The sequence below is a fragment of the Lissotriton helveticus genome, chromosome 8 (assembly GCF_964261635.1).
Source record: "Lissotriton helveticus chromosome 8, aLisHel1.1, whole genome shotgun sequence".
In the NCBI taxonomy this organism is placed as follows: Eukaryota; Metazoa; Chordata; class Amphibia; order Caudata; family Salamandridae; genus Lissotriton; species Lissotriton helveticus.
Genome location: NC_136069.1, coordinates 1,710,121,130 through 1,710,409,487, shown reverse-complemented (window position 1 = coordinate 1,710,409,487; position 288,358 = coordinate 1,710,121,130). Strand labels below are relative to the sequence as shown.

Below are 288,358 nucleotides of genomic sequence, written 5' to 3'. Positions count from 1 at the left end.
AATCCGCCGCGAGCGGATTCACGGATTTTCGACAAATTCGCGAGAGTTCGCGGATTGCGAATTTTCCGAAAATCCGAAAAATCCGCGAGCGGAGCGGATTTTACGCCCATGATTACAAATCACTTAATCTCCCCGTGCCTAGGAAAAATGAATGTGTCCTTGTGTAACTAAACTGATGCTATGTAAAGCGCTCTGATATCCAATTCCTCAGGTCTAGTTAGCGCTATATAAAACTCCCCCCCCCAAACAAAATTTGCTGAGCGTCTAAATACTGTTTGATTTGCCTTTTTTCCTCGTGATCCCTTGTGACGATGCTGCTGTGATCGGGTAGCCCTTCTGCCACCAGCTGGGGCAATCTTGTCCTGCTTGTTCTTCCCAACACTAGTTCTTCTGGGTATCGTCCCTTGGAGCTGTGTGAGGTTGTCCGGTAGTCACTTAATATTTGGCACAGTTCCTGGCCCAATGAAATCTGTGCCAGATTGGCACATTGAACTGCTTTCTTGATGTTTCCCATGAACCTTTCCACCATGCCATTTGCTTGTGGCCACAGAGGCATTACCTTCCTGTGATGTATGCCCAGGTACGCCATGAATCTGCAAAACTCCTCCCCTGAGAATGGTGGCCCATTGTTTGTCTTCATTGTTTGTGGGGAGCCCCATGCTGCAAATATGTCTCCCAATATCTGCAACATCCCTGTCGCTGACGTTGATGACACTTGTCATACAATGGGGAATCTGGAGTATTCATCAATTATTACTAGTCACAGGCAAGACCTTCTGCCCTCTATGGAGCAGAACTTTGGGGAAAATCCCTCTTCAGCGCCCTACATCTACCATCTAACTATGAACAAGCACAACTCATTCACGACTCATGCACAGCAGGAACACAACCACATCTGGATGCAAACCTTCACTCAAATGTAAAGAAATCTTATCTCTCATCTCCTTGACACTGTATACCAGTTCTCCCACCTGAGGGGAGCTGGTTAACTCAGGGAAACAAGAACATGAAATGTTGATTGTGCAATAATGCGAACAAGGCTCTGGGGCACGAAATATATCAAATTTTTCCAAATTCGGAAAAAATATTTACAGCCGTTTTCAAGAGCAGCATATATAACAATGGACAGAAATGCGACTGCTTTCAAAGGTCACTCAAATGGTTTAATTGCATACTTAATAGAATTTTTAATAATTACTTTTATTTATCTGGGAAAGCCGAGAGAATACCTTTTAGAATTGTTTTTAATTTATTATCTTATATTGACATGTATTGTGATGAATCTTATGTAAATGTATACAATAAATATGTATACATGCATATATATTTTCAGACCTTTCCCCAACATCAGCAGCAACACATAGCAGCCACAGTCTCCACACATCCAACACTTCCGCCAACATCAGCAGCAATACATGACAGTGACTGTATCCACACCTACACCACTTCTGCCAACCTCAGCAGCAACTCATGGCAGCCTCTGACTCCACACCTTCAGCCAACATCAGAAGCAACTCATGGCAGCCTCTGACTCCACACCTTCAGCCAACATCAGAAGCAACTCATGGCAGCCACTGTCTCCACACCTTCAGCTAACATCGGAAGAAACTCATGGTAGCCACTGTCTCCACACCTTCAGCCAACATCGGAAGCAACTCATGGCAGCCACTGTCTCCACACCTTCAGCCAACATCGGAAGCAACTCATGGCTGCCACTGTCTCCACACCTTCAGCCATCATCGGAAGCAACTCATGGCAGCCACTGTCTCCACAACTTCAGCCAACATCAGAAGCAACTCATGGCAGCCTCTGACTCCACACCTTCAGCCAACAACAGAAGCAACTCATGGCAGCCTCTGACTCCACACCTTCAGCCAACATCAGAAGCAACTCACGGCAGCCACTGTCTCCACACCTTCAGCCAACATCAGAAGCAACTCATGGCAGCCTCTGACTCCACACCTTCAGCCAACATCAGAAGCAACTCATGGCAGCCTCTGACTCCACACCTTCAGCCAACATCAGAAGCAACTCATGGCAGCCTCTGACTCCACACCTTCTGCCAACATCAGAAGCAACTCATGGCAGCCACTGTCTCCACACCTTCAGCCAAAATCAGAAGCAACTCATGGCAGCCTCTGTCTCCACACCTTCAGCCAACATCAGAAGCAACTCATGGCAGACTCTGACTCCACACCTTCAGCCAACATCAGAAGCAACTCATGGCAGCCTCTGACTCCACACCTTCAGCCAACATCAGAAGCAACTCATGGCAGCCTCTGACTCCACACCTTTAGCCAACATCAGAAGCAACTCATGGCAGCCTCTGACTCCACACCTCCTGCTAACATCAGAAGCAACTCATGGCAGCCACTGTCTCCTCACCTTCAGCCAAAATCAGAAGCAACTCATAGCAGACACTGTCTCCACACCTTCAGCCAACATCAGAAGCAACTCATGGCAGCCTCTGACTCCACACCTTCAGCCAACATCAGAAGCAACTCATGGCAGCCTCTGACTCCACACCTTCAGCCAACATGAGAAGCAACTCATGGCAGCCTCTGACTCCACACCTTCAGCCAACATCAGAAGCAGCTCATGGCAGCCTCTGACTCCACACCTTCAGCCAACATCAGAAGCAACTCATGGCAGCCACTGTCTCCACACCTTCAGCCAACATCAGAAGCAACTCATGGCAGCCACTGTCTCCACACCTTCAGCCAACATCAGAAGCAACTCATGGTAGCCTCTGACTCCACACCTGCAGCCAACATCAGAAGCAACTCATGGCAGCCTCTGACTCCACACCTTCAGCCAACATCAGAAGCAACTCATGGCAGCCTCTGACTCCACACCTTCATCCAACATCAGAAGCAACTCATGGCAGCCTCTGACTCCACACCTTCAGCCAACATCAGAAGCAACTCATGGCAGCCTCTGACTCCACACCTTCAGCCAACATCAGAAGCAACTTATGGCAGCCACTGTCTACACACCTTCAGCCAACATCAGAAGCAACTCATGGCAGCCTCTGACTCCACACCTTCAGCCAACATCAGAAGCAACTCATGGCAGCCTTTGACTCCACACCTTCAGCCTACATCAGAAGCAACCCATGGCAGCCTCTGACTCCACACCTTCAGCCAACATCGGAAGCAACTCATGGCAGCCACTGTCTCCACACCTTCAGCCAACATCAGAAGCAACTAATGGCAGCCACTGTCTCCACAACTTCAGCCAACATCAGAAGCAACTCGTGGCAGCCTCTGACTCCACACCTTCAGTCAACATCAGAAGCAACTCATGGCAGCCACTGTCTCCACACCTTTAGCCAACATCAGAAGCAACTCATGACAGCCTCTGACTCCACACCTTCAGCCAACATCAGAAGCAACTCATGGCAGCCTCTGACTCCACACCTTCTGCCAACATCAGAAGCAACTCATGGCAGCCTCTGACTCCACACCTTCAGCCAACATCAGAAGCAACTCATGGCAGCCTCTAACTCCACACCTTCAGCCAACATCAGAAGCCACTCATGGCAGCCACTGTCTCCACACCTTCAGCCAATATCAGAAGCAACTCATGGCAGCCTCTGACTCCACACCTTCAGCCAACATCAGAAGCAACTCATGGCAGCCTCTGACTCCACACCTTCAGCCAACATCAGAAGCAACTCATGGCAGCCTCTGACTCCACACCTTCAGCCAACATCAGAAGCAACTCATGGCAGGCTCTGACTCCACACCTTCAGCCAACATCAGTAGCAACTCATGGCAGCCTCTGACTCCACACCTTCAGCCAACATCAGAAGCAACTCATGGCAGCCACTGTCTCCACACCTTCAGCCAACATCGGAAGAAACTCATGGCAGCCACTGTGTCCACACCTTCAGCCAACATCAGAAGCAACTCATGGCAGCCTCTGACTCCACACCTTCAGCCAACTTCAGAAGCAACTCATGGCAGCCTCTGACTCCACACCTTCTGCCAACATCAGAAGCAACTCATGGCAGCCACTGTCTCCACACCTTCAGCCAAAATCAGAAGCAACTCATGGCAGCCTCTGACTCCACACCTTCTGCCAACATCAGAAGCAACTCATGGCAGCCACTGTCTCCACACCTTCAGCCAAAATCAGAAGCAACTCATGGCAGCCTCTGTCTCCACACCTTCAGCCAACATCAGAAGCAACTCATGGCTGCCTCTGACTCCACACCTTCAGCCAACATCAGAAGCAACTCATGGCAACCACTGTCTCCACACCTTCAGCCAACATCAGAAGCAACTCATGGCAGCATCTGACTCCACACCTTCAGCCAACATCAGTAGCAAATCATGGCAGCCTCTGACTCCACACCTTCAGCCAACATCAGAAGCAACTCATGGCAGCCTCTGACTCCACACCTTCAGCCAACAGCAGAAGCAACTCATGGCAGTCACTGTCTCCACACCTTCAGCCAACATCAGAAGCAACTCATGGCAGCCTCTGACTCCACACCTTCAGCCAACATCAGAAGCAACTCATGGCAGCCTCTGACTCCACACCTTCAGCCAACATCAGAAGCAACTCATGGCAGCCACTGTCTCCACACCTTCAGCCAACATCAGAAGCAACTCATGGCAGCCACTGACTCCACACATTCAGCCAACATCAGACGCAACTCATGGCAGCCTCTGACTCCACACCTTTAGCCAACATCAGAAGCAACTCATGGCAGCCACTGTCTCCACACCTTCAGCCAACATCAGAAGCAACTCATGGCAGCCTCTGACTTCACACCTTCAGGCAACATCGGAAGCAACTCATGGCAGCCTCTGACTCCACACCTTCAGCCAACATCAGAAGCAACTCATGGCAGCCTCTGACTCCACACCTTCAGCCAACATCAGAAGCAACTCATGGCAGCCACTGTCTCCACACCTTCAGCCAACATCGGAAGCAACTCATGGCAGCCTCTGACTCCACATATTCAGCCAACATCAGACGCAACTCATGGCAGCCTCTGACTCCACACCTTCAGCCAACATCAGAAGCAACTCATGGCAGCCACTGTCTCCACACCTTCAGCCAACATCAGAAGCAACTCATGGCAGCCTCTGACTCCACACCTTCAGCCAACATCGGAAGCAACTCATGGCAGCCACTGTCTCCACACCTTCAGCCAACATCAGAAGCAACTCATGGCAGCCACTGTCTCCACACCTTCAGCCAACATCAGAAGCAACTCATGGCAGCCTCTGACTCCACATCTTCAGCCAACATCGGAAGTAACTCATGGCAGCCACTGTCTCCACACCTTCAGCCAACATCAGAAGCAACTCATGGCAGCCTCTGTCTCCACACCTTCAGCCAACATCAGAAGCAGCTCATGGCAGCCTCTGACTCCACACCTTCAGCCAACATCAGAAGCAGCTCATGGCAGCCGCTGACTCCACACCTTCAGCCAACATCAGAAGCAACTCATGGCAGACACTGTCTCCACACCTTCAGCCAACATCAGAAGCAACTCATGGCAGCCTCTGACTCCACACCTTCAGCCAACATCAGAAGAAACTCATGGCAGCCTCTGACTCCACACCTTCTGCCAACATCAGAAGCAACTCATGGCAGCCACTGTCTCCACACCTTCAGCCAAAATCAGAAGCAACTAGTGGCAGCCTCTGTCTCCACACCTTCAGCCAACATCAGAAGCAACTCATGGCAGCCACTGTCTCCACACCTTCAGCCAACATCAGAATCAACTCATGCCAGCCTCTGACTCCACACCTTCAGCCAACATCAGAAGCAACTCATGGCAGCCTCTGACTCCACACCTTCAGGCAACATCGGAAGCAACTCATGGCAGCCACTCTCTCCACACCTTCAGCCAACATCAGAAGCAACGCATGGCAGCCTCTGACTCCACACCTTCAGCCAACATCGGAAGCAACTCATGGCAGCCTCTGACTCCACACCTTCAGCCAACATCAGAAGCAACTCATGGCAGCCACTGTCTCCACACCTTCAGCCAACATCAGAAGCAACTCATGGCAGCCTCTGACTCCACACCTTCAGCCAACATCAGAAGCAACTCATGGCAGCCTCTGACTCCACACCTTCAGTCAACATCAGAAGCAACTCATGGCAGCCACTGTCTCCACACCTTCAGCCAACATCAGAAGCAACTCATGGCAGCCTCTGACTCCACACCTTCAGCCAACATCAGAAGCAACTCATGGCAGCCTCTGACTCCACACCTTCAGCCAACATCAGAAGCAACTCATGGCAGCCTCTGACTCCACACCTTCAGCCAACATCAGAAGCAACTCATGGCAGCCACTGTCTCCACACCTTCAGCCAACATCAGAAGCAGCTCATGGTAGCCTCTGACTCCACACCTTCAGCCAACATCAGAAGCAACTCATGGCAGCCACTGTCTCCACACCTTCAGCCAACATCAGAAGTTGCGCATGACAGCCTCTGACTCCACACCTTCAGCCAACATCAGAAGCAACTCATGGCAGCCTTTGACTCCACACCTTCAGCCAACATCAGAAGCAACTCATGGCAGCCTCTGACTCCACACCTTCAGGCAACATCGGAAGCAACTCATGGCAGCCACTGTCTCCACACCTTCAGCCAACATCGGAAGACACTCATGGCAGCCAATGTCTCCACACCTTCAGCCAACATCAGAAGCAACTCATGGCAGCCTCTGACACCACACCTTTAGCCAACATCAGAAGCAACTCATGGCAGCCTCTGACTCCACACCTTCAGCCAACATCAGAAGCAGGTCATGGCAGCCTCTGACTCCACTCCTTCAGCCAACATCCGAAGCAGCTCATGGCAGCCACTGTCTCCACACCTTCAGCCAACATCGGAAGAAACTCATGGCAGCCACTGTCTCCACACCTTCAGCCCACATCGGAAGCAACTCATGGCAGGCACTGTCTCCACACCTTCAGCCAACATCAGAAGCAACTCATGGCAGCCTCTGACTCCACACCTTTGTGGAAAAGTAAATTTTGCCATGTTATATGTGCCTACGTGTTCCCCATCTTATGTTATATGTGCATGATCGATATGCCTGTATCCCCTCTGATCGATTAAATATGCAATTACAGTTGTGTCCATCTCTAGTATGCCAGTTTCCAGTCTTCGTGAAAGCAACGAATATTAGGCCTATGTAAACCTACGTTGCCACATTTTACAGTGTGCACGTTAATTCATTGAATTGTCCCCGTTTCTAGGCCTCAAAAGGGCCCGGACTCAGATTCAGCGCCTGTCTCCTGAACCCTCTCCAAGGAGCGATACAGCCCCCACCTGCATCCCTGACCCTTTGCTTACTTCCTGCCTCGCAGTGCCCAGCCCGGCCTGGCTCTGCCTCCCAGTCTGCCAAGAGTATGTTATGTTTCTAGTTATCAGTCCAGCCCTCCTTCTCTGCATTCCTAAGCTACTGAATCGCATCAATAGTTTCCGTCATGGTCTAGCCTTTATGTCTCCATGTAAGAGAAATACTGTATTAATATTCATAGAATATTCCTTACACACGCAATACATGTAGAATTATGCATGCACCAGTCTTATAGTCTGTTAGCCTTTACCCTGATAACTTTTGGATTCTATCAACATGTACTCTAAACACCAGATACTAGATATGCCTGGGTACATGTCGCTCTGACACTCCAGACTTTAGTCTCCTCTTCTAGCGCAGAAGTCATAGCCCCAGTTCTCCCTGGTAACACGTCATTGCCCGTTTGCGCGCACCACTAGGTTAGAGGTCCCAGCTGCTCAGGTAGCCCCCTCCATGTTTCCGCCCCATTTATGACATATTCTGTTACGTTTACATCACATGTCTATGTATACGCCCTGTACACGCCTTCTTGTTACATCATTTTGCCCTTATCTTTCGCGACTGCTACGAGTCACGCCTACTGCTACGCCTACTGTATTGAATGTAATGTATTTGTTTAAGTATATATACTGTACTCGCATATTAAAAGTTAGCCTATTCCTGTCCCCGGCAGCTGCCATCCTATTCCCGTACAGGCTGTCCTGTTCCTGTCCTTTATGCCTGATTAAAGCCTGTAAACTCCAGCTACCTCGAATCCTGACTCTTATTTATTGAGCTACCTGTTTATTGATTATTCTGAAAAATAGATCCGGTAATAAATTATTTATTTACCACACCTTCAGCCAACATCAGAAGCAACTCATGGCAGCCACTGTCTCCACACCTTCAGCCAACATCAGAAGCAACTCATGGCAGCCTCTGACTCCACACCTTCAGCCAACTTCAGAAGCAACTCATGGCAGCCTCTGACTCCACACCTTCTGCCAACATCAGAAGCAACTCATGGCAGCCACTGTCTCCACACCTTCAACCAATATCAGAAGCAACTCATGGCAGCCTCTGTCTCCACACCTTCAGCCAACATCAGAAGCAACTCATGGCAGCCTCTGACTCCACACCTTCAGCCAACATCAGAAGCAACTCATGGCAGCCACTGTCTCCACACCTTCAGCCAACATCAGAATCAACTCATGCCAGCCTCTGACTCCACACCTTCAGCCAACATCAGAAGCAACTCATGGCAGCCTCTGACTCCACACCTTCAGGCAACATCGGAAGCAACTCATGGCAGCCACTCTCTCCACACCTTCAGCCAACATCAGAAGCAACGCATGGCAGCCTCTGACTCCACACCTTCAGCCAACATCGGAAGCAACTCATGGCAGCCTCTGACTCCACACCTTCAGCCAACATCAGAAGCAACTCATGGCAGCCACTGTCTCCACACCTTCAGCCAACATCAGAAGCAACTCATGGCAGCCTCTGACTCCACACCTTCAGCCAACATCAGAAGCAACTCATGGCAGCCTCTGACTCCACACCTTCAGCCAACATCAGAAGCAACTCATGGCAGCCTCTGACTCCACACCTTCAGCCAACATCAGAAGCAACTCATGGCAGCCACTGTCTCCACACCTTCAGCCAACATCAGAAGCAACTCATGGCAGCCACTGTCTCCACACCTTCAGCCAACATCAGAAGCAGCGCATGACAGCCTCTGACTCCACACCTTCAGCAAACATCAGAAGCAACTCATGGCAGCCTTTGACTCCACACCTTCAGCCAACATCAGAAGCAACTCATGGCAGCCACTGTCTCCACACCTTCAGCCAACATCAGAAGCAACTCATGGTGCCTCTGACTCCATACCTTCAGCCAACATCAGAAGCAACTCATGGCAGCCACGGACTCCACACCTTCAGCCAACATCAGACGCAACTCATGGCAGCCTCTGACTCCACACCTTCAGCCAACTTCAGAAGCAACTCATGGCAGCCATTGTCTCCACACCTTCAGCCAACATCAGAAGCAACTCATGGCAGCCTCTGACTCCACTCTTTCAGGCAACATCGGAAGCAACTCGTTGCAGCCTCTGACTCCACACCTTCAGCCAACATCAGAAGCAACTCATGGCAGCCTCTGACTCCACACCTTCAGCCAACATCAGTAGCAACTCATGGCAGCCACTGTCTCCACACCTTCAGCCAACATCGGAAGCAACTCATGGCAGCCTCTGACTCCACATATTCAGCCAACATCAGACGCAACTCATGGCAGCCTCTGACTCCACACCTTCAGCCAACATCAGAAGCAACTCATGGCAGCCACTGTCTCCACACCTTCAGCCAACATCAGAAGCAACTCATGGCAGCCTCTGACTCCACACCTTCAGCCAACATCGGAAGCAACTCATGGCAGCCACTGTCTCCACACCTTCAGCCAACATCAGAAGCAACTCATGGCAGCCACTGTCTCCACACCTTCAGCCAACATCAGAAGCAACTCATGGCAGCCTCTGACTCCACATCTTCAGCCAACATCGGAAGTAACTCATGGCAGCCACTGTCTCCACACCTTCAGCCAACATCAGAAGCAACTCATGGCAGCCTCTGTCTCCACACCTTCAGCCAACATCAGAAGCAGCTCATGGCAGCCTCTGACTCCACACCTTCAGCCAACATCAGAAGCAGCTCATGGCAGCCGCTGACTCCACACCTTCAGCCAACATCAGAAGCAACTCATGGCAGACACTGTCTCCACACCTTCAGCCAACATCAGAAGCAACTCATGGCAGCCTCTGACTCCACACCTTCAGCCAACATCAGAAGAAACTCATGGCAGCCTCTGACTCCACACCTTCTGCCAACATCAGAAGCAACTCATGGCAGCCACTGTCTCCACACCTTCAGCCAAAATCAGAAGCAACTAGTGGCAGCCTCTGTCTCCACACCTTCAGCCAACATCAGAAGCAACTCATGGCAGCCACTGTCTCCACACCTTCAGCCAACATCAGAATCAACTCATGCCAGCCTCTGACTCCACACCTTCAGCCAACATCAGAAGCAACTCATGGCAGCCTCTGACTCCACACCTTCAGGCAACATCGGAAGCAACTCATGGCAGCCACTCTCTCCACACCTTCAGCCAACATCAGAAGCAACGCATGGCAGCCTCTGACTCCACACCTTCAGCCAACATCGGAAGCAACTCATGGCAGCCTCTGACTCCACACCTTCAGCCAACATCAGAAGCAACTCATGGCAGCCACTGTCTCCACACCTTCAGCCAACATCAGAAGCAACTCATGGCAGCCTCTGACTCCACACCTTCAGCCAACATCAGAAGCAACTCATGGCAGCCTCTGACTCCACACCTTCAGTCAACATCAGAAGCAACTCATGGCAGCCACTGTCTCCACACCTTCAGCCAACATCAGAAGCAACTCATGGCAGCCTCTGACTCCACACCTTCAGCCAACATCAGAAGCAACTCATGGCAGCCTCTGACTCCACACCTTCAGCCAACATCAGAAGCAACTCATGGCAGCCTCTGACTCCACACCTTCAGCCAACATCAGAAGCAACTCATGGCAGCCACTGTCTCCACACCTTCAGCCAACATCAGAAGCAGCTCATGGTAGCCTCTGACTCCACACCTTCAGCCAACATCAGAAGCAACTCATGGCAGCCACTGTCTCCACACCTTCAGCCAACATCAGAAGTTGCGCATGACAGCCTCTGACTCCACACCTTCAGCCAACATCAGAAGCAACTCATGGCAGCCTTTGACTCCACACCTTCAGCCAACATCAGAAGCAACTCATGGCAGCCTCTGACTCCACACCTTCAGGCAACATCGGAAGCAACTCATGGCAGCCACTGTCTCCACACCTTCAGCCAACATCGGAAGACACTCATGGCAGCCAATGTCTCCACACCTTCAGCCAACATCAGAAGCAACTCATGGCAGCCTCTGACACCACACCTTCAGCCAACATCAGAAGCAACTCATGGCAGCCTCTGACTCCACACCTTCAGCCAACATCAGAAGCAGGTCATGGCAGCCTCTGACTCCACTCCTTCAGCCAACATCCGAAGCAGCTCATGGCAGCCACTGTCTCCACACCTTCAGCCAACATCGGAAGAAACTCATGGCAGCCACTGTCTCCACACCTTCAGCCCACATCGGAAGCAACTCATGGCAGGCACTGTCTCCACACCTTCAGCCAACATCAGAAGCAACTCATGGCAGCCTCTGACTCCACACCTTTGTGGAAAAGTAAATTTTGCCATGTTATATGTGCCTACGTGTTCCCCATCTTATGTTATATGTGCATGATCGATATGCCTGTATCCCCTCTGATCGATTAAATATGCAATTACAGTTGTGTCCATCTCTAGTATGCCAGTTTCCAGTCTTCGTGAAAGCAACGAATATTAGGCCTATGTAAACCTACGTTGCCACATTTTACAGTGTGCACGTTAATTCATTGAATTGTCCCCGTTTCTAGGCCTCAAAAGGGCCCGGACTCAGATTCAGCTCCTGTCTCCTGAACCCTCTCCAAGGAGCGATACAGCCCCCACCTGCATCCCTGACCCTTTGCTTACTTCCTGCCTCGCAGTGCCCAGCCCGGCCTGGCTCTGCCTCCCAGTCTGCCAAGAGTATGTTATGTTTCTAGTTATCAGTCCAGCCCTCCTTCTCTGCATTCCTAAGCTACTGAATCGCATCAATAGTTTCCGTCATGGTCTAGCCTTTATGTCTCCATGTAAGAGAAATACTGTATTAATATTCATAGAATATTCCTTACACACGCAATACATGTAGAATTATGCATGCACCAGTCTTATAGTCTGTTAGCCTTTACCCTGATAACTTTTGGATTCTATCAACATGTACTCTAAACACCAGATACTAGATATGCCTGGGTACATGTCGCTCTGACACTCCAGACTTTAGTCTCCTCTTCTAGCGCAGAAGTCATAGCCCCAGTTCTCCCTGGTAACACGTAATTGCCCGTTTGCGCGCACCACTAGGTTAGAGGTCCCAGCTGCTCAGGTAGCCCCCTCCATGTTTCCGCCCCATTTATGACATATTCTGTTACGTTTACATCACATGTCTATGTATACGCCCTGTACACGCCTTCTTGTTACATCATTTTGCCCTTATCTTTCGCGACTGCTACGAGTCACGCCTACTGCTACGCCTACTGTATTGAATGTAATGTATTTGTTTAAGTATATATACTGTACTCGCATATTAAAAGTTAGCCTATTCCTGTCCCCGGCAGCTGCCATCCTATTCCCGTACAGGCTGTCCTGTTCCTGTCCTTTATGCCTGATTAAAGCCTGTAAACTCCAGCTACCTCGAATCCTGACTCTTATTTATTGAGCTACCTGTTTATTGATTATTCTGAAAAATAGATCCGGTAATAAATTATTTATTTACCACACCTTCAGCCAACATCAGAAGCAACTCATGGCAGCCACTGTCTCCACACCTTCAGCCAACATCAGAAGCAACTCATGGCAGCCTCTGACTCCACACCTTCAGCCAACTTCAGAAGCAACTCATGGCAGCCTCTGACTCCACACCTTCTGCCAACATCAGAAGCAACTCATGGCAGCCACTGTCTCCACACCTTCAACCAATATCAGAAGCAACTCATGGCAGCCTCTGTCTCCACACCTTCAGCCAACATCAGAAGCAACTCATGGCAGCCTCTGACTCCACACCTTCAGCCAACATCAGAAGCAACTCATGGCAGCCACTGTCTCCACACCTTCAGCCAACATCAGAATCAACTCATGCCAGCCTCTGACTCCACACCTTCAGCCAACATCAGAAGCAACTCATGGCAGCCTCTGACTCCACACCTTCAGGCAACATCGGAAGCAACTCATGGCAGCCACTCTCTCCACACCTTCAGCCAACATCAGAAGCAACGCATGGCAGCCTCTGACTCCACACCTTCAGCCAACATCGGAAGCAACTCATGCCAGCCTCTGACTCCACACCTTCAGCCAACATCAGAAGCAACTCATGGCAGCCTCTGACTCCACACCTTCAGTCAACATCAGAAGCAACTCATGGCAGCCACTGTCTCCACACCTTCAGCCAACATCAGAAGCAACTCATGGCAGCCTCTGACTCCACACCTTCAGCCAACATCAGAAGCAACTCATGGCAGCCTCTGACTCCACACCTTCAGCCAACATCAGAAGCAACTCATGGCAGCCTCTGACTCCACACCTTCAGCCAACATCAGAAGCAACTCATGGCAGCCACTGTCTCCACACCTTCAGCCAACATCAGAAGCAGCTCATGGCAGCCTCTGACTCCACACCTTCAGCCAACATCAGAAGCAACTCATGGCAGCCACTGTCTCCACACCTTCAGCCAACATCAGAAGCAGCGCATGACAGCCTCTGACTCCACACCTTCAGCAAACATCAGAAGCAACTCATGGCAGCCTTTGACTCCACACCTTCAGCCAACATCAGAAGCAACTCATGGCAGCCACTGTCTCCACACCTTCAGCCAACATCAGAAGCAACTCATGGTGCCTCTGACTCCATACCTTCAGCCAACATCAGAAGCAACTCATGGCAGCCACGGACTCCACACCTTCAGCCAACATCAGACGCAACTCATGGCAGCCTCTGACTCCACACCTTCAGCCAACTTCAGAAGCAACTCATGGCAGCCATTGTCTCCACACCTTCAGCCAACATCAGAAGCAACTCATGGCAGCCTCTGACTCCACACTTTCAGGCAACATCGGAAGCAACTCGTTGCAGCCTCTGACTCCACACCTTCAGCCAACATCAGAAGCAACTCATGGCAGCCTCTGACTCCACACCTTCAGCCAACATCAGTAGCAACTCATGGCAGCCACTGTCTCCACACCTTCAGCCAACATCGGAAGCAACTCATGGCAGCCTCTGACTCCACACCTTCAGGCAACATCGGAAGCAACTCATGGCAGCCACTGTCTCCACACCTTCAGCCAACATCGGAAGACACTCATGGCAGCCACTGTCTCCACACCTTCAGCCAACATCAGAAGCAACTCATGGCAGCCTCTGACTCCACACCTTCAGCCAACATCAGAAGCAACTCATGGCAGCCTCTGACTCCACACCTTCAGCCGACATCAGAAGCAGGTCATGGCAGCCTCTGACTCCACTCCTTCAGCCAACATCAGAAGCAGCTCATGGCAGCCACTGTCTCCACACCTTCAGCCAACATCGGAAGAACCTCATGGCAGCCACTGTCTCCACACATTCAGCCAACATCGGAAGCAACTCATGGCAGCCTCTGACTCCACACCTTCAGCCAACTTCAGAAGCAACTCATGGCAGCCTCCGACTCCACACCTTCTGCCAACATCAGAAGCAACTCATGGCAGCCACTGTCTCCACACCTTCAGCCAAAATCAGAAGCAACTCATGGCAGCCTCTGTCTCCACACCTTCAGCCAACATCAGAAGCAACTCATGGCAGCCTCTGACTCCACACCTTCAGCCAACATCAGAAGCAACTCATGGAAGCCACTGTCTCCACACCTTCAGCCAACATCAGAAGCAACTCATTCCAGCCTCTGACTCCACACCTTCAGCCAACATCAGAAGCAACTCATGGCAGCCTCTGACTCCACACCTTCAGGCAACATCGGAAGCAACTCATGGCAGCCACTCTCTCCACACCTTCAGCCAACATCAGAAGCAACGCATGGCAGCCTCTGACTCCACACCTTCAGCCAACATCGGAAGCAACTCATGGCAGCCTCTGACTCCACACCTTCAGCCAACATCAGAAGCAACTCATGGCAGCCACTGTCTCCACACCTTCAGCCAACATCAGAAGCAACTCATGGCAGCCTCTGACTCCACACCTTCAGCCAACATCAGAAGCAACTCATGGCAGCCTCTGACTCCACACCTTCAGCCAACATCAGAAGCAACTCATGGCAGCCACTGTCTATACACCTTCAGCCAACATCAGAAGCAACTCATGGCAGCCTCTGACTCCACACCTTCAGCCAACATCAGAAGCAACTCATGGCAGCCTCTGACTCCACACCTTCAGCCAACATCAGAAGCAACTCATGGCTGCCACTCTCTCCACACCTTCATCCAACATCATAAGCAACTCATGGCAGCCTCTGACTCCACACCTTCAGCCAACATCGGAAGCAACTCATGGCAGCCACTGTCTCCACACCTTCAGCCAACATCAGAAGCAACTCATGGCATCCACTGTCTCCACACCTTCAGCCAACATCAGAAGCAACTCATGGCAGCCACTCTCTCCACACCTTCAGCCAACATCAGAAGCAACTCATGGCAGCCTCTGACTCCACACCTTCAGCCAACATCGGAAGCAACTCATGGCAGCCACTGTCTCCACACCTTCAGCCAACAACAGAAGCAACTCATGGCAGCCTCTGTCTCCACACCTTCAGCCAACATCAGAAGCAGCTCATGGCAGCCTCTGACTCCACACCTTCAGCCAACATCAGAAGCAACTCATGGCAGCCACTGTCTCCACACCTTCAGCCAACATCAGAAGCAACTCATGGCAGCCTCTGACTCCACACCTTCAGCCAACATCAGAAGCAACTCATGGCAGCCTCTGACTCCACACCTTCTGCCAACATCAAAAGCAACTCATGGCAGCCACTGTCTCCACACCTTCAGCCAAAATCAGAAGCAACTCATGGCAGCCTCTGTCTCCACACCTTCAGCCAACATCAGAAGCAACTCATGGCAGCCTCTGACTCCACACCTTCAGCCAACATCAGAAGCAACTCATGGCAGCCACTGTCTCCACACCTTCAGCCAACATCAGAAGCAACTCATGGCAGCCTCTGACTCCACACCTTCAGCCAACATCAGAAGCAACTCAGGGCAGCCTCTGACTCCACACCTTCAGCCAACATCAGAAGCAACTCATGGCAGCCTCTGACTCCACACTTTCAGCCATCATCAGAAGCAACTCATGGCAGCCACTGTCTCCACACCTTCAGCCAACATCAGAAGCAGCTCATGGCAGCCTCTGACTCCACACCTTCAGCCAACATCAGAAGCAACTCATGGCAGCCACTGTCTCCACACCTTCAGCCAACATCAGAAGCAGCTCATGGCAGCCTCTGACTCCACACCTTCAGCCAAAATCAGAAGCAACTCATGGCAGCCTCTGTCTCCACACCTTCAGCCAACATCAGAAGCAACTCATGGCAGCCTCTGACTCCACACCTTCAGCCAACATCAGAAGCAACTCATGGCAGCCACTGTCTCCACACCTTCAGCCAACATCAGAAGCAACTCATGGCAGCCTCTGACTCCACACCTTCAGCCAACATCAGAAGCAACTCAGGGCAGCCTCTGACTCCACACCTTCAGCCAACATCAGAAGCAACTCATGGCAGCCTCTGACTCCCCACTTTCAGCCATCATCAGAAGCAACTCATGGCAGCCACTGTCTCCACACCTTCAGCCAACATCAGAAGCAGCTCATGGCAGCCTCTGACTCCACACCTTCAGCCAACATCAGAAGCAACTCATGGCAGCCACTGTCTCCACACCTTCAGCCAACATCAGAAGCAGCTCATGGCAGCCTCTGACTCCACACCTTCAGCCAACATCAGAAGCAACTCATGGCAGCCACTGTCTCCACACCTTCAGCCAACATCAGAAGCAACTCATGGCAGCCTCTGACTCCACACCTTCAGCAAACATCAGACGCAACTCATGGCAGCCTCTGACTCCACACCTTCAGCCAACATCAGAAGCAACTCATGGCTGCCACTGTCTCCACACCTTCAGCCAACATCAGAAGCAACTCATGGCAGCCTCTGACTCCACACCTTCAGGCAACATCGGAAGCAACTCATGGCAGCCTCTGACTCCACACCTTCAGCCAACATCAGAAGCAACTCATGGCAGCCTCTGACTCCACACCTTCAGCCAACATCAGAAGCAACTCATGGCAGCCACTGTCTCCACACCTTCAGCCAACATCGGAAGCAACTCATGGCAGCCTCTGACTCCACACCTTCAGCCAACATCAGAAGCAACTCTTGGCAGCCTCTGTCTCCACACCTTCAGCCAAAATCAGAAGCAACTCATGGCAGCCTCTGTCTCCACACCTTCAGCCAACATCAGAAGCAACTCATGGCAGCCTCTGACTCCACACCTTCAGCCAACATCAGAAGCAACTCATGGCAGCCACTGTCTCCACACCTTCAGCCAACATCAGAAGCAACTCATGGCAGCCTCTGACTCCACACCTTCAGCCAACATCAGAAGCAACTCAGGGCAGTCTCTGACTCCACACCTTCAGCCAACATCAGAAGCAACTCATGGCAGCCTCTGTCTCCACACCTTCAGCCAAAATCAGAAGCGACTCATGGCAGCCTCTGTCTCCACACCTTCAGCCAACATTAGAAGCAACTCATGGCAGCCCCTGACTCCACACCTTCAGCCAACATCAGAAGCAACTCATGGCAGCCACTGTCTCCACACCTTCAGCCAACATCAGAAGCAACTCATGGCAGCCTCTGACTCCACACCTTCAGCCAACATCAGAAGCAACTCAGGGCAGCCTCTGACTCCACACCTTCAGCCAACATCAGAAGCAACTCATGGCAGCCTCTAACTCCACACCTTAGGCCATCATCAGAAGCAACTCATGGCAGCCACTGTCTCCACACCTTCAGCCAACATCAGAAGCAGCTCATGGCAGCCTCTGACTCCACACCTTCAGCCAACATCAGAAGCAACTCATGGCAGCCCCTGACTCCACACCTTCAGCCAACATCAGAAGCAACTCATGGCAGCCACTGTCTCCACACCTTCAGCCAACATCAGAAGCAACTCATGGCAGCCTCTGTCTCCACACCTTCAGCCAACATCAGAAGCAACTCATGGCAGCCTCTGACTCCACACCTTCAGCCAACATCAGAAGCAACTCATGGCAGCCACTGTCTCCACACCTTCAGCCAACATCAGAAGCAACTCATGGCAGCCTCTGACTCCACACCTTCAGCCAACATCAGAAGCAACTCAGGGCAGTCTCTGACTCCACACCTTCAGCCAACATCAGAAGCAACTCATGGCAGCCTCTGTCTCCACACCTTCAGCCAAAATCAGAAGCAACTCATGGCAGCCTCTGTCTCCACACCTTCAGCCAACATTAGAAGCAACTCATGGCAGCCCCTGACTCCACACCTTCAGCCAACATCAGAAGCAACTCATGGCAGCCACTGTCTCCACACCTTCAGCCAACATCAGAAGCAACTCATGGCAGCCTCTGACTCCACACCTTCAGCCAACATCAGAAGCAACTCAGGGCAGCCTCTGACTCCACACCTTCAGCCAACATCAGAAGCAACTCATGGCAGCCTCTAACTCCACACCTTAGGCCATCATCAGAAGCAACTCATGGCAGCCACTGTCTCCACACCTTCAGCCAACATCAGAAGCAGCTCATGGCAGCCTCTGACTCCACACCTTCAGCCAACATCAGAAGCAACTCATGGCAGCCTCTGACTCCACACCTTCAGCCAACATCAGAAGCAACTCAGGGCAGCCCTGACTCCACACCTTCAGCCAACATCAGAAGCAACTCATGGCAGCCTCTAACTCCACACCTTAGGCCATCATCAGAAGCAACTCATGGCAGCCACTGTCTCCACACCTTCAGCCAACATCAGAAGCAACTCAGGGCAGCCTCTGTCTCCACACCTTCAGCCAACATCAGAAGCAACTCATGGCAGCCTCTGACTCCACACCTTCAGCCAACATCGGAAGCAACTCATGGCAGCCACTGTCTCCACACCTTCAGCCAACATCAGAAGCAGCTCATGGCAGCCTCTGACTCCACACCTTCAGCCAACATCAGAAGCAACTCATGGCAGTCACTGTCTCCACACCTTCAGCCAACATCAGAAGCAACTCATGGCAGCCTCTGACTCCACACCTTCAGCCAACATCAGAAGCAACTCATGGCAGCCTCTGACTCCACACCTTCAGCCAACATCAGAAGCAACTCATGGCAGCCACTGACTCCACACCTTCAGCCAACATCAGACGCAACTCATGGCAGCCTCTGACTCCACACCTTCAGCCAACATCAGAAGCAACTCATGGCTGCCACTGTCTCCACACCTTCAGCCAACATCAGAAGCAACTCATGGCAGCCTCTGACTCCACACCTTCAGGCAACATCGGAAGCAACTCATGGCAGCCTCTGACTCCACACCTTCAGCCAACATCAGAAGCAACTCATGGCAGCCTCTGACTCCACACCTTCAGCCAACATCAGAAGCAACTCATGCCAGCCACTGTCTCCACACCTTCAGCCAACATCGGAAGCAACTCATGGCAGCCTCTGACACCACACCTTCAGCCAACATCAGAAGCAACTCATGGCAGCCACTGTCTCCACACCTTCAGCCAACATCAGAAGCAACTCATGGCAGCCTCTGACTGGAACACCTTCAGCCAACATCAGAAGCAACTCATGGCAGCCTCTGACTCAACACCTTCAGCCAACTTCAGAAGCAACTCATGGCAGACTCTGACTCCACACCTTCTGCCAACATCAGAAGCAACTCATGGCAGCCACTGTCTCCACACCTTCGGCCAACATCAGAAGCAACTCATGGCAGCCTCTGTCTCCACACCTTCTGCCAACATCAGAAGCAACTCATGGCAGCCTCTGACACCACACCTTCAGCCAACATCAGAAGCAACTCATGGCAGCCACTGTCTCCACACCTTCAGCCAACATCAGAAGCAACTCATGGCAGCCTCTGACTCGAACACCTTCAGCCAACATCAGAAGCAACTCATGGCAGCCTCTGACTCAACACCTTCAGCCAACTTCAGAAGCAACTCATGGCAGACTCTGACTCCACACCTTCTGCCAACATCAGAAGCAACTCATGGCAGCCACTGTCTCCACACCTTCGGCCAACATCAGAAGCAACTCATGGCAGCCTCTGACTCCACACCTTCAGCCAACATCAGAAGCAACTCATGGCAGCCTCTGACTCCACACCTTCAGCCTACATCAGAAGCAACTCATGGCAGCCTCTGACTCCACACCTTCAGCCAACATCAAAAGCAACTCATGGCAGCCACTATCTCCACACCTTCAGCCAACATCAGAAGCAACTCATGGCAGCCTCTGACTCCACACCTTCAGCCAACATCAGAAGCAACTCATGGCAGCCTCTGACTCCACACCTTCAGCCAACATCAGAAGCAACACATGCCAGCCACTGTCTCCACACCTTCAGCCAACATCAGAAGCAACTCATGGCAGCCTCTGACTCCAGACCTTCAGCCAACATCAGAAGCAACTCATGGCAGCCTCTGACTCCACACCTTCAGGCAACATCGGAAGCAACTCATGGCAGCCACTCTCTCCACACCTTCAGCCAACATCAGAAGCAGCTCATGGCAGCCTCTGACTCCACACCTTCAGCCAACATCAGAAGCAACTCATGGCAGCCTCTGACTCCACACCTTCTGCCAACATCAAAAGCAACTCATGGCAGCCACTGTCTCCACACCTTCGGCCAAAATCAGAAGCAACTCATGGCAGCCTCTGTCTCCACACCTTCAGCCAACATCAGAAGCAACTCATGGCAGCCACTGTCTCCACACCTTCAGCCAACATCAGAAGCAACTCATGGCAGCCTCTGACTCCACACCTTCAGCCAACATCAGAAGCAACTCAGGGCAGCCTCTGACTCCACACCTTCAGCCAACATCAGAAGCAACTCATGGCAGCCTCTGACTCCACACTTTCAGCCATCATCAGAAGCAACTCATGGCAGCCACTGTCTCCACACCTTCAGCCAACATCAGAAGCAGCTCATGGCAGCCTCTGACTCCACACCTTCAGCCAACATCAGAAGCAACTCATGGCAGCCACTGTCTCCACACCTTCAGCCAACATCAGAAGCAACTCATGGCAGCCTCTGACTCCACACCTTCAGCCAACATCAGAAGCAACTCATGGCAGCCACTGACTCCACACCTTCAGCCAACAACAGACGCAACTCATGGCAGCCTCTGACTCCACACCTTCAGCCAACATCAGAAGCAACTCATGGCTGCCACTGTCTCCACACCTTCAGCCAACATCAGAAGCAACTCATGGCAGCCTCTGACTCCACACCTTCAGGCAACATCGGAAGCAACTCATGGCAGCCTCTGACTCCACACCTTCAGCCAACATCAGAAGCAACTCATGGCAGCCTCTGACTCCACACCTTCAGCCAACATCAGAAGCAACTCATGGCAGCCACTGTCTCCACACCTTCAGCCAACATCGGAAGCAACTCATGGCAGCCTCTGACTCCACACCTTCAGCCAACATCAGAAGCAACTCTTGGCAGCCTCTGTCTCCACACCTTCAGCCAAAATCAGAAGCAACTCATGGCAGCCTCTGTCTCCACACCTTCAGCCAACATCAGAAGCAACTCATGGCAGCCTCTGACTCCACACCTTCAGCCAACATCAGAAGCAACTCATGGCAGCCACTGTCTCCACACCTTCAGCCAACATCAGAAGCAACTCATGGCAGCCTCTGACTCCACACCTTCAGCCAACATCAGAAGCAACTCAGGGCAGCCTCTGACTCCACACCTTCAGCCAACATCAGAAGCAACTCATGGCAGCCTCTGTCTCCACACCTTCAGCCAAAATCAGAAGCAACTCATGGCAGCCTCTGTCTCCACACCTTCAGCCAACATCAGAAGCAACTCATGGCAGCCTCTGACTCCACACCTTAGGCCATCATCAGAAGCAACTCATGGCAGCCACTGTCTCCACACCTTCAGCCAACATCAGAAGCAGCTCATGGCAGCCTCTGACTCCACACCTTCAGCCAACATCAGAAGCAACTCATGACAGCCACTGTCTCCACACCTTCAGCCAACATCAGAAGCAACTCATGGCAGCCTCTGACTCCACACCTTCTGCCAACATCAGAAGCAACTCATGGCAGCCACTGACTCCACACCTTCAGCCAACATCAGACGCAACTCATGGCAGCCTCTGACGCCACACCTTCAGCCAACATCAGAAGCAACTCATGGCTGCCACTGTCTCCACACCTTCAGCCAACATCAGAAGCAACTCATGGCAGCCTCTGACTCCACACCTTCAGCCAACATCGGAAGCAACTCATGGCAGCCACTGTCTCCACACCTTCAGCCAACATCAGAAGCAACTCATGGCAGCATCTGACTCCACACCTTCAGCCAACATCAGAAGCAACTCATGGCAGCCTCTGACTCCACACCTTCAGCCAACATCAGAAGCAACTCAGGGCAGCCTCTGACTCCACACCTTCAGCCAACATCAGAAGCAACTCAAGGCAGCCTCTAACTCCACACCTTAGGCCATCATCAGAAGCAACTCATGGCAGCCACTGTCTCCACACCTTCAGCCAACATCAGAAGCAGCTCATGGCAGCCTCTGACTCCACACCTTCAGCCAACATCAGAAGCAACTCATGACAGCCACTGTCTCCACACCTTCAGCCAACATCAGAAGCAACTCATGGCAGCCTCTGACTCCACACCTTCTGCCAACATCAGAAGCAACTCATGGCAGCCACTGACTCCACACCTTCAGCCAACATCAGACGCAACTCATGGCAGCCTCTGACTCCACACCTTCAGCCAACATCAGAAGCAACTCATGGCTGCCACTGTCTCCACACCTTCAGCCAACATCGGAAGCAACTCATGGCAGCCACTGTCTCCACACCTTCAGCCAACATCAGAAGCAACTCATGGCAGCCTCTGACTCCACACCTTCAGCCAACATCAGAAGCAACTCATGGCAGCCTCTGACTCCACACCTTTAGCCATCATCAGAAGCAACTCATGGCAGCCACTGTCTCCACACCTTCAGCCAACATCAGAAGCAGCTCATGGCAGCCTCTGACTCCACACCTTCAGCCAACATCAGAAGCAACTCATGGCAGTCACTGTCTCCACACCTTCAGCCAACATCAGAAGCAACTCATGGCAGCCACTGACTCCACACCTTCAGCCAACATCAGATGCAACTCATGGCAGCCTCTGACTCCACACCTTCAGCCAACATCAGAAGCAAGTCATGGCTGCCACTGTCTCCACACCTTCAGCCAACATCAGAAGCAACTCATGGCAGCCTCTGACTCCACACCTTCAGGCAACATCGGAAGCAACTCATGGCAGCCTCTGACTCCACACCTTCAGCCAACATCAGAAGCAACTCATGGCAGCCTCTGACTCCACACCTTCAGCCAACATCAGAAGCAACTCATGCCAGCCACTGTCTCCACACCTTCAGCCAACATCGGAAGCAACTCATTGCAGCCTCTGACACCACACCTTCAGCCAACATCAGAAGCAACTCATGGCAGCCACTGTCTCCACACCTTCAGCCAACATCAGAAGCAACTCATGGCAGCCTCTGACTCAACACCTTCAGCCAACTTCAGAAGCAACTCATGGCAGACTCTGACTCCACACCTTCTGCCAACATCAGAAGCAACTCATGGCAGCCACTGTCTCCACACCTTCGGCCAACATCAGAAGCAACTCATGGCAGCCTCTGACTCCACACCTTCAGCCAACATCAGAAGCAACTCATGGCAGCCACTGTCTCCACACCTTCAGCCAACATCAGAAGCAACTCATGGCAGCCACTGTCTAAACACCTTCAGCCAACATCAGAAGTAACTCATGGCAGCCACTCTCTCCACACCTTCTGCCAACATCAGAAGCAACTCATGGCAGCCACTGTCTCCACACCTTCGGCCAACATCAGAAGCAACTCATGGCAGCCTCTGACTCCACACCTTCAGCCAACATCAGAAGCAACTCATGGCAGCCACTGTCTCCACACCTTCAGCCAACATCTGAAGCAACTCATTGCAGCCTCTGACACCACACCTTCAGCCAACATCAGAAGCAACTCATGGCAGCCACTGTCTCCACACCTTCAGCCAACATCAGAAGCAACTCATGGCAGCCTCTGACTCAAACACCTTCAGCCAACATCAGAAGCAACTCATGGCAGCCTCTGACTCAACACCTTCAGCCAACTTCAGAAGCAACTCATGGCAGACTCTGACTCCACACCTTCTGCCAACATCAGAAGCAACTCATGGCAGCCACTGTCTCCACACCTTCGGCCAACATCAGAAGCAACTCATGGCAGCCTCTGACTCCACACCTTCAGCCAACATCAGAAGCAACTCATGGCAGCCACTGTCTCCACACCTTCAGCCAACATCAGAAGCAACTCATGGCAGCCTCTGACTCCACACCTTCAGCCAACATCAGAAGAAACTCATGGCAGCCTCTGACTCCACACCTTCTGCCAACATCAGAAGCAACTCATGGCAGCCACTGTCTCCACACCTTCAGCCAAAATCAGAAGCAACTCGTGGCAGCCTCTGTCTCCACACCTTCTGTCAACATCAGAAGCAACTCATGGCAGCCTCTGACACCACACCTTCAGCCAACATCAGAAGCAACTCATGGCAGCCACTGTCTCCACACCTTCAGCCAACATCAGAAGCAACTCATGGCAGCCTCTGACTCGAACACCTTCAGCCAACATCAGAAGCAACTCATGGCAGCCTCTGACTCAACACCTTCAGCCAACTTCAGAAGCAACTCATGGCAGACTCTGACTCCACACCTTCTGCCAACATCAGAAGCAACTCATGGCAGCCACTGTCTCCACACCTTCGGCCAACATCAGAAGCAACTCATGGCAGCCTCTGACTCCACACCTTCAGCCAACATCAGAAGCAACTCATGGCAGCCTCTGACTCCACACCTTCAGCCAACATCAGAAGCAACTCATGGCAGCCTCTGACTCCACACCTTCAGCCAACATCAGAAGCAACTCATGGCAGCCACTGTCTCCACACCTTCAGCCAACATCAGAAGCAACACATGCCAGCCACTGTCTCCACACCTTCAGCCAACATCAGAAGCAACTCATGGCAGCCTCTGACTCCACACCTTCAGCCAACATCAGAAGCAACTCATGGCAGCCTCTGACTCCACACCTTCAGGCAACATCGGAAGCAACTCATGGCAGCCACTCTCTCCACACCTTCAGCCAACATCAGAAGCAACTTATGGCAGCCTCTGACTCCACACCTTCAGCCAACATCGGAAGCAACTCATGGCAGCCACTGTTTCCACACCTTCAGCCAACATCAGAAGCAACCCATGGCAGCCACTGTCTCCACAACTTCAGCCAACATCAGAAGCAACTCATGGCTGCCTCTGACTCCACACCTTCTGCCATCATCAGAAGCAACTCATGGCAGCCACTGTCTCCACACCTTCAGCCAACATCAGAAGCAACTCATGGCAGCCTCTGACTCAACACCTTCAGCCAACATCAGAAGCAACTCATGGCAGCCACTGACCCCACACCTTCAGCCAACATCAGAAGCAACTCATGGCAGCCTCTGACTCCACACCTTCAGCCAACATCAGAAGCAACTCATGGCAGCCTCTGACTCCACACCTTCAACCAACATCAGTAGCAACTCATGGCAGCCTCTGACTCCACACCTTCAGCCAACATCAGTAGCAACTCATGGCAGCCTCTGACTCCACACCTTCAGCCAACATCGGAAGCAACTCATGGCAGCCACTGTCTCCACACCTTCAGCCAACATCGGAAGAAACTCATGGCAGCTAAGCATGGGCGGATCTAGCGGATCTCGCGTACGCGAAATTGCGGATTTACGGATTCGCAATCCGCGAAGATACGCGAACTCTAGCGGATTTGCGGATTTTCCCGTTTTTTGTGTTGGCGCGCGTTCGCGCCGATTTTGGGACAAGTTCGCAATTGCGAACTTACTTTTCGGCTCGCAACGGCCGTGACTATGTTGTTTCTACGTCTGGTTTATCATCACAGGTTCACAGCACCCTCTGTTTCACCACTGCCACCCTCTGGGACACCCATGCCACCCTCTGGTACATCCTCACTGCCACCCATTAGGTTTATTTATCACTGTAGATTATGGTGGTTGAAAAAAGCAAGCACACCTGCCCTTCTTCAACTGCCATCAATGAATGTGTGGGTCATTAATGTGTCAGTAATTTTGAAACTTCCAGTCTGGCTGGCACCTGCTTCCTTCCTTATCTGTAATTTGCTTTTTGTTGCAGTGAATTTTTTTTTCACAGGACCTTTATGGTCTACTTGTAGCTATTCTATGAGCCTGCTGTTTGGGTCATAGCAGGGTCATAGAATAGTTGCAAACTCTGGAGGGGCCCCTCAGGAAGCACTACCTTGAATGTTACTAATGTTAAGTTTGAACTTTTGCACCTGCTCATTGCTTTCAGTTTAGCTAAAATCGTTTTTTCTGCAATTTCGCGCGTTTTTTGGGGCTCGAATCCGTGCGAGATCGATTTCGGAAGCCGCGAATACGTGCGAATACAAAATTGTTTTTTGTGCGACGTGTATGTTCGCGTGATCTTGCGCGTGTTCGCGAGGCGCTTCTAGCTATACGTTTGCCAAGTTACCCTATCGGTCGTACACGGGCGCGGCCATCTTGTTTGCGTGACGTAATTCCGTTTCCGGCCGCTATGTGTAATCTCGCAAAGTGTGCTGCTCGCTAGAACAATTTCGCGCGTGCTCGCAAGGAAAATCTCGCGCGAACTTACCCACGCGGTCGTGAACGGGCGCGGCCATCTTGTTTCTCATTCATTGCTATGGTTCTGGGCATGCTTTCTCTATCCTCTCTCAATCTCTGCCATCCTTTGCTTGTTTGAAGTTTATTTGATCTAATTTTACTTATTATCTATCCCTCTATTTTTCTAGCTCTATATTTTTGTGTTTTCTGCTGCTTTTAGTTACTTTTAAACTACTTTTTTAAACTCTTTTCTTCTTCACTATTCTATTTCTTGTTTATCATTTAACTGTATTTCTGCCCAGACCATGGTAAAGGGAGCCGGGAAGCACCCTGAGAAGGTGAAGGGTCCCGCACCCCGTGCCCGGCTCCCGTGCGGGCGTTTGAGGGGGGAGCAAGTGGTCCCGCGGGAGATCTTCAGCGCGGAGGAAGTGGCGGCACTCATCTTCCACGTCCAGCGCCGCCTCCCCAAGACGATCCTGGGAGGCGGCAAGATCGCGACTGGCTATGGCATCCGGGAGCGCCGCAAGCGGTGGGAGAAGGTGTGCCGGGCCATGTATAAGCTCTCTGGGGTCCGGCGCACATATAACCAGGCTACCCACCGCTGGACCGATGTCATGGACCGGGAACGGGACTTGCTGGACGCGCTCGGCGTAGAGGTCCCCGGGCTTGGTGAGTAGTAGTAGCTATTCATTTACTACTCTGTTTTATCCGGCTCTGTTATTTGCAAATCTTTGTTCTTTACCAAGAGCAATAATGCTGCCGATTACATTGAGGTAAATTATATTTCAAAATCTTCTATGCATTTCAGGTGCACTGCTCTCCTTCTCAGTAGCCTTGCTTGCTACTATGCTTCTTTGTTTTGTATGTTGTGTTCAGAAGCATTTCATTGGCCTGAGAAATTATGTATGAGTGTAGTGTAAAGATAAGAACTGCGTAATGCTAGACACTAAGGGTCATATTTTCAATTACCGGCGCATCCCTGCAAAGTAGCAGGGATGCGGCAGTAATTGTGTGCCATGCCACCACCACCCATTGGCCCAAAACGTCACAGAAGCCTTACGCATCTGTGCCGTAAAGGCAGCGCATTGCTGGAGTTGCGTGCCAACGATGGCGCAGCTCCAGCAATGCTCTGGGGTACCCTATCTCCCCAATGCTGCATCAAGCCGTACGTCGGCTTCAAGCGCGCAGGGTTTGAGTCATGCATCATTGTCCTAAAAGTGACTGATTGACATCTTGTAGATTTCCCTCAGCCACTTTTAGGATTCGTTCCTGCGCAGGTACGCCCTCCCTTGCGCCGGAACGCCCCCTGATGGCGCAGGGCTTTACAACGTGATGCATCGCCCATATGCCCATATGTGGTTTTTTTTAATATATACGCCGCACCAACACCATGGCGAGTCTTTTGTTCTGCCGCTGCGTCACAAAAGGCACGCAACAATGGAGGAAAATGAGCCGCAAGGGACTTCTAAATCAGCCCCAACAGACTGAAGTCCAGTCCTTCCTTTAGACACATGGCTATAAGAAGAAATAGTGGCGGTGGTGGGTGGATTGATAGTTTGAGTATTCACTGATCTGCAAGCAGGATGGACTTTGTCTGTCACTTCGCGTGCTGCGGACTGCTGCCTGCAGTGCCAGGCCTAGGCAAACCTCTTTAGTAGTCTGTTTATTGAGTTACATAGGAACTTTCTAAGTCAACGTTCCGCAAATCAGGCAATACGAATAACGTAGTATACCACATGAGATAGATCCCGTGGAATAGTTGTCTATCTATTTGCTATTTCTCCAAAATATTTTGTTATTGTTCTTTTGAAATGTTTGATTTGGTTGAAAAATCTCATCCATGTTTTCTGGTTTTTCTTTCTTTCATGTTGTACATCAGCTCCCCCCAAGGGCAAGAGGACACAGGAGGAGGGTGCTGAGGATGCAGGCCAGGATCGGGCAGGCGAGGGCTCCTTTGCTGGCCCCAGTAAGTTTACATTTTAATAAAGAGTACCTATTTTTTCCTAGCGTTCCTCATTCGATTTTTTCTAAATCGTCTTTGATCTTGTTGTAGACTGGATATAAATTCTTATCCTGCCTCGAATATGACTCCCTGTGGTATTACTAGACTATTCTTATTAGTCTGTCTGTGTAGCTAACTAAGATTGGACATTTGGCAATTCCATTGGACTCCCATTCTATTCAGCAATAGCTCTATGCACTGTCTCCTTACTGACTAGATAGTGTGGCAGAGTCATTCAGCTCCCGAAGTCACCGATTATTGATCCCCAATGATCTCTAGATTATCGTACGCAGGACAAGAGAGTACGGAGTCACAGCACAGTCAAGAAGTGTCAGAGGCACTCATGCTTGCAAAAATTCCAAAACCTTTAGCTCATCCACTCTAGTCTGGAGGAACAAAAACCACAGAGTCTATTTAAGTTTAAAAGCTTTATTAAAAGTAAACACATGTATTAAAATCTACTTTGTCATAAAACTATTTAACTGAAAACGGAAAAGTGGTTAGTGCTGACGATTAATTGGACACATTTCTTGTGGTCGAGCCGAGCTCTCACCTGGTTTGAACTTGATCCTGGTCGTGTTCTTAGGAGTCAAGCTTCTGTCTGTTAGGAGAAAAAGTGGTGCGTGTTAAAAATCAAAAGCAAGCATTCATCAGTTGTGCATAAAAGTGCAGCAATACAACAGCCTTCCCTGGAAAATGGGACATTTTTACTTTGGAGTAGACAGTCACAAATTATTACATTGTATTCAGTTTTTTTAACATTTCTCCTAGACCAAATATTATATAGTAGTGAGTGGTGTATTCTAACATTCTTAAATGTACTTTGTAGGTGTAACATCTGGTGACGGGGCCAGCGCGGAGGTGGCTGTGTTGGGCGAGGACTCGGCGGACTCTGGGGCGGAGGCGGTGCAAGAGCCGGCGGACGGTCCTGTGGGGGTTCAAACGGTGGTGGCGGAAACAGGTAAGCTATATATTCCTTACTTACTGAGATTGAAGACTGCATAGTGTGCTTTCTGCACGGGTGTATTACAAATCAACCAGGTAGTAGCCTCCTCGAAATGTACTTCGACTTAGCTGTGAAGTTTTTGGTGAGAAGAATCCCAATAAGTTCTTAGACGAACGTGATGGATGGGATGAACGAAAAGCGAAAGAAGGGTGTAAGTAAGTGGGACGCGAACTTGTATGATGGCTGGCAAAGAAGAACGATATGTGTTTGCTTGGCCCCGGAGGTGGCTGGGAAGGAAAGAATATGGTATGGTGCATGGCTGGGTCAATGATGAAGCAAGGATGGGTGGAAGGACAGCAGCCTGGGTGGGTGAAACAGAAACTGTATGTGTGCGTATACTTTGACTGAATGGATGCCTGGAGCATGGTATTCTCTGACTCTTAGATAGCACATGTGTATCTAGAGAGAGTAGATGGTCGCCAGATGAAGTAAGTGTTACCTTGAAGAGCATGTACCACCGCACCCGCACGTCCGTTCCAGTGCAGGGAAGGCAAGGAAAAGAAATTGTAAATGTGTCCAATACTACCATGAATAGTAGCAGTACTTTGTATTGCATCTGCAATCACAGCATATATCTGGTTATTACGGTGGACACTCCGTACCTCTCTTAATAACTTTAGTTTACTTGTAGTAAGTCATTCATGTGTGGGTGTATCACTGTTCACTCAATATTAAGCAAAGCACCTAAAGTCATCCCATATGTCATCAAATACGTCCCATGTGAAGTGATAGATAATCAAATTAGTTAGCTTCTTCATTTTCCTTTTCTAGTACTCATTTGCACTGTAGGGTGAAAGGTAAATTAATTAAGCAGTAGCCCTTGTAACAGAGTATTCTCAGTGCCACCCGTAATAGAAAAGTAATAGCTTCACCACCTGCATGTACTGTACCGGTACAGTAACGCAAGTCTGTCTGACTCATCATGGTGTGCAACTTTTTTTCTCGGGTGCAAGTTCACTGTGCTGTCCATGTCATTCTGCCGGCTTGCATAAGATAACGTACCAATTTCCCTAAACAAGAGAGAAGAAGAAGAATAAGACTGGTGTACTGTCATAGTCGACTGTAATGGAAGTCCATAGTGGTCGTAGAATTTGTTCATTAAACTACCACTAATGTTAGAGCAAGGATGCAGAAGTGGGAGGTTACATAGATACTGTCCTCAATAGTTATGTACTGTGCTTTCAATTTGCTACTTGTACTGTGACCCAACTTTCGGCTCAATCACTTTGTGTTATTAATGCTAAGGAGCATTGGTTACAGACTATGTCTTTCTTTCTTCATATAGTTGCTCCTTCCAAATCAACAACACGGAGGGAGCAGGCTAGAATGGCCCGGCAACGGAGGCTGGAGGCCACTGTCGCCGAATATCGGCGGCTGGTGGCCCTGGAGGAGGAGGAGGACACGCAGTCGAGCGGGGCAACAACAACATCCTCGACTGTGACCACTGCATCCTCCTCCGTGACTAAGCCAGCGGGACCGAGCCGGGCTAACAAAGACAACCGCCACCGCCAAGCAACAGAAATACCAGCTGCCCCCCACAGGAGCTGCAAGGAACGCCAACGCCGCCTACGAGTCCGAATGTCCAACCTGGAGCAGGAGGTCCTGAAGTATAAGAACTTGGTTAAGGGCCTCCGCTCCGAGCTTGCCACCCTCCGCAAGGAGTATGATGCCCATGCCGCAAAATGCACCAGCACCAGCACCCTCCAGTAGTGGAGTGTCCCTTGCCCTTTTTTTATAGACTTTTGGGGGGTGGGATTTGGGAGTTGGGATCGTTTTGGGACGTTTCAAAGACAATCGTTGGGGTTAGGGTGGGTGAGGGAGATTATTTTGTTAGGGCTACATAAATATATTTTTAAACTTTATCTGACCATACCTGTTTTTTACTGCTTTTCAGTCTGGTGGGTGGGGGGCGGGGGTGTAACAGTAACTTTGTTTTCCTGAACAGTCGTAGGACTTTAGTAGTACAACCGTCAATCTCTTGTCTACTCCGAAATAATACTCCATTATACTACCTCCCACCAAACGCTTATCTTACCTGTAATTTGTGTTAGAAATTAGGGCTAGGCCCAGGGCTGGCTCCACGTGAAATGGGGATTAACGTTGTCAATCCTGGGCGGGTGACATTTCCTCATTGCGGTGGTACTAGTGGTGTGACACAGTGGCAGTTGCATGCCTATGGAAAAAAAGAAAACAAAACCTTGTTTGTCCTTACTGTAGCATTACAACGGTTACGGTACGATCGAGAATATAGCAGGTGACAGACAGAACAGTGCCATAATGTAGCCTAACAAATGGTAAAGTATTTGCTTGCAAGTATAACTAGTACTTGCGTTGAATTTATTTGACATTGGCTACTACTACTAGAAGATATAGTACTGAAGCTGAGTAAGTCTAGAAGATATCCTCGTATTCCTTCACCAGCCTGTTGCTATGACCTTATCCTCCCCAGCAAGTGTGTGGAATTATTGATGTCATTTTAGTCAGACATCAAGCAAAACAACACAGCCCGGGGGAAGAGGGTTAGGGTTTGTAAAATGGATGGGAATGGGGGTTTCTTTTTGGGTAGGTTTTGTTGAGAGAAGAAAAAAAAAGCAGAGCATGGACAAACAATAATTGAAGATAAAGACAATCTTTGGTTACAAACTAAAGCTAAGCACATGCTGTCACACTCATAGAATAATACAATGGATACTGTATCTGTATTGCGTATGTTGTTGGAGTTGTCCTTGAATTTGGTAAGTAAGTTGCATGCAGCAAACAATTCCTCTTATTGGCGGCACTCCTCCATTCCAGCTGACGCTTCGTCCACTGCCTGCCTGGCGGATGTTGTCTGAAACCCGGCCTGTAATTATTCAACGGAAAACAGGAAGTGCTATTACAATACCACTGATAAATAAATAAAAGGTATGTACGCTGTGTGGTTCAAAATGTGACACTTTGATTTCCCTAATAGACAGTACAATATTTTTTAAATTGCGTGCTCTGTCTGAGTCACCTTTTTAAGGATAACTAAGTATGGCCAAAATATTATAGCGGATCTTTCCCCTCAAGGTAGGTGTACTGTAAACTGTGTTTTAGAACACAATTTGACCTTCCCAGCAATGCTCCCACCAAGACCCTTACTAAAACCAGTCGCAAAAATGTAGAAGAACCCCAATCAGATCTCCAAAAACGATGCCTAGCAGAAAAATGGTTACAAAACGTACTTTGAAAGTAACAGTAGGCCCAAATACAGACCGTGGATTGTATTCAAACCAATTGCAAGCAAGCAAAAGTATCCATAGCCAGCATCGCTTCAACAGTGCTCTACAACACCAGAACTGCGTTGCAATAGAACCCCCCGAAACACATGCAATCCTGCTGGTAGGGCTAACCCTAACGAACCCTAACTTACAAAAAGTGCCAAAACTGGTGTTTCCTTCAGGATTTTGTCCAAAACACTTCTATCCGGTATTAGACCTTCCCAGGAATGCCCCAGGCAAGACCCGCCAACCCACCCGGAAAAAACCACCCGACAAACCCCCCAAACAGCGAAAAAGCTAAATCTCATACTTACAATATCTCTCGGCCTTCGGTCCAAACGCGGCGCTGTGCAGCTAGGTCATCATCATCATCAATCATCATAACTCCTGTTTTCCACCACGGATTTCCTGAAAAGCAAATGCAATCAAGATTAGATTGTCGCAGCAGTGCTTCGACAGAGACCCCGGCCGCAACCCACCCACGAACAGCAGGAAGCCCCCCCAAAACGCTACATTGAGCAAGATGACAGAAGAAATAGCAAAAAAAAGGCTGTTCCTTCAGGATTTTGTCCAAAACACTTCTATCCGGTATTAGACCTTCCCAGGAATGCCCCAGGCAAGACCCGCCAACCCACCCGGAAAAAAACACCCGACAACACCCCCAAACAGCGAAAAAGCTAAATCTCATACTTACAATATCTCTCGGCCTTCGGTCCAAACGCGGCGCTGTGCAGCTAGGTCATCATCATCATCAATCATCATAACTCCTGTTTTCCACCACGGATTTCCTGAAAAGCAAATGCAATCAAGATTATATTGTCGCAGCAGTGCTTCGACAGAGACCCCGGCCGCAACCCACCCACGAACAGCAGGAAGCCCCCCAAAACGCTACATTGAGCAAGATGACAGAAGAAATAGCAAAAAAAAGGCTGTTCCTTCAGGATTTTGTCCAAAACACTTCTATCCGGTATTAGAACTTCCCAGGAATGCCCCAGGCAAGACCCGCCAACCCACCCGGAAAAAACCACCCGACAACACCCCCAAACAGCGAAAAAGCGAAATCTCATACTTACAATATCTCTCGGCCTTCGGTCCAAACGCGGCGCTGTGCAGCTAGGTCATCATCATCATCAATCATCATAACTCCTGTTTTCCACCACGGATTTCCTGAAAAGCAAATGCAATCAAGATTAGACTGTCGCAGCAGTGCTCCCAGACACCAAAAATTACCCACAAACACCCGGAACCCCGCCAAAGAGCACCTCAAAGGCAAGCAAGTCAGCAAAAACGGCAAGAAATTTCCACCTCATATTTGGTCCAAAACACTTTTGTCCATTATTAGAGCTTCACAGCAATGGGCCCAAATCCGTCAACTCACCCGCAAAGAAGTACAACACCCCCACAAGTGTTGAGTCTTTCTTCATTGGGCGTAATCCAGCACTCTGCTTTGAGGGAAATCGCAGTCTGGAGGAGGAGGATAGAGGAGCATGTTCTTCAGAACTTGTGAACCTGAGGAATGTAGACTGCGGCACCTTCAAATCAATAAGCAAACAAGTGAAGACAGTTCTGATGATGGTCTTGTTTTTGGGATTAGGTGATTAAAGTTTGAATTAAATTAACTTTGCAAAACAAAGAAAGAGAGACACAAAGCACACAGGAATAAAAGTGAATAAGGACGAAAAAGAAAGTTCTTGATTGATTGTCTCATTTTCAGGGCTCGGTGTCAGGGAATAAGAACAAGATTTCGTCATCATACTCTGCAAATTCAGGCTGGATGAGGTCAGTGCCACCGAACAGAGAACAAATCCCCTCATCTACGTTGCCGTCCTCCTCGTCTTCATGCGGCGTGCTTTCTCGTACTTTGTAATCTGGTGGTATGAGGTGCTGATTCATCTTGATCATTGTCAGCCGCTCCACATTTTTGGGCGAGAGGCGGCTCCGTTTGGGAGTTACAATGCCACCAGCAGCACTGAAAACACGTTCAGAAGACACACTTGCGAGTGGGCAAGACAAATAGTTTATAGCCAGGTTGAAGAGCTGTGGCCACAATTGTTTTTTGCCATGCCAATACTGCAATGGCTCATCATTAAGAAAGACCTCTGTTGAGTCATTCAGATAGTCCTGCACCATCGACTCAAGGGCATCAACGGTTCCTCCACTTTGCTTACTTTTTGCTGTGCCTGTGACATTTTTTCGAGAACCATACCCAAGCAAAGTTAGCCAATCCTCCTCAGCAGCCACTGTTAGTGTTGTGAGTGGTGCAGATGATCCAGTTGCCGGTGTCTTTAACGGCTGAGAGGTCACTTGTGCCCCAGCCACAGGTGCAGAAGTGGATTCTTGTAACTGGGGATGGCCTGCTGATGCTGATGTACTGTCTTCTCCTTCAATAACCTGCCGTTCTTTTTCAAACCTCTTGGCTGACCAGGCTAACCAATGTTTGTACTTTTGAACATCTGCATCAGCAAAAGGAAAGAATGCTTCGCCTGCCAGCGCCTTTTTGTAGCGTGGATCCAGAATAGTAGCACAAATGTAATGCTGATCTGACTTGATCTTTTGAAGACGTTCATCACCACGTAGGCGCTCTAATAATTTCTCAGACAAAATAAAATGGTCTTTTTTTTGTACATCTTTTTCAAACTCAGAAGACACCGCCATCAGTTGGTGCTCCAGCATGCACAACAATGGGATAGCTTTTCCCAAATTACAGTCCTCCTGGCTGACTGCACGCGTGAAGAACTCAAAAGGACGAAGCATGTCTGTCAGGCTTTTAACTATGTCCCATTGCGCCGCACTCATCCGCAGGTCCTCCTTCTGAGATGTACCCTCTGTGAAGAAATAGTGATCGAGTACCGTATACTGCTCATACAGACGCTCAAGCATGTAGAAGGTTGAGTTCCAACGTGTTGCCACCTCCTGGATGAGTGCTTTCACTGGCATTCCACGTTGAAGTAGCAGTCTCCGCAGATGCTTCCGTGCCTTAAAAGAATGGCTGAAATGGTTGCACATTTTGCGGCAGGTGGCCATTACCTCGAACGCTGGACTCTGTTTATCACTCAAGAATTTTTGAACTACCAGGTTGATACAGTGCGCCAAACACGGCACTCTAACATGGTCACCCTTCAACATGGCCTTAACTACATTGGCGCCATTATCCGTGGAAACATAACCAATCTTGCGTTTTAGGGGGGATAGCATTTTCAAGACCTTTTTGTTAAACTCTTCCAAAAGGTTTTCTGCTGTGTGACTTTTCTCCAAGCCAAACATGGCTAGTGTTGCATGTTTCCGAGCAGCTTTGAAAACTTTGTCCGGGTCAACACCTGCGTTTAGCTTTGCTTTAACACCTGAAAAAGAGACCCAGTGTGCAGTGATGCACATGTAATCAGCGCCTGCGCCACTGGTCCACATGTCTGTTGTCCGATGTATTGTGTGAACAGCACTCTTCTGCAAAGCTGCCCCAATCGCCTCCAGCACATCTTCATGTAGTGCTGGAACCGCAACTCTGGCAAAATAGAACCGGCTCGGAACCTTCCATTTAGGGCAGAGCGTTGCCACTAATTCAAGAAAACCTACCGCTTCTACAAAAGAAAAAGGGCAAGGTCCACAGCTAGCATTTTAGCCAGCTTAGTGTTATACAGACGCGTCAGTGGGTGGTTGCGTTCATATGGCACGTCTGAAGTAAGCATTGTTCTAATGTTGCCCTGGACCAAGCATTTACGGGCTGATAATGACTTCGTTGACCCAATTTTGCTCGCTGGTGAACTTTTGTGCGTTGGTGTCTCACTCGCTCCAACACTCTTAGTGTGCCTCACATTGGGTGTGCTGCTGACAGGGGTACTGGGTGTAAGGGAAGTGTTTGACACGTCTTCTTCCTGCTCGTCATCATCAGATGAAACATCAACGTTTCCTTGAATTTGGCCTTTCTTGATCGCATCTAGGTGCGCAAACCATTTGACAGTGTGCTTTCTCTCAAGATGACCTCTCTGGCCGCCGGTACCATAGTTGGTACCTGACTTACCACGACTAACTGCAAGCTTACAAAGGGTACAAATGGCAAACTTTGGATTTTTGGGACAAACAGTAAAGAAGTCCCAAACTGGGGACTTGAAGTGTCTGTGGGACCTGGAGGAGGCGGCGATACTGGTGGTGGTGGTCATGAAGCTAATGCCAGATGAAGTGGAGGATCTGGATTGCCCAACTTTTGTACGTTTTGCACTTTCACCGCCACTAATTAAGGTCGAGGTTGACGGAGGTCTCTTCTTGCCAGAAAGAAATATGGAAGCGGGACGAGTTGGTGTACTACTTAACTCCAATGATTGTGGTGTTTCCACTGCCTCCTCATCGACAACATCATCATCATCATCATCACGCTCAGCAGCTCTTCGGGCTAGGGTCAAAATGTCTGTTTGCTGCATGCCCGCTGGGGCTGCAGTGACCTTTATGATGACTGGGTCGTCGTTGGCAGAGTCTTCATCAGCAGCAGTATCCGCCACTTCTTGTTGAGCCTCATCACACTCCATAACTCTGAGACTTTGGACGAGCTTCCTTTTACGCTTAACTACCTTTGTTGGATCATGGTGTGCCTCACTCTCAGACGGCTGTGGTGCTGGTTCCCAAGTTTGATCCGTATCATCAGAAGGAGGTGTGCTTGAAGAGGATGTAGACACCACCCTTGATCTCTTCCTTGCTAGGGGTGTGGAAGACAATGAAGGATCATCAGGAGGAGTGGCTTCCTCAAATGATACCTCGCCTTGATTGTCGATTTCCTGATGTGCCCCTACTTCGGGAGGAACAACTATTGTGGGCACTTGTGACCCTCCATGCACCTCTGCTTGCGCATCTCCTTGCGCTGCCTCTCCTTCCACATGTACTTGGGCTTGTACTTGCACATGTGATTGTTGTTGCGGCTGTGGTTGTTCAACACTCGTCAGATGAGCTACAACAACCTGTGTTGATTGAGGGACATTGCTGCTGCTTTCTTGCGATGAGCCAACATCACTGGTCGATGGTGATTGAAGAACTATACTGGCTGCCTCTGCAGCACTCAAGGGCTTGGACTTAAGTTGGCGTGGTGGTGGTGGTGGCACTGAGCCCAATGGAGCGGGGGTGCTGCTGCCAGCTTGGTCCCCAGCAGATCCCGCTGCTGCTGCTGCAGGCATACTTTTTTTTTTACTCCCAAAAAAAGGGGCGGGCGGCACATCAGTGTCCTTGGTAACTTGCTTCTTCTGCTCCTTACTGGCACCTTTCTTGCTAGAGGAGCTACGGGTTACTTTTTTTGGGGCCATCTTCTTCAGAGCAGGTCAGCAGGCAGCAGTTGCACGAGTTGCAGAGGGTTCTGTGTCCAGACGTGACGTCGCGTGACGTTATGCTGCACACACACACCGCTGCAGGACTTCTTCCTGGCACTGGTGGTTCTCTTGAGTCTTCTTGTGCACCTAAAAGCAATGGAAGACAAAGGAACATCAGTTCAGTTATACACCCCAAAAAATCGACAAAACACAGAAAAATAAGCACAATCCCATGCCATCCATGATGTTTACATTGAAGACACCCCACAGAAAGACTAGGGACATGCAAGTATGCAACACTCACTACCCCTGGGCATAATGGATGAAAAGTAGGCAAAATAAGTGCATGCCTCAGACACTGCCTCTCTTCAAAATGGCCCCTTACACCCCAAGCACATGTTGCCTGTACCAGCCAGCACTCAAGATGGCCACCACCACCACCACCCACATGGCCAGTCCACATCAACAGTACACCCCCAAAAAACAGAAAAACAGCCAGATATCACCACAATCCAATGCCATCCATGATGTTTACATTAAAGAGAGTGAGACCACACCACAGGCACACTCAGTCCATGCACCACCACCCCTGGGCAAAAGGCCACACCAGCAGCCCCCCAAAAACGACAAAAAACAATAAAATAAGCACAATCCCAGCCCATCCATGGCCTCAATTATGTTTAAATTCAAGAAGACACCCCACAGAAAGACTAGGCCCATGCAACACTCACCACCCCTGGGAAAAGGGCCCCACCAGCAGGCCCAAAAAAACGACAAAAAACAATAAAATCAGCACAATCCCAGCCCATCCATGGCCTCAATGGTGTTTAAATTCAAGAAGACACCCCTCAGAAACACTAGGCCCATGCAACACTCACTACCCCTGGGCATAATGGATGAAAAGTAGGCAAAATAAGTGCATGCCTCAGACACTGCCTCTCTTCAAAATGGCCCCTTACACCCCAAGCACATGTTGCCTGTACCAGCCAGCACTCAAGATGGCCACCACCACCACCACCCACATGGCCAGTCCACATCAACAGTACACCCCCAAAAAACCGAAAAACAGCCAGAAATCACCACAATCCAATGCCATCCATGATGTTTACATTAAAGAGAGTGAGACCACACCACAGGCACACTCAGTCCATGCACCACCACCCCTGGGCAAAAGGCCACACCAGCAGCCCCCCAAAAACGACAAAAAACAATAAAATAAGTACAATCCCAGCCCATCCATGGCCTCAATTATGTTTAAATTCAAGAAGACACCCCACAGAAAGACTAGGCCCATGCAACACTCACCACCCCTGGGCAAAGGGCCCCACCAGCAGGCCCAAAAAAATGACAAAAAACAATAAAATCAGCACAATCCCAGCCCATCCATGGCCTCAATGGTGTTTAAATTCAAGAAGACACCCCTCAGAAACACTAGGCCCATGCAACACTCACTACCCCTGGGCATAGTGGATGAAAAGTAGGCAAAATAAGTGCAGGCCTCAGACACTGCCTCTCCTCAAAATGGCCCCTTACACCCCAAGCACATGTTGCCTGTACCAGCCAGCACTCAAGATGGCCACCACCACCACCCACATGGCCAGTCCACATCAACAGTACACCCCCAAAACACAGAAAAACAGCCAGAAATCACCACAATCCAATGCCATCCATGATGTTTACATTAAAGAGAGTGAGACCACACCACAGGCACACTCAGTCCATGCACCACCACCCCTGGGCAAAAGGCCACACCAGCAGCCCCCCAAAAACGACAAAAAACAATAAAATAAGCACAATCCCAGCCCATCCATGGCCTCAATTATGTTTAAATTCAAGAAGACACCACACAGAAAGACTAGGCCCATGCAACACTCACCACCCCTGGGCAAAGGGCCCCACCAGCAGGCCCAAAAAAACGACAAAAATCAGCACAATCCCAGCCCATCCATGGCCTCAATGGTGTTTAAATTCAACAAAACAGTTGTATCATGCACCCCTAACCAACCCTGGTCCTACTGGATACTGTGGCTACCCACAATATAATTTATTTAATGTTCTGAAAAAGTTCCAAAATTTTACTTGCAGCAACTGTAATGCCCCAAACAAACTTACTTGTGAAAGTTGATTTCTAATCCAAAAGTGATCCAAAGACAGTCAAAAAGGCCTCAAATCCAAATATCCAGCAGCACCCACAAAAAGTAATCCTTCCAGCTCCAGATCCAAATGAAAGTGACCAGGAGATGGACAAAGCACTGGGAGGAGCCTGCTGGACAGGAACAGGAAGTTGGAGACTGTGGGGCACTTCCTTCCTCCCCCCCCCCAAAATGGACTCCTTGCAAAAAAAAAAGGCCATGCAAATGTCAACCTGAGGAGTGATTCTGATAAAAATCATAATTTTCTGAAGGTTTATCCTGTTTGCTGGTGATTTTCTTGTGCGAAATTGCAAAATCTCTATTTCGCAAGTGCGAGATTGTTCCTTTCCGCCGCAACTACGTGTTCGCAATTGCGAACTCTCGCGAGGTGTGCTGTGCAAGGTGGCAAGCCGCGATTACGTATTCGCGGGCGCCAAACTCCCGCGGGAACACGCAGCAAGATCTAAAATGGCGCGTCACTCGCAAAGAAAAACAACTCGGCAAACGCTAAATGACGGAAAGTGAACGCCGTGCACCACGCCGCGCGCCGCAACCAAGCAAAAAATCCGCCGCGAGCGGATTCACGGATTTTCGACAAATTCGCGAGCGTTCGCGGATTGCGAATTTGCCGAAAATCCGAAAAATCCGCGAGCAGAGCGGATTTTACGCCCATGCTTAATGGCAGCCACTGTCTCCACATCTTCAGCCAACATCGGAAGCAACTCATGGCAGCCACTGTCTCCACACCTTCAGCCAACATCGGAAGCAACTCATGGCAGCAACTGTCTCCACACCTTCAGCCAACATCAGAAGCAACTCATGGCAGCCACTGTCTCCACAACTTCAGCCAACATCAGAAGCAACTCATGGCAGCCTCTGACTCCACACCTTCAGCCAACATCAGAAGCAACTCATGGCAGCCTCTGACTCCACACCTTCAGCCAACATCAGAAGCAACTCACGGCAGCCACTGTCTCCACACCTTCAGCCAACATCAGAAGCAACTCACGGCATCCTCTGACTCCACACCTTCAGCCAAAATCAGAAGCAACTCACGGCAGCCTCTGACTCCACACCTTCAGCCAACATCAGAAGCAACTCATGGCAGCCTCTGACTCCACACCTTCAGCCAACATCAGAAGGCAGCCTCTGACTCCACACCTTCAGCCAACATCAGAAGCAGCTCATGGCAGCCTCTGACTCCACACCTTCAGCCAACATCAGAAGCAGCTCATGGCAGCCTCTGACTCAACACCTTCAGCCAACATCAGAAGCAACTCATGGCAGCCACTGTCTCCAGACCTTCAGCCAACATCAGAAGCAACTCATGGCAGCCTCTGACTCCACACCATCAGCCAACATCAGAAGCAACTCATGGCAGCCTCTGACTCCACACCTTCTGCCAACATCAGAAGCAACTCATGGCAGCCACTGTCTCCACACCTTCAGCCGAAATCAGAAGCAACTCATGGCAGCCTCTGTCTCCGCACCTTCAGCCAACATCAGAAGCAAATTATGGCAGCCTCTGACTCCACACCTTCAGTCAACATCGGAAGACACTCATGGCAGCCACTGTCTCCACACCTTCAGCCAACATCAGAAGCAACTCATGGCAGCCTCTGACTCCACACCTTCAGCCAACATCAGAAGCAACTCATGGCAGCCTCTGACTCCACTCCTTCAGCCAACATCAGAAGCAGCTCATGGCAGCCACTGTCTCCACACTTTCAGCAAACATCGGAAGAAACTCATGGCAGCCACTGTCTCCACACCTTCAGCCAACATCGGAAGCAACTCATGGCAGGCACTGTCTCCACACCTTCAGCCAACATCAGAAGCAACTCATGGCAGCCTCTGACTCCACACCTTCAGCCAACATCAGAAGCAACTCATGGCAGCCACTGTCTCCACACCTTCAGCCAACATCAGAAGCAACTCATGGCAGCCTCTGACTCCACACCTTCAGCCAACTTCAGAAGCAACTCATGGCAGCCTCTGACTCCACACCTTCTGCCAACATCAGAAGCAACTCATGGCAGCCACTGTCTCCACACCTTTAGCCAAAATCAGAAGCAACTCATGGCAGCCTCAGTCTCCACACCTTCAGCCAACATCAGAAGCAACTCATGGCAGCCTCTGACTCCACACCTTCAGCCAACATCAGAAGCAACTCGTGGCAGCCACTGTCTCCACACCTTCAGCCAACATCAGAATCAACTCATGCCAGCCTCTGACTCCACACCTTCAGCCAACATCAGAAGCAACTCATGGCAGCCTCTGACTCCACACCTTCAGGCAACATCGGAAGCAACTCATGGCAGCCACTCTCTCCACACCTTCAGCCAACATCAGAAGCAATGCATGGCAGCCTCTGACTCCACACCTTCAGCCAACATCGGAAGCAACTCATGGCAGCCTCTGACTCCACACCTTCTGCCAACATCAGAAGCAACTCATGGCAGCCACTGTCTCCACACCTTCAGCCAACATCAGAAGCAACTCATGGCAGCCTCTGACTCCACACCTTCAGCCAACATCAGAAGCAACTCATGGCAGCCTCTGACTCCACACCTTCAGTCAACATCAGAAGCAACTCATGGCAGCCACTGTCTCCACACCTTCAGCCAACATCAGAAGCAACTCATGGCAGCCTCTGACTCCACACCTTCAGCCAACATCAGAAGCAACTCATGGCAGCCTCTGACTCCACACCTTCAGGCAACATCGGAAGCAACTCATGGCAGCCACTGTCTCCACACCTTCAGCCAACATCGGAAGACACTCATGGCAGCCACTGTCTCCACACCTTCAGCCAACATCAGAAGCAACTCATGGCAGCCTCTGACTCCACACCTTCAGCCAACATCAGAAGCAACTCATGGCAGCCTCTGACTCCACTCCTTCAGCCAACATCAGAAGCAGCTCATGGCAGCCACTGTCTCCACACCTTCAGCAAACATCGGAAGAAACTCATGGCAGCCACTGTCTCCACACCTTCAGCCAACATCGGAAGCAACTCATGGCAGGCACTGTCTCCACACCTTCAGCCAACATCAGAAGCAACTCATGGCAGCCTCTGACTCCACACCTTCAGCCAACATCAGAAGCAACTCATGGCAGCCTCTGACTCCACACCTTCAGCCAACTTCAGAAGCAACTCATGGCAGCCTCTGACTCCACACCTTCTGCCAACATCAGAAGCAACTCATGGCAGCCACTGTCTCCACACCTTTAGCCAACATCAGAAGCAACTCATGGCAGCCTCAGTCTCCACACCTTCAGCCAACATCAGAAGCAACTCATGGCAGCCTCTGACTCCACACCTTCAGCCAACATCAGAAGCAACTCATGGCAGCCACTGTCTCCACACCTTCAGCCAACATCAGAATCAACTCATGCCAGCCTCTGACTCCACACCTTCAGCCAACATCAGAAGCAACTCATGGCAGCCTCTGACTCCACACCTTCAGGCAACATCGGAAGCAACTCATGGCAGCCACTCTCTCCACACCTTCAGCCAACATCAGAAGCAATGCATGGCAGCCTCTGACTCCACACCTTCAGCCAACATCGGAAGCAACTCATGGCAGCCTCTGACTCCACACCTTCTGCCAACATCAGAAGCAACTCATGGCAGCCACTGTCTCCACACCTTCAGCCAACATCAGAAGCAACTCATGGCAGCCTCTGACTCCACACCTTCAGCCAACATCAGAAGCAACTCATGGCAGCCTCTGACTCCACACCTTCAGTCAACATCAGAAGCAACTCATGGCAGCCACTGTCTCCACACCTTCAGCCAACATCAGAAGCAACTCATGGCAGCCTCTGACTCCACACCTTCAGCCAACATCAGAAGCAACTCATGGCAGCCTCTGACTCCACACCTTCAGCCAACATCAGAAGCAACTCATGGCAGCCTCTGACTCCACACCTTCAGCCAACATCAGAAGCAACTCATGGCAGCCACTGTCTCCACACCTTCAGCCAACATCAGAAGCAGCTCATGGCAGCCTCTGACTCCACACCTTCAGCCAACATCAGAAGCAACTCATGGCAGCCACTGACTCCACACCTTCAGCCAACATCAGACGCAACTCATGGCAGCCTCTGACTCCACACCTTCAGGCAACATCAGAAGCAACTCATGGCAGCCTCTGACTCCACACCTTCAGCCAACATCAGAAGCAACTCATGGCAGCCACTTTCTCCACACCTTCAGCCAACATCAGAAGCAACTCATGGCAGCCTCTGACTCCACACCTTCAGCCAACATCAGAAGCAACTCATGGCAGCCTCTGACTCCACACCTTCAGTCAACATCAGAAGCAACTCATGGCAGCCACTGTCTCCACACCTTCAGCCAACATCAGAAGCAACTCATGGCAGCCTCTGACTCCACACCTTCAGCCAACATCAGAAGCAACTCATGGCAGCCTCTGACTCCACACCTTCAGCCAACATCAGAAGCAACTCATGGCAGCCTCTGACTCCACACCTTCAGCCAACATCAGAAGCAACTCATGGCAGCCGCTGTCTCCACACCTTCAGCCAACATCAGAAGCAGCTCATGGCAGCCTCTGACTCCACACCTTCAGCCAACATCAGAAGCAACTCATGGCAGCCACTGACTCCACACCTTAACATGGGCTTAACACAAGAACCTGCCCTTCTATGGGAATTAACAAGGGTGTATTATCAAGCCCATTATCGCCATTTTATCGGCAGTTTCCTGCTGATAAAACAGCGATAATTTTAACACCGGTCCTTGATAATATGCCCCATAATTTGAGCTAATGGGATTAATTGGTACATTCATCAGCTGATACTTACATCAAATAATTATTATGCGAGACGATTGATCCCTAGCATTAAAATCTACATGGTTGTTCCTCAACAGTAAGTCAACCATGTTGGTAAGGTGAGGCAATAAATAATTCGTTTGTGAGACCTTTGCTGGGTTTGGTAGGTGGGGGCTCGGTCTGTAGTTAGCAAGCTGTGTGCTCAAGCTACATCCACCATCTCCAATTCAGCCCTAGTCACAAAATGTTTATTGTGTAGGCAGAGATACTCATTTTCACCTGAACATAATTTTACATATTTTTTTCAGTTACCAAACATTCCCAGAAGTAAACCTGGAATGCGGCGTCTGGTCGGCAGTAAATATTATGCAACATTTGTTTTTTTTTAAACTATAGTTTACCAAAATATCACCCTATTTAATTTATTAAAAGAAACTCTACACCACATGAGATGATGTTTACATGATGTTTGTGTCAGTTGACATATTTGTAAACAATATTTTGATATACAAACAGGCTACACATACTAAAATATCATTTTGTCTGACTGTTTGAGTTTTAACACCTTCGACGCTCATGACGAGCTGAGCTCATCATGAGCCATGGTGCTCGTGTGCTCATGACGAGCTGAGCTCGTCATGACGGTTAGAACGCTTGCACGCTGGGCTAATTCCCCTGCTGTGCGAGCGTTTTACAGGAACGGGTGTCGTCATGAGCACACGAGCACCGTGGCTCATGACGAGCTCATCATGAGCACCGCGCCGCTGTGCGCGCCCCCCTCCCCCCAGCACAGCGAGGGAATCAGCTCCACTTGCAAGGGGTTAAGAGCAGCCCTGCCAAGTGCCACGCATCACTAGTAATAATTAAAAATAATAATAATATCCCTTATAAAGCGACTGGACCGGAAACAAGCTTCCCAGGACCGGTTTCTGGCATTTCAGCCTTCTTCAGCCCGGCTTGCTTGAATCCAGTGGCAAAGTGAGCAAGGGACTCACGTCTGAGCATACCCTGCCAACTTATGGCGAACAAAGCAAAACCAAAGGAAATGATGGACGGAGCGTTGACAATACAAGCACTCACCCCCAGTCAACTGATCTGGGTTTAATCCATCACCATTCTTTAGCCCACTCTGCCACCCCAGTTCAGACATGGACACTATCAGAGCCTCCCAGGTCGGGACAAGTAGAGGTTGTCATGGATTAACTGACACCTTGACATGACACATTTGCTTGTCCCTCCTCACTTTCCTGCTCCCCGACGCAGGCTGTAGGAGGCAATAAACATGTCTGACTCCTCAGTGTTGTACACATGAAGAGCCTGCCCTCTACCCCTTGACTGGCAGATGCCATCCACGGATCCTTTGTCCTCCAGCAGTCACAAAAGGCTAATGCTTGGAAAGGGGAATGTTCAACTACACTGTGTAAGTGGCCTAGATTCTTATTATAGATGAAGCAAAATTATATTTCATAAAATAAAACACAGGAATATTTTTGAACAGCGCATATCATGAACTCACATATTTGAAGGCGCTCAAATAAGGGATGATGAAGGAAAAGGAGGAAGAGTAAAATCAAATATCTGCTTAGGATCACAAAGTTTGGTGAGGTTGGGAAGCCGTGATTTCACATTGTGCAATCTAGCTCAAAAAAGGGTAATTCATGAATCATATCCATTTAGATAAACTTCATAGTTTGGTTCACTTGTGTTAACGTGTCACATGAAATGTCACATATTTAGCATTGGAATATCTCTCATACGCACGTTGAAGCCATGGAAATGTCATGCATGGCAGACTGAAAACTTGGCAACTATGTCACTACCTCCCATTTCCTGTTCTCTCAAGATTATGTAACTGCTCCCTTAACTTTTAAAGGCCTAACACCCTCATCCAGGCTTAGTTGCCCTAATTTCAGTGGCGGCTCCTCCATTAGGGCGCAGGAGCATCTCCTCACTACTTTCTTGCAGTGTGAGAAGCAGAAACATAAAATAATATTTTAAATTCCATTTTATGTTTCTGCTTCTCGCACTGCAAGAAAGTAGAAAGCAGGGTATGCTTGGTTGGGGGAGAGCGGGCAAGAGGGTATGCCTGGTTGGGGGCAGGCGAATGGGCGGTTCGGGGAGGAAAGTGGCTTGTCCACTGTTGTGGGCCCTCACTGTTTGGTCGGCCCTCTGGAGCTGACCAAACCAGTCATGCGCACTCAATATTTTCTCCATGTAGACTCCATACAGCCTACAAAGAGAAAGTGGCCTCCTACAGGAGCCCAGCTGGGTGCTGTCCGCACAAATCACAAAGCTGCCATTGCAGCATTGTGATTGGCTTACAGGGGGTGAGGTTGGATGCATGCTTCCTGTTCCAGCAGAGCCACCCAGCCAGGAGAGGGGATGGCGCAGGACACGGTAAGGATAGTATTCAATAAAATAATATACCCCCTGCGAATGCCCACGTGACCCCCCTTCCACAAGTCATGTGAGCTGCGACTGCCTACATTACCCCTTCCACCCGGTGATCTAGTTTTTGAATGCCCCTAGCTTGGTTTCCCTGCCCATTAGCAGCTGACCGCTATCTTTGTTCTCCCTTTTTCAGGCATAATAATGGGAATGTTGCGTGATTTTTCCAATTCCCTCTTATTGAAAATCTACATAGTAGACATTTCCACACAGGGGAAACATAGCCTACTGTGAAAATGCACATTTATTCTGTTTTCCTCCTCATTAATCATATTTTTCCAAGTTGAAAAAGCTCTTTACCTACGCAGCTGGTAATCCTGGTGGGATCTGGTCCCTTCTCAACATGGAGGGGGTCTTTCTTCAGCCCTTGCCTATGTTAACTTTCCTACTATTTCCAGGGTGGCAAAGGGTCAGATCTCAGTTTGGGAATGGCCACAAACCTACCTGGTCACCGGCATTCAGAAAATTATGAGTCAGATCTCCCCTTTTAACACCCACCACTCTACCCTTGCTTCTGCTGTAAATTTCTCTGCAGTTGTATCCCCCAGTTGTAAATCAGTTTACTTCTGCCAATAATCATTTTGTGATTTCCTGCATGACGTACTGACAGCTGTCAAATTATGATTGTGGCTGAATATCTCTGTGTCAATAGGACGCTGTGGGTTCAGGTGAACTCACCTTGCGGAACCTCAGCTGACTCAACTCAGAAGAAGATCATTTATTTTTATTTATTTATTTAGTGTGTTTTATGTAGCGCACAGCTACCCCAACGGGGTGTCCCGGCGCTTCTGTGTGTGTACGGGATCTCACTCATGGGGAGTTTAGCAAAAGAGGAATGTTTTCAGTGCCTTGCGAAAGGGTAGCTCCTCCTGAATACCAGGCCTTGGCCTCAGGGCTGCTGCACTTCCAGGCTCATCACAATCTCCTACTCGGGTGTTCCAAGCCAGAAGCTGCCTCAATGCCCCATCTGTGCTCAGGTGACATTTAGACTCAACCGGCCTTGTGCTTTCACACCCTGTGCTTACAACACCTGGCCCACACCCAGAGCTTCCGTTCTGAGCTGCAGAATGTTTGGCTCCAGAGACACAACAATAATTTTTAATGAGGAAATTGGCGGAAACTCTAGAACACCCCATGATCTGGATCTGATGAAGGGTGAAGGGACACGTCTCCTCTCTTCAAAAACAAGAACATCCCTCAGGGCCCTTGATCAGGTGATAAGCTTTCATGTGTGTGTCCTGCAGTTTGAAAGTGCTGAGACTGCACTCTCACTCACTCACTGACGCACTCACTCGCACTCACTTACTCGCCCAAAACTCACTCACTCACTTACTTTCACGTCTGAACTGATTAGTTGAACATTTTTGAAAATGACAAAGAATTGACGTTTGGTGCTCAACGCAGGGAACTAAGCTTCCAGAGGTGCAGTAGGTGCAGTGGCACCGGGGCCTACTGATCCTTGATTATTGCTGTATTTTATCATTTAAGCAGCCCGAGACCCATTTCCTTCCTTGCACTAAGGCTCATAGCACAGTGGCTAAACTACTGCCCAAGCTCTGTTCTGGTAAAAATATAACAATTTATAAAAAAAGAAAACAGAATATTGTCAAAGCCATTTACCTTAGGCTGTGGAAAGAAGGGCCCCTCCTTCGAGGAACATAAAGGGTGGGACAAAGAAATAGAACATGGAGAGTACAGGAGACAGACTCAGTCCGAATGTGCAAAAAAATTATTTTATTTGGGAATCTGCATGATCTCTAAATGTCCCCAGCCAGGGCTTTACATTATCTACCTGAACATTGCATATAAAAATATTATGTACAAATATTGTTTACAAAAATACTGCTCCACTGGGATTAATAATTGAAAATGTTTACCTGTTGAAGAATATTTTTGTGAGAGATATTTAGGGCAGGATATTTTTGTTGGATAATATTTTTGTAAAAGATTTTTAGGGCAAGATATTTATGTGTCACAATATTTTTCGCAGCGATATTCTGATATACAACCTTACAGCACTTACCAAAGACTGTTGTTGTCATGCTTCATTAGTCCACTCAAACTTGCTTCATTAGTCCACTCAAACTTCCCTCCCAATCCAAAGCAAAACACACTTCTTGGAGTTTGCACACTCTCTCCTTTCGTGTTTTCTCCATCATCATCTTCCTTAGTTCTGACTTTCAGAGCCCCACTAGTCCAACACACCCCTATTAGCCTGCAGAGGGGATGTATGACGGTACAACACGTACCGTTTCAACGCGTGTTTTTACGACGCGTCTTTAACAACGCAAGTCGTAACCACGACTTTCGTTGTGGGGGCACGGATAGTGAATAGTATAATTTACTATTCTAACACCAGTCCCCGTGGATAGTAGGGAAGGTGTTGGAATAGTAAATATACTATTCTTTATCCTTTAGCGCCCTCTTGCGTTGTAAAGGACGCGTCGTAAAAGCACTGCGGGGTAACATCCGCGTTGAAAAGGATCTTCCCCCTGCAGATGTCCCTTTCCCTGCTGATGCCCTGTTCCCTGCTGTGTGACACTGATTTTGAATCCCCTTTTCCTTGCCACCTCCCCCATTGCGCACTGAGCCCATGGCTGCCCACATTTCTGTTCTTTTGTCCCCCTTTTCTGGCCTTACGCAATCCATGCGGTCCGGTTCTAGGAATTATGGGGCAGTGGGGAAGAAAGGGAATATGTGAGACTCCTCTAACTTGCATACAATGTGAAATCATAGGAAATTATATCACAAGAAGTGCTAATAATTGGCTATTGTTGAGCAACTTTGCAATAAGCAACTTTTTTGATGCAGATATTAGTAAAATAATTAAAAAAACATAATTGTAATTAAACACTAATAAAATACCTACATATATTAAAACTTTTGATTAACTGGACATACAGTATATTAGTGACACTGGATGGAAAGGTTTGGCCTACGCCACTCCAAAATGTTATGTCCACCTACTTAACTCTCTACTGCCCCCAAGCTGCTGACACAAATCTAAACTGGCCGCTTTTCACCAGGACGGCCCCTGCTGTGTCCTCTTGAGACTCTACAGCACCGCGGTGTTGAATCGGTGCCTGGCTCAGGTGTGCCGGTAGTGAGGGGATTGTAATGCTTCTAATAGTTTTATGGAGTTTAGAAAAGTTGGGAACATTTTACTCCACTCCACGGGGGGCTCCCCACCCCTTCAGGGGATTTCAGCGTTTCCTTCTGCTTCCGTAATACGCACTTTGAGTTCAGGAGTGGGATCCTGTATCAAGGGGGTGTAGTTAGTTCTATCGTTCAGAAGTGTCAGACAAACTTTGTCATAATCAGTCGTGTTCTGGACGACAATGCCACCCCCCTTGTCCGCCGGTTTGATGGTAATGTCCATATTGTTCTGTAAATCTTGAAGAGCTCGATATTCTAGAGCACTAAAATTCTTAGAGGGGTTAGGTGCTTGTAAGGCCTCGATGTCGTTGAACAATGCCTGCTCAAAGGATGATGATGAAGCATGTCACCAACTAACCCTGGGCGTAGTTCCCGTAGTAGCGCTACGCGAAGCTACGCGAAGTGCACTTCGCACTACGCGAACTTCACGTAGCACTACACGAGCTGCGTAGTGGCATGTTCGCACTGTGCAAGATGCGTTTTCAATGATTGCACAGTGCGGACAAGCATCCGGCACTGTGCAAGCATTGAAAACAGCATCTTGCACAGTGCGAGCTGTAGTTTTCTGCGGCTCGAGTAGATTATTTCTCGAGCAGCAGCTTTCTCAACGCGAACAGGTAGTTTCTCATTGAGGGCGGTCGCGAGCATGCGCAACCACTCACAATGAGAAACCTGACCTCCTAGCGTTGAGAATCTCGCCGGGATGTCATTTTGCTTGCTCGCGGTCGCGAACATTCCGTTCAGGACCGCGAACAAACAAAAAATTACCGCTGCACTACGCTACGCTGCACTACGCATGTTCGCACTGTGCTACGTGCAGCTCGTGTAGCGCGAAGTTTCGAAAACTTCGCAAACTCTGCGAGCGTAGCGTAGTGCTTCGCCCAGGGTTATCACCAACCAGGGTGGTGAATGAGGGCTTTCTATACAAATCTAATAGATCTGTTTCATTCATCCTCTCCCCCTTTTGTGCTTCTACACAAGCATTGATTTACACTCTTTTGTTGTTTAAAATATAATTTTCTTTTCTGCAACCCATTTGTCCGGCCACCTCTCTGCGCAACAGGCCAAAACTGTGGGCATCAGAAGCGTTAGAAAAAAGTTGCATTTGCCAAATGAAACCTTCGTCCAATGACCAAAGTGTTATGCCATTAAAGTCTGATAAAAAAGTAGACCATACTTCAAAATCTGCTCGCATGTGCACTGTGACCCTGATTCTATGGTGTGGAAGTTTCAGCCCTGACATGGAAAAACCCAAATGCCTGCAAAAAGACCTGCCTGCTCGTATGAATTTACAGCAAACATTGTGCTTCAAATAATGTTAATTTCTCCACAGTACATGTGTGTGCCAATAGCCTGATTATTTCTGCTTTCTTCTTCTGGGGACCCTAGCCTGCATCCTGATATTATCTATCTCAATCCCAAGGTATGTAAGAAAACAAAAGGGGCATTCTGCTTTGTCCTCTGCTAACAGTACTCCCATATCCTGTGCAAAACTTTTGAAATCCCGTAGAGCCACTTCATATTGATGGGAACTGGCTTTGCCCATGAATAAAAAAATCCTCAAGATAGTGTGTAATCCCCATATGCCCAGTACGGAAAGAAAAGCACCACTGAAGAAAGGAGCTGAACGCTTCAAATAGTCTCCATGAAATGGCACAACCCATAGGAAGGGTCTTGTCCAAAAAATATTGTCCTTCAAATAAGATTCCTAGCAGTGAGAAATCAGAAGGGTGCACCGGTAATAGCCTGAAGACTGACTTAATATCACATTTTGCTAACTCCGACCTTTCCCCGGTATTTCTAATCATAGCTAAGGCCAAATCCACCAATTCATTTCAAACTGTACCATGGAGTCCTCTCTTGCAATGAAATCATTGACCGAATAACCTTGGGGCCATGATAGATGTTGAATCATCCTGAATTCACTTCAGCTTTCTTTGGAACTGCACCCAGCGGTGACACAATTAGATTTTCTAGAGGACAATAATCGAAAGGACCTGCCATCCTTCCTTCTTGTACTTCTGTCATCAGTTTTTTCCCTCACTATGTGCGGAAATGCATTAGCGGATTTTAAATTTTGCACAAATAAGGGACATCGGGGTCCTTGGTAGCCCAATTTAAAACCTTCTTTGAAACCCCACTCTATCAAAGCTGCTTCTTTTGTGTCTGGATAGAACTTTAATCAGTTACATAAAGAGTCTACCCTGATTGGAGTAGAAGCCCTTGTTACCAGACTGTAGCGTAAAACCTCTTCCTCTACCTGGAAAACCACATCCCCAATTTGCCTGTTCCCCGAAACATTGTGTGATTGCATGATTGCCCCCGCACCTTGAGCATTCTTTTTTGTATTTGCAGGGGTTTTAATACAATACCCGTTGTTGAAATTCCAACATGCTCCAGAGACAATTCTTTGAGTTCTGTTCCATATACCCCCCCCCCGGGTGAGACTACTCTGAAAGGGCCGGAAAGGAACTGCTAAAGCACTGGCCTTATGCATGGAAGGAGGGGGCCTTTGCGGGTACATCCATTGTATCCAAAGCTTGTTATCGACCTCCCCCCATGGTTTTTCAGGTGTCAAGACTAATTTGGCCCTAAACTCCTCATCATAGTGAATCCAGGCTTAGCCCCCAAATTCTGTTGCTGCCTTCCTGATTATATCTAATACTTAAAAAGTGATACTGATCTCTCTGGGAATTTTTCGCAGTATACACTAGCGAAAAGGAGAAAAGCAGAAGTCCAGGAGTCTATATTAGTTGGCATTCTTGGTCTCTTTGATAGTTCCCAAGCCTCATCTTTTTATCCTTCTTTCGCTTGTATTTCCCTGTGAAGGAACTTGAAAACATCAATGAAATCCCCTTTCCATATCCTGTCTTTTGTGGCCTTGCTTAAGTGTGCACCCAAAGGCATCGAAAAACCCACATATGGTAAGCGCTTAAACGTTCCAGATGAATTTCCTTAAGACTCTGCTTTTTAGTGGAACTGGCGAGCGCTGCAGGGGCCCTGGGGCTCCCCCATATAGTGGTTTGTGGGTTCCGCAGGTGGGCACTGTGGCACCCACCTCTGGCCCTCTGGCCCCTGGGACCCCAAAAGGCTTGAGGATGGTGGCTTCATGCCCCTGCTGTGAATAATGTATTTCCGCCCCAGAGAATAGGGTCCCCAGGGCCTAACAATACTCCGGGAAGGTTGCCCCATAGCTCACTCTCCTTATTTAAAATAATTGGCCCAAAGGGATGAGGTCTCAGGTTCTAATAAGGGTCAGGGAGGAGGCCCCCATGGCCCTTACCCTTTTCTTTTGCATTTGCGCCCAGGGGGATGAGGTCTCTCAGGCCTAGTGGGCTCAGGGGGGCACATGTCCCCTCATCTTAATAAAATAATTCAGCCTGAGGGATGGGGTTCTAAGTTCCTATAATGATCAGGGAAGAGGGTTTTGCACGCCCATCCCCCATTATTAGTAGTTGAGCCCAGGGATGATGTCCCAATGTCTAAGGCTCGGGATGGAGGCCATATGCCCCCTTACCCTATTATTATTCTTTGGCCCTTTCGAACAGGGTCCTTGGGCATATTTGGGCTCAGGGAGGGAGGCCAAAGTCCTTGTTTTTGGCCAGTGGTATGGGTTCCCCAAAGCGTTATAGGGCTTGGGGTGGGTAATTCCCCCCATTCCCTAACGTTTATCTACTGCACATATGAGCTCAGGTGGAGCTCAGGTGGAGGTTCCACATTCACCCCAATATAAATATGTTTGGCCCCGGTGGATGGTGTCTCTAGGACCTCTTAAAGCTTGGGGAGTGGAGGAGTGTGGCTCACTGATTAGAGCGGCAGACCCTGATGCAGAGTTCAGACCCGGGACCAGGGTTCAATTCCCGATGCGGCAGGGTCCTGAGCCCAAAATGTCCACGGACTCGATAATTCTCGCCTCGGTGCCTATTCTAATTATGGGGTCCCACGCTGCAACTCTGGGCAATAGTTGCTTAATCTCCACTACGGCGGCCCACCCGCTGCGGGATGCCTGGCTTTCACCCTGGGGATACCCAGTAGGGGTTATCTCACAGGGAAAAGCCAGGACGGGTTCCCAAGGCAAGCGCCTAGATGCCTTCGGGTGATACGTGCGCTATATAAGTCGCAATACATTTACATACATACATTTACATTTACTTGGGGTATGGTAGTTGGTCACACCGCCCCAACCGTTTAGGTAACTCATAAAACTGGGAAACAGGGTCCCTGAGGCTCATTTGGCCTGGGGAGGTAGGCCCCATGCCCCTACCCTAATATAAATATGTTTGACCCAAGGGGATGGAGTCCAGGGGGCCTTTTAAGACTCTCTAGGGAAGAAATGCTCCTTCCTCCTCTATAATTAATGTATGGTCCCAGGGTGCAGGCTCCCCGCAGCCCAGTCTGGCTCAGGATTGGGGCCGTACACCCCTTTTCCCTAATATAAATATGTTTGGCCCCAGGGCATGGTGTCCTTGGGGCCTCTTAAAGTTCGGGAGTGGGGACATGTGCTCCCTCCTCTATAACTAGTGTATGCCCCAAGGCCCATTTTGGCTCAGGATTGGTGCCACATCCTCCCATTATGGCACCGGGGCATGGGGTCCCCGGGGCCTCCTAAAGATTGGGGAGGTAACAACACTCCCCCTCTCCTGTAATTAGTGTATGGCTACAAGGGATAGGGTCGCCCGTTCCCATTTGGTGAGAGGCAGCGTGCCTGCTCCCTAAATCAAAATGTTTTTGTTCCCAGGCTAATAGTGACTTGTAAATGGGAGCAATCCCCTCCCCTGGCAGGCAGCTGGCTTCCTGTGGGGGATTGGAAACTGATCCTAGCCACAAGCCAGACCATTTGCATGCAGCACACGGACGTCGGCAATGCACGGCTTGACTTATCCGCCCACAGAGGGCTGTGTGCAGGGCCAGACCGTACGACATGCCGCGTATGGCCTTGGGTTAGCTTCACGCATGGTAATATAATATTAGTTTATGTTAAAAAGTACTTTGAAATTCACTGGAAAACACAATGGTTAAAGTGATGTTTTAGTTAGGAATTGTAATTATATCTCAATTTAAATTTTTTTTAAACTCATAAATTCACTGAAAAACACAAAGGTGAAAGTGACGTTGCAGTTAGGTGACGATTTCAGTGCCAATGTAAAATGTTGATTTAAAAAACAACAGAAATTCATGAGTTAAAGCTAGCATAGACTAATATAGCTAGCTATAACTTGAGCACTACTTATGACCTCACACATTACACCACTCTCGATATTCTATGACATAATTTATCTCAAAATACATAATTGATGCCCTCACTGGTGACACTATCCGAGGTACTTTGGTAGACACTGCTCTTTAAAGGAATATAGCATTAGAGGTATGAAAGTAAGTACAAAATAGCTCAGAACAATATAAAGCTTCCTTGTTGTCATTGCATATACAGCCCCCTTAGGTGAAGCAAGCTTCTGTTATGTGCAACATTGAGCCTGTACCACACAAAGCCTTTTTTTATGTACAAATGCCCAGTTTGTGATTCAATAACCTATTACTGAATTGAAAATTTGGCTTGCGATTCAGTAGGAAGGAGCATGTTTAAGGCGTCCCTACTAATGGCGACTTGCAGTGGTATGTGTTAATGTTTTTGACTGAAATGCAGTCACAAACTATTTGCATTTCACAGCGACCTTTGTGTATGTTGGGGGAAACAATTTTTAAGAGCAGGCAGTGGTGCTTGGGACAACTGCCCTCTCTTAAAAAATTTAAAGAAATCTTTTCGTTTTGCAATTTGAAACGCATTCCATTTTTCTGTAAGGAAAATTGGTGCCATTTAAAAAAATTGCTGTATTTAAAAGCAATCATAGACATGGTGGCGTGCTGACCCCAGCAGACCACTAATCCCTGTGATTTTATGCGATTCCCAGTGGGTCGCAAACCGAGACCTACCAGATGAATATTAATGAGGTAGGACTATTTGCAAACTATTGGGAGCCGCCAAATGTATTAAACACACATTTCTACATTTCTGCTTGCGATTACCAAACAGTGAATCGCTAACATTTGCTATTTGGTAATCTCAAACCCTAGAATACGTACATCTGGCCTTAACTCAATGAGATATTTGGTTGAATAAATTACCTTATGGCGTGCTGATTAACCCTGGGCGAAGCACTACGCTATGCACGCGAGCTGCACGTAGCACAGTGCGAACATGCGTAGTGCAGCGTAGCGTAGTGCAGCGGTCATTTTTTGCTTGTTCGTGGTCCTCAACGTCATGTTCGCGAGCAACCAAAATGACATCCCGGCAAGACTCTCAACGCGGGGAGGTCAGATTTCTCATTGCGAGTGGTCATGCATGCTCGCGACCGCTCGCGGTGAGAAACTACCAGTTCGCGTTGAGAAAGCTTCCGCTCAAGTAAAAATCTACTCGAGCGGCAGAAAACTACAGCTCGCACTGTGCAAGATGCCGTTTTCAATGATGGCACAGTGCCGGATGCTTGTTCGCACTGTGCAATCATTGAAAATGCATCTTGCACAGTGCGAACATGCTACTATGCAGCTCGCGTAGTGCTATGTGAAGTTCGCGTAGTGCGAAGTGCACTACGTGTAGCTTCGCGTAGCGCTACTTTGCGAACTACGCCCAGGGTTACTGCTGATGCATAAAACAGGCGCTTGGCTCTGTGCTGCACCAGAACACTCCATACCCCAATGCAGCTCCAGGTGCATCGAATCTGAGGTGCACAGTAGAGCTGGCATGCTTTGTACACCAAGTACTTCTTAACAGCTGTCTCCTAGCCCAAATCAGACTTAAAGTTCCCTATGCCTTATGCAGACACACAGTCCTGTTTTTTGGAACAAAGCTCTTGCATTCTTACGAGTTGAACACAGAAAAAGTCCCAGGCCAATGGGTTTTCACCATTAAATATGTGAAAAGAGTGGAACTTCAGTATGAGGATAATGAATTGTGTTAGGAAGTGCGAGAATTTATCATCATATCAAACTTGTTTTGGTCAAACTACAGCCACCCAAAAAATAAGCATTGCAAGGCAATAGGTTTCACATTTATTGGGCAAGTGCCAACGTATTGGTTTTACACATGCATTTACCAAATCATTATTTACCGATTCGGTATTTACCGAATCGGTAAATGACATGTAGGAAGGACTTTAAAGAGTACTCATGTGCTTTCAGGATTCGTTATTTACCATCAACTATTAGTTGGTGGTAAATAACGAATACCTTTGAAAATTCAAATGTGTGCATTTTCACCTGTGCCATGTGACAGACATACATGCCCTTTGGGCATGTATGTGTGCCACATGTGCACACAAGCACTATTCAGGGGTGCAATAGGGTGTCAATGTGACACCCTGACACCCTTGAATGTTTGCATATTTTACGGAATCGGTATTTACCGATTCGGTAATTGACATTCATTCCTATGGGCCTCCAGGCTTATAGGAATGAATGGCAATTACAGAATCGGTAAATACCGATTTGGTAAATACCGAATCTTAACAATTCGGTAATTTTGACCAAATATTTACCTACATAGCATTTACCGATTCTAAAATACCGAATTAGTAAAATTCTATATTTTAGAATTGGTAAATACTATTTACCTACATCTGGCCCTTAATGAGTGCGGGAGCACAAACAGGAACAGAAGCGATATGATGTTCATGATTCCATGTCAACACCCTTGCAATAATGTGGATGTGATATAAGTCACGTTTGTGATGGAGGACCCATCCAACAAGCTATACCTCGCACCTTTACACTTTACATCTTGTTTAGTGCAAACAGCATGAATCTCAGATGCAGGGTCACCTCTTCTGTACCCCACATGCTGGAGACCCACAGGACCAGAATTACCAAACTGTCACCCAATGCAGTGCAGCCCTCAAAGCTTCTGCCCTGGGATGCATGAGAGGGATAGAGTAGGAAAGCACCCTATCTACTAAGATGTGGCCCTGTCCTGCTCTCTCCCTAGCCCTGGTGCACTGGCTGCTGAGTGCCACGCATACACCGTTACACCATGGTGCAAGGGTGTCTGCATGCGTGTTGGAAGGATAGCCTTTCAGTTCAAAATACTACACTCAGACTAACTTTAAACTGTTTCCCACATTCTACGTGTGCTGTACTGCGCAGCACACATGCAAAGTGGGAAAAGTTAGTAAAAGTAAAAACATTTGTCCTTGCTTCAAAGTTGCCATAATTTTTAGTGCAAAACCCTGTCTGTCACTATTAGTAGCTAGTGTTTTGCACCAAGATCCATGGGTGGTTCCATGGGAACGCATATGTACCCACCATTGAATCACTCCATTGACACAGAGCAATGCCAAGCAGCCTCATCGACGTCTGGCACTAGAATTTAAATCCAGTAAAAATCGTGTGGTGTAGATTTGCATCAATTTTCTGCTGCATACCCACACAAAAGGATTGTAAATCTGGTCCATACACGGTACCTCTTATTCCGTGGAGAAGGCGCATACTTTGTATGCTGGAGCTCAGTTCTCTGCTTCTGATGCTTAGGACGCATAGATGATACACCTATTTAGTGCACATCACTTACCTCTTGTGCAGATCCAGGGGCAGATTTACAAGAGACCACGCCACTTTTGCGCCACTTTTCCCATGTTAAAAGTGACGCAAATGTGGCAGAAGGAGCTTGTAAATCTGCCCCCTAGAGTTTGGTGGACAGTACTCCATCAGGGTGGTTGAGGACATTACATCTGCCACTCAGACAGCTTACCATCTGCTAAATTTAGACATCACTGCTGGCCCAAATGTGGCTGATGTACTTTGACAGGAAATGCTGTCTTGGTGGTTCCTGTCAAGGTGCAAATATTTTTGTGGACAGCTGCCAACAGTTTTGAGGGCTGTCCACTAAATTTTCAAAAACCTTTTGTTTTGCACCATGCCAGCATGGGTTTGTTATTGAAAATCAAAACACTAATGACCAGCACATTCAGGGGCTAACATTTGTTTTTTTCTGTCCCTTTTAAACAGGTTTTACCCATTGATATTGGACAGATGAAAAGGACATTACACTGTCCACCCTCAGTAGGCAGGTGGAGTGATGATCTTCCTCCATCTGCTTCTACTCTGTTGTGCTGTCCGAGGAAGCTTTCCATCGACTGAGCTAATGGGAGCCCCATCATTGGAGAACTGGAAGTCCCTTGACCCTAAATAGGGCGGTCCGGCGGATCATGATTTCTGATAGGTTACTCCATTGCATTTGCAGCAGAGTACCTGGCCGTCCACCAAACTATAAATTACCCGGTGGTCTGTTTGCTGTTGTTAAGGGTGTATGTTGTGTTTAAGGTATCGGTTTGCACCTCACAAGGTGTCCAATTAGAATGTCGGGCGGAAGGGATCGACCGACTAGCCGTCCGCGGTTCTGCTATAGGGATTATGATGCTACCGCCTGCAAGGCGGTCGCACCATGTATTCCTTACATTACATCGGGTGTTGATGGCTGCAGCACCTGCCGCATTGCAAAAAATGCACCCTGTACATATCTCTGTACTATATGGCAGGCACCATGCGGTGCCTGCCACACGGTGCAGGGATATGTAGGGTGGCACCATAGGTGCCCCCCAGTGCCCACTTTGGTGGGCCAGAGCATAAGGGGTGCCGGCTACGGGTACCCAAAGTCCTTTTCCACCTGGCAGTTCATGGCAGGTTAACCACCATGAACAGGCAGGTGGAAAGGGATATTGTAACCCCTATGGTGGTGCCTGGCAGGCACAGCAACCATTGTAGGGTATACTGCCCTCTCCGCCGCACCAGCAGTATTAAGGAGCCCATCAAGTGTTGGCAGTTGGTCTTTCCGACCGCCACCCATCTGCCCACCGATGAAATATGGCGGACGGATACGATGGGTCTGACTGCGGTGGGACTGCCACCCATGGGCTGTCAGTGGCTGTCCCACCGTCATTCTAATCAGGCCCAAGGTTATGATACCACTTCTTTTCCAGTGGGTGTACCATCTCAAATTGGTTGAGCCACTACTGTTTGACCTCAGGCGCCTACGAGATACGTCATACTCACCACATAGCTAGGAAATTGATTACTTCCTCACATGTTTGAGAACAAGTCATGTGTCATTTATGGATAGGCTCCAATTCTACATGTCAAAAAATGAAGCCACTTCTTTTATATGTCCAACATTGTGGTCTGCTTCTGGCCAGGAGATGAACCCCTTAACTTAAAAGGCTCCTAATGCAACCAGAGCTCATGCAGAGAGGGCACCACGGGTGCCTGGAGTTAAACCAGAAAACAATGGTTCTGGTGGCTAATAGACACACAATTATGACAATAGGTATGCACAATGGCAGTAAGTTTTGTAAAGACCCTATTAACATCAGAGGGCCGAAGGGACACTCTACACAGTTTGATCTTTGATCGCACCACGAGCCAGATTTCGAAGCACAGAGGCCGCAGATTTACTCGCAAGCCCCAAAAAAGACGGAGATCGTTCCACTTTGAAGGACTATCAGCACTCGGAATCTTCTGAAGTGAACATCCTATAAACACAATGCTACGGATGTAGCAGGGCATCTCAAGAGCCCGTTTTTCATATTGGAAAAAGCCAGAATTCTTCCCTCACAGTGAGAACCCGGCCGGGTCCTCACGTGAGTCCCTTTTATCTTTCCCTTTCACCACTTTGGGCCACGCCACTCACATTAAGCTGTGCCATATGACATCAGATGTCCCCATACACACGGTCCTGAGAAGACCCCTCATACATAGTGGGTCGAAACGTCGTCGACAACCTTACAGATCAGACCGACCTACAGCCAGTGTCACCACACACCCAGGCTGTTGATAAATGTACAAATTGAATAGTCGATTCTTGTTTTCATGGAAACCCCGTGTAAATTGCACATTGTATATAATCACAATTGTTTTGGTTTCATGCTTCACTTGGGGACACAACGCACATAGTGTATCGCTTTTTGAATCTAAGAAAGTGTCTGATACTATTGAACTGTGTATTTATTAAAACATCAAAGATCAAACTGTGTAGAGTGTGCCTTCGGCCCTCTGATGTTAATAGGGTCTTTACAAAACTTACTGCCATTGTGCTTACCTATTATCATAATTGTGTGTCTGATAGCCACCAGAACCATTGTTTTCTTGTATAAACACCAAACCCTTGTTCCTAGTGAGTAGGGTTCCCCAGTCCTGAGCTGTGACTGGAGTTATACCAGGACACCGGCTTCCTATGCTACATGCTTGAACCTCACACAGCCAGGTTAAAGAGCAGCTTCTGCCTGTCACAAGGTCACGACTAGAGCTCTCAATATGGCAGCCAATGACAGTCCTGAAGGAATGCAGCAAAAAGAGCATTAATAAACAAAAAACATCTCTTACTTTCCAGTGGGTATATTAAATTTCCTTCCTGGGTGCCTCTGGGAGCGGAACTCTTGTGAAATCTCCATTGTTGTTTGTCCTCCCTCATGTGAGGGCTGTTGTCCTGCTTTTGACTTCTAGAGTCCTCTTTGTACACAGGAAGCCCTGCCCCCCCTGGATGCCTGCCCCAGGTACCCAGGCATTCTGTATAAATATGTGTCTCTGGGTCTTTCCAGGGAGGCCTGAGGTGGTGAAGAAGGACAGCTCTTGTGCAGAGTGTGCAGCTCAGCACCACAGAGGTATGACACTCTATGACTGCTCTCTGACTGCTGCTGTGTGCAATCACAACAGCCTTCTAGTGTGTGTGTTGACTGTTGAGTTAAGTATTATAATAAAGGGGTTTGCCCACATGATCCCACAACAACTGGGCAGGGAACAATTTTAAAGAAAAAAGTAGTATAAAGTGTGAATATTTTAATGAATCTCTGGTAATTTATTCACTTTTACAAACCATGATTTATTTTAACTTTTTGACAAGCACAGTAATCTTCACTCTGTGTGTACCTGGGGTGTGCATAATGGTTTAATCATAACAATACACATAGTAGGAAACATAAAGGGAGGAGGAAAATAATCACCAGATCTGTGTTTACAAATCTAGTGTAGAACACAAACAACAGTACATTGACAACTAGAAAGTTTCTAAACTAAATTGTTTCTATTTACTGTGGTGGAAAATTAATGAGCACTTTTCAGTTTTGGGGGTTTACTGTTGATCTCTAAAAGTCTTTATTTGCTGGACACCATCTTCCAGCATCAGCCAGGTGGGTTGAGGGTGCATAGACAAATGACTGATGCTGTGCCCTGTTCTAGGTAATACTGCACCACTGATAAAAGGCTGCTGTTCCTCCTCTGTCTGTGAGTAGCTTCAGTAGTAGGATGGTCCTCAGTAGCACTTGTCCTCTCCTCTGGTCTCTGTCCTGAACAAAATGGCAGCTTCAAGAAGACTGCCATTTCACTCAATTCTCTGCAGCCTATACATTTGCAGGATGGCCAGTCTATTGAAGGTTAGAGGACAGCAATTCCCTTAAAGGTTGGTTTGGAGAACTGCGTCCCGTGAAGGTTGGATTGGAGGCAGACAACTTTCTTGAAGGCTGCATTGGAGATATTATGTCTCCTGAAGCTTGGATTTAAGGCAGGCCATTTTTTGAAGGCTGGATTGGGGACAACCCATCTCTTGAACTTCGAATTAGAGACAGCACATATAGAGCAGGCTGGATTGGAGGCACTGCTTGCCTTGATAGCTGGATTTGAGACAGCGCATTTTGTGAACATTAAAATGAGGCGGCACATCTCTGGCAGATGAGGTTGGAGGCAGCGCCTCTCTTGAAGGTTGAATTAGTGGCAGCGTCTCTGTTTAATATTATATTGGAGGCAGCACCTCTCTTGAAGGTTGAATTAGTGGCTGCGTCTCTGTTTAATATTATATTGGAGGCAGCACCTCTCTTGAAGGTTGAATTAGTGGCAGCATCTCTGTTTAATATTATATTGGAGGCAGCACCTCTCTTGAAGGTTGAATTAGTGGCAGCATCTCTGTTTAATATTATATTGGAGGCAGCACCTCTCTTGAAGGTTGAATTAGTGGCAGCGTCTCTGTTTAATATTATATTGGAGGCAGCACCTCTCTTGAAGGTTGAATTAGTGGCAGCATCTCTGTTTAATATTATATTGGAGGCAGCACCTCTCTTGAAGGTTGAATTAGTGGCTGCGTCTCTGTTTAATATTATATTGGAGGCAGCACCTCTCTTGAAGGTTGAATTAGTGGCAGCGTCTCTGTTTAATATTATATTGGAGGCAGCACCTCTCTTGAAGGTTGAATTAGTGGCAGCGTCTCTGTTTAATATTATATTGGAGGCAGCACCTCTCTTGAAGGTTGAATTAGTGGCTGCGTCTCTGTTTAATATTATATTGGAGGCAGCACCTCTCTTGAAGGTTGAATTAGTGGCAGCGTCTCTGTTTAATATTATATTGGAGGCAGCACCTCTCTTGAAGGTTGAATTAGTGGCTGCGTCTCTGTTTAATAATATATTGGAGGCAGCACCTCTCTTGAAGGTTGAATTAGTGGCAGCGTCTCTGTTTAATATTATATTGGAGGCAGCTCCTCTCTTGAAGGTTGAATTAGTGGCTGCGTCTCTGTTTAATATTATATTGGAGGCAGCACCTCTCTTGAAGGTTGAATTAGTGGCAGCGTCTCTGTTTAATATTATATTGGAGGCAGCACCTCTCTTGAAGGTTGAATTAGTGGCAGCGTCTCTGTTTAATATTATATTGGAGGCAGCACCTCTCTTGAAGGTTGAATTAGTGGCAGCGTCTCAGTTTATTATTATATTGGAGGCAGCACCTCTCTTGAAGGTTGAATTAGTGGCAGCGTCTCAGTTTATTATTATATTGGAGGCTGCACCTCTCTTGAAGGTTAAATTAGTGGCAGCGTTTCTGTTTAATATTATATTGGAGGCAGCACCTCTCTTGAAGGTTGAATTAGTGGCAGCGTCTCTGTTTAATATTATATTGGAGGCAGCACCTCTCTTGAAGGTTGAGTTAGTGGCAGCGTCTCTGTTTAATATTATATTGGAGGCTGCACCTCTCTTGAAGGTTGAATTAGTGGCAGCGTCTCTGTTTAATATTATATTGGAGGCAGCACCTCTCTTGAAGGTTGAATTAGTGGCAGCATCTCTGTTTAATATTATATTGGAGGCAGCGCCTCTCTTGAAGGTTGAATTAGTGGCAGCGTCTCTGTTTAATATGATATTGGAGGCAGCACCTCTCTTGAAGGTTGAATTAGTGGCAGCGTCTCTGTTTAATATTATATTGGAGGCAGCACCTCTCTTGAAGGTTGAGTTAGTGGCAGCGTCTCTGTTTAATATTATATTGGAGGCTGCACCTCTCTTGAAGGTTGAATTAGTGGCAGCGTCTCTGTTTAATATTATATTGGAGGCAGCACCTCTCTTGAAGGTTGAATTAGTGGCAGCGTCTCTGTTTAATATTATATTGGAGGCAGCACCTCTCTTGAAGGTTGAGTTAGTGGCAGCGTCTCTGTTTAATATTATATTGGAGGCTGCACCTCTCTTGAAGGTTGAATTAGTGGCAGCGTCTCTGTTTAATATTATATTGGAGGCTGCACCTCTCTTGAAGGTTGAATTAGTGGCAGCGTCTCTGTTTAATATTATATTGGAGGCAGCACCTCTCTTGAAGGTTGAATTAGTGGCAGCGTCTCTGTTTAATATTATATTGGAGGCAGCACCTCTCTTGAAGGTTGAATTAGTGGCAGCGTCTCTGTTTAATATTATATTGGAGGCAGCACCTCTCTTGAAGGTTGAATTAGTGGCAGCGTCTCTGTTTAATATTATATTGGAGGCAGCGCCTCTCTTGAAGGTTGAATTAGTGGCAGCGTCTCTGTTTAATATTATATTGGAGGCAGCACCTCTCTTGAAGGTTGAATTAGTGGCAGCGTCTCAGTTTAATATTATATTGGAGGCAGCACCTCTCTTGAAGGTTGAATTAGTGGCAGCGTCTCTGTTTAATAATATATTGGAGGCAGCACCTCTCTTGAAGGTTGAATTAGTGGCAGCGTTTCTGTTTAATATTATATTGGAGGCAGCACCTCTCTTGAAGGTTGAATTAGTGGCAGCGTCTCTGTTTAATATTATATTGGAGGCAGCACCTCTCTTGAAGGTTGAATTAGTGGCAGCGTCTCTGTTTAATATTATATTGGAGGCAGCACCTCTCTTGAAGGTTGAATTAGTGGCAGCGTCTCTGTTTAAAATTATATTGGAGGCAGCACCTCTATTGAAGGTTGAATTAGAGGCAGCGTCTCTGTTTAATATTATATTGGAGGCAGCACCTCTCTTGAAGGTTGAATTAGTGGCAGCCTCTCAGTTTAATATTATATTGGAGGCAGCACCTCTCTTGAAGGTTGAATTAGTGGCAGCGTCTCTGTTTAATATTATATTGGAGGCAGCACCTCTCTTGAAGGTTGAATTAGTGGCAGCGTCTCTGTTTAATATTATATTGGAGGCAGCACCTCTCTTGAAGGTTGAATTAGTGGCAGCGTCTCTGTTTAATATTATATTGGAGGCAGCACCTCTCTTGAAGGTTGAATTAGTGGCAGCGTCTCTGTTTAATATTATATTGGAGGCAGCACCTCTCTTGAAGGTTGAATTAGTGGCAGCGTCTCTGTTTAATATTATATTGGAGGCAGCGCCTCTCTTGAAGGTTGAATTAGTGGCAGCATCTCAGTTTATTATTATATTGGAGGCAGCACCTCTCTTGAAGGTTGAATTAGTGGCTGCGTCTCTTTAATATTATATTGGAGGCAGCACCTCTCTTGAAGGTTGGATTAGTGGCAGCGTCTCTGTTTAATATTATATTGGAGGCAGCACCTCTCTTGAAGGTTGAATTAGTGGCAGCGTCTCTTTAGTATTATATTGGAGGCAGCACCTCTCTTGAAGGTTGAATTAGCGGCAGCGTCTCTGTTTAATATTATATTGGAGGCAGCACCTCTCTTGAAGGTTGAATTAGTGGCAGCGTCTCTGTTTAATATTATATTGGAGGCAGCACCTCTCTTGAAGGTTGAATTAGTGGCAGCGTCTCTGTTTAATATTATATTGGAGGTAGCACCTCTCTTGAAGGTTGAATTAGTGGCAGCGTCTCTTTAGTATTATATTGGAGGCAGCACCTCTCTTGAAGGTTGGAATAGTGGCAGCGTCTCTGTCTAATAATATATTGGAGGCAGCACCTCTCTTGAAGGTTGAATTAGTGGCAGCGTCTCTCTTTAATATCAGATTGGAGGCAGCACCTCTCTTGAAGGTTGGAATAGTGGCAGCGTCTCTGTTTAATATTATATTGGAGGCAGCACCTCTCTTGAAGGTTGAATTAGTGGCAGCGTCTCTGTTTAATATTATATTGGAGGCAGCACCTCTCTTGAAGGTTGAATTAGTGGCAGCGTCTCTGTTTAATATTATATTGGAGGCAGCACCTCTATTGAAGGTTGAATTAGTGGCAGCGTCTCTGTTTAATATTATATTGGAGGCAGCACCTCTCTTGAAGGTTGAATTAGTGGCAGCGTCTCTGTTTAATATTATATTGGAGGCAGCACCTCTATTGAAGGTTGAATTAGTGGCAGCGTCTCTGTTTAATATTATATTGGAGGCAGCACCTCTCTTGAAGGTTGAATTAGTGGCAGCGTCTCTGTTTAATATTATATTGGAGGCAGCACCTCTATTGAAGGTTGGATTAGTGGCAGCGTCTCTTTAATATCAGATTGGAGGCAGCACCTCTCTTGAAGGTTGAATTAGTGGCAGCGTCTCTGTTTAATATTATATTGGAGGCAGCACCTCTCTTGAAGGTTGAATTAGTGGCAGCGTCTCTGTTTAATATTATATTGGAGGCAGCACCTCTCTTGAAGGTTGAATTAGGGGCAGCGTCTCTGTTTAATATTATATTGGAGGCAGCACCTCTATTGAAGGTTGGATTAGTGGCAGCGTCTCTTTAATATTATATTGGAGGCAGCACCTCTCTTGAAGGTTGGATTAGTGGCAGCGTCTCAGTTTATTATTATATTGGAGGCAGCACCTCTCTTGAAGGTTGGATTAGTGGCAGCGACTCTGTTTAATATTATATTGGAGGCATCACCTCTCTTGAAGGTTGAATTAGTGGCAGCGTCTCTGTTTAATATTATATTGGAGGCAGCACCTCTATTGAAGGTTGGATTAGTGGCAGCGTCTCTTTAATATTATATTGGAGGCAGCACCTCTCTTGAAGGTTGAATTAGTGGCAGCGTCTCTGTTTAATATTATATTGGAGGCAGCACCTCTCTTGAAGGTTGAATTAGTGGCAGCGTCTCTGTTTAATATTATATTGGAGGTAGCACCTCTCTTGAAGGTTGAATTAGTGGCAGCGTCTCTTTAGTATTATATTGGAGGCAGCACCTCTCTTGAAGGTTGGAATAGTGGCAGCATCTCTGTTTAATATTATATTGGAGGCAGCACCTCTCTTGAAGGTTGAATTAGTGGCAGCGTCTCTTTAGTATTATATTGGAGGCAGCACCTCTCTTGAAGGTTGAATTAGTGGCAGCATCTCTGTTTAATATTATATTGGAGGCAGCACCTCTCTTGAAGGTTGAATTAGTGGCTGCGTCTCTTTAATATTATATTGGAGGCTGCACCTCTCTTGAAGGTTGAATTAGTGGCTGCGTCTCTTTAATATTATATTGGAGGCTGCACCTCTCTTGAAGGTTGAGTTAGTGGCAGCGTCTCTGTTTAATATTATATTGGAGGCTGCACCTCTCTTGAAGGTTGAATTAGTGGCAGCGTCTCTGTTTAATATTATATTGGAGGCAGCACCTCTCTTGAAGGTTGAATTAGTGGCTGCGTCTCTGTTTAATATTATATTGGAGGCAGCACCTCTCTTGAAGGTTGAATTAGTGGCAGCGTCTCTGTTTAATATTATATTGGAGGCAGCACCTCTCTTGAAGGTTGAATTAGTGGCAGCGTCTCTGTTTAATATTATATTGGAGGCAGCACCTCTCTTGAAGGTTGAATTAGTGGCAGCGTCTCTGTTTAATATTATATTGGAGGTAGCACCTCTCTTGAAGGTTGAATTAGTGGCAGCGTCTCTTTAATATTATATTGGAGGCAGCACCTCTCTTGAAGGTTGAATTAGTGGCTGCGTCTCTTTAATATTATATTGGAGGCAGCACCTCTCTTGAAGGTTGAATTAGTGGCAGCGTTTCTGTTTAATATTATATTGGAGGTAGCACCTCTCTTGAAGGTTGAATTAGTGGCAGCGTCTCTGTTTAATATTATATTGGAGGCAGCACCTCTCTTGAAGGTTGAATTAGTGGCAGCGTCTCTGTTTAATATTATATTGGAGGCAGCACCTCTCTTGAAGGTTGAATTAGTGGCAGCGTCTCTGTTTAATATTATATTGGAGGTAGCACCTCTCTTGAAGGTTGAATTAGTGGCTGCGTCTCTTTAATATTATATTGGAGGCAGCACCTCTCTTGAAGGTTGAATTAGTGGCAGCGTCTCTGTTTAATATTATATTGGAGGCAGCACCTCTCTTGAAGGTTGAATTAGTGGCTGCGTCTCTGTTTAATATTATATTGGAGGCAGCACCTCTCTTGAAGGTTGGAATAGTGGCAGCTTCTCTCTTTAATATTATATTGGAGGCAGCACCTCTCTTGAAGGTTGAATTAGTGGCAGCGTCTCTGTTTAATATTATATTGGAGGCAGCTCCTCTCTTGAAGGTTGAATTAGTGGCAGCGTCTCTGTTTAATATTATATTGGAGGCAGCACCTCTCTTGAAGGTTGAATTAGTGGCAGCGTCTCTGTTTAATATTATATTGGAGGCAGCACCTCTCTTGAAGGTTGGATTAGTGGCAGCGTCTCTTTAGTATTATATTGGAGGCAGCACCTCTCTTGAAGGTTGGATTAGTGGCAGCGTCTCAGTTTATTATTATATTGGAGGCAGCACCTCTCTTGAAGGTTGGATTAGTGGCAGCGTCTCTTTAACATTATATTGGAGGCAGCACCTCTCTTGAAGGTTGGATTAGTGGCAGCGTCTCAGTTTATTATTATATTGGAGGCAGCACCTCTCTTGAAGGTTGAGTTAGTGGCAGCGTCTCTGTTTAATATTATATTGGAGGCAGCACCTCTCTTGAAGGTTGAATTAGTGGCAGCGTCTCTGTTTAATATTATATTGGAGGCAGCTCCTCTCTTGAAGGTTGAATTAGTGGCAGCGTCTCTCTTTAATATTATATTGGAGGCAGCACCTCTCTTGAAGGTTGAATTAGTGGCAGCGTCTCTGTTTAATATTATATTGGAGGCAGCACCTCTCTTGAAGGTTGGATTAGTGGCAGCGTCTCTTTAATATTATATTGGAGGCAGCACCTCTCTTGAAGGTTGAATTAGTGGCAGCGTCTCTTTAACATTATATTGGAGGCAGCACCTCTCTTGAAGGTTGGATTAGTGGCAGTACTTCTCCTGAAGATTAGATTGGAGGCAGCATGTCTCCTGAAGGTTCAATTGAAGGTGGCTTGAACTTTAGAGGGTAGAAAACACTGTCAGATGAGTGATTAACACACAGTTGATTATATAATGAGGGAGCTGAAACCTTGAACCATGCATGCAATTTGAGCTGATTCAAGAACTATGTCATAACACAGGGTTGCAGGGTATCTCCCGAAGTCATTATATTAGTGATTCTTGTATTAAAGGCTGGTTGGGCTCATGCATTGTAGACCTCAAGTGAGAGGGCTCTAAATGCACTCATGGTTATGGGTTCTTTAAAAACAATATAGTTGTTTCCAGAGCTTGATAGAACACTGACTGCGAGTTCATGAAAGCAAGTGAACATGCAGGTGTGTCTATGTGTGTTTTTGTGCATACATGTCTGCACCCTTTTTTTTTGTACATGTGCATGCATGCATGTGCGAGTGTTTGTGTGTACATGCTTGCATACGGAAGGGCATGCAGGAATTTAAACCTCGGCAATGCAAACTTTCTGCCACAAGTGTTTGATTTATCTTAAACTTTAGATGGAACCCAAGCCCTTTCTTCAGTGTAGGTGACACCAGAATGAAAGGTTTGTTGTGACGGATTTAAGGGTGCCCTATTTGGAGTCCAGGGGCCACACCAGGTGTATGGCAGTATGGTGGTGGCTAATCCGCCATATGCTAACTTCACTGAGAGTGACGTCATTCTGCGCTTTCGCAAGAAGGAAATCCACGCACAAAGTAGTGACCTGTTTGCCAAAGGCTATTAACCCAATATTTGCTTTTGAGACTGAAACTATTTTGTAACTTGAGTAATGTTTTTTATGTATGTTAGCGAGGTTCCAGCAGCTCCTGCATCAATGACATTGTCTGTAACAATGATAAATTTAAACCAGAATTAGCAAAGGACAAACAATCTTGATTGACTGACTTTTCTGCTTCTTGTTTATACTTGAATCTGAGGGCTTACTCCAAGACATGGTAAGAGGGGTAGAACTTAGGGCCTCCTTTACGGCATTTTGGCGCAAGTTGCACTGCCCTATGCCAATGTGAAAGGGCGGGAATGCACCGTATTTGAGCAATACAGTGCATTCCTGTCCTTTCCCTTTAACGTAGGCTTGCAAAGGAAGGTGACTTGCTGTGCTGCCCTGCACCAAAAACCCACAAATCTGTCCCTAAAAGTGGCTATGCACCAAAAACCCACAAATCTGTCCCTAAAAGTGGCTATGCACCAAAAACCCATAAATCTGTCCTTAAAAGTGGATATGCACCAAAAACCCACAAATCTGTCCCTAAAAGTGGCTATGCACCAAAAACCCACAAATCTGTCCCTAAAAGTGGCTATGCACCAAAAACCCACAAATCTGTCCCTAAAAGTGGCTATGCACCAAAAACCCATAAATCTGTCCTTAAAAGTGGATATGCACCAAAAACCCATAAATCTGTCCTTAAAAGTGGATATGATGGAAATGGTTATTGCAGCCCCCTTCCCCACACCTGAACCCATTTGAGCTCGGCAGTAGCATGAGACGTTCTCAAATGAAGCTCCACGGTGATACGTATGTAAGCCCCACTGCCATCTTGTCTTGATCTCTGAGGGCCTCATTTATGGGGTTTTGGCTTAGGGCAGTGCAACAAGTCACCTTGCTGTGCTGCCCTACATCAAAGCAAAAGTGCAGGAATGAACTTGTCCAATATGGTGCATTCATGTCCTTTCCGAATGCGCTGGCACCATTTTGACAGCCTGGCACCAATGCAGGCACCCTAGCAACATGGTGGGGGTAAGGGTGTCAGTGTTGTTTGCAGAATTGTTTTTGTGAAGGAAGTTACACTTTTCATAAGTATGCCCCAAAGGCCCTGTGCAGTGTGCGGTGGTTCCCCTTTATCTCCCTCCATAATCTGTGACAGTGAACGGCCTGACACTGAGTAGTGTGCGGTAGGGGCCACACACTACACTTTCAGTGGGTAACCTTCATCTAATAATAAACTATGGCACTCAGAGAAGACAGGCGTTTTACTGTACTGTAAGGTCCAAGAGAGATTCTCTGGTGGGAGTAGGTCCTCCTGAACTGGACACTATTCCATAAAAAGTGCCCCATAATTTTGTAAAGCACATTAGAAAAGCAAAGTTGTGCTACGTTTTTTTCGCTTCGCTTTGCATTTACAGATGGAGTAAAGAAACATATAAAGAGCAAGATAACAAATCTGGTGCTTTTTATAAGGAGCAGCTATCTGCTCTTATAACACAGAAGTGGATAAGTACCGTCCTGTCTGCAAAAACCAGGGAGGATATCCCCCCCCCCACCCTGTTTTTTTGCCCTGATGAAAGTCTAGCACCTGTTTGGCCATTTTTGGACTGAAACATGGCGGCACTAGGGTCGTCGAACCAGAAAACTCCAAATGACCCCCCCTTAGTCCTATATTTCAATATCCCCAACAGTTCCATGAATAATGAGATACTGGGAACTGTCTGAGGATTTTTAGTCTTTAACACCCCCTTGTCACATCTTGTCAAGAGCTCCCTGGAATACGGTTGAGCCCACCATGGCCTTTAGAAGCCAGGGTGACCTGATGATGAAGCATGACACTACTAGAGTGTGTGAGGGTAATATAAACAAAAGGAATTGTTCAGTTCCCTAAAATCTAGTGGGTAACAACTAGGGGTCGATTCACAGAACTAATCTGAGACAAAATCTTAAACTTGCTACTTTTGGTATTCAAAGAAGACATTTAGTTGTAGTAAAGTTAGGATTTTGTCTGAAGTTAGGATTTTGTCTTAAGTTAAATTTAAGTTAAACTTAAGTTAAACTTACATTTGTCTTAAGTTTTGGTCTTAAGACAAAATCCTAACTTAAGACAAAAACCTAACTTAAGACAAAATCCTAACTTTACTGTTACTAAATGCCTTCTGTGAATACCAAAAGTAGTAAGTTTAGGATTTTGACTCAGATTAGGTATTTGAATCGGGCCCTAGGATGCTTCAGAAGAATCTTCCCATGTCTAACTAACCAGGGTTATTTTCAGAGAGTTTGTAAACATGGTTTACAAAATTGTGGGGTACTTTTTATGGGATAGCCTTCATCTCTCTCCATGCATGTGACTGGCTTGGCCCTGTGTAGTGTGCAGTGGGAGCACTGCACAACACTCCATGATCTGTGACAGTGACTGGCTGGCCCTGTGTAGTGTGTGATGGAAGGCACGTACTACACTTCCAGCGGGTAGCCTCCATCTCTCTCCATGACCTGTGACAGTGACTGGCCTGGCCCTGTGTAGCTTGTGGTGGGAGCCTTGCACTACACTCCATGATCTCTGACTGGCCTGGTGTTATATTCTTTATTTTGTATTTTACAGTTTATTTAAGTAATTGAACAGCTTGTTTATTTAATTGATTTTATTTATTAATTATCTGTGATAGTACCATTCTGTCGTGTTGCCTGGCAGGGTAGAATGTTATCGTTCAAAACAACACAATGGTTCAGCACCCCACACAGTGTGCACATTTGATGTCCTGAAAATTAAAAATTGGAAAAAAAGGGGATTTGACTACAGCTACACATAATAAGGCCGTTAATGCCATTTACAGCTGAAATTTTGAAAACGCATAATATAAAAAGTTCTGAGAGAAAAACCTTGAAAAATACGTAGGAATACCTTTCGCCCTGAAGAAGTCCTACGGACGAAACGCGTTGGCTACGTTTTTTTACTTGAAGATTGTCAATAAAAGCAAGAAAATAACTTTAAGTCCTACTGAAGTATTTTCTTTCGTACTATTGTATTGAATGTTATTGTCAAATGCACACTGTGTGGGGTGCTGAACCATTGTGTTGTTTTGAATTATGTTGGAAGTCTAGGGGTATATGACTTCAGGTTAATAGCACCCACAACAAATCTACTGGACCACAATAGATTGGATAAAGTGCAGCTTTTTTGGCCCGATACCCCTGTTCTAGTGTTTTGCATAGAATGTTATCGTTCTAAAGCTCCAGAGTGGACGGTTATTCTCTGGAGACTGAAGGCGGGAGACGCTCTGCTAGGTTGATGGTGCTGCACATATTTTCATCAATAAATCAACTTAATCTCCAGCTAACCCTGTGTAGTGTGTGGTGGGAGCCTGGCACTACACTCCATGATATGTGACAGTGACTGGCCATAGAGACAGGAATTACATATATGTGTCATATGACTGGGCATATGGCACATTCCTGTCCATTCCCCTGCCCTGGCACTATTTTGGCAGCTTAGCGCCAACAAAGGCACCCTTGAGCCATAGTGGAAGGGTGTCTCCGTTGTATGCAAGATTGTTTTTATGTAGAATGAGACACATTCCCGCACACTAACAATCCTGGGAGGCTTTTTCCTTTTTCCATGTGCGCTGCAGAATGCTATACACACAGAAAGAGGAAACAACGAGGAGAACATTGATATTTCACCACATTGCGCCTCTCCTGGGGAGGTGCAAGGTTTTTGTGTATCATTGTAGATTTCTTTGAATAACTTTTAAAACAATCTTTATGCTTACGAATCTGGAGTGATCCTTCCAAAAATATTTGCCCTGAGATTAAATGAAGACTGCAGTCTTTGTATTGACCCCCTCTGGCTGGATGTAGTATACATGTGCACCAGCCTCAGTCAGTAGGGCCGTACGCCCAGGATTACAAGGTCTTGCACATTGAGGGATGCATCAAAATCTATGCGTGTTGCATGAAAACACCCATTGCAATGTCCATGGAATGCCTCCCGTGCGCAGACTAAGGTAACGCAGCAGTTGATTTAGTGGCTTGCGCCACAAACATTGATGCAACGGCTGCGCAAGGACCTTGTACATGTGGCCCTTGGTTTTCTTAATGGAGCTTTTTGTGTATCATTGTAGATTTATTTGTATACCTTTTAAAACAATCTTCATGCTTATGGATGTGGAGGGATACTTCCAAAAATATTTACCCTAAGATTAAAGGACGACTGCAGTCTTTGAATTGACCCCCTCGGGGCAATTGAAGTATACATGTACACCAGCCTCACAGTCGGTAGCGTTGAGCTGCTGGCTGCTGTAGCACCCTTTCTCAGTCTGCCCACTGGCAGTGCAGTGCTTGGCTCCCATCACACACTACAGAGGGCCTGGCCAATCACTGTCAAAGATCATGGGGCCTCATTTATGAGGCCTTGCGTGAGTATTGCGCTTCCGATGCGTCACTTTTTGTGACGCATCGGCGGCGTAAAACATGCCTCCTGATGCGCACTATTTACAAAGTGACGCATCTAAGCAGATGCGTCACTTTGTAAACCCCTGCGCTACATTATACCTGCGTCAGGTATAATGTATGCAGAGGGGGCGTTCACACGCAAAAAGCCTCGTAATAGGGACGCAGTGAAATCTATGAGATTTCACTGCGTCACTTTTAGGATGCTGTTGCGTCAAAATCTTGCCTGACGCAAGCCCTTTCACATGGGGCTTGCCCCATGTGAAAGGAAGCATTGCTGGAGTTGCGTCACTTTTGTGACACACCCCAGCAATGCGTCACTTTTGCGCCTACAGATACGTCAGAAATACTGACGTATCTGTAACTCCTGGCGCCATGATGCGTCATACTGTAAATATGACGCATCATTGGTGGTGCAAGGAGGGCACAGTGAAAAGTGACGCATCACTGTTTTCACGCAGCGATGCGTCACTTTTCATAAATGAGGCTCATGGAGTGTAGTGCGTGGCTTAACTTAAATGTATAGTTTCACGTTACATATTTTAACTATTTAAATATTTAGTTTATATAGCTTTGGCAATCTTCAGACTACATGTGCTCTCTTTTAAGTACGTAGCACCCATCCTATTAATTACTGACAGCCTACCTTGCTGCTCAGTTATCTATATGATTGGGAGAATGGATGCTCATACTGCTACACACACTCACTTACTCATTCACAGAGTTACCTAAACACCCTCTCACTCACCCATACACCTACTTACACAGACATTAAGTAAGGTAGCATACTCTATTGACTAACTACAGTCTGCTTCAGGGGACAGTCATATGGTGTAGAAGATTAGCATAAAACATGACAAGGGCTTTGCATGTTAGACTTGAATTTGTTAGATGTTTCACTTATGTATGTATAACTGTGTGAGTTCCTATCAGGAGATGATATTCCATGAACATGTGCGTTTGTTTGTAAAAGGTTGTCTATCTTTGTGATATCTAGGGTCCTCTAAATGTGTCTGAAAAAATATTGGGTTATTTAAGTGTTTAGGAAACTGCATTCATTACCACAAAAAACATATCAGTTGTGCCTGCATGTGTGAGTGTATCGTTGCGTGCTTCTCTAACTACCTCACTAGGTGTTTCAGTGTTTGTCTGCTTTTCTACTGAGCTGTCCCAGATTTAAGTCTGGGTGAAGGCTGGACGTCTGATTGGGCACAGGTTTCTATAAATCCATATAGCTCACTGAAACATAAAAGTGAATATTTTCATTTTTAAGTGACAATGTGATTGGCCAAATGTCTCTGTAAGGGCCTGCATAGATTGCGTCCTGGGTGTATTATTTCAAAAAGACAGCCAGCATTTTCTTTTGGATGGCACCCGTCAAATATCCCAATCTCATAGTTCTGTTATACACACTTCTGGTGTTCTGACTGCCCACAAGACTTAATCTTTGACTTATGTTATCACAATATTAGGAGGGCAATCCAATTCCCTTGTTCAAATTGAACTTTCCAATTTGAATTCCATGTATCTGTAATAACTCTTTTTTGTTTTCAATTACTTACCATATCTTGTTTTTCAGTTAATTTCTAGACATTGGTGTCCTTTTCCATAACATTCTTTTTATTGAATATCAAATTCCATCTCACTTAAAACAGACCTAGCCAGCGCATTTCATCCCTTAGTGGGACTTCATCAGGGCAATTTAATTTTTCCTCCTTCTCAAAATTCTTGTCCATTCATGTCTGGCCTCCTTTCAAGCAGCCTTTCGGCGTGTGTTACCTAGTCCTATCCGATCAATAAGGGATGAAAACCTGTTGTGTCTGTTTTAAGTGTGATGGAATTGTATACTTAATAAAAAGAACTTACTAGGTGTACTAGTGAATATTGGGTTATTTAAGTGTGTGAGAAACTACTTTCATCACCACAAAATACATATCAGTTGTACCTCTCTGTGTGACTGAATCTTTGCATGCTCGTCTAACTACCTCACTAGGTATTTCAGTGTCTCTCTGCTTTTCCACTTAGATATCTCCGATTTAAGTCTGGGAGTTGGTTGGATGTATAAATGGGCAGATAGGTGAGTTCATATAGCTCACTGAAAGATCAAGGTGCATCTTTTACTTTTTAAGCAAATAGATCCCTGCACTATGGCCTAGCTACAACCTACCTCACTGTTCAATTATATAGGTCTTAAGAAAAATGGATCCCTGGTGTAGCAGTTCAAAGTGATATGGCATCCCTATCAATAAACCTCCATGCACAGATCAATGACCTAGGCACATTGCCTGGGGTGGGGCTTAAAATCCTAATGAAGAATTCCTTTGCAGAACTGATCTCGCTTTCCCTCACACTGTCTTTGTGTACTCTAATATATGCCAAAGACAGAAATGGAAGTGATCAAATAAATTCTGTGCACAGATTAATACAGTCAGGAGACATGTTAATAAAACTATTTCTGCTTTCTTCATGGACTTTAATGTGGGCTCTATCTATAAAAACAATCTGTGTTTTGACATGCATGACATATATAGAAGTGATGGAGTTCAGTTCACAGACAAAGGTGGAATGGTGTTTCTAAGCAACCTGAAACTCCGAATACAGTCTTATCTGTCTTATACACACTCTCAACACAAAGGTTCTTGTCAGAGCCCTCCAAGAGGCCCAATTTTTGTTCAATTTCTTGTCAAAAAGTTTATTATTAAACCTTTGAAATCTGCGACGACGTTGTGATGATCACAATCCCATCACAGAATCGCAGAACAAAAGCAGACATTCAACGACCACCACCACATTAAAAAATGTTATCTTATTAAATGAATTCTAACTATTACAATAAACACATTGCTTACCACATCACTGCTTTTAAAACATATTTGCAGACATATTTTTCTAGTACCTTTTTTAAGAAACTGTTTAAACCCTACTTCCCGTTTTTGCAATTACACCGAGAGTCAGGATGACTCCGGTATCCACGCCTTTTTTAGGGGGTGCAAAACAACATATATGCACACATTTCACAAGTATTATACACGAGGGATTAATTCCTGCACTGTTTAAAGTAATATTTTTTGGGGTAATTTATATAAGAATAACCATTTAAACTGAGTTTGAGTAAGTATATGGCTCTCTGACTGTATCTGTGAGTGGGATGTACGACATTACAACGCATGCTTTTACATCGCATGCTTTTACAACGCGAGTTTTACAACGCATACCATTACAACGCATAGTGCTTTGGGGCACTGGTGTCAGAAGGCATGTCGTGGCTGCAGTTGGTAGTTCTAGAAGGGTTAGGCACTCTCGATTCCTGATCAAACCTAGAACTGTCAACGTATGGCAGTATCTGTAATATTAACGGTCCTTCCTAAGATGGCCGCCAAAGTCGCCAGGTAGCTGTCAGTAGTTGCTTGGCTAGGCGGTTTAGTTTATGTGGGGCGCGCGAGCCGGGCGAGCTGCGCACTTCAATTTTGAAAGTTTCCTGAGGAGAAGTCTGTGACCGTTCCTCCGCGTTTGTGTTCATAGCGGGAGGAAACGGAATTAGTATTTCAGAGTAGTTTTCAGTCGGAAGATAAAATAAGCCTCTTTTATCTCGTAGTTCCAGTGTGAAACGTCAGAGTGAGTTTCTGGTCCGTTTGGTGAAGAACGGAATTTCCTAGACAAACATTTCCTACATTGTCAGGGTTAGCAGTCAGGAAGCAGATCCTGAAATTCAGTCTGTTTGGGATTGCGCTTGCTTCCTTGAAGACTCTTTCATCCAGGCATTATAATCTTCGACTAGAAGGCTGTTTGTGGATTTTCAAGGCAGCAAGCAGTTTACTTAAGCCAGTTCGAAGACCTTCGTCAGCGCAAGCTGTTTGGAGACATTGGAGACAACTCAGTAACCTCGGAGATCTGAAGACTTCAGACTTTATGAAGTAAAGGTACTGTGTGCTGTGCTGAACCTCCCTTCATTGCGCTTACCCTTATTTTTTCCTTCCCTTCTCTCCTTCCTTGATTCCTTTTTGCGCGCTACGGATGTTCAAAGACTTGCGCAGCTTGTACATATGTCCAGCGGAATAGAAAGACAATAAAGGTACAGACAAAAGAAAGTCGATACTGGAGATTCAACAGGTAGGATAGTTCTGAGTGGAGCATTCCAAGAATCCTTCTGCTGAATAGGAAAATGTCATTAATGTAGTTTATTTCTCTTTTAGATAGAATCTTCAAAACTCCATACTTACCTAATATAGAAGAGAGACGAAAACTCTGCAGTGAGCTGGTAGGATGAAAGCTATATAGAGTATAGAATGTTAAATGATTCTGAGTGTAGTGTTCTCAAAACCCCCATCCCTCTTTTGTGTGCATTAGACACCCCACTTAAGATGTCTGGAGAAGCAGTAGAAGATTCCAGAGTCTGACCGGGGTGCCAGCAACAGAGTGTCTCTTCTTTCTCACTCCACTTCCCCTTTCCCCCCCTTGCTGGTCAAGTAGATAAATTCGCTGCGACACCCGTGAGTGGGAGTTTGGGATTAGCAGCTGTTCAGCCTCTGGAGCCTTTGACAGATTGAAGTGCCCAAGAAGTTTGCTTCGCCTGGGCAGAATGGCTGAGGGATTTGATTTGAAGGCCTTGGGAGAGATGTTGGGGGGAATCCAGCAAGAGATAAGAGCAGTCCGCGAGGAAAATAAGATTTTGAAACAAGAAATATGGGCGTCCCGACAGGAGACTCAAGTATTAGCTCAGAAGGTGGATGCGTTGGCCATGGGGAATCCTGCGGGTGGGTCTTCTTCCACACAGGTTTCCGCTCATAGTACGGACCCAAAAACAGTGGCTCAGGTTATCCATTCAGTCTCTCCTCTTATTCCTTTAGCGGCCCCAGAAAGGTTTCAGGGGGATCCCCAAAAGGCTCAGTTATTTTTTGACCCAATGTTCTTTACATTTCATGTGCCGCCCAAATTTATTTCCTGATGCAAAATCAAAGGTAGCTTTTGTTCTTTCATATCTGGGCGGAGATGCGGCAAATTGGGCTATGCCTTTAGTATCCCGTGACGACCCCTTTCTTTATGATTTTGTTCAGTTTGAGAGGGAGTTTTTGAGGATTTTTGACAGGAGACGGGTTTCTCAGGCCACCGACAATGAACTGTTGGGGTTGCGTCAAGGAACTAAGGATTTGCTGACATACCTAACGCAGTTTAATAAGCTGATTATAGAAACCAATTGGCCGGAAGTGAAACAAGCTGCTTTGTTCTACAGAGGATTGCGTGATGAGCTCAAACACATTCTGTCGCAGATCCCCAATCGACCTAACAAATTATCTGCTCTAGTGGATCTTGTTTTAGAATTAGATTTTAGAAATTCCGAGAGGAAAGGAGAAAAGAGGAAGGATTGGAGAATGAATTTTCCTCGTCTGGATAGAATGAAGATTGACAGTGGAAAAGGTAGTAATGAAGCAGAGCCAATGCAGATTGGAGCTGTCCGTGGCCCTCTGAGTAAAGAAGAAAAAGAGCAAAGACGGCAGAAGAAATTATGCCTTTATTGTGGAAGTCCAGGTCATTTTGTAAGAGAATGTACCAAGCGTCCCAAGACTCCCATGAAGGGAAAACAACTCCAGCCACCAGTAGATGGAGTTGCTCTGGTGGTCGAGGAAGCTAAGACGGCTCCTGAAGTTCATTTGATCATAAATACTTTGCAGACGATGTCACCACACGTTATTCTTCACATGACTTCCGAGAATATGAGTTTCCTAGTGTGGCAATTATGATGGACTCTGGTGCAACAGGCAATTTTTGTGACCTAAAGTATGCTAAAAGGATGGGTATTCGGGCAATTCAAAAAGAGAAAAGTGAACCAGTACGAGCGGTGGATGGTACCAACGTGTCGTCTGGTCCTATTACAAGTCACACTGAATGTCTGGAGTTAATTCAAGCTGATGGGCATCGAGAAATCCTCCAGTTCAACCGCATAGATGCCCCGCAGTTTCGATTCATTTTAGGTCTGCCATGGTTGTCCCAGCATAATCCGACTATCGATTGGGAAAATCGGACGGTGAGGATGCAGTCTTCCTTTTGTCAGGAACATTGCTATCAGGATTCAAAAAGGATAGAGGTTACCTCGCTAGCCAATCTGTTATCGTTTGGAGGGCAGTCCATTGGAGTTATTAATTCTGTCGATATCCCAGAGGAGTATCAAGAGTTTCAAGACGTCTTCAATGAGGTGGAAGCTGAACACTTGCCACCACATCGTCCATATGACTGTACCACAGAACTAGAACCAGGAGCAGTTCTTCCTTGCAGTAGAATCTATACGTTAACAGAAGCGGAAAATCAACACTTGAAGGAGTATTTAGATCGCTACCTTGCAAACGGATTTATTAGACCTTCACAGTCTCCTGTGTCCTCTCCTTTGTTTTTCATTCCAAAGAAGGAAGAAGGAAAATTAAGGACGTATATTGATTACCGCGCCTTAAATCAGGTAACCATTAAGAATCGTTACCCTTTACCTTTGATTTCGGTTCTCCTAGACCAGGTAAAGGAGGCACAGATCTTTACGAAACTGGATTTACGAGGAGCTTATCATCTGGTTCGTATGAAGGAGGGACACGAGTGGAAGACAGCGTTTCGTACAAAATTTGGTTTATTCGAATATAGGGTAATGCCCTTTGGCCTTTGCAACGCTCCAGCAGTGTTCCAACATTTTATCAACGATGTGATGGGAGATCTCCTTGATGAAATTGCCATCATTTATCTGGATGACATATTGGTATTTTCTAAAGATCCCAAAGATCATCCCGAACATGTCCGAAGAGTTTTGGAACGTTTACAACAATATCGCCTGTATGTTAAGTTGGAAAAGTGTGTCTTCAATACTACACGAGTGGAGTTCTTGGGATTCATCTTGTCTCCCTCAGGTGTGGTCATGGATCCTAAGAAAGTGCGTGCTGTGGAAGATTGGCCATCACCTCAGGATGTGAAAGAAATTCAGAGATTTCTGGGTTTTGCTAACTTTTATCGACGTTTCATTCAAGGATTCTCTCAGCTCATCGTGCCCATTACTCGTCTACTTAAGAAAGGAGTGAGATTTGAATGGACTTTTGATGCTGAGCAAGCTTTTCGTCTGTTAAAGAAAAGGTTCACGTCGGCTCCTATCCTCCTTCATGCTGACCCTTCTGAACCTTTTTATGTGGAAGGGGACGCTTTGGATCAGGCGATTGGAGGAGTACTTTCTCAAAGGCATCGGAGCACTGGGCAACTTCATCCGGTGGCCTACCGCTCACGGAAGTTAAGTTCTGCAGAGTTGAATTATACGATTGCCGAGAAAGAATTATTGGCGGTGAAGGATTCCTTTGAGGACTGGAGACACTATTTGCTAGGGGCTAAACACACTGTTACTGTGTATTCGGATCATAAGAATTTGCAATTCCTCAAATCCGCCAAGACTTTGACGCCTCGACAGTTGCGGTGGTCACTTTATTTTGCTGACTTCAATTTTGTGATCACCTACCGTCTAGGCCCCAAGAACGGAAAAGCGGATGCTTTGTCACGCATTGACACGCAAGAAAGTGAACATCTTGTGGAAGCTCAGCCTATTATTCCCGCCTCCAAAATAATTTGTACCATTGCCATAGAAAATTTTCAAGAGGAAGTTGGGAAGAGCTTGTCCGTCGAAGAAATTCAGGATTGGGCAGCTCAGGATAGTGATCAGAGAGTTCATCAGCAGTTGCCGTATCACAAAGAAGCCTTGTATCTACCGACTACAGCTTTACAAGTGAAGGCTCTTCAGAAATGTCACAACCATCCGTTGGCTGGTCACCAAGGAATCGCTAAGACTTTGGATTTGGTGCAGCGGTACTTCTGGTGGCCTGGGTTATCCTCTCATGTCAAAAGTTATGTCTTATCCTGTGAGTTATGTGCTCGAAGTAAACCTAGCAGACAGGCACCTTCCGGGCTGTTGCAGCCTTTGCCCACTCCCACTCATCCCTGGCACACTATTTCAATGGACTTTATTGTGGAACTTCCTAAGAGTAAGGGTTATGATACTATTTTGGTTGTGGTGGATACCTTTTCTAAGAGGAGTCACTTCATTCCTTTGAAAGATTCTCCTTCTGCCCCAGAGTTAGCCAGAGTGTTTGGTAAACATATTGTCAAGATTCATGGAATTCCACAAGTGGTAGTCTCCGATAGGGGTCCTCAATTTGTGTCTCATTTTTGGAAGGCCTTTTTACAGGGGTTGGGAGTGGAGAGAAGATTGACCACTAGCTATCATCCTGAAGCAGATGGGCAGACAGAGCGCATAAATCAGGAACTGGAGCAATATTTGCGCTTGTTTCTGGTTGAAGCGGGAGGTGATTGGGCGGACATGCTGTGGATGGCTGAATTCGCTAACAATAATGCAAGGAGTGCTTCTACTGGGTACTCTCCATTTTATTTGAATTGTGGTCGTCATCCTAATCCATTTTTGATAAATGCTGATTCTGAGGTTCCTGCAGTGGGGACATTAATGAGAGACATGGATTCTTTACACAAATCTGCTGAGACCAATCTGATCAGAGCTAAACAGTCTCACAAGAAAGGTGCAGATAAACATAGAAAATTAGCTCCCCCATACAGAGCAGGAGATCAGGTTTAGTTATCTTCAAAAAATCTACATTTGAAAGGTAACAGGAAGTTTCAACCAAGATTTGTAGGTCCTTATGTAATTGAAGAGGTATTGGGCCCAGTCACTGTCAGATTAAAATTACCGGCCAAGTTAGGAATTCACCCGGTGTTTCATGTCTCTCTTCTAAAACCAGTTGCTCCTAAGTTACGATTGTCTAAGCCACCTGATCCTATACTTGTTGCTGGTCATCGGGAGCATGTGGTGAAGGATATTTTGGACTCCAAGTTCCGAAGAGGGAAATTACACTATCTGGTGGACTGGAAGGGGTATGGTCCTGCAGACAGATCCTGGGAGCCAGCAGATAATATTCATGCCCCATCCCTGATTAAAAGATTTCATGCACAGAAACCATCCAAGCCAGGACCGATGAATCGGTCGTTGAGAGGGGGTACTGTCAGGAGGCATGTCGTGGCTGCAGTTGGTAGTTCTAGAAGGGTTAGGCACTCTCGATTCCTGATCAAACCTAGAACTGTCAACTTATGGCAGTATCTGTAATATTAAGGGTCCTTCCTAAGATGGCCGCCAAAGTCACCAGGTAGCTGTCAGTAGTTGCTTGGCTAGGCGGTTTAGTCTATGTGGGGCGCGCGAGCCGGGCGAGCTGCGCACTTCAATTTTGAAAGTTTCCTGAGGAGAAGTCTGTGACCGTTCCTCCGCGTTTGTGTTCATAGCGGGAGGAAACGGAATTAGTATTTCAGAGTAGTTTTCAGTCGGAAGATAAAAGAAGCCTCTTTTATCTCGTAGTTCCAGTGTGAAACGTCAGAGTGAGTTCCTGGTCCGTTTGGTGAAGAACGGAATTTCCTAGACAAACATTTCCTACATTGTCAGAGTTAGCAGTCAGGAAGCAGATCCTGAAATTCAGTCTGTTTGGGATTGCGCTTGCTTCCTTGAAGGCTCTTTCATCCAGGCATTATAATCTTCGACTAGAAGGCTGTTTGTGGATTTTCGAGGCAGCAAGCAGTTTACTTAAGCCAGTTCGAAGACCTTCGTCAGCGCAAGCTGTTTGGAGACATTGGAGACAACTCAGTAACCTCGGAGATCTGAAGACTTCAGACTTTACAAAGTAAAGGTACTGTGTGCTCTGCTGAACCTCCCTTCATTGCACTTACCCTTATTTTTTCCTTCCCTTCTCTCCTTCCTTGATTCCTTTTTGCGCGCTATGGATGTTCAAAGACTTGCGCAGATTGTACATATGTCCAGCGGAATAGAAAGACAATAAAGGTACAGACAAAAGAAAGTCGATACTGGAGATTCAACAGGTAGGATAGTTCTGAGTGGAGCATTCCAAGAATCCTTCTGCTGAATAGGAAAATTTCATTAATGTAGTTTGTTTCTCTTTTAGATAGAATCTTCAAATCTCCATACTTACTTAATATAGAAGAGAGACGAAAACTCTGCAGTGAGCTGGTAGGATGAAAGCTATATAGAGTATAGAATGTTAAATGATTCTGAGTGTAGTGTTCTCAAAACCCCCATCCCTCTTTTGTGTGCATTAGACACCCCACTTAAGATGTCTGGAGAAGCAGTAGAAGATTCCAGAGTCTAACCGGGATGCCAGCAACAGAGTGTCTCTTCTTTCTCACTCCACTTCCCCTTTCCCCCCCTTGCTGGCCAGTAGATAAATTCGCTGCGACACCAGTGAGTGGGAATTTGGGATTAGCAGCTGTTCAGCCTCTGCGAAGCATCTGGAGCCTTTGACAGCTGGATAGTGAATTATTTAATATACTATTCCAACTCCAGTCCCCGTGGATAGTAGGGAAGGTGTTGGATAGTAAATTAAATATATTCCCTATCCTAGAGCGCCCCCAGCGCAATGCGTTGTAATGGTTTGCGTTGTAAAAGCTGCGATGTAAAAGCATTGCGTGGTAAAAATTGCGTTGTAAGTGATGTTTCCCCTGTGAGTGGATATATGAGTGTCTAAGTGGGTTTCTCAATGGGTGAGTGAGTGGGTGCACGAGTGTCTGAGTAGATCTGTGAGTTAGTGCATGACTGTCTGAGTGGGTCTATGACTGGCAGCTTGAGTGTCTTAGTGGGTCTGTCAGTGAGTTTATGAATGTCTGAATGAGTCTGTGATTGGGTGTACCAGTGTCTCAATGGGTCTGTGAGCAAGAGCATAAGTCTCGGAGTGGATGAGTGAATGGTTGCAGCATGCATGACTATCAAAGTGGGTCTATGCCTGGGAGGGTGAGTGTTTAGGTGGGTCAGTGAGTGGATGCATGAACCTTGAATGGGTGAGTGAGTGGGTGCAGTATGTCTGAGTAGGTTTGTGAGTAGGTGTGTGAGCTTCCTAATATATGAGTGAGTGACTGAGTCCGTAAGTCTCGGAGAGGGCCTGTAACTGACTGAGTGTGAAAGTGGCTATATGGGTGTGTGAGTGGGTATATGAGTCTCGGAGGGGATCTGTAAGTGGGTGTATGAGTGTCTCAGTGGGTCTGTGAGTACATACGTAAGTGGGCCTGTACGTGTGTGTGTGATTCTCTGAGTGGATCTGTATACAGATGAGTGACTCTCCGAGTGAGTCTGTGAGTGGGTGATTAAGTATCTGAGTGGATCTGTGAGCGAGTGCATGACTGCCCAGGTGGGTCTGAGATTGGATGTAAAAGTCTCTAAGTGGGTATGGCAGTGTGGGCATGATTCTATGAGTGGGTCTCTAAGTAGGTGCATAAGTCTCGGAGTGTCTCTGTACATGGGTGTGTGACTCTCTGAGTGAGTCTGTAAAGGGGGTGCATGAATCTGTAAGCAGGTGTATGAGTGTTTGAGTGGGCCTGTGAGTGGGTGCATGAGTGCCCAAGTAGCTCTGTGAGTGGGTGTAATAGTCTTTCAGTAGGTATTAGACTGTACAAATGAGTCCATGACTGAGTCTCTAAGTAGGTGCATGTGTCTCTGAGTGGGTCTGTACATGGGTGAATTACTCTATGAGTGAGTCTGTAAGTAGGTGCATAAGTATCTGAATGGGTATGTGAGTGAGTGCATGAGTATCTGAGTTGGTATGTGACTAGATGCATAGGTGTGTGAGTGGGTATATGAATGGGTGCATAAGTGTCTGATTTAATGTGTGAGTGCATACATGAGTCTGCAACAGTGAAAGGCAAGTGTGAACAAATATGTAAATACATTTATTTTATATATTTTCAATAATGTTCTCAATGACTTTGCAATATTCGTGATGTCCCCGTGATGGTACATAGAGGGGTGTGCTGGCGGTCACGGCATTGCAAATATTGCACCAGATTAAAAAATTCTATTATCATAACTAGTGTCAATAACACACTCATTAATCAAATGTGGGGTCGGAGTATCTCCACTTTTACCCCTAATATTAGTTTTCACACACGTTTTCAGCCCTGGGAACCGTTTCCAAATGATAAAATAGCAGCCGCAATTTTCTGTTCAGGTTGCATTCAGCCAATCACAGCATTCCTGATGGCCTGCCTATCGGCGATTAATCGCGAAACCACCACAAAATATCTATGGCCAGATACATATCTACAATTTTTGGCTTACATTTCTCAAAAACTACTGGAGTGATTTGCACCAAATCACAAAAAGCACATATACCTTTCTGCCAAATTTGGTGTAATTCAGTCCAGTGTTTCTGGCTGTATGGTTAACAATGCATTCCTAGGGGAATTAACATTATACATGGACCTTTTTATTGTGCCCCTATTACTTGGTCCCCACATCATGGATCGTCCCCAAACTTTCCATGACACACAGAACCTGCTGTGACATCTTCTTAGAAAAAATGTAAGAAGATTGGTCAAATGACACCAAAGTGATAGACACGTCAAAAAATGCTTTTCCTATGGAAACTAGGTCCTAACTATAAATACCTACTGGCGTCCGCCAGTAGGTAATGCTTTACCTACTGGCAGCCGCCAGTTGGTAGTTATAGTTAGGAATTAGTTTCCATAGAAAGAATGTTTTTTTATTTACCAGTAACTTTGGCGTCATTTGGTGAATCCTCTCAAAATTTTCAAAACTAATACGCCAGTCACTTCAGCTGCTGTCTGGAACGTCTGGAAAGTTTCAGGGTGGACCGAGTCACAAGCAAAAACATAAAAATAAAGAAAAGGGGCAGGTTAGGAATACCTTGTCCCCTGAGGCCTGTACACGGGTTCCCACAGGGACTACCAGGGCCAAAAAAAGCATTTTATTTTTAAGTATCAGTGAGAATCGCAAAAGTATCTTCAAATCTGGCCAAACATCAATAAAAAAAATAAAAAATCATGTGCTCCCATGCTTTGTTTAACTAAACCCCCAGGTAGGCTAGGTCCTGGTGGAAATTACAAATAATAATGCATGGGCCTGCGTGGGCCCCCGCAGCCCTGGGGACTGCCAACTCCCTAGGGTTAAACACCCAAAAAATGCAGGGGGCATGTGCCCCTCCACAGCCCCAGAGATTGCCACCTACCCAGGGCAATATTAAATTAAAATGCATGGGGGTCTCCAGCCCCGCATGCAGCCCCGGGGACCACCACCTCCCTGGGGCTAATATACTGGAATGAAAGAGGCCATATGGCCACCCTGCAGCCCTGGGGACTGTCACCTCCTCGGAGCTATAATTAAGATAAAGCATCGGGGGCTCAAGCACCCCCGCAACCCCGAGGGCCACCACCTCCCCAGGGCACAAATAAAGTTATGACGGTGGTCCGTTGTGGACCCCTGGCCCTGGGGACCAACACCCCCCCCCCGAGCCATACAGACGATGGGCCCCCTCCAGAAGCCATCCATGGACCTGGGGACCGCCACCCCAGTGCTGGCCCAGCAAAGTCCCAGGATGCCATGAAGTGGAGCCGAATTGCTTTTGGACAGAGGTAGCTGCATGTTTGCAGCTCCCTCTCTCCAAAAGCAGTGCCGGCAGAGCTTTGAGGCAGGGCTTTGAGGCAACCCAATGGTCCCAAGAAGAGACCATGCCCCAGAGGATGAGGTCCCCAGGGCAATATTGCCCCAGGGATGGGGGCCACGCTGGCACCCTCCATTTAAAAGAAAATAATAATTAAAGGCCTGGCCCGGGGACCCGAGGACCGCAATCAGCCTCAGGATGGGTGCTGTTTTGCCCCCTCCCAATTATTTTTTTTTTTAAATGGGCATGCCCCAGGTAATAGGGTCTACCACTCTGCAAACTTGCCTCTCAGCATGATACTAGTTGGGGGATAGAGAACCCTTGGCTTCAGAGGGACCTTGGTGGCCTAGATGCCCTCCCCGTATCTCCTGTAAGTGCTGCACAGCAGAATTTCTGAGACTTGGTCGGAAGTCCAGCCCCCTTTCTCCACCACTCTGCAAACATGACTGATAGTTAAAAAACCTTAAAAATTCACAAAAAAAACAAAGGTTACACAGATGTTATAGTTAGCAATAATAAGTCACTATGTCTGTGGGAGGCTAAAGCCCCACGGCATTAGTTTTACATTTAGCCCCGGGGAGGTGGCATTCCCTGGGGCTGTGAGGGACTTTGTGGGACCCCCGCATTAATACATTTACCCTGAGGGGCTGCGGGGGAGGCCTTACGGGCCTCCCCTGCACTCATTTTTCACAAAGCCCCAGGGAGGTGGCAGGCCCTAGGGTGTGGAGGTGTCACATAGGCACCCCTCACAATATTAGAAAAAACTGCAACTGGGTTTTGGCAAACCCATTGACTTCATTAAAGAGACATGCCGGAGACCGTTGATCTTTTTCTTTCAATTCTGCTGTGGATCCATGGGTCCACCTGTGAATTTGCTGCAAAAATGTTTTTACTCCCGCCGTATTCTCTGTGGGACCCCTACCATATCTTAGGTGTCAGCGTACTCCTACTCTGCCCCATTTTCATTATATTTCAGGGGCCTCATTTCTGAGAAATAACGCACCGCTGTGTGAAAGCAGCGATGTGTGACATCTCAGTGCGCACTCCTTGCGGCATACCTGATGCCTCATATTTGATGTTGTTATATCCCTGGGGCATCTTGGAATTAAATGATGGGGTAACTGTTACTCAACTCAGTACTACTCATTTTATCATAATTTTATCAAACTCATAATGGTGAAAGGCTGAGTGGACTCGCTGGGATTTGAACCAGTGCCCGTGACATACAACGGTACGTGGAATGGATGCTTTGTTCCACTGAGCTGCCACACAAAGCAGACATCATCTAACCTTCCTCCTAGCAAATTTTAACATTATACTAGGCCTCACGAGTCTTGCGCAAGTAGAGGCTTCCCTGGGCCTCATTTATGAGAAATGACACATCACTGCGTGAAAGCAGCAATGCGTCACTTCTCAGTGCGCACTCCTTGCGACATTCCTGATGCGTCATATTTAATGTATGACGCATCATGTCGCAAGGAGTTACAGATACGTCAGTATTTCTGACGTATCTGTAAACGCAAAAGTGACGCTTGCTGGAGTGTGTCACAAAAGTGACGCAACTCCAGCAATGCGTCCTTTCACAAGGGGAAAGCCCTATGTGAAAGGGCTTGCGTCAGTCTTACGCCTGCTGTGAGGAAGGCGCAAGATTTTGACGCAACAGATTCCTAAAAGTGACGCAGTGAAATCTCATAGATTTCACTGCGTCACTATTACGAGGCTTTTTGCGGTGGAACGCCCCCTCTGCATACATTATACCTGACGCAGGTATAATGTAGCGCAGGGGTTTACAAAGTGACGCATCTGCTTAGATGCGTTACTTTGTAAAAAGTGCGCAACAGGAGGCATGTTTTACTCCGCCAATGCGTCACAAAAAGTGACGCTTCGGAAGCGCAAAACTGACGCAAGGCCTCATAAATGAGGCCCAGGTTTTTTTGTGGGATTTGGTTTCAAGCCAAGTCCTAAAATGGCTGCCAGTACTTCTTGGTTGAAGTGTTGGCAGCCAATCAACTCTTAGTGGAATCCACAAGCCTACTGCCAGGATTCGCATCCTCGGATATCTATATTTTTTAAACTTTGATATCTTTAAAACTACTGAACAGACTTACACCAAATTAGAAAAAGCACACTTTCTGGACTAACATCAAGCTTTTTGCCAAATTTGGTGTAATTCCGTTCGGTTCGGGCTGAAGTCATGCTCAATAAATGACATAACATGGGGAAAAGCCATTTGGGACCCTGTTTAGTGTCAGTTGCCACTTGAAGGATCACCCCGAAACTATCAACACAGCAGCTGAACCAAAAAGGGGACGTTCTTTGAATATTTTGTGAAGATTCATTAAGCGATGCCAAAAAAACTTTTAGAAACTTTAGTTATATACATATATATATTGTCTGCCATTGCCAGTAGATAGGTAGGACCTAGGGCCAGATGGATGACCCATCAATTTGTGAGTTGCAAATTGCGTCCCATTTGTGACTCACAATTTGCTACTAGTGATTTGTGTCGTATAACAGTGTCTCAAAAAATGTTAGCGATTCCTAATGAGGTCGCAAATTGCATGCCTCATGAATATTAATGAGTCTGTCACAATTTGCGACCCCATTAGGAATTTCTAGCACTCCCAGGGATGGTGGCCTGCTGGGGTCAGCAGATCACAATGTCTGTGACTGATTTTAAATGAAGCAGTTTTTTTTTTAAAGCAGCCTGTTTTCCTTAAAAGAAAATGGGATGCATTTAAAAAAGAAAAGTGAAACTTCTCAGTTTAATTTTTTTTAGGGCTGGCCTGCTCTTGAAAGTATTTTCTCACATACTCACAAAGGCGAAGGTGGTACCCAGGGGACACTTTCTCGTTTGCGAGTGGTTTACCACCTACTCGAAGTAGGTGGTAAACTGCGAGTGTTTTAGGGGAAGATTTACAAGCCCCTTGCGCCTCTTTTGTGCCGCCGTTGCATCAATTTTGTGACACAGCGGCGGCGCAAAAGATGCACCATGGTGCGGGGTATTTACAACGTAACGCATCTGGGAGGTGCGTCACGTTGTAAAGGCCTGTGCCAGAAGGAGGCGTTTCTGCGCTGGGGGGGCGTTCCAGCGCAGGAACGCTTCCTAAAAGTGGATGAGTGAAATCTACAAGATTTCACTCAGTCACTTTGGGGCCCATGCTGCGTCAAAACCCTGCACCTTGAAGCAGGCTTAAGGATTGATGCAGCATTGGGGAGATAGGGCACCCCAGAGCATTGCTGGAGCTGCGACACGCTTGCGATGCAGCTCCAGCAATGCGCCACTTTTACGGCACAGATGTTTGACACATCTGTGCCGTTTTTGCTCCATGGTGTAAATGCGGCGCATCGAGGGTGGCGAAGCTGCGGCGCACAATAACTGGCGCATCCATGCTGATATGCAGGGAGGCGCCACTTATAGTAAATCTGCCCCTCGGTCTCTCAAGTTGCTAAGGGAACCTCATTGACACTTTGAGCTTGCTGTGAGCTTACTTTGATTCTCCTGCTGAGCTGCCTCCAGGGACGTTGCTGCGCCTCGGTGGCTGGCTTGTTCTGAAAATAAAATCAGTAGTGGTACAAGTCCTTAGTCTTGTCCCCTTGTCTATTTCTCTGGTGCACCTGTGGTAGTCCTGTTCTTCAGTGTGACAGGATTGACTCACTCCTTTCTGTCCTCTCATTTTCATTCCCTCTTCGTGATGTGGCATCATGCCACTCTCTCGTCTTCTTGCTTGCTTTGTGGTGTGGCATCATGCCACTCTCTCGTCTTCTTGCTTGCTTCGTGATGTGGCATCATGCCACTCTCTCGTCTTCTTGCTTGCTTTGTGGTGTGGCATCATGCCACTCTCTCGTCTTCTTGCTTGCTTCGTGATGTGGCATCATGCCACACTCTCGTCTTCCTGCTTGCTTTGTGGTGTGGCATCATGCCACACTCTCGTCTTCCTGCTTGCTTTGTGGTGTGGCATCATGCCACTCTCTCGTCTTCTTGCTTGCTTCGTGATGTGGCATCATGCCACTCTCTCGTCTTCTTGCTTGCTTCGTGATGTGGCATCATGCCACTCTCTCGTCTTCTTGCTTGCTTCGTGATGTGGCATCATGCCACACTCTCTTCTTCTTGCTTGCTTCGTGATGTGGCATCATGCCACTCTCTCGTCTTCTTGCTTGCTTCGTGATGTGGCATCATGCCACTCTCTCGTCTTCTTGCTTGCTTCGTGATGTGGCATCATGCCACTCTCTCGTCTTCTTGCTTGCTTCGTGATGTGGCATCATGCCACTCTCTCGTCTTCTTGCTTGCTTCGTGATGTGGCATCATGCCACTCTCTCGTCTTCTTGCTTGCTTTGTGGTGTGGCATCATGCCACACTCTCTTCTTCTTGCTTGCTTCGTGATGTGGCATCATGCCACTCTCTCGTCTTCTTGCTTGCTTCGTGATGTGGCATCATGCCACTCTCTCGTCTTCTTGCTTGCTTTGTGGTGTGGCATCATGCCACACTCTCTTCTTCTTGCTTGCTTCGTGATGTGGCATCATGCCACTCTCTCGTCTTCTTGCTTGCTTTGTGGTGTGGCATCATGCCACTCTCTCGTCTTCTTGCTTGCTTCGTGATGTGGCATCATGCCACACTCTCGTCTTCTTGCTTGCTTTGTGGTGTGGCATCATGCCACACTCTCGTCTTCTTGCTTGCTTCGTGATGTGGCATCATGCCACACTCTCGTCTTCTTGCTTGCTTCGTGATGTGGCATCATGCCACACTCTCGTCTTCTTGCTTGCTTTGTGATGTGGCTTCTGGCCACATTTTGCGCTGGTGGCAGCTTGCCACTGGGGAACGGGCAACTCTTCTCACGCCTGTATTGAGTGGGTGAGTGTCTCAGTCCTATGGCAGTGGGGGGAGGACACTCCCTGAGCAGTCTCTGGCCTACTGTGGGGTAGTGGAAGTGTAGCTCGGTGCTGATGCTGTCTTTCCTTCATGCAGGCCATGCTAGGCCTTTCCTCCTTTCTTGTCTGGTGATGCTGGACATGTATGTGATGGAGCAGATGGCAGGCAGCTCCTTACATATCATGTGGTGAAAAACAGTGCCAGACTTCCTTCTCATTGCAAACACAACAGTGATGGACAGAATGTGGATCAATGTCACACATTCACCCCAGTCCAAAGATCTGGGCCCAAATCCATCGTTTTTCCACTCCACACCACCCTGGGTTAGACAATGGCGATATGCAAATCAGCGCTGACCCTGTGCCCCATGGGAACAGTCCAGTCCGAACTACAAAAGTCATGTCCTTCCCAGAACGGAAACAAGCATCCGAGGACCGGCCCGGTTTCGAGGTAACACCTCTCATCAGCCCGGCTAGCTTGCCTCCAGTGGTGTGGAGTGCCTGGGACTCACGTCTGAGCATCCCCAGTACACTTAGAGCGGTAATTGCAAACACAACAGTGATGGACAGAATGTGGATCAATGTCACACATTCACCCCAGTCCAAAGATCTGGGCCCAAATCCATCGTTTTTCCACTCCACACCACCCTGGGTTAGACAATGGCGATATGCAAATCAGCGCTGACCCTGTGCCCCATGGGAACAGTCCAGTCCGAACTACAAAAGCCATGTCCTTCCCAGAACGGAAACAAGCATCCGAGGACCGGCCCGGTTTCGAGGTAACACCTCTCATCAGCCCGGCTAGCTTGCCTCCAGTGGTGTGGAGTGCCTGGGACTCACGTCTGAGCATCCCCAGTACACTTAGAGCGGTAATTGCAAACACAACAGTGATGGACAGAATGTGGATCAATGTCACACATTCACCCCAGTCCAAAGATCTGGGCCCAAATCCATCGTTTTTCCACTCCACACCACCCTGGGTTAGACAATGGCGATATGCAAATCAGCGCTGACCCTGTGCCCCATGGGAACAGTCCAGTCCGAACTACAAAAGCCATGTCCTTCCCAGAACGGAAACAAGCATCCGAGGACCGGCCCGGTTTCGAGGTAACACCTCTCATCAGCCCGGCTAGCTTGCCTCCAGTGGTGTGGAGTGCCTGGGACTCACGTCTGAGCATCCCCAGTACACTTAGAGCGGTAATTGCAAACACAACAGTGATGGACAGAATGTGGATCAATGTCACACATTCACCCCAGTCTAAAGATCTGGGCCCAAATCCATCGTTTTTCCACTCCACACCACCCTGGGTTAGACAATGGCGATATGCAAATCAGCGCTGACCCTGTGCCCCATGGGAACAGTCCAGTCCAAACTACAAAAGCCATGTCCTTCCCAGAACGGAAACAAGCATCCGAGGACCGGCCCGGTTTCGAGGTAACACCTCTCATCAGCCCGGCTAGCTTGCCTCCAGTGGTGTGGAGTGCCTGGGACTCACGTCTGAGCATCCCCAGTACACTTAGAGCGGTAATTGCAAACACAACAGTGATGGACAGAATGTGGATCAATGTCACACATTCACCCCAGTCCAAAGATCTGGGCCCAAATTCATCGTTTTTCCACTCCACACCACCCTGGGTTAGACAATGGCGATATGCAAATCAGCGCTGACCCTGTGCCCCATGGGAACAGTCCAGTCCGAACTACAAAAGCCATGTCCTTCCCAGAACGGAAACAAGCATCCGAGGACCGGCCCGGTTTCGAGGTAACACCTCTCATCTTCCTTCCTTCTCATGGCATTCTTGCAGGCATCTAGTAAGCAATCAGGCAATCAGGCAATATTTCTGTAGCTGGCATTGTCTCTTTACGCAAGACGTCAACTTGCTCCCTGTACACCTGCATCTTCTTTTCTCGTGGACCTCTTGCAGATCTTGTCCCTTCCTCAGGGATCTTCGTGGCACTCCGCTAACTGAATGAGGGTCACCTTTCTTCTGTATTCTCTTCCGCACTTGAGGGCATAGTGCTTGTGCCTGTAGGGTACACCATCGCTGCACTTGGCCCTGCCTAAGTGCAGGCATGCATGGCAGGTCAGTCCTTTCATGTGACATAGTCAATGATAGACCAATGGTGGCCATTCCGTGCGGGGGGTGGCTGGCTGACGCGTCCTCTTTCATGCAGCATTGCTTCTTCCTCTCAGAGGGCTCTCTTTTCAGGGGTCCTACCTGTGCTGTCCAATTTCCAGGTGCTGCTCTGTGCGTAACTCAGATCTCATGCTCTCGGTCTCTTACCTTTTGCAGGGTGCATTCTTATTGGCTGTGGCCCCATCAGACACTGGTGAAGCTGGTAGAGAGTTTCTCTCTGTGGCAACCTCCGCTGGCCCCTTGCATGCCCATTCTTCTCTCTTGGGTGGTGGCCGGTCAAAACTAGGGGTGTGTGGTGCTGTCTCCTGGATTGCAGTGGTGTCAGACTGCCCCTGGGAGACATGCGTGCCATGCACATCCTCTTCACGCCTTTCCTAGGCTTGCTGCCTTCCTAACAGGCTGCTTGGCTGGACTTTCATGGCTGAGTGTGGTAAAGGAAGATGCACAGTCCAACTGTGTAGGTTAGATAATCCTTTATTGTAGATCCCTTCTAGGTTAGATGAGTAGGACAAGATAAGAAGTACAGATATAACAACCCCACCAGGAGCCAGCTGTTAGAAGCTCAGCCTGAGTTGACCAACTGCCACAGTCAGGTAGAGAGAGGCACTGTGAGCCAGAGAGACACCCAGGCATTCTATGATGTCACAGATATCATAGTACAGTCTATCTAGTGGAGGACAGTGGAGAAGTCATTTACTACACATCCTCTCTCCTTAGGGAATGACACAGAATAAAGGAAAAGATAGGCAAGATACCTCAAATATAACATTTGCAGGAAAGTACAAAAATTAGATAAACAAAATCTAATAATGTACGATGTGAGGTATCATTCGTATGAACATAACTACGATACGGTGCTAAACATTAAATGAGCAAAAATACAATAACATGCCACATCCCCCTCCCTTAGTGAAACAGCATGGTTTGGATGAAACAAGCTCAACCTGAGTTGACCAACTGCCACAGTCAGGTAGAGAGAGGCACTGTGAGCCAGAGAGACACCCAGGCATTCTATGATGTCACAGATATCATAGTACAGTCTATCTAGTGGAGGACAGTGGAGAAGTCATTTACTACACTGAGCTGCTTTTGGCTTCATATGGCTCTCTCTTTGCAGGGTTTCACAGTCTCTCCCCTCCAAACAAAGGCAGCCATTAGGGGCGTGTGGCACTCTCCTGGCCAGTCTCTTGCTGTGGTGTAGGAGACAAGTAGCAGCTCACGACATTCAGGGACAGGTGCCTGCTCAACAGGTTCAATTCATTCCTGCAGGCTCTTCGTGGGATGGCACAGCGGGGCCTCTCTAATTTTCTCACAGAGCTGCTCTGCTAGATAAGGTCACAGGGCACATTTGCACAGATCCTCTCCCATCGAGATCTGCATACGAGTTTCTTGCTCATTTTAGTTCAGTTCAAGGGTCTACTGCTAGGTGGCGCTCCAGCCAATTTCCTTATTTTGCAGGCAGGCCACGGCTATCACTTGCTGTCCCAATGATGGTCATCTCGGCGAGATTCGAGTCGCGCCTGTGATTCAATTCAGGCTGTGGCAGCTTCCCTGATGCTGCCGGCCTTTCAGCTTACGTTGGTGCTGATTTTGCTCACGTACAGGTGAGGATTTACCTTCAGAGGCACTTAAACGCCACCAGGGCTACCTTACTTTGAAGTTACTGGCAACAAATAAGAGAGTGGCTGTATGGGTGAGTGAGTGGGTGAAGAAGTGTTGGAATGGGTGAGTGTGAGGGTACATGAGTAGCTATATGGGTGCTTGAATGAATGTCTAAGTGGGTGTATGGGTGAGTGGCTGTGTAAGTGGCTGTATGGGTAAGTGAAGGTATGTGTGAATACCTACATGGTTGAGTAAGTGAGTGTGAGAGGCTCTATGGAAGACTATGTGGTTGTCTCAGTGACTGCTTAGGTGACTGAGGACCTGTGTTAGTATGAGTAAGTGTGTGGTTATGTGAGTATCTTTATGGGTTAGTGACTTGTTTTGTGAGTGCCTGTATGAGTGAGTGAGTGGGTATGTGTGTGGCTCTATGGTTCAGTGAATGGGTGTATGAGTATTTGTATGGGTTTGTGAATATGTATGTGAGTGATTGTATGGGTGTGTGTATGAGATGTTGCATGGGATGTGAGTGAGTGTGTGAAGGGTTCTGTGGATGATATAATCAGTGTTGTGATTTGAGATGTCATGAGTGATGTCATCAGTGATATTATCAGTGATGTCACTGACCAGGTCATGAGTCAGGTAATATGTAAGGTCATACTCAGTGTATTGTTGGGGAATAAGTTATAGTTGGTTTTAATAACTGGGGTGTTTGCAACTGATAAAATGCATTTTTCTATGTACTAGCTCTGTTTTGCGAGTCCGTAACCTATTACAGACTCGCAAAATAGGGTGTGGAAATTGCTAGTTGGAAGGGCATGTAAAGGACGTCCCTTCCGAATAGCAAGTCACACTGGTATGTATGAATACTTTTCGATCAGGAATGCAGTCGCAAAGCATTAACAGATTACCACCAAATTCAAATTAGATGTCGGCCTGTTGCAAATGAGAAGGGGTCCCCAAGAGATCCCTTCTCCTTTGTGAATTGGTGCTTCAACTTTTCAGAGCAGGCAGTAGTCCCACGAACCACTGCCCACTCTAAAAAAATAAAAATTGATGAGGCAGATCCCTTGCAATCCATTTGGAAATCGCAAACAGTGTGTAAGACACTGTTGTACATTAGATTTTGTGACTCGCATATTGCCAGTTAATAAAAATCAAAATTTGTGAGACGCAAAACCTGATAGTGGTACATGTAGCCCTGAGTGAATATAGCAAAGTTGCATGTTATTGTGAAATCACATACCTAGATGGTTTTTAAGAGCTATCTCCATCTATGGCTAGATGTTATATATGCAACATTCTTACTAACATTTATTAGTGAAATGGGGGTGCTACCATTTGTATAGAATCATACATGTCCATACAAATGGGGTGGGTGAGAACACTTTGTTTATAATGCAGCTCTGGCTTGTGGAACTGAGTGGCTGGCCCATTAAACAGCAGAGGGCTGCTTCCTGTGAAGGAAAATAGCAGTTCATATTGCTGCAGTGAACTAGGTATTTGTGACTTGAATGTGTTGACAACCCTCTTTGGCTATTTATATATTATCCTCCAATGGGAGCTCATTGTCATGCATTTAAACTGCATTGGTACAACAGACTTTATCTATCACTATCACTGAGCAAGGCGTTTGCTGAAAAGCCTGCAATGTGCTGCTTATGACCTCACATATTACATCACTCATGGCATGGTCAGCAACATCACTCATGGCATCATTGATGACATCTCAAATGACATCACTGATGACATCATGCATTGATCCTTAGTGTTAAGAGTTACTGAGTGTTAAGCATATAAACTAAGGTAAGTGGCTGTGGGAGTGCCTCTATGGGTGAGTGAATGGGTGTGTAGATGGTTTATAGAAGAGTGAGTGGGGATGTGAGAGACTGTATACATGAGGGAGTAGCTGTGTGAGTTTTTGTATGGGTGAGCAAGTGGGAATGTCAGTGGCTGTATATGGTGAATGAGATGGTGCATGAGTAGATGAATGGGTGACTAAACAGGTACATACATATCTCTATGGATCAATAACAGGGTACATGAGTGACTGTATTGGGGCATGAATGGGTAAAATAGCTATATGGGTGAGTGTGTGGGTATGCGAGTGGCTGTATGGGAGAGTAAGTGAGTATTTGGGAGACTGTATGGGTGACTAAATGAGTGTGAGAAATATTGTATGAAAGATTGCTAGAAATGGGATCTCCGGTTGAATGAGGCTTGCGCCAAAGCCAGGCAGAGACCACCACTCTAGTTAGGGCAAGGGAGTTACACTCCAAAGATAACCCCTGCTCACCCTCTAGGTATCTTGGCACGTGCAATCAGGCTTATCCCGGAGGCCATGTGTAAAGCATTTGCACACGCACACAAAAGCAACAACATCCCAGGCACACCACAAAAGGAACTCCAAACAATGTTATATCAAAAATTGCCTTTGTATTCTCAAAACACATCAGATGGTAATCACACAATATACATTGTGCCAACTGGCACGGGCAATATTTACAAGGGATTATTTACACATGACAGGGCCATGTGGGCCACTGTCAGAATCAGCACTTGGTAAATAAATAGTAAAAGAATATGAATGAACTTAGAACACAGTCAGTAATCACTGGCAGACACTATACTCAGCGTCAACCTGTAATATAAATCATAACAGGCACAGTATCCCCCAAGTCTAAATACATTAGACCCTAACCTCCTAAGTATAAATTACACTAGGGGCGTAAATCACACAGGGAAGTATAATCTACCTAACACAAATCAAAATAGGTAAAACATCCTTATAGTCATAAACCATTTTTTAGAGGTATCAAAAACATACTATACACAATAAATTTCCTAGCACCCAAAATCATATTAGCACATAAATCACATTAGGGCTTGGTGCACTATCAATGTAACCATCCCTCTTGTCCAACTGGTCATCTCAGAAAGGGGGCTCAAACGCCCATTGTCCATAAAGTCAGGGAGCGCTGCCTAGGCAGCGAGAGTAAGGTTTGCACCATCTGCGCAAACCTTAAAGTTGCAGCTGCCCACTAATTGCTGGGCTGCTGAGAACCATAACCTGGGGCCTAAACGATGCAGCTGGCACTAAGTGCTGTGCAGCTGGTGAAGGCCTGGCACCTCTGTGCCACCTCTGGGATTCTCTCACGAATTGCGCCTAGACAGTGCAGCTGGGATCAAATTAAATGAGGCATGGCACCTCTGTGCCGCTAGTGTCCCTCTCAGGGACTCTCTTCATAACCGCCAAAACATAGGCACCACTGTGCCCCACCACGGGGGAAACCGTGGCCCCTCTGGACCATCCAGGAAATCATTGTGCCCATCATTGGAAAAAACAAAACATGCCCCCTGTCGTTGGGGCAGCCCTCTCGCCAGCGGGGCCGCCCAGGCGCCGACAATGTGACTCGGGGTGGCCTCAGGCACGGGGACCAGCTCGGGCCCTTCCGGGGCTCTAGAAATAAGTAGGCTTACGTTGGAGCGGCCCACTGCACAAACGGGCCGCTCTGACTCTGGGCCCCATAGGCACTACAATACACAAAAGCTGTGGCCCCCCACAGAGCTTTACTCACCGGCTCTATGGCGGGACTCCTCCAGGCTCTGGAGCAGGACCGGCACTCTGCTTATCCCCACTCCATTGGGGAGGCTTCGTCAGGCATCCTGCTGCACTCTGCAGCTTCCCCATAGGCGGGGAGGGCTCCTGCCCGTCTTCCTCCACTTGTTCCGGGCATTGCCCAGGAGTCCCACCGCTGCACTCTGCTGTGCACAAGAAGGCGGGGTAGGCTCCCCATGGATTTGGGCCCATCGTTTTGTGCACCGGGGCTCCCACCAGCTCACGGGAGCCCTGCACCAGCACCTCTTCATTCTGGGCAGCTTCCCAGGCGGTGGCGGTGGCGGTGTGCGCGGGACTTCCCTCACAAAACCCGAAGCCCCGCCCGCCGCCAGGCACAGTGTTGCCTGACTTCCGCCCTGTCCCTGACGCGGGCCGCCGTGGTGATTTAAATAGCGGCAAACTGCGTGGTGGGCACCCATATTTTAAATAAAATAAAAACAGCGGCCATGCGGGGTGGGCACCCGTAATTTACATATAAATAAGCGGGGTGGGCACCCGCATTTATGACCACCGAAAAAAACATCAATGAGGGGTAGGCTCCCTCCTAATTGTCATGCAGCCCTGGGGCAGTGAAGCTCCAGCGCCCCAGAGAATTTGCGCAGAGCGCTCCAAGGCGCAGAGAGAGACCCAGGAGCATTTCAAAAACAAAGGCAGCACTCACAAGGTGCTGGGGCAGCCCCAAAGTCCCAGGGCTACAAGCAGTCCAGAAAAAAGGTTCCAGGGCATAGCTGGGCCCAAGGAGGCGGCCTCCTGGCAAGTCCTCCTGGGCCCCCAGCAGCAGCACGCCCTGCAGGAGCAGCAACCACAAGCAGAACAAATTCATGGGGACACAGCCCCTGTATTTATATGACATATTCCTTTGTTAACAAGGGACAGGCAATGGGAGAACCAGCTACAACTGGTTCAGGGGAGCTCCTGAGCACTTTGTTTTGCTCAGCCCCTCTCTCCCTTTCACTGGACAGGCTAGGGACATCAGACGCACCACAGGGAGTGGAGCAGCATTGTGGAGGGAAGGCACAGCCCTATTCAGGTCCCAGGTGCAACTCCTCCCTCTCATCTACAAGCAGATCTCCCTATTCACCACCGGGCAGACCCATCCTGGCTCCTGGAGCCAGCCACACCATCCAGCACCTGTTGCTCACAAGCCAGATGTAAATGTAAATTGATACTTGTATAGTGCAATACTGACCCGCAAGGGTCTCAAGGCGTTTGTACGAATACCGCTGTTGAACCCATCCTGGCTTTCCCTGTGAGGTGTCCACTCCTGGGCACCCCCAAGGTGGAGGCCAGGCATCCTTAGCATTGTGGGGGCCGTTGTGGAGATTAAGCAAGCTATTGCCCAGAGTTGCAGAGTGGGACTCCATGATTGGAATAGGCACCGAGCCGAGAATTATCAGTTCCGTGGAATTTTGAGCCCAAGACCCGCGGAGGCGGGGAATTGAGCCCTGGTCCCGGGCTAGACCTCTGCATCAGGGTCTGCCGCTCTAACCATTGAGCCACACTTCTCCACTTTCTCCAGACAGGCAAGTCACATCACAATGCACACAGAAATGCCAACTTCTAAAAGTGGAACTTCTCCACTAGCCACACTCAATCTGCGCACACCATTGCGCAGCATTTATTCTCACGAGTTCGCACATACCAAACTCGCCCCTGCACTCCCCACATATCAGGAACTTCTATGGACACACATATCCCCATGCACTCCTATGGGAGAGAAGGCCACTCTCACCACACATACACAGAGAGCGCATGCACTTTACACTGGGCCACAGTGAAAAAGTGTGCAGAGGCCTAAAATCACCAACACCAGTTTACAGAAACAGGCTAGGAGAACGCAAAAAGTTTCGGGGTGAACCTGGCTAAAGGGCCAAGTCCAAAAGAGAGTATATACTTGTCTCAGTGACTGTATAGGCGAGTGAGTACATATGTTAGTATATCTATGAGTGAGTGAGTGGATTTGTGAGTAATTGTATGTATGAGTGAGTGGATGTCTGAGTGTTTGCGTGGGTGAGTGAGTAGGCATATGAGTATTTGTATGGGTGACTGATTCGCTATCAGAATGGCTGTAAGAGTATATGAGTGAGTGTCTGTATGAGTGGATTTGAAATTGGCTGTATTTGTCAGTGAGTAGGTGCATGAGTGGCTGTATATAAGAGTTAGTGGCTGGATGGGTGAATTGATATGTCAGTTGCTCTCTGGATTAGTGAGTGTCACTGTTTCCATGGGTCTGTGAATGGAAATGTCAGTAGTTGTGTGTTAGAGAGTATATGCAATATTGAATGGGAGTGCAACTGGGTGTGTGACTGCTTCTGTGGATGATGTTATCAGTGATGTTCTCAGTGTAGTCATTTGAGATGTCATCAGCGATACCATTTCAGATGTCTTCAGTGAGGTCATGAGTTATGTCACTGACCATGCCATGAGTGATATAATGCGTGAGGTCACAGCAGTGCATTGTGCTGATGTAAGTTATAGTTAGCCTAGCTAACTATAACTTCTGAATTTCTCTGGTTTTGTACAAGAGAAATGTGAGCCTAACTTAACAACCATGTAACATGGGTTTTTCAGTGAATTTGTTCTTTTAAAAAAAAATCAATTTCCGCACTATATCATCCCTGTAACCTTAGTTTTTTCCAGTGAATTTCTAAGGGTTTTCTAATTCTATGTCCTAACTATAATGTTCCTGTAACCTTCAGTTTTCTTCAGTGAATTTCTAAGGTTTTTTAATATTATTTACTCACTATACCATCTCTGGGGCCTTTGTTTTTTTCAGTGAATTTCTTAGTTTTTTTTCATTTAGTTCTATTTCCTAACTAGTGGAGAAAGGGGACGGGCCTCCCACAAACTTTGCAACAATGATGGGTGGGATTTACTGGAGGTAACAGGAGGGGTTCTTGGCCCCCAAGGATCCTCAACATCCACTGTGACTTCATCTCCCGACAATTTGTGCACCAGGAAGTGTGTTTGCCAAGTGGTAGAGAAAGGGGTTGGGGACTGCCACAATCTCTCAGCAATTCCACTGTGTAGGACTTACTGGAGGTACCAGGAGGGGTTCTTGGTCACAAAGGACACTCAGCATCAGGCCCCAACCAGCAGTGCTCCAGAAGGTGCACTTGAAGAGTAGCAGAGAAAAGGGATGAAGCCTCGAATGAGCTTGCATTAATCTCACTATGTGGGACTTACTGGAGGTAACAAGATGTGTTGCTGGCCCCCCAGGAACTGCAGCAGCCAAGGGGACTTCATCCCCCAACCAGTTGTATGCTTGGAGACTCCTTTGCAGAGTGGTTGAGAAATGGAGCTGGACCTACGCCAACGCTATTAGGTGAGAGGTCCACATGGCCCCCTCAACATGCTGATTTGAGCCCTGGCCCTTTTTTAAAATATAGTTTTATTACTGGGGGGACTGCACAGCCCCCTTTCCCAGGCTGATTTTAGCCCTCGGATCCCATCCTACGTGGCTTGGGTATTACATTATGGGGAGGGGGCTGCATTCTCCCCTCCCTGGGCAGACTTCGGCCCCAGGGACCCCATCCCCCAGGGCCTGGCTTTCTTATTGTGACCTCTGTTAGGTACCGCAAGGGGAGCCTCAAGACCCTCACGGTCCATACTGTGGGAGCTAGCATTGTTCTGACAGACAGGGGTCTGCTGAAATGAAGCTCCCTGTATGTCAGAGCAAATGTGTTCATCTGTTTCCCAAAACACATATTTGCGTGCAAGTAAACAGATGGAAACCATTCATTCTGCAAGCCGGACCTTTTTTCACAGCTCTGGCTTGCAGAAAGCAAACTTATGTTTGCTTTTGCTTGGAAGGAGCTGTCAACTCTCACCAAGCAAAATAAAAAAGCTACCTCCTAAGGCTGGACATCATAAAAAATAGGCCAAAGGAGGTGGTGGCCCCTGGGGCCAGGGAACCCATGACGGACCCCCTAAATTAAAGGATTTCAGCCCAGTGTAGTCGATGGTCTCAGGGACGTGAGTGGGCTGAGATGGGCCCACCTGCATACTTTATAGGCAGCGTCCCAGAAAAGTGGCTGTCCCAAGGGCTGAGGGGGAGCATGCACTCCACTACAACAATTGCATTTAATTAAGGCCCCAGAAAGGTGGGGTTCCACGGGATGCAGGTGGGTCAAATGCGCACATCCGCATATGTTATATGCAGTGCACTGGAGAGTTGTTGGTCCTCAGGCATGGGCAGGCAGAGTGGACCCACCCCATACATTACAAGCAGTGCCCCGGGGAGGTGGAGATCTCCGGGGTGTGGGGTCATGCATTGCCCCCACATTCATTTTTTCCGTGGTTCCTCTGGAACCCCAGGACTAACTTTAAGGGGATTAGAGTATTGCTACCCTGCCTCCTTTTCTATTTTTTATGTTTTTTGTAGGCCTAGGCTGAAGCGAGTCTGAAGATGGCTGCCAACACTGGACGAAGGGGTGGCGGCGACCCCCTTCATTATTTTGTTATATTTGTCCTGGGAAAGTGACGATCCCCAGGGCTGTGGAGGCCCCCCGCGGATGTAGTAGGGGTCCACGTGGCCCCCTGCACTCTGTAAACAAAATCCAGATGGAGGTGGCAGTCCCAGAGGCTGCAAGTGGTCAGTACAACCCCCCACATTTATTTGTATTAATGCCCTGGGGAGGTGGCAGTCCCTGGGGCTACTATAAGTTATAGGAGTAGTCCCTTTGTGCCCCCTTCTTTTCCGGCCCCGGCGCTCCCAGGTCCTGGCCGACTCAGGGGGCCAATAAACTAAAAGCACAGGAAACTGTGTTTAAAAAATATACCTACAGGCAGTTTCCAGTAGGTATTTATAGTTAGGACCTACTTTCCATAGGAAAAGCTTTTTTAACTTGCCTTTAAATTTGGCATAGTTCAAACAACCTTCATGAAATGTTCCCAAAAAGAGTTAAAGTAGGTTCTGTGTGTCATGGAAAGTTTGGGGTGATCTATGCAGTGTTGGCCAGGATATAGGGGCATGAAAAAGAGTGCGTTTGTAATCTTAATTTCCTAGGAAGGCATTGTTGAACCTACAGCTTGAAGTGTCTACAGAAGTTGCTAGAAAGGTAGATGTTGTTACGCAGATTGTGCATTTTGTTATTTAGTGTAAAGCCGTTTAGCAGCTTTTCAAACATGTTAGAAGAAAAAGAAAGAGATATCTCTGTTTGCGAAGCCTTCGCTTAAAAGAGACGAGCTTGTGCAGGGAAATGCACCACTCTGATTGGCTGCCAACACCACAACCAGGAAGTATCGGCAGCCTTCTTTGGACTTGGCTTTACTGAACCGCCCCCAAAAATAGTGAAAATTAACCCCTTCCATGCTGGTGATGGAACCACTCCGTCACCAGTCACAGGTTGGCTGTGCTAATGACGGAGTGGTTCCGTCACGGCCCCGCCATCGCACCTGCGCTGTATCAATTTTGCGCCTGCGTGGCACGTTCTATTGAGCGGGCGGGCCATTACGGAACCACTCTGTCATTTGCACAGCTCACCCATGGCTGGTGACGGAGTTGTTCTGTCACCAGCAGGGAGGCGCTGCACGGCCCACCCTCCCCTCCAGCGCCGCTGCAGAATTACCGCCACAGCCAAGGGGTTAAGATTAGGGGCAAAGTAGGAATACCCTGACCCCAACGCCATGGTCTTGAGGTTCCCCTGGGAACCTGCAATGGCATAAAAGCATTAAAAAAAAATATATTGTTGCAAAATTGTGATATTCGCAAATTTGCCGCAACATATTTTTTTAAAAGGCAAGTGCTGGGTCCTGCGCTTTCTTTGAAATAACTCCTGGGTGGCCCAGGTCCCGGGGGTATATAATAAATATAGGAGGGGAACAAGGAGCCCTTTCCTTGGATTATTCAAAGCCCCAGGGACTGCCAACTCGGGGCTAAAATAAATATCAAAGTGTGGGGAGGCTTTGGTCCCCTCACACATCCCCGGAGTCCCCCACCTTCTCGGAGTATACATACAATAATTAAGGGGGTCAGTTGTAGACCACCAGCTGCAGTGACCACCGCCCCAGGGGTAAATTTGAATAAAGAAGTGGGGCCATGTGGCCCCCCTCCAGGAGCCCTACATGACCCTGGAGACTGCCACCCCACAGGGCTGGCTCCAGCAAAGTCCCAGGGTGCCCACCCCCAGGACATTGCAGTTTGCTGTGGAATTGTGGGTACACTACTCCTGCCATGCCATAGCAAACTCTGATCTGCTTTGTGATGCAGGAGCATTAAAAACACTCTCGCTCCACAAATCTATCCTTTATCAACCAACCTGCAAATGTGACTCTCGGCACACTGCTGGTAGGGGGATGAGATCCCCTTTCCCCCTGAGGCCTCAGGACTAAAGTGAACTTCTTCACTGAAGCCGTACTACACCAGGAGACAGTTTTCAGAGTGGTGGAGATAGGGGACATCACCTCTGACCATCTCTCAGCATTGCAGCTGTATAGGTTCTACTGGAAGTACCAGGAGGGGTAGTTGGAAGCCAAGGACACTCAAGAACCAATGGGAATTCATCCCCCAACTAGTAGTGTGCCAGGCGGTGCACTTGCTGAGTGTTGGAGAAAGGGGATGCTAGAATTGGGGGTCTCTGGTTGGTGCAAGCTTTCACTTGTGACAAGCAGAGACCCTCTCCTCTAAGTCAGGGCGGAGGATGACCCCTTAGAATTACCCTTACTCACCCTCTAGGTGCGTGGCGTGAGCAGCCAAGGCTATTCTCCAGGTGTTTCTGAGTTAAGCATTTGTAATAACACACACAGTAAATATACCAATCCCCCCACAAATGGACACCAGGCTGTAGATATATAAAAATACGTTCTCTTTATGTAAAAATATATATATGCAGGTAAGACTTATCACAAGACCAATAATAACGTTTTAGTTGGGCAACAAGATTGTAAATAGGCAAGCGTTTCTTCTTAGTTACAGTTCAAAAATGTTCTTCTTAGTCTCTTTGACTCCTAAAACTGTTCTTAGCTCCTTGATACTGATAGAGCGCGCAGGTTACCCGACTAACAAACACACACTTAGGCCCATAAAAATTCAATTTATTTATATTCATTCAATCGGGTAACCTACACTCTTCTACCAGCAACCCTGTTCCTTTCAAGTTATTTCCAGTGTACCTGACTTACCAATCCTCGTCACAGGTACCTAAGATCACAATGGATCAGGGAGCTAGCTGTGAAAAAACAAGTAGGCAACACATACAAAATAACTTTAATAAACGTTTCACTTTTATAATAATCACCGACTCAGGATTCTTTTAAAAGCTTTATCTAATCATCATCATCATCTGTCATGAGCATACAATTCACACAAATTAAACTATCAATAACTAGAATTAGGAATAGAGTATAACTATGAATAAAACAGAGAATACCAATCATTTAGAAATTAGAATATAAAGGGAAGGAAAAAATAAGGAACATGCTAAATCAGAGCAGACTTTCGCAATTCACTAGCAGTTGAAAGGTAATAAATGCATGCAATTTGTTTATCCAGAGTTAGCTTAAATCACTATAGGGAAGGTAAGATTTGGCACATACTATCAAATTCAGCCTATTCCCTAAGGGGAGGTAAGAAAAGGAACATATACTATATGGAAACAATTCATCAATTTACTAAAGGTGGGGAAAAATGGAACACGCTAGTATCAATAGAAACACATGAATGCTGCATTTACCAAAGGACGGGGAAAAGAAGGAACATATGCAATTTAAGCAGCTTTACACAATTAAGAAAGAGAAAGGAAATACACGATAATATATCAACACCCACACAGACTTATATTTACCTAGGATAGAGTGAATACCAACCCTGGCCACGGGTCAGTTGGAAAAGACGGGAAGGAACCCCAAGGACATAGGTGCCAGTAGGCGAGCAGGTACAGTTCATGGACAGTCAGGACAGGATAACCCCAAGATTTTGGATCAGGACCGGGTTCACCAAAGGGTACGACCAACACCTGCAGCTTCGGTTGCAACGCCTGCGCTACTCCCTCTCTGCAAGGCATCTGCCAGTAACCCCGATTGGGTTCTCGAACCTCCCAGCAAAGTGCTTCGCCAGCACTTAAGGTTTCCAAAACCCCGATTGGGTCTGTGGAAAATTCGGACAGAGTACTCCGCAGCTCTCTGTATCAGTCACCTATAGAGTGCGTTGGGTCAGTGACAGGTCAGCTATTCGGACAAGTCGGACAAATTCTATAGCTAAACCTAGGCTAGATATACTGTTTTTCGGGTCAGTGTACCGCCCACCAATGTTGCAAGTGTAAGAATCCCCAAATTTGATTGGACAAGGGGAAAGGTTAAGTCATCACACCACCAAACATTTAGACTCTCTGAGGCTTAATATTCAATTTTCGTACCCACCCCTTAAATTCTAGTTTCCCATGACACAAGATGTACAGTGAACAATAGAGTATACAGCAGTTATTACAAATGTATCGAAATTAGGTAGAGTTCAGCTTCACCGGCTGGGTCTTAGGCCGATTCCCAGGAGCATCTTGGCTGTGGCTGCCAGCTGGCTGAGTTCCACTGCTGCATGGGTTTCTTTCCCCCATCACGTGACAAGTACCATACGGGCTCTTCAAGATGGAGTAGCAAGCGCCTCCCAGGCCCAAAGAATGTGATACATGAAAAGCAAGCGAAAAAAATTTAGAAATACAGAAAAATATTATACTGTATACCATGAATGGCTACACTACATCCCTTACTAATAACTATAGCATTAGGATAAGTGCAGAACAGACAGCTTTGCGAAAGCGGCAATGCAAGCTCGGAGCATATGAGAAACAAAGAGGCCATTTTAGCTGTATTGCGCATGAGCAAACACTTTCCCACCAGAACTGCGAGTACGTCACATCACATGGGTATGACCGACGCATGCGCAGTCTAAATTCCCGCAAAGCAGCGGCCATTTTAGAGGCAAGCATATTAGGATTAATAAACACATAGGCAAGCTTCACTGGGACACCCCGTGTAGTGTAAAATATGCAATATTAATAACACAAACATATTGATTTAGTTCAATTAACATTATTTGAGGTTCATGAATACAAGCAAGTCGCGTAACGTGCGATTCGTTGCTCCATCAATACCTTATTGGGGGTTACTAGCTGCTTCGTAGCGCTACTGTGCGCTTCTCCTGGTGAGAACGGGCGACACCCTACCGCATCTCACGCATCTAGCGTGAGCACGGGTACGACGCGTACCGCTCCTAGCTGATGAAATCAATGGTGCAAGCCGTACCCAGCTGGTGCGGCTCGTACTGCGGGGAGAGAAGGATTTCACAGCACACTGGCGAACTCTACAGCGCGCACAACTCCCAGTTCTCGGTGCACTCCGGCAATACGGGGCGTACTTGTCAAAGCGCAGTGAAGGCGAAAGGTACAGTTCACTGGCAGGCTGCGAGGCGCACAGGTGAGTCTAACTTGATCACTGGGAAATAAGAACGTTGCGGGTCCCGAGCCCGTTGGTGCTTCGACGTACCTTAGGATGTCAGTTCTCTTCTCAGGCCGAGTCGTGCCTGGGTAGTGCGACTCGGTTCTCGGCGATATTTCCCACGAAGGCAGATGCGAGGCACACAGTGGCTCCCGGTCAGAGCGAGGCTGGCGCCCGAGGTGTCCGGGCTTCGGTGGGTCTGTCCTCTGGGTCTTTGGGGGTCCGGCGGAGATTTCAGGCGGGAGCGTGGGGGGCACACCAGCAAGTCTCCGATGGCGAGGTGATTCGGCGATTTCCCTCAGCGAGGGGAGAGCGGCTCGGCGGAGCGGGGCTCTCCCTCGGTGGGGACGGGGAAACTCAGTTGATCACGGCCTCGAGGAGGGGCTGGGGGGCACCAAGGTCACGGCAGCGAGCCTCCAAATTGCAAGGTGACACGGCGATTTTCCCTCAGCGGGGGGAGCGGCTCGGCAGAGCGGGGCTCTCCCTCGGCGGGGACGGGGAAACACAGTTGGTCACGGCCAATTACCGGCAGACGAGCAGAGGGCAGGTTGAGCCAGACGATCCTGTGGCTAAGGTCAGGGGGCAAGCTCAGTCAAGCCCTTGGAGAAAGTTTCTAGGACAAATCAGCAAAGTCTTTTCAGCAAGTCTTTTCCTCTCCTTCCTCAGCAAGACAAGCAGCAGGCGAGTCCTTCCAGCGTCTTCTTCTCCTTCTAGTTGGGCAGAGGTTCTTTGTGGGAAATAGGATTCTGATTTACAAGGAGCAGGGCTACTACTTTTATACAGCATTTTCTTTGTTCTCACAGGCCAGGGGGGCCTCTGCATAACTTCATTCAGTCTCTGAGCACTTTGTTGGGTGTACTCTGGTTTCTTCTTTCAGTGTGAGGGGCAGGCACATCAGACGCTCCACAGAAGGTGTAGCCAGCATTGTGTGGACAGGGGCAGCCAGGAGTACCTTGTTGACAGTACTTCGCCTCTCCTGGGCCAGGTGTCGGGCTGAGTCATCAGTTGCTCCCCAGGGGGCGGAGCCAGCATTGTGGTGGCAGAGCACAGCCCAGAGTCCAGGGGCACTCCCACCTCCCACCAAGGGTGTAATCCTGGTATTCACCACCTGTCATCCCCCAGCCCTGTCACTCACACAACCCAGACAGTCAGATACACATCCACACTCAGGAGTGAGAACCTGTTAACAGGACAGGCCCAGCTATGCTGCAACCAAGAATCTCTGGCAGTCTCTCCAGAAAGCTGCTGCGTGCACGACATGCCTCCAATAGGCTGCCTCTCAGTCAGAAGGGAAAAAACTACCACGCCACACTCAAGAGCCCTCAAGGTGCCCTAAGCTGCACCAGTACAGACCAGCATTGTATACGCAAGAGCACTGCCTGCCACCTCTGCAAAGGACAGGGAGAGCCTGACAAACCCCGCAAGGAGCTGCAAGAAACTTGGAATTATGCACGGACAGCTACCACCAACAAGGGGGAAAGACCAATCAGACTAGAACGTTTTGAGGTTGTTGTCCCCACATCAACAGCACAAGAAAAGACTGGTGCAGAGCACGCACCACACGTTGCTGCCCAACGCCACCGCTGGAGCCGAGATCGCATTATTTGCTCCTCCCGGTGCACAGACACCACTGAAAACTACACCCCAGGCACACCACGTGCCAGAAGAAAGTGTCCCATAAGAAGACGGAGCACACTACGCCAGGTGTGCACACAAGACAGAGCCATTGAACCTGACGCACGAGCAAGCACCCAGGAGATAGAGACATCTCCACAAAGAAGCTTTGCTGAACGCTGGTAGGAGAGCACCCATGTCTCCAATGCCCCGCAGTGGGTCGAAGACCACAGAGTGTCCTCCCTAACACTACTACCAGATGGAGCCGGCAGTGGCCCACGACAGGCAAGAGAGGAGTTGCACAATCCACGTGGCAGACCCCCACAGCAACATGCTCTCCAACGACCAGCGTCACACGACCGGACGTCACGTCGCCCAGCAATCAATGAGCATGCCTGAGCCAAGGCAGAAGCCAGTGCAACGTCCTTGAAGAAAGAAGAGAGTGACAGCCTTGTCACCCTGAAATCTGGATGAACACAGATGAGCTGACAGACCAACAAAGGGAGAAGATATAGGACTCACAGCAAGCCAAGAGCACACCCTGACACACCAGACAGCCACCAAGGCAGAGCGATGTCCCAAGTTACTGCTTCACGGTTGAACCGAACATAAGCCGCAGTAAAAGCAGACCGCGTCTCATCCATATGCTTCCCCAGGTGAATGTCCATCTCCGAGCGTCTGCAGTCTAAAGTCAAGTAGCATCCCTGCTCCTGTCCGCATATTCCATGGGTGAAGATCAGCACTGAGTGCCTGCCCTCACACCGCCTCAAGTTGGAGTCGTCATTTGGCCCTAAAACAGGCAAGAGAGGATCCGTACACTCTACGGGTCAAGCCGCCACAAAGATCAACCTCAACAAGGCAGAGACACCTGTCTGCTAAGTCTCTCTTCACATCCAAACTCTCCCAGCAAGTCACCACCACCTGTCATCCCGAGCCACCACATGGCCGACATCTGCCATCATGCTTGCCCTCAGCACATGCGTCAAACACCACTACCAGAGAGCCAATGGACTGGATCCCTACACCGTTGCCACACCAGCCGACTAAACAAATCAGAAGCTACTTGTGACCCTGGCCTACACCAGAACCGCAGCAGCAAGAGCGAGTCTTTGCCAAGACTCATCCACCCACGAGGACTGTGCGTGCGATTAAGTAACGGCTCCTCTGCAATCCTGCAGCTGCCCCCAGTTGGCACACAAGCAGCTCCAGCGCAGCCCTCCTACAGTCTCGCACCTACCCCGACAATGGGCTTCCCCAGACAGGAGAGGGAGAAGAGACATTGCCCCTCTGATATGTTATTGGTTACAGCCAAGCAGTTCAACAGAGGCATTTGGTCAGGCAACACTTCAGTGATCTCACTTGGGACACCGTCCACATCCATGACGCAACCCACCATACAGAACTGTTAGAACTCACCACAGACCGCCACCGATGTCAGAAAGGTGGGAGCCATGCAAGACCGCAAGACATGTCATCATCAGTGAACTGGCAGTATGCAGCAGACGTCTCCGAGCCAGCGGTCGTGTCCTGAACCCTTCAAGTTAAACTTCGGTTGCCCACCGAGGAGGTCCTGCTGCCAGCAGAGTTACCAGCTCATGTCTGACGGGGTCCCGCCACTTGACTCAGAAGGCTGATGGACCCTGTGGTATTTAGTTAACTGTGTGTTTTTTCCCCACAGGTTGGACTAATGTTTTGTCCTGCAGGACATGTTCTATTGCTCTGCAGGAAGTGGTATTCCCAGCCACTCCCTCGAGGGCTGGACACAGCGCACCCCCACAGCCATCCATCATGGGTGTCACAAGTGACGTGGCCCGGCAATAATAGGGCCCAGGCGCATATGCTCGTGGCCAGTTACTACTGTAAATTCACCTGGTGTCTGTGTCCATTATTTCGGGGATGTGGGCCTGAGGCCCAACGCCACACTGAGGAACCACCATCACTGGGGTTCCTTTTAATGTACAAAACGTTTGGTAGATGGCCGCCGCTGATTCTGGCGGCTGTCCAATAAACCCCCAAAGCTGGAGTTTGTTTCTGAAATACAAAAAAACAACTCACCCTAACATCCTGAGACACTTCTCTGAGGGTCAGCGGGCCAATATTGTTTTTTCCTGTCCCTCACTGCCTAACTTTTCATGACATGATGGACAGGTAAAAAAACAGTCTAACAGAACACATCACTACAGCATCGAAATATCATCTGAAATGCCGTGCAATCTGGTTCTGAGAGCTCCATACGCGCTGAAGGTTATAAAGGAGAGGGGGCATGTGTCCACTCTTAGGGTGCTGCAGAAGCCCTGAAGGCATCATTCAGAAGCGCAGTGTCAACCAAAAGTGCATTACAGTTATTCATTATAATTAGGGCTCCCGATTTTTTGTTTATTTATGTTTTTTGACATTTCCGTCTGTATTTACTCATATTTACTTTTTGCTAATTTTATTTTGGGTTTTCAGGAAAAATGAAGCTAAAAATTAGTATATTTCCATATTTACTTAACCTGGAAATATGCACTTATGCTTAAATGCCAACCAGGTTTCAATGCTGTAAACACCAACAGAAGATAAATAAATAGCTTATGAGAAAATTTGCAAATGTCAGTATCAACCTTGTGCATATCTACTGCCGTTAAAGCCTCTTTACTAAATGCCTTATCTTTTTTTAGCCCCCTTACCTATCAATTCACACAGCTATTGGCCTGGCAGTCATGACAGACAGTATTTAGATCTACTTAAAAAGCAACATAATTTCCGTTTTTATGCACATTAAAAAAAATACAGGGAAGAAAATAAATGGTATCTGTCTATATGTATCTGTAAAATTCAGTAAAAACGGAATACAGTGAGCCTTAATTATAAATAGGGGTGGTGTAGCGTGTGCACGCAAGTGTAGCATATCCACGCTGAATTGCTTACTGATTCCACAAGATTCTCTTGACTTATGCGAGAAGAGCAGTTCTGCATTTAGCACTATTTCTTTGCTTATAAATGAACCCTCATGAACAAAAGAAAGGTAAGGATGCATTCTGCACAAAGGAGTAGTGATATATGAAACAGCACATGATAAGTTAGTCGCTGATCATGCTCACTAATAAGTATGGCGAATTTTGCGAATTTGCAGTACGCAAATTCGTGCGAAAGCGTACTCGTGGTCCGCAAAATCCGCAAACTTTTGCGAAATTGCGTATATTTTTATTTTTGCGTGTTCGCTGGATTTTTTTCAGCACGGATACTGCGAAGTTACCCATGCGGTCGTACATGGGCGCGGCCCTCACTAATTATGCTCTTCTAGTAGGATCTTTTTCTCCTTATCACGTCATTATCGGTAAGTCAGAGCTACAGTGTAATACGGAATCAGCAAAATGAATTCAATTACTCTGGCGTAATTGTAATTCATCTCAGGCCTTGCTATAATGACAAATGTAATAGAGCTGTCCTCCCTAGAATTCAGACACTTCCAATACAACATAATGGAGTAAAGTTGTGCAGATTCCAGAAACTGAGCTAAGTGCAGACATTTGCTTCTAGAGCACAGTACGGACACCACTTCAGCATTGTGCAGACACCTGCCTCTACAGCAGTTTACACACCTCCCCTACAGCACAGTGCAGACACCTGTCTTAACAGCATTTTGGCAGACATGTGCCTCTACAGCACAGTGCAGACACCTGCCTCTACAGCACTGAGCAGACACCTGTCTCTACAGCACAGTGCAGACACCAGCCTCTACAGCACTGAGGAGACACCACTTCAGCATGGTGCAGAGACCTGCCTCTACAGCACTGATACACACCTCCCCTACAGCGCAGTACAGACACCTGTCATCACATCATTGTGCGGAAACTTGCCTCTACAGCGCGTACAGTACTGTTACTATACCCACCTTCAAGGGAATCTCTCTTAGGGATAGGCGGTAAACTCCGCTCCTCCGACGGAGTATGCAGATATTTTCCTACTCCGTGCTCTGCTTGGAGTGTGGGGTTTTAAAAACACTCCACCAACTGCAGCGCGGTAGAGATTTTTCACACACAAGTCTCGCCAATGGTAAGTTGTTGAGTGACAAAATCAAGCGCTAGACTGCCTCTTGGCGAGATTTCTCAATGCGGCTGTTGTGGCTGGTCGCTACCACTCACGTTGAGAAAGCTGCCGCTCACAGTGAGAAAGCTGATGCACAAATACAAAATCTACTCATGCGGCAGAAAGAAGCAGTGCCCTCTGGGGAGCTGCAAGGTGCTATTCGTGTTTTTAGGTCTCGCGTCAGCGAAAGACCTTATGTCGCCCGTTTTCGGGAATGTGGACAGGAGAGGGTGCACGAGCGCAGAGCTGCTCAGTTTTCACCTCGTGAGCGCGCACGGCGCCGTGCCCCTCTCCTGTCCACATTCCCTTGCGCAAACACTCACTCACGCATGCGCACATACACACACACTGCATACACTCACGCATGCGCACATACACACACTGCATACACTCACTCACGCATGCGCACATACACACACTACATACACACACAAACGGCAGCCCCAGGCTTCCTTGTTTAGCCTTTAGTGGCGTTCCCACCATTAATTCTAATGAAACACTTATGAAACAAAAGTTCCCAGAAGTCCGACCGAAATCCAGCTGTACTCCATCTCCCGGCGTGCCTTGCGCTTGCCTCTGACGCGCATGCGCAGTGCGGGGAGTTTCAAAGTCCTCGGAAGCATTTGAGCAGGTACCGAGAATGGAGGTGAGAGGGAGCTTCGAGGGATGGCAGACTTATGGGGCGCGGGACTGAGGTTTGGGGATTCTAGTATTTAAAGCTGATGATGATTGTAGCCATGTCCAAATGTAGCTCCACCTTCAGTGCGTTACCGTTCGTGCTGCGCACCTACTGTTTACCCGCATTCCGAATATCACTTCTCCCGGAGCCCCCTTCACCCTCGCTGTTCAGTCTTTTCTTTCACTGTATCATCTGTGCTTCCTAACCTCTCTCTTGCACCTCTCTCCCACCTGTCGGTGTGTGCTTTCTTCCTTGCTACTCCACTTCTGCAGTTCTTTTTACCTGCTCTTCTCTTTTTCAGACTCTCTTGCCATTGTTTCTCCTAGACCCACCCCAGTTTTCCATTCTCCCTCTCGCCTCTATTTATATGGGGTATTATACATGTGTTGCCACGCTGGTAGGGTGCTGAAGAGCCCAGGGACAGGCAGTGCTTTTTGTCCCTACTCCATACTAGTACACGGAGGGCAGGCTGGTTGGTGACGTTAAGAGATTCACAGAGCTCCAGAACAGGCTTTGCTTGTATTGTAACTGCAGGAAAGTTACCGCAGAGCCTCAGTAATGTCAGCCCCATGCCTGGCATTGACCGTGATGTAGAGTGTTACAGGGTCAGGGCAGGCTTGAATTGGGTTTCCAATTTGGCCCGGGCACCCCCCATAAAAGGGCCACATAATCAAGGATCACTTATCTCACTGGGCTCATTTTTTAGAGAATGTTTGATAAATTATGTATTTAAAGGCTCGTTGAGGCAGGAACATTAGTGAAAACTAGAAGCATTCTATGTTGGCTGGGCGAGCGAGGTGAAATAAAAGAGCCCAAAGACCACAACTCCTGATGTGGCTATGTTTGCCACCTGGCTGTGTTTTTAACCAGCATTACCAGCATTTTAATTTCCTGGCCGGTAGGAAAATTAGGAAAATCACCTAAAGCTGGTATTTTCTCCTCTGATCAATATGTACTTTAAACAGTAAACAAAAGGTGAACACAGTTTGAAATGTGGCCTAAAGCTGCTTTAATGATCCCAGACGGATAATACAACTAAACAGTGGCAGAAAAGCATTGTTACGAAGAAATACAGATGTTTTCATTATTGTTGAAGGAATCCTCTTTCATTATAATTGAGATTCCCAGTTTTTAATGATATTTTACAAATAAAGACCAAAACAGTTTTTTTCTATCTGCATCTATTTTTTAAGATCGAAAAGTGTAGAAAATGTGTGATTCTTTAAAGTGACTCTTCGTGTTGTCTTACATGAAATTCCAGGCCAACAGCTGAATAGATAGATGACACGGTATTAAAAAAAAACAGGCTGAAGTTTCCTTATCAAGTGGCATATGTCAGCATAATGCCAAAATGTACCTGTGGAAGCAGCGTTCTGTTCTATTTGGCTGCTTAATTTGCTACAACACAACAAGCTTCACTTTAAGAGTGCATCTTTGAGTTAAATGTCGATATCTACAATTATTCACAAAGTAAATATGGATAAATACATTCGGAAATATTAAAAAAATGTATATCAAAACTGGAGCACTGATTATTTTCCAGCCTTGGCATACTCTTAAAACTTGAGCAAACAGAAGGTTATTTTATATTGTAGTTTGATATAGCGAGAACTCAGCCGAAGGGCAGCGATTATATGAGCACTAATCATATTACAGAAGATCAAATTCATTTTTATTTTAGGCCTTTGATAATTAAGTCATTTTGCCAGAATCGCAGAATGTTGAGCTGAGGCTGGAACTTGAACCAATTGCCATAGGTTCAGAATCATCAGCTCTAACATTAGAATCTCTCAATTTTCCTCTCTGGGAAAGGTGCCTCATTGTGAGGCCCATACAAACATAGACCCCTTTCTACCAAGGCCTGAAAGACTCTGGTACTGAGGTGCCAGCAACAGGCTGTCAGCGAAGCCGCTTCACTTACTCTTCCCAGCCTATAGCCTCAGGGCGATGGCCTGGCAGGGGAGGGGTGAAGAAAAGCACAGAGCTGCTGCTCCAGCGCTGCTGAGGTGATCATGGCCCTATGGTCACATAACCTGCCCCCAGTCTGGCGCCTCAATTTAACAGCATAGCAGGGGAGTGGGACACTGCTTCTCAGTGTCTGCTCTGGCCCCAAAGGGGCCAGGCTAAGACTGCAGCAGCCAGACCAATACTGGCGTAGCAAAGTTGCTTCAAACCACCCACTCCGAGCCTTCCTGCTCATGATGCTGGCCCCACATTACATTTTCCTGGCAGGGAAGAGACAGTAAGGCTCTGTATGCGGGTGGACAGAGCTGCTGACAAAAACCGGTCCACAGGTGACCCTTAGGCACCGGCCCAATGCCTGACTGCCCGCCTTCCCAATACGATGCTGGTCAGGGACTGGTCTGGACTTGTCACCTCTGAAAGATATTGCAGAGCCATAGGGCAGGTTAAGTAGTGCCAATGCTTGTGGTATTGAAGAGCCACAGACCGGGTCACAAGTATTTCCACTGAATGTGGGTACCGTACTGCGGAACCTACGTTCTGCAGTACTTCAGAGACAGACCAGGTATGGTCAGGAGTGCAATATGCTGGGGAGCAAAGGGACAGGCTGTGTATTGTTCTTGCTAAATAATACTTTACACCCCAAGAACTGCCTGTCTATTGTTGTTCAAAAGATATAGCTGAGCCCAGAACATGCCAGGTATTGTCACTGAAGAATGTAAGTACTGCTGGACATCTGTAAATCACAGCATAGAAGCAAGCCTTGTTTTGTAGGTGTTGGCCAGGTCACAAGTCAGGGATGGATGCAGATTTACGGAGTCTACCCACTATTTTTAGAGGATTGACTCTGTTCCCCTTTAGCCAGAGGCCAAGGGATACTAAAACATGTTTGTTTTATTACCTTGTTTCTCACCACGTGTCTGCTCACATTTTTAGGTCGAGCCTGGCGTACGCAGCGCGAAGCGCTGTCGCCAGCGTGGCTTATTGTTGTGTAAATGTAAATGTATTGCGACTTATATAGCGCACGTATCACCCGAAGGCATCAAGGCGCTTGCCTTGGGAACCCGTCCTGGCTTTTTTCCCTGTGAGATAACCCCTACTGGGTATCCCCAGGGTGAAAGCCAGGCATCCCGCAGCGGGTGGGCCGCCGTAGTGGAGATTAAGCAACTATTGCCCAGAGTTGCAGCGTGGGACCCCATGATTAGAATAGGCACCGAGGTGAGAATTATCGAGTCCGTGGACATTTTGGGCTCAGGACCCTGCCGCGTCGGGAATTGAACCCTGGTCCCGGGCCAGACCTCTGCATCAGGGTCTGCCGCTCTAATCAGTGAGCCACACTCCTCCACTTGTGGACTCCAGTTGTGGACTTGCCTCGGAAGTGGAACAGGAGATGGGCACGCGCAGAGCTTTTGGCGATTTGAGCAGGTGCACACGCACATACAGCCATGTGCTGTGCACATCTCCTGTCCCGCTTCCGAGACAAGTCTGCCTCCTGCAATTGCATTTTTTTAATGCCCACGCACACTCCACACGTACAGCATGCCCCACTTACCGGGCGGGTTGTGCTTCCATGGGACTTCTCTCTGCGGGGTGTGCTCCTTCGCGCAGGCTGCAACACGCGGGGTCCCTCAGCTCACAGGAGCCCGGGACACTGCCGCGCGCTCCATCGCTGCCCATGTCCCAGGCAAGGTTGGCAGCACGCATGCTCAGTACGTGAGCGTGTGTGCACGAGGAGCTATTGTGCCGCGTGCTTTCAGTTTCCCTCCCCGCCCGCTTGTTTACAATTCCGATCGCAAGGCTAGTTAGGAAAGGCTGATTCTTTCCTCAATAATTGCCAGTTTGTCTCCGGATTGTGCTTTGCTTTATAATTGGGGTCAATAAACTACCGATATATAATGCACTCAGTAAGTTCAGCACAGAAAAAAATGTATATCTGAAAAGATGGTGGGCGTACCTCTATCACTCACTGATAGTAACAAAGATTGAAATGAAACTGAAATGCGCAGCTCACAATGGGGCACGTGGGCAGCTCGCTGGGCGCTGCAGCGGGTCCCCGCGGAGCTTGGTGGGTGGCTTGAAGTGCTCTTTTGGAAGTACAAGTGACCCGGCCACGCCTACCAACTTGTGAGGGTACGTTTAGCTATACATCTATTGCCACCCTGTTGGGCTTCGATATTGCAGCTTCCCGGGCATACACAGAGCTCCAAGGTCGGCGCATTAACCCACCCTACAATTTTACTGGAATTGGAACCTTTAACCTCGTCGGCTCGCACAGAGCTCTGCAGTCGGCGCATAAACCTACCGAGATTGGAACAGGTGATCCGCTGAGTACACATAGAGCTCCTTTGCCTCACCGGGCTCTCTTAGAGGGACCTAGAACTAACTCACACACACATTCCTGCAGATCGTGAAGTAACTGTTAAGGGGAGGGGCAGGCTCCCCAAACGTAGTCTCCAGAAATCAAAGTCTTTTGCACCCGGGCTCCCCGGTTGAACCGCTGCGGCCTCTTTTGGGTGGCCGTAGTCAGCTTCTCCACCCTCCTCCTGGGGCACTATTACACTGCAGAGGACCGCCGACCTCAAAGTTGGGGAACCAGTTTCAAGTCCGGTGGGGGACGCTAAACATCCTGTAATTGTATATAAAACTGCAAAAGGCACACATTTCAAATGTTATTGACCTTTGGAGGATGAACATCTATTCGACCATACCACCTAATTCCCCTTCACCCACCCAGCTCTAGAGTCAACGAAAATTGGTTCCTACGCCTTGAAATTTATTGCAGCAGGATAGGTTTTTCAGGGAGAGGAGAGGCAAAATTATGTAACCAATACAATGGGCTCACGTTTCGCTCAATTTGTTAAAAAGATATGGGGACTGGGGCCTTGGTGGTGGTGTTTAGGAATAGAGACAGTGCATTATCTAATACAGATGTTACAGTAAGCTCTACCTCGCGGGAATCTTCTGACTCAGGTTTAGTGAGAACTTCCCGTGACAAAGGGCGCTTGACGCCGCCTCTCTATGGGCAAAAAGGAGGTTTTCTAACAGTGTACCACAGACCCGGGAAACTTCTGCAGACAGGCCTATATGCCTATATGTATTTAATTCTAAAACATACACAACCAATCTATCAACAACGGGGGGGTCACGCACTGGAATGCGGTCATATGGCCAAGATCACACAACCTGTCAACTGTAGGCAGACAATGACCAGGCAGGGGAGGTGGATTCCCATCAATGAGAGATCTGCTACCTTCACTCCCAGATCCAAGGACAGTAGCTTCCAGGAGTCTGATATTTACACAGAAGCTGATATGGAAAGGCCGTGAGCAGAAGGGTGGTGGGAGGTGGGCTTGTGCATTGGCAAGGCTGACAGAGAGAAAGAACCAGAAGGGGGGTGGGAGAGGGAAAACAGAGGAGAAACTGACAAGTGAGGAGTGAGGCAAGCAAAGTGTGTGTGTGTATGGAAGACAGGTGGAGGAGTGATCGAGTCTGTGTGTGGTTAAAAAAGATAGGGGGAGGAATACGCGTTTGTAGGTGTGCGTGTAAAAGAGAGGAAATGACAAAAATCTGAGAGAGAGGAGCAATCTTATCAAAGGTACAGAGGAAGGGGCTGTCTCTCCAATTCAGACATCACCCATGTACTTCTGTACGCAAATGTTCATCTTGGTGTGGAAAAGTAAATTTTGCCATGTTCTGTGTCCCTACGTGTTCCCCATCTTATGTTATGTGTGCATGATTAATATGCATATGTATCCCCCATGATCGATTAAAGACGCAATTACAGTTGTGTCCATCTCTAGTATGCCAATTTCCAGTTCTCGTGAAAGATACGAGTATTAGGCCTATGTAAAGTTACGTTGCCACGTTTCTCAGTGTGCACGTTATTTCATTGACAAGTCCCCGTTTCTAGGCCTCAAAAGGGCCCGGACACCAGATTCAGCTCCTGTCTCCTGAACCCTCGCAGAGGAGCGATACAGCCCCCACCTGTGTTCCTGACCCTTCACTTACTTCCTGCCTCACAGTGCCCGGCTCGGCCTGGCTCTGCCTGCTAGTCTGCCAAGAGTATGTTATGATTCTAGTTATCAGTCCAGCCCTCCTTCTCTGCATTCCTAAGCTACTGAATCGCATCAATAGTTTCCGTCATCGTCTAGCCTTTACGTCTCCATGTAAGAGAAATACTGCATTTAATGGTCATTTAATATTCCTCAACACGCACTACATGTAGAATAATGCATGCTCCAGTCTTAGAGTCCGTTAGCCTTTACCCCGATAACTTTTGGATTCTATCAACATGTTCTCCAAACATCAGATACTAGATAGTGTTTAGGTACATGTCGCCCTGACTCTCCAGACTTCAGTCTCTGCTCCTAGCGCAAAAGTCATAGCCCCCAGTTTCTCCTAGTAACACGTCATTGTTAGTTTGCGCGCACCATTAGGTTAGAGGTCCCGGCTCCTTAGGTAGCCCCCTCCATGCTTCCGCCCCATTCATGACATATTCTGTTACGTTTACATCACATGTCTATGTATACGCCTCCTGTTACACCTACTTTCACCCTTATCTTTCGCGACTGCTATTGACCACACCCACTGCTCCGCCTATCGTATGTATTGTAATGCAATTGTTTTAGTATATATGCTTGTGCACTGTTATTAAAAGTTATCCCTTGATCCTGCCCTCGGCAGCGCTGCCATCCTATTCCTGTGCAGGTTGTCCTGTTCCTGTCCTTTATGCTGTATTAAACCTGCAAACTCCTACTACCTCGAATCTTGACTCTTATTTATTGAGCTATCTGTTATTACTATGTCCAGTCAAAAATAGATCCGGTATTATTTATTTATATACCACATAATGGCGCCCGAATAGGGACTTGCCCTTTCCCCACGCGCCGGTGAAGCCACGTATGCCCCCTGACCCTCTGCAGCCGTGACGGAACTCTTCTGCGCACCGGCAGATATTTCTGCTTCAAGTATCCCTCAGGCCCACGGAGGAGACGGAGGTTGCGGTCCAGCATCCAGACGAGGCGGTGGAGGAACGCGGCGAGTCCCGACCAGAGCCCAAGCCGAGAGTCCAAGGTCCGAGGTATCCGGAGGCCCACCCGTAACAGAAGTCCGAAGTTCGTCCGTCCGGCGTCGAAGCAGTCCAGTCCAGTCCGAGGCCTTCCGTTCTTGCTGCCCGGTGAGTACCGTTGCTGGGGTAGTATCTAGACAGGGTCAATCTAATTGACTCTGGTCCGTGGGTTTGGTGGTACACAGACCCAACACGAAGTGTCCACTCCGGTGGATGCGGGTCCTGACGTGTCTCTTTATGAGACCGGTAAGTTTCGTACTGTTTTAGCAGTGCATCTAGTTTCTGTTCTAGTCCGTTCTGTTCTCGAGAGATTCATGTATTCTGTTTTCAATATTCCAGGTAGTATTTTGTCAGAACTGTTATTTTAAAATGTCATTCATGTATTTTAATGTCGTGGTATGAAAGTGGTGTAATTATCGTGTTCATTGTGTATTGTATTGTGTCTAGATTACAGTTCAGTCATGCCTTTGTTTTCCAAATTACGTCAGTTAAGAACTAGAAAAGGTCTGTTAGAAGAAGCAGTTCCTGTCCCGCCTAGGGACAGTCCAGGCCATTTTATGTATCAGAAGCATGGCATAAGTGCCATATTATATCTAGATTTATGGGTAGAGTACACCAAAGAGTTAGAAGAAAAGTATAGATGGCCCGTATCAGGTACGTGGGATGCCGAGTGCATCATGCGAGTAGAAGAAGCATTATGGAAAAAGAAAGCCAGACAGTCACAGAAAGATGCCATCGAGTTATGGTGCAAAGAATCTCATAAAAAAAACGAAAAAGAAATCAGAAAGTCAGAATTAAGTAGAGAATCCTTAGAACGAGCCCAAGAAAGGGAATTAATCGAGATAGGTGAACGAGTTAAAACCGAACAGTCAGACAGACAGAGGAATGCCCTCATTAAGGGTATGTATCCTCTTCTTGCCGAGGGCTTGCCAAAAGCAACCCCGGAGGCATCCAGTAATTTTCCGCCACCCTTAGTTCCGATCAAGCTACGTCACAAACCGACCGCAGCTGATATTTTTATTTCGTCCTATTTGGACGACACAGTCCCGGAATATGCAAATCCTGTTCCGCCAGTTCCTGTAAATAATGCAATTCCTGCTCCTCCAGACACCGGGGCACCTTTTGCAGTACCTGTTACGGTACCCCCGGTCCAGCCAACATTACAATTTCACGCCGCGCCAGCACGAAGAGTATCAGTCGATGATTCTAGTTTAGGGGCCGCAGGAGGAGGTCCTCCTGGTACCCCGCCGCCACACCAACGTGTAACGTTAGTCGAGTTACATGAACGTGCGTTACAGCGTACGCCCAAATATAAGTCCGTTGCAGAAATCCGACGAGCTCTTACTGAATGCCGCTATGATCCAGTCACAGGCGATGATAGTACGGTTATATACTCCATACGTGTAAGACGGGTGACCGGGTATTTGGACACCCTACCGGATATGAAAGAAGATCTAGACAGAATATATCGTTTCATCCGTACAGGGGATGATCCAGAAAGTATTGGCGAAGCCATGTCTCAAAGGAAAGCTGAGATCCAGCTCATGATATTAAAGTTTCTGATTAATTGTTTAATAAGGGAACAAGATTATCCGTCCAAAGATCCGGCCGAAATGAGAACCCTGACAAGGTGGAGTGATAATATAGCCGAGGGTAAGCACAGAACCATCAGTAGTATAGAGAGTATGTACAAGAAAATTCGTAAGGAAATAATAAGGTTACATGAACAACGTAAAGCAGCACAAGTAAGCGAGAAAGAGAATGACTCTCTTACTGAGGAGGTAGAGGACGAGAATACCGCCAGAATAGCGTATGTAGGAAAATCTAGATTTCCAGACCGCCATTTACGCCTAGAACACAAGAAAATCTTTCATCATCCAGCACCGGAACAAGGTTCTCTAGAACAAGTATTTCAAGCTACCGATCACATTTTGAAATCACGAATCGGTTATAGTGAGTTAAGTACTATGCATGAACAAGAACTAGCCCGATCAGCAGTCCGATGGACTACTGATTCTACCACTTTTCCAGACGAAATAGTGGCACAAATGTTTCTGAAACTGCCCCCAGCCGAGCAGCGACTGGTGGGTATGTATATCATCCAGCACCTCATTACATTGTATGAGGGTCAACATTCTGATCCAGGTCCGTTACATGATGTATTGAACGAGTTACTCCAGTATAGAAGGAAAGGTTTAGGTACCGATTTAATTAGTGTCATTCTAGAACAGCGTTACAAATATAGTACGTTTTTGAACCCGCATTTCGTTCATGTCTCACCTCCAGAAAGTAAACCGTTTTACATAGATAGACAGAATCCGTTACGAGAAGTACACCCAGTCAGGACAGCAGATGGTGAAATGCAACGAGTATTTGTTTACACCCCGATTACAAAGATGGAACTCTTAGAAATGAAGAAATTAATTCCCTGCCATGACAAAGATCCAGCAGGGTTCCACCGAGAATTAAAAGACATGCTCCGTATGGGAGAATATACGTATCCAGATATAATTGAAATGCTAAAGGTCCTGTTGCCCGCAGGGGTATACGATAAACTCAAGGAAAAAGATTGGGAGGTGGGAGAGAAAAAGATCGATTGGGCAGTTCTAGAAGCTGAAGATAAGATACGAGTACCAGGTACCGGTCTTGGAGAGAAATGTAAAGAATTACCTGAACTGTTAATACAAGTTTTGCCTAGATTACTAGCAACTAAAAAGGAAGACTGGGATGCAATCTCAGCCTGTAAACAGAAAACGTATGAAAGACACGAAAATGAAAGTACTAGTTGCACAATCTGTTCCACAAGACAGTCAGAAGAGGGGTCCGAATCAAGCCAGTCATCCTGCAGCTCCCGTTAAAGGGACATGCAATTATTGTAAACAGCCAGGTCATTATATAAACGAGTGTGCAGTTCTGAAACACAATATAGCCACTGGTAAAACTAAAGAAAGACCACGTCCGCCTAGACAAGAACAAATTTCACAGACTTCTCAGTCACAGAATGCACAACAGACAGTTCCAGCACCGCAGCCTATTGCTGCAACACAGCATGTTACACAGCAGATGTATCAGTATGCTCAGACAGAGTATCCCGAGTACCAAGCGTACTCATGAAACAGCCTAGAGAGGGAGGTAGGCTTGCCTCTCATCGAGATTCCTGTAGATCAAGAAGGTCCCTATGTTCATAGTCAAGTACTAGGGAAAGACAGAAAGTTTCTGATTGATACAGGGGCAAGTAGGACTACCATTAGTCACGCCGAAGTTCCAGGGGCTCCGCTCTCAGGCTCTAGAAATGTTTCCCTTGGATTTTCAGGAAAGCCTATTGTAAACGAGATTTCTAAGCCAGTTACTCTAGACGTAGGTCCATTGTCCCGCACTACTGATCTGTTACTTACGAAATCATGTCCAGAAAATCTGTTAGGCATTAAGACACTGAAAGAGTTAGGTGCAGTTATTTGCTGCTCCCCAGAGGGAATACGTTTGTTTTTACGTGACTTCAAGGGTCACTATGTTTTACGTGATTTTGATCCGAGATTGTCTAATGTTCCGCAGCATCTATGGGCGCAAGGTCCAACTGATGTAGGTTTCATGCAAATCACACCCCATCGTGTGACTCTCAAACCAGGTGTAGTGTTACCACGAATCAGACAGTACAGATTACCACCTGAGGCTGTAGCAGCCTTATCCAAAATTATTGACGAGCTCATTGCTCAAGGAGTAGTTGTAGAAACTTACTCCAATGTATGTAATTCTCCGATCATTCCAGTCATGAAACGTACTGATCCAAATGCACCCCCAGTATATCGATTAGTGATTGACCTACGAGAACTCAATAAATGTATTATTCCCCAGTATCCAGTAGTCCCAGATATTTCTTCCCTATTGACAGCCATTGATTCCGAAGCGTCATTTTTCACAGTCATAGACCTCAAGAACGCGTTTTTCAGTGTCCCCATTCATCCAGACAGCCAGTTTCTTTTCGGATTTTGTTTAAATGGAAGGAGCTATAAATTCACACGAGCTCCTCAAGGTTTCACAGAAAGTCCTAGCATTTACAGTCAAGCACTTAAGAGACAACTAGACAACATTCACATGCCAACAGACACTGCCCTGCTCCAGTATGTCGATGATCTACTGATCACAGCCCGTTCTGAACGTGCTTGCGAGCGAGCATCACTTACAGTCTTGTATTTCCTAGCCGAGATGGGGCACAAGGTGTCCCCTTCGAAGCTTCAATTCTGTGTCCAGCAAGTGATCTACTTAGGCCACTTACTGTCCAAGTGGGGTAGGCAGTTGACACCCGACCGTATCCAGTTAATAGCGAGTCTTCCTCAGCCCAAGACCCAGAAGGAGGTACGTGCTTTTATTGGCCTTACTTCTTATTGCAGACAATGGATTCCTCAGTATGCATTTCTAGCTAAGCCACTGATACAGTTAACGACACAGGAGGCAGCCGTATCGACTGTCCTCCCTTGGACATCTGAACATACACTTAGTTTCAATGAGTTAAAGAAAGCTTTATGCCAAGCTCCTGTTCTAGCTACACCGAACTACAGTAAGCCTTTTACACTTTTTGTCACAGAACGTGATGGTACAGCATTATCTGTTCTCACACAAGATCAAGCAGGACAATACAAGCCCTGTGCTTATTTTTCGAGCACATTAGATCCTGTAGCCCAGGCTCTGCCTGCGTGCCTCAAGTCAGTTGCAGCCACAGCACTAGCTATCAGACAAAGTGATTCCATAGTTTTAGGACATTCCTTGACAGTACAAGTTCCACACTCCGTGGAAGTTCTTTTAAACCGAACACAGACTCAGCACTTGACAATTGCACGTTTAACAGGTTATGAACTGACACTGTTCCAGCCACACATAGAAATCAGACGCTGCAACGTTCTAAATCCTGCTACACTGTTACCGTCAGTTATTTCGAATCCTGCCACACACAACTGTGTGGAAGTAGTTAATACTATGACTAAGCCAAGACAAGATCTGACAGATATTCCATTACCAGATCCTGACCTGACACTTTATGTGGATGGTTCATGTATGAGAACAAGTACAGGAGAACTAGTAGCCGCGTATGCAGTGACTACTGACACTGAAGTTATAGAAACACACCGTATTGACACCCTGTCTGCTCAAGCAGCAGAGCTAGTTGCTCTGACTCAAGCCTGCATACACGCTAAGAACCTGAAAGTTAATATTTACACAGATTCACGTTATGCATTCGGAGTCGTACACGACTTTGGAGTGCTCTGGCAGGAGAGAGGTTTCATGACTTCTCATGGAACCAAGATTCAGCATGGTCTCCTTATTCAAGCTCTGTTAGATGCAATACACTTACCGACATCTATCGCTATCATGAAGTGCAAAGCACATACGAAAGTTACTGACACTATTTCCCAGGGTAATGATCTAGCAGATCGCACAGCCAAGCTTACAGCACAGACTCCAGACATTCCAGTTAATCTGACACAGACACATACTCCAGATCCGACTACCTGTATGACAGTTAAGGACCCTACTCAAGATGTCATAGATATCCAGTTACATGCTACTCCCGATGAAATCAAGAAATGGTCCGAACAAGGAGGGGTCCAGACAGATCAGGGATGGGTGACGAAGGGAAAAGCCACATGGTTTCTCCCCGACTCTATGGTTCAAGTCATTATCAATACCGCACATAGTCCAGCACATTTAGGAGAAAAAGCTATGTTAGACAGTATCCAGAACATTTGGTTCAACAAGCATTTACGAGCTGCAGCCAAGCAGAAAGTCCGTACCTGTATGATATGTTGCCAGTTCAATCCAGGTAAAAGTGTCCCGGTGGAACAAGGTGGATTCCAGCCCCCTGACCACCCTTTTGAAGTCCTCCAGATGGATTATATTCAGATGGAGCGATGTCGAGGTTTCAAGTATGTCCTCGTAGTTGTATGCGCTTTGTCCAGGTGGACAGAAGCATATCCAGTCCCAGATTACACAGCCGCGACCACTGCCAAGCAGTTGGTTCGTGAATTTTTCCCCCGTTATGGACTCCCTAGGGTCGTATATTCTGATAACGGCCAGCCATTCTCATCTGAGCTCATGAAACACATCTCCCTTTTGTTAGGGTACCAGTGGAAGTTCCATTGTGTACGCCATCCTGAAGCAGCCGGTCTAGTAGAGAGACATAACCAGACCCTGAAAATCCGCATTGCCAAAGTCTGTAAAGAGAAAGGTGTAGACTGGCTAGTAGCTCTGCCAGTCGCTCTGTTTTATATGCGCATGGTCGCACATTCCAGATCAGGTCTGTCCCCCGTATGAGGTCGTATTTGGCCGCCCCCCTAATATGTGGGGTACACCTAGACCCCGAAGTATTACAGATGTTTCAAGTAATATGCTGACAGATTACCTAGCTTCCTTGATGTCTGCCCTACACTCTTGTCGTTCACAGGTTGCCGCCGCATTTCCAGACAATACCGAGGTGGCACCGCATGAAATCGTTCCCGGAAGTTTGGTTCTTGTAAGGAACTTTGATCGTTCAAGTCCGCTGGAGCCTCGCTGGAAGGAGCCAAAGCAAGTTCTCCTGGCCACCCGTACTGCCGTCAAGCTGGAAGGCAGGAAGGGCTGGGTCCATCTGTCTCACGTAAAGACATTTTTTAGACTAAAGACTGTTTCCAAGAACAATTCCGAGGATTTTAAAGACTGCCAAAGTACTATTCTTAAGGACTGTCCCGCAAAAGACATTGATACAAATTCCTCCCTGTTAGAGAAAACTCCGCAACAGGAGTATAAGTTAAAATTAAGGTCTAGTAAAATAAGTCAGCCAGTTTGATTGTCTAAGTCCTCCCCTAGGTGAAACGGTTAGACCGGTTTCTGACATGTATAAAATAGACCCCCATAGTGAGAGAGTTAGTCAAAACTCAATCCGATGTATCGTTTTTCTAAGTTTCATATTGTTTTTCAGCCTTATGATTACCTGCACAAGTTATGCATTTTATTTGTGTTTTCCAGTTTCTCATGTAAATAAGTCTTCTAATGCTACAGTAGAGCACACGTTTAGTGATCTGCCTCCTCATGAACTCTCTTATCGTCTTGCTATGCGCAATAATTCGTTTATTAGAATGTTACATTATTCACACCAGACCAGCAATGCCACTAATTGTTGGGTGTGTGGTCGACTCCCCCCTTTCCAGACACCGAAGGGAGTTCTGCCACTCTTTCCTTATCCATTCTCACATAATGGTTCGTGTGGAGCATGGTCCACGTTAACGTCATCCTCAACAGATATGTCTTTTCTTAACAGTACATGTTTTCCAGACAAGCAAGGTCTTCCCCACAGAACAGGGTTAGATCTAGAAAATGAAGTTTATAATTTAGGTAATTATTCTTCGAATTTCATGGTCCTGAATGTTCAGTCTGATTCTACTCCAGACTTACCTGCTATGTCAGTACTACCAGTCAAAGGCGAATTGTGTGTCCGAAATAATGGTTCCGTACATGTAGGACATAGTGATTGTACTATTATTGTCAAGTATAGTGACAGTGGGAAATCTATTTTCAAAGCTTCACGTCATTCTTATTTTGTTTGTGGTCAGACCGCATATGTTCGTCTGCCCCTCGATTGGGAGGGAACCTGTTACATTGCATTCCTTCTACCACCAGTTTTCCTAGCCCCACCTGACTATTATAGGAATTCCCACCTAGTACATACTAGACACAAGAGAGACCTCCCGATTGTCGATTATACTGAAACTGCTCTAGAACAATACATAGATATCAATAAAGGTGTCTTTCCCTATTTAGGTACTGTCGTGAATAGTAAACTGATACGTAGATTAACCAGAACCCTTGAAGCAGTAGTGATTGAGACTACCTCTGCTCTAGGTAACTTAACCGAAGAGCAATCTTTTATGAGAATTGTCGTGCTCCAGAATCGTCTCGTCCTTGACGTCATACTGGCCGATAGGGGCGGGGCATGTAGAGTCATCGGATCTAGTTGCTGCATTTTCATTCCTAATAACGCGCCGTCTGTTTATTCAGCTATAACCAGACTGCATAAAATTGCCCATCTGTTACACCAAAATCCAGGCACCTGGACATGGTCCGGTTGGTTCTGGAACATAATTTCCGCCTGGGGATGGAAAGTGTTGTCCTTTCTAGGTATTGCAGTAGCGATCATATTCAGTTGCTGCCTCTGTATACAATGTGGCCCTGCGATTTGCGGCATTTGTGCTACCTCTTGTATTCCTAGTCCCAAGTCCCGTTCTAAATCCCGTTCCAAGACAATTCGAGACGAGCAAATGATACTGTATGAAATGATAGATGGTATCATGAATATTGATGTTTCCTGATGGAAACGTAGTGACAAGGAGGGAATGTGGAAAATTAAATTTTGCCATGTTCTGTGTCCCTACGTGTTCCCCATCTCATGTGTGCATGATTAATATGCATATGTATCCCCCATGATCGATTAAAGACGCAATTACAGTTGTGTCCATCTCTAGTATGCCAATTTCCAGTTCTCGTGAAAGCTACGAGTATTAGGCCTATGTAAAGTTACGTTGCCACGTTTCTCAGTGTGCACATTATTTCATTGACAAGTCCCCGTTTCTAGGCCTCAAAAGGGCCCGGACACCAGATTCAGCTCCTGTCTCCTGAACCCTCGCAGAGGAGCGATACAGCCCCCACCTGTGTTCCTGACCCTTCACTTACTTCCTGCCTCACAGTGCCCGGCTCGGCCTGGCTCTGCCTGCTAGTCTGCCAAGAGTATGTTATGATTCTAGTTATCAGTCCAGCCCTCCTTCTCTGCATTCCTAAGCTACTGAATCGCATCAATAGTTTCCGTCATCGTCTAGCCTTTACGTCTCCATGTAAGAGAAATACTGCATTTAATGGTCATTTAATATTCCTCAACACGCACTACATGTAGAATAATGCATGCTCCAGTCTTAGAGTCCGTTAGCCTTTACCCCGATAACTTTTGGATTCTATCAACATGTTCTCCAAACATCAGATACTAGATAGTGTTTAGGTACATGTCGCCCTGACTCTCCAGACTCAGTCTCTGCTCCTAGCGCAAAAGTCATAGCCCCCAGTTTCTCCTAGTAACACGTCATTGTTAGTTTGCGCGCACCATTAGGTTAGAGGTCCCGGCTCCTTAGGTAGCCCCCTCCATGCTTCCGCCCCATTCATGACATATTCTGTTACGTTTACATCACATGTCTATGTATACGCCTCCTGTTACACCTACTTTCACCCTTATCTTTCGCGACTGCTATTGACCACACCCACTGCTCCGCATATCGTATGTATTGTAATGCAATTGTTTTAGTATATATGCTTGTGCACTGTTATTAAAAGTTATCCCTTGATCCTGCCCCCGGCAGCGCTGCCATCCTATTCCTGTGCAGGTTGTCCTGTTCCTGTCCTTTATGCTGTATGAAACCTGCAAACTCCTACTACCTCGAATCTTGACTCTTATTTATTGAGCTATCTGTTATTACTATGTCCAGTCAAAAATAGATCCGGTATTATTTATTTATATACCACATTGGTCTGTGTGTTTCCGTCGACCTGCTTGTGTACGCATGGCATGCATGTGTCTACTGGGTGATGATGGGTGAATGCAAATGTGGTGGTGGGGGGGGGGGTGCGTGGGCCTTTGTCTGTATACCTTGTCTGGGTATGTGTGTTTATCGGCATGCGCGCCTTTGTGAGCACTAGTATGCTTGCCTCTGTGTGCCTTTTGTGTAGATTCATGTGTGTATGTCTTTTGTAGTTTGGTGTCTATACATATGTGCATGGTTTGGAGTTTATGGACCCCGTGAGTTTGTCTTGATGCATGTGGTTCGGCGTGTGTGGCTGGTGTGTGGGTTTTAGCGGTCCAGTGGGTGTATGTAAGGACTAGTGTATAGTTGTGCTTTGGAGAGTTTGATATGTGTTGTGGTTCAGCATGTGAGAGGTTGTGTGCGATTTTGCGTGTGACTGTGCGGCTGGTGCACTGGTGCTGTTTGGTGTGTGTGTATTGTTCAGAGTTTGGGAGAGTTGAGTTTTAGAGTGTGTGGCTGGGGACGCTCATGTGCAGTTTGGTGTGTGCGTTATGTTCAGCGTGTGGGAGGTTGTGTGTGGTTTAGGGTGTATGCGAGATGAGAGAACTATTGAGCGACAGAGAGGTGCCCCCTCCAGACTTGAAATTTAGATCATGAGAAGGAGGCCCTTCTCTTCACCAGATATCCTTCGATCAACCACTGCAAAGCCCGATCAAGGATACCAAGCACTATGGAAATTCCCCTACAATGTAACACACTACCTGCTTCTTCCCAGCCCCACTGGCAGCATTTACTAGTCTGTTCCTGGGGTAAAAGGAATGAGCAGCTGTGATTTAATGCGACTACTGTTGCTCAGAGACTGTAGCAGGAGGCGCTTTCGACTAGATCCATCCATCTTGGCTCTCATGGGATCGGATGATGTCACATGGTTGACGACCGAGCACAACCCAAAGGGAATGCTTATGAATTTGTACACAAGTAGTTCTGGGGCAGATAAAGCTCACACTTTGCATCCCTGGTCCACTTTGACCTTACTCACTATGTCCCTCACCCTAAACTAAATGTTAACAGTAACTCCCCACACATTCTAAACAGATCAACCCAATCACTTTGGTTCTAAGTCCTCGCTCCCCTGTCCCCTCTACTTTTTAGGTCTCACCCTCTCCCCTTTCAAGAGAAATCACATGAGGCTTTTTGTTCACCTAGCGAAGCGCCCCCTTCCCCAGAACGGACTCTACCATCACTGGATTTACAAATTGTAACACTATTTGCATTTGACATTACAATCATTTAAAAACATTTTTACAAAACATGTACAATATAAAAAACAATGTCATTTACAAGGCCATTTACTCAAAACAATGTCACTGCGAGACCTATTGCATTGTAAATGCTTGTTGCATTTGTCACCCTGAGTGGGATGGGTATGCTCAGACGTGAGTCCCGTGCTCTCCATGCCACAGGAGTCAAGCTATCCTGGCTGATGAGGGCTGAAAGCCCGAAAGCGGTCCTAGGATGCTTGTTTCCAGTCCAGGGAGGACCTGGCTTGGCAGTTCGGGCTGGACTGTTCCCATGGGGCACAGGGTCAAGACTGATTTGCATATGGCTGGGTTCAAACTGGAATGGCATGGTGAGCAAAAAAACGATGGATGTAGGCCCAGATCTCTGTACTGGGGTGAATGTATGACATTGTTCTGCATTCTGTCCATCAACTGTTGTTTTTGCATTCGTGTTGATTTGGCAGCACGGAACAGGCTCTTGGCACTAAGAACCAGTACACGCATCATGACATAACACAGCTCTGCCACTCACAGAAATCTGTTGAATCTTGTAGAGTTTTGGGGTAACTCAGTGAAACTCTGTGGAGTTCTACTCACTCCTTATCTCTCTCCACTCTTAAAAGTGCAGGCTGGTGATGCCTGCACAGTGAAACACGTAGTGGCTGCTACAAATCGGCTCCATATATCCTCTTATATGTGGTGCCCCAAGACCAGCACAAGCTTGCGGCAGCCCAGAAGACAACATATTCAACTTAGCACATTCCCTGTTTGCACAAAGCGCACCTGTTTGAAGATGCTTTGTGGCACACAGAGGGAAAGTGTGCCCTATGTGTAGGAGGGCCCTTGTGTGTTTGAGTATTGCGCAGTTATAGAGTTGGATTTATAAAACACTCATACATGAGGTGTATGGCAATGATTGGGTATGTGGCAGGTTCTTATCAGAGTCAGACCAAGAGCCGCCTGCGCCAGTGCTCCAGACTCACATGCATATATGTAAACTGCGCTTTGAGGAGCACCAGGCCATGAATAGTGCTTTAAAAGCCATTGGACTAACATAGGATAACGGCATATGTATTCCGCTCTGACTGGCATTCCTGTTGGTTTCTCTGGATGTGTGCAAGCATTTGAGTGCAGCACAATTTCATGTGTTCTTGAATTCTCTCCATTCTTAGCTGAAAGCTGAGTTAGATTTATGGTAACGTTCACCTTTTTCAATATAACATTGTTCATAATGTTCCTCAGTGGATTGCACAGTGCACACCTTTAGGCTTGCAGGAGCTGGAGTTTCTGCCAGGCCACCTATGTGTATAGCAGTCTCATTTTGAACCCTCTAGATCCTCTGATGTAAGTTGGGGAGCTACATAAGTTCAGTCTCAGATATAACAGAGTGCAGGGACACCTCCAGGCTGGGCCAGAAAGAAGGTCCTGCATTCTCCTGCCTAAATGTGTGTATTTGAGCTTGTAAAGCGCACTGCTACCCGTCCTTAGGTTTCCTGGCGCTGTATAATTCTGGGGAACCCGTCCTGACTTTCCCTGTGGGATGGTCCCTGCTGGGAGTCCTCAAGGTGGAGCCAGGCATCCCCGGCGTTGATGGGGCCATTGTGGAGATTAGGCAAGCTAATGCTCAGAGTTGCCGAGTGGAACCCCTGATTAGAGTAAGCACCGAAGCGAGAATTATCGTGTCCACTGACCCAAGTCCATGACCCTGCCGCGTCGGGAATTGAACCCTGGTCCCGGGCCGACTTCTGCTCCCAGGTCTGCCGCCTCTAACCAGTGAACCACACTACTCCACTAAGCCTGCCAGTCCCTGCATCTTTCTGTGCAAGCCTCTTATGCTTCTCCTGTTCTGTGCCAATCTTTAACCTCAGTTCTGCTTCTTGTCCCTACAGGTACCCAAGGTTACGATTGGAAGCCTTGCGCCATGATGCTTTCTCTTACCTTCCTGGCGCTGTGCCTCATCACTACAGTGAAGAGCCAGTTTCCCCCAGACTGCTCCACCCAGAAGGCCCTCAGTGAAAGGCGCTGCTGCCCAGTCTTCGAAGGGAGTGTGTGTGGCTCCAACAGTGGCCGAGGGTCTTGTCGACGGTACCAGCGGTATGACCCTGATCCAACTGACATGCGGTGCAACTGGCCCTACCAGCTGTATGATGAGCTGTGCTCCTGCTATGGAAACTACGACGGAGCAGACTGTGGGGACTGCAAGCCCTACTATCATGGACCCACCTGCTCGGAGCACGTCCCGTGTGTGCGCCCGGAGCTTCGCGAACTCACGGCTGCGGAGAGGAAGCAGTTCACCGACACACTCTGCCTGGCCAAGACCACCACCAGCACCAGGTGCGTTGTCCAAAACGGTGGAACCTTAGGGGATGTTCGCACCTACACATTTGAACGTGCATCTGAGTTTGACTGCATCGCTGCCATCCATGCCAGTTCCGCTATGGATGTCAAAGAAGGAGGCAACTGGACCAATCAAGACGTTCTTCACCGTGGCCCAGCCTTCTGTCCAGGCCATCGCTGTCTGTTGATCCTCTTTGAACGTATGCTTCAACAAGTATCTGGTAACAAGAGTATGTGCCTTCCATACTGGGACTGGACAAAGGAAGTCAACACCTATACGGTGTTCACCGATGACCTCATGGGCAGGGTTGGCATTGATGGAAGGATTCTGGCCCCTTGCTGCTTTGCAAACTGGAGGGTAGGTCACTCTAGTTTATATAGGTCTAAAATGCAATTCCTGGTCAGCCACTTTCTGATTTAATGACCGGAAAAGAGAACTCTTTACTTGATGTGGATCTGAGATCCTTGTGCTAGGAAGCTGCCCAATCCTGCTTCACAATCTTGAAATTAGGCCTCTTTACTTGATGTAGGCCCACTGCACTTCTGCTTGCATACTGCTCCCTGCTTCAGTGACTGAAAGATAGAGAAGCTCTTTACTTGATGTACACTTAGGATGCATGTGCTGGCTCGCTGCTCCCTGCCTCGCTCAGAGGAAGGGAGGCACTCTTTCTATGTACACTTAGGATGCATGTGCCGGCTCGCTGCTCCCTGCCTCGCTCAGAGGAAGGGAGGCACTCTTTCTATGTACACTTAGGATTCATGTGCGGGCTCGCTGCTCCCTGCCTCACTCATAGGAGGGGGGGCACTCTTTCTATGTACACTTAGGATGCATGTGCGGGCTCGCTGCTCCCTGCCTCGCTCAGAGGAAGGGAGGCACTCTTTCTATGTACACTTAGGATTCATGTGCGGGCTCGCTGCTCCCTGCCTCGCTCAGAGGAAGGGAGGCACTCTTTCTATGTACACTTAGGATGCATGTGCCGGCTCGCTGCTCCCTGCCTCGCTCAGAGGAGGGGAGGAACTCTTTCTATGTACACTTAGGATGCATGTGCTGGCTCGCTGCTCCCTGCCTCGCTCAGAGGAAGGGAGGCACTCTTTCTATGTACACTTAGGATGCATGTGCGGGCTCGCTGCTCCCTGCCTCGCTGAGAGGAGGGGAGGCACTCTTTTTATGTACACTTAGGATCCATGTGCGGGCTCGCTGTCCCCTGCCTCGCTCAGAGGAAGGGAGGCACTCTTTTTATGTACACTAAGAATGCGTGTGCAGGCTCGCTGCTCCCTGCCTCACTCATCGGAGGGGGGGGACTCTTTCTATGTACACTTAGGTTGCATGTGCGGGCTCGCTGCTCCCTGCCTCGCTCAGAGGAAGGGAGGCACTCTTTCTATGTACACTAAGAATGCGTGTGCAGGCTCGCTGTTCCCTGCCTACATCATAGGAGGGGGGGCACTCTTTCTATGTACACTTAGGATGCATGTGCGGGCTCGCTGTTCCTTGCCTCGCTCAGAGGAAGGGAGGTGTAATGACGAGCCCAGCACTGGGCGAGTTCACTGTAGTGCTTTGGAAGGGGTATCAGCCCCCCTCCCCCTTGGGGGTGTGAGCAGTGGGCGTACGCGCGGGCGGCACGCTCTATTGTTAATAAAAGCCCAGGGCTCTGGGCGTGGCGTCAGAGCAGTAGACGGCCACTGTAACTAATCCACGTGTGCTAAGCATTATATTTTTATATAAGTGTCCCCTGCGACACCACAGGAGGCACTCTTTCTATGTGCACTTAGGATGCATGTGCGGGCTCGCTTCTCCCTGCCTCGCTCATAGAAGGGGGGCCACTCTTTTTATGTCCACTTAGGATGCATGTGCGGGCTCGCTGCTCCCTGCCTCGCTCAGAGGAGGGGAGGCACTCTTTCTATGTACACTTAGGATGCATGTGCGGGCTCGCTGCTCCCTGCCTCGCTCAGAGGAGGGGAGGCACTCTTTCTATGTACACTTAGGATGCACGTGCGGGCTCGCTGCTCCCTGCCTCGCTCAGAGGAAGGGAGGCACTCTTTCTATGTACACTTAGGATTCATGTGCGGGCTCGCTGTTCCCTGCCTCGCTCAGAGGAGGGAGGCACTATTTCTATGTACACTTAGGATGCATGTGCGGGCTCGCTGCTCCCTGCCTCGCTCAGAGGAAGGGAGGCACTCTTTCTATGTACACTTAGGATGCATGTGCGGGCTCGCTGCTCCCTGCCTCGCTCAGAGGAAGGGAGGCACTCTTTCTATGTACACTTAGGATGCATGTGCAGGCTTGCTGTTCCCTGCCTCGCTCAGAGGAGGGGAGGCACTATTTCTATGTACACTTAGGATGCATGTGCGGGCTCGCTGCTCCCTGCCTCGCTCAGAGGAAGGGAGGCACTCTTTCTATGTACACTTAAGATTCATGTGCGGGCTCATTGCTCCATGCCTCGCTCAGAGGAAAGGAGGCACTCTTTTTATGTACACTTAGGATGCATGTGTGGGCTTGCGGCTCCCTGCCTCGCTCAGAGGAGGGGAGGCACTCTTTTTATGTACACTTAGGATGCATGTGCGGACTTGCTGCTCCCTGCCTCGCTCAGAGGAAGGTAGGCACTCTCTCTATGTACACTTAGGATGCATGTGCGGGCTCACTGCTCCCTGCCTTGCTCAGAGGAAGGGAGGCACTCTTTCTATGTACACTAAGAATGCATGTGCGGGCTCGCTGCTCCCTGCCTCGCTCAGAGGAAGGGAGGCACTCTTTCTATGTACACTTAGGATGCATGTGCGGGCTCGCTGCTCTCTGCCTCGCTCAGAGGAGGGGAGGCACTCTTTTTATGTACACTTAGGATGCATGTGCGGGCTCGCTGCTCCCTGCCTTGCTGAGAGGAAGGGAGGCACTCTTTCTATGTACACTTAGGATGCATGTGCGGGCTCGCTTCTCCCTGCCTTGCTGAGAGGAAGGGAGGCACTCTTTCTATGTACACTTAGGATGCATGTGCGGGCTCGCTTCTCCCTGCCTTGCTGAGAGGAAGGGAGGCACTCTTTCTATGTACACTTAGGATGCATGTGCGGGCTCGCTGCTCCCTGCCTCGCTGAGAGGAAGGGAGGCACGCTTTATATGTACACTTAGGATGCACGTGCGGGCTCGCTGCTCCCTGCCTCGCTCAGAGGAGGGGAGGCACTCTTTCTATGTACACTTAGGATGCATGTGCGGGCTCGCTGTTCCTTGCCTCGCTCAGAGGAAGGGAGGTGTAATGACGAGCCCAGCACTGGGCGAGTTCACTGTAGTGCTTTGGAAGGGGTATCAGCCCCCCTCCCCCTTGGGGGTGTGAGCAGTGGGCGTACGCGCGGGCGGCACGCTCTATTGTTAATAAAAGCCCAGGGCTCTGGGCGTGGCGTCAGAGCAGTAGCCGGCCACTGTAACTAATCCACGTGTGCTGAGCATTATATTTTTATATAAGTGTCCCCTGCGACACCACAGGAGGCACTCTTTCTATGTGCACTTAGGATGCATGTGCGGGCTCGCTTCTCCCTGCCTCGCTCATAGAAGGGGGGGCCACTCTTTTTATGTCCACTTAGGATGCATGTGCGGGCTCGCTGCTCCCTGCCTCGCTCAGAGGAGGGGAGGCACTCTTTCTATGTACACTTAGGATGCATGTGCAGGCTCGCTGCTCCCGGCCTCGCTCAGAGGAAGGGAGGCACTCTTTCTATGTACACTTAGGATTCATGTGCGGGCTCGCTGTTCCCTGCCTCGCTCAGAGGAGGGAGGCACGATTTCTATGTACACTTAGGATGCATGTGCGGGCTCGCTGCTCCCTGCCTCGCTCAGAGGAAGGGAGGCACTCTTTCTATGTACACTTAGGATGCATGTGCGGGCTCACTGATCCCTGCCTCGCTCAGAGGAGGGGAGGCACTCTTTTTATGTCCACTTAGGATGCATGTGCGGGCTCGCTGCTCCCTGCCTCGCTCAGAGGAGGGGAGGCACTCTTTTTATGTACACTTAAGATGCATGTGCGGGCTCACTGATCCCTGCCTCGCTCAGAGGAGGGGAGGCACTCTTTTTATGTACACTTAAGATGCATGTTCTGGAGCCCCGCTCCCTGCTTCACTCATGGAAAGGGAGACACTCTTATTATATGTACATGTAGGATGCAGGTGCTGGCTCTCTGAACCCTGCCTCACTCATAGGAAGGAAGGCACTCTGTTTGATTTACACTTAAGAAGCATGTGCTCGGGCCCTGCTCACTGCTTCGCCGATGGAAGGGAGACAATCTGTTTGATGTACACTTAAGGTGCATATGCTGGGGCCTTGCTCCCTGTTTCACTCATAGGAAGCAAGGCACTCTGTTTGATGTACACTTAAGATGCATGTGGTGTGGCCCTGTTCCCTGCTGCACCCAAAGGTAGGGAGGCACTCTTTTTGATGTGCACTTAAGGTGCATGTGCTGGGGCCTTGCTCCCTGCTTCAACGATGGGAGGGAAACAATCTGTTTGATGTACACTTAAGATGCTTGTATTTCCGCTCTGCTCTCTACTTCCCTAATACGAAGGGAGGCCCTCTGTTTGATATACACTTTAGAGGCATGTGCCGAGGCTCTGCTCCCTGCTTCACTGATAGGAAGGGAGGCCCTCCGTTTGATATACACTTTAGAGGCATGTGCCGAGGCCCTGCTCCCTGCTTCACTGATAGGAAGGGAAGCCCTCTGTTTGATGTACACTTAAGATGCTTGTGCTTCCGCCCTGCTCCCTGCTTCCCTAATACTGTTACAGGGATTCTGCTCAGACACAGAACTGTGCATAAAGACTCAGTGAATGAGGGTGTGCCAAAACTCACCTTAGTACCAAAAATGCCCTACCAGACTAGCAATCAGTGTCACATTAGCTCTTTGTCCTACAGCTAAGAAACCAATCATTAGACAACCTAGAACATGCGACTTAGGACCATCTCAGGAATGGTGGGAAGTGAGAACACTCTTTTGTTATACGTTCATACCAGTCCACAACAGGAGTAAAATAGAGACACAGTAAGGTTAAAATGCTTATTTTAACAACGTGATCTCAAGGGCAGTATTTTAATCAACATAAGCATACATATGATTAAGAATAATAAGGTCAACATGGTTACAGCTCCCTAAAATACAATAGGAGGAATCATATTACAATGATAGTGCAAACAGGTGGTAAAAGCGCCTATTTGAAGCACCCTCCCTATCTAGGGACTATCTATTATAAAACTATAGAAGGTCCCTTGAGCTTTCTTAGGGGGACCCCATTTACCTGTCTGCTCAGTAAGTGTAAATTACATCAGGATCGGTTAGTCTCTCTGCATGCCTGGAATCTTCCAAGTCAGTTCAATTCTGGCAAGTGTGCTATGATAAAGGCACCAGAATCCAACTCGGCTTGCAGCTGCCCAGTTGTTGTGTCTAGAATGTGTTACACGGACACGCCGATAAACAGGCTCGCACGTTATGATAACCTTGGCGGCTCAGAACTCACTGTATGGACTTGGGGCACAATGTATGTCTAGAGATGTTGAAAAACAAACCTTTTCTCATTTACAGACCTTCGTGAAAGCTAACTCTGCAAAAACAGCTCAGCAGTGTTGTGTGCAAAAAAGCAGCAAAAGGTAAAGTGCTGTTTAAACTCCTAATAAGCCATGCTAACTTAACATGAACGCAGAAAGAGGCCCATAAACCACACTAAACCCCTCCATGTTCGGGGAACACACAGCACTCAGGGCAAACATCATAGAACATAGAGTTCAAGTTCTAAAGAGACAGAACTAAGTTCAGGAATATTGCGAAACTTGAAATTTAGGAATAAAAATTCAACAAGCCAATTCATTGCATACAAACATAAGTGGCCAAGGCGTGTGAAAAGACCTCAAAATGTAAGGAAAACCCAAGACAAAAAATTTAAAATATTCACGAGTTCAACACGTGTCTATGAAGCAAAAAAAAATAATCCAAACTTCAGTCCAACAACGTGTAAACACCAAATGTTGCAACTGCTTCCAACAAGAACTGGTTGTTTTCATCCATGAACATTTCAGCCATCCAATTAAGCATAGGGAAAGAACATACATGTTCCTCGATTGCTGGAGCCTCTAGCATCAGAGGACAACTCAGGCTTATTTCAAGATAACTGCGATCCAAAAAGTCACTGGCCGCAGTCCAAATGTTCCAATTGCCTAGAAAACCATGTGCCGCTGTGCAGGCCATAATCCTGGTACTAGAACAGTCTATTTCATGAGCAACTAAGGGACTCATTAGTAAGAGTGGGTGGAATTTGCATAATCGTGTTACGCAAATCTCAGCGAAACAGTAAAAATCTCCACGAACATGTAGAATTTCCGCGAACGTGCGGAATTACTTGTTAGCGAATCTTTTTTACTGTTCACAATCGCAGTTTGCGTGCTTGGGGTGAAATATCTGACAAACACGCATTTTGTGAACGCGAATAAGCAAAAAATTGCCGCAGAATGCAGAATTTTGGGGAATTTTGCATTCTCGGCGGAACGCGAAATTACCCAAATTCCACCAACGGAACAGAATTTACCGCCCAGGCCTACTCATTAGTAGATTAAAATCCAGAGCAGGAGACACCGTGTTGCAGAGACACAAATCCAGGGCCCACTCAAAATCGCAATCCAGGCAGTGGAAAACAGGCTGCACACAAGTGAAGAAAGAGGACCGGAGGATAAACCATACGCCACACTTAGAGTCGCCAAAGGCAGCGCTCCATAGTATTCTAGCATCCGGTCACACAGGTAGAGCAGCCTGGACTGTATGTCGTGGGGCACAAACCGTTCATCTGTTTTGTAATAAACAAAATATTAGCAGAATGCCGGCGCCCAAAGCCAGGAGCAAGGGAAAACCTCCAAAGAAACTCGACAAAATCGAATGAAAAAATACAGGGATCACACCGAATATAGTCTGAAATGAGGTTACAAGGCCAGAGCATACTACTTTAGAAAATATGCCAGGCCAGTAGTCGACGAGGCATTTAAGATTGTGTGGATCAAAGCACCGAAGTGCAAGGGCAAGTCTGTGTTTAATAAGGCATTAACCTCAGTACGAGAATTTGCAACGTGAAGGACGAATGTCTCACGGGCAGATGTAAGGGGAACTTCTTTCTGGGACGAAAGAGCCCTTATTCTGCTCATCTTGTTGAACTCTGCCTTCAAGGTTGGAATCAAGGGCCAGATAGAAACATCAAGCCTGCCATGCGGAGGAGTGAACAACACATTCTTGCAGCAAGTTGCACGCTGGGAAATGGTAACTATATAAGCAATACCGGCGTGCATCCCACAACACTCTTCATTATTTAATAATAAATAGCTACCATTAGCAAGCAATGTGCATGTCGGTATAATGTCCGGATCTGGAGTGTCTTTTAAAACACATGCCAAATTTGGTGCAAGTACATTACATGAGCCGTGCAATTGAAGATTTCTGCATGTTAATGAATGATCTGGTGTATCGATGCAATCTTGGCCATTCAACAAAATTTCTTTACCATCCCTCAAACATCTGTATGTGAATGGGAGATTCCAAACTTCATGAAGATATGCTCCACCAAGGGGCTCAAATCTGCCTATAGCATAGTGTTTTATGCAAGCCTCGAATTTGAAAAGAGAGAAGGGTAAGGTTAATAACCCGTGCATAAGCCAAACTGTCGAATTGGCTTCTGCTACAGAAAAAGGCAAAAGTTCTAACTTTTCAATATGTAACAGGGAAAACGTGGCATCCTTCATTCACATAAATTGCTGTTTTGTAGTCAAATTAAAAGGCATAAATAACAAGGGTGTGGTTCATGTAATCCCATGTAACGCAACCATTCTTTAACGTTTGCAAAGTCCAAGCAAACTGCATAACAGAACGCAATTGATTTTGCCCATTACACAACACTGCAAAATCTTCTTTTACAATATCAATCACAGATGACACAATATTGTCTAGAGTGTAAATTCGGAAAGAAAGGGTGTTAATGCTATTATCTACAATGGCAAGCACTTTTTCTAAATTGGCCTGATCAATAGCTCTAAGCCTAGAAGCAGCTTCAATTTGAGGCAGTTTCCAAACCTCATTATAAGCAGCATATATCCATCTTTTCGATCTGCTACCCGCTGTTGGACTTGGCCCTCGTGGCAGGTTCACTCCTGAACTTTTTGCATTTCAACTCTGAGATAATTATAGTGATTTCTGGTCTTTGTGCACTTTAGCACTGTGGCGCAGTGTAAAGTGTGTGCGCTATCTGAGTGCGCATTGTGAGATTGGCCTGCCCTCCCATAGGAATGCATGGGGAATGTATGTGTCCATGGTAGTTCCTGTTGTGTGGGGAGTGCAGGCTCGAGTTTTGTATGTGCGAACTCGTGAGAGTGAATGCTGCGCAATGATGTGTGCGGCGTTCATGTGTCTAGTGTGGAAGTGCCACTTCTAGAAGTTGGCATGTCTGTGCAGTTAATATGATTTGACTGTCTGGCTTGTGACTTTTCATCACTTCCTCTACTTCCTCCTTTGTAATTTCGTAATTTAGCTCTTCTTTTCTCTCAATTGTTAACATCGGGAGTTCCCGGGCTTCAAGGTATTCCTTAAGTTGCTCACTTGTTGGATTAGTGTCCTCTGTGTATAAGGCAGTGAAGAAATTTACGAATTCTTTCATTATCACAGAGTCCTCTGAGCTAGGTTCTGTAGCGCATTGAGCTGGTTGCTGACTATCTTGTTCCTACTTGAGTCAGTTTTGGTTTTCCATGCCAACATCTTGCCACACCCTTCTCCATACTCGTAGTGAGACAATTTACTGACTTCCCATCTCTCTCTCACCTTACTCTCTAGGACTCCTGATAAAGATTCCTTTTGATTCAGCCTGTCCGCTTCTAATTTCCTTTTTTTAATCTATTTCTTCTTCTGCTTCTATTTGCAACTCCAGAGTATTTATTCTGTTTTCTAAATGCCCTATCTCTTGTTTTGTTGTTTTTGTGTTGTGTACCACTAGGCTTAGTAGTCTCCCCCTGATTACTGCCTTTTATGCGTCCCAAGTGACTTGTGGTGAGGCTCCCTCTCTGTTATTTTCAAAATAGGCAACCGACTTGGATTTGAGTTCTGCTATGTTTTGTGGGTCAGCTAAGATGGTGTGATCCACGGTCCACCTTGAGGTGGCTTTATCTTTTCCTATTTGCTTTTTTAATAGAACCGCAGAGTGGTCGGACATGTGGGGTGGCAGATGTTCAACCTTTTGTATGCTATCTACTAGAGCTCTATCTACTAAGAATTAATTGATTCTGGGCTGTAGACCAAATTTTTTATTTTGGAACGTAAATGCATGTTTTTTGTCCACTTTTTCTTTCCAGATGTCCACCAAGCCTAAGTCTATTTTGCAGATCCCCAGCCAGTCCCTCATTTTAGGCAAATGTATTTGTTTCATCGGTGGGGAACGATCTACTTTAGGGTCCAAGACTAGGTTAAAATCCCTCATAGTATTACCGGGGATGTGGCTGATATTAGCTGCGCATACAGATTTTGTAATGGAACTGGGTCATCCATATTGGGTCCATAGTAGCCCGCAATGGTGTAGGGCATATTGTGTATTCTTACCCTGGTGACCGCCCACCTGCCTTTTTTATCTAGTTCTACGACCTCAATTTTAACTTTCAGTGATTTTTTAAAAAGTATGGCTATTTCTTTAACGACGCATTCTTGGTTTGTACAGACAAAACAGTCTACCCAGTTTAGTTTCTTTATAATTTCTTCCCATTCCTTTTTAGAAGATTATGATGTTGCTGTCTATTACTTTCAAATATTCCAGTATCCGACGCCTTCTGCTTTGTGTTCTGAGCCCGTTTATATTCCACAAAATTATGTAAACTTTTTTTTATCTTTATTCACCATTTTCCCTTTTTCCTCTTGTTCGCCATATCTTCCTACATACCTTTAGCAATATTTGGCGGTTCCTAAATTCTCCATTCTCGCATTTTGAGGACTTTTTTCTTTTTCTCCCTATTTTGCTCCCCACCCTTGTGTGTATTTTTTTTATTGTTTTATTTTTCATGTGATTTAAAATGACCCTCCCTGGGGAAGCATCCCTGTTGTCTTCTTTGGGCTGCATTATTGGCCCATTTTGAGCTCCGTGGTAGTCCTTTTAGTATGTAACGTCCTTTATTTTCTGTCACTTTTTCCTTTGCTTATTTCTCTTTTTTTTGTGGCTAGACTCTGACTGTCCTCTCATTTGATCCTTCATCTGTTCAAGAAAATGAGCAACTTCAGTAGGCTCTCTTATATTGTGCATTTTGTTTCTCCACATGATTCTGAGTGCTGCTGGGAACTTCATCTGTACAATGGCTCCTAGGGCTCTTAATTCTTGCATGTGTTGACCTAGTTCCCACTGCCTGTCCTGAGTTGCTTTAGAAATATCCGACCGGATTCTGAATGATCAACCCCCCTTACAATGGAAGACATTTTTTAGGGCCTCACTCAAGATTCTCTCCTTGAGGGTATATGTTTTAAAGTTTATTCGTATTTTTCTTGGGGTTTTCCTCTCCTTATTTCTCCCAAAAGGCTCGCAATGTGCCCTTTGTATATCCTCCTTCAACCCTGCTGTTTTTGTCCAGGGAAAATGTTCCTCTAGGAGTTGAACTATAAACTTTCTAATATCTGTCCCTTCTTGGCCTTCCCGTACATTTAGAATTCTTAAGTTGTTCTTTCTTTCCTGGTTTTATATAGATTCAATTTTTCCGTTGATACTTTTATCGCTTTCTCTCAGGACCCCTATTTCCTTTTGATTTATTTCCACTCTTTTGCTCAGTGCCCCAACCACTGATTCTACTGCAGTGACTTGGTCACCTAGAGCATTTAATTTAGTTTGCAGTGTTTCACACACCTCTCTGATCTTGCTCTGATTTATTTCTGAGACTGCAAATTCTGCTCTCATTTCCTCCAACATTTTATCTAAAAACTGGTCTGTTGAATTTTGTATGAGGGTGTTGTTTTGAGTAGGGTTACCCAGGCCTTCGCTGTCCTGTGATGTGTGCTGAGGAGGTTGTGTGGGATGTGAGGCAGATGTCCCCTCAACTGAAGTATTAGGTGCCTTGTGAGATAGCGAATCTATGGGACTACATTGGGAGGATTCCATCCTGTATTCAGCACCCGCTCTTATGACAGAGTTAGTGCAGTTTACCCTGAGTGTACGGTCCTGATTTGCTACTGGGACTGATTCTATTATTTGCTTCACCCGTTTGGCCTGCACCTGCTCCTGTTCCTGTACTTTGAAAAAGGATCTGAGGGAAGGGGTGATTCTGATGGTTTGCTCCGGCGAACCCCCGATTCCCCCCTTTACTTTCAAAGATTCCTCTTGGTTGTAAGGGTGTGTGTGTCTATTTGAGCGTATTTCTTGGTCTTCCTCTTAGTGCTGCGAGGAGCACTAGACTGCTTGGAGGCTACTGGGAGGGTATGTTTAAAGAACTGTCTGTTTCTCAAGCAGTAGCTTGATCTTCCTCTTTCTTGCTCTTTTTCCCCCTCCTCGTCTGCCCTGTCTTCCCCTGTGTTTGCTTCCTCAGGTAGAACTGTGGGCACTCCCCACTCCTCCCCCAGTGTTGCACTGGTCACCTATGTGCTTAGTTCTTGCTCCGTTATCTCCTTACAGCATCCCTTTAAGGCTTTACCTCCCTCATCCTCACCCTTATCACCCTCAAGCCCGCTTACCAATTTCATCCGCCTCGATTCTTTGGTGTCCACTGTTCTTCCGTCCTCTGTGCCCTCTGACCTCCTTTATGCCTCTCTAGGCGTTATCGGTCTTGTATCTGGAGCTGGGGGCGAAGTAGAGGTCAGAAACTGTCCAGATGCTGCCCCAAGAGCGGCTCCTGATGCCAGGGGGGGTCTGTGCCGTTTCCGTTATTGTTACCGTTGCCTGTCCAATATTCTCCCCACCTGCCTCCACCCCCTCTCTACCTTAAGCGCCCCGTGTACTTGGGGCACCTGGGGATCGTGAGGTACGTGCCTTTTGTGGCCGGTCCTGCTCGATCGAGGTTTCACCAATTTCACCAGTGCTGCACCTCGAGGGACAATTGAGCTGCTCTCCTCGTTCCACAGCGCTCCCGGGAATGCACTGCTCTCCGCCCTCCTCAGGGTTCCCGAGGATGCACAGGGTCCGTTCTGAGCACTCTGGCATTCAGCGCTCTCCACGGCCGCTCTGCGAACTCCGCTGGCGCTGGTGCTGCCCTCGTTCTCAAGGAAGAGGTAGGGGATCCTGCTAGCTGCCTTCAGACAATTCTTCTGGGTTTCCTGAGCAGAAACCCAAAATTCGAGTTTGATATGCCTCAACTCGGAATAATAAAATGCATCTTTTAGTAAAGTTTATTTTAATGTACTGTGTTTGCAAATACCACTTTAGAAAGTTGGTATTTGCTTGCCTAACCATTTCAGCCCGCCTCTGCTAGGATGTGTATCTGCTGTCTGGTTTCTGTGTGTGACAGGGCTGGGGAATTCCAGGAGACAGGCTGAGGCTGACAGGTGGTGAATAGAGAGATTACATCAGGATGGGTGGGGGAGAGCCCCTTGGCTCTGAATAGGGCTGTGCTTGCCACCTCAATGCTGGCTCCGTCCCCCTGGGGAGCGTCTGATGTCTCCGCCCTGCACCTTGTAAAGAGAGAAGGGAAGGCTATCAACAGAGTACTCCTTGACTGTACTTGTCACCACAATGCTGGCTCCATCTCCTGCGGAGCATCTGATGTCCCTGCCCTGCACATTGAAAGAAGAAGACAGACTCTGCAAATCAAAGTGCTCAAGGACTGAACTAGATTAGGCAAAAGCCCCCCTGGCCTGAAAGAACAAAGGATTTTGGGTATAAAAGTAGGAGCCCTGCTCCTAAGAAATCAGATCCTGTTTACGCCAAGAAGAACCTCTGCCCGTAGAGAAGGACCTGGAGAAACTACAAGGAGGAGTACTGTCTCTGACCTGGGAGACTGGCCTGTGGTGGGTGCCTTGCTGCAAGAAGGAGAGGAAAAGACTGAAGTGACTTTTGAATCTACTTGTGCTTTTAAAAACAATCTCCAAGGGCTTGTGGGTGAGCTTGCCCCCTGAACTGAGCCCAGGAACATTGAGCTCTTCTCCTGCCTTCGCTAAGAGCTGCTGGACTGCCTGTGTCTGTGCCTGCTGGAACTGCGCTGACATCCTCCGTGGCCACACTGCACTGCCAGAGCCGCCCAGTACGTCGCGTACGGGCCGCTGAGTGCCACGCTGTCCGCCTCGAAGAAAGCCTCTTCCCAGCCAAGTACGGCTCGTACGCTGTAAGCGCACCGGACCGCACCGCCCTCCTAAGCTCCTGAAGCCATGCTGCCCAGTATGTCTCGTACTGCTTGTTGAAGTGCCGGGCTGCCCGCTCCAGAAACCGAAGGTACGGCTCAAACGCCGCTCCATGTCACGAAATCCGCTGAGACCCGGACCGCCCGCATCAAATCCCTGTGACCCCCCACTCTACGCCGAGCTCAGAAACAGCGCCCCGAGCCGGGACCACAGCGTAGAGGGGCCGCCCACTCTCCCAGGCTGTTCCACGACCCACACGCCGCCTACGAGCCGGACTCTCCCCAAAAGGTACTCTTTTCACACCCCGCACCTTCAGTGCGCACACTTCGGGCCGGACAGGCCCCAACGATTGTGCCTGCCTTTTCTTTGACACTGTTCATTGTCCCGGGTGAGTCGGACAGAGTGCGCAACGCACACTAAAGAAAAAGATACGCTTGTTTAAAGAACCTTTTTGACTAAACAGTATTGTGGCTTCATTAGTAACGTTATTGTGATCTTGTGATAAGTCTGCTTAAAGTATATATATAAAATACCTATTTTTATATAACAACCGCCTGGTGTCCATTTGTGGTATATTCATGGGTTACTGTATGTGGTCATAAATGCTTCACCAATAACGCTCTGAAGTTTAGCCTTGTCTGCTCGCGCCATGCAACCTAGAGGTTGAGCAGGGGTTATTTTAAAGAGTAAGTCCCTTGCCCTGACTAGAGGAGAGGGTCCCTGCTTGTCACAAGTACTTACCTGTGCCAACCAGAGACCCTCAAATCTAGCAGTTCGTCACTGAGCCCCTCCCTCTTCAACATCTATGTGGACCCCCTCGCAGCCATCGTCCGACCATACGCCCTCAACATCGTATCCTACGCCTACGATATCCAGCTCATCCTCAACCTCACAAAATACCCCACTACTGCCAAACTCAACTTCTCGAAATAACTTAAACCTAAAGCGAGCAACTGTTTTTCAGCCTGGTTTAATGCAATGTCAGTAATGTTGATTATGGTTTTGTCCACTGAGGCTAGCGTTGCTGACAACGTTTCTTCTGCTGCCCACTTTCTTTGGTACGTTAGGCATTTGTTTGTGTTCCACGGTTGTAAAGTCTGTTTTTGCTGTTCCCTGATAAAATCCATCTCCTCTGCCAAAGTTAAATGTCCCATATCTGATCTTGAGTCGGACAAAGGTTCCCCACTGCGTTCTGATTCCCTATCACTCGGAATTTTGCTGACGTAAGATGTAGAGGCATACGTGTCTTTGTTGGCATTGGGGGTCGTTTGCTGTTGACTTTTTTCTTGATTAGTTGTCTTTTGTTTTTTAGGCTAATACTCTTTGCGGGCGATGGTAAACACGCGTCCTTGTTCGTAATCATTCTTACCACGTGCAAATTTGTACGTACTTCTATTTTTGATAATGTTTTTTTTTAAATGTTCTTTAATTTCTTTAATGCCTTTTTCAATGGAATCTTTGTTGCTAGAATTTTCCAGTTTCTCAAGTTCATTATGAATACATGAAATCTCTCTCATATTTGTATCACAGTTGATTTTGGCATATTTTATGAGTAAACAGACCAAGTGCATTTAGTTATCCAGGTTTCTTTCCGCCCATTCTTCTAGTAAGAGCGGATTTGGGCTCTCAAAACTAGGGGTTAGCATGATACTGAGTCCTCAGAAAGACACACATTCACTGGATGATGTCATCAGTGATGTCATCAGTGATGTCATTTGAGATGTCATCAGTGATGTCATCAGTGATGTCACTGACCATGTCATGAGTGATGTAATATGTGACGTCATCAGCAGTGCATTGCGGGCGCGCGAGTTATAGTTAGCTGAACTAACTATAATGGGGGAATTTCAATGGTTTTGTATGAGTGAAATGTCCAGCTAACTATAACATGTGTGAAACCTATGGTTTTTTAGTACATTTCTAAGATTTTTTAAATGCTAATTCCTAACTATAACGTGTGTGAAACCTATGGTTTTTTCAGTGAATTTCTAAGGTTTTTTAAATGGCAATTCCTAACTATAATGTGGCTGAAACCTATGTTTTTTTCAGTGAATTTCAAAGGTTTTGTAAATGATAATTTTTAAATGTATTAATTGTTATTTTTTTTTTATACTCATTTACTACATTATTTTAAATTATTTATTTTTAGATATTTTATTTGTAAAATTACATTACTTATTTTTAATATATATTGATTTCTTTTTTTTATTGAAATTTTAATTTTTTTTGTATTTAATATTTTTTGTAATTAATATATATTTTATATATCAGGCAATGATATCCTATGAAAGGAAATTCAAGTTACTGGTAAGTACAGTTAAATGTACTTTTCAGGAATAGTAGTGAGCTAGATTGGGGAATTAATTCCTCTTCAATCCTGAGGTCCCCCGTGAGCCATCTAGCCCACCAGGTACCTCCAGTATGCACCAGGTAGCTGTGTTGCAGAGAGGTGTTCAAAGGGCACGCCCCCTTTTTACAACACTCAGTTACTGAGTCACAAGAAAAAGGGTGAAAAAGGTTAAAAAAAACTAGAAAAGGGGGCAGGGTAGAAACTCTGTGACCCCCTTGACCTGCTCAGGGGGTCCCACAAGGACCCCCAGGACCCAAAAAAGCTTTTTTTTTTTTATTATTTTGGCTGACTTTGCGCTGGTGGTGTGAATCCGGCCAAACTTTTTTAAAAAAAAAGAAGCGCAGTATCCTGGGCTTCTTTTTTAAAAAGCCCCCGGGTGGGGCAGGTCCTGGGGGTAATAGTATTTATGGTGTGGGGGCCCTTGGGGGCCCCACTGCCCCGGGGTGTACCACCTCCCGGGGCTTTATGATTTATTCACGAGGGCATGTGGGCCCTCGCAGCCCCAGGGACCGCCACCTCCTAGGACCACCTCAGGCACAGGTATGGGCAAAAATACAATCCCAACCAAAGGCCCTTCAAAACATTATGGGACAATATTCTAGAGTGCAGTGAATATTATATTATCCAATATCAAAACATTCCTCAAGGAGCAGGCTCTGTGGCTCAGCTGAGAGCTAATACTATAATATTCACTAAACTCTAGAATTTTGGCCCATAATGCTTTGCGGGGCCTTTGGTTGGCATTGTATTTTTGTCCATAGCTTTGCTTTAGGTGGTCCTAGGAGGATGGGACCACCACCGAATCATTCAGTATGATATGCTCTTTGTGTTCAAGTCATCCGCTTGCCCTCCCACTAGGTAAGGGTTGACTCCAAATCATCACCTCTCTCATTGCCTAATGTTTTTCAAACTTCAATTTTGTGAATTGGTTATATGCTTTTTAGCATGTAAAGGAAAAATGGATTTACCAAAGGGTTGTGGGTACAGTAGGTAACTCCATTGCGTAGCGGAGTTGGAATTCTTGCATGAATTCCCTGTTTTCAATGAAATGGTACTTACCAAATCTCTGCAACTTCTGATAGCGGAGCAGAGTTCATTGCCCAGGGTTACTGCCGACCTGTTGTTGTTGACGTTTCTGGTAAATGTTTAGTTATTGCATTGTTTTCAAGTAAATTTGTCGCCTGTATTTTTGACATTTACAGCTTCTTTTGCATCTCTCTCTTCATACCCCTTTCACCTGCACCTCTCTCCCTCTGCTACTTTTGCCCACATCTCTCCCTGTGCTCTTTTTGCTCCGCATCTCTCCTTGTGCCCATTTTGCCCCGCACCTCTCTCCTTGTGCAGTTTTCTCCCGCAACTTTTTTCCTGTGCTCCTTTCAGTTACAGGCTGCTCCCTCCTTCTGAATTGACGGATTATTTGATCTAAACAATTTTTTTGTGTGATATAGAGCTATATGCATGTTATATATTGTGTGGATGTTGCTCAAAACGTAAGCTTGTTCGAAACTATACCCTTCCACTATTGATTTTACATGAACCACTATATCCTCCCGCTATTGATTTGCCACACAATTTGGTGTCTTTAATGGCTAATGTAATGTAATAGGTAATATACTGCATGGCTAAACACTTATAAAGTCCTAAAGGCTAAACCTATTTGCTATGCCAATGCTTGTACTGTATTTTGTTTCAGATCGTGTGTGAAAACACGACTACACACAGCTTTTGCCGACATGACCCGAACCCAACTAAACGGGAGTTCCTCACGAGGACCTATACGCCCAAGAAGACTTGGCCCTCACAGGTGGATGTGGACCGCTGCATCTCTAACTGGCAGCAATATGACGGCTATCCATTCGATGAAAGGACAGAAAACTGCTTCCGGCCTTGCATAGAAGGTAAGCCTATCCCTTTTAACCCGATTAAAAATAATGCTTTTATTACCAGGTTGGCTTGGATGTATGACATTACAACGCATGGTTTTACATCGCATGCTTTTACAACGCGGTTTTTACAACGCATACCATTACAACGCATAGTGCTTTTAGGCGCTGGATAGTGAATTGTTTAATTTACTATTCCAACTCCAGTCCCCGTGGATAGTAGGGTAGGTGTTGGATAGTACATTAAATACATTCCCTATCCTAGAGCGGCCCCCAGCGCAATGCGTTGGCATAGTTTGCGTTGTAAAAGTTGCATCATAAAGGCACTGCGTGGTAAAAGTTGGGTTGTAAAGGTTGTTTACCGGTTGGCTTATTCACTGAAACAGCTGAGCTTTTTCTTGAATTCTTGCAGCTACTCATGGCATTGCATTCTGCATTATTCTTTAAGTAGCCACAGGAGCAGTTGTCTGCTCTCACACAACCATTAAAATCACAATTCAAACGAGTCACATACCGTAGGTGTGAACCTTAGGCCTCGTGCCTATTTCCTGATGGGAAATGTTGCTGTTTATCTTTTATTGCACATTGCACTTTGCTCTCATTAGGCACTGACCGAAGCAGTTGTCCGCACCTGGAGTTTTGAAAACTGCTAAAAGTCTGAAAGGTATTTGGCTTGTCCTTTCAAGACAACTTACATGACTACTGCTTGTAATGGCATTTTGTTAAATGTAAAAATGTTTAGAATGCTTTTTGGCTTAGAATTTTTAACAGTCTACATGTCATTGTTATGGTTTTACATAATCACACAATAAACCAATTATAATTATTATTTTTAAAATGCTTTATTTTAAGAGCAACAGCTGCAACAACCTGCATGGAATAAACTGCACTGGTGCATGAAATAAAATAAATGATTCGGTATACTGTCTGAACGTATGCCTGTGGTAGGGAGACTCCTAGGCTGACGCCTTACTGTTGCAACCGATACTACCTCCCAGATAGAAATAAGCTGTGCCACCCCTCTCCTGTGTCTAGTATCATAGCTCCAACCCAGTGCTTAATGTGAGCCAGTGGCTCGGCACCAGCACTTGACAACACCGGCTCCTATGGCAGTCTGGCACATGGTGGCACTGTTTGTCTGATATAGAGATGATAACAATAACAGTTGGTTATTAATTCAATATACCTTATGGCTATTAGCTGTCTTTCAAGCCATTCCTACTACTTTGAGGGCCTGGAATAGTCCACATTGTCACACTTGTCACCTCAGCCAACACAGTGCACCCTTCCACAACTGGTCCAAGGTCACTCAGCAACTATGGATGGATGCTCTCAGCACCACACAGCCCATAGACATCACCAATGTGGACAACACAGTACAGAACTTCAACGACTGGATCATCAACACCGCCAACCAAGTCAATCCCACCAAACTAGCAGAAAAAACACACAGACCCGCCAAAAAAGCCAATCGGTACAGCCCGGAACTGAGAGTATCAAAATGTATATGCAAACAGCTCAAAAGAAGATGGCGCAAAAGCAAAAACCCACACACAAAGAACCACCTTCAAATCAGTCCACAACGACTACAATGGCAGATCAAAGTGGCAAAAACAGAACCTCTAAACCACTGGATCAATAGCAGCACCAACCAAACCAAGGTACTCTTCACCATTGTCAGAGAGTTAACCTGCCCGTCAGCCAATGAAAACTCGTTCCCCATCAAAAGAACTCTGTAACCTCATTTACCATTTCCAAAACAGGATAGCAGCCATCTATAAGTACTTTAATCCTACAGCCTCAGTTCAAACACCACTGCAAACCACCTGGTTAACTCATTGAAACGCCCCAGCACACCGACCACATCCACCCTTATGAATTCACTTCACTCTGGAGCACCAACTGACCTCTGCCTCTACCGACTTTTCAACCTCGGAAGAGATGAGATCTGCCGCCAACTCACCTCCATCATCAACACCTCTCCGAACATAGACACCTTTCTCGATGCCTGGAAACACGCCGAGATCGGACCCCTCCTCAAGAAACCCCTGGCAGACATCAATGAACTCCAGAACTACCATCCCATCTCACTACTCCGGATCCCCGCTAACATACTGGAGATGCCCATCAAACTACAACTCACTGAACACCTGGAAAGAAATAACTTGCTAGACCCCTCCCAATCAGGATTCAGAACCAATAACAGCACTGATACAGCTAATATTTATGAAATCCTCACCATACACAACAGAGGAGACTCAGCTGTCCTGATCCTGTTTGACCTCTCCTCTGCCTTCGACGTGGTCTCCTTACACACACTCATCGATTGCCTACACCAAACTCTTATAACAGACAATGCTCTTAGATGGATGGCATCCTTTCTCACAGGAGGCACACAGAAAGTCTGCCTCCCTCCATTCACGTCACATGCCAAGCACAACATCCACAGCATTCCCCAAGGCTCAACACTCTTCAACATCAACATGACTCCACCCGTAGACCTTGTCAGATTGCACAACGTCAACATCATCTCCTAGGCCAATGACACACCACTTGTCCTATCGCTCCCTGCCGACCAATCCCCAATGAAGACCAACGTCCACTACTGCATGAAGGACGTCTCAGCATGGATGAAGGACAACCGCCTAAAACTTAACAAGGGCAAGATGGAAGTTCTGATCCTCTGCAAACACCCCGCACTTTGGAATGACTTGTGGTGGCTGTCGGAACTCAGACCTACCCCCACGACGAAAGGCCACTGTGCAGCTTCGGCATCATTCTAGACAGTGAACCCTCCAAGAAATGTCAGATTAATGCCATCTTCTCAGCCTGCATCTACACCCTCTGCAAGATTGGAAGACAGTCACGCATGCCTCATCGCCAGCTGATTGGACCACGACAATGCAAAGTATGCAGACACCACCACCAAACTTATGCAAATATTCCAGGCGGTCCAGAACTCACCCACCAGACATATCCTCAATATGCCCAAGAGAACCCACATCACCCAGAACCTGAAAGACCACTACTGGCTCCGCTTCAGAAGAGATGACCATTCAAGTGCCTGACCCACGCCTAGAAAACCCTCAAAGACCAAGGACCCACTTCCTTGAATCACAGGCTACACTTCCAATGTCCCCCCAAGAACATCTGATTTACATACCTCGCCCTCATGCAGGTCCCTCTGCTACGCCACTGCTGCACTGGAGGATGATCCTTTTCCCATCACGCCGCCAAAACGTGGAACACCCTCCCCCGCCACATTAAACCTCGCTGACTGACTTCACGAAGGGACTGAAGACCTGGCTCTTCGAGCACCTGAAAACCCTTTGGGGTGACAACCGCGCCCTATAAATACTACTTTATTGATTGATTGACTTGTAGGGTTCCACAGTTTTAGTTATGTTGATACAGTCTTTGGCGGCGCTGGCAGGAGCACTGGGCTAGTGCACGCTGCAGGGGCTCCTGACGGGGGCCCAGTACTTATATTCTTGCAAATTAAGAACTGCTTTAGCCGTGACAGTAGTGACCTCATGGAGCTGAAAAGATCATGAAATGCAAAAGTGTTTCAATACTGGAGCTGATTCAGAGCACCAGTGCATTCAGTGCACTAGAGGCAGGGGCATATTATCAAGAACGGCGATAAAATTATCGCCAGGAAACTGCCGCTAAAACAACGATAATGGGCTTGATAATATGTCCTTGTGAATTCCCATAGTACCCCAAGTTCTGGTGTTAACCTGGGCTGCCATTATCGCCGTTTTAGCTGGAGTTTTCTGCCGCTAAAGCGGCGATAATTTTATCGCCGTTCTTGATAATATGCCCCGCAGTTTCTACAGGGGTGAGATGCCAGCTTATCGGTATTCGAAAACAGGTTTCACCACCATCCCATCCATACTGGGTTAATAATCAGCTCTTGGTTTATTTCTGAGTGTCTCTGGCCTCTCATGTGGCCCCTTTACTTCCCCCACTCCCACTGTGTGGATGTGTGACCCGCCTGTCCTCCTTTCACACAGACTCCACCCTCGCCTCTTGCACCTCGCAATCTGACGTCTTTCTTTCTGCCCCCTTGTCCTCGCCGCCTGAGGCTTTCTTCTTCTTCCTGGACCCCTGCGTTGTGTGATTGAAGTGTTTGTTTTTCTTTTAGTTTCTTGTACTTTGTTGTTTGGGCTAGTTCTCTGCAAAGGGTGCTCCACATCTCAATCTGATTGCTGTAGCGCATTGACACATGTTGTTGAAACATAGCACTTTAGTAACATGCACAACTGACCCCTTAACTTCAGAAAATGTGCCACCTTCCCGGAGAGTTGGAAACATGCCGATCTGAGCGCCCTCCTGAAGAAACCCACAGCGGACCCCACGACCTCAAGAACTTCCGCCCCATCTCGCTCCTCCCCTTCCCGGCCAAAGTCATCGAGAAGACCGTCAACAGACAACTCTCCGCCTTCCTCAAGACCAGCGGATCCCTCAACCCCTCCCAGTCCGGTTTCCGAGCAAACCACAGCACCGAGACCGCCCTCATCGCAGCTACCGACGACATCAGGTCCTTGTTCGACAACAGGGAAACTGCTGCCCTCATCCTCCTTGACCTCTCAGCAGCCTTCTACACCGTATGCCACCGCACCCTGATACAGCGCCACAGCAACACCGGAATCCAAGGAGTGGCCCTGGAGTGGATCATCTCGTTCCTCGCCGGAAGAACCCAGAGAGTTCGCCTCCCCCCGTTCCGATCCGCGGCCACCGAAATCATATGCGGCGTTCCGCAAGGATCCTCATTCAGCCCCACCCTCTTCAACGTCTACATGAGCCCTCTCGCAGCCATCGCATGCCAACACAACCTTAACATCATCTCCTATGCCGATGACACCCAGCTGATCCTCTCCCTCACCAGCGACCCCGCCACCGCCAGAGCCAGCCTCCAGGAAGGAATGAAAGACGTCGTGGAATGGATGAAGCTCAGCCGTCTGAAACTGAACTCAGACAAGACGGAAGTCCTCATCCTGGGACCATCCCCTTCTGCCTGGGACGACTCCTGGTGGCCCCCTGCCCTGGGCACCGCACCCAACCCAATGGACCATGCACGCAACCTGGGCTTCATCCTAGACTCCTCCCTCACGATGACCAAACAAGTCAACGCTGTCTCATCTTCCTGCTTCAACACCCTGTGCATGCTCCGAAAGATCTTCCGGTGGATCTCCACCAAAACCAGGAGGACGGTCACCCAGGCCCTCGTCACCAGCCGTCTGGACTACGGGAACACCCTCTACGCTGGAACCACAGCCAAACTCCAGAAAAGACTACAGCGCATACAAAACGCTTCTGCACGACTCATCCTGGACATCCCTCGCCACAGCCACATCTCTGCCCATCTGAAAGACCTGCACTGGCTTCCCGTCAGCAAGAGGATCACGTTCAGACTCCTCACCCACGCACACAAGGCTCTCCATGACATGGGCCCGAAGTACCTCAACAGCCGCCTGACATTCTACACACCCACCCGCCAGCTCCAATCCGCCAGCCTCGCCCTCGCCTCCATCCCACGAATTTGCAAATCCACCACCGGAGGAAGATCCTTCTCCTACCTGGCAGCCAAGACATGGAACTCCCTCCCCACCCACCTACGGCTGACCCTGAACCATCTCTCCTTCAGGATACAACTCAAGACCTGGCTGTTCGAGCAGTAGCGACTCCCCCCCAGCGCCTTGAGACCCTAGTGGGTGAGTAACACGCTTTACAAATTAGATTGATTGATTGATTGATTGATTGATTGATTGATTGATTGATTGATTGATGGAGTCAGGCCACGGTGGTGGATTTGGCCCACACAGACCCAGCTGTTTACACATATTCTGACATAAACACAGCGGAAAAGCTTCATAGGGGATGTTTGGGGGGTTATACCCCCACTAAAAATGTTATTCTGTAATAAATAGTTGTGTGAAAGTGTTTTCGGTTGGGTATGGTGCAGTGTCTGTCGGATTTTACCTGGGATTGTTACATAAACACACACATACACACACACAAACCTCTTCGCTCTGTTTAGAAGGCCTTACAAAATGTTGATTAGTTTTAAAAATGTATTGTAAGTTTAAGTGCTCCTGAAAATCTGCACATGTCTGTCTTTCCAGTGCCCCTTAAGCCCAACTAATGTAGTGCTGTTTCCCAGCATGTTTTCTCAGAAATCTTAAACTCCCCCTCCCCCCAATCACATTGGCCAAGCTGAATGAACAGAAGGAAACAGTCAATCAATCAAGAAATTTGTATAGCGCGCTACTGACCTGGAGGGTCTCAAGGCGCTTTGGGAGAGGGGGGTCCGCTACTGCTCGAACAGCCAGGTCTTGAGTTGCTTCCTGAAGGAGAGGTGGTCTTGGCTCTGACAGATGTGGATGGGGAGGGAGTTCCACGTCTTGGCTGCCAGGTAGGAGAAGGATCTTCCTCCCATGGTGGCTCTTCGGATGCGTGGAATGGCGGCGAGGGCGTGGCTGTTCGATCGTAGCTGGCGGGTGGGAGTGTAGAAGGTCAGGCGGTTGTTGAGGTACCTGGGGCCCAGGTCGTGGAGCGCCTTGTGTGCGTGGGTGAGGAGTCGGAACGTGATTCTCTTGTTGATGGGGAGCCAGTGCAGGGCTTTCAGGTGTCCGGAGATGTGGCTGTGGCGGGGGATGTCCAGGATGAGTCGTGCGGAGGCCTTCTGGATGCGTTGGAGTATTTTCTGTAGTTTGGCTGTGGTTCCGGTGTAGAGGGTGTTTCCGTAGTCCAGTCGGCTGGTGACTAGTGCCTGGGTGACGGTCTTCCTGGTTTCCGTGGGGATCCATCGGAAGATCTTTCGGAGCATGCGTAGGATGTTGAAACATGATGAAGAGACGGCGTTGACTTGTCTGGTCATCGAGAGGGAGGAGTCCAGGATGAATCCCAGGTTGCGTGCATGGTCCGTCGGTTTGGGTGCGTTGCCCAGGGCCGTGGGCCACAAGGAGTCATCCCAGGCAGAGGGTGATGATCCAAGGATGAGGACTTCGGTCTTGTCTGAGTTCCGTTTCAGGCAGCTGTTCATCATCCACTTTGCTACGTCTTTCATCCCTTCGTGTCGGTTGGTTCTGGCGGTGGCTGGGTCGTTGGTGAGGGAGAGGATGAACTGGGTGTTGTCAGCGTAGGAGATGATGTTGAGGTTGTGTTGGCGTGCGATGGCCGCGAGGGGGCTCATGTAGACGTTGAAGAGGGTGGGGCTGAGTGAAGATCATTGTGGTACGCCGCAGATGACTTCGGTGGCCTCGGATCTGAACGGGGGGAGGCGGACTCTCTGGGTTTTTCCTTAAAGGAACGAGATGATCCATTCCAGTGCCTTCTCTTGGATTCCGGTGTTGCTGAGGTGCTGCACTAGGGTACGGTGGCAGACATTGTCGAACGCTGCGGAGAGAGGTCCAGGAGGATGAGGGCCGCTGCTCCCCCGTTGTCGAGCAGGGTTCAGATGTCGTCAGTGGCTGCGATGAGGGTGGTCTTGGTGCTGTGGTTAGCTCGGAAGCCGGACTGCGAGCAGTCGAGGGATCCGTTCGACTCGAGGAAGGTGGCAAGCTGTCTGTTGACGGTCTTCTCAATGACTTTGGCAGGAAAGGGGAGGAGCGAGATGGGGCGGTAGTTCTTGAGGTCGGTGGGGTCTGCTGATGGTTTCTTCAGGAGGGCGCTGAGTTCGGCATGCTTCCAGCTCTTCGGGTAGGTGGCGGTGTTGAAGGAGCAGTTGATGATGTCCCGGAGTTGGGGTGCGATGATGGTGTCGGCCTTGTTGAAGATGTGGTGGGGGCATGGGCATGGGTCGGTTGGTGATCCGGAGTGGATGGTGTTCATCGTGTGGATGGTGTCTTCGGTGCTGACCGGGGTCCAGGCGCGGAGGGTGGTGGTGGGGGGCGTGGGTTCGGTGGTTGGGTGCGTGGTCTGTGCGCCGAAGCTGTTGTGTATGTCGGCGATCTTGCTGTGGAAGAATGAGGCGAGTGAGTCGCAGAGTTCTTGCGAGGGGGTGATGTCGGTGGTTCCGGCGCCAGGGTTGGAGAGCTCTTTGACGATGCTGAAGAGTTCCTTGCTGTTGTGTAAGTTGTTGTCTAGTTGTTCCTTGAATGCTGTCTTCTTGGTGGTGTGGATTAGTTGGTGGTGTTTGCGGGTGGCTTGCTTGAGGGCAGTCATGTTGTCGGTAGTAGGGTCTTTGCGCCAGGCTTTCTCGAGGGTGCGGCAGTTCTTCTTGGAGTTCTTGAGATCGTCGTTGAACCAGGAAGCTTTCTTGCTACCGGGCCTGCTGGGATGGTTTTTCAGGGGTGCGAGGTCGTCAGCGCAGTTGGTGATCAACTGTGTGAGGTTGTTGGCTGCTTGGTTGGGGTCCGTTGAGCTGGCGGGAGGATTCTGGTTCAGGGCTGTGGTGAGCTGGTCGGTGGTGATCTTGTTCCAGCTCCTGCGGGGAACTGTTGCGGGTGGTGGTGAGTCGTGGTCCTTCTGAAGCTGAAGTGGATGCAGCTGTGGTCTGTCCAGTGGAGTGGCTGAAGGAGATGAATCTGCTGGAGGAGAAGACTGGGTCGAGCTTGTGGCCGTGTAGTGGGTGGGGGTGTTCACCAGTTGCTTGAGTCCGAGGTTGGCGAGGTTGTCCAGCAGGGTGGTGGTGTTGCTGTCATTGTTGTTCTCCAGGTGGAAGTTGAGGTCCCCTAGGAGGATGTAGTCAGTGGAGGAGAGGGCGTGTGGGCTGATGAAGTCTGCAATGTCTTCGCTGAATTGTGCGCGAGGTTTAATATTCGTACCCTAAAGTTAACGTGTAATCATTTTCAAAAGACATGACAGACAAGACCTAAAGTTTAAAAGTTTAGTCAAAGAAGTCAGTACAGAAAAGTATGAGCAAAATCATGAATCAATAGTTAAATAGGCATAGAAATCAAAAAGAATATATAGAACAATTCTGTAAAGTTCTACTGGAAATCCAACATAGATTTGCCTTCTAAAGAAGGGAAATGTAATGGGTCATAGCTTAAAGAAATTCCATCCTGTTATAGGACTCAAGACACATGGTGGCAGATTAATAAAAATTTCACCCAGTGCAATAAGTCACCTTGCTGCACTATGTCAAAGTGAAAGGGCAAGAGTGCATGTATTTAACATTATATGGCGGCGCGTTTCTGTCCTTCCCTTGTGCTCCACTGTGTCAAAGGGAAAGAGCAAGAATGCACCGTATTTAACATTATATGGCGGCGTATTCCTGCCCTTCCCTTGCGCTCCACCGCATCAAAAGGAATTGGCAAGAATGCAGTGTATTTAAGATTATATGGTGTTGCATTCCTGCCCTTCCCTTTTGCTCCACTTTGTCAATGGTAAAGGGCAAGAATGCACCGTACTTAACCTTACATGGCGGCCTGTTCCTACCCTTCCCCTGTGCTCCGCTACGTCAAAGGAAAAGGGCAAGAATGCATCGTATTTAACATTACACAGTGGTCCATTTCAGCCCTTCCCTTGTGCTCCACTGCATCATAGGGAAAGGTCAAGAATGCACCGTACTTTACATTATATGGCTGCCCGTTCCTACCCTTCCCATGTGCTCCACTGCGTCATAGGGAATTGGCAAGAATGCACAGTATTAAACATTTTATAGCGGAAAGTTCCTGCCCTTCCCTTGTGCTCCACTGCCTCAAAGCTAAAGGGCAAGAATGCACCGTTCTTAACCTTACATGGCAACTCGTTCCTGCCCTACCCCTGTGCTCTGCTGTTTCAAATGGAAAGGGCAAGTATGCACTGCACTTATTATTATACGGCGGCTCATTCCTGCCCTTCCCTGGTGCTCCACTGCATCAAAGGGAAAGGGAAAGAATGCACGTACTTTACATTATATGGCGGCCCGTTCCTGCCCTTCCCATGTGCTCCACTGCATCAAAGGGAAAGGGCAAGAAAGCACCATACTTAACATTATATGGCGGTGCACTCCTGCCCTTCCCTTGTGCTCCACTGTGTCAAATGGAAAGGGCAAGAATGCACTGTATGTAACATTATATGGAGACGCATTCCTGTCTTTCCCTTGTGCTCGACGGTGTCAAAGGGAAAGGGAAGAATGTACCACATTTAACATTATATGAAGGCGCATTTCTGTCCTTCCCTTCTGATTCACTGCGTCAAAGGGAAAGGGCAAGAATGCACCACATTTAACATTATATAAAGACGCATTCCTGCACTTACCTCACTTAAGGAGCACCCACCGTGAAAAGATTCAGCAGCTTTTTTATAGAGTTGGTGAAATGTATATAAAGTGTGCTGCTTCAACCGCCACAGTGGGTTTGAACAGGCTTGCATCTTTTCGACATGAAGATTTTATAAAATCATGACCATTGGGCCAGTAACTGCGAGGACACACTAAGGGATTTCCCCTTTTGACCACACCTGCATCCGGCAATGGGAATTTTCCTTGACACTGAAGGTATTCTTGCAGTACAATGGGACTCCCTATGGCAGCCCATACAGAAGTGTATTTCTGGAAGAGAGGACAGACAAACAACCATCTGTGGTTGACTATTCGGTATCTGTATCAGGTCGGATTAATACCTATTGAAGGTTTGGTTGTTAAGATCTACAACTGTAGAATTACATCACACAGACTACTATATATAAGGACATTTGACTAACATTGATTAGTATTGTACTCGTAGATGCAGTCAGTGAAGGGAGTATTGGACTCCAAGTATGAGCAGCTCTCTCACCATGCCAATTAGCAATCCTCCAATAAAAGGGCTATTTGCAGTATTTAAATATAAGTATCCGAAGGTTGTCTGTGTTATTCAACCAAGCATTGCGAAAGGCTGACCACCAAAATGTGTCTGCTGGTTGAAATAAAATTGATTTGAATATTTATTTTAACCCCACAAATGCACCCCTTTTTCTGTCTGGAATAGTTTGGTGAGATGTGGTTATAGTTAAGACCAATTATCCATATGAAAATATTTTTTTGATATCCTATATCTTTGACGCCGTTTGACTAATCATGGCGAAATTTTCAAAACTAATGGTTCACTCAGGTCAGCTCCTGTCTTAAAAGTTTGGGGGCAATTTGTCAAGCAGGGGCCAAGAAAAAAAGGGGATCCCAAGAGATGTTTTCTCCATGTTAATTTCCATTAGAATTTTGATACAGGCTACAGCTCGAACTGCTGAACGGAATTTCGCCAAATTTGGCAAAAAGGTAGGTCTTGGTCCAGGAAGCGTGCTTTTTTTAAGTGGTGTAAATCGGTTCCGTAGTTCCAGAGAAATTAAAAAATAAAAATGTTTATACCTGAGCAATAAGGAGGGTTCGCGACTCCTCATGAGCATGAACTGACTTCTGATTGGATGGCAACACTCTAAACCAGGAAGTGTTGACGTCTCACTTGCCTCTTTCTGCACTTTGTGTGCTTATTTCTACACCTCTGTTGCTTCTTTCAGCAATTCTCTTGCATCTTTCTGTACTTCTCTGACTGTTTCTGTATCCCTCTTGCCTCTTTCTGTACTTGTCTTCCCTCTTTATGCAACTCGCTTTCTCCACCTCTGTTGCCTCTTTCAGCAATTATCTTGCCTCTTTCTGTACTTCTCTTCCTTCTTTCTGTACCTCTCTTGCTTCTTGGTGCACCTATCCTACCTCTTTCTGCACCCCTCTTGCCTCTTTGTGTACCTCTGTTACTTCATTCTGCAGTTCCCTTGCCTCTTTTTGCAGCTCTGTTGCTTCTTTCTCACTGGTCTTGCTTCTTTCTGCACCCCTCTTGCCTCTTTCTGCACCCCTGTTCCCTCTTTCTGTACCTTTCCTGCCTCTGTCTGCACCTCTCTTGCCTCTTGCTGTACCTCTATTGCTTTTTTCTGTGCTTCTCTTGCTCTTTCTGCACCATTTGTGCCTCTTTCATCACCTCTGTTGCTTCTTTCAGCACTTCTCTTCCTTATTTCTGCATCTTTCCTCCTTCTTTCTGTACCTCTCATACCTCTTTGTGCACCTCTCCACCTCCTTTTTCTGTACCCCTCTTGCTTCTTTTTGCATTTCTGTTGGTTCTTTCTATGCTGCTCTAGCTTCTTTCTGCACCTCACTTGCCTCTTTCTGCACTTCTCTTGCTTCTTTCTACAGCTCTGTTGCTTCTTTCAGCAATTCTCTTGCCTCTTTCTGCACTTCTCTTCCTTCTTTCTGCACCCCCTCCTCCCTCTTTCTGTATCGCTCTTGCCTCTTTCTGCAACTCTCTTGCCCCTTTCTGCACTTTACTTGCTTCTTTCTGCACATCTCTTGTCTCTTTTGGCACCTCTATTGGTTCCTTGTGTACTTCTCCTGCCTCTTTCTGCACATCTGATTTAGATGTAGTTTTAATCCCCCTGCCCTATTAATGGTAATGTTAATGTTAATAAAATTTGTGCAGCGCACGAATACCCTCAGGCGTCTTGGCACTAACGTAGTAGGGCCTTACAGGGGAGGTCATGCCAATCACAGGGGTACCCCAACCCATAGTGTTCCCTAGTGTATGTTAAAGTTAATGTTACTTGCATTTGTAAAGCGCTGCTGCTACCAAAAAGGTGTCCTGGCGCTAGGGTGAAGTGCCTACTGACGGAAACTGGGAGATTGATTTATATACTAAATGCAACCTAATTGGTAAAAAGCCATGTTTTTAGGCCTTCTTGAAAGCCATCAAGTTGGTCATGTGTCTTAGATGTGGAGGGAGGGAGTTCCAGGCTATGGCTGCATTAGCGATAAAACTTCGGCCGCCCCAATTGGCTTTTTTCGTCTGGGGCGTAACTACCAATTTGGCATCCAAAGATCGGAGTGTTCTTTTAGGAGAGTACCATCGGAAGTGATGTTTTAGGAATTCTGGTCCTGTTCCATGCAGTGCTTTGAAGACCAGAAACAAGGCCTTAAACTTGGTACTCTTCCTCATTGGCAGCCAGTGTAGTCTTCTGATTGAACCTGTGAAAAATGCATATTTGGGCGTTCCAGTAATGAGTCTGGCAGCTGCGTTCTGGAGAATCTGTAATTTATTCATTAGGCCTTGTAGCTTGAGGTAGAAACTGTTACAATAGTCCAGTTTAGACATTCCTAATGCAGTTACTACCATTTGTTGTGCTTCTTTAGGAATTAGAGGCATGATTTTTTTGCAGGATCTAAGGGTGTACGAGATAGAAGATGCCACTGAGTTCATCTGGTCCTGAAACTAAGAGTGTCATTGATCCAACTTTCCAGGTTTTACACTGTATGTAGTTGTTTTCACTTTATTCTAAGTGTCTTTCAGCATAGCACTGGCTCGGGGTCTGGTTAGTCAGAGTCAGTTACCACCAGTGCCCATCAGCAAAAAGTTGGGGGCACAGGAGGAGTTTCTGCTCCTATGTTGGTTCTTTATACACATCTCTTCTTTTTCCTGCACTTTTCTTCGATTTCTGGATTACTGTTGGCTCTTTCTGCATTTGTCATGCTTCTTTCTGTGCTTTTCTTCCTCTTTCTTCACATGTTCTACCTTTGTAGGCATAGTTAGAAATTAGCATTTAAAAAACCTTAGAGGGGGAGGAGCCAAGCTCGCGTCCGAGATGGCCGCGTTTTAGCTCGGCTCCGTTCGCTCTCCTGTCTGAAACATCTATCCTGTGTTTTATCCTGCCCCGGGAAGTATTCTTAGATGAGCAGTGGAACGACGACATTTCACAGGCACTTACCGTTTGCTCCGTTTGTTCTTCGGTGCCGCAGATCCTGAGCTGCACCCCTGTCTGCTTCGAGGCCTCCGGAGCGAACTGGCCTGACGCTCCCTGGCGGCGCCCGGGCCGGGCGGGGCGCTGTGGCTGGCCCTTGGTGGCGGTGTGGATTCGGTCGGAGAGGCCGATGTGCAATTAGACCGGTTGCGGCTCTCCGGGCCTGGTCCGGCGGTCCTGTGGCCTGGTGTTGGGGCGTTGCCTTCCATGGACGGGGTTGACCGTGTATGTGGCTCATCTCCCCTTTGTTCTCCGGTCCGGCCATTTTGAGTTCCTCCGCCCGGACTCGGAGAACGGTGCCGGCGGCGTGTGGGGAGCCGGCGAATTGCCTTTTTCTGGTGGCTCCCCTTCCTGCTTTGGTGGTGCCTCTGCTGGTGGTTGGCTGTATCCTGTTTTGCCCCGCTGGTGTCCGGACGGGGGTCGGAGTTTGCCGCGGCCCCGCCGGGCTTCTAAGATGGCGGCCAGCCCCATGTCTCTCGGCCGGGCCGAGACTGGCGATGCTGGCCTGCCGCGTGGCACGTTTGCTGGATACCGTAAAGGTGAGCCTACGCTTGGCGACATCCTCGCCGCCTTGCGCTCCTGGGGGGCTCCCATGGCCGCACCTATCATTATCCTGGAGGGGGAGCCTTTTGCTGGGCCTGCCGGCCCCCCCCCCGGTGTGTGCGGCGTCATCTCTGTTGTGTGCTGCTGGAACTTTCCTGGAGGCCGTGGGCCCGGCGGCTGCAGTCGGTGTTGGTGTACGGAAGTCCACTGCCCTCCTTCATCCTGTGCTCCCTCCTGTTCAGGACGTCCGCCAGCCGGGTCCCGTCCGGACCGGCCTCGATGGATCTCCCTCTCCCTTTTTGCCTCGAATGGCCGAACGAAGATCCTGTGATTGCTCCGTTGGATCGGCTTTCCTCATTTTGTCATCGGAACTGTGCCTGCATTGCTTGAGGTGGTTGCTGTACTTTCCGGTTCATCCGGGTCGCGATCGCTATGACTTGTGTGTATTGCTGTTATGACTCCCTGTTATTCATCTCCTGTTCCACATGCTCTGGTTCCTTGTGCGTTGGACGACTACAGCTTGCGGGAAACAAGGACAGGGTTGAGATGAACTTGCCTCGATGGACTATTATTTTGTGGTATGGTCGGATGATCCGTTTGTAACTGTATGACTATGTTTGATACTTCTTCATGTTCCTTGAGCTTATCCGTGTGCTTACTATCTTCCCGTGGGCTCTGAGTATTTTCGGACGGGGGGGTGGGAGCTGATGGGGTTTTGATTATATGGCTCCTCTCCCGCTGTTACTTCTCTGTTTTCCCTTCCCCCTTTTTTTGTCTAAGTGGTTCTTTCTTACTTATATTTCTTCTATATTTCGGGTTCTGATTAGGGCGACAAGCACGCTGCTGGGGGGTAGGCCATAGCCTTCTGCAGGGGTGCAGGGTGGGCTGTGCGGGGTGGGGGGGTCTGTTTTATTGTGTTTTCTTATTCCTCCTTTTTTTGTTCTATGGCTCTTATGTATCCTCTTTTTTCGTGGCGCGGTGTCGGCATGTGGCCCCCGGGGGTGTTTTTGATGGCATGGCCCGTCTGGTATATCTGCCGTCACGGTGTTACTACGCATTCATTCCTCCTGTTACCACTAGTTCCATGTGCCAAATTAGTCTTGAGTGCTTTGTTGGCCGTGGGGCGCGTGCAGTGATGCTGCGCCCTCACTTCCCCCCCCCTTTTTTTCCTATGTCTTTTCATCCCCCCTAATTCTCCTTTCCCTCTCTTTTTCTTTTCCTCCCCTGGGTTGTTGTAGCAGAGGGCATTTTGTTTTGCAAGCTTGATTTTAGCTACTGTATTATTGTGTGTTCACGTAGTGGTGGGAGGGCGTGGAGCAGCGGTTGCGATTGTTATTAATGTGGGACTCACGTTCTGCCTTTGCCAAAATGTGTCTGTTCTTTTTGACTTTTCCTGTGCTCGATACTTCTGCTTGCTCATGGCCCACCACGACCCTCTGGACTTTACGGACTGTCAATATTCTGCGACTCCCTTTCTTCTATTATAAAATTAACCTTCTTTTATCCTGTCCGTGGTGGTTACTCGGAGGCTCTTTGCCTTTGCTTTTCATATAGGCGGTTTTGATATCCTGTTAAAACTCCTGTATTGCCTGGTATGTTTCTTTCATTGTGGTAGCCGGCCCGGTGGGTTGTAGGCCCGTATCTGTGAGCGCTTTCTGTACAATAAAGGTTTTAAAAAAAATAAAAAATAAAAAACCTTAGAAATTCACTGAAAAAACCATAGGTTTCATGGACGTTATAGTTAGAAATTAGCATTTAAAAAACCTTAGAAATTCACTGAAAAAAACATAGGTTTTCAGGGACGTTATAGTTAGTTGCATATTTCACTGGTGCAAAACCATAGTAATTTGGCCGTTATAGTTAGTATACCTAACTATAACTGGCGCCCCCGCAATGGAGTGATTGGATAAGTTCGTAGTGCTGGCTGGGCGATTGGAGAAGTGCATGGGTAGTGACAGTGGGATTTCTGGAGTGCATGGGTACTACCTGGGTAATTGGAGGAGTGAATCAGTAGTATGTAGGTGGTGGTTAGAGGTCTGCATGGGAAGTGCTTAGGGGATTGTAGCAGTGCATGTGTTAGTGCCTGGGCCATTCCATAAGTACATGGGTACTGACAGGAAGATTAGAGCACTATAAAAAGAGTGCATGTTGAATTTATAAGTGCTTGGGTTTTGGCGGTGTGATTAGATAAGTACACACATGTCACATCAGTCCTGCCCCCTCCCTTCACCACTGTACATATATGCCCTGTGGTGAGTTTTAAGTCCCCATGAAACCTGAGGGGCCCTGCGTCCCAGTTAGCCCACCAGGTATCTGCAGTAAGCACCACAGTGCTGCGTTGTAGAGAGGTGGTCCTAGGCCACGCCCCTTTTCCCCCCTCTCTGCAACGCAATTCTGTTGCACTTATTGAAGTGTTATCATGCTGATGTATTTACCCCCTGAAAAATGATGTGCACACAAAGACCTCTGCAGGCTGATCTTACCTCAGTTTAGCTTATCATACAGAGTTTGCCCCCTTCACCATGGCGCCCTGTGCAATGGCTCCCGCCACACTACCCTAAAGCGTCATTACAAGACCCACCATCTCCAGCTTCATACCCGCTCTGAAAACCTACCTTATCTAGATACACAGAATACTACACACATTGCATACACCAGCTAACAAATTTCACAGAGGTGGAGCACAGCATAACAAAATGCTTCTTCTTATATTAATTAAATAGCTATAGAGCTCTAACGATCTTTTTGTATTTCCACCGGACTCTGAACTTCATTAATTGCTGATTTTATTTTTACCTTCATTGAGGTTTTAGTGGAGCTTATTTCATACATTCTTTCTTTCTTAATTGTTGTCCGTTGTCAGAAGCATAACAATGATGCCATGGACCCTGGTGGGAGCAAGGAAAATTCCTTCTGTGGCTGCTGTTGGGGTGATAAAATAAAAGAATTGTCAAGGTTCAATAGGCCTCTCAGGGCTCTGTGACCAGGTGCTACTGCAACAGCTGCATACATGATAGCCAGCCTCTTCACTGTGGTTCTTAACACATGTCACAAAGTTGAATCTTGGCCTGTTCAAGTCCAAAATGAACAGGGTAGGACCCAAAAGGAGCTCTGTACAGTTTTAAATTCTGAAAACTTACATAAAACACTCAGAAGACATCCCCCTCTCCTCCACTTGCATCTGCTCAGTGTCATGAGGTAATAGTTTACTCCACTACCCACTGCCAATCTTTCTGACATTTTATGACTCATAATGTCTTCTTTCCAGCAAGTTGTGCATTTAGTTATTGAGATGGTTCGCAGGAAATATAACACATCCATTAATAGCCCTAAATCTATTTTATTTCCAATTGAATGGGAACTAACTCCTTGATATTGCACCTTCCAACACTTAATATTTTAGCGCAGCCCCAGTTATTTTGTCAATACTCTTCTTCATTGAAGCAAGTTGTCCCAACATTCTACTGCATCATTCACTTTCATTATTCCAGATCCCAGATAAGACAAATAGAGAAAAGAAACACACAGGATGCTACATGCATTCCAGACACTAGCTCAGACATTCAGGGAATGGGGTCACACAGGATACTACACTGTCATAAATCGGGTATCTACTTGGCACCCTTTCCAAGTAGGTACCTCAAGCCTACTCAGTGTAAGCTGGAAGCACACTTAAAATTTCTCGCCATGCCAGATCTCACCATTTTCAAGCAGAGGATTGATGTTTGTTATCCCGATTACTTTATACAAAAATGAAGCGAGATTACCTACATCTATACTAAACCTCTCCCTACCCTTGAGGGACACAACAGGAGAAACATATTTCATTTCACTTTTAGATACAATTTCTTGTTTTGGGACCTGATCCTGACGCAACATTCTGAAGAAATAAGTGGCTTGTTTTGATTAATTGGTTCTGGTATTTAATTACGCCCCCTTTCCATCGACACATTTTTACATTGATATCTAGTATCTGGTATGGTATATTTGTGGCTTTCCTGATGAAGGTGCTTGGGTCGCCGGAACCCGCGTAGACTCGATCCCACGAAGATTCATCTATGATCGAAGCCACTCTATTATCTCTAAGAACACATATACTCATTGCAATATTTTATTGTTCACTAACGGATGTAAAAACTATCCTTGTCAATCATCAGTCATGACTATATCAGAAAACTGTCTTTAGGATTGTAACAATAGCCCTTTAACAGTATCAGATTATATTTGCATCTTGAATCTGTATTAACTTCACTTGATCATGGTAAGTGTATCCCAATGAGAGATAGTTGTGTCATGAATTACTCCCTTTTTAATCTGTCATGAACTGCACAGATATTGTATATCATTGATTTTAATGATATTTTGATAAAATAAAATGTTATTTTATGGTTTGTTTCCATGTGTACACCCAACCTTTTTTAGAATGAATTAGTAATTATTTTACATAATGCTACGTTAAAGAGTAGTTGCCCAGGGATTGCATTTTCCTTTTCCTTGGAACTGATATCAGTAGTAGGGGTTCCTGATACATGCACTGCACACTTTAAATTAACCTGTTTTCACTCTCTGGTAGGTTGGCACAGAGCAGGCAGGCTTAACTTAAGAGGCAATGTGCAAAGTATGTGTGCAACACATACAAACACACACACAGCAACACAATGAAAACACCACCAAAAAGACTCTACATGGACTTAGAAAAATAGTGAATATTTATCTGATTAAAAGAAGACCAAAATGACAAAACTCCAATTAGTTGAAGTCAAGATATACATGTTTAAAGAATAAATGCAAAAATAGTGCTTAGATGTCACTAGCAGGTCCAAAGTTCAGGCCAACCAAGGTGGAGGGCAGGCAGGCTAACAGACTCTCTCAGGTCTAGCTGAAAAAGTACCTTGGATGGAGCAAGCATAAATGTCGAGAGCAAGCTGCGTCAGTTTCAATTCATGCAGTGGTTTCCTGCAACGTCATCGGACTCCATAAAGATGAAGGCAATGAGGCATTTTGAGCCGCACAGTGCATTGTCATTGGGCCACATAGGCTGTGGAAACGTTATTGTCGAACAGCCTTTACATCAGCGTCAAAGGGTGATGCATCAGTGCCAACCAGAGCAGTGGTGACAATATGTCGGTTTTGAAGCAAACCAGCTACAGAACCACTTCTGAGGCCCAGGACTGGAGGAGGCACCTCAGGAAAGGATGGGACACACATATGGCATGGTCCAGCAGCACCATCAGGATTATAGGAAGTCTTTTGTGTCCTGAGACTTCAGAAAACAGGAGGCAAGCCAGCAAGCCCTTAGAGTAACTCTGGGTTCAAGTGAGATGGGTCCATACCGTGTCCTCAGCAGGGCAGAGATCAGAAGGCCACAGGGCAGCTCAGTAAAGTAGAGACACCGTTTCTCAGAACAGTCAGGAAAGGAAAGTGGCAATACAGCACAGCAGTCTTTACTCCAGCAGACTTCTTCCCAGGTCATGTGGTGTACTGAATTGGTAGGGCCAGAGCCCCAGTAATTACAGCTAAATGTGCCTTTGAAATGGAGAGTGAGTAAAAAGCAGCTCTTTAGGTACGCAGGTCCCATTTCATCCCAACAATGTTTGACAGACTATCTGTAGCGGGTAATCCATCATTTGTGTGATCACAGGACACAGCCTACTCAGATGTAAATGTGTCCTCCCTCTCTACCTTCCTACCCACAAAGGCTATCAGAATGCAGATGAATATAGACTAGTCTTCTATCACACCCATTCTTCCTGCGTTTGTGGCTGGCTGGAGGAAATGCACAATGTGTAGCTGTCAACCAGCCCAGACATGTATTAGAGACAGTCTGCAGGCACACAGAGCTAAGTTAGGAGCAGAGAAATGTCCCCCTTCTAAAAATAGGATTTCTAATATAGAAATTACAAATTCAACTTTACCACTAAATAGGATACATCATTACCTTTTCAAAGATATGAAACATGCTTTTGCTACGCCTTTCTGATCAGGTATAACAGCTTAAAAGTGTTTTAAGAAATTCCCAAAGCTAGCCCATGAGAGTAGTAGGCCTCAGTAGTGAAAAATCATTCTAGTTGTTTCTCACTAGCAGAACATGTAAGACTCAAGAGCACATTTCCTACATTTTACTTACACAACACCCTACCCTTTGGATTACCTAGGGCCTACCTTAAGGGTGATCTATATGTAAGAAAGGGGGAGTTTAAGGCTTGGCATGTTTTTTTTAAATGCTAAGTTGATGTGGCAGTAAACTGCACACACAGGCCTAACAATGACAGGCCTGAGACAGGTTTGAAAGGCAACTTGTTTGGGTGGCACAATCAGTGTTAGTGGCCCACTAGTAGCATTTGGATTACAGGCCCATGGTATATGGTGTATCACTTTACAAGCGACTTATAAATAAACTAAATATGCCATTGATGTATATACCAATGTCACCATGTTTTAGGGGAGAAGAACACTTTAGCACTGGTAAACAGTAGTAAAGTACTCAGAGTCCTATGGCCTACAAAAAGATACTGCAAAAATTGGAGGTAAGCACGCAAAATGTTTTGGGGAAGACTACCCTAAGGATGACAGGTCTAATACATGTCCCTCCCCGCTGAAAGAGGGGCGATCTACCCAACTGCTATGGAGTTGTCATCACTAAGGTGGAAAAACCTGGATAGACTGTCAGCATTGGCGTGGTCTACTCCTGAGCTGTGTTCTACGCCGAAGTTTATACCCTTTAGGGAAATGGACCACCTCAACAATTTTGGATTCTCATTTCTCATCTCTCATTTGCATGAGCCACCTCAGGGGCTTGTGGTTAGTCTGAATCAGGAAGTGAGTGCCAAACAGGTATGGCCTCAACATCTTCAATGCCCATCCCACAGCAACAACTTCTCTCTCTATACACTAGAATGCTTTCAGCCTATCACCTTAGAGGAAGTACACAATTCCCTGGCCACAGCGAAATCCGGATCCCCCAGGGATCTATGTCCTCCTAAGACAATATCTCTTCTAGCCACCTGTTGTGCCGCCATGACACAAAAGATTTTTAACTGCTCTATAAAAACAGGAATCATTCTGGAAGAGTGGAAGGAAGCGTGTGTATGGCCCATACTAAAAAAAGCAACTATGGACCAACAATCACTCGGCAACTACCGCCCAATCTCCCTGCTACCGCTCTGGGTAAACAACTCGAAGGCATAATAAATAAGCAGCTTGGATCATACTTTGAACTTAATCACATCCTTCGCATTCTGGGTTCCGACCAGGGTTCAGTACAGAGACTGCACTCCTGGCAGTGACGGATTTACTGAGACACAAGATGGATGCAAGAAGACCTGTTGCATTGATACTATCAAATCTGTCTGCAGCCTTTGACTCCATCTCTCACGCAAGGCTCGTGGGCAGACTGCAGGTAATCAGAATCCGGGGAACAGCAGTAAAATGGCTGCAGCTTTTTCTGTCCAATAGACAGCAGGCGATCATCCTAGGTCCATATTCCTCAAGCAAAATGCATTTGGACAAGTGTGTACAGCAGTGCTCATGCCTGAGCCCCAACCTGTTCAATATTTATATGGCCCTGCTAGCAGAAATCACTGACTCTTTGGCTTTGAGATCATATAATACGCCAATGACACCCAGCTGATGTTTACTATGGGCCAAGATCTGGATCTGGAGAAAAAACGTCTCAGCAGGAATGCCAAAACCTCACTGGATTACCGAGAACTGCCTCCAGTTAAACCCAGAAAAAATGGAGATCATGCTGTGTGGAAAAGCCCCAGCCATCTGGTCAGACGACTGATGGCCTCACCAATTGGGTGCTATCCCTGTGCCCAAACAAACGGTAAAAAACGAAGGGATAAAAGTAGATCAAGCATAACAATGAAAGATCAGATTGCAGCTATCATAGAACAGAAATTCTATTTTTTCATAGTCACTTTGTTACACTTCTTTTTTCACTATTTGCAGTAGCTTATATTCATAGGTCCTGAGGACTGCTAGATACTCTGTAGGTCATGGAAGCAGAAACATGTAGACCGACCCTAATAAACTTGATTGTGGCAGTTATTTTTTCAAACTGCACAAGCACAGTTTTTAATCTCTGACACCATGAGATACATATTAAAGTAGTTTTCTCATAGTAGCCAGATTGAATACACTTCACATTTTTCCACTTAAGCTCTGCACCCATCACTTTGTATGATAGCTAGCTCTTCATCTGACGGATCTTAGTGTATCCAGTGGTATTCATTAAAACATTCCAGATCTTCTCCCTCGCAGTTTAGGGGGTTGTAGCTCTCGACTGTACAAGGCTTACAGCGGAAAGGAGATCTCAGATGATGAAGCATGTCACCCTTGGACGAGTGATGGGATTACGTCCCTACATAGGGCATTCCTTTGAGAGGTCACGGTTGTCAACATATACTTCATTATTTAGGCTCGTGTATAGGACCCTTAGACGCAAGGTGATTTATGAGACCCACAGATACATTGTTGTATTTTCTAGTTCTGCTTGGGATTATATCTGTGCTCGTCTTTAAACTTTCTCTGGACCCTCTAACACCTGGTTTATTTCTTGACACACAGTATACTACACACATTCCCGACACCAGCTTAGACATACAGAGAATGGAGAGACAGAAGAAAGTACACATATTCCCAACACCAGCTATAACATATGGAGAATGGGAGCACACGGATACTACATACATTGCTGACACTAGCGCAGATATACACGAAACAGGGACGCACAGGACACTACACAAATTACAGACACCAGCTCAGAATTATGGGAATGGTGACACACAGGATATTACACAAATATCATATATCAGCTCGACATGCGGGGGGCAGGGACACACAGGATAATACGCTTTCCAGACACCAGTTCAGACATAAGGCGAATGGGGATACACAGGATACTTCTCACATTCCAGACACCTGTTCAGACATACACGGAACATGCACACACTAGATGCTACTACTTGACCAGGGCTTATACCTCAGTTAACCAACAACCCCATTAATAACACATTGCATTCAACAGGTCAGACATATGTTGATCAGGAATACAAAGGATACTACTGACATTCCAGACATCAGATGAGACGGGAAACATACATTACCACGCGGGCATTGCATTGCAATACCTTTACATTGAGGGTATCACAGTTCAAGTTGTTATAACGACTTGCACTCGATGGAGCTCTAACCTAAGGAATAGTATGATTTACTATTCTAACACCTTCCCTACTGTAGGTAGACTGGTGTTGGAATAGTAAATAATACTATTCCTAAGTCCAGCGCTCTCCAGCGCAAGTCATTGTGAGAACTTGCGTTGTAAAAACTGGGATGTAACGTACCGCGATCATTTTGATCGCGTTGTAACATGACATATTCGATCAGACATACAGGGAGTGGGGACAAATGAAATACTACACACATTCAGACATTCGCTCAGACATGCAGGGAATGGGGACACACAGGATATTACACACATTCCAGAAATGGATACCCACGAACTTTGTAGTAAGGCAAGGAGACGTCCAATGCAGGTAAGAAGATTTATTCACAGATATGTAGAATGATCCCACAGACAGCGCAGCCAGGATCAACTGTCCTTTCCAACTGTCACCTTACTGGTGACCAACGGTAAACATGGGCTAGCCTTGCACTCCTGCGGGTAGCGCGAGGCAGTGACACCCGGAGTGTCCAAGTGCCAGGAGTGCACGTGGAGAGATCACTACAAACTTCATGCATTACAGATACCAGCTCACACATACAGGGAATGGGGATAAACAGGACACTACACACATTGCAGGCACTGTCTAAGACATACAAGGAGACAGAGTATACTAAACACACTAAAACACAAGCTCAGACATACAGGGATGCAGACACACCAGATACTAAACACATTGTAGACACCAGCTCAGACATTACAGGGAACAAAAACACACATTATACTTCACCCATTCCAGATACCAGCTCAAACGTGCAGGGAACAGAGACAAATAAGATACTATACACATATTCCTGGCACCAGCCCACACATTAATGGAAAGGAGACATGTAAGAAACAACATCACTTCCTGCCTCTGGATTGTGTCTCTAACTTCTTGAGATTCCTCCATCATTGCTTCCTCTCCAGTGTCATTGTTGTCCATATCCCCTGTTTGAACTAGTCCTTTCTCTCTTTCTTTAGGCTCTATGAATCCATTCACTGGTAAAGCTGATGGGAACTACGTGCACAATAATGTTCACATTACCTGTGGAGGAGCTATGGGCTACTTGACTCGGGCATCTAATGACCCCATCTTCTACTGCCACCATGCTCAGGCCGACAGGTAAGGCTTTGTTGATAAACACAATCAAATTAAAGAGCAATGCATTTGTTGTGAGCTGACTACATACTATACTTGTACCCAATGACACCATTACAGGTAGGTTATCAAACGTCTACTGCTTGCAACTTACCTCCGGATCAGGTCCAGTCCCACTAAGCTGCACCTGATCCCAATGCACACAACATTTACAGAATGATTCAAATCCCTGGCCTTTGGTCACTCCCTTGTTGTTCTGTAAAGCACATGAATTTGACAGTTTGCAGCCACAATAACCAACAGAATCGTTCCAGTGGCCTCGGCTGTACCAAGGCACCACCCCGGTACCGCAGTACTGGTCCCAGTACCGCAGTCTCAAAAAGGCATCCAATGTGGAAATCTTGGAAACTACCAGTACAGTCCTGAGTTTTAAGATGCTCTTAGCTAACCTCTGGTCTCAAACAATAAACCTAATTTCATATCAGAATTTACCTTGTAGAAAGTTACAACTCCAATTTTGGAGTCATGGATCTGGGAAAGGAAGCCCTGCGTTCCCGCTTTCATGAGACTACTGCCACAAAACAGCTAAAGAGGGTTCACAAACTCTTCAAATCAAAAAGCCACCTGACTAGTTATGCGATTCTCACTATCTAAACAGCAAGACCCCAGCCTATAGAAACATGGCGCCCACCCTTTGGAAGACACCATTATTCCTTTGTCTGTTCACAGTAACAGAAGGAAGATTTGCCTCTGTTCATTGTGCCTTCCCAGCAGAGTGGACAGAGCTAGGATACTAGAACATCACACCAGAAACCGTCTGCTGACCCCCTGCAGGATGATGACGTTGTGGAGCTGGTGAAACCATGAGACCCTGCAGGGTGTAGACCAACCCATGGGGTAGAGGAGGAAGATTTGTTTTAAACCAACGGGATAGCATTCGCCCTATCACTAAATCCACAATAACCTAAAATCATCCCACCCTATTTTGAAGTCACTTTGGTTTTGAATACAGTGAGTGTCATCCTATGCAATGAAACAAACTAAAATGATTAATTTGTTTAGACCCTCGCCCACCCGAGTTCTGGCACGCTTCATCGTCCGGTCTCATCCTGGACCCTAAAAACCAAGATGGACTTGGCCATATTTCAGAGAACGTTGTTGATAAAAATTGTAACCAGGGTCATCTCAGATTAAAAATACCTCGAACAACCAAGGGGACCCTTTTATTAGTGGTTGTTCAGGTATGACTAAAACCCAAAAGGTAGGTGTAAACCAGAACACATGAAAAGTGAATCACCCCAAATGATTTCTGAAGCTTTTTTTCTCAAATTGTATTTATTTGATTTTATCAGCATACATACAGTAAAGGAGCGTAGCGCCATGTGAACCATATATCAAAATCATTCCATTGTATTGAACAGTATACCACAACATTGTTATCACAGAATCACATATAGAATGTACCACAAGCTACATTTGGCTTTTGCTCACTGGAACAGATTTACATTACAAAGATAACTAAAAACTGAATAAAATAATACAACAAGCATTTACAATGCAATGGTTCCGCCTTTGGAAAAGTTAGAGCTATTGGCATTGTAAATGACAAAATTTGTATTTATGTGTTGGTTTTGAAAACAGATAAATAAATGGCATTGTCATTTACATTGCCGTTAGCTTAATCTCTCGCAAATGTGAGACCTATTGTACCCTACGGACGAGCTATTACATGGACACTAGACACCACTGCCCACTTTTAAGCGTTTTCCACCCACGTCTTCCGCCCTACCTGTTGCCTCCACTCCACTTCAGTGTTGGCTCCTGCCCCACCCTGCCTCCTGCCAGCAATAAAAAAAGTGCTATGACGTTGCCAGTGCTGACTGCATCATAGTGGGGTTTTAAAATAAGTTCAGGTATTTCTGCAGAGCAACAATACTGCTGTACAACATGGCTAAAAAAACATTGACAAAAGCAATATCTCATATAGGTGAGACCTATTGGTTTTGCCAGCCAGCGCTTGTTTAAATTTTTTTTTCTTCAAACATACGTAATTATGCAAATAAAACTGCAAATGTATAAAAATAAAGAAGTGGCCCCAGCAGCTCGACTGCTCTGTACTCGTGATAAGAAAAAATGCTGTCACTCAAAGTGCAAGAGAGCCAATGGATGGTGTGGGCTGATGCATTGCTCCAAGCTGTATGCTATTCATCCCCCTCCGTTTATTGGTCTATTCAGTATCGATCACATTTTCTTTCTGCTCACCCACACCATACTGCATGAGGTGATGGGTCGCCCACCTGAGCCATTATCTCTCTCCACGGTGAGTTTTACATAGAGTGTGCATATGCCTAAAAAGTAGTTCACTTCTGTGTAGGGCTAGAAGGAGGTCAGAGTGACTGTCACAAATACTGTGTGTGGGGTTGGTCGCAGTCTATGTCACTGTTCCATTATCCGGACTGCAAGAATCTCTCAGAGACATGATTGGCAAAAACAGGCGAGTGGGCATTTTCAGTTGTGGGTAGGGTTAGGAGGAGGTCACAATACCCGTCACAAAGGCTGTGGGAGCAGGCCACAGTGATCGCTCCAAGTGCTGCCTGTGTCCCTGTACCTTTATTCAGATTCGAGGAATCTCTGAGGAACCGTGGGCGAAAGCATGCACTGTTGAAGCCCGGAGGTGATAGGGAGGGGCTTCGGGTAGAAATATTTAATTGGATCAGCATATTTGCTTTTTACATAATTAAATCAAACGTGGTTTACACTTTGTAAATCCATTAGGCATGTGTACAGTTCGAGGCAATTGGGAACAGGTTATTTGCCCAGGATCACACGAGTCAGAACCTCTTCCACCCCAATCAAACCAGTCTGCCCCAGAACTGTGCGAACATTTTGGGGTGGTACCTAGCGTTGTATTAAGGGGTTTCTCCGATTTTTACACCCTGCAGATAGTGTGTTTTTTTTATTATTTTCTTACTTCCCAGAAAAGTTAACTGAAGTTTTAATTTTCTTCAGTCAGAATTTCAGCACTCAAAAACAATGGTTTCATACACAGTAATTAATAAGAGACGTCGACGGTGCTATTAACACGTGTTTATAAACAAAAACCTCCAGAAATTCTAGAGGTTACTGAAAACCCTTGAAATAGCGTATATGAGTAGTCAAGTATAGCTGGAGGTACTTTGAGAAAACAAGTCAATGAACATACTCAGCTGACAAGAGGTGGGATAATGTTGTGTAACACTACAAACTAAATTAACAATCGTTATAAAGCAAAAATTTTTTAGACTGACTGTTCAAATTAAATAGTGAATTGCACAGTAACTTTGCACATGAAAGAATTATCAGAAAATCAAATCGGTTGTTACGGAGCTCAAGAGGCACGGTACCTCCATAGGGGTTTCATGTATCAGTTTAAGAAATACGATGTTCATAACGAGGGCTCGGACATGAGCACAAAAAGACTGCAAATCATGTCAAGGGCCCTAAATTGAACGCATATTTCACAGGAGATCAGCATTTTAGTCTGAATAGGCTTTAGGTTCAACAATAAATTGTGCGCGATTCTCTCCGTCCAAAAACAGCAAATGTTTCCTTAAAAGTAACATTATACCACATGTGCTTGAAATGCATTAATAAAAGACACCAGACTGATACGGTAAAGTTACTATGCATGTGCATTGTGCACCATTTTTGTTTGTATAAAGTTCAACAAGAAACACGTCTACATAACTACTCATGAAAATAACTGTGCTGATGGCTGACAAACATCGCTCCATGTTTCCTCGTGTGCATGCAATTTGCAACACCATCCCCCAGCCAAAGTTTAAAGTAACCATCGCAAAGCTAAAATGAATCAGTATGTACGATTAATTCGAACTAAACTCTTTATAGAATAAGGCACAATAACACAACTGTTGCGATTTTTCCATTTGCAAAAGTACAAAAAACGGCATTTTCGGAAAAACACGAATTCTAAAGCACTGCCTTGAAGAGAAAAAAAACCAGACAAACAGAATCTATGAAGCGTGTACAAACTAGGCGCTAACATTTGTATTTATAAAGTTGCCCTTTAGAAATCGCTTCCTACCTGGGAAAGGTTTCCGTAAATCCTGTGTTTGCGGTGATGTGTATATTAAAAGAGGGAACTCCTCCCGTGGAGCTCTGCTTCCCTCACAAGCCCGCAGCGATTACCGTCTTGGCCTGGAGAGGCAGAGCAAAGGTTGCACCGGGTCACAGGATCTGGGAAGAAACTAAAAGGCGCGCACCGCCGAGCTGCCAAGCCTGCTGCATCTGTGCACGCAGCCGTTCCCCGCGGACCCACGTGTGATGTAAACTAATACACTTTAATAGTCTCGGGAGAACTTGTTAAAATGTATAATTTGGCGCGACAAGGGGGGGAAAAAGACACCGCCTTTCTGCTTGCAATTACTGCATTAGTTAAAAGAGACTTTTAAAGGGGGTTATTATTTTTTTATTTTTCCAGACACTACTTAGCATCACAATAGTTGTGGTACACATGGATAAACGGCATGTGTTTTATAAGACTTTAAACAGTAAGCGCAAATAACTACCTAATACATATGTTAAATTCCGGTTGAAAGTATTTCTTTCTCGAAAATTCTGAGAATCCGTGACCAATAGAACGCTGGCGGATAAAGCGTTAAAAGTATCTTACACATTGCAGACAGCCCGGTGAACGTTAACTAATTCCCGCAATCTACCTATTTATTTTATGTCTGATGACTATCGCCCAGAGAAGTGTATGTGCCGCCCCAAGACCTATGTATATTTAATCCGAGGCAAGGGCTGCGTTTTAAATTAACGTTATTGTGGATTTTGGAAACAAAGATTTATTAGTAGAGCGGGTATTATTATTAAGAGAGATGTCGGCAAAGCAGTGACGCTAATAAATTAGCAACATGAAGTCGTGACTTTTTAAATGTACTTCCTCCGGACAATACTGAACCACATTGTTTTAAGTTGACACTAGCTATAACAATAAACTACAACAAATGTCTATGTTTAAATTAACCAAATGAAAATGTGTTTCAGGTAAATTCTATCTTTCCGGCTAACGCGCTAAATAACAATTAGTGACAGGAACATACCGCAGGCGCTTGAAAACAGAAACGTGGAGCATGCCGACAATTGAGTGAAACAAGCCCTGTACACACCATATTTCCTCACCAGTGCCATTTCCCCGAGTGATTTTTGACAAATTCAGTGTACCATTACTAAATGTAACCAGTTGCACCTTGACATTTAAACATTGAATGATACTAAATTGTGACTGCGTCTTTTTGAAGAGGAAGCTATCATTTTATTCACACATACGTTTTACGCCGAGCGCTACAATCTGTTTCAAAAACACACTGAGCCCAGGCACTGTAGAGTGATAACCGCCCCCATAACGCTGGCAGGGATAACGCTTTGAAGAGAATGGCAGAATAACTCAAAGATTAAAACGAACAGTATATTTGCGGCAACTCAAGCGGCTAGAAAAGACAACGACGAACCAACTTTAATTAGCCACACCAGATGTTTGTTCAGTCGTAGAATAATATAGCCGACACTGCTCCCAAAAACAACGAGCCACTTTAGCGCACAACACACAGAAAACAAACACCGATTGTGAAGTGCAAGGCTTTTGGAAACAGAATTAGGGGACCAGAACTAACGCACTAGCCAGGAATAACAAGAAACAACGGCACAAACAGGGGGGCAGAGGCTTACCGCATGGCCTTGGTAGACGCTGCTCGGAAAGCACAGCATCCTGTAGGGATTCGGGGGCGTGCTCTCCCCTTCCCATTGGCTGGAAGGTAAAATTCCAGCCAATGGGAAGAGGAGAGGGCGTGATTCAAAAAAAGACACGGAAACGCCCCAGAATCGCGTCAAGGCGGGCCCTGAACTCAGTGACGCTCCTCTCCTCCAATGGCTGGCCAGCATTTACGAGGCCAGCCAATGGAGAAGAGGGGCGTGTTCAGGCCCCCATACTACTAACAAAAGATTTCGGCTCCGCCCACCCACTGCTTACGCAGTGGGACGGTAGCCGAAACCTAAAAAGGTGAAATATGCAGACACTGAGTGCCAACAAATCTATTTGAAAGTACACAGTTGTAAGTTGGGGATCATGCTGCAACCGCCTGGGCCGACTCTGCATGATGTAAGAATGGGAGCGAATTGCCCTGAAGTATTAGGTCTGGAACAAATGAAGGTCGCGGAATAGAGGGTGGCAGAATAGCTGTGGCAGACCCCATGATAAATATCCCACCAGCAGGCCCCAGATATAATGAAGCCATTTATGGGAATCTGTAAGTTTTCCCATCAGACACTTCATGGTTAGATCCTGCCTCAAACAAACATGCCCACAGAGATGGGGATCAAAGCATTAGTGCCTGCACCAGTGCTAACAACCCAAATAGTAATATTCAGCAAGATAAGGTGCAAATGGGCTTAGGACACAATACCCTAGGTCCCAAAATAGAGAATCAAGAAAAACTACATTTCTTGATCACTCTAAAACAACATAAGCAAAATAGCCCTGCACTCTTCCAAAAGTTCAAAGGCCCATAGGAATGAATGGGAATACATTCTCAATTTGCGATTCTCAATTAGAGAATTAAGGCCTCACAAATTTTGTGATTCCTTATTTTGCATGTGGGTGTTTGTGTGCTACATAGCACACTGCCCAAAGTGCAATCGCAAACGCAGATATTCTGCGAATTTCTGCATTTGCAATTGGGCTACCTACATACAGCTGTGATTATTTTGCTCCCAAAGCCTGGAAAAGACGCGCTTAGCTGTGGCTCCTAGAGGGTGCTATCATTATTAAATCTAGATTACAAGATACTGGCTAAAATGATTGCACTTCGTCTATCACTATTACTTGACAAGATAATTTCACCGGCGCAATCAGGTTTTTTACCACACAGGTCAACCACTTTGAACTTACGTACTCTATTTGCCACTATCAATAGGGTAGACCCAGAGGTACAAGCGGCAGCTGTACTTTTGGACACTGTGAAGTCCTTTGATTCTCTTGAGTGGCCATTTTTCTTAGCAGTCATTAGGAAATGGGCATGCCGAAGGGGTTTGTAGACCTTACATCTCTACTATATTTGTCACCCATGGCTAGACTCTGTCTGAATGGCGCAATATCTCCCCAATTCACACTGAAACGTGGCACCAGGCAGGGGTATCCGCTATCTCCATTATTATTTATTTTGGCCCTTGATCCCCTTGTTCGGCAACTACAAACAACGGACGAGTGAAATGATTCGGTTTGGTGGGCACACCTGGTTAGATATTAATTGGAGCAAATCGGTAATCTTCCCGTTGACACCCTGCACAGATAGTTGGGAGTGCGAGTACCCATTGACATGGTGCAGTGACACCACCAGATACTTGGGATTTAACATACATCTAGAAGCTGTACTGCGCTTAAACTACGGCCCGCGATACATATGCTGGAACAGCAAGTGGAGCACTGGATTAAGCTTCCCATCTTGCTGGTTGGTAGAGTGGCAATTTTAAAGATGGTGGTGCTCCCCAAATGTTTGTATCTGCTCCACAACATACCCATCCCCAACAATTTGTTGTAACATCTTATTAGGCTTACATGGGGTGGGAGGAAAGCATGGGTCAGTTGGGATACCTTGACACTACCCTAAGAGAGGGGGGTCGGGGGTGCCAAATCTACATATCTATTATCCGGTGGCACAATGTAGTTTTGCGCGATTGTGGTGTCATCCTGAACCCTGACTGCCTTAATCCAGACTAGAATGATTAAACAAAACAGACGCCAGTGCTGAGAACTTCAATTGAAAGCTGACAAGCTGAAAGAAAAAGTTGTTATGAATATAGAATAAACAACTTGCTTAAATAATTGCAACATATGAATTTTTAATGCTTCTTTTTTGGTTTCTACACTTTTTAAACACAATTTTTCGTGCATGGAAATACAATTTTTTTTTATACAAAATATATACAAACACAATTAACACAATGTAAATTAGCACTTACACACTTCAGGCATTCTTGGCCGTTCATTCACCCAAAAAACATTCACTCAAACAAACAAACAATAATTGGTCTCGGTATCAGTGGAACTTTAGTTATAGACTCAGGGAAGTAGTCCTTTTCGTTTTCCAATGTCAAGATATTTGCAGAATGCAAATTAATAGAGTTTCCAAATCTCTTGCTATTCACTAACAACCGTTGTGAAAAAGATGTTTTGCATGACCCGAGACCAGGTTGGTCTACGCGTTTCAAACCCCACCAAGTATCGGGGTTCTCCTCAGGACCAATATTGACGTTGCAACAATAAAAAGACACGACTTTAGGATTGTGACCTGTGCTAAGAGACTGGACCCCTATGCTGAACACTAGCGACCTCGTCCTACCTTGATTCCTTGATCAGAAATCCTAATTCATAAAGGTTGTATCTCCGATGGAAGTGCGCGCGGGGGCTAAGAAAGGGTGAAAGAACAAACACACGCTTCATTTAGTCATTTCAATCACCCGCTTTCAGTCAACCATACATCTGCCATCTCAGTGGTGGGGCTTACCCGCTCAAGTGGCGGCGTCTCTTTCGCCGAAAATTCTATTGTCTGTCCGTCCTTGTTACTAGGGAAATGGGGCGGCTGGGTCTGATTCCTCCGCTGCATGAAAGAAACGAGGGTTGTGTGTCAGACAATTGCTGTACAAATGCATTAATTCCCTAACCTGTCTCCATCGGTAGAAACAGTTAACGGCATACCGGTTTCAGCAGTTTAGGCACTTCAGACGGGAAGGCTGGAGGTTTCACCTTCACTCGCTCCAATGTGGTGAGTGTCTCGGCAGTTACTTCCTGGTTAATTGAAAAGTCCCGTGTGGTGGTTCTGGGAAATGTAGTTTAGCTCAGAGAGTAAGATTCAACATCTTGGTTTAGAAAAATGTGGAACTGGCGCAATGGAGCTTCCTCTGACTGAAACCGGGTCTTGCTGCTAGAAATGTAAATTCATGAGTTTCATAGAGGCCCCTCATAGCGGTGTGGATGTTTCATAATAAACAGTGCTTCACGCTGTTTCCTCCTCACAATGTGACATTGACTGAGGGGAGCCTCCACTTCTTTAAAATGGGTCTAGCTGCTAGGTTTATATATTTCAGAAATTTCATTGAGTCCTCTCAAAGCAGTATTAAATTTCATAATTAGCAGCGCGTCACGCTGACATAACGTTGCGTCCAAGTCCCCTCCACGTGGGACATTTTCTATTTTAGAAAGGACTGTCCATCTCAGGTCGGTTTGCTCATGTTTTTTGCTCATCCAGTGGTTAACCAACGGGGCATTTTCAATTCCTCTCCGAATTCTAGATTTGTGCTGTGTTATTCGGTGTCTCACTTCCTGCGTAGTTTTCCCTATGTATACCATCGGACAAGGGCAGACAATGGCGTAAACCACATTTTTGGTCTTACAGTTAGTAAAAGTTTTGTGTTTCCAATAGATGTTGTTAAATGTGAACACCGAATCTTCTATTGTCTCATCACAGCACGAACAAGTTCCGCACTTATGATGTCCTTTGGTTGGAGGTAATCCAAACAAGCTTCTCAATGTTGGAGTTTTTGCAATTGGGAGGGCAGCCCTCACAATATGGTTAGCCACGCTTTTTTCTTTTTTGTAGGCAAATAATGGAGGTGCTGTAAAATCTTCATGAAGATCTTTCAGTAAATGCCAATTAGACGTTATAAATTTTTTGTGTTGGTTTGCTGCTGGGCAAAAGGTGGTGACATACACCAATATTTTGACATCTGGTTTGGTTTTCTTTTCCAGCAGTGTCTCTCGTGGTATCCACCATGCTCTTTTGAGGGAGTTTTTGAGCAGTTTTTTAGGGTATCCTCTCTTGATGAGCCGATCCTTTAGATGGCCAGCGTGTTCAAAATACTCCTCTTTTCCTGAACAATTTCGACGAATTCTGAGAAATTGTCCGAACGGAAGGTTCTGTCTCAGACTACGTGGGTGGTTGCTAGTAAAGTGTAAGGCTTTATTCCTGTCTGTCGGTTTGCGAAATAGGGTGGTACTTAAACCCCCTTCACGAGGCTCCAGTTTAACATCCAGAAATGTGATAGATTTATTAGATGCTGTACACGTAAACTTGATGTCATTAGTCCTTGAATCAAGCCAACCTACGGAATCATTCAGTTCTTCATGTCCTCCTGTCCAGATGAGGAACACGTCATCAATATATCGCATATAACTGGATATGCAATTACTATAGGGATTGTTATTATAAATGAATTTATCTTCAAATAATCCCATGAACATTACTGCTAACTCTGGAGCGAAGAGGCATCCCATCGCTACCCCCTTTATTTGGTAAAAGAACTCCGAGTCGAAAGTGAAAAAGTTTTTTTGTAAAGCAAAACTGGCCAAGCCTAGCATGAAATCCGTCGGGACCCTCATTGGTCTTTCCTTAGTGTCCAAGAAGACTGTCAATGTCTCAAGAGCCTGTTCTTGCGGGATTTGGGTATAGAGTGAAACAACGTCTAGTGTAACTAGAAGTTGTCTATTACCGTCAAACTGGGTTGTTGCTATTTTATTGAGAAAGGCCGTAGTGTCTTTGAGATGAGCTGGAATAGTTTCTATAAACGGTTTCAAAAAGAAATCAATGTACTTCGCCACTGGTTCCATGAGAGATTCGCAGCCAGAAACTATGGGGCGGCCTGGCGGATTGAATTCATCTTTGTGCATTTTGGGCAGCACATAAAACACCGGGGTTCTAGGGTTTTTGTTTTGTAAAAATGCCAGTTCTTTCGGCCCGACAATGCCCTGTTCAAAGCCTTTTTGGATCATATCAAAAAGCTGATTTTTTATTTCCATGGTAGGGTCCTTTCCGATGCGTCTATAACATGTGTTATCATTTAATTGTCGGTGGTCTTCTGTTTTATATTTATTGATGTCCCAAATCACAATTGCTCCTCCCTTATTGGCCTGCTTCACTACCACTGTTTTGTCATTTTTCATAGACAGTAAGGCGTCTTTTTCGGCTTTTGGTAAGTTATATTTGACAAAACATTTCTTTTTTTCAATTGAGGATATTCCTGATAGCACAGTGTGCTCAAACGTCAGTACTTCCTTAGGGATTTTGGATCCTGTTGGACAGAAGGTGGATTTTCTCTTAAGGCCAGTTACCTCCTCATGTTGTTCTTCTTGTGCTTCTTGAAAAAATGTTTTTAACCGAATTTTGAGGCAAAACTCTAGTGTCTCTAGCTTCATTTTGACGAAGTCTGTCGGTCTAGATGGAACAAAATTGAGACCTTTAGTCAAAATAGCCTTTTCTGCTGTCGTAAGAGTCCTATCAGATAAGTTAAAAATAGGTGATTTATCTAGTTCTTGTAAAATTGCCGACGAGTCCTCATCTCCCATGGCTGGGAAAAGCGGATCCGTCCCCTGCCTCTCTGTTGACCTCGCCCTAAAAAAGGCGTTTGGTTTTGTTGTTGTTGCTGTTGTTGTTCTGGCTGATTGCCCTTTCTGTTCTGAAGAGGCCTGGTAGTACTATCAGATTCGCTCCCTGACGATGAAGTTGTATCCGAAAAAGTAAAAAATTTCCGGCGTGAGCGTCCTTGGTTGTCTTGTAGGAACCTTCGTGAGACCGAGCGTATGTAAAAATCCTTGTTCAAGTAGGGATAGACGGACTCCAAAGAAAAGTTTTTTTTGTCTAGATCAAACTTGTTTTTTTTTTGTGTAACCGTGAAATCCTTAAATTCCAAGATTTCTTTGTCAATTTTCTCCAATAATGTTTTAGAGTCGGTGATCAATTGATTGTTCTCGATTTCTCTCTGCAGAATTGCTATCTCATCCAGTTCCTTTAATGATATTCTATGTGCAGTTTCAATGGTTAGGACCATCAGGTCTCTACTGCATTTGGTTTCAATCCCGCTAAAACCTTTTTTGTAATCCGGGTCGTCTATGAACACTACTGGGATGTTGCGAATTTGGAGTCCTGATGGAATGGTCCCTGACCGTAAATGCTGCAACAAAAAATGCCCGTGAAGGTCAGTCCTTATTTGCTTTTTACGTAATCGAATTAATTTGTCCGACTCATTTTGAGTATTAGCTGTAAGACTAAGTGCTGCCGATGCAAACACAGGGGGGTTCCTTATCAGATTCTGAATGTGTTACTCACTATACGCAAGTGTGTCTTTTTCAGCCATCACACAGTTGTGCACACAATATACACTTAAATACACACAGAAAAGAAGTGAAAAGAAAAATCACACCAAAAACTAACCCCACTCACAATTGTCCATCCATGGACCGAAAAACTTCCCACAAAACTACTACCCTGTGGCAGCCACTTCTCTGCCCAACAGGACCTCGCGAGCTACCTGCCCGCTCTAAAGTCAAAAAACACAAAGGGCCTTGACTCACAACTCAGCAAGGCTGAGCCAAACTAGAATGATTAAACAAAACAGACGCCAGTGCTGAGAACTTCAATTGAAAGCTGACAAGCTGAAAGAAAAAGTTTTTATGAATATAGCATAAACAACTTGCTTAAATAATTGCAACATATGAATTTTTAATGCTTCTTTTTTGGTTCTGGTGAACCCTATACTGTTAAATGCCATTCTACCTAAAAGCTTCCACAGAGACCCACGCGATACACAAACTGTGTCTGCTACCTGCTGGGCCTGGAGCAAGTTAGTGTGAATAAACTTGGGGATGCTCTCTTTATTCCATGGCGATACAACTGGTCAATAACCCATGGCTGCCCCCCACTAAAGAAAGGCTTGCACAGAGCACACTCACCACTTATTCCTTAGGCACATGTGGAGACTTTTTGCCAGGGGACACGGATTTCAATGTACAGATGACACTATATTTTGTGATGCATCCTTCATGGACAAGTTTGTCCTTAACAGTCTCCGAAGTGGGCTGAGAGCGCACATTGCAGTATTTCCCCTATAACCAGAGTCCTATTTCCCACTGACAGTTCTGATTACAAGTGCTGAGGGAGGCCATCTAATTTCGAGACTATACAAGGCAATCATGACACTTATCCCCGCCAGAGACACTAAAATATGAGACGCTTGGGAACGAGACTTAGGACACCCAATTGAAGACGCACAATGATCCTTTTGCTGCATGCAGATAAAAGAAGTGTCTCTAAATAGTAGTTATAAGTTGCTCCATTTTAAGTTTCTGTGGAGGGATTATTTGACACCTGCCAAGCTTCACTCTATTGACCCCTCAAAACCACACCTATGCCACAAATGCGGAGGAAATTATGCAGACTTTGCCCACATGACATGGACTTGTGTAAAAATAGGGACCTACCGGAACACAATGTATGCTATCTTCACACTCAGGACTGGCTTAACCTTACACCCCACCCTAGAGGTGGTACTATTGGGGTATATTCGTAATATTCCTAAACAGCTACGCAGATACACTTCCATCACATTACTCCTAGCAAAAAGAGAAATAGCTTTACACTGGGGAAGTAAGTTCGTCCCTACCACTAAGGCCACTAACAGCCTCATCTACTGCAACACAAACAGTGAATCATATGCAACTACACTACCCAGGACATCCAAACCCAAAGATATCTGGGACCCTTTAAAGTCCTATTTACTAGAGATTGAGAACTCCACCTCGCCACAGCCGTCACCGGGAATAGTTCCTACCGGAGATGGTTGAATCTCCTAATCACTACATATGCAGAAGACTCACATACTTTAAGCCATACGATTTAAAGAGGTAGATATATGAATATATATGATGGTAGAGGAGTGTTATTGAGATTGGTTAAGACCCTGCCATACCATGCTTTATGCAGTATGTATTATATTCATAGTACTCTGGACGTGTACCTGATGCTTGTTTGAAAATGACAAAATGGTAGTAAAGTTTTTTTTAAAAGTGTTAGTAGCAAAACATGGTGTCAAAGTTAGATGTATCATCATACAATTCATCATTTGAAAATGCAGCAGATTTTTCTAAATCAGAAAGCATAGTATTTACAATTTCAAAGTCCTAATCATCAGAGAAAGCACTGGAGGTGATCATATTACTAAAAGAAATTATAAACATGTGTGGTATTTTTTAAAGTTCAGTTGGACCATATACATTATGGAAACTCCGTCCCAAACTATTCCTCCAGGAACCAGAACTGCTGTAATATTCACCAAGGACAGGTTTCTCTGTTCACGGTTTGATAATGTATGTGGTTTCAGGACCAAGTTCACATGTTTTACTGTGGAGCGTTCTGGGAGGTAATGTCCAATCAGGTGCAGGAAAAAGACAGTCACTATGCCTAGCCAAAGGATTACGAACAGTAGACCTATAGCAATCCAGAGCTGTAGCCAGGGAGAAACAAGGTTAGTCTTTTTCAGCCAAAGGTAGAAATCACAAATTTGTTGCTTGTGGAAAACAGGCGCTGGTGGTGACTCGGGTTCACTTGGATCCAATGAGAAAGTATCAAAATCATTGAAGTAGCCAGATGCAGTTTGATCGGTCTTTGGTAGCTCAGCAGGTTTTGTAGAAATGGCAGATGACTTGTTTCGAGACATATTCACATAGGTATCAGTATTTAGACCGAATTAAGATCTCTCTTTCATGTGTGTGCTGTTTCATTTCAACAGGCACGAGTTCCATTCCATTGTTGCTAACTCCCTCACTTCGTAAAGTAGAATGCTCAAAGGTTATTAATGTGTCTGTCTGAACTTCCTGTATGGTAGCGAAAGGAGATCAGCAGCTACCCAGGAGCCCAAGAAACCTACTATTGAGTATCGGCCACATAATGTGGTATGATCAGATCAATTGAGATGAATCTCTTTTTTTTTTCCTTGCCGGCAAAACACAGAAGAAGTACTGTTCTTCTTCCTTTAACTGCCAGGACACGCACAGCCACTCTGTAAGTCTCATATTTGAGGACAATCCCTTTGGGGATTTTAGGGTCATAAGACTTCTCTCTGTTCCTAGGTATGTAATTGCTGCCACAATGTATGGGTGCTAGACCCAATGCTGCTCTTTCCTTCTCTACAGACAGGACTAGTTATGTTATGTTATGTTATGTTATTTATATTTTTATAGCGCGCTGATACCCCAGCAAAGGGGCGTCCAGGCGCTCAGACAGGTACTGTAACATAACATGCGGAATAAAAGAAAACTATTCAGAAGCGGAGAACAGGAACGTTTTAATAGTACGCCTAAAAATGGACAAGTCATTCAAGGCTCGGGCATGCACTGGAAGCGAGTTCCATAGTCCCGCAGCCAACACCCGAAAAGAGCGACCACCCATTCGGCTAAGTTTAAACCGAGGGCAAATCGCCAGATACAAGGCCTCAGATCTAAGAGATCTCAGAGGAATGTAAGGAGTCAGTAAATTAATCAGAGCCGGTGGGGAGGAAAGTTTCAAAATTTTAAAAGCCAGACAGAGTGCTTTAAACTTAATCCTCTGTCTAACCGGCAACCAATGGAGAGAAGAGATAGTGCCGGAGACAGAGCAGTATTTGGGAAGACCAACAATGGCCCGCGCCGCAGCATTTTGCACCCTCTGGAGTCTGGCTACCTCGGCCTAGTCTCTTAGTAAACCTTACTAAAAGGTTTTCTTCTTCATTAAAGATGTCCTCATTGTCACTTGTGGTGCCTGTCCTATATGTGTGGGAGCTAGGTACCCTAGTAACTACCTTTGGGAGGATGGGTGCAGGGCCCACATCATATCAATGTAGGTGAGGGAAATTGAAATTGTCCTCCTCATCACTACTATTTCCTTCTGCCAGGGAGGGAATCCTCTTCCAAATGTTGTACCCTAGCATATTCTGCCAAGAGCTCCTGGAGCTTAATATTGGTATGATTGGAACCAGTTTTTATTTTGCTAAATTTGCAGAGGGTCCTCAGCTCCTTCCAGCCAAGATGGAGGTAAGAGGTCAGTTTGAGTTCCACAACCCTATTCTATGCAACTTCCATTATTTTTCTAATAGTTAGGGCCTTTTTAAATGAACTAAAAAAACTTCTAAGCACTATTACCCCTAACTAAAGTTAACTTATAAAAACTCAAGGAACTTGTCCAAGGCCCTAGGATGACTTTTAAAAAATGTGGAAAAATGGTAGATTAAAAAATACTGTTGAATTTAACACCTTGGCTGCTAAGGCAATGCCCGCTGGGCGCTGAGCATCCTGAATCCCCATTGTTCATGACAAGGTCAGCTCGTCATAAGCACAGCTCCAGTGTACTGCATGACGAGCTGGCCTTGTCATGAGCATCCAAAAGGTTAAAGGCAATTTTTTATTGTAGTCTTGTGCTCACTTATTGTCAGAGTGGTCCAGCAAATGCAAAGTTGTACACCCCACCGCTGATCCACCAATGTAGGAAGATGGCTCTTTAGATACCATACCAAAGAAAGGTATAGTGGTCAGAGTCTTGTAGATGCCCAGAGGCTTTACAGAGGATAAAGTAGATAATACCTTACTCTCTTTTATGGTAGTGTGGGTGAACATTCAGGCTTGTCAGAGGGCTGTGTTAAGTATTTATTGCTCAATTAATCAAAAAGGAATGGACACTAGTGTCTACTTAACCGTAGGCTAAGTTGTTGACAACCCTCATAGACTGCCTGGTTCAGTTCGTTGCGGTATATCTTTTTTCCGCCCCGCCAGGAGTCATGGCATAGTCATAGGGTTGCCAAATAACGTGCGGTATGCCTGCCTCACCCGAAGCTACCTCTGATTCAAGTATTTATTGTACATACTCAAGCAAGAAATAATGACACACACTCAAATAATGAATCCAAGGCAAATTGTTTTAGTATTAAAAAAAATTACTTTGTTACTTTTTATTTTAGAACTAAGAGGAACTAAGTTACAGGTAAGTACCAGTTTTTAAAATAACAACACTTTTCATGTGCAGTGGAAATGTGGTTGCAAAGGCAGTAAAATACTTTGCAGTGATACTGAAAATACTTTGTGCTGTTAATCAACAGTAGCAGTCACTTAGCAAGGTGAATGATAGCCACTAAGGGCCTCTTTCCAACTTTGGAGGTGCAGAGCTGGGTCTGACCGTTAGATTAGAAGTTTCCACCTTTCTGGCGGGCCTTTTTGGCATGCCCACAGCGGGGCCTCTAAAAATGGGCACTCCAATGGGAATGCCAAAAACAGTTCCTGCATGGCATGGACTGAAAAGTCCAAGCTGTGATGGAACTGGGGTGCATGCACACAGGGGGGCACATGTAGTGCACCGCAGGGCGCTGAGCCTAAAGGGGGACCTGTAAGTCCCCCTTTGTTTCCTCTACACCAGTGTTTCCATGGAGCTGGAACTGCCATAAAAACCGTGGCGGAGCAATAACTCATAATATGCCTGGCGGGACTGAGCGGTCCAACCAAGCGTATTGATGGCTCCTGACCGCTGCAACACTGCAAGGAATGGTGGTTCCCTAAGGCTGCAATGGGGTAATGGCAGTCCGACCACCGTAATCCTAATAGTGTGGCCAGAGAAGACCACCGATGCCGCGCCCCCACAAGTCTGGTGGTCTGTGTAGGAGAGTAGGGTCTGATTCCTATGGTAACTCCCACTTTTTGCTGTGATTCTCTGTTTTTTTTAACTTTAGTCTGGCTGTGGCCCTGCTAATCAGACCCACAGCCTAGCTGTTCTCTCTCTAAATTGATACCATGTACTTTAGGTACATACCAGATTGGTTACTGGGTTTACCTTGTGAGCCCCTGTATAGTGTACCATAGGTACCCAGGGCATAGGTGCACCCTAGGCCTACCAGGGGCTGCAGCATGTATTGTGCCACCGCTGGTTTGCCTTCCAAACTGACACCACAGGTCTGTTTAAACAGCCTGGGTAAGGTGGTGTAATCACCCTTTACTAAGATATAGTATACCTATAGCTATATACCTATATAGACACATATACACCTATAAGCCACTCCTAAGGCAGACCTCGACAATCCTGGAGGTTGAGTGCTTGGTTTTATGTGAGAGGGTTCCCTAGCATGAGCTGAGCCCCTCCGCCGCTTTCAGAACCATCTCCTTATAGCTGTTGAATGATATAGCCATACCATATACTCTTAAGTGCATTATAATCCTCACGGTTAATGCTAACTTTGGTTTGGCTTTATCAAAACATGTCATGTAAGGTGTCAAACACTTTAGAATATTACACCCCTGCCAGTCCTGGTGGCGGGGGTAGCATTCCACCCTTCTAGAGGAAGAAGACATGTAGTTACTGGTAAACCCTGTTAAAGTTGAACAGAGCCTCAGCATCACAAAATGGATGCTGCTGCCACAGACACGAGTCTGCCCTCCTGCTGCTGGATGAAACTTCGGCAGGGGAGGCCTGGACAATAGGTTTCCTGTCCAGGGAGGTGCTGGCACCTCCCCAGACAGGCTTTAGTGTATTGGGGCAGGGAGGGCTGCATTCAGTGAATGCTTTCCAGACACTGCCTGGGGCACACAAGGTGCTCCATGCATTTCCCAGTTCAAACCGGTTGCTGGGGCACTCTACCTCAGCTCTGGTGCTAAACTGGACAAAGGGAAAGGGGTGTAACCACCCCCTTCCCAGGTCCACTCATAGGAGGGACTTTAAAGGTACTCCAGCCCCTAAACTTAGTATAAGTATAGGAAACCAGTCCCTAGGACTTTAGATTACCCTGGATGAAACTCTGAAACATATATCCTGGACCTTCGACATTCCATTTCGACTGGAAGACAGAAGATATCTCCCTTGTGGTCAAGGAGTGACCACCCCGTTCAAACAGGCACCAACAGCAACTTTGCCGGTCTGCATTTTTTAGGCTCCCGCCGGAAACCGAAGAATCTGTGACACAGGACATGGACTTCCAGACACCTCTGACCCTGACCTTCGCTCACAGCATAGCTGAGACCCATGGCGGAGACGAGAGATGTGGAACCGGATTTCCTGGACATCCTGCATTTTGCAAGCTGCACCTACTTCACGAGGTATCTCGAAGTTGTGCATTGGGGTGCTTGAAGCCCCAGACCCGATCGCCATTTGCTCTGAAGCTCAGAGGTCTCCACTCCACGAGTGTCCCATGGGCCCCATGTTTTTGCATTTCAACTTGACGTGTCTTTGCAGTTCCTTGCCTGTTGGCTAGTGAGCTCCTTTAAATCTAACTTGCTTTCCTGGTTGCCCCTGGCTTGCTTTTACTTCCCTGCAAAGGAGAAGTTCCTCAGACCTTGCTGGTCTGCACCGAAGCCCTTCTTGACTTCCTGCGTGGGTTACGTTTGCCACGGCTTGTTGGGTCCAATCCGGATACTGATGCTGCAGTCTACTAGAACATTTGTGGGACAGTGAGAATCCTGCTCCTGGTTGTTGTCGACGCCTCCTGGTTCTCATGGCTGAAGAGACAAGCTTCACTTCCTCACCTGAAATCACCCAACATCTAGTGGCATCTTCCTATCGCCGCCCTGGTCACTGGAAAGTGACCCAGACTCTGTCCTTTCTGCTTTCAGGTTCTACAGATCTTCGATCCACCGTTGGATCTACCCGGACACTTTTCCTCTGGTCGCCTGCATCACTTCCTTGCAGATCTCCATTGAAATCGACGACGAAACCCGACACCAAAAGAGACCTATGCACCCGGCTTCCGTGGGCGAGGTAACATGGGTACTCTGGTAGTCTCGAGGGTAGTGGCCCTCCTAGTGTCTAAGTCCAAAAGGGTTCTGTTGTAGTTTATTTAGAAGTATCCTTAAATTGTACATTTGTAATTCGTTTGTTTCCCATAGAAAGTCAATGGTAACCCGCGGCTGTGTTTAGTCACTGCACGCGGCTCCCGTGGGCCTCCTACATCCTAAGCTTTGGTTGTTTAGAGTAGCCCCAGTGATTCCACAGGCGCCAGGCCTGCTTTCTAATTCTCATGTGGTTCTTATACCACTATTTTAGTATATGGTTTGTGAGGCCCCTAGGGCAAAACGTATACTGTGCAACTTATAGTATGCTAATTAAGTAACTTTTATTGTACTTTTACCTCTGACCTCATAAAGAGTGCAGAGGGGTTGTGCTTAGAATAAATACATATATTTGATATATACCTTGTGTGGTGTGCTTTCATTTGGTATAGTTTTAGGATTATAATTGGTAAAACAACTTGCTTCATTCGCTCTCTGAAGTATTAGCCTGAAGACTGCTCGTCACTGCTAATCCTAGGTTAGCTTTCTATAAGGTTGACTTTACAACCACCATCAATAAGGGTCAATTAGACAGGTGCAAGGTGCCCACTAGAACTAGTGGACATCATATGCCAGGCTAACTTCTCACATTCTAGTGGACATCATATGCCAGGCTAACTTCTCACATTCTAGTGGACATCATATGCCAGGCTAACTTCTCACATTCTAGTAGACCTCATATGCCCTGCTAACTTCACACATTCTAGTGGACATCATATGCCAGGCTAACTTCACACATTCTAGTGGATATCATATGCCAGGCTAACTTCTCACAGTCTGTCGACCACAAGACTTGTAATTGAGCCCTAAGTGCAAATAGCAAGAAAAGCAATGCAATCCTATCGAAGGAAAACAGTAATGTATATTTACAAGTAAGTCCTCACCTTACACATCCATTCTTCTGGGTTTTGGACTAACACTGGGCATGGGTTATATCAATGTAGGTACTGCACCACCAGCAGCACTGGAATGGCTGGGTGCAGAGGTCACTGGACCGAATGTTTGTCAATGGAGACTGAGGGCACCCACAAGAGGTGCTGATTGCAAGTAAGTACTCACAGTTTCAAGGCACAGATCCGGGGGTTAAAGCAAGCATGGGAGCCACAAGGCAGAACCAACCATATACCACCAGCAGCACAGTGGCAGCCAGGTGCAGCCCTAGGGTGCAAATCAGAGATGGGTACCCAATGTAAGTAAATGGAAATATTGGTCAGACAAAGGGTCATATTTATAGGCCCCTATCTCCACCAGAACTTCACTTTCAGTGATGTTGTAGTGGTAATATGGGATTCGCCTTATTTTCAAGGCAACGTTAAGCAACTTAACATGACTTAACGCTGCCTTGGAAATAGGGAACCATTTCACGCTATAATGAGAGGGTAGTGGGTATTGCGGTGGGCGTTTCACCCCAACATTCATTGATTTTGATGCTCCCCCTTATTTACAAGGGTGGTGTAAACATGGGACAGCTAAAAAATTAAGACAAAAAAACCTGGTCTTACCCTTTGTCATGAGGCTGCATGCATCTTTGTGGAGTACAGGAGAGGTCAGCTACCGATGATGTTGAGGTCAAGTTCGCAGGGGAGACCACTTGATAGGTGAACCACTCAGACTCGGGCCATGAGCGTTGGGTGCAGAGTGGGCATGAATTGCGGTTCTAGCTGGATCTAGAGTCCTTGTAGTTGGATTCTTCTGGACAGAGCCTCTGTCATCAGGAGATCTCGCCTTGGTTGAAGAGCAGGCAGTTTTTCTCAGGTTTCTGGATGTCATTGACCACAAGACATGCTTCGTCTTCTTTGCAGAGTCTGCCTAGCTGGAGACAGGCTGGTAGGGCTGGGGCCAAGTCAGTCATCATCTTTAGACTTTTACCCACGGTATCTTCTTCTTTGTCCTTCTTTGTAGGTTGCAGGACTCTGGGGATCTAGGTACAAGGGTGTCCCTAAATACTGAATTTAGGGGTGTTACTGGTACTGGCAGGTATTATCCAATGGGCTACCTACTTTAGGGAAACTAAACCCTTAGTTTCTCCCCTCCCTTTGGGTAGGGGGCATTTGCTCATCCTAATGGCTAAAATCTTTCCATCCAACATGGAGGATTTTCTAAGGAGGGGGGCACTACCGTTTGGGACTCATTAGTGGTGTAGTGGTGGTCCTGGCTGAGAGTGGACACACCTCTCATGCTACCTCTCCTTCTTACTAATTTCCCTGCCAAACTTGCCGCCATAAGTGGGGATTGGTTGGTGGGCTGGCATCTCTACTAGCTCGAGAGGCCTTGGCTAGCATGACATAGAGCAGGAAGCCTTCAAGGCTCACTACCCTGAATGCTGTTCCTGATCGGGCGTAGGTTAGAAGCACCTACACCCCAAGCAGGCTTTGTTCCTGACCCACGAGATCACAAGGGCTCCCCCCTCAGGGGGTAAGAAACGTGTCCGAGGCTGGTGCAGACCACTCAGCTGGTCAAGAAGGAGTTGTTTATTTTTCTGGGGGCATCTCTAAGATGCCCTCTTACTGCATTAGGCAATAAACTGGGGGGTGGGGGGTGCTGCTACTGCTGTAAAAGCCAGGTCTTGAGGAGTCTTCTGAAGGTCAACAGGCCTTTGGTCTGTCATAGGTGGATGGGGAGGGCGTTCCAGGTCTTGGCGGCGAGGTGGGAGAATGATCTGCTGCCGAAGGTTGCTCTTCAGATGCGGGGGACTGTGGCAAGGGCGGCGGAGCGGAGCTGGCGGGTAGGGATGTAGAAGCTGAGTCATCTGTTGAGGTAGGCTGGTCCGGTGTTGTGGAGTGCCTTGTGTGCGTGGGTGAGGAGCTTGCAGGTTATCCTCTTGTTGATGGGGAGCCAGTGCAGGTCTCCCATGTGGGGTGTGATGTGACAGCGGTGAGCGATGTCGAGGATCAGGTATGCCGAGGCGTTCTGGATGCATTGAAGCCGTCTCAGGAGTTTGGCCGAGGCTCCTGTGTAGAGGACGTTTCAGTAGTCCAACCTGCTGCTTACGAGGACCTGCGTGCCCGTTCTGCTTGCTTTGGTGGGGATCCATTTGTATATCCTGCGGAGTATGCGAAGGATGTTGAAACAGGAGGAAGAGACTGCGTTGACCTGCTTAGTCATGGAGAGGGTGGAGTCGAGGATGACTCCTAGGTTGCGTGCGTAGTGTTGGAGCAGTTTCCAGTGCGGTCGGCCACCAAGAATTGTCCCAGGCCGAAGGAGTGGGTCCGAGGATGAGGACCTCCGTCTTATCCCAGTTCAGCTTCAGTCGGCTGTTCCTCATCCATTCGGCGATGGCCTTCATTCCTTCGTGGAGGTTGGTTTTGGCAGTGTGGGGGTTTTTGATGAGGGAGAGAATCAGCTGGGTGTCGTCGGCGTAGGAGATGATGTTGAGGTCGTGCAGTCGGGCGACGTGGGCGAGTGGTGCCATGTAGATGTTAAACAGCGTAGGGCTGAGGGATGAGCCCTGGGGTATGCCGCAGATGACCTTGGTGGCTTCAGACGGGAAGGGGGGTTAGGCGGATGCTCTGTGTTCTGTCAGAGAGGAAGGAGGAGACCAGTCCAGAGCCTTCACTTGGATCCCGACGTCGTGGAGGCGTGTTCGTAGTGTGCGGTGGCAGACCTTGTCGAAGGCAGCTGACAGGTCCAGAAGGATGAGGGCCGCTGTTTCTCTGTTGTCCAGCAGGGCCCTGATGTCATCTGTGGCGGCAATGAGGGCAGTTTTGGTGCTATGGTTGCTGTGAAACCCAGTCTAGAAAATTTCCAGGATGCTGTACTCCTCAAGGTAGCGGGTCAGTTGTTTGTTGACAGTCTTTTCGATCACCTTCGTCGGGAACAGGAGCAGGGAGATGGGCCAGAAGTTCTTGAGGTCCTTGGGGTCCACCTTGAGTTTCTTGAGTAAGGCGTTGATCTCGGCGTGTTTCCAGCTCTCCGGGAAGGTTGCTGTCTCGAAGGAGATGTTGATGACTTTCCGAAGATGGGGTGCAAAGGCTGTGCTGGCTTTGTTGAAGATGTGGTGTGGGCATGGGTCTGAAGGCGATTCCGAGTGGATGGTGTTCATGATCTTGATGGTGTCGTTGTCGTTGATGTTGGTCCCGGAGAGTATGCGGTTGATGCTGGTGGTGGTCGTGGGGGTCGAGATCTTTGTGGTTGTCGGAGAGGTTGTGGCGTTGAAGCTGTCGTGTATGTCTGCGATCTTGCGGTGGAAGAAGGTGGCCAGCGACTCGCACAGGTCTTGCGAAGGTGTTGGAGCTGGGGTTGGAGAGTTCCTTCATGATATTGAAGAGGTCTTTGCTAATATGTGTATTGTTGTCTAGGCGGTCTTTAAAGGAGGCCCTTTTGGCAGATCTGATGAGGTGATGATGTCTGCGGGTGGCGTTCTTGTGGGCTGCGTAGCTGTCCGGTGTTCATTCGCGGAGCCAGTTCTCCAGTTTTCGGGAGGTTTGCTTGGAGGTCTGGAGGTTTTCTGTGAACCAGCTGATTTTCTTGCTGGTGTGACTGTTGGGGGTTTCTTGAATGGGGTGAGGGTGTTGGCACAGATGTTGATCCACTATCTGAGGTTGCGGGCAGCGGTGTCAAGGTTGGTGGGTTGACAGGTGGGCTCCGGGCAAGGGTGGTGGTTAGCTGGTCTTCGGTGACTTTGCTCCAGCAGAGGCGAGGCATCTGTTCGGTGTGGTGGTGCATGGTGGCTTCTTGAAGGAGAAGTGGATGCAGCGGTGGTCCTTCCAGTGGAGTTCGGTGGTATGGTTGAAGGAGACATGGGGGCTTGCGGAAAAGATGGGGTCAAGCGTGTGGCCTGCGGCCTGGGTTGATGTTGTGATGAGTTGTCTGAGTTCGAGGTTGGCTAGGTTATCGATCAGGGTGGTAGAGTTGGTGTTGTTGTTCTGGAGGTTGAAGTTCAGGTCCCCGAGGAGGATGTAGTCTGTGGAGGCGATGGCGTGTGTGCTGACGAAGTCAGAGATGGAGTCGCTGAACTGTTGTCAGGGTTCGGGGGTCTGTAGATGAGGGCTCCTCTGACAGTGGTGTTGGGGTCGGTGTGGATCTGGAAGAGCAGGGGTTCGGGGGTGCTCAGGGTGTCAGCAGTGCAGGGCGAGACTCTGAGGGTGTTCCTGTGGCAATGGCGATTCCTCCTCCTACTCCATTGGTGCGGTCCCTGCGGGTGATCTTGTAGCCTTTCGGGATGGCTATGGCAATGCCGGGTGTCAAGGACGGGTTCTGCCAGGACTCCATCAGGAATGTGACATCTGGGAGGTGGAGTCGAGTAGGTCCCAGAGTTTAACGGCGTGTTTGCGGGCAGAGCGGGTGTTGAGAAGGATGCAGCTGAGCTAGTTGGGTTCTTTCCTGGTCGGTGGGTTGGTGAGTCGGATGTTGGTGAAGCTGCAGTTCCGGCAGGAGAATGGTCCTTGGGTGCGCTTCAGGGTGGTCAGGCAGCAGGTGAGTGATCGGTCGTCGTTGAGGGTGCTAGAGTCGTAGCGGAGACGGGCGTTGTGTTGTGCGTGGGGGCCAGGGGTTCTGGCGCTGGGCGCGGTCCAGGCACAGACGGGCGCAGACGGGCTTGCCTTAGGGGAGCCTTTGGTGCACCAGCAGCGCGCCCGCTGCACACGGCTGCCATGTGCCCGCTTCGTGGCCTCCATATGAGGGGAGGAGGGAGGGAGGAGCAGCTGGGAGGCAGGAGTGGGCAGCAAATGGGCAGACAGGGGGGCGGGCCGTAAGCACACAGCATCTGGAAAGCGGGTGAAGGACAGCGGGGGAGCAGGAGGCAGAACAAGGGCACAGAAAAAGGGCATTGGGGAGATAAGGGAATTTAGGCAGCACACAACGGGGCACAAAACAGAGCAGGGGGGAGAAAGGAATTTAATCAATATATAACGGGGCACAGAACCAAAAAGCAGGAGGGAGAAAGGAAATTAGACAAGCACAGCAAGATGGGTATCACCAAAGGCAATGCAGCAGCAGCGCGTAACAGCAATTACCACCAAGAGCCGTACAGCAGCATAGGGAGCGACCTGCCTGAGAGCAGGGTCAAAGTTCGCTCCTTTCACTGCTGCGCTGCCTCCATATGAGGGGAGGTGGGAGGGAGGAGTAGATGGAAGGCGGAGCGTGGCGGCGAATGGGCGGACAGGGAGGCGAGCCACAGGGACACAGCGGCGGGATAACAGGTGAAGGACAGTGGGGGGGAGCAGGAGGCAGAACGGTGGGAACATAAACAAAAAGCAGGGGGGAGCTCAGGGAAATTAGGCAGCGCACAACGGGGCACAAAACAAAACAGGAGAAAGAAAGGAAATGTATAACGGAGCGCAGAACCAAAAAGCAGGAGGGAGAAAGGAAATTAGACTAGCACAGCAAGAAAGGTATAACCAAAGGCAATGCAGCAGCAGAGCATATGAAGCTGCTTTCTTACTAATAATGTCCTGTACAAATCTGATCTCTCTTATAATGTCCTGTATGAATCTGCGGCTTCTAATAACGTCCTGCATGAACCTGGTTTTTCTAATATTGTCCTATAGGAACCTGCTCTCTCTGTAATATTGTCCTGTATGAAACTGCTCTCTCTGTAATAATGTCCTGTATGAACCTGCTCCCTCTGTAATATTGTCCTGTATGAAACTGCTCTCTCTGTAATAATATCCTTTATGAAACTGCTCTCTCTGTAATAATGTCCTGTATGAACCTGCTCTCTCTGTAATATTGGTACTGAAAGAGGGGGTCTCAGTGTGAGCACAATAATTTCACTTAGTTATTTCAAAAAGAGTTCAATGAACATGAAATGCAACCACATTGTTTTAATTCACAATGGGGTAGAGTATAGCAAATATACCAGCACACCGTTAGAACATATAAATGGTTGTACAGTGCCCAGAAGGGGGGAGAGGGAGTGTTGATGTGAGGAATGTGTGTAATAGGATAGTGACAATAAAATCAATACGGTATCACAGAATACATTTGTGTTTCAATGTATAATCCAAAGAAGAAACAAAAGACTGGTAGTTCAATAAAGCAATACACGACTGTCATACTCCAATTAAGCAACCAATGTCAATTGTGTATATGGAGTTGACATGAAGGGAGAAATTGTCGACGTTTCGACCCTCAAAAGATCGCAGGGTTACTTGGGCCCTTGCAGCGGGGTCTTCATCAGGACAAGGGACTGGGCAGGCAACCTAGTGAATGTATATATAGAGGGGTTATTTAATCAATTTCACAATATGATGTCCACAAAATGAGACAACAATTAATTAGATTAATATAGCACAAAGCAAGGAGCATACCGTTATGTTTGTGGCTCTATCCTTGCACAGCTTCCAGCAACATGAATAAATGGAAAGCTGGAGGGGTGGGTAAAAGAAATCAATTTATTTAGAGATTTGTTGGGCGGGATTCGAGAGAGACATTGATCATTACACTGATATCAAAATTGATCTGACCAGTGGCCAATTCGTTATTTACTACACTTACTGTGGAGTAGGTGAGGTGGAGCGGAAGGAGGAAGGGAGCCAGCCCTGGGGCGGCGGACCAGTCGAGTTCTGAAAAGTGACAATGATCTGACTTTAGAAAGAAAACTATCAACATTGGGAAAGGCTAGACAAGTTAGCCATTGAGGACTTGAGGAGGGAGAGCGCACTTACCAGCGTCGTCCAACTGGATCGGCGATGGTTCGGAGGTGGAAGGGATAGCAACAGCGGTGCGTCTGTTGACCTAGAACACGGCAGTATACAAGGGACCATTTAGTAATCAAATGTAAAAGTTACTGGGCGGATTATCAAGTAAAAATCGGCCTTACGGGGAAAGCGCAGCTTACCGTGTGCCGACTGGATCGGTTTTCGAGATGAAATGCACTCGCGTCTAAAGTGGCGAGGTTACTTCCTGGTTAGGTAAGTAACCAAGGAGACGGGGCGTGGTGAGTTTGAAGGAAGTCGGCATCAACGACAGACCCGTGTTGAGATGGAAAAACACCCGCAGTGGGGGTGAATACCAAGTCGTTAAGACTCCTAGATAGTGAGTGTGACTTTGCGTTTGTCATGGAAACGCATGTTGATTAATGTCAAAATACAACATTAATGTAGTTGTTTATGAAGTAACCATGGTGACTATCTCATGGAGATGGAAGAAAGACTAGCGTGATAGAGAGACGTCTTCAAAGCCACAGTCTACACCAATAGATCACACAATTGTGGGACAACATGAATGACATTGGTAATGAATAAAATAGAATAATACTGTAAAATCACGTTTGGCACAGAATCAGATTTTTAGGGACCCACGTGCAAGAGTAGGTTGATCAGTCAATGAATAAGATCGATCATATTGTGTAACAAGCCATGATGTAGATCATGTACATCCTATTTGGGCGTACCTCTCTCATGAGGGTAAAGGCCCGTGTGATTTAACATAAAATGCAGGGATTAGGTACAGTAGACTTAACATGCAGATAATTATGACGCATACATATCGTACGAGGGTGTAAAGCAATTATAGCATGTAGTAATAGGTACAGAGTTCAAATAATGCGAAATTACGATGATATTGCTAACTGAGAGAAGGAACTGTCCTGTTCGTTAAGCCCATTCTGAATAGAGTCAAAACGGAGCATCCATTTAATTTCGCGGATATTTAGAATATTGGAAATATTCCCACCTCGCGGTCCCAACTCTGCCTTCTCTAATATTACCCATCTAAAGCTCTCAGGGGGATGAGTAACAAGTTTGAAGTGGTCAACAAGGGGAGCCCCTTGTACGTCGCATCTTATCCTGCTCATATGCTGGAGAATTCGTACCTTCACCTTTTGTTGAGTTTGTCCGATGTAGATTAATCCGCATGGGCACACAATCGCATAAATAACGTTGGACGTGTTGCAATTGCTGTGAGACTTGAGTGGGATTTTGTGTTGAAGATATATGAATTCTTTCGTTTGAATGGTTGTGTCACACGCCTTACAGTTGCCACACCTGAAGTGGCCAACAACAGGTGGAAGATTCCATACTGAGGTAATCGTGGGGTCTTCGGGGCCGGATAGGAAAGACCGCACCACATGGTCTTTCACACTCTAAATTGGTCCTTATGCAAGAGTAACAAATATATACCAGAGAGATAACAACACTGTTGTTCAGGGAAGAAAATCACCTGTAATGTTTGCTCTTCATATTAAATCCATAATGCATACATACAGTTATTTCAAAGGTTGCTCAAAAAACAGTGCATAGAGAGGTGTGCATAAAAGTGATCATGTGCAAAGTAAGAATTGAAGAATGAAACCATCAGAAAAAATAAACCATTTCATAATTCTAAACATGAGCACTGGTTGATGTAAGACCAGTGTGGGAGGCCTGTTTGTAAAATATTTGTTTCTTTTTTATGGTCCATTCTGGGGGATAGTGGTCATTGAGCTTGGATTCACCAACCAAGTTGGGCTAACAAGTAAATCCAGCCCTATAAAGTTGGGAATGTTGACGTTTCGACCCGACTACTGCATAGAGGGTGGACCAAAGCCTCAGCATGCGGGTCTTCAACAGGACAGAACGGAATAAGGCAACCTAAATAGAATGAAAAAATCAATTTGGAAGAGTTGGGTGTAAGCTAAAGCCCTCTCTGGTAAAAGGGTTCTATCTGGAACCACAACACTCAGTACTGAACTGTGATTGGGGGTAACACTGGAGTCCCAAACAGGATAGGCACAGACCGTTGTGGGGCCAATGATCCTTAATTCCACATTACCATGAATGGTGAGTCTATAATTTAAAAAACAGACAAATTGATATAATACATTTTAGTTGTATCAATACGTAATCAAATAATCAAAAAAACGGGAAGTTGAAAAACGTACCACCCCAATGTTGTAAATCCACAAATATTGCACTAATATGCTCTCTTTGTAAGAATGTCCCATATGAATCTGCTCTCTTTCTAACAATGTCCTGCATGAATCTGCTCCCTTTGTAATAATGTCCTGTATGAATCTGCTATTTCTGTAATAATGTCCTGTATGAATTTGCTCTCTGTAATAATGTCCTGTATGAATTTGCTCTCTGTAATAATGTCCTGTATGAATTAGCTCTCTGTAATAATGTGCTGTATGAATTTGCTCTGTGTAATAATGTCCTGTATGAATTAGCTCTCTGTAATAATGTCCTGTATGAATTTGCTCTGTGTAATAATGTCCTGTATGAATTAGCTCTCTGTAATAATGTCCTGTATGAATTTGCTCTGTGTAATAATGTCCTGTTTGAATCTACTCTCTCTGAGATGATGTCCTGTCTGATTGTGTTCTCATTATGGTAAGACTCATTGGTGTCAGACTGCCCCATATAAATGTACCCTTTGTGGGAGGTAGCTACCTTCTATGAACGTACACTTTTTTGGGGTACGATGATGATGAAATGTGGAGTACGTAAATTCACCTACACATTGTCCTTCTGTGCAGGATTTGCGCAATCTGGCAGTGGAAGAACTGTATAACACCCAACGACTACCCGACAGATGGAGTGCCCCCCTGCCAGGGCCTGGATGATTCGGTGTACCCCGCCTTGCCCCGGAGGACAATGAGGGAGTGCATGAAATTGCCTGCACAGTTGGGGTACAGCTATTCAGATTTCAATAGGTGGCCAGCGCCGAAGTGCCGTACCCCCCCACCCCCTGTCTACAATCCTGCCACCAGAACCACAAGAACCACCACCACCACCACCACAACCACCACCACCACCAGAACCACTTCTCGAAAAAAGCCAGGATTCCTCCTTGGTTTGCTTGGGAAGTAGTGTGGGATGACGTCAGAGGAAGTGAACGCCGCATGCTACGGAGAGGCACGTGCATGCTGCCAGTGCGGAGCGCGCATGCGACGCCCCGCCTCCACGGCTTCTGCCCCTCCCTCCTTTAACTGGCAATGCCTTCTGTCCCAGTGCCCTCTGCCACATGCTGGAGATTACTCTCCAAAGCACATGTGCCACTGCAATAGCTCAAGTAACAAGACTACTAATAACAAAAGTATAACAATACTTAATATAAATACAACTATAAAATGTAGCACTCATACTCATAGCAAAAAAGTGATAGCAATTTTATATGTATATTAATCATGAGATACTATTAATAACAACAATAATATTGATTTTCATGATGATGATGATGATGACGATGATAATATTAATAATGTCTGCAAGTATTTTAGATTCTCCTTTAGTTGTGGTAGTGAAGAGTTCCAGTGGGTGGGTGACCCCCTTAATTACCTCTTTTATGCTCTACGCCCCTCTTTCTCTACGTTTGGGATGCTTGCTCTGCTTCTCCTCACCTTCAGTGCTCCCTCATTCCTCCTCGTCTGCAGTGCTCCCTTGTTCCTCCTCATCTTCAGTGCTCCTCCTTTCCTCCTCATCTTCAGTGCTCCCTCGTTCCTCCTCGTCTGTAGTGCTCCCTTGTTCCTCCTCGTCTGTAGTGCTCCCTCGTTCCTCCTCATCTGCAGGGCTCCTTCGTTTCTCCTCATCTGCAGTGCACCCTCGTTCCTCCACATCTGCAGGGCTCCCCTGTTCCAGCTCATCTGCAGTGCTCCCTTAGTCCTCCTCATCTGCAATGCTCCCCCTCCTCCACCTCAACCACGTTGTTTACCACATTGGCTGAAGTGGTTCTTCCTACTTTGAATATAATCAGAATTATTCCTTCCAAACTCTATCAGTCTGCGATTCTCTTTGCTGTCAGTGAGGTCTGTTCCTGACCGAGGAAACCCCAATCTAAGAACCCTATCTGCCTCATCGGCACTGCCTCATCCACTCAACCATCAGCCTCACTCTGTCAGAGCCTTTCCTTTGGATCCTGATATGGACCGTCCCTGGAGATCAGGTGTTCTAGGTTCACCCTCAATCTCACTCTATCAGTTTCAGTTTGTCATTGCCTCCCTTTTGGATCCTCATAAAGACCATCCCTGGAGATCATGTGGTCCAGATTCCCCTCAGCCTCACTCTATCAGCACATCACCCTCAGCCTCACTCTATCAGCGCCTCACCCTCAGCCTCACTCTATCAGCACCTCACCCTCAGCCTCACTCTGTCAGCGCCTCACCCTCAGCATCACTCTGTCAGTGCCTCCCTTTAGATCCTCATACAGACCGTCCCTGGAGATCATGTTGCCCAGATTCCCCTCAGCCTCACTCTATCAGCGCCTCACCCTTAGTCTCACTCTGTCAGAGCCTCCCCTTCGCATCCTCATACAGACCATCCCTGGAGATCATGTGGTCGAGATTCCCCTCAGCTTCACTCTATCAGCACCTCACCCTCAGCCTCACTCTGTCAGCACCTCACCCTCAGTCTCACTCTGTCAGCACCTCACCCTCAGCCTCACTCTGTCAGCACCTCACCCTCAGTCTCACTCTGTCAGCACCTCACCCTCAGTCTCACTCTGTCAGTGCCTCCCTTTAGATGCTCATACAGACCATCATAGAGATCATGTGATCCAGATTCCCCTCAGTATCACTCTATCAACGCCTCACCCTCAGCCTCACTCTGTCAGCGCCTCACCCTCAGCCTTACTCTGTCAGCGCCTCACCCTCAGCCTCACTCTGTCAGAGCCTGCCCTTCGCATCCTCTTACAGACCATCTTAGAGATCATGTGATCCAGATTCACCCTCAGCCTCACTCTATCAGCGCCTCACCCTCAGTCTCACTCTGTCAGAGCCTCCCCTTTGCATCCTCATACAGACCATCCCTGGAGATCATGTGGTCCAGATTCCCCTCAGCCTCACTCTATCAGCACCTCACCCTCAGCCTCACTCTGTCAGCGCCTCACCCTCAGTCTCACTCTGTCAGTGCCTTCCTTTAGATCCTCATACAGACCATCCCTGGAGATCATGTGGTCCAGATTCCCCTCACCCTCACTCTGTCAGCGCCTCACCCTCAGCCTCACTCTGTCAGAGCCTGCCCTTCGCATCCTCTTACAGACCATCTTAGAGATCATGTGATCCAGATTCACCCACAGCCTCACTCTATCAGCGCCTCACCCTCAGTCTCACTCTGTCAGAGCCTCCCCTTTGCATCCTCATACAGACCATCCCTGGAGATCATGTGGTCCAGATTCCCCTCAGCCTCACTCTATCAGCGCCTCACCCTCAGCCTCACTCTATCAGTGCCTCACCCTCAGCCTCACTCTGTCAGCGCCTCACCCTCAGCATCACTCTATCAGCGCCTTACCCTCAGCCTCACTCTATCAGCGCCTCACCCTCAGCCTCACTCTATCAGTGCCTCACCCTCAGCCTCACTCTGTCAGCGCCTCACCCTCAGCATCACTCTGTCAGTGCCTCCCTTTAGATCCTCATACAGACCATCCCTGGAGATCATGTGGTCCAGATTCACCCTCAGCCTCACTCTGTCAGCGCCTCACCCTCAGCATCACTCTGTCAGTGCCTCCCTTTAGATCCTCATACAGACCATCTTAGAGATCATGTGATCCAGATTCACCCTCAGCCTCACTCTATCAGCGCCTCACCCTCAGCCTCACTCTGTCAGAGCCTCCCCTTTGCATCCTCATACAGACCATCCCTGGTGATCATGTGGTCCAGATTCCCCTCACCCTCACTCTATCAGCGCCTCACCCTCAGCCTCACTCTATCAGCGCCTCACCCTCAGCCTTACTCTGTCAGCGCCTCACCCTCAGCCTCACTCTATCAGCGCCTCACCCTCAGCCTCACTCTATAAGCGCCTCACCCTCAGCCTTACTCTGTCAGCACCTCACCCTCAGCCTCACTCTGTCAGAGCCTCCCCTTTGCATCCTCAAACAGACCATCCCTGGAGATCTTGTGGTCCCGATTCACCCTCAGCCTCACTCTGTCAGTGCCTCCTTTTATATCCTCATACAGACCCTTCCTGCAGATCATATGTTCTAGATTTACTCACAACCTCAAATCCTGGAGGCGCCCTGAGTGCTGCAGCAGCCTCTCCATCCTTTACTTTCATCATCATGTGAACACACACACACACACACACCTCTTTAGCACAGATTAAAAAACACCAGACTCACTGCCTCCTTCTTCTTATCTTGCCAGCTGCTTCGAAAGACCCTCAGACGATGCATCAGAAACTTACGGTTCAGCTTCATTATTTCCTTGACCCAGAATTTCCATTATAAGGTGACAACTGTCCATCAACAACTGACTGAAGAAAAATAATACTTCCTCACCCCTCTACCAAACCATTTAGGCCATGTTGCCTCCCAAGGGTAGAGCCATAGTGAAAGGTCCACCCTACTCTTCTTCTGGTTATCTTAATGACCATCCATGGTCAGGGCGAAGAGCAATGGAGAACAAAGGAGGTTTGGTGGTACTGACATGAAGATGGTAATTTGCCATAGTATGGAATATTGCTATTTCTTCCTCAACCCCCTTACATATTGAGAATATTTCCAAGCAGTGCACCCTTAACATACCCCCTGAAGCATAAAGAGATCCAGCAGCAATGCAGACTATCTATTATAGTAAAAACATAGAGATTATCAGAGACAAGCATCCAAGGAGTGTAATCAACAGCCCTGTTGCCTAATCTGGGGCCTTTATGCCACATGTCCAGTCTGGACTGAGACACACACATAGTAATTGTCACAGCCTCTGAACACCAGTAAGGAATGTTGTGCCTGAGTCAAGGCAGGAGTCCTCCAACCCCGATGGACCGGCCCTCAGCAGAGAAGCTATGGATTTTATCCACTGACATAGTGTCCACGTAGCAGCTTTTGACCTTGATGAAACTTGTCAAAATCTATATTCTGAGTCCTATTGACTATTGTAAGATCCCCCTCCTCCCCTGCACCACATTCTTGAACCTAGGGTTAGGACAAATGCAGAAAGGCTGTTCATGTTTCTGTCTGAGCCCTGCCAGAAAAGCTCCCCAACAAGATGTATTCACAGCTCAGGGGGATTAATAGTTAAATAACAGAGGTCCCCAATCTCAGGCATGAAGTGAACTCAACCAGGAAAAGAGAGGCCCTGCACCTTTCTGAGTGATCCCTTGCAGCGTCATATTTTGTAACTACCAGGGATCCAGCCAGGTTTGACTTTGAGAGATCCTAACTTTGAGATGAATGCAACTCCAAGCCCTTTTCAGAATGGAGGGTGTCACTTTAATACATATCCTGGCAAAGAAACCCTTGCAAGATTCTTTCTTTCCGCTAATGGCTGACCTGGCACCTCTAGGTTTCCTCTTCTGTGAGTGGTTGTACCTAGAATTATTCAAACTCATCCTCTGCTGCTGGTGTGACCCACATCTAGCAAGAGTTGAAGATTCCTCCAACATCTCCACCATTGTGAGCATCTCCCTTAGCGGCAGGAGCTAGTCCGGCTCTTTATACTCCGGGGTAGGCCAGGGAGGAGATCCCAGATGATTCTACGGATAGTTGGGACCAGCTTCTCATCTCCTTTTCTCTGGACCTCTTGAGTCTGGATCTGGGAGGGTTCCCAAAATACTGCCATCTTCTGGTCTCTGCTCCACTCTTGCACCTTGGAGTGGGAATAGGAAGTACATTTTCAAGGAGGAGTAACACCATGGGGACCTGCTGTCTTTTATAGTGAGTTTTCTTTATGATGTATGATCATGGACAGGTGGTCCGGGTGGAAGAGCCTGTGCACAGCTGCTGTTTGCCACTTCTGTGTCTTATGGTTAGAAATGTGGCCTCAGCTGTGTCATGGCCCATACCTGGTGTCTCGGCTCCCACAGCAGCATGACCTGTCTGAGTTCTGTACTCATCTGGCTTTCCCTACACACATAACAAACCAGGATTGCACTAGTAATAGTTTCACATTTCCAGCTTCAACAGCGTAGCACGGAGTCAAGCATGTAATTTTTGTAGGCTATTAAAGGAGGAAATTAGGAATTATCCAACTCTACACAGCAGCACATGCCTGCCCCCCCCCCCCACCTCAGGGAACAGGCGCTCATTGTCCAAACTCTGCACAGCACTTGCCTTGCTATCCCCACCTTGGAGTACACACCTCTTTAGCCAGGCTCTACACAGCAGATGTCTGACACCTCCACCTCAGAGTACATGCCTCAATATCCAACTTATACATGGCACATGTCTGGCTGCCTTGACATTAACTAACAGGAGTGCATTGTCCAACCACGACGCAGCACATGCTTGTCCCCCATCTCAGAGAACAGGTGCTCATTGTCCAACCTCCACATAGAAGCAAGTCCTGCACCCACCAACTTAGAGCACCTGCACTCATTATCTAACCTGTACACAGCACATGCTTGCCCCCATCTCAGAGAACAGGTGATCATTGTCCAACCTCTACACAGAAGCATTTCATGCACCCCCCAGCTCAGATCACCTGCAATTATTATCTAACCTCTACACAGCTCATACCCTGGCAACCCCCTCCTTCAATTACAATTCTAATTATCCAACTTCAACAAAGTATGTGCATGGCTGCCCCAGTCTCAGAGAACGGACACTCATTGTCCAACCTCTGCACAGCACATGCCTGGCTCCACCACATCTCAGAGAACAGGTGCTCATGTTCCAACCTCTACACAGCACATGCCTGACTCCACCACATCTCAGGGAACAGTTGTGCATTGTCCAACCTTTGCACAGCACATGCCTGACTCCACCACATCTCAGGGAACAGATGCTCATTGTCCAACCTCTGCACAGCAAATGCTTCACTCCACCCCATCTCAGAGAACAGGTGTGCATTGTCCAACCTCTACACATCACATGCCTGACTCCACCCCATTTCAGAGAATATGCTCTCATTATCTAACCTCTATACAGCACATGCCTACCCCACCATCTCAGAGAACAAGTGCTCATGGCCCAACCTCTGCACAGCACATGCTTGACTCTACCCCGTCCCAGAGAACATGCTTTTATTATCCAACCTCTACACAGCACATGCCTGACTCCACCACATCTCAGGGAACAGTTGTGCATTGTCCAACCTCTACACAGCACATGCCTGACTCCACCACATCTCAGGGAACAGTTGTGCATTGTCCAACCTTTGCACAGCACATGCCTGACTCCACCACATCTCAGAGAACAGGTGCTCATGTTCCAACCTCTACACAGCACATGCCTGACTCCACCACATCTCAGGGAACAGTTGTGCATTGTCTAACCTTTGCACAGCACATGCCTGACTCCACCCCATCTCAGAGAACAGGTGTGCATTGTCCAACCTCTACACATCACATGCCTGACTCCACCCCATTTCAGAGAATATGCTCTCATTATCTAACGTCTACACAGCACATGCCTACCCCACCATCTCAGAGAACAAGTGCTCATGGCCCAACCTCTGCACAGCACATGCTTGACTCTACCCCGTCCCAGAGAACATGCTTTTATTATCCAACCTCTGCACAGCACATGCCTAACTCTCATCTCAGAGAACATGCTCTCATTGTCAAACCTCTAGACAGCACACGTCTGCCCCCATCTCAGAGAACAGGTGTCCATGGTCCAACCTCTACACAGCACATGCATGACTCTACCCCATCTCGGAGAACAGATGCTCATGGTCCAACCTCTGCACAGCACATGCCTGGCTCTACCCCATCTCAGAGAACAGATGTTCATGGTCCAACCTCTGCACAGCACATGCCTGGCTCTACCCCATCTCAGAGAACATGCGCTCATTGTCAAACCTCTACACAGCACATGTCTGTACCCATCTCAGAGAACAGGTGCTCATGGTCCAACCTCTACACAGCACATGCCTGACTCCACCACACCTCAGAGTACAGATGCTCATCGTCCAACCTCTACACAGCACTTGCCTGACTCCACCAGATCTCAGAGAACAGTTGCTCATGTTCCAACTCTTGCACAGCACATGCCTGACTCTACCCCATCTCACAGAACATGCTCTCGTTGTCCAACCTCTACACAGCACTTGCCTGCCCCCCATCCCAGAGAACAGGTGCTCATGGTTCAACCTCCACACAGCACATGATTAACTACACCCCATCTCATATAACACGCTCTCATTATCCAACCTCTACACAGCACATGCATGGTTCTCTCACTGCAAATCCAGACTTGTACTTTGAAATATTTTCACACCACTTGCTGTGCTTTTCATTTACATAGCACAGCTTGATTTACACACCTAACCGTTAGAAGAGCCAGTCCCACTACCATCTCCACACCATCTGATGGGATCCCTCTGCCTTCTGAACAGTAAAGACCTTCCCATGTTCACATTGTTGCAGAGTTGACGCCACAGGCCCTTCCCCCTCAATGCTTGCAGCAGAACATGCCATTGCTTCATGCACCCTAACAGAGCCTTCCTGCAGCAGGCATCAGCCCCCCTTACCAGGCAACCTACAGCTCCCAAGTCTTAATTTCATGTCTTCCAAACAGACCTTCTAGCCCACCTTCCTCAGACTTTCTTCCTTGGACACCTGCCCAGCTACCCCTTGAATGCCAATGGACAATGCTGGACAAGGCTGAATGGTAAACACTCCCATTAGACTCTTGTTATACTCATCTTCTAAAAGCAAGTGTGTGCCTGTGCTGTTTCAGCAGCTTAGAATTTGTGCTTATCACTCTCTATGTGTTCAATAAAGATTGTTTGAAGCAGATTCAGCGGCGTCTCTGTCCTCCTTTTCAGCCTTTCTCTCTGTAGGCTGCCTTTCCATTGCTGCTTCTCAGCCAATCAGACGTGTGGACATTGCAAGCAGAGCTGCGTCCAGGCTTCCTCTCAGCCAATCAGATGTGTGGACATTGCAAGCAGAGCTGCGTCCAGGCTGCTTCTCAGCCAATCAAATGTGTGCATATTGTCAGCAGCACTGCATCCAGGCTGCTTCTCATTCAATCAGATGTGTGGATATTGTTAGTAGCGCTTTATCCAGGTTGCCTCTGCAGCAACACTCATATGAAGGGTAGCCAACAGGTAAGGCAAAGTGTCCATTGAGGGGTAGCTGTGGAGTAATGCTGGCAAGAAGGTGACAGATGAAATTGTCATGAGGGGTGTTGAAGTTGAAAGGGGACCATATTGGGTCACATCAGGTGCAGGGATCTTGTGGGACACCATGGAGGAGATGTGTGAGTCCTTGCAAGCTTTAGGACTTGGTGGCAAAACTATGGGAATGTTTGACCCAGACTGAGGGCACATGGTCCTCACACAGCCCTATTTGTCGGCAGCTTGTGGAGGTGGACAGTGGAGATGACAGTCGGAGGGCTCTTTTGGATATATAGGTGTTCGCAGAAGGTAGTTTTGGACTATTGAAGAGTCCACATTGCATCCAAGAGACATGGGGCCACACTAGGAGCACACTTTTTTTGTCTCATCCTCTTTTCTAACAGCTCCCCAGATCAAACACATACAGGGGCATATTCAAAAGGGAATGATAAAGCATGGCATTAAGCAAACATTGCTGACGCCACACGCTGCCATTCTGAAAACGCAGGGACGCACCACATTTACAAGAATGCAGTGGACCCCTGCATTTCCTGTAGCACTGGAGATGAATCTAGCTTCTTAGCGTCTATGCAGGCCCCCATGCACTATAGTGCAAGGGTGTCTGCATTGGGGGAATGATTGTTTATGTGCAGGATGTTGCGCCAACAATCAATGGCAATTTGCTGCTTCCTTTGTGTGCTGCACAATACAGCACATATAGAAACAGCAAAACCGAGGAGAAATTAAGCATTTCTCCTTGTTTTGCCATGTTAAGACCAGGTTTTCCGTAGTTTTAATTTTTGAGTTGCCCCATATTTAAGCCACCCTTGTAAAGAAGGAGCAGCATCAAAATTAATGGGTGTTGCCCAGGAATGCCCACGGCAACATTCATTGTCCATCCCCTTCAATCTAAGTATAGCATGAAATGTGCCTTATTTAAAAGGCGACGTTAAGCCACGTTAAGGGGCTCAACACCACCTTGTAAATAATGCAAAGACACACCGGAACGTCACATAATTTGATGTTCCTGTGGCCATAGGGGCTTGTAAATATGCCCCATAATGTCTTCAACTAAGAAAAAAGGAGAGGGTGTTCTAGCCATCACATTCATAAGCTGCTACACCAATATAACAGCCTAAAGGTCATCAAGTCAATTGATATGGGCTTGAAGCATGTATTTTCTACTTCGTTCTGTACACTTTACTCCACATTTAATCATGTGTCAGGTTAGTGCGGATACGTTTCCGTCAAGAGTCTGTATGTTTTGTTTTGCATAATGTATAATTTGCTCTTGACTGAAACGTACTCACACTTATTTGACCCATGATTAACCACTCCCACGCTCCGTCACGAGCCTCGGGTGGGCTGTGCTGGTGACGGAACGGTTCCGTCACGGCCCGCTCGCCGCGCCTGCGCCGCGCGAATTCCGCGCTTGCGCTGACGTTCTAATGGGCGGGCGGGTCCGTGACTGAACTGTTCCGTCACAAGCACAGCTCACCTTAGGGCCGTGATGGAGCTGTTCCGTCACGAGCACGGGACCGCCGCGCGGCCCCGCCTCCCCCTTAGCGTTGCGGCGGAATAGTCGCCGCAGCGAAGGGGTTAAATGTGGAGTAAAGTGTACAGAACAAAGTAGCAAATACATGCTTCAAGCCCATATCAATTGAATTGATGGCCTTTAGTCTGTTAAGTTAGTTTAGCAGCATTTGAATGTGACGGCTAGGACACCCCCTCCTTTTTTCTTAGTTAACTATGCTCCCATTCAGCCTCCTAGGGCCAAACCCCTTATTGCTATTACACATATTGTCTTCAAACAATCCGGGGGGAGGTTAAGTTTGGAATAGTGCATGACAGCAGCAGGCAAACCAGAAGGACAACCAAACACTGCAAGGCTTAGGAAAGGACACTGTAGGCAGTAAGTGAGATATAGCATGCCATGCAGCAGGAAAGGACAGATTGGTGGCAAGAGGGATGCTGAGGAGAGGGAGACTGGCATGCTGATACTAATGGAGAGATGTGCCACCATCAACAAAATAATAGTGGATGGTTAGGCATGCAGCAAGAAGGTTATAGGTAGGGTACTGCAGGTGGATGTTGAGATGGAGACAAATGTGAGTCAAGGAGTACAGTGGAGTCTGGTGGGGATGTAGGGGCTGATGGGAGCACACAAGGGAAATGATGGGGAAACAAACACGGATGTGTGTGGGACACATGAAGTTACATGGGTGGTGTGGGGTCGGTGGTGAGTCAAGGATAACGGTGGGGATAAAGGGAGGCAAAGAGCAGACTGACTTAACGGTAAGGTGAGAAGGTAATGGGAAGACTTTGAAATGAGCGGGTGGCAAGTATTTCCATGACAGAGCGATAGAACAGATGTGTGAAGAAGGTGCTTTTAAAAATTGAAGTTGTTACGCACACTTTGATATCTACGCTGTATTTTTTTAGCTTTACATGTGAAAACACATATAGTCATCTCGCAAAAGTGAAAAAATATATATAACAAGCAGTGAGAGAGGTGATGATTTTGGGGTCCTCCCTAACCTAGGGAGAGAACCATGCAGATGACTTGAACACAAAGAGCACATCATGCTGAACAATTTGGTGGTGGTCCCACCCTCCTAGGACCACCCCAAGCACAGTTATGAGGAAAAATACAATCCCAACCAAAGGCCCTCCAAAGCATTATGGGACAATATTCTAGAGTGCAGCGAATATTATAGTAGCCAATATCAAAACATTCCTCAAGGGGCAGGCTCTCAGAGCTCAGCTGAGAGCTAATACTATAATATTCACTATACTCTAGAATCTCGACCCATAATGCTTTGCGGGCCCTTTGGTTGGCATTGTATTTATGCCCATAACTTTGCTTGGGGTGGTCCGAGGAGGATGGGAGCACCACTGAATCGTTCAGTATGATATGCTCTTTGTGTTCAAAGCATCTGCTTGCCCTTCCCCTAGGTTAGGGGTGACCCCAAAATCATCACCTCTCTTATTGCCTGGTATTTTTCAAAGTTCACATTTGTGAATATGTTATATGCTTTTAGTATGTAAATGTAGAGTTGATTTACCAAAGGGTTGTGAGTGCGGGAACTAATTCCACTACGTAGTGGAGTCGGATTATTGCATGTAGTCTGTGTTTTCAATTCAATGTTCAATTGTCAAAATTTCATTGCCCATGGTTAGAACAGGCATGTTAGTGATGGGTGAGCCATAGAGAGGCATGCAAAGTTTGGAGGACAGTATGTTAGCATGGAGCTGAATGAGGATACTGGGGGAGAGTCATGCTAGTGATGGGTGAGACATGGAGGTGCACATGGAGCCTGAGAAGGAAGCATGTTAGCGATCAGTGAGAAAAGGAGCAGCATACTGTGCCTAAGGAAGAAGAGTCCATGGGCAACGTGGGCAATTTCCCAGGCCCCCACCTTCTACTGGTCACCTTAAGTAAGTGAACTGTTTTCTATTTGACCTCTGTCTGTATACTTCTCTTTCAAAACCTCTCTGTCTAACTCTAACTCAGTCTCTCTACCCCATGTCTTTTTAAGGGTTTTGACTTCCTATGTAAGACATATTTCAACTATTTTTGTGTGACCCTGTTAAAGTTTAATATATAATTGTGCATTGTTTGACATCATCCAGGATTGAGTTAGCAGGAAATTGGTAAAATATTCAAAATGACTGCTAAAAAAACGGGCCCCAAAAAAATGGCTTGCCCTGGGGCTCTGTCATTCATGTGATGAGAAAGTGGTTATGAGGTATTTTACCAATTGGTCCCCGTTGTATCACAGCAGAAAAATAGAAATCACTGTACTGTATGTGAAAATTGAAACCAATGTTGGACCTATACTCTTTTTAACTTTAGCTTTACTTTGTTTCATTGTATTATACACTTAAACCACGTGATCACAATTTATTCACTTATGCACTTGGCTTTGTAATTCTATTGTATGGACTGCCTTTTAAATGTTAAAAATTAATTTATATAAAGGGATTGTTGAATAAGAACCTTTCTCCTTTTTGATATTCAAAATGTGTGGTGTGTGATTTCCGTATACAAATATTTCCAGGTATAACTAAGTCAGAAAAGTTATAGAAAATACGTTGTGCAACTAAGAAATTGGTCAATCCCCGACAGAACCAATTGTTATTTAACATTATTTACCCAGGTTCTGAGGGTTACTGGGTTACCCCATTACAAGTAATGGAGCTTGGGGAAGAGGCATGTCAGGGATGGGTGATGCATGGAGACTCATGCAGTGAAAACAATTCTGGCTGCTTAGGAAAGAGCAAAATGGCGGTTGAGTGAGATCTCAGCAGCTCACCTCCACAGCACCTCTCTCAACTCTGCGTGATTCACCGGATAATACCTTCTGGTCCGACGCTCATGGATAGCGGATCGATCGTTGGCACTGTGGCGCTGCCGGCATGATTGCTGTGGGATGATCGGCTGGATCAATAGCTCTGTGTCCCAGAAGAAACATCGACGGTGTATTCCGGATGGCTGCCCGCACTGGGAGACGTTCGCGCGACTTCTCTTGTCTGTCATTTCCAGCTGGAGGAAAGCTGACACATGCGGTTGTTGGTTGCCTCGCAACCAGGCTGTATTGCAGGAAGTCAGAGCCGTCAGGGGAAAAAACGCCAAGAACGCGGAAAAGGCCGCGTGGGGCTCGATGGCAGCCCGAGGCGGTGCTCGGAGCAAACTGCGCTCCACTGTGCCTGTGCCAGCATCTACACCACGAGCTGAGAGCAGAGATGCTCAAGACGGCAAAGACGACAATGATCTGCGGGATACCTCCGGTAATGTCGATAAGAGGCGTGTTTGGAACAAAAGTGCCAAAATTACCTTGAAGGAGAAAAAACAAACTGCCATTACAAGCCTTTTTTATAGTAAAGAGAAAAGTGGTGTAACTAATGACTCCGTGGGCATGTGGGATTCTATAGAGATACTGAGTGGGGTCACCATGACAGGGGAGCCGACTCAAGGCAAGGGGTCACCCGATGAGGGCAGCAAAAATGAAAATCATGGAACCTCTGCTGTTGAAACTAATGTGGTGATGACCGATAAGAACAAAAAGAAAGATACAACTGATAAGGCAATTGCAAAGGAATCCGGCCCTGCGACTAATGAATATGATTCAAAAGGCAAGACGAATGACACGACACAGGAAGCCGCGAATGATACAAATGGTCCACAGGAGACCAGACAGTCAAAAAGCAGCGATTATGATAATACTATAATTAATGCTGATACTGCTGATACTACTGAGACTGAGACAGGGTATCTATCCCCTGACCCCGCAGAGAACTTCTACTCCCTAAATGAAGAATCTGTGGAGTCAGATGATGTGCATACATCCAGCGGTAGCAGTCCCAATGAATGTGCGGAATCCTCAGTCAGTAGTGGGAGTCAGAAAAATAGCCAAAAGAAATCTAAGAGATCCAAGAGGGTGTCTAAGCCTAAACAACAAGATGATACAGAGGAGGATCAGGATCTCGGTTAGGATTATTCTGACACGCAGCCACTTATTACAACTGAGGGGCCAGAGACTAATATCGAGGGCAAAAGATGTCAGAACGCCCAGACTCAAGACAAAGAACATAATAAGTCAAAAGAGCCGACCCTGGCATTAATTCTACAATCTCTCAATGCATTTCAAAGAGAAGTTAAAACAGAGAGCCGGGTAGCCCGTGCTGCAGGAAAAAAACTCCAAGGTGCAGTGCGGAAAATTGGGAAAACGTGCACGGACATCTCGGAGAGATTAAGCATGGTGGAAACACGTACCGAAATTCTGGAAAATACTGTGGAAACCCTAAAAACTGAGGTGACTCAACAGGGCAGCTCTGTGATGAACATTATGTGGAAACTGGAGGAGGCAGAGAACCGCCAACGACGGAATAATCTAAGAATCCTCGAAATACTTGAGAACAGCGAGGGGTCGGATATCCGGGCTTTCACGATCAATCTTTTTAAAAATGCTTTTCCCAAGTTAATAAACTGGGTTTGGGATAAGGAACTACAGAGGGTGCACAGATTTCCCTTTACACCCCCGAAACACTCCAGAGGAAACCAATCATTCCCTAGAGCCATACTGATGTTTTTTGGAAACTTTTTTCTAAGACAGGCAGTGTACGATCTGGCTAGACCTAATAAGCAACGGAACTGGGGGAGCTTCACATTTTTCGCTAAACCCGATTTTGCACACGCAACGGTAGAAAGACGCAGGGTTGTGACAACTGATCACGCCATTCCAAAATGCAGGTGCTGCCGCCTTCCTACAGAATCCAGCCAAATTGAAAGTGATTTCAAAAGGGAAGACAATGGGCCCGATTCACAGAACTAATTTAAGACAAAATCCTAAACTTACCACTTTTGGTATTCACAGAAGTTAGGATTTTGTCTTAAGTTTGTCGTAAGACAGACTTAAGACAGACTGTAAAGATTGCTTAGACATTGTTTGGATCCCAATATGACTATATAACTTGAATAAGGTTCTGTGATCTTCTGGGGCTGCACTAACCCTTGTTGGATGTTGCTTGGGTGGTTTTTTTTCTTTTTTGTTTCATATGTTGGTGCTCTTATATAGGGGCCCTTTCACTCACGAACATGTGCTCAGTATCACTAGGTGTGGGTTGGCAATGATGTTAGGTGCGAATTAGCATGGAATGGAGTAATTCTAAATGTGCCAGGTAGGGAGTATATGTGGGTGCAGGGGGAAGGGTGATGTGTGGAGTGGGTGAGGTCGGACAAGACGTCATCACACAGGCTCAGGCTGAGCCTGGATGCTTCAAGAAAGGTGGGGGGGTGGAAGGGTGGGAGGGAGGGGGAGACCAGGTCCAAGGGTGTTAATTGGGGGTATGAGATATACACAGGGAAACAAAAGGAAAAAACTATAGCTTGGTAGTTTGTTTTAGGAAGCAACAAATAAAACAATCGTGGAGTAATTGTAATAGTGATGGCTAAATTAAAAATACTTTCAATGAACATTTGTGGCCTTAACGACATAAAGAAAAAGTGGCAGAGGGACTCAAGTTATCAGCTGTCAGTATTATCTGTCTGCAAGAGACACATATTGAGGGGGCACAAAAATATCTACTGAAAACACTTGGATACCGGCTTATTTCGGCCACTACACAGGGATCCCGCAATAAGGGGGTGGCTATCTTGGCAAAAGGGGCAGGGCTGCAGTTTCCAAGATCAGTTGCGGATACATTTGGGCGACATGCTATAGTAGAATGCTGTTAAAACAATGGGAAGAACAAATTAACACTTTGCACCATCTATGGTAGTATAAGTGACGATCCCGATGTGTTGATTAATGTGTCATGCATTGGCCTCTCCCTTTGGTTGTGTGCAGGGATTTAAATATCCACCTACCTAGTGATTGGTCATTGGGTCCAGAGTTCATATATCGTGGGAGGAAACATAAAGTTTTTCAAGCACTAAAAGATATGTGAGGTTTACATGGCTTAGTAGATGGATGGACAGCGAATCACCCAGGGGATCCTGGCTATACTTGTTATTCGCACCCGCACGCTAGTCATGTAAGGCTGGACTATATTTTTATGTCCAACGCACTAAAATCAGTTTGCCAAATAGAAAAACTGTCAAGAGTCCTCTCAGATCATAACCCGCTAGTGCTCAGCCTTACGTGTGGTTATGATAAATCCTCTACAAATACATGGACGTTTGAAAAGGCATTGCTGTATAAATAAGGATACTGCCAACACATGGGAACATGGATTCCGGTCTTTCTGACAGAAAATATGGGGTCTGCAGCTATAGATGTGGTGTGGGATACCTTGAAGGCTTGTATTAGGGGCGAAACTATGCGCTTCTCTTTTCAGCCTAATAAAGAAAGGAGGTTAAAAATGATAGCACTCGAACAGAACCTATGTAAAGCAGAAGAGGATTTGATTAAAGCTGTTCATGAGGGTAGGTGTGTAGATCCTGAAGTAAGAAGGGTAGCAATCGCAAAGAATTACATCGCAGAAATTCTAATTGGAAAAGCGATCTGTAGGGCAAACGCCCAGAAAGAAAAAACATATGAGCTAAGTGAAAGGGTAGGTCACCAATTAGCGGTCAGAATCAGGGAAGAGTCATCGCTCACTCTTATAAAAGAAATCATTGATCCTGTAGCCGGCTTGAGGGCAGAATCCTCAGATATTAGAGCGGCTTTTCAGAAGTTCTATCAGAACTTATACCACGAAGCTGATAATGAGTGTAGCAACGCTGATTTGTATCTGGACCTAATCAACACGGAGCAGTTGGAAAAAGTGGATCAGGATCTACTAGATAGTCCCATACTGTGGGAAGAAATGTTATCATCGGTGAACTCCATGCCAAATGGTAAGGCCACAGGTATGGACGGAATCCCTACAGAGTTTTATGTCAAGTTTGCACCACAACTTAGGGGGGTAATTTCAGAACTCTTTCAATACATTGGGCAAGGGGGGAATCCACCAAAGTCCTGGTCGTTAGCTAAAATAATAGTTTTTCCTAAGAAAAACAAAAATCCCCAGGAAATGGGGTCCTACCGACCAATCACCTTGTTAAACGGGGATTCAAAAATCTATTCCAAGGTATTAGCAGCACGGCTGGCACCTCTGATTCACAAAATAGTCTCTGAGAGGCAACATGGTTTTGTGCCAGCAAGGTCTACGATCGACCATGTACAAAGAGTCATTTCTCTCTTTGACTACACGGGAACTACAGGAGACCCTGTGGCACGTATCCTGCTAGACGCAGAGAAGGCGTTTGATAGGGTCTCCTGGAAGTTCATGTGGGAGGCAATGGCAAACTGTGGCATTGGGAAGAATTTCATAGCCACAATCCAACAACTTTATGTAAATCCTAGGGCCAGTGTTTTAATTAATGGGATATTATCAGAAAATGTTACTATAACTAGGGGGACAAGACAAGGGTGCCCTTGCTTGCCCCTCCTGTTTGCTATTTATATAGACACATTTATTCGAAGGCTGGAAAACAACGTATTAATTCCTCCTATTCGGGTGCGTGACATGGACACAAAATGTTTATCATATGCTGACGACATAGCCATTGTTACAGGGGATCCTAAAAATGCCATAAGCGTGATTGAAGCAGAAGCATTACTCTTTGGTCAATCCTCTGGGTACAAACTGAACGCGAGCAAAACTCAGATTGTTTTGAATAACAAGGTTATGATGAGTGACCCTAGAGTAACCGACAGGGCAACATATCTGGGGGTTTGCATTTGTGCTGCTTTAGAACTTATTGTTTGTATTAATATAGATCCACTTATACAACGCACCAAGAAAGAACTGATCAGGCTGAACAATTTACATCTGACTATTGGGGGTCGAACCAATGTAGTCAAGATGCTGTTTTTACCTAGGTTTCTGTATTTTTTTCGTGCTATCTGTTTAGAATTTTCTCCACAGGTATTTAAAAACATAGATACAATGTTTTCTAGGTTTATTTGGGGATATAACAGACCTCGCAGGGCTCTGAGGTGGCTCACTAATTCTAGAGAACGTGGAGGTTGGGCACTCCCCAACTTCAAACTATATTACTGGGCCACAGTTTTAAGGTATAGTTTGTCCCTTATAACTGGCAACCCAGGAAGTAGCAATATTCCCTCACCACAAGAACTCATCCTGGGGGAAGGGAGCGCTGGATGCGTATGGCGACATGTCAACGATGGGTATTTTAAAAGAGTCAAATTTAAGTCGATTTCCAGTGTTGGCAAAGTCTGGGGGAATGTCAAAAGGCTATTAGGACTAGGTCGCTACTCCTACTATACTCCAGTGAGTCAGAATTGAGATCTCCCTGAGACATTTCACGATACATGCATTTAGAGGTGGAACGACCTGGGGATTAGTCAGATTGGTTGCTTTTTTTCGACCATTGGAATCAAATTATTTGACAAATTAAAACTAGAATTTAACATTACTAACATGGATTTTTTTAATTTTCTGCAAGTGAAAGATTTTCTACTGAAGAAAGGGGGGGGGCGGGTTAAATTTCAATCGTTTCATATTATAGAAAATCTAAATAGAGAAACGCCTCCTAAAATCGGCAAGATTTATGAATCCTTGAACTCAATACTATCAGATGATATGGACAAGCATGTAGACGCCTGGCAGAGCAAACTAGGACTTTCTTCCCGAATTGTGGCAAATTCATATGAAATGTCACTCTCTTGGTTAATGTCCATTAGGCTTCAAGCACAATATTATAAGACCTACTTCTCATTACATTATACACCATACAAAATAGCTAAATGGGGAACAGGGAAAGGAACAATGTGCCCACGCTGTGCTCTACCAGCTGCAGACATCGTCCACATGTTTGCTTCATGTGACTCTTTAACGAACTTGCTTATCGAAATATCAGGGTTTCTTACAGAGATTGCGCATTATGATGTAAACATTACAACAGCAGAAGTCATCCTGGGCATGTCAAACACGGATAGGCCAACACAGATACAAGGGTTAATTTTTGTTGCGATGGGGGTGCTTCGGCTCTGTATCGCATCAGCCTGGCTCGATCCGATACCACCATCGTTTATGCAGTGGAGGGCCAGATTGCTCGCGACCTGTAGCCTGGAGGTCGCCATCTATAGGAATAAGGGGTTCAACACTCGAAAACGAGGTATGAAGATATAGGGCCCTTTACTTGACTGGATTCAAGAGAATGAATAGTGGGAATTTACGGAGATATCAAACAAGGGCACCTACTGCTGGATATATCAAGTTGCTCCTCGGTTCTTGCTTTCTATGTTTTTTTTTCATTTTTCTTCTCTTTCATTTTCTTTTGTATTATTTCCTTTTTCAGGAACTGTTTGATTTGCATTGTACCTCTGTTTGGAGTATATGTATTGATACCTGGTCTCTGGGGGGGAGGTGGGTGGGTGATTTGTTTGTAAAAACCATAAAAAACTTCCAATAAAGACTGTTAAAAAAAAAGAGACACATGCAGAGCTCAGGGAAGAGGCATGTCAGGGATGGGTTAGACATGGAGAGGCATGTAGAGCCTGGGGAAGAGGCATGTTACTGATGGGTGAGCCATGGAGAGGCTTCACGTTTAATATATAATTGTGCATTGTTTGACATCATCCAGGATTGAGTTAGCAGGAAATGGGTAAAATATTTAAAATGACTGCTAACACAATGGGCCCCAAAAAAATGGCTTGCCCTGGGGCTCTGTCATTCATGTGATGAGAAAGTGGCTATGAGGTATTTTAGGTATCGGTGAGACAAGAAGAGGCATGTAGAGCTTGAGGAAGAGGCATGTTAGTGCTAGGGGAGACATGAAGAGGCATGCAGAGCCTGGGGAAGAGGCATGTTAGTGATGAATGAGACATGGAGAGGCATGCATCGCCTAGGGAAAAAGCATGTTTTTGATGAGTGAAACATGGAGATGAGAGGCACCCAAAGAATGAACAAAAGGCATGTTAGTTATCAGCAAGATAAAGAGCAGCATGCAGAGCCTGGGGAAGATACATGTCATTGATGGATGAGACATGGAGAGCCTGGGGAAGAGACATGCGAGTGATGGGTGAGACATGGAGAGGCATGCAGAGAAGGAAATATTATGAAGCACTTAGCTGACATAGGGAACGGATTGCTGATGACATCTGAGACTGATGGTAGAACATGAGGTGGAAGATGCACAAACATCAAGGGCTGAGTGGGAAGCATGGAAGGTATTGGAGAGACAGAGTAGCATAGGACAGGGAGAAGCAAAGTAGAAGACATGGGTCTGAGCAGGACAACAATATGGCCGTAAAGGTGTGGTGCCAAGGACAGATATTTGGATCATCTAAAATAGAAACATGACCGGTTTGGGCATGGACATCCATTAGGAGTCACGGTCACGATAATTCACACTAGATCTAACACCATCTGTTGTGCATCCAACGTGATAGAAATGACTGTTGTACTCTTACAATCCCAGAGAACCACACAAAAACCTGATCAGCATCTCGGAGGCAGCAGACTTTCTAGTATGCAACTCTTGAACCAGGATCTCTTGATGTGTCCAGCACTCTACAAGGAGACAGTGCAAGTGGCTGTAATCTCAACAAGCACTGACACTAACAAATCATGGTGGTTTGTGACTATTGAAGAGCTGCCTGGCAGTGTAAGTGGTGCCCAGAGGAGGTAAAGCATTGTAAACAGCAGCGGGAGCCTATTTCTCATACTTTGAAGCTTGCACCGCAGTGCACCTTCTGCACCTGTGTGTAGGTTAGGGTAGGTTGGTGAATATCTTCCACGTTGTCAGGGGAGAATGTGAAGAACATGGCAGGGCCAAGGGGAAAGGAGCAGTGCAGTCTACAATAGGGCACATAACAGAGTAGTGCCCAAGGAGAAGTGCTGCAGATCACAGAGGAGGGGATAGCTGGGCTCAGGAGGGTTCACAGGCTTCAGCTGAGGGTGCCAAGGTATAGGGGGTGGAGCAGGGTCACAAGGGTTATGAGGACACAATAGAGTGCAGAGAGCTAGTGTGGCAAAGGAAGAGAGTGCCAGGGTCTGAAAGGAGGGCCAGTACAGGGTTAAAGGGGCTGGAGCAGTGTAGGGTCCAGTGAGGCAGCAGTGTGGTGTCCAAGAGGGTACAGAGCAGCACAGAGCCAGGGGGACAGGGAGCCAGAGAGGTTCTCGAGGCCGGCACAGGACCAGACTAGCCTTACTGCTCACAGGGCGCTTTACGTTGACTGGTAGGGTGGTGGACGGTTTTCCTGCTGGTGGGGGCTTGCTTGTTGCTATGGACTGCTTTAGCTGCCTGCTGTGCCTGCAGGTAAGGTAAGGTAAGGTAATTTTATTATGCATAGTTAATTAAAACCAGTACAAACATTTTACAAAAGAAGATTAAAATTTCATGAGAAAATGTATTCATTAAAACATCATTAAAAAGAGCATACAATAAAAGCCCGATCTAATGTCCAGGTGCATTACTTTTGAGGCAGAGAACATGTATCATTAAGTTCTGGTTAGTGTCTATATGTTTCCTATGTCAGTGTTCGGAGTGTTTATTGACAGTTTTTGCTCAATTATCGCAAGGAACTTTACATACCTGCAGTTCAGTTTCGCATTTGCAGGCTTTAGGCAAGCCTGCACTGCTTGCCTTCTAGTGCGAGAACCTATCTGCTTGAGCTGGTCCTTTGAGAGCTGTTGGCGTGCTGGCCGAAGCTCTTGGCAGAGCTGTGCCTGCAGTGTTTTAGCGCTTTTCAAACAATATAAACTAGTCGTTTTATACCATACTGGTCAGATCACGCTTGCTTCAAAATCATTTGTCTTTGGGTGGTCCCTGCCTCCTGCAGTGCCCTCACAAGCAGTGCTACCTTCAGAGGGAAGGGTGGTGGGGGTTCTGTTGTTAATTGGCTTTGAGAGTCCAGTACAGCTATGATAATGAGGATTCCAAATTCAGAACTGTGTATTTATGCATCACGGGTGCATTGAGTGACAATTGTTAGACGTGGCTCCAACCATGAATTTACAAACCTTCATGCCCCACGACCACTGACCTGAGGACCATGCTATTAGTGAACCAAGATGAAAGTCAGGTGTCTTTGTCCCATCTATAGGGCCTGGGATGTTACTACACATGGAGTTAACATGGAATAACACTGCAGTGTCCTACTTTTGTGCAGCTCACACCCCAAACCGATGGACTTCAAGGTGCTTTTTTGTGATAATGAAGTTAAAGGAGGCACTGAGAAAAAAGCATTTGCCTAGGATCCCCCGTGTGGTCAAGAGGAAACCATGGTTGATGGAAAGTTTCTTGGTTTCAAATTATTCAGGTTGGCACTACTTAGCTATTTCTTTACTTCTCCCATTTAATGCTATGTGTTTTATTCTTTGAGGCTTCAAAAGCATTAGTGGTAATAATGCTTGTGGAGGGTAATGCAAAAGCTAAAATTAAACGTAGAGCATCCTCCCTTGGTAAGTACATTGAGACCACTGCTAAATGTTATTGAGCCATATTTACAATAATGCACTGCAGGGCAGTGCTGCAAGCCTTCTGGCTGTGCTGCCCTAAGTCAAAAGAAAAGCGCAGGAAAGCTCTGTATCTATGACAGATGGTGAATTCCTGTCCTTTCTGCCGGTGCACAAAATGCAGCTGAGGGCCAACGCAGGCACCCTTGCACCATGGTGCAAGGGTGTCTGTCTTGTTGGCATGATTGTTTTTGTGGAGAAAGGGACACCTTCCTGCACAAACACAATCAAAAGAATCATTTTCTTTGTTCCATGTGTGGTGCAGAATACAGCACACATGGAAAGAGGAACATTTCTCCTTGTTAGTAACCCTGGGCATTAAAATCCACTCCGCTAGCAGAATTTGCGGATTTTCAGCAACTCCGCGTTCCGTGTAGAACGTGAAGTTACCAGAAACTACGCGATCCGTGGTGTAGCGGAGTTGTTTATATACCAAAATGGATGAAAAGGTCTAGAACGTGTGGTAACACAAGAAGACTACAAAAAAGTGGATACTAGAGTGATAGTTGGCCGAGATATTCCCATCAAACCACCCTAATTTGGCGGAGTTTCATCATATGGGATCTTTGTAGTAGCACCCGACTCTACCGCCCAAACCATCAGCTGATGGTGCGGGAGTGGATGTAGATCTTACACTCGTGCCAAACTTACACTCATAGAGTGGTGATGAAAGTGTCTGTGCAGTGCTGTGGTGAAAGAATGTTAAAATTAGCGACTCAGACAAGAGCACATTTAATAAAGAAAGTCCGAGTGTTAAAGTTAAAAACACGCCAGGTAGTTGGAGCTAATGACTACACTATGGCGCTGTGCAGGTGGTCAACATGTTTCATCCCAATAGACGTGTCGTCAGGCTTTCGTCAGGACCAAAGATTTAAAGCTACTGCCACAAAAAGTGAGTTATAACAAAGTGAAGTGAGAACATAAATAAAATGCAATCGGCTACCATGAACTTGGAGCCCCAATGTCCATATGTAGAAGATATTTTCCTTTCACAATCCTGAAAATATAAACAAGATTATGTGCATTACTAATATATACCACAATTTCATAGCAAAGACATGTGTATACCACACCACAAACGGGCTCCAAAGATATCCCGTCCACCATTAGAGTCTACTTACTCATTCACAGAACACACCTCTTGTGTCTATAAATACTCACCAAGCTTTGCAAGGAGATGGACCTCACCTCACCCGGCAACCGCTCGGGAATATGAGGCCCCGCTCTAAAAGTGCATAAGAAAGCAAAATATCCAGAAGAATTACATGCTTTCCACCACTAGTTGCAACACTTATTTTTCACAACCCATAAACTGTGAACTTGCATAAAAGCGACCATAATACAACTTAAGAGGGGTGTTGGCTATAAGTGATGATATGATATGGCCAAAAAGAGGGGGAGTTTAGGCCAGAGCAGCTACAACAACTGAGAACATAGGATAGATGGAGACTAACAAGGGTAAGCAAGAGCGCTACCGCATGACAGTAGAGAGCAGCAGCATAGCATACAATCTACCTCGATGTAGCACACTATCCGTATGTACAGCTTAGAGTCTCACCTTACCTGTCCGTCGGTACCTCTCTCAGGCGTCCGAGAGGAAGTGGAGGTACCGACCGGATCAGGAAGACTGCTTTAAATACTGCCGTCAATTGGTAGTTAACTTCTTAATTGACACCAGCTGTTTAGAAAAAATCGCGTCTTGGACCGCGATGCGCATGTGCGTGAAACACCCGCTGCAGTAAATATTACCGTCAATTGGTTGTTTGTCAACAATCGCGTCTTAGACCGCGATGCGCATATGCGTGAAACAACCGCTACAGTAAATATTACCGTCAATAGGTTGTTTGGCAGAAGTCGCGTCACCGACCGCGATGCGCATGTGCAAGAAACAACCGCTACAATGATGCGGGGAGGCATGCGCCGTGTTATCAGCCTCGAAGATCTCACTAGCCATAGGCGCATGCGCACTCAGGGAGTCCGCTATTCATGCGCGCATGTGCTCTACAAAAAGATCTGATGAGCCTGCGCTGTGAAAGTTCAGACGCATGGCCACAAACCCGTGTGAACACAGCAGCGAAGGCAGGTGATTAGTGACGCGCTGTGCCCATACACAATGTACATGTAACTAAAGAAGCCATTTACAAATATAGTAGTTCAAACAAATTATATAGATAGATAAATGAGATACCTGCAGGTCCCCAAAAAAATTACAATTTACAAAAACCTCGATTGATGAGAGGTCAGGAAAAGGAAATGAACAAGGTGATAGCTAACCATCCCTCCTGCAACCAATAGGTGTATGTGCGACAGTCGCCTAAAGAGGCATGCTAGAGGAAGTATAATAATAACTGTCTCACCACCTACAGCTGGTCATTATGGAACAGACTGGATCACCCTAACAGACTACAAATGTTCTTGTGCTAGATACATAACTACTAGAGAATTCTAGTTTATGGTGGAAAAGCTGATGTTTAGATCCCACATCACATAGACGTCCACGGAATGGGATCGTTCAACCCTTTGCTGTCGCTTCGGAGCCTAAACACCCACTTCTGCTCTTTCACAAACAGGAATTTGGATTTGTCATTAATATGGGGTGGAATGTAAGGATGTTCTAAAATCACCCACTTTAGATCTTCTACTCTGTGTTTCTTTTCAAGAAAGTGGTTGGTGAGGCCAGTCGATTGCTTATGGCAGCGAATAGTACTCTTATGCTCACTTATTCGTATTTTCATTTTCCTGGTAGTGTGTCCTATGTACTGTAGGGAACACGGACAAGTAATCAGATATATAACACCTTCTGTGTTACAGTTCGTGTGTTTGCGGAGTATCCAAGGTGTCCCTGTACCTATGTCGACCTGGTCTGTTTTATAGGTCTGTGGACAGGCACTACACGAGCCACATGGGAAATGCCCACGCACTGGCTGGGTGTTCCAGAGGGTATTTTGCTGTTCAACTCTCTTCATAACTGGTCTAGTATGCACCAAACTGTCTCTTATACTACGAGCTCTTTTGAAAGAGAACAGTGGTGGAGTGATAGTGGTGTCAGCGGTGTTAAGAATAGCCCAGTGTTTCTGCACAGTTTTCTGTATTCTGTTAGACAAAACAGAGAAGGTGCTCACAAAAGTGAGTCTATCCAGAGGTTCTTTGGTAATTTTGGTTTCCAGTAGGGCGTCCCTGTTGTTGTTGGACGCCCGCTTCCAAGCTCTACGTACCAAATGGCGCGGATACTGCCTATCCTCTAAATTCCTGGATAAAATCCGAGCATGTTTGTCAAATGCTGCTCTAGATGAGCAGTTCCTGCGAACCCTGAGGAACTGTCCCACAGGGAGATTGTCCCGCAAGGCCCACGGATGATGGCTATCGTAGGACAGGAGTGAGTTCTTCGCCATTGGTTTTTTGTACAGCTCGCATCCCAAATGGCCATCCTGCGGGAAAATCAGGATGTCTAGAAAGGGCAACTGTTGTTTGCTCCACTCTATGGTGAACCTAAGGTATTGATTCTGATGGTTCAACCACTCATGGAAAGCCTCCACTTCTGAAACAGTCCCTCGCCACACCACAAGGATGTCATCTATATACCGTTTCCACAGCAACACCTGATCGAAAAAAGGGTTACTGTGGTTGAGCACGATGTTCTGCTCGAAGAGGTGCATATATAGGTTGGCGAGGCTGGGGGCAAAAATGCTGCCCATGGAGGTACCAGAGGTCTGTAAGTAGATCTGGTCCTCAAATCTGAAGTGGTTTTCCATCATAGCTATCCTCGCACACTCCATGATAAAACTAACAGGAGTGATGCTCTGCAAATCACGTCTCTCGAGGAGAGATCTGATAGCTTCAAGGGTCTCTACCTGTGGGATACAAGTATAAAGAGACTCGACATCAAAGCTGACCAGTAGGTCAGCGTCGATGTCAAACCTCACCTCTGGCAGTAATCTAAGGACATCGGCCGTGTCCTGCAAATAGGTGGGCATCTCTTTGACAAGGGGTCGTAAGAAAAAGTCTACGAAGGTAGACAAGGGCTCCAAAATAGAGCCTATACCGGAGATGATAGGACGGCCCGGGGGAGGCCGTGTTGGTTTATGAATCTTAGGTAGACAGTGGAAAGCAGGCATAACAGGTTTATCTGTTACTAGGAATCTAGCCTCATGTGGTGTTATCCACCCTTCAGTGCTCGCTTCCTCCACCATGCTCTTAATTTCAGTGAGAAGACGAGGAGTGGGGTCCACAGCAACACGTTGGTATGAGTCACTGTTCGTGAGTTGCCTCAAGCACTCCTGCTGGTAAGAGGTAGTGTCTAAAATGACGATGGCTCCGCCCTTGTCTGCCGGCTTAATGATGATTTTTTGGTCGGCGGCAAGGCGGGCCATGGCAATCTTCTCATTTTTAGACAGATTCTGAAAGCACCGATGTTCACTCTGAAACAGAGCCATGACATCATGAGTCACGGCCTGTTCAAAAGTAGACACCTTGGAAGGAACCTGGTGTCCCAAAGGTGTGAAAACAGACTTAGGACGTAGGCCTGTGTTGGTCAACGGCTCCAATCGCTCAGTTGTGTCAGTGCCATCTTTATTGAAGAAAAAGTGCAGCCGCACTTTCCTAAAGAACTTAGCAAGTTCACAACGTGTCTCAAAGGCATCTCCCTTATTAGTGGGGACAAACCCCAAACCCCTCTCTAGTACTGATATTTCATCTGATTCCAGGTCTCTCGAACTCAGGTTAACTATTACGTTCCTGATGTTGTCGGTGTTACTTGTGCTGCCTGAGCCGCTCTGCGACTCCTGGTTTGTGGGAAGGTTTGGTCTGTCTCCCAATTGACCTGTTGTGGTCCTCTCCTCCTCCCGTAATTGCGACCTCGTCCCTGTCCTAAAAAAGACTGGTCTTGGTAGAATTTAGGATGTGGTGGAAAGGTAGGCATGGGATGAGTGAAAGGTGGTTGGAAACCCCATGGGTTGGGTGACCACCACTGTGCTTGATTCTGATAGAACCCTCTGTTGCCCTTTCTCCTATTAGGCCCTCTGTATTGTCCCCCTCTCTTGAACTGGGTTGTTCCCGCCCCTGTGTTGTCAGAATCGGAATCGGGATCTGAAGCTGAGGAGGAGTAATTAGACCCATATCTCCTCCCTTTGTTGTTGAAGTCAGGAGCTACCCAATCATCACTGGTGTAGGGGAAGATTTTGGTCATGGAGAACCGAGCAAGATCTTTCTTGCATTTTTCAAGTTTTGAAAACAGGATGTTATCGTTATAGTCCTTGCTGACCTTGTTAGTCTCATCTAGTTGTTTTTTGAAAACGGGGGACGTAAGTGTGGTTTTAATCTGTCCCTCAAGCAATTGTATTTCAATGAGAATACTGTCGGCTGTTTTTTTGGCCGTATTTATTATCAAGATTAGCCAGTCCCGCGTGCATCGCCATGCGATGAGCGACCAGTCACGCAGAAAGTCTTTATTTGTCAAGAAAAGGCGTGGGGTATTAGTCACAATCAAGCCTGTCGGCGAGAATTTCCCACGAAGATACTCTGCCATGATTATACCATGTATGGAAATACGGGAGAGATTTTTCTTTAGGTTTAATAGCGTTGTCCAGTCGTCTTTTTTTGCGACCGTTAAAGCAGGTAAAGAGTCCAGCAGACTCGGGTTGTTTTCTAGGATAGAATTCATCGCTTCATCATCAAAAGCCAGCCCCATAAAGTCGGCCATGGTCAAACCAGCAAGTCACAAAAAATGAGTGGGAAGAGCAAAGAGGTATGAGATAGATTCAAGTCACACCAATGTAGCGACCCGCAACAAAGTTGCTCCACAACCAAGAACTACAAAATTTGAGAAGGGTCAGAGGAGATATATTTAAAGACCTATCATCCCATCTCCAACAACAGTCACTTATATACCAAAATGGATGAAAAGGTCTAGAACGTGTGGTTACACAAGAAGACTACAAAAAAGTGGATACTAGAGTGATAGTTAGCGGAGTTGTTTCCTTGTTCGCGCTTTTAAAATGCCTTAGTTTGCTACCGAGATTTCCTATCCATTTGCACGCGCTATGAGATTTAGGTAGCCGGCCACATTATCCCGCGAGAGTGTGCGATTGCGAACACGTCATTCGGAAGCACCATCCGTCATCCGGTGGAACTTCGGTGAAGCTCGCAGTGCTGAACATGCAGAAATTTTGATCTTGAGAAGAATATCTCTCGAGCAGCATAAAACCTTCTCGAAAATGATGATTTGTATTCAAAAAAACTCCTCAGATTGACATTTGGCTGTACTTTTTTGTATAAGGAGTCCTTTTTCTTTTTTTATTAATTTTTTTACAAGCATAAGGAAGTGCCCCAATATCTCCAACTTCCTGTTCCTGTCCATCAAGCTCCTCCCAGTGCTTTGTCCATGCCCTGTTCACTTTTCATTTGGATTTGAAGCTGGAAAGATCACTCTCTGTGTCTGCTGCATCATATATCATTGGGTTTGAGGACTTTTGGATCTGATGTTTTACAAGTAAGTTCGCAAATTGGTATTGTTTGTTTTATTGGAGCATTGCAAGTTGCAACTACAATTTTTTGTACTGTTCATCAGTTTTGTAAAATTCAAATTGGGTTGCCAGTAGGCCCAGACCTAGTCATGGTGGCTGGTGGACATTTTGTGGTTTTAGTTTACTAATGTGCTGCTTTTGCCATTTAGGCCTCTATATCTTTCATTTGTTCCTCCTGGCCTATGCTTCTTGTTGTTGTGGCCTGGCCATGTGGCTCGTGGCCATTTTGTGAATCCAGGCAGTGTGCTTTTGCCATAGGCTCGCATTGTCTGTCTTCCCTTTCTTGTTGTTTTGGGTGGCCTGGCCATGTGGCTTGCAACCATTTTGTGGAGTTTGCCTGTGTGCTTTTGCCAAAGGCCTGCAAGCTTGTGGCCTAGTCTGCCAATTTAGGCCTTTCAGTCAGTAGGCCCAGAGCTACTCATGGTTGCATGAAACAACTGTCTCTGTGGTGTCTGTTGAATTTAAACATTACTTAAGGCATTGATGGCGTTGGATTGAATTCCAAAAATGTGTTTTTTGGGGTATTTCACTTTTTGGGTGTGTGTTAAATAAATGCCTTTTTTGGATGTGTGTGTGTGGTGTGGTTGTTGTTGTGTAACTTGCAAACCTTATTTAGCCCAAAGGCTTTTCGTTTTTGAATTAAAGCTGTGTTGGTTACCATGCCTTCTTTGCCTGTCCTTTATAGGCCTGCTTGAGTCCATTGTTTTCCAGGCCTCCTGTTTTTTGTGACTGTGAGTGACCATGTGGCCGGTGGCCATTTTGTGGTGGTAGTTTAGTAGTGCGCTGCTTTTGCCATATAGGCCTGCATGTCTTTCCTTTGTTCCTCTTGGCTTACTGCTCCCATCCCCCTTGCCAGCTGCAGCTTCCTGAATGACGTGATGTGTAAATTAGTGTCAACCAGGTTCTACTTCCATTACCTTTGTATTTTTGTTTTTTTGCTTCTTTATTCCTATCCTTCCTTAGTGTACACAGTATACCATGAAAGCCCTTGTTGTCTCACAAATGGCTACACTGTTATTTTGTTTTTTGTAATAACGGAGTAATAATATTTGATAATATAAATTATAATACTAACAAGTATGACCACCACACACTAGGTTATATATTACATTTGTTTGTTTGTACTAGTAGTAATTAAACCACAACAACAAATGCAACATTTCCCTGATGTTTTTAGGCTACTTTGCTTTTAGGTGCACAAAAGAATGAGGAGGAGGTGTTATCATCATCACCCGTTGTTCTGCCAGAAAGAAGTACTGCTGCGCTCAACGTCATGTGACGTGTGACCACAGACATCTCTGCAACTCGTGCAACTGTGTCCTGCTGACATCTGACGAATATGGCCCCAAAGAAAGGTACCAGGTCCTCCAGTACCAAAAAAGTTTCCAGTGAGAAGATGAAGCAGAAGAAGGAAAAAGTGACATTTACCAAGACTGGTGTGCCAACCAGATTGTTTTTTGTGAAACAGAAAATTAAGCCTGCCACAGCGGTGTCCGGGGAGCAAACTGGGAGCAGCACCTCTGCATCAGTGGGTCCACCCCACCAACCTGTGTCCAAGTCCATGAGTGTCGCAGATGTAGCCAGTCTAATTGTGCAAACGCCAATGAGCAGTGATGATGAAACTGACTTCTCATATCGCAAAGTAGTAACCAATCAACGCAGGAGTAAACTCAGCAGATAAGTGGGCGACAACAGCCACAACAACAGCCGCAACAACAGCCGCAACAACAGCCACAATTACCACCCAAAATAGTAGTTGCTCCTCCCGAAGTAGGGGCAGTTCAGGAAATTGAGCTTTACACAGAGGAAGAAGAAGAGCAAGCCACTCTTTCAGTAGATCCGTTGTCTTCCAGATCCCAACAAGGAAAAGGAATGTTAGTCCATCAACTTCTTCTTCAAGCCCCATTTCTGATGATCTAGATGCCATTTGGAAGCCACCAGCTCAGTACCAGAGTGAGGCACGCCACGCGACAAGGCTAGAAAAATGGAAGGTTCCAGAAAGACTTAGAGTTATGGAGGTAGATGCAGCAGAAAAAAAAAAAAGAGGAGTATGCTGACGAGCCAGTCATCATGAACATCACTCCCACCCCAGAGGAGATGGAGACCGACATTATTACCCCAAACCATGTTGCTGTGAGGGATGTGGCACAGATACCAACCTACACAAGTAACACCAACACCACCTCCAGCTTTAATATTTGCATTTGCAAAGGCCCAGCAGGGAACTACATCCAGCACAACCACCACCTCAGTAGGTAATGGTACTGCACAGAGTCAAATTTCAGGCACACCCTCCAGTTCATTCGGCATTTCAAGTGGCACCTTCAGCAGCACAAGAAAGTTCACCTACCCAGTTTGGGACTTCTTTTCAGTTAGCAATAAGGAGGAGAACATTGTTATATCCTCAATTCGTCAATATAGTGTTAGTTGGGGTAAGCTTGGTAAAAACTATGATACCGGAGGCCAAACAACTCATCTGAAAAAACACCATATGATCCAGTGGGAGGTGTACCTTAGCGGCCAAAAAAGTAAAACTGCACCCATTGCTGTTGGTGGGGATGAAGAAGTTGAAGAAGATATGACCGAGGTGGAAGGTTAACAAGAGGGAGACATTTTCTCTGGTAAACAAAGTAGCCCTGATCCCAGCAGTGCAGTGGTACTACCCACATCCTCATCAGCCTCGACAACATCTCAGTGGGACCGTAGTAAGAGTCAGGCTGAGACACAAAGGCAACAGAGCACCTCAATGAAAGCAAGCCTTTGCAATGCAATAGGTCTCGCAATAGGAAAGTTTGAGCTATTGGTATTGTAAATGACAACGTTTTTATTTATGTGTTGGTTTTGAAAATGGCCAAACTAATAGCTTTGTCATTTACAATGCCAATAGTTTTAACTTTCGCAAATGTGACACCTATAGCATTTGTAATGCGATATGTGTTGTATTTACGTGACTTAGATGTATTGATATTACAAATAACAATGACTTTAAATTTTTTTAAATAATTAATACTTAAATAAAAGTTATTGTAATTTATAATGGCAATAGCTTAAACTTTTGTAAATAACTTTTGTGAAGATTATGTTCAGTGTATTTTATTGTGAAGAAAATCCAAGAACGGAAGTGAAATATTAACATCTTTTTGTGACATTTGTAATAAAGCTTGAAACATTTAGAGAACATATTTGAACCAGTTGTTGTTGAATGGTTGCACAGATTGATCCTGTGGTGGCGCTGAGTGATGTTGTGGTGGCGACGAGTGATGCTGTGGCGTTCAGAGATGCTGTGGTAGCGCATAGTAAAGGTGGGCGGCCAGCTAAGCTCCGTGCACGGAGTGCACGTAGTGCCGTCTTCTACGCATTTTGCGTAGCGGGCGTAGCCAGGCGGCACTACGCGCGCTCCGCAGACGGAGCGTAGCCGGCCGCCACCCGCCTCCCTCCCGCCCTCCCTAAATATTTAAATAAAACGATTGAAAGGTTTTAAAAACACTTACCTGTCCGCTGCGTCCCCGGGCGGGCGGCCGCGCATGCGCATTAGTATCCGAAATGGCGGCGGCGCGAATCCAGGGACGGGAGAGGGAGCCCCGGGGACGCGGCGGACAGGTAAGTGTTTTTAAAACCAGTTTGACTCCTTTTATTTAAATATTTAGGGAGGGCGGGAGGGAGGCGGGCGGCGCGTAGTGGGGCTACGCGGAGTGCACGGGTGGGCGTAGTTTTGCGCCCACTACACGTAGCTCCGCGAAGCCCCACTCCGCACACTACGCCCAGGGTTACTGATGTTGTGGTGCCCCTGAGTGATGCTGTGGTGGTGCCGAGTGATGCTGTGGTGATGCAATAGATAGATAGAGTGAGGGCGATAGATGGATAGAGGGTGGGCGATAGATAGATAGAGTGAGGGCGATAGATAGATCGATAGAGTCAGGGCGATAGATAGATAGAGTGAGGGCGATCTAGAGATAGATAGATAAAGTGAGGACGATAGATAGAGTGAGTCCTCTAGATGTATAGAGTTTAGAAACAAAACCATGAAGAGATCAAACAATTTCTTTTTTATTTTTACAGTTAAATACAAAAAAACTAAAGGCAACAACATTAAGGGGGAACAAGCAGGAAGTGGGATAAGGGAGGGGGTGTCAAATGGTGAGCACTTTCGCGGCCGCTTAGGTGTTCTCATTGGCCACACAGCTCACTGAGTACATCAAAGCAGCCGAGAAAGTGCTCCCAAAGGCTGCAGGCTGACAAATGATGCGCACGCAGACTTTGGGAGCACTTTTGACAGTCCCTTACTTTACTCTCGCAGAGCAACGAATGCACGTTGGCTCAGCAAGACCTAAACAGGGACAAAATCATAGAGAAAGGAAAATAAACACACAGATGTGACACCTGAGATTGCAGTGGGCAGAACAGCAGACTCCTAAAAAGACTCACGGGACAAGTACTTTGTTTTTAATTTGTATACAAAATAACGAACAGTCTCTGAAATACATTTCCAAACTATTGAGATGCATTAGGCATGGAAAAAGGTACATATACAAACCATCCACTTCAGCCACAGATGCCCAGGTAGTCAATAGTCATTACTCTGAAGTCAATGCAAGGACCGAAAGTCTACTTATCAAATTAATTGATGTAGGTGTAGAATGTAGCTCTAGCTTCAAATGACATCTGGGTTTTGACTTAATCTTTGGCATAAAATATGCTGCCAGAAGTTAAAAAACCTTGATAGCTATAGCCCATTCAGCAGAATCCATCAATGAGAACAGGTCAGATGCCAAGCATGCACATATGATTTATATGTTATTCTAATTTATGTTGTGGTGTATTTGCTGTACGCATTACCAATTAGAGTGCATTATTAGTTGAAGAAAGGTGGGCATGGTCTGCTGAGGTTCCAGATAGCCACTACATTCCACTCCCGCTTTGTGCCCTCTTTTTCCACCTACTGAGCCGTTTCTAGGCGCCATGTGCTCATTGAAGCATCAGGCCACAAATTGTAAATATGGGAAGAAGCGTTGTGACTGCCTAGAATCGACATAATCAACTAGCGCAGCATGAGCTGAGGGGACTGCTCACCCACATCCCACCACCCACCCTTTTGAGTGGCATATACGCGCTCACCCATATGCAGCTGGTGTCTGCCGCGGTACTTCCAATCAGCCCTACCCAGTGACCTCGGCAATGCCATTGCTGGGGGTTATACTGGCAGAAATTATTCAGGGTAGTACCATAGTGGGACCAGAGCCACTGTAAGACGTAAAGTGGCTCCAATGATGCCTTAGGGGGTGGAGGGGTGAGCTTCGGGAGATAACATTGCAGTTGCAACATCTCCAAACTCTCCCCGTGGCCTGGGTATACATCTACCATGTTCGGGAACCGGAGAGTGAAGCACACGCTGGCTGGTGTTTGAAGTGATAGGCGGATCAGTCCTCTGGGCTCTCCAAAGAGCACTATGAATAATCAGTCCGCAAATGATGAATTCTTGATATGCTTTCTTGCCTGGGTGTGACAAGGCTCTTAAGAAAAATAATTTCTTCTGTGTGTGCATATCGGCTCATATGTGGCACCAAATGAAGATTACATGGAAGAGAGATTAGTCTGATTCAACCACCAAGATCAGCACTTTGGAAGGCAATGAACACGAGCTCAAACAGATAGTGGCATAAACACTTTTAAAAACTGTTCAACCACGCCCTAAAACGTAATAAAAGAAGAATTGGTTTTGTTTATGTGAAATTCTATTGACTTAGTCAATGTTTTTTTTAACATGCTGTACAGCAGTCGAGCTGCTTTGCAACATGGCTCAAAGTATTAAACAAAAAAAGTTATATGGCACCATCAATGCTGACCACGCCATAGAGCATTTTTTATTGACCTAAAGCCATTTCGAACAGCAGATCAACTGCTGCGCAGCATGTAAAAAGAAAGAAAGTCATTATCACAGCATGCCGACAGGCGCCCCACGATGCTAACTAAGAGCACCTCTCCCGGAAAGGACCTATAATTAACACAGCTAGTCTTCCAGAGAGGAGCACTCTAATTGAATGAACGTGCAAAAGCTGTTCATGTGAAGCACGTTCACAGACCAGAATCTGCTCGTGGGAAGCGGGTTCACACAGTTTGCTACCTCGTACTTTTTGTTTGCTTTAGATACTTGCACAAGTGCCACCATTGCCTACGTAACGTTTGTTCTTGTGCTTGAGTGTCCTCCATTTATTGCAGTATTATACCTCTACTTGTACTTTGTACTCTTTTTTAACCTGCACACGTCACTTTTTTCTCCTGTAATGCACCGTTTGCTACCACTTGCACTATGTTCACTCGCGAGTGTCACTTTTGCCTCATGTAATGTAACTTTTAAAATTTGTTCACTTGTATTGTTCTATTATATCAGTTCTGTTCCTTTTGTAAAGTGCTCTGACACCTTCGGGTAAAGTCCGCGCTACATTAAAACGCATAAATAAAAGAAACGAAAAGAAAAAAAGAATACAATGGGCAGCTTGCTGCTTGAATGGGGAGGGGTGGGAGAGACACGCACGCATTGTGGGCGTGCACATTGCCGTGGTCTGTGGCTCCAGCCCAGTGGCGGCGCCTTCAGGCTTCACCGTGCTCAGGTCAGTGTGTGCTGCGCAGGTCGTGCGGCCCAAGGAGGGGGCTGCCGGGGCAAGGACATGGCGTGCCGCGGTTTGCAGAGGACTCGGAGGTGGGAGCCGCAGAGGTACTGCTACTGTGGTCGGGGGTGTTGTGGGGGATGCCGGGGTGTACTGTAGTTGCGGGCAACAGGGGCTGCCGTGTCGTGGAGATGAATTTAAGGGGCTCTGCTGTTGGGATGCAGTGGTGGGGGGCTCATCCTCAGCGCGGTAGTGGTGGAGAGTGCCACCATTGCCTACGTAACGTTTGTTCTTGTATTTGAGTGTTCTCCATTTATTGCAGTATGATACCTCTACTTGTATTTTTTACGCTTTTGTAACATGCACACATGTCAGTTTTCCCTCCTTGTACTTTGTTCACTCACGATTGTGACTTTTGCCTCATGAAATGTAACTTTTACTTTTGTAATTTGTTCACTTGTAATTTTCTCCTCATGTATCAGTTCTGTTCCTTTTGGGTAAAGTCCGCGCTATATAAAAACGCATAAAGGAAGTAATAAATAAAATGACATGGGGCGTGGTGGTGTGGGACGAGACGGTGGTGGGTGCGGAGATGGGCAGTGGTGCTGTCAGGCACCGGAGGTGAATGTAGAGTGAAGCTTCTGCCACATGGCGCCGCCCGATCACGAAACAGAGGGTTGTTGTCTCCGGAGTGGTCTGATGGCTGTGGTTGTGCATGTGTCTCTGGAGTGATCGGGTGGTTATCCATGTGTCTCGGGAGAGGTCTGGTCTGCTGAGTACTGCTGCGTCTTCCGGGGCGCGTTCACACTGATGACTTGACCCTGATTTGCTTGCGCCAGCTGTGCACGCTTTGTGGCAGGCGCATCTTACGTGCGCATCCCACAAAGCAGAATCTGCAAGAATCTGCGCGTGCCCCGGTCTATCTCCCTTGAAAGGCATCTCGATGACAATAGGTCTCGAGAGAAAGACCTAAAAAGTGCGTTGTTGAGTCTAACTGGATCCAAGAAGTCACCTGCATCAGCAGCAACAGTAAGTAAAAAAAAACAGCCTACCGTTGTCAGCATCTCTAGGTTGGAGGGGCAGTATAAACGCAAACAACCAATGGCACGTTTGTACAATGCGAAAATGGCAAAAATGATAGCACTGGACCTTCTCCATTTTTCTTTTGTGGAAGGGGTGGGTTTTCTGGAATTTGAGACAGCCATCTGCTCAAAATGGAAAGTTTCCAGCCGGTCTATTGCGCCTTAGTTGCTGTTCCAGCACAACATCACGACATGCTTGAATTGCTTGGACAAGCTTTGGAGCAGAGTGCTGTTCACAATATCCACCTGACAACAGAAATGTGGACCAGTTACCAAGCCACTGATTACATGTGTATCACTAAACACTGGATCTCTTTTGCTGGGTTATAGAAAAGATATTGATGCAGCGCGGCTCCAGAAATTCTCTGTAAAACCATCACCTTATCCGAGAGAGATATTCATACATTACTCAACAGTGGGGCCCATAACACTGCGAGTCATTCATACACACGTTTACCCTGCTCTGAGGATTCGGTGAAGACCAAAGGAGAGCTGCGGGATTATAGCGAAGTGTCTAAATTAATACTAAACTTTGTACATTATATACATCTGCAGTTTATTTCTATTACCATGGTTCAATTTTAAGAAATCATTTAAACACACCACCATTAATTGCTAATGGATCTGCTAGTAAAAGTTAACTAAAGGATAACAAGACCAGTTTAATACTCCATTTATTTAATTTTTATTTTAGGACTAAATCTCCTAGCATGACCACTCTTTTATTAACTCTAATCAATAGTCATTTAAACATCAATAGCCTAGAAAAGAAAAGTGTTTACATTCAAAACATTTATATTTATTAGCATAATAGTTTAGAAAATAAACAGAAAATATATTCCCAAGATTTCAGAATACGGACATCAGCATAAGGACAGAATAGTTCCCAAAGACCACCTCTCTATTCTCTCTCGATGTTAACCTCCCATAAGGACTCCGCACCCATTCAAAAGTTAAAGTTCAGAAAAATGTCAAAGTCCTTGCGCCATAGAAAAAGATCTAGCAGTCCGGCAGCATGTCGGGGTACACAGATAAAATCGAAAAGCAAGCTTTTTTCATACTTCCAAACGTCCACTTTTATAACCTTTTTCACTAACTTATCTATCGAAAAGTTGTAACTTTTGGGGTCTTAAACTGTCCGGATTGGTCTAGTCGATGGGTGGATGAGCATAACCTCATCACCTTATTGTTCAGTTTCCACAAAGTCATCGTTATAATTTGAAAAATAAAGTTGCTATTGTCCTTAGCAGTCTTTCTTTCACTTGTGTCCTTTAAATGGTTATTTGGGATGATTTTCCCATGTTCATGATGCTGACATTCAAAAAAGTTGGCACACATTCGGGTAGCCAGGCCACACTGTCGATAACCCATTCTGCACAGGCACAGGCTGCTCGCGCTCTCCTCGAGCTCAGTCACGCATGCGTACATCATCACAAACTCGGAGTCGCAGACAGCTTCCATTTTAGATGGGCCACATAGGCCTCAGTGGGAACTATTACAGAAACAAACAAAAATAAACGTTAATGTTAGAAATATAGCCCTTCTGTTTACCTCCCCCCATTCTAAGGTATCCCAATTAGTTATTACCTATCGATTTAAGCAACATATAAGCATGGAGGATAAATTCTGCAAGGTTTGGAGTGTCAGAAAAAGCAAAGGGTGCACTGCCTCAAGTATACGCATTAATAATAAGCGCGCTTATAAAGTGGTGGTGCAACTGGGTGAGTCCATACAGGAACACGGCGACCCGAGAGGACTCTGCTTCACTGCACCCATGTGAATCAGATACTACAGAAAACATTGGGATCTTTACTGAGATAGGATACGACTCCCGGGCCCAATATATACTCACACCGGCTTTTAGAACCGCACGATTTTCACGGTTCTTTTGCCCGTTACCTGCACACTACCTTGGGATTCTGTTATTTGATCATTCACTCCTGTTTCTTGGTGTGAACACCATGTAATATTAGTCATATAACCAGACGCAGGTAGTTTAGGGTCCAGTTAGACATTTATTAGAGTTCAAATTCAAAGGGCATACAGCGACCCCAGCCACAGCAATGGCCCCGGCGGATGGCAGCTTCACTCTGTCCCCCGGCGCTCGCCTTCAAACGCTGGTCGCGGTGACATTCTAAGTGATGCCACCGCGAGCAGCTCCATTGCCTGCGGAGCTGCCGGGGGGGAAAAGGTGGGCGATGCCACACATCCCCCTTCCCTGCGGAATAAAACATCAGAATTGAACATGAGAACAAAAGTATAACAGAAAAATTACATCATCACATACTGTTCTAAATGTCTGGGTGGTCTGGTCATTCTCCGGCTAGTCATTCCACCCGGGTGGGGGACCGGCCACTGTTTCCTGGGAGGGACGCCCATGTTCCCCTCGGAGTTGCCATCACCCTCACTGCCTCTACATGAACCTTGACCGGGTGGGTGAAACCTCACTACTCTTCCCAGGTTCCAGATCTTTCCTTCATGGGTCTTTACAGCATTCCTGAACAATTTAGTGATCTTGGTGGGCCTACTGTATCCTGACCAACTTGCGCTGCCAGTGGGTGTCCTGATCTTAATGTCATCTCCTACTTTGAACCCGCCCTCCTGTGTAGAGTTGAGCCTGTTGAATCTTTCTTTCCTCTCAACCATGGCTTCTTCCTGCCTCACTACTCCTTTCGCTTCTTTGGAGTGATCTGACCATCCCTTATGCCACCCCATCCACCCTAAGGACAGTTTGGTGTTGGGTATTCTTGCTCGGAGCAACTCGAACGGGTTGACTCCCGTTGTTTGGTGCAGGGTGAACCTGTATGCTTCTATCCGCCTCCATTCTTCTTCCTTCCAATTCATGCCGCTGGCCTTGGCTAACTGGATACTCTCCTTGAGGGTCTTGTTAAAGCGCTCAACCATGCCATTGGTCTCAGGGTGATACAGGGCACAACGCTTGTGTGTGATTCCTCTCTCCTCAAGAAAGTCTTCCATCTCTTTCGAACACAGATGCACCCCATTGTCCGTGAGTAGACTGCTGGGTAATCCTTCCCTAACAAACAACCCTTGAAGGAACTCAATGACGATCTTAGTTTTGATTTCGCTCACCAACTTCACTTCCGGCCACCTGGAGTACAAATCCATGAGCACCAGAATGTACGGCGTGCGCACCTCTCCCGTCAATGGATCCACGATGTCCAATGCCAACTCTTCACAGGGTCCTGATGGTGGTGGCCTGCACACCATTGGAGGTGTCAGTTGTCTCAGTACTTTATCGCTGATGCTACAATGCTGTCCCTTACTTTTCTTTAAATTGCAAGGTCCATGCTCAGCCACCAATAATCTTCTCTCAACCTTTGTTTGGTCTTGGTGATGCCCAGGTGGCCATCGTGAGCCATGTCTATAAGATTCTCTCTCACAGACACAGGAGTTACCAATCTCGTCTCCCTGAACAGACATTCATCGACCACGGACAATTGATATTTGACAATCCAGAATGGCCGCAGAGCCTCCACACGTTTATTTTCATGTTTCCATCTGTCTTTTACTCTTCTGAACACCTCATCCAAGACTTCGTCATCCTTTAGTGCACATTTCCATGTTTCCTCACCTATCGCTCTCTGGATGGCGCACACATTTTCCATTTGGCGGTCTTCCAATTCGTCATCCATTTTGTCATGCGCTTCGTTCCCATAATTTTCTTTCACAAGCCTTGATAAACAGTCTGCTGCAAAATTACGTGTTCCAGGGAAATATTCGACACCGAAAGTGTATTCCTGGAGGCCAACAACCCAACGCCTGATCCTGCTGGAGATCGCATCCAGGCCCTTCTTACTGAAAACCTCCACCAATGGCTTGTGGTCGGTACGAAGAATGAACGTTGTGCCCCACAGGAAATCCCTAAATTTGCCCAATGCCCAGAATACTGCTAAGGCTTCCTTTTCGATCACAGAGTAGTTGTTTTCTGACTTCTGAAGGGATCTTGAGACGAAAGCTATTGTTTCTTCTCTGTCTTTGCTTACTTGTGTGAGAACCGCTCCTAGCCCTATTGCGCTTGCGTCGGTGGTGACTATTGTCGTACGATTGGGTATGTAAGACTTCAGGCTGGGTGCTTCTGCAAGAGCATTCCTCACGTCCTCAAATGTAATGTAATGTATGTATACTTGTAAAGCGCACTGTTACCTCGTTACGTGGCGTCCTGGCGCTGTATACCAGTGGGGAATCCTCTCTGACACTCCTGACTCCAGTTGAACACCGTCTCTTTTTTCAACAACAACCTGATTGCATGCGTTCTTCCTGCAAGGTTCCGTATGAATTTGCCGTAGAACTCCAGCATCCCCACAAAAGACTTGATCTCGTCCTTGCTCTTCGGGGGCACCAAATTTACAATGGTGTTCTGGAGCTTCGCCTTGGGACGGATTCCTTGCGCTGTCACTTTGTGTCCCAAGAAATCCAGTTCCGCACACCCAAACACGCACTTTTCTCTTCTCACTGTGAGGCCTTGCGACCTAAACCTGGTCAGCACTTGTCTCAGTCTCTTATCATGCTCCTCATGGTCTCTGGCAAAAACTAGCACATCGTCCTGGTAGCATACGACGCCAGGAATCTCCTTCAAGATACTTCCCATGAGCCTCTGAAACACGGCTGCCGCAGATACCAACCCGAAGGGAATCCTCTTGAACTTGAATGCGCCCATGGGCGTCACGAACGCTGTGAGTCCTTGCGACTCGTCATGAAGCTTGATTTGAAAATAAGCTGAAGTAAGGTCAAGTGTAGAGAATACTCTTGCGCCCTCTAGCATGCTCATCATCTGGGTGATGTTGGGCAGTGGGAAACGGTCGACCACGACCTCTTTGTTCAAAGCCCTAAGATCAATGCACAGCCGAACCGACCCATCCTTTTTCTGTGTGGCCAGGATAGGTGCCAGCCATTCTGTCGCTTCCACCGGTTCGATGACTCCTGCTTTGCACAATTTTTCGAGTTCCGTCTTCACCGCTTCTTGGATGGCAATGGGTAGCTTCCTGACTTTGGCCACTACAGGCTTCGCGTTTTCTTTCAATTTAATCTTGTGGCAGTAGTTCTTCAAACATCCAAGCTCTTCCTTGAATACTTCCTTGAACTCTGTCACTAAATCTTCTTCTGGCTCTTGTATTAAGATTTGGGGATTGCTGTTAGGATTAAGATAGACCCCCAACTCTTTCTGTGCTTGCCAACCCAAAATGTTATCACCGACAGTAGATACATACACCTTAGACACTGTTGTCCTGTCTTTGTATTAAATGTTGTCCCAAAAGTATCCTTTCATTGAGATGGGGCGACCCGCATATCCGCCGGGCCTCACATCCATTTTCCTCAAGATTATCCTCCCCTTGGACACTCGTGAAAATTCTTTTGCACTGATGATTGTTATTCTTGAACAGGAATCGAACAGTGCTTCCAACTCGGTGCCTTTTACTTTTATAGTGTCTTTAGGGCTGCAGACCTGACCTTCACCAACTTGCACAACTATTTCTTCACATGTCGTGTCTCTGAGACTGCCGATCTGACCTTCACTCACTCGCACAACTATTTCATCACATACTGTGTTTGTCCTGTCCTTACCCGGTCTACTGAATCCCTGTCCACTTTTGCAATACTGCCTGAAATGACCTCTCTTTCCGCACTTGTTGCATGTGAACTTGAGGGCAGGACACTCTTTGTCATTGGCCATGTGCCCTTGCTTACCACACCTGTAACAGGAACCCTTGGATGACCATCCCAGTTTGTTCTCTTTCTGTTCTTTATTCACTTTTTTCTGGCCCTTGATCACAGACACAGCCTCACAATCGGTCACAACCTCGCTTACTTTGGGTTTGTCTTCGCTTCTTTTCTCCCCACTGTCCTGCTTTATTTCACTGACGCACTGCAACATGTGTTCTACCTGTTTGGCTACTATTAAGACCTCCCTTAGGGGTGGGTCATCCTTAAGCCACAATTCCTCACGTACACGCTCCATCCTGCAAGCTAACACGAACTGGTCCCTGATCCTTTCTTCACTTGCACTACCAAACTTGCATGTTGCAGCTAGTTTTCTAAGATCTGAGACAAAATCCTCAATAGATTCCCCTTCCTTCTGTACTCTTTTCCCAAAATGGTATCTCTCCATTATAGTGCTAGTCTTAGGGAGAAAGTGCAAATCTAATTTCTTCAAGCTTACTTCTAGCTCATTTAGACCTCTCGCTTCCTGCGCGCCTAGATCTGGGAGGTGATCTAGAACCTCTTCCTCCTCTGCTCCTAAGTAAAACCCCAATAATGCTACCTTCCTTTCTAACCCAAGATTTGGGCCACACACAGTAGCATAATTTAAGAACACCTTTTTCCACTTTTTCAACTGAATTGCAGGTTCCTCAGGGTTAGTCAAGAAGAAGGGTGGGGGTGTTACACTCTGCATAGTTAAAATGTCACTGAAAGCCTTCCAGAGGTACAGTAGAGGAAGGTTTGTACTGGGTAATGCGGGGTATAATAAAAAAAAGGAAGTGACTGGTAACAGTAAACAAAGCAATGTAAATGCACTAAACCAAAGGGGTTTCTGAACAGAATACTAATACTGCATCCTTACAGATAATAAGGACAAACCCATTTTAAACCACTGGGTGGCACTGTGGCGTACGAGTCTGTTCGCACTGAAGCGAACACAAGCTTGAAATCTGCCCTGTTGTTGTTCAAGCATAGGACATTACCAGTCTGAGGAGGATAACCCACTGCTACACTTCCTTGCCACACCAGTGATTTCAGCAAGGCCTAATCCCCTGTGAGCAGATGACGAAGGATAATGGGGAAAAGCACAAGTAAGTTTTAAAGTTACACAAGGAGTGGGGATCTCTTTGCCTTGCGATATCAAAATCGAGAAGACAAGGCTCGCATGAATTCCAGGCTCCACGATGCACGTCTGAGTAGCGCGCCGTTCGCACCACTCGTCACCTCAATTTCAACCATGCCGGCCGGAGCATTTGCGCCGGACAGGGCCCGCGTCGCTACACGCTGACGGGGTAAGGCTACTGACAGTCGCAAGGGGAGGTGCAAATGCGGAAACCTGTCAGTCGGAATTCCCACCGCCACACGCCGCCAGCATCTCCAATAGTCTTTAATCTACGTAGCACGCCTAGCTCTCCACAGACACTTCAGGCAATCCAGTCCGCCACCTCTTGCCCGATGATCACAGCCGGTGCTCCTAAACCGAGAGGATGTGAAACCTCCGCTTTTCTTCACAGCCGCTACACTCTCTTCCATGACATCCGCCACTAATTTACACTCCGTTTGCCCTTCACGCGTGGGTAACAGCACAGTCCGCTCGCACACAGCTGACACTTCACAACGTACTATACTTTCCTTGTCACGAGTCGGAACTGGTGCTTAACACACCTCGCTCTCCCCGCTGATGTCAACTCGCTGTCGCTCCTCACCATAAATCGATCGCAGCACTTCAGTCTGCTTCAGTTGCATTACGATTGTTCTTCACCAGCTTCAAAGCTTCTCGACCTCACGGGCGTGTTGAGGTCGCTGTGTCCGAATGACCCTCGTCGCCAGTGTAATATTAGTCATATAACCAGACGCAGGTAGTTTAGGGTCCTGTTAGACATTTATTAGAGTTCAAATTCAAAGGGCATACAGCGACCCCAGCCACAGCAATGGCCCCGGTGGGTGGCAGCTTCACTCTGTCCCCCGGCGCTCGCCTTCGAACGCTGGTCACGGTGACATTCTAAGTGATGTCACCGTGAGCAGCTCCATTGCCTGCGGAGCTGCCGGGGGGGAAAAGGTGGGAGATACCACACACCACTTCCCCGAGACTTACAACCCAGGTCAAGGGCCCTGCTGGGTCGGAAATATCACCAGCAGAGCGACCTCCCGGTTTGACACAGCCAAGTTTAGCACTGAGGATTCGCAAAGGCGATGAAACACGTGTCGGCTGGCTGTTTAACGTATTAAAGGATTCCATTGGACTACTTTCTCATCGGAATCTCCTATTTTCTACTGTTGCTTTGCTCTAACTGTTCATATTACATTACTGTTTGCAAAAAAAGCTTTTATGAATATTATGTGTGTGCATAGGGTACTCGTGTTAAACATATAAGCATGGTTTACTCACCATTGTCCAGTCTCAAGATGCTTGTTTACAGTCCGGGGAGAACCTGGCCTGGCAATTTAGGCTGGACTGCTCCCATGAGGAGAAGAGGCACGACTGGTTTGCAAATGGCTGGGTCCAAACTGGGGTGGCATAGTGAACAAAAGAGCGATGGATTAAACTGCGATCTCTTTACTGGGGTGAGTGGTTGAAAAGTTTTAGCAATCCATCCATCATCTTGTTGTGTTTGTCAGGCTCTGCACTAGGCAGACCTGGCTATCAAGGCCAGTTATTGGCGGATACTACAAGGGTCTGTGGTGTACTTGGGACGCCAGGTGGGCTTGGTGAAAAGTGTAGACCCTCCAAGCCAAGATAGAAACTAACATGGCCTGGGAGCCCCCCGAAACCCAGAATTAGGTCAGAGCATTTTGGGGATCGTTGGGTACTACATGCGGCTTTTCAGGTATATGGTAAAATTTTTACCCTCAGAGCTGACTTCTAAGAAGCAGCTCAGAAATGTGATTTCAACTAGGGCAAGACAAAAAGCATTTGACTCCCTTAAGTAGGCCATGTGCACAGCCCCTATGCTCAATTTACCGTGACTTTTCCAAGGAGTTTATTGTTCAAACAGATTCATGGCATAGGGGCACTACTTTCACATCTTAATGAATAGGGCCTAGACCTACCAGTAGCCTTCATCTCCAGGAGGTTACTTACCAGCGAACAAAGGTGAAATGCTATAAACAGAGAAGCTTTTGCTGTAGTCTGGGCACTGAGGAATTTGAGACCATATATGTTTGGTACTCACTTCCTGATTCAAACTGCCCACAGGACCCTTGGGTGTCCCATACATATGAGTGGTGAGAATCCAAAAGTGTTGAGGTGATCAATTTCTCTATTGGCTATCGACGTCAGGGTGGAACACAGACCAGGCGTTAACCACTCCAATGCTGATGGTCTATCCAGGTTTTCTGCCTTAGTGATGAGAATTCCTTATAGGTTGGATTGCTCTCCCCACTTTCAGCTGGGGAGGGACATATGTTAGATCTGTCATCCTTAGGGTGGTCTTCCCCTAAATATTTTGTCTGCCTACCTCCTGTTCTTGCTGATTCTTTTTGTTGGCCATAGGACTCCGAGCACTTTGCTCTCAACTAAACATGGTAAAATGGCGGTATAGACAATTGGCATATTTCATTTAGTCCCTTTTAAAGTGATATACCATATAACCAAGGCATGTAAATTAAATGCTACAAATGGACCTGCAACACTGACTGTGCCACCCACATAAGTAGCCTTGAAAGCTGTTTCAAGCCTGCCACTGCATTGGCTCTGTGTGCAGTCTTCTGCCAATTTGACTTAGCATGTAAACCCCTTTGCCAAGCCTTAAAGTCCCCTTTTATTGCACATAAGTCACCCCTAAGGTAGGCCCTTGGTAGCCTATTGGGCAGTGTGATGTGTAAGTAAAAGGTAGGAAATACACTTTTATGTTTTGTATGCCTTGGTAGTGACAAACACCCAAATGAAGTGTTCACTTCTAAGAGGTCTACTCCTCTCATATGTCAAAATTAGTAATTTCATAAAGTACTTTTAAGTTGTAATTTCTGATCAGAAAAGAGTAGCTTTGTCATGTTTTATATCTTTGGAATGGTAGTGATAAATCCAAGTTATATTTAACATTACTAGTTTAGAAATGCCATTTTGTGAATGTGGGATTTTCTGTGCTCTTACTGCTCTGTGTGCCTACAGCCTGACTCCAATACACACCAGCGGCCGCTTCACTTTATGCATTCCCTTTAGACAGCCACAAACACAGTATGTCTTAGCACTCATCTGCATTCTGAGGCCCTTCCTTGGCGGAAAGGGAGCAACGAGATGATACTTGCACCTGAATAGGTAGTGTTATGTCCCCACACAAAAGGCTAATTACCCCCTACTGATCTGGCACTTCAAACACCCTTCTTTAAAGTCGCCCCTACTTCAAAGGCACAACTGGGTATAAGTTCTCTACTCCATCAAATCAGACATTTGTGGATCTACAACTTGACTGTATCAGAAGAAATGCTGTGCAGTATCAAGTACTAAAACTTTGCTCAACTGCTGACCTGATCTCTTGTGCTGCCCTGCTTCCTGCTGCTCTCTGACCCTGCTAGACTCTGCCTTGGATGAAAGTGATCTCCAAGAGCTTATTGGTTAGCATTGTTGCTTGAGACTTAGTGCTATCTTAGTTTCTGCCCCTGCTACTGTGTCTGGTTCACTTGTAGTGGACTGGATGCATCTCCGGTGTGCGTATAGCAAAACTCGCGTATCGGCCCTGTTGCGGTATTAGAATCGGCACATCTCACTCAGAACTGCTGCATCACATCTGGAACTGCTGCTTCCGAATGAGCGTGTTACCACCACTGCATGGAGAAGATAACCCCACTGGCGTGGATCAACCTGGTGCATCACCTCCGGAACCGGCGCTTCACTCAATGTACTCAATGCATCGCAGCCATTGCGTGACGAAAATTGATGCATCACCTTGACTGCGGGCTTGAGATCGATGCATCACTTGCCTTCACCTTGCATCTTGCTGTTCCGACCAGGATCAATGTTCTCCAAAATGGAATAGGGTGAAATGGGCTGGGATGAGAGGCAATGTGCTCCCTCCCCAATTTTGTTCATGGCACTCTGTTCACTGGGCCTGCATTGCTCCTGTCCCTTACCTGCGCTTTATTACGGCCAGCTTGAACTGTTGACTTTGCACTGGTCCAGCGAGGAGCTTATTGCTTCTAAGCACTGGAACTATTTTTATTCTTTAAAAATGCATAACAACTTCTACTTATTAGATTTTTGTCATTTTGGTTGGGATTTATTTATAAAATTGTCTTCTGTTGTTCTGAACCAGTGTAGTCATTTTTTGTGTTTGCTTTGCTTTAGTGGCTGTGTTGCACAATTACTTGACACATTGCCTCTTTAGATAACCCTGACTGTTCTGTGCCAAGCTACCAGAGGATGAGCAGAGGTTATCCTTTAGTGTGTATCTAGCTTACTCTGACTAGAGTGGTGGTCCCTACTTGTACAGGGTGCATACCTCTGCCAACTAGAGACCCCATGTTTAACAGGAGGGTTCCACGTCTTTTTGTCCCTAAGACTTAGGCAACAGGAGGCAAGCCAGCAAGCCATTGGAATCACTCTGGGGTGAAGTGAAGCTGGTCCAGTTTTTCTCAGCCAGGTGGAGAGAGAGGAGCAGGGGAACACAGCAAGGCAAGATTTCAGCAAACAGCAGTTCTAGCAGAGGGGCAGTCTGTGAACAGCACACCAGGTCCTCTTCTTCCTCTCAGAGAGGTCCACGTCTAGAAGAATAATGAAGTTGTGGTAGTACGCAGTGGTGTGTCTCACTGGTTAGAGGCGGCAGACCTGTAAGCAGAGAACGGCCCAGGACCAGGGTTCGATTCCCGACGCGGCAGGGTCTTGGACCAGGGTCAACGGACTCGATAATTCTCGCCTCAGTGCGTACTCTAACCAGGGAACACACTCGGCAACTCTGGGCAATGAGCTTGCCTCAACTCTACAACGGCCCCCCACAGACGCCGGGGATGCCTGGTTTCACCCTGGAGTTACCCAGAAAGGGACCATCTCACAGGGAAAACCAGGACGGGTTCCCCAGCGGTCTACAGCGCCAGGACACTCGGGTAGAGTAACAGTGCGCTTTACAAGAATCCCACATTTATGGGCCCAGTACTTATACCCAGTTGTGCCTTTGACATAGGGGAGACTTCGATGAAAACTTTGAAGTGCACAGAGGTACACTTCCTCCCTGGCTCGAGACTCACTACATGGGGGGCATGCAGCCCCTCTGTATAGACAGAACACAGCACTTTCAGGTGTGTCAACTCCTATGTCCCACCCTGCTTAGGATTACCCATTAAAATGCACCATCCCTTCCTTTGTGTGTGGTTCTAGAGTGAATACACAAAGCTCAGCTGCACCCAACCCAGACTGAACAGAAACAGGCAGCAGGCACCAAACGGATAAAGTAAGCACATGCTAACTTCCTTAAAAGTGCCATTTGCTCACCTGAAATTTAAAATCCAGCTACACCATTAGTTATGATTTTAAATTGCGAGTCTAGTGACACAAAACTCGAAAAGTCTATCTCTTCACAATTGGGAATTAATCTCAAAAGATGTAATAAATTAATCCCAACATTATCCTGAGGGAGTAATAGGCCTTGCAGTAGTGAAAAACAAAATTGGGAGTTTTTCACTACCATGACATGTATAACCTAAAGTACATGTCCTGCCTTTTAAAAACACTACACCCTGCCCTGTGTGTTATACAAGGTAAAATATAGGGGTGACGTATGTATAAAAATGGATGGTTTAAACCTGGCAAGAGGGTTTACTTGCTAGGATACAATTGCAATGTACAACTGCACACACAGGATTTGCAGTGGCAGGCCTGAGACATGGGTAAGGGGCTATTTAAATGGGCGGCACAGTCAGTGCTGCAGGCTCACTAGTAGAATTTAATTTCAGGTCCTGGGCACAAGTAGTGCACTTTACTAGGAACGTATTTCATGGAGCATGGTTTTACACGTAAAGTGACTTGCTGGTACTCAACCCTCTCGTAATACCATTAATGTACTAATTAACATGTTTTTTGTCTTATTAATATTGCATTACACGACATACTAGGTATCTAGGGGAAGCTTGTCAATGTGCTTTTACTAACAATAACCCACTTGCACTAAAATGGCTGCTGCTATGCGGGATTTTCTACTGCGCATGCGTCTGTCATGCCCACGTGATACGATTGGAGGGAAAACTTCTGCTTCTGCGCAATAGAACTAAGATGGCCGTTATGTATCCTAACGTGCAAGAAGCTTGCACCGCTGCCTTGCTAAGCTGTCTGTTTCGCATAATCTCTAACGCAATAGTATAAAATAAAATAATGGGAGTAGAGTAGAAAGAAGTGGTATACAGTGTATTCATTTATTCTGTGTCTCTAAAACTGTTCTTTTCTATTTATACATGATAAACTGTATGGGCCTAAATGCTTTGCTGAAGTCCATCTTTGGAGAAACTGTGACTGCGCGACAAGTACTGAAGTTACAGAAGCTGTAGCTTTGAATCATGGCCAAGACGGACATGGAAGGCGGAGAAGAAAGAACTTCTTGCCTTGACAGAGGAAGCTGAATTGATACAATTGTTTATTAAAATAAAACATTGATACATTTCGTTACCGGGAGAAATAAAAAGAACATGGGTTGATAAAGTTATGGGAGGGGATGTCATGAATGCATGATTATTTTTTTTTTTTTAAAAACCTTTATTTGTAAGAAATAAAACACAGATATATGCCTACAACCCGCTGGGCCGGCTAGTGCAATATTGCAAAACAAAGTAAAGTTACACAGCTCATCAGCCGACAACCAGGGGTCCGGCAGCCATGGTGCATGATATCGGTCAATTCCAGAACGACAGGATAATGAAAGGTTTCCTTTTATAACAACCAAACAAAGAAAAAACCAAAGAAGAGAAAAAACAAGGCTATGCCCTAGTTATTAGGTCTGTTCCACATGATGCTGGGAGAGACAGTCCAAAGACAATATGAAAGGAGAACCTTCAGGAGAACAAAAAAGGGGGGGGGGAGAAGGGGGACCCAGAGCCAGTGACCTATCGATAACACAGAACAGGAAGGAGCCGAGACGTACAGTCAAGGGGAACAAGGAGTGTCAGGGGGATCAATGAAAGGGGGGTCGCATATATCCCCACGGAATGAGTTCCATTGGTCCCATACCCTACCCCATTTTTTGGGCCTGCCGCGGGAGATATAAACAATCTTCTCCCTGAACATGCACCAGTCCATATTGTCTTCCCACCTGGAGACCAATGGAGCCCTCTGAGATCCCCACAATTGTGCAATGTCCCTCTTCGCAACCATGTTCCCCAGAGTCACCCATTGAGTCTGAGCAACATTGCAATCATTCGGTTTCCATACATTCAGTAGACAGCGCCTGGCTTCAGGTAGCAGCTTAACATTCGTAACTTCACTCATCACCGCATGTACACCGTTCCCAAAAAACACAACCTCCGGACACTCCCATACAATGTGGAGGAAGGTAGCAAGCATGCCACAGCCCCGCCGACACAGTCCATCCTCAGAGAAACCCATATGCATAAATCGGGGACCCGTGACATAGACCCGGTGCAGAATTTTCAGCTGAACAAGTCGCAGACGCGCCGGAATCGCAACCTCTTTAGGAGAGGATATCGCGGCCTGCCAATCCTCATCATCCAGTTCCAGCCCATCGTTAGTCCAGGTACCACGGAGGTGAACAAGCAAGTCTGATCGAGTATTAATAAGTTTCTTATAAATAAGGGAGATAGTGCTGTCCGGAACATGTCCGTCCAGCACCCTGTCTTCCAGGGGAGAGCTCTCCGGGATGTCAGAACCGGCCGGAAAAACCGACCCAATGGCATGACGAACCTGAAGGTATCGAAAAAATTCCGAATCATTCAAACCATATTCCTGCTGCAGTTCTGCAAAGGTCTTAACTCTATCCTTAACCCAGAAGTCACCCAACTTAATAATCCCGATGAGGTCCCATCTATCAAACCCTTTTGAAGTCCATAGTTCACCCAGCCTCTCCGCGGCAAACAGAGGGGTAGCTCTGGTCAGCCTATCAGTCCAACCTGTAGCCGCGGTCGCGCTGCCCCACACCCGCACCGCCACTCCAGTGGGTCCCGTCAAATTCTTCCTAGCTCCTCGAGAATAGAATGCCCTGTAGTAGTCTCCCCCGGGTAAGAGTAACCGGTCCATTTCGAAAGCAGGATTCGGAACCGGACCGTACATAGCATGGTTTACAGCACTCAGTTGAGATGCCCAATAATATCGTCGTATATCAGGTAACGCAATGCCCCCATCGTACCAGGGTAACGTGAGTTTAGCTAACGCAATACGGGGTCGGCCAGCCCACACTAGCTTCCTCTGGAGGCACTCAATTTCGCGAAAGTAGCTAGCCGGCACAAGATCAAGTGTATTTTGCACGGCATACAAGAACCGGGGAAGGGACATCATTTTAAACAAGGCTGCCCGTCCCAAAGGGGATAAGGGCAAATTACACCAAGCCGCGACGTCCAACCGAAGCCGGGCGAGCGGAGGCCTCAAGTTCTGGTCAAAGCGCAACACAGGGTCAAGCGAAATATAAATCCCCAAATACTTAAAACCATCAGTACGAACCGGGATCGGGCATACTCGGGGCAAAGAAAGAGGGTCACCGGTGAGCGGGAAGATACAGGATTTGGACCAATTGATAACCAGCCCGGAGTTACGTCCAAAGGAGCGCAGAACATCAAAGAGAACTCCCAGTGACTTACGGGGGGACGTCAAATACAACAAGATGTCATCGGCATATAATGATACACGGTCTTCGAAATCAGGGGACCACCGAATACCCTTTAGGGAGGGTACCCATCGGAGCCAGGCGGCTAGCGGCTCGAGCGCAAGTGCGAACAACAGCGGCGACAAAGGACATCCCTGCCTCGTGCCTCGCCCGAGAGCGAAGGGCTCCGAGGCTCTACCATTGACGACCACCTGCGCCAACGGCTGCTCATACAGTAGTTTAACCCATGCAATAAATTTTGGACCAAAACCGAACTTGGCGAGAGTGGCCCACAAATATGGCCACTCGACCGTATCAAAGGCCATCGAAGCATCAAGAGAGACCAAGATGGCCGGCTCACTAAGAGATCCCGCCCTCATGATGACGCCATGCAGACGACGAAGATTGAGTGCAGTATTGCGCTGGGGGATAAAACCGGACTGATCAGGGTGAACCAGTCCGCTAATCACCGTGGCCAGTCGGTTTGCCAGTATTTTCGCCAATATCTTGGGTTCAGCGTTTAAAAGTGAAATCGGGCGATACGATGAGCAGCGCTCGCGGGGTTTGCCATCTTTATGAATGACTACAATAGAGGCCAGCCTCTGGTCCCTGGGAAGATATCCAAGGTCTCGCGACGCCGCAAACATACGTAGCAAATACGGCGCCATTTTGTCTGGGCATAGCTTGTACAGCTCAACCGGTATACCGTTAGGGCCCGAAGCCTTCCCTGAACGAAGAGAGCGAATAGCGAGCGCAACCTCATCGATGGAGAAATCAGCCTCCATTAACACCCCGTCTGACTCCGAAAGTCTGGGCAACCCAAGATCACGAAGTAGCAAACGCGAGTCCTCCTCCGGCAAGCCCGAAACCGGCGCGTACACGACCCGAAAGTGCTGGGCAAACACCTCAACTATCTCAACCAGGTCCACGACTTGCGTTCCATCAACTCTCTCAACCACAGGCACCACACGATTCAATCTGTCTCGCCTATCCAACCAAGCAATCAACTTCCCCGCTTTATCAACCACATCATAGAGGCGCCCCTGCTGCATAAGATGCAGTGCCTCAGCCGAGGCAGTCACCAAAGCTCTGTAATCAGATTGCTTAAGAGCCAAAACATGCAGTGTCTCAGGCGTAACCCCAGCCTCCAACCGTTCCTCCAACCCAGTAATCTCAGACTCCAAGCGTACCACCTCCTCTTGTTTACGCCGCTTCTCATCAGCAACCAGGGACAAAGTCTGACCACGGATCACAGTTTTATAGGCCTCCCATAGGGAGACTGGGGAAGACACCGATCCCTCATTTTCGGCAAAATAAAAATGTGCACATTTGACCACCTCAGATCTGATTTTGGGGATCTGAAAGTGCCATGGATTGATTGGGGCAATTCGGCCCCCAGTCCCCAAACAGATATCTAAGTGGAACCACATCGGGGAGTGGTCTGAGATCCCTCTAGCCAGGTGTTTAATTTCACGTACGGAGACCAACTGCACCATCGGCACGAGGATATAGTCAAGTCTCGAGAGACTTCCATGGGCTCCCGAGTGGAAAGTGTACTGAAACCGGCCAGGGTGCAGTTGTCTCCAACAGTCGGCCAACCCAAAGGCGTCCAAGAATTTCCCCAACCATAACTGCGATGTAGGGAGGAGCCTGGGGGGGCTACGATCGCTCTCTCCATTCCCCACAGAGTTAAAGTCCCCACCCAACACCAGCAAGCCTTCAGGCAAACCCAAAATGACCTCACCCAAGTCGGCGAATGTGGTAGATTGCAGCCCAGGCGGAACATAAATAGACAGTATGGAAATCAATTTCCCCTCCCATCTCCCCGTAATGCCAGCATAGCGGCCTCTGTCATCCAGCACTGTGTTATCCAACTCCAGGGGAAGGGAATTCCTGACCAGGATACCAGCCCCTCTCGATCCCGAGGTAAAGCCGGAGTGTGCCACCAAATGATAACCTCTTCTGTTCAATGCATGACATGTATTACCCACCAAGTGGGTCTCCTGGAGCAAGACCGCATCCGGGGAACATCTCTTCAAATATTGTAGCACAATACCACGTTTTATCCTGTCCCCAAGACCGTTAACATTCCAGCTCAACACCCTAAGTCCCCTACCCCCCACCCCGGAAGGAGACTGACTGCCCTCCCCATCTCGAAACAGTCACATGAAAGCAAATGTAAAGCAAAGCACAGCCTCGGAACAAACAAAAAGAAAAGAACCCCCCACCACCCCCAGTGAACCCATCAAATGCAAACCCCCCTCCCTACACCCCTGCGGTATACCTAAGAGCCACCCCAACTTGCAGTGTGCCTGTCGCCCCATTGAACTAACCTACAGAAAGAGAGAAAAGTCCCCAGAGGAGGAAGATCCCCTGAACCCCCCCCACCCCCGGGCATTCACACCATGCTTGAAACATAGTCTCTAAGCCACTGCAACGGATCCTGGCTCGCCGATGTAGACTCACTGCTCCTGGCCCTCCACGCCTCCCTCAGCGCCTCTCGAGTCCTCCGGGCCTTCACGACGCATCGGCAAAGTGTCCAACCAGTCACTAACCACCTCAGGGCGGTCAAAGAAGAACACACGAGCAGCATGCTCGATTCTCAGGCGGGCCGGGAAAAGCATAGCATATTTCAGTCCCAGGTCTCTGAGGCACCTTCTCACACCCGCAAAACCATCCTTTGTTTCTGTACTGCCTGAGTGAAGTCCGGGTAAAAACTAATTGAAACGTTCTCAAATTTAGTGGGCCCATTAGTTCGCGAAGCTTGCAGGATAGTGTCTCTATCACGAAAATTGAAGAGTCTAGCAATTATGGGCCGTGGAGCGGCCCCCGACTTTGGCTTGCCACCCGGGACACGGTGAGCCCGTTCCACAGCGAAGAATTTACTTAGGCCTTTCGGTACCAAATGCTTCAGCACGAGGTCCTCCACCAGGATATCAACAGGCATGTCGGCAGAATTCTCCGGGACACCAACAATGCGGACGTTATTGCGTCTGGCCCGGCCCTCAAAATCTTCCAACCGATTGGCAAACAGGTCACAAGTAGTCCGAAGATGGCGGACCGTGGTCTGGAGTTCCGAGACATCCGTGGTCAGACTAGCACTCTTGAGGTCGAGAGATTTGACACGCTCGTTTGTTTTCCCAAGGTCCGCCCTGATGAGGGTGACATCAATCGCCACCGTGTCTATCTTAGCCGCCAGAGTTTCATATTGCTGGCCCATGGCCGATTGAACACTCGCAATAGCGCCCATAACGTCTTTCAATGTTGGCTCCTCGTCATCAGGAGCACCGTCCCCAGCTTCCTCCAGGGCACCACTCGATCCGCCCGGGGAGCCCCTTGGTCGAGTAAATCGATCAATGGTCTGAGATTGGGTGACCCCCCCTCGGGACGAACCTCTAGTGCCGCGTCTCTCAACGACTGTTCTGCCCGTCATGACGTGGAAGGAGCTCCAACGGGAATAATAGAATCCAGGCAAAGCGAACTTCGTCGTGGCAGGCTCGGAACTGCGAGTGGATAGGGACACAGCGCTAGCAACAGGCTGGCAGCGAGAGCAGAATCGGAACTCCGATCTGGAATTGGGCGTTTACACCAAGGAACAGAAACGAAACCGAAAGTACACCAGGGGCAGAGGGCGGGGCCTGTCAGCCGTTGTTGTTCGATTGCCACCTGGGTACCTCGGGGACTCAAGCCCCCGGCTGGCATACGATGTAGGCCTCAAAGTTCAGGGTGCAGTAAGTCCAGTATCCGACGGCCAAATCGAGTATTGAAAGGAACGCTGGCATCAGCAGGGCATCAATAAAAAGTACCCGTCGTCATAATCAGGATCATTCACAGGATAGTCGCGGGAGGCGGAAGGGGTCTCGGGAGCCCTTAGCTCACGCGTCCATCTTGGAATCGCGCGAAGCTCCTCCTCCCATGAATGAATGATTGACAAGTGCCTCTAGAAAAAAATGGTGTGATGGATACTCCTCGTTCTTGTCCTATAAAATTGTGGGATTTACACATTTGCAACATTTGGGGATGGTACACTGACCTGAAAAATGGTGTAACTAGGGTGGGCTTAGTTAGTTAGATTGTCCAACTTGTCCGCATAGCTGACCTGTCACTGACCCAACGCACTCAATAGGTGATCGAGAGAAGAATTGCTGGCGAAGAACTCTGTCAGAAGATTCGATAATCCAATCGGGGTTATTGGGAAGTAGATCGATGACCCAATCGGGGCTCGACTGTTAGCTGCAGAGAAGGTTTTCAACGCTGGAGTTTTGAACTTTAACTCTGGTGCGAGTCTTCACCTGTGGTGGTCCTGTCCTGATCCAATTTGGTTCGTATCCTGTCCTTGTTCTGATTTCTGGCTTGCACCTGTTCTTACCTTCTGGCACCTGTACTTGGGATTATCTTACTCTTTGATTCAGCCCGTGACCAGGATTGGTCATCACACCGAAATAGGTAACTATAAAGTGTGGGTTTGTCATTGTTATATTTTACTTTTCTCTTACCCACCCTCTGTCTAAATGTTTAACGATATTTTTCTCCAAATGCAATAGCAATGTAATATTTTTCATAAATCTGCATTATTCTAAAGAATAAAAAGATAACCTGAATTCCTGAATTTCATGATATCATTTTTCTAAAATACTTAGATAAAGATTTTAAAACTTTTCTCTGAGTTTGTGGTTATTCATGAAATACTAAATGTTATTATTGCTACCTATTTTCTCTCTAACTCCCTTGATTCTTTAGGACATAGGTATCGGTGACTTGGATTGGTAAGATAAATGGTATAAAAATATAAATGGTAAAAACCCCAATTGAATAGAGTGTGTAGGTTTACCTGTTTAATATATACATAGATATATGGGCCCAGGTGAGTATGTTTAACAGGTGAGCCCACGCTCTATCAGTTATTTTAGTAGCAGAGGATGGTTAGGGATTTGTGTAGATAGATAGTATATATTGATTATTACTGTTTTAGGGATTTTTCTGAATAAATGTGTGAATAATTGATAGTAAAGTGTTCGCTAGTAAAATATTAGTACGACATCACCTAGAAAGGGTCACACTGAGGGAGTAGCAGGTTCTTCTGAGCTTGATTGACAGCAAAGGGGTTCATTGGTGGAACTTTGGCCTTACATAACCTAGATAGGGTAAGCCCGAGGGCGTAACAGGTTCTCTGATGCTTGTGTGAAAGGTAGACGGAAGGGATCTACTTGTAGTGTGTTAAGAGTAAACGGAAGGGAGTTACTCGCAGTGAATTAAAAATCATTCTTTCCTTTTGAATTAGTTACTCAGACACAGTGGCAAATGTTTTTACGTTGTTAATTAATAAAAATGAGCATTTAAAGTGAATTGAAATAAACTCCTGTATTACCTTGCAAAGGAGGAAGTCAGTTGCGGAGCTGCGCTGATGTCACTCAGAGCCGCGCTGGTATTGGTTGATACAGCGGGTGTGTAGTTGAGGTAATTTTGTAAAGGAGGGGTGATCACAGGAGCGTGAGAACTCGCCTCACGAAAAAGCCACGCAACCATTGGTTGAACTTGTTTTGAATTCTAATCATTGATTTGTCATTGAAAATAAGAAACTGTAGTGGGCTGGACCCACATGTTCAGGTGTCATAAGTAGACAGACGCTGTAGACGTGGCCAGGTAAAAGTAGATTACATTCATTAAGTTCTAAGATGTAGATATAATAAGCTCACCAGGACCAGTCTCCCAGCTGCTCAGCCCATCCTCAACTGACAACACTCATGCACCCAAGCATTCCACTCACACTAACATTCTAACCGGAACACTCACACTGGCTGAGCAGCTAGATGCAGAGGAGTAAAGGAACATATATACAACCTGAGGATACTACATTATCCTCTTCCTCTGAAAATGAAAAACAAAAAGAGAAAGTAACTATGAAGAGGAAAACTATACACAGTAAAAATATACAATCGTTGCAAGAAATCTGTAAACCCAGGGATGAATGTGAAATAACATCGCGAGAGGGAAAACAGACAGCCAAGAAAAGAAAGAAGGAAGAAAGCAATAGAAATAGAAAAATACTAACACTATCCTCCTCCTTTAATAATAAAAAAATAAAATAAGTAAGTAATAAATGATGAGCTCACATACTACAAGTGAGCAAGACAAATATGACAGAAGTGAGGGGAAAACATAACCCCAGACTAAAATACAAAGAGTGGAACGACACCCAAGGAAGTACTTCTCATGTGAGAAGACTGTGGCGAAAACCCAATACGCCACCCCTCATGTGAGGGACACTATGGGACTAAAACCCAAGTGAAAAATTGTTTGGGACTGACACCCAAATGTACAAATAACGTTGCATGGGACTAAAACCCAAGGACTTGTGCAGCATGAAAAACAGAATGCAGCACAGTGTGGCATCAAAAGATGACAACCCACACACACAGCGAACATCAAAGTGAAGGGACTGACACCCAACATCAACCTAACAAAGGTAGGACAGAAACCTCCCTTAAACAGAGAAATGGGGCCAATACCCATTCCAAAGGTAAATAACTGGGAACGTGGGGTCAGGGGTGTGGACATTTTTACAAAATCTACTTGGCCAGGGGACAAAATGTTACACAAATCTACTTGTCCTGGGAAGGTAACTGCTTGCCCCGCCTACTCCATAAATCACTAAGGTAGATCTGCACGAAGAGAACGTGCACTGCAATCAGTGCATCATACTGAGCAATATATATTTGAAGTGCAAGTCCAATTATGCAGTGCATGGTCTAGCACTCTCAAATGCAGCTGTTGCACTGGGTTGTACATCATGCTGCAGATGTATCACTGTGCACTGCACCCAATAATCAACTAGTGTGCATGGGACACATTTTCATATGCTGAGAAATAGTGCCTAAAGCCAGATTGCAGACTGGTAATGGACTACATTTCTTGAAGTGTTTTTGGCACAGACCAGACTGCATTGAAATATGAAGCTGTAGGACAGAAGGGTGCTCTTCATCATAGGGCCAATTCAAAGCTGTCCAGCTTAAAAAATACTCAGATGTGATGCTCTCACGAATTGTGGATGAGAATGACTGCACTGCTTGGCAGAGCTTATGAACGATTTGTGGTGCAGCAAAATCACATAGCAGATGTGATGTGGTTCACTGAGGCAGTACCTAAAAATACAAATACACAAGAGGCAGTAATGGGCAGCTAAATCAATCTCTGCTTTTACATTTCTGTGTGGTGTGTTTATATTCTTGTGCACTCACTGCTACATCTCCACATTCTTCTTCCACACAAAGAGCATATGCAGCACTGGCAGTAGCAGACAGTACAGGGTTCTCTCATGCATTTCGTAATGGGGGATGTATGACATCACCGCGCAGGCTTTTACTCCGCATGCCATTACAATGCAGTTTTTACAACGCAAGTCGTTACAACGACTTGCGTTGGGGGGCGCTGGATAGTGGAATAGTTTAATCTTTTATTCCAACTCCAGTCCCCGTGGATAGTAGAGAAGGTGTTGGATAGAAAATTAAACTATTCCCTATCCTACAGTGCCCTCCAGTGCAAGTCGTTGTAACGACTTGCGTTGTAATAGCTGCGTCGTAATGGTAGTGCGGAGTAAAAGTTGCGTTGTAACGGATGTTCCCCATAGCGGGAGCAGTAGAGTAAGCTACCCTAACATGAAGAGGTGCAGCTCAGCAATTTATGTTCAAGTTTGTCTCCCTCAGATATGTAGGACATGTAGCAGCAACATGTGAAAATTTTCACACACACACACAGCTGGAAAGCAAGAGAAGGGAAGGAGTGTTCAGTTGAAAAAACAGTAAATCTACAAGTGAAGAGCTGAGCATCATTGAAATGGGGGCTAGTGAGTAACTGCAACCACTCAACATTTCATGTCATACCTAGCAAGGATGCCTAGGCTCAGTCATAATAGAGTTGGAAAGACTGTCCTGGCCTCTTGAATAGTCAAATGCTATCTGGTGAATGAAGTTTGTTTATACTTCAGCGGAATTTAAAAATCTAATGATAGATGAACAAACACCCAAAAGCACCACTAATTCTATTTTCTCTAGTGACATATTGGGTCTGGTGGCTTGGTGGATGAATGCGTCCATTGTAGGACCCTGTGTTTGACCTCATGGTTACAAGTTCACATCCCACCGGGTGCACTGAGCCTTTCATCCTTCTGAGGTCGATACAATTAGTACCATTGACTTGGGTAACAATAAACATCTATTATTCCGCGCAAAAATGCCCCTCTGGATGAATGTGTGCTTTACCAATGCAGGTTATGTTATCAAGCCAGGACACAGGCCTAAACACTTAGGGCCATATGATTATCAAACTATTTTGCATTTCCTAAATACTGAATTTTAAGGAATCGCTAGTTAGGAATTGCAAAATGGTATTATGAAAAAAATCGCTTTTTATTTGCGATTCCTTCAGCTTCCTTATTTGCGAATTCACATTTTGCGAATTCGCAATTAAGGAATAATTTCCAATGCGTTCCTATGGGCCAGGAGGCCCAAAGGAATGAATGCAAAATAATTCTCAAATTGCGAATTCGCAATTTGCTAATCGCAATTTGAGAATTATTGCAAGGGTGCAGGGGTGTCTCAAAGACACCCTGCTGCACCCCTGAAAAGAACATGTGTGTGCATCACATGCCACCTTTGAAAATGACAAATTGTGCATTTCTGAAAGAATTCGCAAGTTACCATCAACTAAAAGTTGGTGGTAATTTGCGAATTCTTAAACAAAATTCGCAAGCCAAAATTGCTACATACATAGCATTTAAGGAATCCCAAATTTGCGATTTCCTAAATGCTATGGAAAAATAAGGAATCGCACAAGTTTGCAATTCCTTATTTTGGGAATGTTTCATACATTCCAAAACATGCAAAACAGCCGTTTGCGAGTCGCAAATGCCGAAATTCTGCGAATTTCGGCCTTTGCGATTCTAAAACAGCTTGATACATATGGCCCTTAGGCACTTTCCTTGCACCTCTTGCACTGATGGTGGTAGAATCCGAGTTCAAGTTGCAGGATTCTTTCCTTTTACTTTTAAAAATGGGAAAGCTTCAGAGTCCGCTTCATCTGTGAAAGGAAGGCATCGTGCTTGTCACATGAGCCTGGTAGGGGCGTTTATTTTTTGCAGTTTGTTTATATATCACGATCACGATCAAAAGGTATTGGAGTGCTTCTCATGAGCACCAGTTACGTTACACAAGGTCATGTTCACTTTTCGTTTTAAGCCAGAGCAGATTAAGGGCCCGATGTAGGTAGGCATTTACCGGTCGGTAACGGCCGAATTCGGTCGTTACCGACCGGTAAATGCCTTTTCCAATGTAGGGGGCATGTATTTACAGATTCTGTATTTTTACCGAATCTGTATTTACCGAATCGGTAAAATTACCGAATTGGTAAATACAGACTCGGTAAAAATACAGAATCTGTAAATGCAGATGTAGGTGGCGTTTCAAACAGTGCCACAGCCCCCTAAGAATTCGTTATTTACCATGTAATACTATTGCATGGTAAATAACGAATTCCTGTGTACATGCACATCTGTGCATGTACACCTGTGCCATGTGGCACGCAGACATGCCCTTAGGGCATGTATGTGTGCCACATGGCACACAAGCCTTACATTGGGGTGCTACAGGGTGTCAAAGTGACACCCCGTTCCCCCTGGCAGGATTCGGTATTTACCGATTCGGTAATTACCGAATCATACGCATTCGGTAATTTAAAAAGAAAAATTACCTACATCTGCCTCCTTCCAATTTACCTACTCCTAAATACCGAATCTGTATGATTCGGTATTTAAGAGTAGGTAAATCGAGATTACCTACATCGGACCATAAGTGATCTGCCCCAAATCACAGGATGTTTAGCAACGCTGAGATTCAATCCTGGTCCCCAAGGTTTGAAGTCAGGCAGCTCTGGTTGTAACGGGGAAGTCAGGAGCGGGGTAGGTATGTGTGTGGTGTATGTGAAGGGCCTAGGGATGGTGATTGGTAAAATGTTAGGGCAGCCCCACTCTCTCTCCCTAATAAGGGGACTCGTTGCTCCGTTCACTCAGTCTGGAGTCTGTGACAGGAGGCCCTTGCCCTACCTCTTCCCCTGCCCTGCTCTCCAAACCCCATGGCAGAAAGTCCTGAATACTGCATTCAGAGGGCAGTGTGAGTGCAGCGGTGGCAGCAGAAACAGCTGGCGAGGCTGGAGAAAGTGCCGTCTGCTCAGTGGTTGAAATGTATAGGAACTGTGAGCCTGCACGAAATGGGGGAGGCAGTGTTAGTGAGTCTGGAGGCGGGGTCAAAGCAGTGGCTAAAAAATATATATATATATAAATATATATATATATATATTCTAAGTTTTTGTGGTCTTTCACCTTGAAGGTAAAATACATGTCACATGGAGAGCTTTAATTGAAACGAAAGTTTCAATTAAAGCTTTAAAGGGGAGAGGAGTTGGCCTAACGGCTAGGGCGCTCGACCTCGGACCTGGGGAGTTCGAGTCTCGGTAACGACGCCAACACCTCCTGTGATTCTGGGCACATCACTTAATCTCCCCATGCCTTAAATGAAAGTGTGTCCTCATGTAACGTAACTGGAAAATATGTAAAGCGCTCTGATACCTCGGGCCTCATTTATGAGGCCTTGCGTTAGTTTTGCGCTTCCGATGCGTCACTTTTTGTGACGCATCGGCGGCGTAAAACATGCCTCCTGTTGCGCACTATTTACAAAGTGACGCATCTAAGCAGATGCGTCACTTTGTAAACCCCTGCGCTACATTATACCTGCGTCAGGTATAATGTATGCAGAGGGGGGCGTTCCCCTGCAAAAAGCCTCATAATAGTGACGCAGTGAAATCTATGAGATTTCACTGCGTCATTTTTAGGACGCTGTTGCGTCAAAATCTTGTGCCTGCCTCACAGCAGGCGTAAGACTGACGCAAGCCCTTTCACATGGGGCTTTCCCCATGTGAAAGGACGCATTGCTGGAGTTGCGTCACGTTTGTGACACACCCCAGCAATGCGTGACTTTTGCGCTTACAGATACGTCAGAAATACTGATGTATCTGTAACTCCTTGCGACATGATGCGTCATACATTAAATATGACGCATCAATCATGTCGCAAGGAGGGCGCACTGAGAAGTGACACATCGCTGCTTTCACGCAGCGATGCGTCATTTCTCATGAATGAGGCCCTCATTCGGTTCGGGTCTAGTTCTCGCTATATAAAACTCTACAAAAAAAAAGAAAGTTATGATAATCAGTGAGACATTATGAAACCTCTACTAGTTCTTGCACTGGGCAAAAAGTGAACATTTAGCAAAGCAGGCCCGAATCTCTCTGACAGATCGTCCTAGGCACAGGCACGCACAAGTGCAGACTGCACCTGCATCCCTGTGCACAGGGGACTGAGCACATTTCTGATGCTGGCCACAGGCAGCCGTCCTGCAGGCCACTGAACTCCACCAGAGACAAGGTCACACTGTCAATAGAGCCGTGCCGACCTTTGAGTGGCTCGGGTGGAGGCGGAAGCTGTGAGATGCCACTGTGTCTCTGCTGAAGGAGGTGGAAGGGGCAATGAAACAGCTCTGTATACGTGGCTTCATGCAGCACTCAGAATCCTCAAAAGCCAAGCAGTTATTTTAAAATGTGGTTACACAGGCACATGGTCCCGCAAAAATAGCAGGAAAGAGAGAATGAAATGTTGGTGGATGAGAGAAAAATAATGCGAAGGAGAGAGAACGAGACAGATACTGTTAACTCATGTCACATTGTGTGAAATGTGAGGCGCACACTCTATTAGGCCCCCAATGGATGAGTGTGTGCGCTATGTGACTGATTCGGGACACTGGAACCCCAAAATCTCTTCATCTTTACATATATTATATAACAGCATACAGAGGCTCACTGTTCACCACCTCAATTCTTTTCCGGGCAAAAAGTAGACGACTTCAACCAGGCGCTGTGCATAGGGTGACCAGATTCTCAAAACAAAAAATGGGGACAGGTCATAGACATAGAAGTAGGACTATGTTTTGCAGTAACCATCAACATAATTGATTAGCTGTCAGACATAGAAAAATGACAATGACAGCTCCCTCCACAGACCGAGATGAAGCATTACAGATAACAAATCCGAGGTCTTTTATTGGCACCCCTCTCCTTTATGCAGCAGCATTAGTACTTTTTATTACATTTACACTTTTAAGGACTATAGTATATAGTTGCAAAAAAAGAGAGCAAGGGTGCGCATGCTCAACTGGAACAATGAAAAACAGGGACATTTCTGTGTTAAACAGGGACACTGTTTGAAAACAGGGATATTTGAGTCACTTGGAGAAATGTGTCGGGACACAAGGACAGTTCTCCAAAAACGGGGACCGTCCTGGGAAAACGGGGACGTCTGATCACCCTAGCCTGTGCAGGTAATTGATTGAAACTTCTGTCCCTAAAGGAAATGAATACAAATCACCTATCCGCCCCACCAGTTTCACAATCCACCAGCTGTCAAGGCTAATATGAGGTCAAACTATTAATTTGCTCTAATGCTACCGTGTGGTATTGCTGAGATACTAAGCGCGGGAATTTTACATGTTTACGGACCGGTACAATTGTTTAATGGCAAATTTAGTATAAAATGTGTAGTTGCATTGCAGAGCTCCACTTAAAGAACAGTCCGGTCCAAACCCCTTGTTAGCGTGCTCTGTTTTCTCGAGTTGACTCTGAAGGGAAACGGCCTTTACAACGAAGCCGTTTCCACGAAATCCTTAACCACGCATGCAGTACAACGCATGCGTGGTTACCACTAAAGCCTTTACCACACATACCTTTACTACGAGGTTTGTAGTAAAGGCATATGTGGTAAAGGTAAAAAATAAAAAAAAGGGGGACTTGGGGGGGTCTCCCCCCCCAAATAAAAAAACTCACCAGAAGTCACGTCGGGATCTGCACATAATCAGCGTCGTTTAAGAGAAATCGGAAAAAAACCTTCCGTTTCCTCTTAACGACGTATGACGTCACCACGCAAGTAGTCGAGGTAAAGGTTATGCGTGGTAAACGAATTCCGTTGTAACGCATGCGTGGTAAAGGCATGCGTTGCAACGGAATTCATTGTAACGTCATACATTCGACTCTGAACTGGACACTAGCGTAATACCGTTACTTCGACTGCGATCAGTTGAGCTCTCAGCAGGATGTTTGCGTTTCTTTTTTCCTTTGCAAGCAGAGAGGATGAAGTTAACTGCACTCCTATGGCCCTGATGCCGCAAGTTCACTTTACATTAGCCTAGTAACATTAATGCTACACTTTTTACTCACCTCGGTCTCAGGTCGCACCCCAGCAGCGAGCTATTTGTGCTGCCCTCTAGTGTTAAAACAGAGACAGCTTCCTCAAGGTTCTGCATGTCCACCCCACAGATATTTAGAAAGAGAGACACCAGATTACCTACACTGCCGCTTATTGAGACAGATGTTTCAGTCCCCCAGCCGATCACTGGGTAGAACCAGTCATGGGCTGCTAGCCAATCAGAGGCATCAAAAGCGTCTCCGGCCTTTCTGATTGGTTGTGAGTCTCAGAGTGCCCAAAGCCGGTCTTTTTTACATGATTTGGGGGCATATGTAGGTAATTTCCATTTTGCGATTCTCAAATAGCGATTTTTAAGGAATCGCAATATGAGAATTGCAAAATGGAATGTAGGTAAAAATTCACAATTTTTTTGCAAATCCCTAAGATTCCTTAATTGCGATTAGCAAATTGCAAATCGCAATTAAGGAATGAGTGTCCCATTCTTTCCTATGGGCCTCTAATGGACATACATTCTCAAATTGCGATTTTCAATTAGAAAATCGCAATTTGAGAATCGCAATTCCAAGGGTGCCAAGGTGTCCAAAGGACACCTGTTGCATCCCTGGAATGTGCCTGTAAGTACATGTGGCGCACATACATACCATAAGGGCATGTCTGTGCGCCACATGGCACTTTGAATTTAAAAAAAAATCATTTTGAAAGGAAATCGCAAAATACCACCTACTTGGAGAAGGTGGTATTTTGCGATTCCTTAAGCCTGAATCACATTTTTTAATTGACTCCTACATAGCATTTAAGGAATCGCAAAATTGCGATTCCTTAAATGCTTGAGCAAAATAAGGAATCGCAATTTTTGCGATTCCTTATTTTGCTAACTGGCCTCTACATACCAAAAGGCCGTTTGCGATTCGCAAACGCCGAAATTCGGTTTGCGAATCGCAAACGCCTACCTACATTTGCCCCTTAATGTCTACTTGTCCATCGGATAAAATAGACATTAATTCTTCTTGCCCGTGGTAAAAATCAACATGGCTTGGGTGTCGGGCAGTATGATCCCCCCACCCTTGCCCCTTTGGGGTGATGAGACTAAAAACCCACACCCATCCCTAGACAGGGATTAAATATGTCAAAAGGAAATGGGACTAAATCCCACTTCTATCCCTTAGGCAGGGATAACCCTATCAGAGACAAGGGGATAAGGGACTGAAACCCACTCCCATGCCAACAAAACGTATATGAGGAAAGCATTAAGCGATGTTGACAAATTGAAATTATTTTTCCTGTAAAATAAAACATTTTAGCATTAAAAACCGTAGACCTGACACTATAAATGCATAGATTATTTTTCCTGTAAAATAAAACATTAAAAACAGTAGACCTGACACTGTAAATGCATAGATTATTTTTCCTGTAAAATAAAACATTTTAGCATTAAAAACAGTAGACATGACACTGTAAATGCATTGAACATTTTTCCTGTAAAATAAAACATTAAAAACAGTAGACATGACACTGTAAATGCATAGATTATTTTTCCTGTAAAATAAAACATTAAAAACAGTAGACATGACACTGTAAATGCATAGATTATTTTTCCTGTAAGATAAAACATTTTAGCATTAAAACAGTAGACCTGACACTGTAAATGCATAGATGACTTATTCCTGTAAAATAAAACATTTTAGCATTAAAAACAGTAGACATGACACTGTAAATGCATAGATTATTTTTCCTGTAAGATAAAACATTTTAGCATTAAAAACAGTAGACCTGACACTGTAAATGCATAGATTATTTTTGCTGTAAAATAAAACATTTTAGCATTAAAAACAGTAGACATGACACTGTAAATGCATTGATTATTTTTCCTGTAAAATAAAACATTAAAAACAGTAGACATGACACTGTAAATGCATAGATTATTTTTCCTGTAAAATAAAACATTAAAAACAGTAGACCTGACACTGTAAATGCATAGATTATTTTTCCTGTAAAATAAAACATTTTAGCATTAAAAACAGTAGACATGACACTGTAAATGCATTGATCATTTTCCCTGTAAAATAAAACATTAAAAACAGTAGACATGACACTGTAAATGCATAGATTATTTTTCCTGTAAAATAAAACATTAAAAACAGTAGACATGACACTGTAAATGCATAGATTATTTTTCCTGTAAGATAAAACATTTTAGCATTAAAACAGTAGACATGACACTGTAAATGCATAGATGACTTATTCCTGTAAAATAAAACATTTTAGCATTAAAAACAGTAGACATGACACTGTAAATGCATAGATTATTTTTCCTGTAAGATAAAACATTTTAGCATTAAAAACAGTAGACCTGACACTGTAAATGCATAGATTATTTTTGCTGTAAAATAAAACATTTTAGCATTAAAAACAGTAGACATGACACTGTAAATGCATTGATTATTTTTCCTGTAAAATAAAACATTAAAAACAGTAGAAATGACACTGTAAATGCATAGATTATTTTTCCTGTAAAATAAAACATTAAAAACAGTAGACATGACACTGTAAATGCATAGATTATTTTTCCTATAACATAAAACATTTTAGCACTAAAAACAGTAGACATGACACTGTAAATGCATAGATTATTTTTCCTATAACATAAAACATTTTAGCACTAAAAACAGTAGACATGACACTGTAAATGCATAGATTATTTTTGCTGTAAAATACAACATTTTAGCATTAAAAACAGTAGATATGACACTGTAAATGCATAGATTATTTTTCCTATAACATAAAACATTTTAGCACTACAAACAGTAGACATGACACTGTAAATGCATAGATTATTTTTCCTATAACATAAAACATTTTAGCATTAAAAACAGTAGACATGACACTGTAAATGCATAGATTATTTTTGCTGTAAAATAAAACATTTTAGCATTAAAACAGTAGACATGACACTGTAAATGCATAGATTATTTTTCCTATAACATAAAACATTTTAGCATTCAAAAACAGTAGACATGACACTGTAAATGCATAGATTATTTTTCCTGTACAATAAAACATGTTTGCATTAAAAACAGTAGACATGACACTGTAAATGCATAGATTATTTTTCCTGTAAGATAAAACATTTTAGCATTAAAAACAGTAGACATGACACTGTAAATGCATAGATTATTTTTGCTGTAAAATAACACATTTTAGCATTAAAAACAGTAGACATGACACTGTAAATGCATAGATTATTTTTCCTATAACATAAAACATTTTAGCATTAAAAACAGTAGACATGACACTGTAAATGCATAGATTATTTTTCCTGTACAATAAAACATGTTTGCATTAAAAACAGTAGACATGACACTGTAAATGCATAGATTATTTTTCCTGTAAAATAAAACATTTTAGCATTAAAAACAGTAGACATGACACTGTAAATGCATAGATTATTTTTCCTGTAAGATAAAACATTTTAGCATTAAAAACAGTAGACCTGACACTGTAAATGCATAGATTATTTTTCCTGTAAAATAAAACATTTTAGCATTAAAAACAGTAGACATGGCACTGTAAATGCATAGATTATTTTTCCTATAACATAAAACATTTTAGCATTAAAAACAGTAGACCTGGCACTGTAAATGCATAGATTATTTTTCCTGTAAAATAAAACACTTTAGCATTAAAAACAGTAGACATGGCACTGTAAATGCATAGATTATTTTTCCTGTAAAATAAAACATTTTAGCATTAAAAACAGTAGACCTGGCACTGTAAATGCATAGATTATTTTTCCTGTAAAATAAAACACTTTAGCATTAAAAACAGTAGACATGGCACTGTAAATGCATAGATTATTTTTCCTGTAAAATAAAACATTAAAAACAGTAGACATGACACTGTAAATGCATAGATTATTTTTCCTGTAAAATAAAACATTTTAGCATTAAAAACAGTAGACATGACACTGTAAATGCATAGATTATTTTTCCTGTAAAATAAAACACTTTAGCATTAAAAACAGTAGACATGACACTGTAAATGCATAGATTATTTTTCCTGTAAGATAAAACATTTTAGCATTAAAAACAGTAGACCTGGCACTGTAAATGCATAGATTATTTTTCCTGTAAAATAAAACACTTTAGCATTAAAAACAGTAGACATGGCACTGTAAATGCATAGATTATTTTTCCTGTAAAATAAAACATTAAAAACAGTAGACATGACACTGTAAATGCATAGATTATTTTTCCTGTAAAATAAAACATTTTAGCATTAAAAACAGTAGACATGACACTGTAAATGCATAGATTATTTTTCCTGTAAAATAAAACACTTTAGCATTAAAAACAGTAGACATGGCACTGTAAATGCATAGATTATTTTTCCTGTAAAATAAAACATTAAAAACAGTAGACATGACACTGTAAATGCATAGATTATTTTCCCTGTAAAATAAAACATTTTAGCATTAAAAACAGTAGACATGACACTGTAAATGCATTGATTATTTTTCCTATAACATAACACATTTTAGCACTAAAAACAGTAGACATGACACTGTAAATGCATAGATTATTTTTCCTATAACATAAAACATTTTAGCACTAAAAACAGTAGACATGACACTGTAAATGCATAGATTATTTTTCCTATAACATAAAACATTTTAGCACTAAAAACAGTAGACATGACACTGTAAATGCATAGATTATTTTTCCTATAACATAAAACATTTTTGCATTAAAAACAGTAGACATGACACTGTAAATGCATAGATTATTTTTGCTGTAAAATAAAACATTTTAGCAATGAAAAACAGTAGACATGACACTGTAAATGCATAGATTATTTTTCCTATAACATAAAACATTTTTGCACTAAAAACAGTAGACATGACACTGTAAATGCATAGATTATTTTTGCTGTAAAATAAAACATTTTAGCATTAAAAACAGTAGACATGACACTGTAAATGCATAGATTATTTTTCCTATAACATAAAACATTTTAGCACTAAAAACAGTAGACATGACACTGTAAATGCATAGATTATTTTTCCTATAACATAAAACATTTTAGCATTAAAAACAGTAGACAAGACACTGTAAATGCATAGAATATTTTTGCTGTAAAATAAAACATTTTAGCATTAAAAACAGTAGACATGACACTGTAAATGCATAGATTATTTTTGCTGTAAAATAAAACATTTTAGCATTAAAAACAGTAGACATGACACTGTAAATGCATAGATTATTTTTCCTGTACAATAAAACATGTTTGCATTAAAAACAGTAGACATGACACTGTAAATGCATAGATTATTTTTCCTGTAAGATAAAACATTTTAGCATTAAAAACAGTAGACATGACACTGTAAATGCATAGATTATTTTTCCTGTAAAATAAAACATTTTAGCATTAAAAACAGTAGACATGGCACTGTAAATGCATAGATTATTTTTCCTGTAAAATAAAACATTAAAAACAGTAGACATGACACTGTAAATGCATAGATTATTTTTCCTGTACAATAAAACATGTTTGCATTAAAAACAGTAGACATGACACTGTAAATGCATAGATTATTTTTCCTGTAAAATAAAACATTTTAGCATTAAAAACAGTAGACATGACACTGTAAATGCATAGATTATTTTTCCTATAACATAAAACATTTTAGCATTAAAAACAGTAGACATGACACTGTAAATGCATAGATGACTTATTCCTGTAAAATAAAACATTTTAGAATTCAACATGGCATGGTGTGCCTGTCACCACGATGTTAATAAAGACTTGGCATTTTAAGGAGCAAAACAGTACTTTGTAGGAACTCCAGGAAACTTGTGATAGATAGAAGCGAACATGGCTGGATAGAGTCTGTCAAATATATAAAAAAAGAAGATGAATTCCAACATGCGCCACTAGAGGGCCACATTTATTTATTTATTTATGCATTTTTATATAGCGCGGACTGTACCCGAAGGCGTCAGAGCGCTTCACAATAGGAACAGAAATTAAACATCATGAGAAACATTACACAAGAACAGATTACAAAAGCATACGTTACGTTACATAAGGTAATAGTTACAATTGTGAGCAAACAAAATACATGAGGTAGTAAAAATTGTGAGCAACCAAAGATACATGAGGTAGTAAAAGGTGCACAAGAGGAAAAAGTGACAAGTGTGCAGTTACAAGAGAAAACAAAGTATAATTTGAGGTATAATACTGCAATAAGTGCTAGACACTCAGGCACAAAAACAAGCGTTACGTAGGTAAAGGTGGCACTTGTGCAAGTATCAAAGATAAAAACATGTGAGAGGTAGCAACCGTGTGATACAAGGGCAAAGTGGTGTGTGCATGTTACAAAAGGGCACCAAACACAAGTACATGGAAAATACTAGTGAAATAATAACCTAGTGAAAGGCTGGGATCTTCAAATATCGCAAGTGAAATAAAGTTCTGTGCTGCAACAGAACTCGAAGAGAACAGAGTACTTATTAGCGGGAAAAGAGCGCACTGAAGAGAGTACCTTGACTCGATAAAAAAATGAAAACTCACTGCATAACCTTACAGGAAGCGTCAGTGCACACCGCCTGCATCCTCCCATCTTAAGATGGCGTCTCACGCAGGAGACGCACGGCACGCTCCCGCTGCAGAGCGTCAAGAGGCAGCAAATGAAGGCACGCAGAGGTACCGACGTCACAGGAGTTTCCGGAGGCTGCTGCGCGTGACGTCAGCAGGTAAGGTGCGCGTGCACTTCTGTTTGGGGTTTGAAATACCGCGCAACGGTCACACTCCAAAGGTCTCAGAGAGGGAAATGACTGACCCTACATTTCGACAAAGTCAACATTTGTTTTCATGCTTACAATGTCATTATGCTCTACAGAAGCCGGCAGAGACTTAAAACCAACCACCAACATAACTGCCAGGGTTTCAGATTGCTATGTGGGACAGTTTCATAATTCCAGTGTAATCATGAGTGACACTTTCGCGACTATGAGTGACACTTTCACGAGTAAATCCAAACAATGAAGTGCTTGGAAAGAGATAATGTCAGAAATGACACCCTTTTGAGGAATGAGAATCTGTGAACTACGTGAAACTTCTACAAAACCCCTCAAATGGACACTTAAGACTAGGTTTATAATGAACACCAAGGGCCTCATTTATGAAGAGTGACGCATCGCTGCGTGAAAACAGCGATGCGTCACTTTTCATTGCGCCACCAATGATGCGTCATATTTACTGTATGACGCATCATGGCGCAAGGAGTTACAGATACATCAGTATTTCTGACGTATCTGTATGGTGTAAAAGTGACCCATTGCTGGAGTGTGTCACAAAAGTGACGCAACTCCAGCAATGTATCCTTTCACATGGGGAAAGCCCTTATGAAAGGGTCTGCGTCAGTCTTATGCCTGCTGTGAGGCAGGCGCAAGATTTTGACGCATTTGAGTCCTAGAAGTGGCGCAGTGAAATCTGGTAGATTTCACTGCGTCACTTCTATGACCCTTTCTTGCGTGGGAACACCCCCCCTGTATATATTATACCTGGTGTCGGTATAATGTGGCGCAGGGGTTTACAAAGTGACGCATCTACCTAGATGCGTCACTTTGTAAATGTGGCGCAACAAGGCACATTTTTTACGCCACTGGTGCATCACAAAAAGTGACGCACCAGCGGCGTAAAAGTGACGCACGGCCTCATAAAAGAGGCCCCAAGTTTCTGCATTTTTGCACCAGCCTATCTTATACTGTATGCAATTGAAGTTTTTAAAATAATGTGCATATCCACAGCGCTTTCTGTCACCTGGCTGGGGCCTCCTAGCACTATAATCCAGAGACCGCTGTTCACCACTGTGCCAACCAGTACTGGACTATGTTTCTCTCGTGTCAGAAACAAAACATTCATACAAACCCCTGGCATTTTTGAAAAATATTAAGCCTCATGTGGAAACTAACTGGAGTGATTGCCGCCAGTGACCTAATATGGTTAAAGCACATGCGGCAGAGATCAGAGGAGTGAGCTGTGCAGTCTGAGACAGACTACGTGACTCACCTAGGCTGGTGGCACCAACACTCTAACCAAGCTGTAGATCAAAGGAGCTCTGCGGTGCTATGTTGATCTACACAGCTTGGTTAGAGTTTTAACACACACAGATACATGTATGCGTCAACATGTTAGACATTGGTGGACGAGCTCTCGTTTATCAGATGTCAGAGGCACCTGGGGAGGAAGCATTGGGGATATACCTGGGGTGGAGGTGTGACCTTGGGGATAGAGATGCCAACCCTGGAAATAGGTAAGCATTACCAGGCTCAAATAACCAGCCTCAGCGCAATAAACTGTGATTTTGGGACGTTCACTTGATCACCCATGCCTAAAACTTATGTGTAACGTGTTCTCGTGCTCACGTAAAGTGCTCTAATACCACCAGACACTTTTGTGCTATATAAACTGCAAGAATAAACTGTTGCCATTGTCATTCTCACCGGGAGGGGATGGTGGATGGAGCTGTCCCGATGCACAAAAACAAAGCATAAAGCTAAAAGGGTTAGAAGATTACGAGACAAAGAAGGGAGTGTCTGGTCACATCTACCATGAAGCTGTTACATATACATTTTTTAGTTCTTTCCCATGGAGGCTAGGGGCCAGATGTAGGTAGAATTGATTTACCGATTCTTAATTACCGAATTTGACTGATTCGGTAATTAAGAATCGGTAAATCAGAGGGGTGGAGATGTAGGTATTCCAGATGTGCTGGAATACCGAATCGGAACAATTCGGTATTTACCGATTCGGTAAATACCGAATCGGTAATGCCCATTCATTCCAAGGGTGCAGGGGGTGTCACTCTGACACCCTCTGGCCCCTCCAAAACAGGCTCGGGTGCCATGTGGCAGGCATACATGCCCTAAGGGCAGGTCTGCCTGTCATATGGCATAGGTGTGCATGCACACATGTGCATGCACACCGGAATCGGTATTTTACCATCAAATTGGATTTGATGGTAAAATACCGATTCGGTAAGGCTTGTGGGACCTACATTTCAGATTTACCGAATCGATAAAAATACCGATTCGGTATTTTACAGAATCGGTAAATTTACCGATTCTGTAAAATAATGCCCCTACATACCATTTCTGAAATACCAGTCGGTAACGGCCGAAAATACCGATTTTCGGCCATTACTGACCGACCTACATCTGGCCCATAGTGTCCTCAGCCTAGGGAGATTTGTGTTAGGGTTTGTTCTAATGAAAGCCTGGCAGCTGCAGGCCTAGCAGCTCAGAATAGTGCCACACTGCTGCTTAGGCCATCGGGTGTCCAAGCAGGATTGACATAGGCGCGTGAGCTCGAACCAGATAAAACCAGAAAAAAGGCCCAGAGAGGATCTGAGAAGACCCAGACTAATGTCAGTGACCACTTTGAGAGCACGTGTCTGTTAGTCCTGTTGTTGTCTAGAGTGTGCCACTCGAGCGTGCCAGACACATCGGCAGATGTTTTTTTTTTTTATAAAAAAATGTTATAAATATTTTATAAATATTTTATTTAAAAAAACATTTTAAAAAAAGATTCACGGTTGTGGCATTTTTCATGCAGTTCACTAATATCAAATAAACATAATAAAAGCAAATCATCACGGCCGGGAATTCCCCAGCTGGCATGCATGGTTCACAGCTGTAGTGTCCTTCTCGTAATAACGACAGACACTACTTATATTTTATGGGAGCCTTTCTTCTGCATCCTACTGTGAGCTGGTCCCGGCTCTAACTGCCCTAACCTCGTCCCCTTAGCTCCTCCTGTTCCTGTTCCCCTAGCTCCACCCCAACCACTAGACTGCATCACAATATTACAACAGCCAGCCAGGGCCATGTATTATTTCAAAACGCCTCACCTCAAATCATAACTGCAAGCGGTCGCCTCGGTCAGGGTGCACTAAAGTGGCAAAAATCACACAAGTAGACTGCCACAGTGCTACACCAGGCTCTGCTGTGCCAAGTGTCACAGCTGTGGTGCTGTTAAAGTAAAGGCACCACAGAGTCAGTCACAACAGCTCACCCTGACCAGCCCAAATGTTTACCGGACAGACTGAGACTTGTGAGTTGACAGGTTGCAGGGGAGAGGCAGCTGAAAACGAACTAGCGCTAAGCGCTATTAATTATAGAAAGCAGAGTGTTCTTAAAACTAAGCAGCAGCCGAGTGAGAGGTACCCTCACTCCTCCCAAAAAATCACTTCACAAACGACGACCGCTGGGCACGATTCAGACTGAGGCTCGGTCAGCAGCAGCACTGTGGCGTGCTGTAAGGCTCAGGGGGCACCACAGGCCTTGGGTCCGGTCGCGGGGATCGTCTTCATTTCTTTCGGCAAATGTTACTGCGATGGAAGCAGAGCTGCAATTGCCACTGGCTGCAGCCTCCCACAAATTCCTTTCATGACCTGCAGCCACCCGGTGACGCCGCCATTCTCTCTCCTTTAGTCAGTCATCCTTGTAACGAATCATTAATGGCGCAAATGGCGGCAGGCTGTCTGATTCAGAGCAGCGCAGCGCCACGGGAACCCCCTTCGACCGATACATTGTAGCAATGTCATAGCTCAGTGGCGAGCATACCAAGCTTGCAGGAGCAGGTGCACAGGCGATGCATCTCCACATGATGCCATTGCCATCCGCCACACACGCCAGTTGATGCTACAGCGCTTCAGCTGGGACACTATGGAGAATGTATCATATGCGTGACAATGCATTTCAGTGCGGTGATGCGGAGCACCGCACTGAAATACGTTAGTGTCACACCTGATGTGTGACACTTGGTAGGACTGCACAAATGGTCAAACAATGTTCGCGCATCTGCTTTCAAGCTCACACAGACCCCAGTGCTCACCAGGTGTATCTCTTTCCTCAAAACGCTGTTCGGGGTTGACAATACACAAAAACAGTGACGATGGTTCATGTATTCATCAACCATATGTAAATCTAGTACAGCGCTAATAAAAAAAAAATTCAAACATCCAAAGCGCACTTCTCACTGGAGACAAAAACACTGGCAGCCACAGATTACCTTATTTCTTGCTGGAGAGAATACGTTGGTAGAGGCCCAGTAAATGTTTTAGAGGCAATATAGACATAAGTTGTGGCATAGTTTCTTCTCCAAGGTGTACATTTTTTTTAAAAATAGTTGGTTATTCTGACAAACCTATACACCATTGATGATGAATTTCCGGTCATAGAAGACACCGAGAAGATATGACAGCATGCCTGGGCTGGTGCTGTCCGGTTTTGTGGACACTGGTGGGGCAGACATGAGTGCTTAACTGCTTTCTTACTTACTGGCTTCTTTTCCATAGTTACTTGAGTCTGTTGCACTTCATCTGTAAAAGTAGTAGGTTCTTTGCTCCAGATCGTCGCCATAAATGTAGTGGGCTGGACCCACATGTTCAGGTGTCATAAGTAGACACTGTAGACATGGCCAGGTAAAAGTGGATAACATTTTGTAAGTTCTTAGATGTAGATATATTAAGCCCCACCATGAGCAGCCTCCCTGCTCCTCAGCCCATCCTTAACTGACAACACTCATACACCCAAGCATTCCACTCACACTAACATTCTAACCGGAACACTCACACTGGCTGAGCAGCTAGATGCAGAGGATTCAAGGAACATATATACAACCTGAAGATACTACAGAAATATTTTTGTATTGGAAGGGTTTCGTAAACAAACTGAGGGGCATATTATCAAGCCTGTGCGATAAAATTATCGCCACTTTATCGGCCGAAAACGGCCGATAAAGCGGCGATAATGGGCTTGATAATATGATCTATGGAATTCCAATCGAAGCCCATGTTAGATGTGAAGACATCTAACATGGGCTTCGATTGGAATTCCTTAGAGCATATTATCAAGCCCATTATTGCCGCTTTATCGGCCGTTTTCGGCCGATAAAGCGGCGATAATTTTATCGCACAGGCTTGATAATATGCCCCCCGAGTGTCATCACAAAGTAAAGCGGCATAAAATATATGTGGCATTTAGATCCAGGATTCATAGGAAATCGACCAGATAGAAAATATCTAGGTTTTACTAAAGAACAGATGATAAGAGGAAGACCTTATATCATGTACGGAGATAAAAGAAAAATGTTGTTTGCCAAGAAAATAAAAAATGTCTTAAAAAGGAATAGGTCAATAAAAACCAGAGAAGGTATTATTATTCCACCACCGAACACGCCTGTATCATACATGATGGTCGAAAGGGGCTACCATACTTGTATATGGTTAGAAAACTGGGTAGAATGTACAAAAGATGATGGAATTTTGGCACTTCCAGAAAATGGTACCTTTAATGGTAGAGTTTTGTATAATTTAAGAACACGTATGAATGAATTAGATCCAAGACCTAGATCAGGTGTCTCCAACCAGTAGCTCGTGAGCTACAAGTAGCTCGCCGATACCCTGTGAATAGCTCGAGGCACCAACATCTATTTTAATGCCTTTTTATGTACTGCATTAAAAGTAAGCAAGGCCTGTCTTTATTAGTGTCTTAATGTCAGGCCTCATGCAGCATTTGCCCACCCTCACCTAAACCAGCTGCTCACATAGACTAAAATGAATTTGGCTGGGGCAGGGCAGAGCAGGTGAAGTGATTGCCAAAATCGGACATGAGCTGTATTGGAGTGCCCACTAGGTGCTACACCACGGGCCTTCAGCTGTCTGACACAGCACTTTAGGCCTGCATGTACAGAGTAGCAGGTGTGGCCGCCATGACACCGGAGCCTTAATTTAAAGCCCAGGCCTTCGGTTAGCTTTGTTGTAGCTGCAATCCACAGCTTTCTGCACCTTGGGTTGAAGAGAACAAGGCAGAGGACTGGCATAGGGTTCCTGACTCACCTTTATGGCCTACTTGCAAGAGGTACTTTAAAAAGAAATATAGGTGAAATGCTGTTTTATTGTTTCATTGTTGGAATGATGGGTGAATTGCGAGCAGTACTTTGTTTATTTACAACAACAAAAATAAAGTATCCCTGTGAAATACTACTTTAATTACAGCTTCCAGTTGTTTGTGTTCAGCACTTTTGAGGCGTGATGCACTAAGATTTCTCTCTGGCCTTCCAAGGAAGCTGCAGCGGCTGCCTTCTGATTGATACTGCCATTGAGAGCCACCCTAAACACCCGGCTTGCTTGAATCCAGTGGCAAAGTGAGCAAGGGACTCACGTCTGAGCATACCCTGCCACACTTATGGCGGCCAAAAGCGGTACAAAAGGGGGTGGTGATGGACGGAGCATCTGAATCAATCAAACACTCACACCCAGTCAATAGATCTGGATTTAATCCATCACCGTTCTTTAGCCCACTCTGCCACCCCAGTTCAGAAATGGCTATATGCAAATTAGTCTGACCCTGTGCCTCATGAGAACAGTCCAGCCCGAACTGCCAAGCCATGTCTTCCCTGGACCAGAAACAAGCTTCCGAGGAC

General features: G+C 46.4%; 1 protein-coding gene across 1 annotated transcript; it reads left to right on the top strand.

Moving 5' to 3' along the window:
- Nucleotides 1-62,692: 62,692 nt before the first annotated feature.
- Nucleotides 62,693-217,616, top strand: LOC144773655 (tyrosinase-like). The gene is made up of 5 exons (XM_078658804.1): nucleotides 62,693-62,736; nucleotides 136,915-137,720; nucleotides 154,692-154,896; nucleotides 179,300-179,441; nucleotides 209,480-217,616. Exons 2-5 carry the CDS (start codon nucleotides 136,947-136,949, stop codon nucleotides 209,811-209,813), a joined length of 1,455 nt encoding a protein of 484 aa, XP_078514930.1. The 5' UTR covers nucleotides 62,693-62,736; nucleotides 136,915-136,946; the 3' UTR covers nucleotides 209,814-217,616.
- The last annotated feature ends 70,742 nt before the right edge of the window (nucleotides 217,617-288,358 follow it).

What these genes read in the sequence shown, in the direction of transcription:
- LOC144773655 (XM_078658804.1), top strand. Translation starts at nt 136,947, where the DNA reads ATGATGCTTTCTCTTACCTTCCTGGCGCTGTGCCTCATCACTACAGTG. An exon ending in CTTCCGGCCTTGCATAGAAG is followed by an intron (nt 154,897 to 179,299) that starts GTAAGCCTATCC and finishes CTCTTTCTTTAG; the next exon opens with GCTCTATGAATCCATTCACT. An exon ending in CACCATGCTCAGGCCGACAG is followed by an intron (nt 179,442 to 209,479) that starts GTAAGGCTTTGT and finishes CCTTCTGTGCAG; the next exon opens with GATTTGCGCAATCTGGCAGT.